Below are 259,592 nucleotides of genomic sequence, written 5' to 3' on the forward strand. Positions count from 1 at the left end.
CTACCCTAGCCACCTTTTCACTCGAGCGCACTTTCTTGGACTACCAAATATAGACAAGGCTTCATTTACTTCTGGGACCAAGGCTAAGGACAGGAGGTATTAGTGGTTAGTGGCTCTAAAGTAGTTTTCTTTAAACTCCAGTTCACTTCACTGCGGCTCCAAATACAGTTTTGCTGGTTTCACTGAGCTAGAAAAATTGTAATTTCCAGTTACATAGGTTTTTTTTTTTCTAAAATGTTTTCATTGCAATAGTTGTAAATAATACTTTTTTCTCTTTCTTCTTTTTCTCTCTTTCTGTTCTTGACTTCTTTTGTCTCAGCACAGTGATGCTTTTTTATGATAAGAAAATCGAAAGCCTCTTTTTTATGTTTTCTCCTCCTCGCTGATTTCTTAGTATACATACTTTTTTCTTTGTAACGAAATAGAAAATAACCACACTTTCTGGCTCTGTAAACGTGCCGGCAACAGTACCGATTTCTGGACAGCCAGTCGATTGTCGCTGTTTAAAATGACTGAAAAGAATGCCTAAATGACAGAGACATCGTCTTAACCTCACCCCACCCCCGTCTCCCGCAGCACATGTTCAATAACATGTACATCCCGGCAGCCCCACACCCACTTTTGTCTTCCATGCAACTGCAGGGCGCCGCGCCAGGAAACTTTATGGACAGAGTAATTACCAGTTAGACATACAGCAGTTACTAATCACACAGACAGTAATTACATATACAATAATTACTGTTTACACATACAGCAATTATTTACTACACATACAGCGATGACTAATTTAAAATACAACATTTACTAAATAAATAAGTCTGTATAGTACCATTATAAGGTGTGTACATGTCTAATAGATTATATGTATTTGGTTTGTAGCGAAATGTTTCCTTGACTGAAACCCGATAACACGTGGGGTTTTTTTTCGCCATTATGCTTGTAGTCGTTATGGAAGAGGTAAAGGTCGTCATCATGTAGTGGAGATGACGGCAATGATAATCACCACAATAACAACGCCTATCACCGGACAATTATATTGCTAACGACCTGACAATAATGGCATCTGGCGCTTGACAAAAGGACAACAATGATTATGATGCCTTTATGGTTCCTTTACTATCATCTCATCGTTATCACCTTCAGCATTGTTATCATCATGCTTGATCCTGAAGTCTGTCATTAAGGTACCAACACATAACAATCCTTGAATATTGTCATATATAACACCCATATTTTTACAACTAATATTATTGTTTTCTCGGCACACACAACGGTACGGACATTTTTCATTTAGTGTTTGAAACTGGAAATGAGGGCACAGAATGATTGAAAAAGTTAAGAAAGTGAAAGAAAACAACTAAAAGAATGTGATGATACTTTTCCTTCTCAGTGGTGTTTGTTCGTGCGTGTGTTTGCATGTGTTTCTGCATGTGTCGCAGTGCGTTTGCAGCTGTGTTCTGATTACTTAGGACAGAACCGCAGACGGCTAGCTTCAGCTGCTGGTGTTACACTATAGTTATTTACCATTTTATTTCTTTTCCTCTTTATGAGTCTACCTATATCCCAGCATATCAAATGGCTTGACAGTCAAAACTAACCGTCTTCACAACATCGCTTTTTAGCGATTATTTGGATACAAAATGACCGGAGATGACGAAGATAAATGTGTGATTGGACGACAATAAAGGGATGAAAGTGCGACATACGTTTTTATAAAGGGGTGAAAGTCAAAAATATGTTTATTCAAACAACTCCAGGAAAATCCGTACTACTATATCCCAGAAAAAAAACCCAAACTGCTGACATCTAGCGGCCTGCGGAAGTGAGATGGTAAGTTCACAGCACCATTTTTGTCACCGTTTTTCTGCAAAAAAAGATCAAGAGGGGACTCAAGTCGATCATTTGGGTGGTGGCGCTGGTGTGGTGGTGGTGGTGGTGGTGGTGGTGGTGGTGTGGTGGTGGTGCTGGTGCAGGTGCTGGTGGTGGTGCTGGTGGTGATGGCGCTACAGCGTTGCCATCATCCACTGCTAAGTGGAAGTTACCTGCGGGTCTGCGGTAAACACTCCAGACAGTCAGCAGCTTGACACGTGCAATGGCTTCCTAACCAAATGTCAGCAACCAAGAGTCCTTTCAGTTCCAGTGAGATGCCTAGTGTTCTATTGGCTATCAACAGCTTTAATATGTTCGATTAAAGTACTCTATACTTTCTCGATTGCATTTTTTTCTCTCTCTATTTCGGTTGTTGGCAGGTAGACGACACGTGTTCACATCAGCTTCTCTCTTCTTTTGATATTTAAGGTTTACAATTACAAATAACCCATGACTTTCAAAAAATGTGATCAGATTAAATAATGTAAGTTCTCCAAACTGAATTTACAATGAACTCTCGTCTCACCCTCACGTGCTCTATATTCTCTGACATGCTTATCCAAGGAAAAAAAATTTTCAAAAAGGGAAATTTCTACATTTAAAAATCTATCCGTTATAGTGAGAAATGATTAGTTTCTGCTTCTGTATAAATGCAGAAAATCACAACATTAACACATGGATACAAAATTGCTAGTGACAGCGGACTGCAACATTGTTAATATAAGTAGCTTTTTTTTTTTTCCTTCTGTGCTACGCTGTAGCGACATTGCAACTCACTTCAGACAAGATGGACTTAAAAATGCGCACACGATGATGAAGTTAAAAGGGTAGCGCTGTTATTCATGTGAAATATATGCTCCTGCTCTCTCTTTCTTTCTCTCTCTCTCTCACACAGTGTCCCTCCCCTCAGTTGGAGGCAGAAGGTCGTCAATTATACCCGAGTGCAGAAATCAATGTACCAAGAGTTAAGTCGAGAAAAAGAAGTCACGGCCCGCCGGCCCACCCCGTGTCGCCCCAGTGACCACGCCCTAGCCCGTTGATCCGCGCTGCCACCGCCTTGGTCGTTGTGTAAAAACGCGCTGATGTCGTGCATCGTTACTGCTGCTGACTTCTGGGAGACGTTGTCGACGACACCGCGGCGAAGCAACTCGAGTCCGCGGCTGGGCGCGGTGGATAGGGGTTAGGATGTGTTCAGGGAAGACAGAAAAAAGGAGGCCCTGTGTGTTGGTACGAGACAAATATCGATAATGATGTCAGTGATAGCGGCTGCCAGCGCCAAGTCATTATGAGAACAGGGTGTGGGGTGGGATCTTGACACCTGTAAATACTTCTTTTGTGTGGTGGTCAGTGTCGTCGCTCACTGGTCACCTGTCACACTACTTTCTGAGCTGGTCGCTTGGAAACACGTCTATCTTTGAAAACGCGCGCGCTCACGCACACAGCCAGCCTGACAGATGGACTGACAGACAAATGGATAGAAAAATGAACTAGGGACACAGACAAACGGAAGGAAAGAGAATGGCAGAAGGCCAGAGAGCCGTTTTGTCACAAAACCACAAAGGTCACACTGAGTGTTAGGAGAAGCACTTTTTACCGTCCAAGCTTTCACGGGAAGACTAACACACACACACCACTTACCCTGTCAAACAAGCAACTGAAGACAGAAAGAAAGGAGAGATAGGTGTGGGTGAAAAGAAAAGGAAATGAGAGAGAAAGAGAAGACGACAGAGAGCTCAGAGATTTTTTTAGCAGTAATGGCCAGATGTCAATAAAGAATTCAAGTTCTCTATTCCCACACAACAAACTTTTTTCTGCAGATCAGTATAAAATATGCTTATACACATAATTTCAATAAGCAAGCTTGCATCCAGTAGACCACACACAGCACTACTGTGTTATGAGTACATTGTTCCCCCTCCAATACCTACTTTTCCCCATACCCACTAGTTATCCACTACAACAGTACACCACACCCGCCATCCTCTCGGTCCTTAATGTCTTTTTGTTGTTGCTAGAGTCTGTCATGAGGTTTCGCTGACTGACTAAATTTCCGAAGAATCCAGAAATGAGTAGTGAATGAAATTATTATTTCTATAGTAACCATTTAAGCTGCAAATCCTCCCGACCTTCGCCAGAGAAAAAAAAACTGACACTGAAACATTTGACACTTGCACAGTGGCATCCTTTCACGCAACAGTATAAACCACATCCTGACTGTTTATTTATTGTTGTTATTCTCGCAGACTCTGCTGACAGCCACTCTAGTCTTTCGCTAAACCGGAAGCTGTTGTGTCGATAACCTCGTTCTAGGAGTTAAAAAAAATAGTCCAGTTATCTGGAAAAAGTCGTCTGCAAGCAGTCCAGGGATATAAGTTCGTGATGATACGGCATATTGAAGGCCGTCGTCCGCAGCCTTTTATCTTTGTTGATACTCGTCACCTCTGAGTGGACAGAGGAAGTCTGTCCGTCACGGCTGAGCACACTGACCTGCTGCACTACCCAACGATCTAACGAAGGAGACTTGCTCAGTGTGTTACGTAAAGATATACAGAAAAACTCAAAATTAAACACTCAGTAGCAAGTTCAACTATAGTTACAGATAATAATGATTGTAGATACTGAAACATTTACTTACAAGTGCGTGTAAAACACAGCCCTGGTCTGGTCATATTTTGTTGTCACGTGTCAGGATCGAAACCTTTTATCGGAAGTTTTCACTTTTTCAAGCAACATGAAGATATTTTGTCGCGAGCCTGGCAAACAAGTCGCAGCGGGCGCCATGATAATATAAAAAAATCCTCGTAAAGTAGGCATTAAGATGGTAACACTTGTGCTTGTAACTAGTTTGTTTTGGTTTGTTTTTTTTCCACAAGCATCTGGAAATGGCCGTTTAACGTTTCTTTTGAACTCGCCGAGTGAGGTTTCGAAGTTTTTATGAAAAGGAGGTGTTTTTGCAGAATGCTGTTCTTTGTCTAGTTCATAATATTAAAAGCTAGAACTGTCCAAAGAAGCGGAAGCGGGTCTAACATCAAGCCACTTCACACCAAGCGCACTGTTGCCCCGGGAGCTGTGTGGCTCTCAACAAGGGATGTGTCCATAGTTCACAAGTTGACATCAAGTATATATCAAGTATCTTATATCAAGTAAGAATCGGGCCAAATATTCAACGTGTGCATGTATTCTATCTCTTCTATTTCTACCATTTCTTTTCGTTGTTAAACTGTTGGGGTGTATGTGCGTTATATTTCCCATCGATTGTAAGAAATTTTCACAAATGATGTTTGTTAGAAAGTACGGCGAACGGTAGACTCTTAGAAACATATACAGTTATCTAGTATAACAGGCTGGCCTTATGACCTTACGGTCAACCTCTTTCGTCAATATCTCTTCCATTTTTTTTCTTTTTTTCGTAGACACAGTCTGTGCTATAATATTAGTTTCTCTTGTTGTCCTGTATTCAGCACATTAAGCTCACCACCAATAAACTCTTTATGCCCTTTATACAAGCAACATGTTACAAACAGAAATATTTCTTTATACCTTGTTCGCCTGATGTAGCCCCCTCTCCCACGTGTGCAAGTGGTCGATGGCAAGAAGAATAAACAACTTCTTGTCTTTTCTTGTAGCTTTACTTCCCTTCCTCCTCTCAGTGGAATCTGATACAAAAGATCATTGAATCTTTGTATATCAACCACCCAAATACACTGTAGCGGGTATCATTTACCAATGTATGCAGCCAACAGAACAAAACTTTGTGCAGAGAGATAAAGACTGGTGCCTCGCACAACACAAAAATCAGGAAAAATAGTCGAAACAAGTCAAGGAGGACAAAGACGCTCTTAATTCTGTTGAAAACATTTGATAAAAAGGCAAACGACTGCTATATTGTCATCGATTTTGACTTGTTTACATCGTCAAGCTGATGACAGGACGGGCAGCGCACATTGACTACGCAGCTTCCTGTTGTATCCCTGACGTCACGAGTGACCCCTCTCTTACTGAATAAGCAAAGTTAGAAGGTCGCTGTTTCCAAGAGTTGTATTTTACAAAAGAGGGTAGTTACCCAATCAGTTTTTATGGGTATCGTCTCTCATATTTTCATCTAAAATGCACAAGAAGCCACGCAGGTGGGAAGGGGGGGGGTGTTTAAAGAACACAGACCAACAGCTAACAGACAGAGAAGGGGGATGATGGCAGCACCATCCTTACAAAAGCTGGTAACGAGATGTGAGGTTCTCACTCCGCACTCTCCTATGACCGTATGATCACGAGAACTACCTTTAGCTTTCTCACCTCCATCCGGTCAATGGGTTGTCAAAATAGAACAACACGAGGAGTAACACTGGTCTTTATACTGGACAGCGGAAAGTCGTTGCTCCGACACACTGACACAGAAACAGGCGCTAACGTCACAGACATCGAGAGGAAAGGGAAGCTGTGACACAGTGACACATTTCCATGTTCGTTATATCTGCTTCTCGCTTGGCCTGGGTAGCTCTGGGGACATCGCAACATCTGTAGGACCAAAGACACGTGCTTTTACATCTCGGCTCTTTGTTGTTTGATCAACAGGTAGCTTGAGGGACGGTGGGCTTCAAAGCCTTTGTAAAACAACTGGTAGGCTATGGCGCCCCAGGTGTGTGGAGAGAGACCTGTCCTCTCACCAGAACCTAAAGAGTAGTACAAAGATGTGCTTGCTCTGTAATACACTATAATATATGAAACTGTCTTCAACAAAGAATACAGCGTTCAGTCATTTTGTCAGCACGACGGAGTTTCCAAGTCAACTGGTCCGGCACGGAACCCCAGCAAAGATGAAATGATCTTTCGAGATCCACGCCATTAAATGAATCAGGAATTATTATTTTTTATGCACAAATAATAGAAGACCTGCATGTCAATGGTCAATATCTTTATTTCGTTTAATGGCGTCTTGTTAACGTAGACCGTCAGACCGTGTAGGTACGCTTACACACAGAACCTACATGACCGTACAGATTCATAACCTATGTAAGCCTGTGCGTTGTGATACGTGTACAATGTATGTAGACAGAAATATGTGTTCATACAGAGCCGACGTTTCTGAGAAAACTGACTGATACGGGTGGATGAGATGGAGGGCCTCGCATCGCGAAAATACTGTACAGCGCGTATGGTGAGTCGAACTCTTCCTGTCGAAACTCTACTTTCGTGCCTGCCATTTTCTCCCTCGTTCCAACCGCCATGAATAATTCACGCTCCACGACCCGTTCCGGATGAAAAGTCCTGTGCCCGTCACTTTTGCAGTTCACGACAGCTGCGCTACCGCGGCCTACTTTAGTCGCGACGGGTGCAGTGGTGCAAGCGGAATATTAATGCTGATAATAAGTGTTTGCTTATAGAAAGCCTTATCCCACGAACAAAGGTGGGCTCACGGAGCTTAGATACATAAACACGAGCACACTGTTATTGGTAGGCATCAAATGTGTCACACATTTATTCACCTTCATTCAACGCATGACTACTCTCTCCCTCTAAATCACACACACACCACAAAAACTACCAATGGTCCCCGCAAAATACTACCAATGGTCAGCTCTATAAATATATGTCACATTCAGAGAGAGGTATGCCGGAGCCGAAATACGAACCCACGACATCCGATTAGTACTGCGCCACCAACCGGCCCGGGATGAGAAGATGGCGTGAACGACTGGGACCAAAGAGCAACGGTCAAGCCTCATTCCTCGTAATGGTAGAAAAAGTTGGAATGTTGCTGATCAATGTAAATGAAGCTACGAGGATATGAAGCTAGAGTCAAGGGATAGGGGAACGAGGGAGGGAAAGCATTTAAGTTAATCTCATCTTACACAATCACAACCATTGCAGAATACAATACCTGTGATGACAGATCAAGTGATGCGATTCCCAGCTTAGGCGACAGTTGAGGACTAAAACTATGAATCAGCAACTACTGACTTAATCTTACTGTACAGGCTTCAGTAGCTGTTATACCTACAGTGGTCCCCTCGTCAATAGTGGATGATCTCCTCGGCATTTGTATCCCTCGTGTGAAATGTCTCATCAAGTTGTAACTAGAAATATGTCATTTGTCGCTTGCCGTGACCTCCTGTTACCCTGACCCCCATCCCATTTCTGTACAAGCGGATTTATTCTCTATTAACATCGACATGTTTTGTCTACAGATGCGACATCGTCTCATGCTTTTAGCTATCGTGTCTTCCCTATGTCTGTAATCACATTTCAACATCCGCCAAGCGGACTCTCAACCTTAGTAGTCCAGCCCGCAACTGTCTCGTGACCTTAAGGGTCCGGTGGTCCAGTCTACAGCTGTGTCCGTGTCTAAGGACTCCCGAGCTCTAAAACTTTGCCTATTAGGCTGTCCATCGTAAAGTAACTATCGTAAAAGAACGTATAACGTGGTTACAATAATTAAGGGATTGACTTATTGTTTGATTCTTTCAACCGCTAGCAAGAGTTGACAGTGAGGAGGACACACGGAATACACCACGAAGGATCAGACTCGAAAGGACTTCTGCAGGACCAGACTCAACCCTGTACTCAGCATCACTTTGTTCTGCTTTTCTGCACGCTTAACTTCCTAGTAAGTCCGAATGCAAGTAAAGTTATAGTCTTCTTAATTATGAGTGTTTGATCAGTGTCCTCTACAGGATTTCCAAAAAAAAGCATGCTCTCTTTCTCGTGCACACACACTCTCACGCACGCACACACGCACGCACACACGCAAGCACACACTCACGCAGACATGTCCGAGTGTCCCAGTTCACTATATTCCTATCGACCCTGTGAAAGGTTATCGGCAAATCAGTGATTAGGATGAACATGCATCCCGACAGACCACAGCCGTCAGATGAGGCGTGATAAGTGGCAAACGGTTTGTCACACATCTAGTGAATGTCGCAGCAGCAGTCAGCAAGCTGCACAAAAAAGGAGCAGTTGTATCGGTCATGTTTCTGCCTCAAGGGAATCAAGATTTCTATGTTGCCATGGGATACTGATTAGTACTGACTTGGATCAGTGCGACTGTACTGCAATACCAAACCATCTCCTTGTGCGCCTCTCACAGGAGTGAGGCCATCGCCTGGAAAAATGATATTGGGAACCAGCTTGCGTAACAATAAAGATGTATAATCACATCTGTGTGGCAATAAGTAAAGCATGTACCGAGTCAATAGCTTTGAGGCAATAAGAATGAACTAACACAACAGCTTTCCAAAAACCCTTCTCATCTCCATCGACAATATCCTTTTGTTTATTTTCGTTCTCTGTGGCCGGTTTAGTCTAGGATACCTCTACTCAAACCTAAAGTTTACTTAACACCTACCACCTGGAAGACACTTTTTTTTCACGATTTTTTTTACTTGTTCTATACATGCGCGCACATACCATCATCACTAACACCCTCCTCCTCTCTCTCTCTCACACACACACACACACGCATCATCATCATCGTCGTCGTAGTCATCATCGTCATCATCATCCTATTCACCCCACGCCTACCCATCGTCACACTTCTGTTATCCTCCTCATTCTTTTTCTTTCATCTTTCCCCTTCCTTCTTCTACTTCCTCAACTTTGCCTGTTTTTCACTTTTCCGTACGTGAAGATTCCGTCTTAGCACCAACTTGCAAGTAAATATCGAGTTTAAAAAAACCGACATATTCAATGTCATGTACGGTACACTCTAGAGGAATTTGACCACCGAATTAAGGCTTCGAGCAAAACATTTCTGCTTCCAACTGCACAAAGTAGTTGAACTTTCAACATCACAAACAAGCGAGGCAAAAAAGACTAAGAACGATAACTTACACACGCTACCAAGGACCTTAGCAGCCGCTCTTCGTTGGTCTCGTCAAGTGATGAGAGATGCAAACGGCAACGAAACGAAGCCGGACAAACTTGTCGCTTTATCTTCCGGCAGGAGAGTGTGTTTAATCTGTTAAGGAGAGTGTACTTAATCTGTTAAGACGAGCAATTGGTAACTGATCAATGCCTGAGACATTAGCTACTTCAACCTACGTCCGACAAGACGAGAGTGGGAGAGGGAGGAGCGGGGGCCTCGCGTTAAAAGGATTGCTATCGTCTGCTTCAGGACCCAGCTCTGTGACGTAAGGGCAGGCGTCGCGTTACACCTCACCCAGGGAACAGAAATATCAGTGACGTCAGAGATACCGTCTATTGATACTTCATCAGTATTTGTGAGTCTACCCACGGCGGCAACTACAACAGCGTTGTCGGCAATCTCACTCTTTTTTCTTCCCAAGTATCTCGAAGTCGATAACTACTGTCTTCAAGATAGTGGTCCCCAAACTGGATTTGTAGAAATTGTGAACTTCTGATGTTGACGTCTTTGCCGGGCTTTGATGAAAGAGCTAACGGTGTCGCTTACAACCATCGTTCTGTGTTGACTATTTTCATATTCGGAAGTGAATCCACGAACCTTTTCTTCCTCTTGACATTTTATCCTTACCTTGCCCACACAACATCTCCCTACAATGCCAGAAAGTATTAAGAAGAGAGGGCGGGCCGAAGGTGGCCAAGCTTTTTTGCTTTTTTAAAGCGATGATGAGCTGATATGATTTTATAATTGTATACATATTATTGTCAATGCTGTTAAAAAGGACAATTTCTTACAATATCAGCCATGCAGGCGTCCAACATTCCATCTGTCCATCCTGCGATACAACAACGGTTTCCCAGTTCCAAGCCCAGCTGACTACCACGTGATCGGGTCTCAACTAATAATAATAAATACAAAGTTTGTAAAGCGCACACTCACACTCCTAAGGAGCATGCTCTTAGCTCTTAAGAACAAGAAGCAACAAGGACAGCATACGAGGGACAGGAAAATAAACAAATAACATACGAACTATAAAAGAATAAACAACTGTACTAACGAAGAATAAAATCAAATACAGAAAAACACAAAGAGGAACCAAATAACAAGAACTGAGAGTAACATGATATTGCAAAAGGAAAGGTGTGAGAGAGGACTAGCATTGTGGGAAAGGTTGTTAGGAGCAATGTTTACTACTGATAGAGAACTGGTACAATGTATACACACCTCGTTTAGGCAGTAAACCCTAACCCTGCTTAAACAATACACATACTAACTTAAGGCCTAACACAATGAAAATGACTCGTAATTAAACAATAATAAATACAGATGTCTTTCTGAAGATATATAAAGATTATGAAGATTTATCAAAGTTGTAATGTGTGCAAGACTGTTTCCCTGTCCAAGCTACATTAATGGATGTTCTGCTTGACTCGGGTACTGACGGAGCGAGAGTATAACTTGTAAAAGCATACAGGATGGAGACCGTTTTCATCCGTTGTAGCTTCCATATAGCGATGTATGTGTTTCTCTCTTTCTGTCTTAAACAGTGACATAGTTTTTTTTAATTATCCTATCTCCATAAATTAACAAATTATGAAAGATTGAATTAAGGAAAGTGCATATTTCTCTTACGATAAGGAATTGTAGAAAGTCTCAGTAAACATAACAGTGCTATGACGTAGGCGGTGGTGGTGAATCGTTATTGCAAACAAAGCAAAACAGAGCAATAGCTAAAAAACAAAAACAATAACATAAGGTATCTTTAAACAGGAGCATGACCTTCTCCTGCAGACCTAGCTTGACACAGCTGCTTGTTTAGAGACACCTGCAGACCTAGCTTGACACAGCTGCATGTTTAGAGACCTAGCTTGACACAGCTGTATGTTTAGAGACACCTAAAGACCTAGCTTGACACAGCTGCATGTTTAGAGACACCTATAGACCTGACCTGACACTACTGAGGTCTGTCGACCTATTCAGGCAGGGATGGCGGGTGCCGCCCAAAGCAGCTCAGAACTCTCGACTTTGCGGTGTGTGCTCCTTCGATCTCTTTCCCGCCTGTCTGCCTTGTCTCCTGATTGTTTGAAACAATTATCGACAATATCTTTCCTACTCGTCGTTTTTCTTCCTCCTTCCTCCAGCTGCGTGTCTGTCTTCTCGTTATTAAACTGCTCGGCGCTTTTGTCTTCTGGTGGATAACAGAGAGTTGCCATCGACCACGCTCACCGCGGTAAGGGTGGGAGAAGACTACACGGGGTGGGTGAGGCTTGGCTCGGTGTGGTGGGTAGGTAAGAGGACAGGATGGTGACAGGGTGGTGGGTTGCGAGAGGGTACTAGAATGAGGTCTGTGATAAGCACTGTTCCAGGCTGCTAGGACTGCCACCTGCCATCCTCTGATATCAGGCAGACAGGGTACTGAGGGCTTTGACGAATCAGACCGGACTGTCGGGTAATGTACCGTGTGGCTTGAAGGAAGCAGGCAAGTGATTATTCAACAACAAACGGACATCACGACAAAAAGCAGCAAAGACACTGTTTTGTGTTTTGGACGAGACACTCGCTTCCTCGCCAACAGAAAAAAATAGATTACAAAAATCCGTACAGAACAAAGGGATGCACACATGCGTGCCTGGGTTCATGCGATTTATATGTGCATAGCTTATTTAGACGTACATACAGACTAGTTTAGGTGCATATACATACAGACATACAGACACTCTGGATAGACACGAGTTGTGTGTATATATAACATCACACAGAGAGTCTAGGTACACACGTATATATAGACATACCTAGGGACAGGCGTGTCTGGATATACAAGATGTATGTATTATGTATATATTGTATGATATATATATATAGAGAACTATAGATGTGGAGAGTAGGCGTGGAGGAAACACCTTACGTTTGTCGTTTGGATATTTGTCAAATTTCTTTCTTCTCTCACTCTCTCTCTCTCTGATTCTGTAGACGTTCTTTAGAATAGAAACGCTATGCATTTTAATTACTGCTATGTATTTTTAAAGCTATGCAAATTATTATTAATTACTCTTGAATTGTGTTGGGTGCATGCATGTATGACTGCTTTGTAAATATTTTTGATTTAGTCTTTTTTTTTTTTTTAACTGTCTTGACGAAATGGTGTATCGTGTTAAAGGCTTTTAAAATCAACCATTGAAATGGATCGATTGCCTTATTAATAAACTTTGTTCGTTCATGCTCTCTCTTTCTTTCTATTTATGTCTTCGCGCACTCTGTCTTTGAGTACGGTGAGAGGGTGGAGGGGGAGAGTGTGAGAATAAAGGTGTGGGTGGGTGGCAATAGAATCAGCCACTTCATTTCCTACTTTTGTAAAGGCCTGCAGTAAAAGTTTTCTTTTATTCTAGTTTCGAATGTAAATGTTGCTGAATATACCTTTACTTCTGTTAATAACCGTCTATTTGCCTGATTGTTTTTTTCCTGACTGTTTACAAACATTAGATGTGTAAAAAGAGCTCAGTCGAAAAAGTTTTCTTTCCAAATTAACGGGCTTTCGTAAACGTGTTTCTTCCAGTCTCTTACTCAACTGAACTTTTTCAATGTTAGTTGTATACATTAAACCCTAGTCCATGGTCTCTAAATTATTCTCGATCATCGATGAAATAAGCACGGACGATTATGCTGGAGTTAAAAGTCATCTAATGTGGGCCGATCGACAGTGATTTAGGGCATCTGAGGGCGAAAAATGTAGGTCGTGTAGATGAGAAGGCGCACTTACAATTTATTTTTAGCTGTATTTAGATGTCTTGATTAGAACAGAGGATCATTTTTATATGTATTAACACCCCTAAGATTTCCTTTCTTCGAGAAGGTTTTGGTTATTCTAAACAGGATCTCGCATTAGGCAGAAAGGATTTCAGAACAACAGTCGTGCTCGTGTTTGATGACCATGGCGGATTGTTGTTGTTCTCGTTTATATATTACAAGCAGCATCAGCAGACTGTTTGTAATATTTTGTTTTATTCAGAATTGTTAATTGTTTAGAACATATACTCGTCATGCGAAATCTACAAGTCAAATATTTAACAAATTTTTCAAGACTTTTGAAGTTGTTGCTGCGGCAGTTACATCCCTCGACTAATGGTGACCTGCGCTGTCGTCACACACACGGCGGGCGGCTGTATGCTCCCTCAACGGTTCGTTTAGTTTTATGTAATGGAGTTATGAAGGTGTAGGAGGGCGGTGGACACATGACACATGACACACACACGACAGTAGTGTTCACAGCCTGTGTGGACGTGTAGCAACTGCGAAGGATTGTGGGAGCTGCACCAGTCTACTACTTCCCCATCGACATCGGAGTGAAGGATGCCCTCCAGTAACAGCCTTGAACTCGCCTGTCTGGTCCTTGCCGCACAGCATCACGCGGTCCAGCAGCAGTGACGTCACACACAACAGACTTAGAGCAGTTATTGTCAACACAGGCTGAAACACAATACCACAGATTGTAAGCTGAAGTTCGTGATGATAAAAAAAAGGTGATGAAAGTAGAGCACTAATGCAAAAAAAAAACAAATAAAAAATAAAACCCTTCCCCCAATGGTAGGAGGTGACCTTTAGGGATGATTGGTTCAGGGATAAAATTAATATTTGCTTCGAGCCCCGAAGTGACAGACTGGTTTCCTTCCAGTTTTGTGAATTTCGCGTTTGACCAGACGTGCAAAGGACTTATAGAGGAATAAACGCTCACAAGCTTAAACTTGTGCCATCGACTTCATAATAAAACATCTTTTACTTTCTTTCCAACTTCCTGCGACCTACAACGACGAGGACACTGGCCGCGATGTGCTGAGTTGTCAGGCAGCAGGTTAACCGTGTGGAGCTGTAGAGAGCTGTAGAGAGCTGTAGAGAGCTGTAGAGAGCGCCGGAACTGCAGGGCGAGAGCTCATGGCCCGCATCTCTGCTCCGCCCTGTCTACAGCTGGCAAGAGGAAAAACAAGACAACCGGATGCACTGATGGGTGGCGATAGAGAAATACCGGAGATACATCTGGCTGACCGCTTGATGTCGACGATACCGTATCTTTGCATCGCAGCTCTTTCCTCTCTCTCTCTGTCCCACGCAGTGATGCACTGTCTGTTGATTAACCACAGCTAATTAATTTACAACCCGACATAGACCTCCAAGCCATCGTCAGTCCTTACTGTAGCTAAAGGACTTTCAGCTCTGAAAGGTATTACCACCACCACCACCAAGTACACCATCACCACCACCACCACCACCTGTCCCAGTTCCACCAACAGAAGTGTTATGGTGAACATCACACCAGCACACTAGGCACTAACTAACCGCCACCACCATGTCATCATCATCATCATCCTTATTTTCCTCTGCTTTCCTGCCAACATCACTCCTATCGCTCCACTCCACAATTCAACGCTTAAAGACTGACGAGAGAAAACAACACAACACGATCCAGTGTTCTCGTACTGTTTTTATTAATAAAGGATTCATTTACTGGAGAGTTAGGGAAACCACTACGCATCTTCCTCGTTTTCGTATTTTTGATAGAATTAGACATTTAAAACATTACACATGTGGTACTTCCAGGCCACATCTTGTTATTTATTTGTGTCTCAGATATTAATTCCAAACAATAGATATTACTACCATCCGTTTGGTCTAACCAGTCACAGTCGCGTAGTCAGAGGCCGGCGGCTTTTTCTAAGAACTACAAGGCCTGGTCGTTCTCTTTGAGTAGATAAGATGTCTCTTCCGCTGGCCGGCCAAGTAGCTGGCTCTCTGCCTGATCTTGCCACACTGAAGCTGCCTGCAGCATCTTTGATCCTCGACGGTAGTGCCACGTCGACAATCGCTGACTAAGCAGTTCTTGCCGGTCGTCTGCTGTGCATTGGAGTGAGAAGCACAAGGTTGGTGGTTTAAGTCCCGCTGGGGACTGAGGTTGAACCCTATTACCCCTCCCCCAGCCACAAACACACATCCCTTGCGCTCCCAGCAGCTGTCCAGTAGTAACGGGTAGTTGATCATCAGGGGAGGTAAAGGTGGCACATAGAAATCCTTAGACTCACTCCACTAGACACGATGAACCACTTACTCCTTGCTGCCACTAGGCTGAGACCCTTTACTTTACCTATTGCTTGTTCTCTCCTTCTGTCTTGTTCTATTTCTTTACTAGAATTCGTTCGTCACACCTAGACCTTCACAGGACATACCCGCACGACAGTAACCCCGCCAGCCACTGGTCTCTACACCGGTAATTCTACCTCACCTGTCATCCTGACTACAAGGTTTCTAAAGAACACACACACAGAGTAGGCAGGTAGCATGGGTGGGTAGAAGGGGTGTGTACCTCGGATTCTCTCCCAGCATAAAATGCAGAGCAAGGTGCGGGCGGTCATGCAAGCCCCCGAGTCACCCTGGTTTAGTAGGTCAGTTAGTGTCATGGTGACACACTTCGACAGTCTAGTCGACCTATCTCGACACCGCAGTCCCAAGTAGATAATCGTTGACAGCACTCAGAAGAAACAAGTACACAGCAGGCAGGTGAAATGACCGACCGGCCCACAGAGGGCGCGCCTGCCCACTCACACTTGTCCCAGAGGCGAATCATAGCTTTGATTGTTTTGTACTTTGGTAGGCATGTGATCAAGTTATTGATTGTCAAGGCAAAAATCTTGCCCCCGGCAATTTGATCAAGCAAGAGGCGAAGGTTCAACATGGCTGAAGGAAGGCAAGGAGGACGGGAGCAGGTTGAGGCGAGGTGGGTGATGTGAAGGTGGGAGGGGTAGCAAGATAGTTGTTGTTTTTCAGAGGCATTGAACCATGGCTATCTCTCCAAACTTGTGATACCTGGGCACTGGAACAAGGACGAAGGTACGTTGAAAGAAGTCTGGTTGGGTGAGGGAAGTTGACAGAGAGGGACAAGGGTGAGATACACGGTTTGTTCCACAAACAAATCATGGAGAGGCTCACACGGGTGCTTGTGAAGAAGTGAAAGCGGGTGGGGATGGGCTGGGGTCCGAGGGGAGGCCGTGTTATGAAAATGGCTTTAATGGTGTGGGGGACAGGAGAGGCGAGGTGAGGGCACTGCTGTGCATGGAGAGGGTGGTGGTGGCGACTGCTGTTACATGACCAGGGGCGACAGGGGTGGGGGGACCAGCTGCCGCTGTGTGACCAGACGGGAGAGGGCGGGGGGACGGTAGTTGTTTTGTGGCCAGGAGAGAAGGCGAGCAGCTGTTGTTTTGTGATTTGGGCAGACGTGGAGTGACTGTTGTTGTGTGACCAGAGGGAGGAGGGAGCGGTTGTGTGTCCAGGTTGTTGGCCTCGTGGTGGTCACGTGAAGTGCAGTGCAGCGCACGAATACCTCCGTCAGATGCAAGCAGAAACGTGGTACACAACAGGTCTGAAATCAGGACACGAAGATGGATTTTTCTACAGCAGAAAAAGGTTGTCAAAAAAAACCCCAGCTATCCTACCCGACAAATACCCACACACCTAAAGCTAGCCAACGAGCGAACAAACCAACAAGCACAAACAGAACAGTTAATCCACTTTCCCACCCACATTTCTCGATCGTTTATTTATAGGTGTGTCCGTTGTTAGTCACCGCGCCTGCCTCAGGTTACTTTCCAGCAACAAAAAAAAAAAAAACCCTCACCTTGTCTCTCCCCCCACTCTCTATCCAGTAAGAAGAGCATTTCGCCTTTCCTCCCTCCTCTATCCAGTTCTCACGGCAAAACGTTGGTCATCAAGCTAGTGATGACACAAGGTAAGAGCTCACCTTTACCCTTTACTACGAACACCAGGAGTCGCTCTGCGCCGTGTTTGCCTTAAAGGAAGTCTACGGCCACTGGCACGAGGCTTGGAACAAATGAACTGCAGGTCGCAACGAATCAAGGGGCAGAAGAAAGGAAATCAAAGACAAGAACGGCAGGCACGTGTGTGGAACCCGTAAATGGAACATCACCATCACCGTTAAATGACGCAGTGAGAGGGTCTGTTGTTAAGATCGTTTGTATGTCCGCTACCTTCTCATTTCTACTCTTTGAACTTCGTAATGGGAAATGAAGATTAAGTTTTGTATATGTATTATTCTACCCACAACCACCTTTCACATAAGATGCATGGCCTTAGGGATTTGTTGTTCTACTCTTGACCGACGTCGCTCATCTCTCTCTTTACACACGATGCGAGAAGGTCAGGAGCCATCAATGGTCAGACGAGGTTAGAGGTCAACTATTTTCCTGCATCATCAGTCAGCGGTAGATGTCACCTGCATGGGATCGTCTGAACGTTACAACTCGACCTCCCCATTTCTGCGCACGGTTGATTGCTTTTCAGAGAGCCAACTTACTAGTGTCAAGCAACAGTTTTAATTGTTAACCTATGAAAGAGAGGTCAAGCAAAATCGCCGGTTCTCCATGCCTGTCTCCCTCCAACAGTCAAACGCTCACAAACTGGAGTACTTGCTTTCGTATTAAACTGTTATCCGTACTCTCGTGTGGCTGTATCAAGGTTGTATGGTCAACCTTCACCGAATGAACACTAGCGAGGGCTGAATGTCAACACTTGATGACGCTGATACTGATGGCGTCATTAGTTCTCTAAACCTTAAGGGGTTAAGTAGCCGTCTGCCACAGAGCCAGTCTCATTACGGCGATGCTAATCTACCGCATGAAAGACAGGGCGGAGTTCAAAATTCAAGGTTTGTGGGATTAAGCACGACCTGCATACAATTAACTCATGGAGCACCGAGAGAGGACTGCACGGTAATGAAGAAAACACTTGGAAGCACTGAGATATTCAGTATAAGCGGTTGCCGTTGCCGCACTAGTCAGTGGTCAGGCAAAAAGTGTATAAGAACGTCTGGTCATAGTTCCACACACACACACAGAATCCCCCTCAGGTAATTAGAACATGTTGAAATGATAAAGAAGCTCTGAATAAATAAACGATTTAATATTTATGATATTCCAGTTGTACACCAGAGTAAATGAAACCACTCGGTAATCGGTATTCGAATATCTGAAAGTATGAATCATGTCATATTTTAAGTACAGTTTTTTTTAAGTTAATCCTTGTTACTCCTCGAGTACCATAGGGCCACAACAACACCTCGCCAGCGGACCCGGTATAGGGCAGCCCCTCAGTTGCCACGTGGTTCTCTCTACTGTTCTTTTCCAAGTCTGCTTTGGTCTCCCAACTCTCCTGTTCCCCTGAGGGTTCCGGTCAATTTTTAAATATACATAATGACAAACATTTTTAAACATTTTGAAAACTAGTTGAAACTTGCAAAATCTGACAAACACGTGGAATTATTTTAAGCAATGATAACCTAAGACACCATATTTCTGTCATTAAGTGCACAAGAAGGCACTGTGTGCTGCGTAATGTGAAATTTTGTTTTACGAGAACTGAATTTGGATTCATTACAGATCGCTCCTTTATTTACTTAAACATTTCTTGTCTCTAAAATTAAGACATTTCAAGACATATGTGACAATCAGACATTCAAACACCAAGTTTGGATTATAAACGACCTGACAGCTGTCTGGTGAGGTGCCTACACCACATCAGTGTAACAGTTGTCCAGTGCTATATCTACACCATATCAGAGTGAATGCTGTCTTGTGGTACACCACGTTAGTGTAACAGCTGTCCGATGGTATGCATACGCATCAGTGTAACACAGCTGTCCAGTGGTATACATACACCTGTAATGTAACAGCTGTCCAGTGGTATACCTACACGTCAGTGTAACACAATGTCCAGTGGTATACCTATTCATCAGTGTAACACGTGCTGCTGTCCGGTGGTATATCTACCTACACATCAGAGTAAAACGTACAGCTATCCGGTGGTATACCTACACATCAGTGTAACAGCTGTCCAGTGGTATGTCTACACCACATCACGAGACGGCTGCGTTCCACTGACCTGTCATGTCACTCCGTGCACACATGTGTGAGAGTGTGCTTGGGTCTGAATACTCATGAGTCTGTGTTAAGAACGCCTTACTTAGATGTTACTTTCTTCACACCCTCACACACAAGAGAGAGAGAAGATAAATGGAAGGAGGAAACAGTGTCCAAACACCCTTTTCATAACTTTCTCTCCATCAGCACACACAACACAGTCCAGATAGACAGGTGTCTAAAATAACAAGCGACTGTGCACCTGAAAGCTGTCTCGCCTCTAACCTCGTCCGTCCTTCAAATGTCATGCACCCTACGTCATCATGGCTGCTCTGGTGTGGCCTAGCCACTCACACTCAGCACTCAGCCACACAACTACTTCTACACTCGTCCCCAAACCCTCTACTTCTGTTACAAGCAAAGATCGTTCCACCTTCATTCTTTTACTCTCAGACATACGAGAGAGCTAGACACGTGTTTACACATTTACAGGTGATTCAGGTAAGACACAGTCTCAATACCTTCAGACACATACTGACATAGGTCAGCTAGCAAGTACCCGCTAAAGAATTTAACTCTAAATATGACCTTCAAAGAATTTGAAGTCTAATTCTAGCTGTTGTTGTTTATTATCGTAAAATCTATTTACCTTTGCTACATTTGCCCACACTAACAAAGTGCTGTCAACTGATATGTTTGAGGCGAGTGGACGGTTCACTATAAGATACGTGTTTGTTGTAGCAAGTTATTTTGGGGACAGTGGCATTCTGTCACCCTCTCACCCTCCTACCCACTCACCAGCTTCTTTCTGTCACCTCTCCCTCCCCGCTGCTACTGCAGACTGTTCAGGTGTTCAGGTAGATCAGGTGTTGACGCCATCAGTGTGTATCTGCACGTGGGCCGTGGGGTGGTTGATGGGAGGGTGGCCAGCCATAGCTCACAGTCCCTCCCGGCGGTTTGTCACAAGCTCGCGGCCTGTCCGCACTCCACTGGTCGCTGGATGTCGCCACAAGCTGTCACGAAGTCACTTCACCACAAAGGGCTTTGCACTGGGACACATCACACAGCACACAGCCACCTCTGCTGCCATACAGACATCCAGGTCATTACATCTGCCATCAACACAACATCTATCATTATAATCATCATCAGTGTATTTTATGTTCGTTTATTTCTTTCTTTGTTTCCATCTCTTTCTCTTCATTTGTGTGTGTGTGAGAGAGAGAAATAAATGACAAAAGTGGCAGCTGTCACCAATATTTTCGGACAACGCACCTGCCCTACTGATTATGCAGTCGCTGTAAACATTCCAGCTCCATAATTTTACCTGCAAAATTAGGTAACATGTAGGTAACCACTGTAGATGTCTTTATAAAATCACATGACCAGGCAAGGTCCTTGACCAATCGACACCAGCAACATGTGCAATGGACTTTGCGACTGAGAGAATCATTGAGGTTTGTGGTTGTCGTCATCATCAGTTGCCTATGTTCTCCCTGAGCATTGTTACAGTACAGTGTCGCCCACAGGTTACTCCCCTTGGAGTGCACTGAGGGAGAGAGAGACGATGACCCACTCAAGCTACTACAGCGATGCAAATGCCATGTCGTACGACGATGAAGCTTGTCTTTGTTGTAATCTTCGAATATTGTGGATACAAACTCGGTGTTTGATAGACTTCTGCATGCTGCCCAAGGGAGTGAGGTGAAGGGAACACAAAAATTTATGGCAATCGCGGCTGATTGAACGATGAGTAGTGTATAGTGTATAGTGCATACTGTATAGTGTATACTGTACAGTGTATACTGTATAGTGCATACTGTATGGTGCATACTGTATAGTGTATACTGTATAGTGCATACTGTATGGTGTATACTGTATATTGCATACTGTATAGTGTATACTGTACAGTGTATACTGTATAGTGTATACTGCTTGCAATATACGTCAAAAGCTGCATGGCTGTTAAACCTCGACACCACTTCCATCACTAATGCTCTCTTCATCTTGACCATCTTAGCGAGATTAATTATGTCCACTTTACTACACATTTCCTTTTTCGTCTCTGTGGACCAAATAATCTTTTATCTTTCTGTCCAGACCATGCACTTTCTTGCTACATTTTCTAGCGGATTATATTTCAAATGTCTGCTTGTAAACGACGTCGATTGAACTCGTGGTAGCATGTGTGTATTGTGATATCCTGTGTCCTGCTCCGTGAACATTTGTTTGTTAGTTTGTTGTGGTCTGTATATGTCTATTTTAATCTATATTTTTGTATTTGTGTATTTTACGTGGTCCTTGTGCCTACAGAGTTCGTTATGCCTACTGTAAAGTGCTCTTAAAAATCTACTTATTGTTGTTTATTATTACGAACCAGACATTGAGGGATTCCCTACTCATGCCTCTCTCCCCCAACCCCACTGCGTTTTCACCTGGGGCAATGTAAATTTATGATGCGAGGAATGTCCTTCCCCAAGTTCACTTTGCCTCCCCTCAATACCAAGTGGTGTGTAGATACAGTGTGGACAGTGCACAGGCCGGACACCTCAGCCCACCTCACACATCTTACACTTGGTCCTTTTGGTCCAGCTAACCTGTTTTATGACTCCGGCCCGTGGATGGTGTTGTCACCAAGTCAAAAGACAACATTGAGGTAAGTCCTGACATTGTTAACAAGGATCTTAAAGAAACCTGGCCATGCAAGCGCACCATTAAAAAAAAAACAAACCTGAACTAAGGTTCACAACAAACCAAAGATCGTTCATTCAGCCCCAGCTTGGGAGAATAACGAGTTTCCGTTGGGATTGACGCCGTTAAGCAGTTAACTATTGTATAATGACATCACGGTCCTCATTTTCCTTACCTTGATGTCTATGGATAAGTACAGCAGAACAAAATAAAGGTAGATTAAATTGGATTTGTTGATCGTTTAGTTTTCTATAACTGGATTACAGAAAGGGCATCTAAGGAGGTCACGACCTGTTTGAAATAAGTCATACGAAGCCTTCTTACTAGAGCACGTGGACATGTGTGTTGGGCGTTCAAACATCTACATAGTGACCGCGACGAGTGAGTAGCTCAGTCCTCTTCCTGGTCACTCACCTTTACGAAAGTCAACAAGTGTCCCCTCCAGGGAAGCTACATCACCATCACTTCAATCGACCTCAGTCACCAACTTGGCCGCCCACCCCACCCACTGCTGTCAGTCTGGGTGGTCCTGGCTTCCCCTGTAACAAACACAGTTTATCCACATCCGTCAGTGTCTGTGTCAAACTGTATACAGGATACAACTGTATACAGGATACTTGGTGGTGCGCATGTTCATTGAGGTAAACAGTCGGTGGGGGAGGGGAGGTCGGCTTGCACTTGCAGATTATGATGATGACATCACTTCCTCCCACTCTTACAGCCACTTTACTCTGTAGCCTACTTCTTTTCTGATTTATTTCTTTTTCTAGCCACCTCTGCATACAAATATGTGCCATTGCCGTGTACACTCTGTTTTAGTTTTTTTTCTTAGTTTTGTCTACTTTTATTCTGTTTGTTTCTACCACTTTACATTTAAAAGAATTTTTTTAGACGGTCTCAATGAGTGTACTTTTTTTGTTTTAGTGACACACTACAGCCTCCTATGATTTCGGGTGAATGAAAATTTCCTCAACATTTATTTTGCGAACTCCCACACCACCTTTCATCCTAATTCCATCCTCGGTAGTACAAAGAGACGGTTGAATGAACAAACAAAAGAACACATGAGTAGTGGCCCGCAGTAAAAGACGGTGTTCTTGTTAAGAATATAATATTTTTAGAAAGTATTTTATCAATAATAAACTTGAGCATTTCACGACTGAATGTTTTAATATTAATGTTATTTGTTGTTATTGCTACTATGCCATTTTTAGTAATACTTTTTTTCTGTTTCGACCTGCAGCTACAGTTGTAGGGAAGTCATGATGCAAGCCATCGTAGTTTGCACCACAGCTTGACGGACAAAGTAATTAAGACCACTGGAGGTCAAAGGTCTTAGGCATTTTCAAAGCTGGCGGCAGCGAAGGACGAGGCATAGTAGTTAACCGCGCGCCTTTGATGTACAACTAGCCCGCGGAGAAGCGGAGAGCCGAGTGGTTAGAGCACTCTAACCATCCAAGCGTTATACAAGAGGTCAAGGAGCACGTTACCACTCACCAAGCAGGCGGGTACTTCTTTCAGACAACAGGCTACACCCTGTTGCTTATGATGTGCTGTGCAACATCTCTCTGGGAAACATGCGAGATGCTCCACAACCGCCAACATACCCACGTGTCCATCAGTGGGAGGCTTCTGTGCAACCTGTGCTTTGCAGACGAGGTCGCCACTGACACAGAGAGTTGTAGAACATCACAGACTGACAGACACAGAAGATGGAGTCCAGCACTGACAAAAGTACTTAGGTGCTATGCTTACCAAAGGGGACCATTGCACGACTGACATTGCTTGGATGGCTGATTAGGCCTATGGTTCTGTAGTTCTTTGTCTATTTTTTCCTATTTTAGGGAAGGGGTATGACAAGCGATTGTGTCCATTCACTGGACCACTCTTTGCTTTCCTGTTTGACACCGAACGATTAGGACCTTAACTGTTTTCCTCTGTACTCTACTTGAGCAGTTCATGTGGGACGTTGTCAACTCCTCTCAGGCTACGTACAGCTATCTCGACCTCTTCCCATACGACTGGAGGTCTGTAGGGTCGGTGGTTGTAATCTGTCTGCTTTGCAGGATGTTGTGTGGCGGGGTTCTGTCTTCAGCTGGATGTTGCACAAGTCGTTGCAATATTCAGTCCATCGGTAGACAGTCTTGCTGTATGTGAGATGATTTCTGTCATCGATGACTGAAATTTTGTACTGACCTGTCTTGGCGAGGGTCTTTATAGTAGCTGGGAGACTTTTTAGTCTATATCGTTCCAGCTCAGCTGTTACCCGATATTGTATAATCACGTCCTCGACATCGACGTCACAGTCTAATCTCAATAATGACAGCTATCATCGGCTGTGGCGTCACGTGACGCTAGGACATGAGTTACGAACGTGAGTTATAATCGTTTTGACATTAGGTGGTCGCGGTGTCTACAGCCTCCTCCTGTGTGTTTCACCGACTATTAATATATGAGCAGGTCTACCAGGTGATTCAATACATGTGCATGTACGTAACACGTGGCTGAATATCTGGGTCTCACGCCTCACCTCCCTGTGCTTTCTACTGCTGCTCTTACCGCTTGCTGTTTCTTTAGGTTTCTTACAAAAGTCAGTGACCGGTTTCCTTTAAAGAGGAGTGGGCGGTGTGTGAGGGGGGGGGGAGTGGGGGTAAGAGCCGAGATCACGCGCATGACTGAGCAGGGGTAGGAGGTTAGTGGTAAGTGCGGGTGAGAGAGAGGGAAAGGAGCAGTATTTGGTGCAGTGACGATCGATGACTTGTGAGGTGTGAGTGTGTGTGTGAGGGATGGAGGTTTTATGCTCGACACATCGTACAAATGAAATGTAGCGACCGCATCAACACCTGCAACTGACAGCAGTAAATAAAGACGATACATCAACGCTGGATCGCACTATGAACATTAAACAATAAACTATAAACTAAACAGTAAACAAGCAAGCGATAAAGGTCTTTTCTAAAGTTTCAGTCAGTTAACTATCTAGTGGGAAGGATTGATTCCTCCTCTATTACTTGCTGGCACACACACACACACATACACATTGATAAAAAGCGCGAGCACTTTCACAAACAGCTCTGATACCAGTTAACTTGTCCAGCCTGCTACTAACGGTGTTTGTGTTTATCTGGTCTTGGCCATGAAAGTCTCGACCATTCAGCTAGTCACTACCCCTAGCGCGTGTTTACCAATATCTATAAATGCTTCTCACTGTTGGCTTATGGGGCGCCTCGTGACTTTTCAAGTTGTTTTTCAGTCAGGTCAACGCAACATAGGACAACTTGTCGGGCATTAACCTGTTCATCATCACTCATCTGTGTCCACTCCCCACACACCCGACTAGCTGATGAACAGAACATCAAGCGAAGATTTTATCAACAAAATTACCTGTTCTGCCCCATGCTGTCCTTTGCCTGTGGATGTCGTCCTTTATAATGGACACACCTGTGCACACGCACGCACACACTGCACACACACACACACACAGCGTCCATGCTTGTACACAAGAGCTACTCAAATCGATAGTCTGTACCCTTTGATAAACACAATGAACAGCATGAAGGAAGCGATGCATGCACACCGTGCTGACATGGCGTCTGTCTTCTCTCCAGCGCAGCGTCCTCCACAACGTAACAGGACGCTGATCTAGGTCAGAGGTCAATCAATATGTAGCGTGCGTGGCTTTTCAAATATACCTGACCCTTCCTCCCTCTCTCCTCACAGCTCAACCTTTGGCGCTAGCTTTAGATGCATTAAGAGGATTCTTCTGGTAATCTTTAAAACATTTCCGTTGAAAAACAGTTAAATTGCTAGTTTTAAACTTGCAGTGTGCACAGTCTTTAGCCATGGCCTCCGACAGTCAGCATGGTCCCGGGGCAGAGGACCTCTCCGGGCCCCTCGTAATTGTAATAGAGAATTATTTTCTCAGTATATAATAACATGCTTACAATGCTATTGTCAATATCTACATTTCATTCAGTAACATAATATAGACTGCAAACATTAGGACTAGTGCGCTAGGATCTTCATTACTACTTGAACATGTTGTTTACACATTGTTTACTTGTGAGTGGTTAGTAAATAAGGAAAAAAACGTGAAAGAATTAAGCTTCATAGAAAAAATTCCCTAAGTGAAGAAGGCGCGCGCGCGCGCACACACACACATGATGTTACACACAAACACATTTTGAACTGAACTGCCGCCTTCAGACTCTTTAGAACAGAAATTTTGAATACATCCAACTTTTTAAGAAGAAAATCGGTCAACATCACTTAGTCAATTTTACAAGATAAAACAGCTGTTTTTAAAGACGAATTAGTTAGTAACGGTTATTAATTGAATATTTAATTAGATCAGGAGAGGGTCTTGTGACAATGACATTAATAGAAATGTTTAGAGTATTTTAGCCGAGTTGTAATAGTGTAGTACCTAGCAATACAGAGCATGAGCCTTCGACGGAGCACGTGACAAGATGTCTCCGTCAAGCCGGTCCATGTTTATAATAAAATAAACATCCTGTCGGCGATGTTGTGCTGCGACTACAACAAAAATTGTTGTCTTTTCGAGCTTGTTTGTTTGCTTGTTTTGAGCGAGGGAGGAGAGAAAAAACTTGCAGGTGGTGCCTCCCGACTGCGCTTGACATACCACGTCCCAAGTGAATGCAATCGTCAAATAATCGTCCGACCCCACAGGTTGTGTTCTGACTATTCTATGAGAGGGAGGACAGCCATATACTGTCTACTTTAGGAACCCTGTAATAAAGCAAGGTAAGCAACCTCCCCCTTACCCCCTAATCGATGACAGCACATGTCTCTCACGGTCTCAGTTTGTCATCACAGGAGTCAACAGTGTGCAGCATACTGTCGCCTGACCGCCGTCCAGCCGGCGCCGCGGGGTGGTTTTCTCTCTAAACAACATTAATATTTCCTTCCCCTCTCCCACTACCACCACCTCTTGCCGAGACTTTCTCGTGGGCAAAGCACACACACAATATCACAGGCATTAAGTGTCTCCATCCGCCTCAAAGTTCGCTATTCTTTCTCTCAGTAGCTGTTGCTGCTGCCCAGCCCCGCGCGCGTGTGATGATCCGTCGGCCTGCCTATTGCCCTTCAGCAGATGCGTGCGTCGTGCAGCATCCTGTCGCGCGCTGCTGTCGTCTGGTCAATCACAGTCGTGTAATCAAACGACCGGGTTGATAACCTACTTTCCACGAGCGCTACAATAAGCTGTGCTTGTTGAACGAACACGTTTTTGCGTGCACCGCTACAAATGGAGTGTTTGCTCATCGATGTTAGTAGTCCCCTGAGAGGGGTAGGCCCCGCTAGGTGAAAGAGAGGGCCAAAAGTAGCTCGACCTCAAAGAACATTTCACATAATTTTTTACGCATAATTTATTAATGATTAATCTTCTACCAGTTAGATTTATCTTTTGCTTACAACGAGTCAAAACATTGGGTCACTAGCTCTACAGGCTGAGATACGGAATGGTTGTTGATGATCTGATTTTCGCGATGGTTATGATGAATACTATGCACAAGATAAGGTCTGGATCCTGTCTGCGCATGCAAAAACCAGAAAATGGGATAAACGGATATCCTTGGTAAACCTTGGTAACATTCAATTACTATCGTACTTTGAATGTAATGTAGAGCATACTACAAACAATCACGTTAAGAATAGAACAATTCTAAGGATTTATCTTACATTTCGTGGTCATCTAGGTACTTGAAGTATGGTGGACAAGATGGGGATCTACCGGGGCTGTACGAGTGGCCGCAGCAACGAAGGTTTACAAATGTACATCTATGGTTTAGCGGTAAGTGCTTCCACCTAGAGGTGATTGCTCACTATAAGGGTAGAGGAAGGTGGGGGGGGGCGGAGGTGAAAAGCAGAGTACCTGCAGAAACCCATTGACGGCCAGTCCTGCGAACATGTGTCATACAGTGTGTCCCGAGATGTCTGACCACGCTAATACAGAACAATAACTAGACTGAGTCGTACACGTGATCAAAATACCGAGGAGAGCAGGTGCGATGTAGCTCAGTGGTATCATTGGTAACGGGTGGCGTTGTCGGTGAGCTCTCTCGACAACACAAATGAGGGCAAGGGACACAAATCTGTCGCTAGTATTCGATATTTTATTTTGCTTCACTTTATTGCTTTTCTATAGAACAGATGTCAGAAAGAAATGAAAACATCTTTACTTCAGTCTGGTATTGATTCCACATTCTTTTACGCCTCAGAGAAGCACCCGAAACTAAAATTTTGTAGAGAGAACACAAATATCGGGACGACATCGCTGACACACTTGTACACGAACAGAGAAGTTGCAGGTAGAGCGCCCGCGGCCTTCACAGTTTCGCACACAGAACGCTTAGGAGGAAGGCAAGCATCAGCAGAATATCTGCAGGACATCAAAATGTCAACAGAATGCCGGCCCAGAGGACGGACGCCAGAAGAGAGCGGCGACTTTGCCCACGAACAAGAATAATAATGTGTTCACTTGTACAGCGCCTTATCCTGGCCTGTGGTCAGCTCAAGGATCTTCCAAATGACAGAAGGTGCAGAAGATGGTGTGACGACAAAAGGTCGGTGCTCAGCGGACCATGTCCTCCACACCACAGCACCAACATCAAGCCGCAGTCCAAATATCAAAACATCATACAAGCCGCAATACACTCAGACGATGCAGACAATCATCTTCCTGGGTAACAATGAGGAGCAAGCGGGTGTGAAAGGTCAGCTATCGTTTCGTGCGGTCTGCTCATCTAATCCAGCTCTTGTCTGCCTGTAGTCGACCGGATGGCCGACATTTTGACCAGTGTCGACGTTTGCTAGTGTCCTAGCCGGAAGTGCAGAATCGTGCCTTCCGCTCGTCGAGACGAACACGGCGAGGCTTTGTGCTGCGGTCTGTGCTGCTGGCCTTGAACTGCCTAACGCCTGTGGGATCTTCGTCCATCTTGTTCAGTGTCCTGAAACAAGAGTAAGAACATGTGAGACAGATTTACCCAGTGCAGCGTGAAGTATGATTGAACGATGACGATAGGCAACTCCGTGTGTGTCTGTGTGTGTGTGTGTTTTAAATGATGAACAAAATGGAGGCGGCACGAAAGACGGAAACTATCGCTGTCTGTCTTTGCGCCATGCCTCAAGAAGAGATGAGATCACCACCGAAGCGACGCACGGCATCGTCTGCGCTGTTGCTGTTCGTCGTTTTTGTATCTGGGTGCTGCAGCAGACTCACGCCTGGCGGAGGCTTCACGCTCGCATTGCAGTCCATAACGGATGGTCTCGGCTTTAAAATATATATATATCGATAGTATATTTACTCTGCGGGTTCTTAATTAAACAATTTATATAAAATATTCGATAACTGAAAATTGAAATGATTGACAAGATGATAACATAAAACTTAATTTTTTTTTTATTTTATTCTGTTTTTCAACCTGTACTTTTATATGCTGCCAAAATATGGGATATTATACAGAGAAATAACCTTGTTAAAAAAAAAAAAGTTGGTTTTGTAAAGGTTGGGTCCTCTGTCGCGCAATGGATACTTAATCTGATCAGCATTCGACCGCGCTTAATTACAACAGTCAACCACTTCGTTACAGCACACACCTGCATTCACACAACCAATTAAGTGGATGTGTGTTGGGTTTTTTTCTATTTGTCATGGTCTTTATAGATGCAGACTCACGAAAAACACAACACGAAAATGTTCACAAACAGCTTCGTTTTTTTACGGTTTGCCGTGCGATCTACACTGTAAACTGTTATCAGATGGTTTGGCTAGTGGCCATTTTACAGCATTCTAATATTTTGCGACAGGTTCTTTTTTTTTCCTTTTTTAAGCATGGCACACGCTGGCAACTTGAAATATGATGAAGCCACTCACTTCAGTGAATTGTTTAACGGTGACCATGAACTATAGGATCCACCATTTGATTGATTTATTTTGCAAAGAATACTTTAGAAAAAAACACAATCCTTTGTTTGGAACCGTTCAGTTAAACTGGGTTGCTTCGGAGATTTCAGAAAGGGGACGAATTCTCTAATGCTAAAAAGATTGTTCTTTTTAACATTATTTTGAAGCAGATGGTCAAGATGTCTGTGGGAGGTGGATTATTCCTACAAACTACCTCCGAGTATAAATCGTGTATAGTTCCAGAGCCTTATTTTGAGTTCAGTATCTACGTCGCTAAATTTAACATTTCATGAATAAAACTTGACTGAACTAGGGAGAGATTATTATTACCAGTACACAAAGTGTAAATTTGAAAGTAACAGGAAAATAGTCAGTAATTATCTCAGTCATCTTTGATGCCTTTGTCACTTGATCAATCTTTGATAAAATAAAATGAAAAAAGGTTAAGAAAGGACAATTTGCTTGGATGCTACTAGGACTGCATAAGAGAAACCTCCAGTCCAGGCTCTGTATAAAGTAAGACTAATAGTCATCAGGTTCCTGTTCTCTACCATAAACACAAACTGAATCGTTCTTAGTCAGTCTTTATATTGTAAAGTGGGACTCTGGTTCGAAAAATAACTTTTATAATAAAAACAGGCAAGCAAGAGCACACATAATTTCCACCCCAAAGTTTTTATGTTTGCACAGACATATTAGACTAAGGCAAACAGCACGCACGGTGCACACGTGCAAGTTAAGGTAAAGGTCTTACCATGACTTTTTCAGGTTGTTAGGGAATGAGTATCATGAGATAACTAGGAATAGAGCTATATGCCTTGGTACCGGTCTTCTGCTCCCCACAAGAGTTGAGCAGACGCGCGGTTGAACGGACGGACGTGCACAGTACAGGCTGCGGGTTGAAGGCGGCCATCGTCCTATTGTCCACGTGGTGTCGCGGGCAGGTGGGGAGCTCATAAAACACTGGCCGAATAGGTCAGTAACCTCAGGGACCCTGGTGGGATGAGGGATTGTACTCTAATTACACGAATTACCATAGGGGGATGTAACACCGGCTACAATTTCGAGGGTATAGGACTCCCTCATCACACTCTAACCGTGTAGGTCGGTGGCAGATGACAACTTTACGACTGTGCCATTCTTTAGAAAGGAAGCCGAGGCGGTCAAAGAAGCAGGTAGGTTTACCTTAGGTAAGGAAGAGGTTGGGCGGCGGAAATTGTCTCATGTTAGTGGCGACACGTGATTGGTTGTGGAATGCAGAGAGGTGCGACGGGCTGTCGAGTCAGTGACACCTGTCCATCACGCAGTAGCCAGGTAGTCATTGGTCGTAGCTAGGTAACGGAATGGCAAAGCGCGAGTGTGTTGATGTTTAGCCAATCATCGAAGCATTGAGCGTACAGATGATAATCCCACCCTACTTCAGTTCGGACACCAGGAGACTAACTGTCGGCTCCAGAGGACCTTGGCACTGACAATTCAACCATGCGCCAACCAACAAAATGACAATGTACAGCCAACGATTAGAAGGTTGTTTTTTTTTAAAAAAAAAGAAGAAGAAATTGAGCAGATGTCAAACTAACTTTTATTATTTCACAAGTCGTGTATCTTAACAGCTCTGTTAACAATTTTTACAATTCAACTTTGTTTATGACAGTATCTTTTGTAAAGAACTTAAGGAGTCGTGGATGTCATATTGTGCAAGAAATATGGAATCGTAAATTGCCGAATTCAAAATTTTCCAGCTTTGAAGGTATTTAGCAAACTCTTCCTAATCCCTGTCATCTTGGTTGGCTTCTACATTTCTCCATATCATTAATATTGTTATATTTATTATGGTTTATAAGGCTGGGATGTTGCACTCTATAAATATACTTCATTATTATTAAATTGTCAAATAAAAAATGACTTATATTATCAATTCCAATGGGCAGTTATTTGCAAAGTGTGCTCAGCTATGGGGACAAAAAACCGCAACAAGTGCTGTATACGAACTAGGCAAGAGATGCATTGTAACAAAACAAAAATCCAACCGACTTTCCACTTGTCTGATTAAATATAAGATCGTACAATTATTCTTATAATTTACCGTGGTTCACGACAATGAGGTGTTAAAGACCATCTTTACATGAGGGCGGTGCCCGTTTCCTCTCCCACTCTGCCTTACCTTCCTCAGCCTTTGTAAGGTACCCATTCCCGCAAGCTGGGTCGAATTGGGGAAGAAAGCTACGCTACACGGGTATCGAACCGGACGCATTTCAGTTCGGACGCCAGCGCTCTAACCAATCAGCAATCTGATCCTCTAAGCATGTTAGACATACACAAACACCATTTACAACTTGAACAGCAACTTGTTCAAATGCACATTCAGTCCAATAAAGAAAACGCGAATTATATTCATATGTACTTGTATATTCATACATACCTATGGGATGTGAACTCTGAACCCTATGTAAACTGTCCATTGACCAGCTTGATTTAGTCATAAAAATAGCAAATACAGAACTTAAACGTTGCCTTAAACGAAAATAATGTAACTTATGCTCTTAAATCCATTGTTGGCAGACACAGTATGTAACAAAGATGTAGTTATACATACAAGACAAGTTTTCCACTCTTTCCTTCATGCAGCGTTTCCACAGCAAAAGATTTTTGCAACGAGGCTTCGACAGATGCACTTGATTTCTTAATTTCTGTTTCGGAAGAGGGGTCACTGATAGCTCAGTGCGCATCCTGACTGGAGGTCACACTTTGATGTCACTTGTACTTTGGCTGACTCGTCACACGTAAGTGAAAGTTCTGCCAGGCATGGTCTGATGATCAGGAAACCACAACACAGCTGCCATCACTGATTTGAGTCAAAAGAGGAGTGAGCAACTTTCAGCGGGAAGTGACGATTTCTATGGTCATGCGCACTGGGGAGCTGTGACAGGGTGTGTGTGGAATGGGAATAAAGAACGGGGGTTAAAGAGCGGGGGGATCATTTTTGATGCCATGTAGTTCACGCGCTTGATGTTGATCACCCCGGTCAGGTCTCGGTTACCGTAGCCATGAGGGCCAGGGAAGGGTGAGAGGGACTTTTAACACATTACTTACACGTTATAATGACCATGGCCATGGTCCACCCTGTTCTTGCTCTCTCCAGCAGCTGGCCATGCGTGTTACAGACCATGTGTGTGATTACACTGATGTTACTGGTACGACTATGACGGCTATTACTATGGACACCACCAGTATTTTCACCACGGCAAATCCAGCTTGTGCATTGCGGAAACCTTTGCATTATCATCTTGTACATACTGTTTAACACGCGCGCTATCTTGATATCGTCGATATTGAGTAAGAATTTATTTGATATGCCAAGTAACTAATTTCCAAACATGGTAAAGAATAGGTATTTATCATATATACCACGTTATTAATTTCCAGTCCTACCTGAGCTTGTCGAATGGTCTGTAACTCAGGCAAGTAATCGCTGTAGTACTTGTTCGTCATAAATGATTGTTAACTTAATTATATTTTTCTTTCTCAAACAACTACTAACATAGGGCGTGTCACACTGTAACAAGAAATGTTCCCACAGCTGAGCACATAATAACTAGGTCGCTGTGCTGTCGCTGATGGTCTCGCATGAAAAGCTGTTTGCGCATACAGAGAGAGGGATGTGTGTGCATGTGTGCATGTGTGTTTGTGTGAGTGAGAGGGGAAGATTGTAAGTGTATGTATGTATTTGTGTCTGTGTATGTGTGTGTGTGTAAATGAGAAATAGGGGGAAGGAGATTGTATGTGGGAAGGTAGGGGAGAGCTGGGTGGGAGTCAGTTTGTTCCATAAGTTTATCTGACACACTACACATTACACGAACACACAATCTTTTACCCACAGATGCACACACTTACCCACTCACTCTCACATACTCATTTACACACACATGCTAACGGGAGCAAGTACTTTCACACAGTTTTTTTTTTAATAGTGTTAACCCAGGGAGCACCACCGGCTAACGATTGCGGTAACACGCTCCACTGAAGCAAAGTAAAGCAGCTCAGACTAGAAGTCGCACGCACCTGGTCTGGTTCCACTTACCCACTCTCCACTCTGCAAAAGTTGAAAGTCCCCTTATCCCCAGTCTCTATCCAACTTCCCCTTCTTCACAGGCAGTTCAGGACCTGGAACCCTCCTCTCCCACCAGCACAAAAAAAAAACTCGGGCGGTCAATGAAACGGACATTGGTGTTGACAGCGTTGCCAATGGTTACCAGACGGTCCGTCCGGCGACGAAACCTTGAAGTCTTTGTCAATCTCCAAGACGCAGCGGACACGCGCGGGGTGACAGGTGAGTCAAGTCCGTGGATTTGTCTTCCCCTTGATCGATTTGACACGCTCGGAACTGCTAACGACCGCTTTGTAGATGAAACACGGCGACTGCGGACAAGACAGTGTCTGAGACTGATCAATGGACCCACAGGACACCGGGAGGGAGCACAGCATGGGGAGGTGGAGGGAGCGGTGACTGTGAGAGACAACGCAATGCAACACAACGCAACACGATACAGCATGATACATAGCACAATACGATGCAACATGACAACGATACGTAATAACACGATATAGCACGATACAATATGTTAAATTTTTCTATACTCTGTTCTTTATTGGTTTATAAAGATACAGAGGAGTTCGATAATTGCGTATTAGTTTCTACGAAAATACAGTTGCCTGACTGACACTACCTCAGTGACAAACAAACATAACCGTAAACATCATGACGTCACCTCATGTAGGTATATGCTGAAGAAGGTGCGCTAACCGTTTTTCAAGGGCAGATCAGGCTGCAATTCTTTGTAAAATGAATGAGCTGAGGTCAGTGCAGGATTGGTTTTACTGAAATCTGAGGGGCAAAGGAGCTAACTCACCGGCGGATTACAATTCGTGTGAACTTGATGATGTTAACTAGCGCAAGACACGGTGCAGCCAAGTGCAGCCTGTGTTGTGGAGTGGTGTGAGCCTGTCTGTGGTGTGTGACATGTAGTGGGTAGCCTGTGGTTTGTAGTGGTGTGAACCTGTCTGTGGTGTGTGACATGTGGTTTGTAGTACAGGAGGTGTGGCTCGTCACCAAACAGCCTAGACAAAGGTAAAGGTAGTCCCCCTCCTCGGCTTTACACTTTTCTCGGCGCCATCTTTTTGTTTTTGTTATCGTTATTGATATTGTGATTATTATTAGAACGATGCACATCTCTCCCTCGCCACTGTCCTCAAGTACACACAGTACTCACCCCACAGGTGAGGCACCTCGGCAAGTGCGCTTCGTCCCGCGGTATACCCCGGTTATTATATTCCTCAAAACAGCGCCAAGCGTTCTTTCCATAGACGCGGAGGTAATGTTACAAGGTGTGTTGTGTGGGTGTTAACAGGGTTTTTTTTCTCGACCTGCAAAGGTGAGTGAAGGAAATCAGTTTCAATGATGTATGACCCAAATTTTAATATCATTTCTTTCGTTTGTCCATTTGATTGTTTGATCTCAAAATAGTTTATAGGTTTTACAGATGTCACCAGTCAGTTGACAATTCTATCCAGCAAGACTTGTCTTCGACAAGCAGCCTTTCATTCTCATATTTAGTTATTCTCTCTTTTGCCCACTCGTTCTCTTGCTGAATAACTCACTCTGTCAGTGTTCATTTCCTCACTCAGTAGAGATGGGACACGCACAGTGACCAGCCACGAGAGGCCACCGGGGCCAGCAGAGTTCCCAGGAATTCGATGGTTGAGACATAAAAAGGTAAGATTATCAACAAGGGGGAGTTGTAATGGGGGGCGGTGCAGGTCGGGGTAGTGGTTATGTTGATCAGTATGTTCTACTACAGTAGTCTCGTGTCCCCCAGCCAACGACAACGAAGCAGGGGATGCCACTCTTTTATCCCTATGCGGTTTTGTATCGGTTTCTTGTCTGTTTTTTTCTATTTAATCCTTCGTGGAGTGCAAGGAGCGAGTTGCAACAAGTACACGCACGTCGAGGTGAGCTTAGCTGCGCTATTGAGGAAGTTCATCCGATCTGCATTAATATCTGCACTGTCAACCGCCTTGTCAACACTCACAATTGTGCATGGCCTGGCACATCATGAAAGGAAAGACCTATTGCAGTCTACTTGTTAGTCACAAACAGACAACAATTATATAGGATTGCTCACAAGTAAATGATAAAAATAAAAATACGATCAACTACTCGGTGGAGTGTATTATTCCGCCGCCCCCCGCACACACAACTTCATGTGTCAACAAACGTTGTCAAGAGGGTGTTTGTGGGAGGAGAAGGTAACTGCGATAGTGGAAGGGAGACAAGTCAAACGCATCTCCTACTGGAGATAGCTGTCGATGATACTTCTCTCCTGCTGCGTTCCTGTCAGGTTGCTAGGTGACCAGCTAGGGTCAAATAGTGCCCGGATGTGTGTGGCCATGCCAATAGGCATGCCATGCGAAATCCGCCTTTGCAGAGACCGCATCAGGTTAGACAACAGTACACCATGCAGTTGAAAAGCTAGAGTACTACATCTGGTGTTGGAGGCTTACTTCTTTGTTCTTCCTTCTTTTACTCTTTCTTTCCATTACACTTACGCTTTTTTTTATCGTTTGTCACACTGCGAAGCTCCAACATTAAAAAACTGTTTAAATATTAAAACAATGAATGAAATAGATTGTAGCGTGTGTCAAGATCTCACCACGGGTTTAGAACCAGTCTTGCAAGACATTCTAGGCATTCTGAAGAGATGTTTGGATTGAGTGAGAGAAGCATTGCAATAGACTGAATGCTACTGTAGAAAGAAGTGAAGACATCTACCATCAGTGTATCGTCTAGTACTGTGGTCACTTGCATCTGACGAGAAAAACTGGCTGCAAGCTTGAAGAGCTGCCTCACATGGAACTGATCACCTCAACTGTAATCTCGACATTTTCTCTTCTTGTTATTGCTTTATTTTGGTCTGTCTGTGTTTGTTTGCGCTTGTGTGTCGTCTTTATTTATTTTCCTCCCCTACACCCCACACCCACTTTCCTTGTGAAGAAAGCGATCAGGAAGGGCGACAAACTGACAGCATCTCTCGCCTATAGTCCTGATAAGTCAAGGATGGTGGCGAGCAAATACTAAACTCTAGTCTACATTCCTGGTAAATCTGAGTTGTGATTTTCTTGGTACTGTTAATTATTTGGATAATCGCTCGTGTGTTGAGTCTACTCATCACGATTCACATCGCTTTGTTGGGTTTTTTTTTTTTTATTGCCATGTTGAGCAAGCATCCCGGAAATTGTTGACACCGAAACAAAACCTCGTTTAAGATCTGAACTTTTTTTTGTATGAGTTGGTTTTTTTTTTGTGCAGGGGTGGGGAGGGGTTGGGGGTGGGTGTGATTGGAAAGACAATCAACTAGGCTCCCGCATCCGCTTCCGGTACGCTCAGCACTGGTCATCGCTCCGCTGTTGGTCGAGGGGGTAATGGAACTTTATCGACCAATCACGTCATCCAGCCTGACTGTCATCAAAGCTCGCGACTGAGTGCCGCAAACTGACGCGTGCCGCAAACGGCTCGTTGTCCTGCGCAAAGTGGCGAAGCTAGTGCCAGTGGCGAGTGATGGTCACCATGGATGTCTGACGCACGGCATGCTCGCTTCTGGCTCCAGTTACCATGGAACCTTGATCTGGCGGCCACACTCGTAACTCCTGTTCGTTCTTCTCCCACCCCACTTCGTATGTGTATTTTCCTGTGATGTCACATAGCACGTCACATTGGTTGTGGGGAGGAGGGAGGTGGAGTCAAGACAACCTAATTGTGTGAAAAAGATATATTTCATTTGTCTTGTAGTAGATCGTATATGTTGTAGATGCTAATGCATCCAGCCGCCCATCCATCCATCCAAATTACCTCGTTTCCGTTCCCCACTGTGTGACTTGTCCACATAAAGGTAGAAGATGCAGAAGTCCATCAACACATCAGTCCAAGCTGCACGGATGCGTTCCATAACCGTTTTGGATTTGTCTTTCTTTTTGACATTAAGTGCCAATAAATATCAAAACTCCAACATCATCATTTATCACTATTCCTGTCTTAACTGATACTAGCTGACGACCAGGTATTGGTCATTGGGGGAACCTGGATTGCCGCAACTGCTGATAAAGCTTAACCCATCTTGAGCGGCGGTGACCAGGTCTTGCACAAGATGACCACCACATGTTCGCCTGTCAGTTCTTTTGTCCAGTTCGGCATCTGAGGGGGTCGTTTAAAAAGTTCTAAGCCTCCCCCAGAAAAAAAGAAAGCCATAGGTGAATTTTTCTTCGTTGTCACACTACCAGCTGTTATGAAACTAGAAAAACTAATACAGGTTTCTGCTTTAATTTGTGTACACGTGAGGCCCATACAAAGGTGAAGGGTAGCGCGACAAAATGGACAAAACAGGGAAGTCATAAAGTATCTGCAAAAGAAAGGAATGACACCCAAGGAAATCCACGAGGACATGGTGCAGACACGTGATGAGGACTCCCCTTCCTCGGCAACTGTGAATAAGTGGGATGCTGATAGCTAAGTCCATAAGCATTAGTTCTGGTTCAGTCCACACTGTTTTAAAAAATCTTTTAAACTGAGATCTTGGGATGAGAAAGCTGTCTGCAAGATGAGTCCCAAGAATGCTCATGCCAGAGCAGAAGCTGCAAAATGTTGACATTTCCAGGACACTTCTAACTCGCTTCCAGGGTCATCCTGAGAATTTCCACCGCAGATGAAGCTGAGTTCAAAGATTCAAAGCAAGTTGTGGAAACACTGTGGTTGTCCACCCCCGAGGAGGTTCAATCAGAGAGCGTCTGTTTGCAAAGTGATTGCTTTTGTTTTGGGGATTCTGAAGGCGAAATCATGATAGACTATCTGGAAAAGAGAAAAACTATTAATGGACAGTACTTTGTATCAGAATCAATTCAACTGAAGGAAGCAATCAAGTCTAGGCATGCTGATGGCAGGTGTGTTCTTGCTCCAGGATAACATGCCCGTTCACTCTGTCCAGGTTGCAGTAACTGAAGCAGCCAACTGTGGCTTTGAATTGCGACCCCATCCCCCTTACTCACCAGACTTAGCTCCATTGACTTTTACCTAAACTCAGATCCCACCTACGTGGTTGCCATTTTGGAAACAATGAGAAGGTCGTATGTGCTGTGGAGGAGATTTTTTGGAGAACCAGGATGCCACTTTCTTCTGTCATGGGATTGCAATGCTTGAGGATGGCTGGACAAAGTACACAGATGTCAAAGGGGAATATAGAAAAAACTGTGAAAAACTGTCTTGTTTCTGCGACTTCTGGGTGATGATTAGAACTTTTTGAACGACCCTCGTACCACCTTCCAGGGTATCTCGAAGAATGGTGTTAGAAACGATGTCATGCTAGGCCACATGGCTAAACCAAACAACAAACTTACTCCACTTCACTGTTGCCAGAAAAGCTTCCTGGCGGCCGACATGTGTGGGTGACCGTGCCCCATAAAAAGCTCGTTTATCTCACCTTCTAGTCGGAGGAGTTTTCTTATGCACTGGTCTCGAAGAACTTAAACAGGCCCTAACCAGGTGTTTGGGAAAAGTAGTGAAAACGACCTCTCATGCAGCGGGCTTACATCTCCCCCAGTATTGTTCTAGCAACTAAGGTTGCACCATGTACTCTGGTAGACACGTAACTGTGGCACAGTGGCGTTGCATCCGAAGCTGGGTGCAGGTGTTGCCGATCTGTTGCAATACCTCTCAGCCACACTAACACTACTACTATTCCACTTTGCTGTGTTCTTGTGGTTATGCTCTAAAAAAAAAAAGGCTCAAAGTACCAAAGTCTGTCTCTCTCTCACACACACACGAGAGAGAGAGAATGAGAGAGAAAACGAACGAAATTTTTATTGCTTGGCGTCAACAACGCGAGAGAGAGAGAGAATGGATAAAAAGAAGAAAAGATAGAGTTTAGTTGTATTAGTTTTTGACTTCAACGCACGTGCTCACCGTCCTTCAGTGTTTTCTAATATGATATCCGGTGAGAAGACAGCCCTTCAAATACCCTGAATGGTAACCCGACTGATTTTCCAGGGTGACGTCGCAGGTTTGATTATTTTGAGGGGTGGGTGGGTAATGGATGTTGCTTGACATACACGGTTTACGTTTTTGGAAATTTATGTTTAGTTTTGGAAAGCTTGTTTGTGTGAATGTGTTCTTAAAAGTCTTAGCTTGACATCTATGATTCAGACAGCTTTGGGATTAGGGTTAATAATGTCAGGGTTAGAACTTTTGACAGTTTCACAATGACTGAGCAGATAGAACATTCAAGATCGAGGTCTTGTTAGGCGGGTAGCCGCGTTGGGCTGTGCCGCAGGTCAGTCGTGGAAGTCAGTACACATAAAAAGTCGCCAGCCGGAGAGTTTCAGAAACAACTACTCTGCTCAGCAAACACGAGCAGGCAGGGCGCCATCGCCTTCCCAGTTATCTCCCCGTGCGCAGCCCGGAAGCTGAGCTTAGAATACCAACTCCGCACTGTCTGCCCCTGTGTTAGCCCTCCAGGCTCCTTGGCTGTGCTGGAGACCGCCGCCAAAACTCACCATCCTCTTCCACTTCCTGTCGCCATCTTGTGGCAAACGTTACTGACGAGCACAGATCATCAACAACCTTGTCTCCCAGACTTTCCACCGTGCTTTACATACCTGAACTGGTAATACTATTTATTTCTGTCTTTACAGTTATTTTGGGTGTTTGTGTTTCTTTTCGTATTTATTTTAATTGTATTTTTATAATTTTCGTCTCTTTTCGTATTTAAAAATTTTCAATACCATGTAGTAGCAGAGCCATTACGGGTATTTTCTACCTCTTTAAAAAAAAAAACCTTAATGTTACTCACGTCGTCATGGTCAGACGAATGATGGCGCAAGTTTTTTAGTTTTTTAAATGTTTTTTAGATCACTAGGCCATCTTTCTAATGAAACACCCGAGCAATAGGAAACAAATTTACGACTATGTAAACGATCACTAAAGTACTTAATGGTAAGAGTTTTTTATATATACGTCTTACGTCATTGATTTATGGTCTAAGTGGCCATTAGTTCTTTCTGGGGATTATCATATGGCTTACGTTCCACGATAAATAGACTCTTTTCTTTTTCATTACAATCTTCGTCGAGAGCAGGATAAAAGAAAAGGGCTATAAAATTATCAGTAGAGCTAAGCGAGACAATATACCCGAACATTACTTTGGGCTCATATTGCGGCAGTCTTACCCGCATCCTCTCCACGACCGCCTGCATTATTTCATGTCTGCTTTTATGACCGTGCTTGGGCAGAAACGGGCAGCTTTCAAAGAAACCAATTTGTCTGGTGCTCGAAATCAGGCACACTTGAAGCAACGGTCAGCGGGGAGAATGAAATGGGGTCTTGGGCAAGAAACTGACCAAAATACCTGCCTGCTCCCCCCCCCCCTCTCTATCTCTTTCTCTCCTGTGTCTCTGCCAGGGCCTTAGATATTTTGGTTGTAGTTGTTTTACAGGTAAACAGATTACTTTCGTCGTAAAGAATTGCCGTGCACCACTTTATCGTTTCACAACATGACCGAACCGTTCTCTTGACCCTTTTCTTAAAACAAGTTTTCTTATTTAACTGAGAGAGCTCTTCCTTTCTTCCTCACTTTCTTTTTTCTGTCTTTCATTCTTTCTTTCTCTTTCTTGATTTCTGTTATTTATCTCCTCGTGTTTAGCTGTCTTTTTGCTCTTTTTGTTATTTGAAGACCAGGTCTTACTGTCTGTCACTAGCTACCTGCAGTCAGTTTACACCAGGTCTTACTGTCTGTCACTAGCTACCTGCAGTCAGTTTACACCAGGTCTTACTGTCTGTCACTAGCTACCTGCAGTCAGTTTACACCAGGTCTTACTGTCTGTCACTAGCTACCTGCAGTCAGTTTACACCAGGTCTTACTGTCTGTCACCAGCTACCTGCAGTCAGTTTACACCAGGTCTTACTGTCTGTCACTAGCTACCTGCAGTCAGTTTACACCAGGTCTTACTGTCTGTCACCAGCTACCTGCAGTCAGTTTACACCAGGTCTTACTGTCTGTCACTAGCTACCTGCAGAGGAAGCGATATTGAGTGAGACGCCCCCTTGTCTCTGGGCGCCATACGACAGTGGTTGACACGCTGCGTTGAGGGCCAGAGAGACAATTCTGATATCTTGACCGGACCACCCGGACACCGCTATCTACCCCTACTCCACCCTCCTCCTTCGACGCACAGGCCACTCGTCTGTCGCCGGACTGTACAGTGACGTCACACCAGCAACAACCCGATAAGTGACGTGACCAACGGTGTGCGAAGTGCAAGTACCTGCTTGCATGAGGGTCAGTGGGTCACAGTCAACGGACAGGGAAGAAAAGAGGGTGCTATTGAAAAGGAAGAAGAAAGGAGAGGGAAAGAACTGATACGCAAGGATATGTTAAAATGTTTTTCTGTTGTATGCTCAGAGTAGAGTAACAGGTAATAGTCTAGAAAATAAAGACCAAAATAAAATTGATCCTTCCGTTGAACGGTCACAAGTGAGGCTAGAGGTGAATACCCTTAAGATTAACTCAGTAGCAATTAATATCCAGCCATTATATTACACTAAAATAATGGCTTATTCTTTACGGCTATTTATGATAAGCGAACTTAGCAACAATTCAAAAATGTATGCTAGCAATAAAGCAAGAAGAAATAACAGAAGAATCAAGATGTATATATCAATCTAACAGCGATGCCAACCGTCCAGCACTGCTACTGTCGCTGCTGCTATAATATGACAAAACTGGCGAGATGTAGGATGTGGTTTACACATTAACAAGACGTGGCGCAACCGCACTGCACTATGTGACACTCAGCAATACTCGCAGTGGCTACACTACTCCAAGAAAACCGTCTAATAACGTTTTTAACTGTTTCGGGAGGACTTTTATCTTGATCTCTCCAGGGTCCCTCCAGTCACGACGAAAATCGGTCACTGTTAGAAAGCCCTCGATACTTGAAGTCCAGCAATCCTACTTTGCTAACCGGAGATAAAGCAATCAAGGCCAGCAAGACTGTCCCTAGATAACGCCTTTAGGGACACGCGCGCTCGGACCTTTGACGCAACGTGAAGTCGAGAAGTCGAGAAGCAGTGGCCACAACGCCCTCGTCGTTCATGACAACGCGAACCTTGTCCTCGCGAGGACGCGGCACACACGATAAAGCCCTGTTCATAGGAGAGTGCACCTGCCGCGAGATGGTCACATGACCGGCGGGCCGCTAGCCACGAAGCAGCTTCACTCCCAGTCTTTGGCAAAAAGCGACTTTTTCTTTTTAATAACCATGTTATTGTTGTTGCTGTTGTCATCAACCTGACAACCTTGTGAACTCATATCCGTTTGTGATGCATTACCGCCACCGTCACAGCTTGCCGCCAGGGTCTGCCTATCTGTGTCCCCTCCCTCTGGCCTGCCCCTCTACCTTTGTTTAAAGGGGACATCTTGCTATCCTGTCAAGACACCATTTGCCGTTCTCCAACCTGATTATTCTCCCCTCAAACAAAGTGTGCCCCCTCCCACCCCTTTCATGGCAAGCGAAATCTACCCGAGATCGTGTCCGCTGGGTACGTAAATGTCACCAGCATACGCTTCTGGCGGTCGTTGGGTGGCTCAATACTCCACGCTGTCCCTGTCACCTGCGTTAGACAGACATAGGGGAGATGAGAGACCGTGACAGACAATGAGAGGAGAAAGAGAAACAGAGTATTCAAACCAAGAGACAGAGAGAGAGAGAAAAAAAACATAAACTAGAGCAGCCATGTTGCCGAAGCCACGTGTCGCCGACCACACCTTGTAGTCTGTGGACTCGGACTTCGATCGCTAAACAAGCAACGGGTTTGGCTTTCTTGCCTTCAACGTTGCACACCCGCTTATCTGTACATGTTAGAGTGAGTGAGAGGGTGGGATGGTGGGTGAGTGGAGTGAAATAAAAGTACTGTCTTTTATGTGCGTGTTTTTTGTACGTACGTGTACGTGCTTGTGTGCCTGTTCGTCTGTGTGAGTGTCGCAGATGGGCGCTAACCCACAGAGTTGTTATTTTCCTATTGTTCGCGGTCTTCTCCAATATCTCGTGTTTATTTTAAAAGTCTAGTGGGGTCCATTTTTTGACAGCGACTTGGCAAAGTTATGTGCAAGATGCCATTTACCAAAATTTGGCTGAACACCTTCTCTTCGTCGTTTTCGAGATGCACCTGTACGATCATCACCAATGCTCTGAAGAGGTCATGTTCGATGTTTTTCTAGAGATAACTTAGTATGGTCCCAGTTTTCGTGCTGGCTGTAGTTTTGACATAGATATATCTTCTCACAATCCTGGTATCTGAGTTTTTCTGTGCATAAAGATGCTTGCAGGCCTACATCTCCACGGTAAGAGGGTACTAATACAATTTTGGGGAAAAGTACCTCAAATTGAGCTTTACCGAGTTATTAGACTCAAATTGCACCCTACTAGCACTTTAAATGTATTATTTCCCAAAGTCTTATTCCTAATTTTCCACACAAATCTGGTCTTGCTGCTCCGTATGCCACACATAGTCTCATGGTTCCAGTAATGTTCGTGCTGTTGTTTACTCAAACTCTAATGGCGCAAATATTTTCTTCTTTGTTGCTCTCGTTGTCGGAGATTATAATCATCAGCGTTGGGCCTGTAGGTGTTATCATTATCATTGTCATCATCATCATCTTTGACACTAGCACTAGTCCTGGGAAGGAGACTAAATTTTCTACAATTGCTCCAGAAAGTTTTGATGGTGAACTGTCACAGCAAGTTTCGTGCGCAGTAAGCGCAGGTCTGATGGACTAACATTGTGCTTCTCTCTGAAACTAGTTTGTGACAGTGAACATGATGCTCTAACAAAAGCTGTCATTATGTAACCATATTTCTATCTGCAAAAGTTAAGCCACTCCGCCAAAGATTGACAGTTAAGCTTCCAAGAAAAAACATCGTACATCATCTCCTTTCTAAAAACAGACATGGTATACCAAGGAGGACAGAAAAGCATGGACAGAGTACAGAGGAGAATCGCTGTCAGTACTTGGAGGAGACCCTTTCCAAAAATTGTGTCTGCTTCTGCATCATGATTGCAGCAACGACGGTTACAGCAGCACGCTGAAGACCTGGCGCAAATTTTCTAGACAATAGCGACCGTGGTTCTCATCATTTACGGATACAAGACTCATGCGGAAGAAAGAATCCTGGCATTCGCGACCACGTGACTAAGGAAAGTGTTCAAATTTCCTATATTTAAAGCAGGACTGACGAATAGCAAACCACTGTCGCCACGTGGGCCCCTAAGGACACCTACTCGCGCAAAAGCGAAGTTGCGCAAAATGTTCTGGTTTGGCCACGTGACCCCGCACGACGCGACCCTTCTTCAGGGTACGTTGGAGGGCAAATCGAAGCCGAAGAGAAGAGAGCAAATTGACTAGTCAACACTAAAGGCCACGTCATGCTAGACTTTCTTACTGCGCCTATGTAGTCCCCGCTACTGGCGGACCCGCAAAGACGATAGTAAACGATGAATGAGTGAAATAAGGATAAGTGAAGAACATGGTGAAGCCCCAGCTCACTTTTCTGTCCATTTACGTCCCTTCACTCGCCCACCCTTTCATTCACATTCCCTTCCCAAGTAGGTTTGTGTACAACATCGTCATCGCGGCTTTTTGTGCAACCGCTGATGCCACTCGCTTAATAATGGAGATTGAGATGATGTCACACAGCTTGACACACAGAGTTAAATTCACGTTGTGCGATTTATGTTCACACATTATTTTCCTAATAATTTCCTCATAATTTAACTTTTTTTTCTATAATATTGGGCGTGATACCAACGGCTACCGGTCGATTCAACAACCGTTTACCGATTCGACTACAACCCTGAGTCCACTCGTCCAGAACAGAAGTCAATTCAACCACCGAGTGCAGAAGCTACTATTATAAGTATAAGGACAGATTCGTTGCTCGTTGTGTATATATATATAGATATAAATAAGGAAACGACATTTTATATGCAAATTAGTCACGTGATAGGTCAACCACCATTGTTATTAAATGAAAAGTAGACGCTCTTAGATGTGGCGCATGGATACCTATGTATCAGCGAGGGAAAAACTCCTTGCTTGGTTTAATTTACGCAGAGAAATAACACAGCTGTATGGTTGATGGTCACTATCTTTCAATGCTACTGTAAAACGTTAAAAATGTGATGTTAGAATTTATATATATACTATTATTTATACTGATTTGGATCCACTCTTCCTCTCGCTCTCACGCGCGCGCACACACACAAAAGCAGGATCGACATGTCAACCAACAACGAGAAAGGAGTAAATCAAATTTCTTGACCAAATTAATACGTAGAAGATGATTTAGTCGAATCAGCGGTGGACTGTGGCCGAATCGACTGGTCCTCATCTCAACCGTTCATCACTGTGAAACCTGAGAGAAATTAGAGGGCTGTTCGTTCATGCGCGCGTGTGTGTGTGTTGGTGTGTGTGTATGTTGATGTGTGTTTGGGGGGGGGGGTATAACAATTGTTAGAAAGTCGAACTTGTTTTTCCTTTAACTGGTCTAAGTTTTCCGATGGCTGTTATAACAGTTTCACGACAGCTACCCAGCACTGTGCCATGATGATGTCAGGGTAGTGTCATGACAGAGTATCCTGACGACGAAAATATTTTGACAGCGTGCACCACTTCCATGCTCCATGCATCTGACCTTTTTCCTGTCATTAGTCAATTTTTTTGCCAGGGCACTCCCCTCTTTCTCCTCCACCCCACACTCCCTTCGCCTTGTCCCACCCCATCCTCCGACAAACATCAGCTACCGTTCTGTGGCAAGTGGCTACGTTCTGTGGACCATATATTCACCTCCCTGTATGTGTATCCCCATTGTCGCCAAGCGCAAGACTTGCCCACCCCTATTGATCAGCTTGGGTGGAGGGAAGACAGGAATTTACACACACCCTAGGCGCAGATGTGAGGACCGAGCGGCGAGATGCTCGTGCCACGGAGCTCTGCTGGCAACTGAAAGGCGTGGCGAGTCTGCTACAGCAACTGCTGGAGGGGAGGGAGGGAAGCAGTACAGGGTGGAGGCAGAGGTGGAGAAAAGTGAAGTGTTTCCACACTAGAACAACGGTTTTTAACAAGCTTTCGTGCCCAGCCATTCTTTGTTGGCCAACAGTTATAGATTATTATCTTGTTGAGGAAGCGCTCAAAAAGAGACAAAGACATTGGCACAGGCATTAGCGTAAAGGGGGCGGGGGTTAGGACTCGGGGGGTGGGGAGGAGAACACGGAAGAACACACACAATGTCTACCTTTAAAATTGGAGAAATGACTGAATTTTTTTTACGACTGCGATCTGCTGAGATTATTGACAGCGCAAACATTGACAGAGAATGGAGCGTAGTGTGTGCGAATTAGTTTGGTTTGCCTAGCTCGTCCAGCGTTAGAAAATAACTCATTCAGCTACTTATAGCTCGACAAATGTCAGAACACTGCCTCGGAGACGGTTGCCGACTTTTGTAGCGATACCAAAACTTGGATGTTACTCAGGTGTGCGCTGACGATCTGGGCTGACACCTGTGTCGAAGCTGTAACCCACTCACAGGACAGTCTGCTAACCTGTGTCCTGCAAACCGACACTTGTAAGACTGCCATGGACGTTATAGTTCCTAGAGAACCTTAGTTGAACCTCTACTTGAGGTAGAGTATCAACTCATCATCATTCCTGATTGGGTGCAGGGACTTGTTTAAATTTATCTTTCAAACTGTCGGCGTGAATTAAAAAAGAAGACAGCGCGAACCACGACTGCTTAATAGGAAAATCGCATTGACGAGGGTAACATTTTTTTTGCCGCAGACAACGAAGAAGAAGAAGAAAAAAAAGAACTGAGACACACAATCAAGAAAAACAATGTTTGACTAAAAAAGAATCATCTCATCTATGGCCCATGGGTCGAGTAGCTGCTCTAAAACCACTAATTCTAACTAAACTCATCTGTTTGTGGACACTACTTGCACATTTTCCAGTCCAGAACATTAATGACCTAATCTACTTTGCCACAAATTTATTGGAGACAAGAAACCTAAAGTTACTGATGCAACTAAAACTCTAATCTGCGCAGTTGTGCTATCAAGGATGGACTATTATAATTCTCTTTTCGCTAGAATTCACAAGTATTTCCTCGACAGACCTCAAACGATCGAGAATACCGCTGCTCTCCTCACCTGTAGACCCTCTAGATACCAACATGTTTCTATCTCTCTCTCTCGTCACTGCCTGCCAGTCGTGGATCGTATAGTCTACAAACTTTCACTTTGACTTACTCTGTTGTTTCTGGCACCGGTCCTCTGTACCTCTCCAAACTCATTCCTATACCTCCGCCCGCACGACTTCTTCGTTCATCTCCTGACACCAGGTGTAAAAATTTGTTTTTTAAAAGTTTTTACTGTATACCAAGGTTCTACAATGAATCTGGATCCCTCCGTCACATGATAAGCTACCAAGTCTGACACTAGTACAGACAGAATTACATACATTTGTTTAGTTAGAGCAATTAGATATATACCAAGTAAAAGGTCCTTACAATTAACACTAACTTTAGAAACATCAAAACCCCTTCAGGTAATATACGGTAAGGTCGTCCCCTAACCCCCTTGCCCTTTCTTGAGGTTGTGGGGTATGGAGTGCTTAGGACCTTCTCGGAAGGGAGGTGTTCATCTCTTCTACCTCTGTCTTACCTTCCTCAATCCTTTATAAGGTCCAATGGGGGAAGTCTGCTGCGCCACACGGGTATCGAACCTGTCGGTTTGGATGTCAGTTCTCTACCATTCTACCACTCGGCTACTGGCTATACTCTTTGTCACCAGGATCAAAAGACAATGAAATGACTTGGAACACTGAAAGGCTATTACGAAACCTTGACTTAAGGCCTAAATGATGTAGTCAATAAAAAAAATTAACTGTCTGTGCAATTATCTTGAAAACCATTTTGAGCAAAATATAAGAGGTGTCAATCAAAAATGGCTTCAGAGCAGAACTGTACGAAGAAATTTGGGCAGTAATAGGTTTGCTAATGATGTAATAATTGGAAATAATCTATGCAGAAGATAAAGAAGATAAAGTTGTGACCTTTTAAAATAATTTCGAAAAGATTTTCTTTGAGAAGCAAAATGTGTTATATACAAGTGTATATTTATGTCCACCCACCTGTGCGTTATAGGTGTTGGATAAGATTAATTTTTCTCTGTGTGTATAAGGGTGGTGGGACATAGGGTATGTGGGGAGGGTGTAGAAAGCAAGTACCTGGGGCTTGTAAGTCTTGGGAGAGGGAGTGCAGTGTTGAGAGTAGCGGCCAAAGTCCAGGCAATGCAAAGGTAAGCTGAGAAAGTTTGTTGTTCACCCAGTGGCCAGTGCCAGCGCCATTGCAGGGAGAAGATGTTGATGGAGATTAAGACATTTCATTGATGACGAGAAAAAAATTGGATTTTCAGAATTTCATATTTACATATATGCATATCTACAATCGCCTACATTTGTTATGCTGCTTTTGACTCCAACAATAACAGAGGAAATAAGACAAACGCTTGAGAGGCTTGTCCTTTGGTTGACTGTGTCGCTGATAAGGTTGTTGCTGCTGATGAACTGATGTGTAGCTGAGAAATTGTCGTTAATGTAACAATCTTTCAGTTAGCTCTATCAATTCTTTCAGTTCATTAGCTTCCTCATTTCAATATTTTGCTTGGTTCATTAACACAGAAACGATAAACATGTTTTGACAGTTTTTAAATTCCTAAGGTCGTCATCAGCCATCCGATGGAGCTGACGATAAACAGTCTAGACAAATGTTGTTGTCACAAGAGTGAGAAACTGCTAACCTCGGAAACCACGCTCTACTACTAACTGTTTCCGTCTTCCAAAATTTCGCTGCCATTTTCAATAAACAAAATCTGACCCAGGAAGTGGATCACACATTTAACCCCTCTAGGTATAATGACACTGTGACAATGTGTCATGTCTGATCCTTGACACAATCAACGGGTCACAAATCAGACCCTGAATGTAACAGATGAGGCCTCTGAATAATTTTGATAAGAGAAGTCGTCATTTTAACTGAAATCATCATCCAACTCACAACTTTCTTTTCTTTTTCGCTCACTCTGCGACAAAAAGGTTAAACACACGGTACAGCATACAAGCACTGAGTACAAGTGCTGTGACTAATGCCACGTCAGCCTTCCTTTTCTTCCTTCTTTCTTTCCTAGTGTCATGGCTTTTCTCCAACCAAACGATACCGTTTTCAGAGTTTAATTACATAGTATGCCATATTTTCTTTTAGGATTCTGGGGGAGGATTGTAGTACAGCAGCAAACATTTTGAGGAAGTGCGGAATGGCGGAATAGTTTTCATAATTTAATAAAAGAGACGCGGAAAGATTGTCTTTCTGGATTGTGCACAAGTGCTCGGCATAAAACTTACTCCCTCCTCTCTCATACACACACAGAGAGAGAAATATCGACAGAGGCGGGGTAAAGACAGACAAGTACAGATCCTTCGCCCATACTACAAGAACTGCCAAGCTGTTTCAACTCGCAGGTCGTAAGAACTTGTCAAAATCTGCTCACGAATTGATCTTTTCTTTCTCCGCTTTCTCTCTATTCTCTTCCTGCTATGCGCTTCTTACCGAGGTAGCCTGGCAGCTATGAGTTAACCCCAGCCATGTACTCAGTCGCAAAGAACGTGATGTCATCAACTCTTACTCATGTGGCTTGGTGCCTTTGGCCAGGGAATAACGGCAGAACAGTGCAGTACAACTCGTCAGTGACCCCCACCCGTATCCCCCAATTGCAGTCCCCCCACCTTCTGTCTTCCTCTCCAAACCTCCGTTACCTAGTTGCAGTGCAGCCGAACGCCGGTCTCCCCTTCCCCACCCGACACCACCTTCACGTGTGACAGCGACCCAGTCTCTCATCAGGACTTGCCCATGTCCCAGGCGCTGTGGCATCCCTCTGGCCTCATTGACTCGCTTGTACTCAGCACTCAGGCCAATGGGAAATACCACCGGCTGGCACACAAATCAAAAGAAGGAAATTTTCAGAGACAATTGGGGCAAAGAGAAAAATTGATGTATTGTGTGAAGGGTGGGCAACGCCCAGCGGGAAACACCCAGCTCTGAAATAAGGACCTTGGACAATTACGACTTGCTGGTATTGGGCAGGGACTCTTCTTCAAATATACAATTTTTGTGTGTTTTTATCCGCTCCAGGGATTTTTTCTCTCTCTTTCTCTCTTCCTTTCTTCCTCTGACTGGCAAAATTTACTTGCGGTCAGAAGTATATGTGTACTGTAGACATCTAAGACAATGCCACCTGGGAAATGAGGTTACAAGTCTTCTAGTAGCACCAGATCATTCCAGATTATTGGGCTTCTCTCTTTCTATATCTCTCTCTTTCTCTGTGCCTCCCTTCCTCTTTTTTTATTAATGAGCTAGCAATCGAAGTCTCTTAAAGGTAAACATGATATACAAATGGTAGTAAAAGTAGATGCAACAGACTTTTTGTTTGTTGCTTTCTGTAGATGACAAGGTATTGTTCTCCAGTGCAGTAAGAGGTTTATAAATCCAATTAAATAACTTGCACAAAAAGTTGACAGGCAGCAGTTAACAGTAAATCTAGATAAAAACTGTTATGGTCTTCGAATGGGTGGTGACTTATTAGCAAAAGAACTATAGTTGTATGTAAGCGATAGTCAGTAACTGTGACATTACACAAATATTTAGAAATGATGTCTACAAGATTAAGTCTCACATTATTGACGGAAGTATTCAAGAAAGAAAAAAAGTGTAACAGCAATAGTAAAACATTGCATACGTTCGGTTCAGATAACCAAAAATTATATTGGAAACTGTGTGTACCTGTGATATTTTTTTTATTTTGTCACAGATGTAGAATCCTAAAGGTTGGTTATAGTTTGATTAGAATGTGTTTGCTTACAATGTGTAACAAAGTAGAATCATTGTATATTATCATATACGACTGTAATATACAATGATTCTACTTAGTTCACTTTGTTCACTTTATCTTCTGGTTACAAAGGACTGTTAAGACAACCTCAGCAGAGTCGCACTCTCAAGAGACTGTACTTCGTGCGATCTGAATTCATCTGTATGTATATATCTTTCACACGACCTCATTACAGCTACAATGTATTTCTCTTCCATATTTTCATGCTCAGTGTCGCCCCATAGTTACTGCCTTTTCCGTTTCCGCTTGTCAGTGTAGCCGGCAATATCAGTTCTCCTGGCTTCCACAGTCAGTGTCCACTAACTGTGAATATTCCTCCCGGCCGGATAGGACCACACAGGTAGCTCAAAGTTGTTTGACCGGACTCTTGTCCGGATTTTAAATATTGAGTCGACAAGAATTAGGTCTCTCATATTTAATGACTTTAGTTATTTATTTTAGTCATTCAGTTATTTAAAGAGAGGAGGAGGAGGAGGAACAAGAAGCCGGCGGCAATGTCGGTGGAGCACAGTCAATTTGTTATCTCTCTTCCTTGGCTTTAGGATCAAATACGGGCAGCGGATGAAGTTTTTCGAGCTCTACACACTATGGAAGTTATGGGACTTTGTCTGCTTCTGTTTACAGAAAGGATCAGACCACTACTGATCTGTCTGGGCCTTTGCACTGCTGACCACTCACACTCTTTACAAATTCTATTTGTCTCGTCAAGAGCGCTGTCAACAAACTTAAATAATCACTGCTTGTAGAAAGGAGTCGAGTTGTGCATCCTTGCCTGTCCGTAGTTACTGTGACCTTAATAAGAAAAATCATGGGGTGGTCTCGTGTTACACCGGCATCCACCCATGCGACTACCCGCCTACACACACAGTCTACCTGTAGCGTCGCACCTGGGTGAGCGAAGTAGATTTGATATGGTTCCAGTATCTTACTAGATGAAAATAAACATAAGAAATAAAGAAGCTTCGAGCTAACATACATCAACCAAACATATCTTGTGACCATTCCATAGACGAGAAGAACATTCTCACCAAACTTTGTGAGCATCGAACAAACGGCGTGGATTTCCCCAGGTATCAACCCGAGCAACCCACGAACACAGGTACATCACCACCGTGAATAATGTTTGTGTGTGTGTGTTTGTGTGTGGAGCGAGAGAGAGGCTTGTGTATTGTTTTGTTGAACATGAGGTCACAAAGAGGGTGATAAGTGTTGATGCTGGGGATGAGCGGCGATAATGATCATTTGAGTGCAGCTGTCACGGACGATGGTGAAGACTGACGACCGAAGGCAAAGATGTCTAACGGAATGAGGTTTTAGCCATATAAGGCTAACCACGAGGCCGCTCGTTGACTGGTCTGTTAACGGAAGGAATGGTGAGGACTCCAGGCGTGACCTCCATGACGTGTATAAAAACAGAGGCAAACACGTGGCTTGCTCGCTTTTACCTTTGTAAAGAGACAGAAATGTAGCGAGGACAGTCACGCACGAGGGCCGAGAGGTGAGCTGGAGGGAGGATGTCAGCTTCTTCAACATATTTAGATTGTAGAAGCAGGATTTGAGCTTGAGGTTATGGAGCGGACGTTTATGTTTAATTGTTGTAGTAAAATTAATAAATTAATTAATATGAATTATTTTCTTGTGTTATGTATCCGCGGCTTTCTCATTGTCTTTATTTACCCGCTATCTATCTTATGTAACAAAGGCACGTGGCTCCCAGCATATCAGGTAAGAGGAGCAACCGTTTATGCCGGGTAGCGAGGTGTCCACTTACACTTTTTATCTTTTCTGTATTTCTTTCCTTCTGTTTTGTAGCAGAGACGCGTTTTCCAGGTACGACAGGTCGAGCTGTACCAGACATTTTGGTGGATGTGTTGGGGACCAGCCTCGGTACCACGGGGTGTCCTCCATCAAAGACGCACGAATGAACGAAGAACTTTGTCATAATGCTTGCCGGCGATCCTTTTGGTTATATTGATAGCCGTTCACAGTACAGTGATCAGTAAACACACACTGAATACATTATATTCTATATAACATTACACTGAGGGCTTTACATTCACTTTTGTTTGCCATGTTGATACTTAGTCATACGCGCGCGAAGTGTATATGTGAAAACCCGCAATTGTATTGCACAAAATTAGTTCGATTGTGCGTCTGTGTATACAACCAGTCGGGTATTCCACGACGGAAGTCATGACAACAGCTTTGAGGATAGTTTGTGCCTTCATTAGACTTGTGAAGAAAGAAACGTTTGGGTGGCGGTCTGTAACTGTTGATGGCGGTCTGAGTCGGGTCTCTCGTGACCTCGCATGAGTTCAGTAAACATCACACTCAAAGTGCTCATGCCATTCACGGTGACTATAGGGGTGAAATATTTCATCTCCCTCTCCCACCCCCCGTCTATATAACTCTGTGTATGTGCTTTAAAACATAAAATTGTTAATATAACATTTTTCTTTTCCGTTATATTCTGTCCTTGTGTCTTTCTTTCTTTCGTTCCTTTTCCCCCCTTCTCCCAATAACCTGTTCCTTCCCCATCCCTGCATTAACTGACACATCACTATATTACAAAGTAGTTTTCGTCTGTTAGTTTCCTGTTTCTACCGAAGACCTTTGATTGATGTCGTCACGATGCAGAATCGTTGACTCCTCAACAACGCTCGCCCGTAGATTCCGTGGGGAGATGGTGAACTCTGTACTTGGTACTGAACACAACAGCTTCTCTACAGAAACAGTTGTGCCGCTAAGGACAGACTATAGGAGAGATCGAAAATAGAAATTGTCAAATTTCCCAGCTACAGGTAAGAACAGGGTTGTTGGGGTAGAAAAAAAAGTAGTACATATTGCTTTCGTTAATTTAGTGGCGCTTCTTATTTTTACTTTAGTTGTTACAGTATTAGTTGTAACAATGTTAGTCGTAGAATGAGTGGAATCGAGAATCATTGTACGGCGCAGCTGTCAACGGTGCCACGCCAAAAGGGCGTGGTCGTTTCCCGAGCTGCGCCTGCCCTGACCTCACCTGCCAGCAATCTTCCTCTCCTCCCGTCTTCCCTCCAGGGTTACGACAGAGAATGGCAGTGCAACATTCCCCTGTTAATCGTGTGGTGCTATTGTTTGATCTGTAGAACTGTGGAGCATTTTGTGTTGACATTTTGTGTTGATTTATGAAGACACTTTCCTGCAGATACCAGCGGACAAGTGCCGCCAGAAACGTTTCTACAGCTGATGACGACAACGCTACCAGTGAGACAGCGGGGCTACCCGAGACATCGAAAACACGGACTCCGCTCCCTCGATAGCTCAGCGGTAGAGAGTTGACTGAAAATATATTTGTGTTTGACAGTTGACCTTACGAATACCCTAACTCGCAGTTGCAGCAGGTGCGTGAATCCTGATAAAAGCGCGTGGTGGTGGTGGTGGTGGTGGGTGAGGAGGGGGAAAGCTGGGAGGCAATCGCTTAAATGTGCGAGAGAAACCATCAGAACTAAGAAAAAAGGTCCTGTCTTTGTCACTGGCTGCAGGCTGCTGCTTTTGTTAACGACTGTGTGATGTTTTCGTTGATTGAGTCGACCTTCCTCATTTGATTTGTTTTAAACAACGTTGGTGCAATTATAAAACCGTTCTTCGTGGTTTTGTTTTGTGTTGCTTTCTTGGTCTAGTACATTGTGCAGGTCAAGCAAGAAAACCGCTTGAAGAGAATATTCCGTGCGAATGTGATTGGGCAGGGTACCTGACACTTTCCTGGCCAGTGGCCGAAGTTTAGTTGTTGTGTTGTGTCGTGTTTGTTGTGTTGTTGTTACACTTGTGGCTTATCGGCTTACATGTATTAGTATGACCTCTGATGTATGCCGCCTGCTCGACACAGTGTTTCTTACATAATCAAACATAAGCTGTCCCACCTGCGCAATGGCCAGTACTTTCACAGCCTATTGTTGTGAACACTTCCGTTCTTAGAAGGTACAGTCCAATAACAAACTGTTAGAACATCTTTTCCAGTATTTAGAGAAGGCATCCCCATGGTTACAATCGACTGAAAACTCGTTAAATGGGAAGAAGGAAAGATGGGGTTGATAATATCAAATATAAATACAGAGGATTTGCATTTCACTTTATTTTCATTATAGTTTTAACTCATTTTCCTCACCAATTGACAATGCTTGCAGTAACTACACAAATAAACTGGTAATAAATACCGTAGTATTTTTTCATAAATTTTGTTTTGTGTATATTCCTCTCTCTTTCTCTCTGAATGTATCTCAATCTGTCATTTTCTTTCTCTCTTCATTGTTGTTCCCTTTTTTATTTCTTTGTTGACCTCATTTTTATTCGATCGCTCATTCATTTATTCCTTTTACTTTTTCTGTTGGCTTTTTTAATTTCCTTCATTACATCTTTCTTTTGTTTCTTCCGATTGATTATTGTTTGTGTTGATCTTCCATTCTCTTTCAATATTTTTGTACTTTTATTTCTTAATTGTTTTGATCTGTTTGTTGTTACTGGATGATTCCCAGAATCACATCTATCCCTGAACTAGCAAAGTTACACAAATTTTTGATTTTCTGCTAGCTTTTCATAATTGCAGAGTGTTTGCTGTTGCAAACTGGAAGCTTGAGCAGATGTAAGCGTCACTAGTCGACCAGTTCACTCCTTGTTATTATAACATGTAGTTCACTTCAGGCTGTTATAACAGCTACTTCACTCCATGTTATGATAACAACTACTTCACTCCATGTTATGATAACAGCTACTTCACTCCACTTTATTATAAAAACACCTCTCCACTTGCTTCTCTCTGGTTGCCGAGCGATCACGCATGTAGAGAATCTGTGTGTTAATACAAATACGTGTGTCTGTTGGTCAAAGGGAGGAAAATCTTCCCTGAAGCTAGCGAGAGGGAGTGAAAATTGATTTCAGCCATGGCGAAATAATGTTCTCACCACGCCTGGTGTTGTTCACCTATCAACACACTCATTACCTGCTATCCGTCCTTGTCCGTCATTAAACTCGCGCTCTTCAGACCTTGATTACCTGTCTACATGACATGATTGACAGTCCCAGAGTGAACTGTGGGCAGTAACAGTGGAAGTATTACTCGGCAAGCTAGTAAGTTGTGTTTCTGTTAGTCTCTAGGTAACTAGACTAGGTTGAGAGGGGGGGGGGGAGTGATTTTAAATCCATCCAAACAAAGGGTCAGGGAACCTATTTCATTTAAACGCCGTCAAGGGGTCAAGGGTTAATATAAGCTGGTGGTGAGAGGAATGGAAGCTGCAGGCCAAAGGTCGGGTACCTCCCGTCTGATCTCGTGCCTGTCTTCTCTTATTTCAAAAGAACACCAAGTGCCAAGTACCAAGTGTCGTGACTTATGCGGACACTAATTACTCTTTCTTTGTAACGATAAACCGAAAAAAGACCGTTGCAAATGTAGGAGAGCAAAACTAAGCATCTTAGCCAGTATTCTGCAAGCAGGAGCAATCTGTCAGCCCTACTTGCTGTTTTAACGCTCACACATGACCAGGTGATACAAACTTTGATGAAGTGCAGACATATGAACGCATTTCATTCGATGCTGATGTTTGAAGTTCATTTAAACTGGTTTGTTTTATTGTGTGTCCCCTCATCTGAAGCTGTATCAAGACCTTTCATATCATGAGGGTAACCTTGGGATCCGGTTTGCAATTGGGGCGATCTTCACGATCGAACATGAAAAAGGAGAGGATTTGAGGTATATTCTCAGAGGGAAACTCTTGCAGAAAATAAAGGAACAAAAAGTGGACTACACATCACACGGGAAAATAATAGAGGTACACCTGTACTTCCAACCCTCCACCTCATTCAAACACACCTGACAGCCACGTACACCGATGTCTTCACAATGAAGGGTGAGCTTTGTCACAAATATTAAACCTTGTGTTAGGACGGATAAAGACCTAAAGGAAATGCCTTTTATGCCTTTTTAAATCGAGAAAATGTAAAACGTTTTACCTAGTTTAGAAAAGTATGTGTGAATGTTACATAAAATCAAAGACTTTGAGACAAACATCTTGAACATTGGAAATGTGGAACTTTCATCAACATGGTGCGTTTGTTTGCTAATACATTGCTAATTGCCTATACAATGAAACTTTGTGGCACTTTGCCCATTAGGAAAGACCTATAAGGAGAGAGCGGTCATCTGGCCCTGTGTATTGTGCCAGGGGTCGTTTACCCAGCCTCTTTCTGGAGCTGGCAAATCCATTTCTCTTGTACTTCCCCCCCCCTCTCTCTCTCTCTGGTCTTTTCGCATTTCCCCCCTGCTGTCATAGCTTTAGAGATAGCTCTCCTCCTACCTTCCACCTCTTTTTTCCTTCAAAAGTTTTCACGTTTTGTGTTAAGACTCACCGACCGACCTTCTTGTTTGCTCCTACATTTAGTGGAGCCAAAGTCCGATTTCCGCTCTTCTACAAGCTGTCTCTGCCTGTGTTACTCTGGACAAGACCATCACTGTTTGCTGTCTGTCACCCGCTGTTCGACTCCCACGACTGACCCAACTTCTTTTGTCGTTAGTTTGGAAGACAACAGAGCGCCATACCCTGTGGGCGGGGCATCGTGGACTGCCAGGGGAGAGGTGTTGACATTTGCTGTTAAGTGTTAATGCAAGATGATCTACCTGTTAAATGACTGCTCACATACGTTTGTTGGCCTGACAGCTGCCCTCTTTCCCCCTTGCTCTATTACTGGAGAATTTATTATAATCTCTGTGCCAGTAATTACTTTCCAATAATTGTGTCATATTACCTATCTTAAAATCTGGCAAAATTTACCATAGGGCAGGTGGAATTAGTCAGCGGCAAATTGGCAGATTAGTCGACTTTTTAGGCGCTCTGCTCCAACCCTTTCATTCAGGTTCCAGCTTTAACCTGGATATTAATAGTGTTGTATGCCCCCCGCTGTGGATCGCAACACTTTACGTCAATATTACTTTGTATTACTTTCATATTGTCTTAGGATTTATTACCTGAAGGATATCAACACCTTATCTGTAAATTTTGTGTGACCAGTGGTGCTAATGATTATTTTGAGGCCACTGTGAGAATCAACCTGAGTTCCTAAGATGGTGTGCACAAGTGGAAACACAGCTTTCAGAAATCTTCAAAAGTTACTTTGAGAATCAAGCGAACATACACTGCTTTCAACTAAAGTCATCTACAAGGTAATATTCATATGATTTATCATTCATATTTTATAGACAACTCATAGACATTGACACTAACACTTTTGCTGGTATATTCTGCCCTTCAAATTTACAGTCTTTTAATACATCACATTAGATATCAGGTCATTACCACTGAACAAACTGTGTATTTTTAATCCTGGTCAGCTTAGAGAGTCTGAACTTTGATAGGATGCTGTAATATAATTAATTGTACTGTGAGTTAGAATCAAATACCAGCTGGGACAGCCATAATATAAATATTTCCTAATAATATATGGTCACTCGTTGATAAAGGCAACCAGGCTGTCAACATTTTACTCTTACAAAACTCAGTAAGAAGAGAAGGAAGAAGAAGATTGTTCAAACACACGAGAAGGTGAGGCGGTAAAAGTTCATTTAACTGTGGTGGATGGAAACATAAAAAATCTAATGAGACTGAGGAAACGGAAATGGGTGCTGGCACGTTTTAATTTAGTCAGACATCTGCTCCTCTTCCTGTTCGCTTCCTCGTCTTCTTTCTCTCAACCACGCGTATGCACATATCTGCACAGCAACAGCAGCAGCAGAAGATGCAGCTACGCCGTATAACGCTTACTTTCATCAATGTCTGCTTATGAAGATGGAGGGTTTTAAAAGTGATAATGAATCCATACCTCGGGGGTACGAGGCAGGCCGCGAACTAGTTATCTTTACTTCATCAAGACTTACCTTTGAAAACTTTTACCCTCATTCCCGCGACAGACAATCACTACTCTACTGTCTCTCCTACACTGTCTCTACCCTGATATTTCTCATGTTTTCTTTTTGGAGATCCATGCCAACGCACGTACGAGGGAAACACGCTGATTCAGATCCGTTCCAGTAGAAAGGTCCTGCAAAGTCTTGCTGCTTGAGGCGCAAATTGACTGGTAGGGAACAAAGAATTCGCGAATTTCCCGAATGTGTGTACACCGTCAAAGTTTTTACTTTCTGTTCGTCTTATCAAACGTTGAGTCACGCGCAGGTTCTTGCAGTCAAAAAAACTCGGTTTTGCAAGTGCACGGTGGAAGTGTATATCACAGGAACCAGAGTTAGTGCTCTGTCTTTATCCCCTTCCTCACTTATCATACACAAGCATTTCTCGTTTTCCTCCATCCCCGATGCTTTGAAACATGATCTCTCTCTTACTTCCACCCGTCCCCACTCCGCACATACACGCGCGCGCGAGAGGGAAAGAGCATGTCGGGAAATTTATGTTAACATGTGCGTCATAGAGGAGTGCGAGGTGGAGAGAAGTAGGAAGTACATGTACTCCGTTGGGTTAGACGCATCCGACATGACTGACACATGAGGCTCCCATCGTCTAATGATGGAATTGGCCGGCGCCAACAGTTTGCGGCCTGCATGTTACCCTCCGCATCGTGGGAGTGGTCACTGATGGCAAGCGTCACGTGGTCATTTTCTGGGCCTGATGAGTTGGTAGCAACAATCTCACAGTCCGTCTACTGCTGCTTTGCGCCGTGTGCCGAGGATTTACAAGTTACAAAATATTTTGCTGCTTCCACATCTACAGCACAACCATCCTTCTATTAGAAAGTAACTGCAAATTTTAGTTACAGGGTATCTCAGACAACAACGAAAGAAAATTAAGTGGATGGCATACAGAGTCCCGATCTGGGGGTAAATTTCCTTATAATATTTTTCGTTTGTTTGTTGGGACGGATGTATACAATGTGTATTAGGTCAGGTCAGTCCCATGCCCGGTCCGGGCGTATTTTTTCCATCCTGTCTTGAGCAGATGCGAGCAGGTCTGGCATTCGCGTTCGGTCCATTCTTTAATGTTGGTGACCCAGCTTTTCTCGGACGACCACTCCCTTCGAGGGTTCCTTGTAGGATCGTCTGGACTGTTGTGGCGGGTGACGTGTCTTGCGCCGCTTCACTGTTGATGTGGGCCCACGAGGAGGTTACGGTGCTCCGTACGTATGACGAGATGCGGAGCAGCTTTTCAAGCACTTGTTCTCAAAGGCCTGGAGCTTCTTTTCCGTTGCGGCAAGCAGCGTCCAAGTCTCGCAGCCGTAGAGTAGGATTGACACTACGAGTTGTACAGCCTGTGCTTTACTGAAGCTGATTGAGTTGCTTCGCCAGATCCTATCCAGTCTGGACATTGCGGATGTTGCCATACCAATCCTGATACGGATCTCTGCTGTACAGCAACCATCTCTAGTCAGGTGGCACCCAAATACTTGAAGCTGTTGACCTCCTCCAGTTTCTGGCCGTTCATGACTGCTGCTTGCCATAGGCCTCGCCTGAGAGTCTGTCCGTCAAATCCTGAAGTTCGTTGTTACTGCCTGCCATGAGGGGACTTGCACTGCACACGGACCGATCGTCATCGCGAAGAACTCGCCTAGTAAGTCCCGCTGGAGGCGTTCTTGTAGAGTGCTCATCAGTCCCTCCTCTATGTTGAATGATCTCATGACCTGCCAGAGTCCATCGTGCCAGACACGATCAAAAGCTTTTTTGAAATCGATGAAGTTATGGTATAGTTGACGTTGAGCTCCAGGTGTTTTTCTATCAAACACGGCAGTTAAAGATCTGTTCTACCGTGCTTCTTCCAGCCCTGAAGCCAGCCTGTTTCTGCCAGCAGTTTCTGCAATAGGTTTTAAGCGGTTGAGGATGATTCTGAGCATTACTTGCTTGGGTGACTTATCAGACTGATGGTTCTGTAGTTCTGGCACTGCCTCAGGTTCCCTTTCTTAGGGAGTGGGATGATGATAGACTGTGTATTATATAATTGTTATTTAATGTATGTGTTGTAATGCCTTCTTTATAATGCGTCTGGTTTAATGAGTGGGTTAGTGAGCGTGGATTTTGCTTGGGATACAGCACTCATGCAGTATTCTCATAACGCTGCTGCTGCTGCTGCTGCTGCTGCTGCTGCTGCTGCTGCTGCTGCTGCTGATGATGATGATGATGATGATGATGCAATTTTTAAATCTTCACTTTCCTACTTCGGAATGTAGTTCTACAGCCTCAGCTGTACTATGATTGATCGATCTGAATATATGTCTTTTTTTCACCACCGAAGGTTTACTCAGAGTGCTCGAACACCCACACATGGTCGAAAGTGCACGAGCAAACACCGTCAGAGACAACCTGCAGAATTAATCATCTTGGCTTGGTTCCTTGCGAGTTTAGTCGTCGTATACGGGTAGATGTGGTTTTGGCAAGGTGCGAATGAAAACATCGAGCATGTTATCCTCGGCCTCTATTGTCTTCAGCACAATGAAAGCTGCACAACTCCCACAGGGGGAGGGACTTGTCAGCGACTTCTTTCCGATTAGGGGTGCTGTCGGAATCACAAGAAGGCAGACAGGGCTCATCAGTGACCACAGACAGCGTACTTGCTGAATTCTGAACGTGTGACTGAGAGGTGAGCAACTGTCATGTCCAACTGCTAACCGCAATGGCGATCTCTGTTCCCCTGCTCCCAGCTTTGTCGCTTGTAATGAACGAGCTGGTGTCAAACTTGCCGACATGTCACTGCCATGTAGGTAGTGGGTAGGTTCTGTTGTAAAACACAATGGTCTGGTGAATGGACTTGAAAACCTCAGGACAGATTCACGCCAAACAAATGAATAATTCTGTGCATCGCCTTGACATCAGCAGCCAAACGATGGCCGTGTCACTGAGAACTTGACCTCTGACTCTTGGTAACCAGCAACTTTTCTTTGAACATCGCTTTCCCATCGTTGTCAGATAATGTCACCTAAATCTCAATAAACTCTCTAGACACAAACACACAGTCTGGAATCGATGGACGATGTGAACTATTTGCTGTGGTTGGTAAGAAAGAAGACAGAAATCCATCCTATATCATAACAGATTGTCTGATGAACATTAGACACAAAACTTCACGCAGACCAACGGACAAATATGAAAAGTGAGGGAGAGGAGTCACCCTCGAACTAGTTAGTCGAAAGGACATCACTCTCGAGTTAACTAAGAGGTAATGCCTGAAGGTATCACTAACTGTGCTCTTCCTCGCCAGAAATTCTAACTTGATTCTGCTTTAATTTCCATCTTTTTTCTCTGTAGGGCGCAGGCGTCAACTGGTGTAACAATCAACGTACCTGCGACAGAATGGCACTTCATTGCTAGCAACTGTGATGGTTTGAGTGGGTTTTTGTGTGCGAGTGTGAAAGTGCATGGTCACGAGACTCTGAGGTTCTGCAAGTCTTGGTAATATGTATCTTGAAGTCTACTTTATCTGGTTTTTATTTTTACTGTATTATGTCTACAGTGGTTTTGTTATGTTGTCTAGTACCTTGGCTTTGATCATATACTCCCACCCTTGCTGGAGCTCTTGCAGCAATAAAGAATCAGTCTAGAAATCAATTACACCCTCTCACTTTTGCATTCCTTTGTATCTCTTCCCTTCTTTCTCAATTTCCCTTCTCTCTCTCCTCTTAATATTTCAGCAAATCAAAGAAACTTGCTTGTTTTTCTGTCTTGTTTGTTTTTCTGTCTTAGGTCTATTTACCTACCCATCTTTTTAAACACTTGCCAATCCTACCTTATCTTTTGCTGTCTATTCCTTCTTGCCTACTGTCTTGCTACCAAAAGTATCAATATCAGTCGCCATGATTTCCATCGCGTCTGGCAGTAAATTTCTCAGAACAATCTGCCTAAGCTCATGCCATTTACAAGTTTAGGAAATTTCTGAAGTAAATTGAAAGTGAAGACGACTTAAGAAAAACATTGTGTCAACTGGACAACGGGTCAAAAAAGAAAAGGTCTCAGCGCCTACAGGCTTTAACCCTTTCACCACGTGATTCTCGTGTTACTGAATTAACGGCTTCTTTGTCTTGATGGAGCAAAACGAAAGTGTTAAATCCTTTTCTTTATTAAAAAAAAAACAAAAAAAACCCACACCAACCAGACGAATAAATCATTTTTCAAGAGTGTGTCAAGCTTCTCAAGAAGTGACCTTATCTAGTGGGTAATACAATTCCACCTCTATAGAGGTGATCAGTTGTGTGTCGAGGATTGCGATCTGGTCCTTATGGTGTTTATATCTTTGCTTATTTCCAACAACAATGAACAACAATGATGGAGGATGGGGGAGGTCTAAACTTCATAGCTTCTGATATATAAATCTTATATTCTTCAACGATTCCATTGGCATTTGAAAGTAATGAAATACTGCCTTGCCGCTTCAAATATTTATGTAAAGATGTAAAAAGAAATGCTCATGTTAGTCACAACTTTATTTATAGTGAAGTAGTAGTTGTAGTATTGCGCATTCCCCAACACGGAAGAGTTCAATGTGCTTTGAAATATACATAAGGAAGAAGGGGATGAATATCACAGTCAGAAAGAACACACGCACGCACACACACACACACACACACACACACACACGCACACACACACAGTTATATGCACAGATAACATACACACATTCACATGTATAGCTAACACAAACACTCACATGCACATGTCATCCGGCACGACCCTCTGTGTCGCACAATCGTTTGGCGGCAGACAGAGAGAACGATTAGCTGGCTAACATGAAAGAATGACTGACCATACCCTGTATGACTTGCCCAGGACAGGTCAAAATGGCGAGTCTTGACAGCCGCTGCCTCTGTCCAGTTCCCGACATGTATTGGCGAACCAGCACAGGTAGACATCAGTTGCTAACAGCCAAGGGTACATGAATAAGTTAATGAATGAACCACTGATATTACTATTTATCAGTTCAAATTTGGTCCTACCGTACTATAGCCTAAAATTTCTCTTCGACCTATGTCGGGCTTTTTTTAGCTCGAAACTGCCACACTAATATGTTTACTATCAGCTTCTTTAAGTAGAGACGCATTGTATGATACCGGCTTTAAACACTTAACGGTTTAATCGCACAGTTGTATACCGGGCTGGATCCGCTTACCGACACCTCCATCTCTCCAATCCCCACCCACTCCCTTCACCCCCGTCACACTTGTGTGTAAAAGCACCCCACCTGAAATAAAGTCTTTCGTCCAGCAGGGGTGAAGTGTTGCCAGACAAAAGGCCTTCCTCCTCAAGGTCCACGCTAGTGCAAGCTCCCTCTCCTGACAGGAATTCTCTTACGAGGCTTAGTCCTCTCATCCGAGTCTGTGGTCGGCAAATGCAGTGTTAATACAGCCAGCATCGCCACTGTTGGCAGCATCGACGCAGCTCTTCAGAAATGCAGTCAAGGAATGCAGCGACAGGAACAAGCTACTGTGCGTGCTTTGTCTTTAGTGGCTCCCGTAAAGGGCTTCTAAAACCGTTTCCACAGAAAGGCGCAGCTGGCTTCCTCCCCCCCCCCCTTTGCCGTGTATACAATAAGAACTGCAATGTTGAGACTGAAAAAGTGAACGCATTGTACAGATCACTCCATGATGGCCTCGATGGCCTTCCCTCGCCGCAGAAACACGAGACACTTGCTGCAAAGATTGAGTCAATCGGGTACGCTAACAATCCCTGCCCCGGGGTAGTCTCACATTGTCACTACTAGGACTGAGTCAACTGTCCACAACAAAGCAGTAACTTTCAACACAAGTTTTACATCCCTTTGTCCAGAACCGACAACAGTTAACGAGGATGGGAGAGGGAGGTATTCAACACTTTGTCAGGGCTTGCCATGACACTCACGAGAGTCGTGCTGAGGTAGTTGCTGATCGAGAATCCCTTCCGGTGATAACAACTCCATACACGCAGCTGAGACTTGACCTCGGCCAACCTCTTCACAGCTTTCTTGTGCAACCCCTTCTCCTTCAACGGCGAGATGGCGAAGCCTCGTCTCTGAGTCTGGCACCATGCTTAAGTGCATTCTCTCCACATGGTATTAGTCACGATGTAAGTGTATGCCCCTAAACATAGTACTTTTCGCGCGTGTCCAAGGAATGACCAACTAAGTTCTTGCTAACTAACCTAAGACCACCTCTGCAGCTAGTACAGACAGATGAACACTCAGACATTCCAACTGCCCATCGCCTTCCTAACCCCATTCCCCTCCAACAGCTCCTATGGGCGCGCGGAGGGAAGAAGAGGAATTAATGAAGTCGGATGCCCAGGTCTACCAGCATGTGCTAACTCTGAAGTAATAACCTGGGACTATTGTTCCCTGCACCCTGCAAAGAGACCACATTTCTTCAGAAATGTCAAAATCCTCTAACGGTTTGTAATAAAGGTTTGTATAAATCACTTGGCCACTAACGAAATTATCACCTAAGTAAAAAATAAATTCATATTAGTTTGTATTCAAAGAAACTATTCTACAAAAACTGTTGGAATCTATGAAACCGACAGCTTGGTAAGAAGGTTAACCTGTGACTGATAGGGCTTTGAAGTGCCTGACGGACCCTGGGTTCCGGTTTTATTTGCCGTCTATAAATACCGCTACATTAACTCTGGTAGTGTCCAGAGAGAGAGAAAAGATTAAGTTACTTTGCATTCGCTTTCCATGCTTGAAATGAACGCAGAGACGGGTGGACAGAGATTGATGTAATGTCGGGTGATGAGACATTGATATGTCAAGTCTAGCCCCTGGGCACAACTACGACTGGCCCCAACGACTGGTCAGTCGGCAAAATTGCTTAATCATTTGTTTCATCGATTTAAAAATGCGTAGCTAGATGTGAGAACGGAAGAGAGCCAGCCAACCGTTCAGCCAGAAAGTACTGACCAGCAAAAAAACATGATGGCATCACTGATACACCAGCGAGAGATTAGAAGCAGTGACCTCACCAACAGTTACATGGAATGGATATTGAGATGTCCTAAAGGCTACATTCAGAGAGAAAGCTGAGAACACATGTTAATTAGGAGCATGCATGATGTCACCGTTTAGACCTCTTTCCGAATAAACTTTGCTGCGCTGGTATCGTAAGAAGTAAGAAGGAAGTCATATTACATTATTCATCGTCATGTTCTTATTGTGAAAGGAGAAACAACCAACAATAACTTCCGATTGGCTAGAAAAAGTCAAAGACGAATTAACGAACGAGGCGGACTCGAGAACTTTAACTGAAGCTAGCCTAATCATAATCAGCTAATTTAGTCGACTCTCTAATCGAAGCTATCGATATTCAATAAATGTAGCGTACATTAACGTTTTAAGCAGACTTCGTTGTATTTTTTTTTAACACAGAGCATCATGAGTGCGAACTTAATCTTCAGTAAAGAATATTCGAGAAGCCGACCACGAACTGTTGAAAGACATTGAGAAAGAACCAGAAGATGTGGTTTCTCGTCACGATTTCCGGTGTATGGGATAACTGTGGGTCTGCAAAATGCTGGATTTCCGGTTTACAAGAAGCTAGGTGTAAACGTTCTCCACCAGAATCAAGGGGTAGCTACTTTAGGCACTCAGATGATGTGAGGCTTCAAGTGCCCGTTGATGACGGTGTGTGTGTGTGCACGTGCGCACGCTTGGGGTGAGAGTACACTTTCTAAAGCACTGGAAAAAGGCATTGGGAAAAAATCTGTGTTAATATAAAAGTCTCTGTGTTCCATTGTGTGTGAGTGAGAGAGAGCGTGCATGCGTGACAGAACATCATCGTCATTACACATCGACTACCGACCTGCCGCGAACGTGAGAGGATTGGGGAGATGACATGGACGAAAAGGCGAAGACAGAGAGCACCAGCACCCCTCTCTAACCCCCAAATCCACCCCTGCAGCAGTGCATGCCGGATAGAGTAGTCAGTGCACGAGGTCGACTCGGCAAGTGACGCCAGTGACCAGGAAGGGGTGACGTAAGGTGAGGGCAGACGAGGACAGAGAGAAACCACTCACACCTTGGCCCCCAACCCTCTCACCCTTTGACACCCCTCGTCAGAAACCAAACCACCACCATTTACCTCTACTTAGTCGCACTGCAGTATTTGAGAATAACATACTACATCCAGGTAGTACTGTCTTCCTGACCTTATCAAACTCTCTTCTCGGTTTCTCACGCTGATGAGTTCACCAGACAAGAGCGTTTGATTTTGTGACGGAGTCGACCGTTGGCGGCTGTCTACACGTGGCCAGCCTATGACTTGCAGAGCGAGCGGTGCGACACGCGGTGACGGCAGCAGCTAAATGCAAAGACTTGGGAAAGTGTAGAGGGAGAGGGTAGAAATAAAGCATTTTCACGTGTGAAATGAAACGGTTGCGAATAGCTCCACTGGACTGGTCTCACAAAGGCTTTTTGTTTTTTGTTTTTACTGTTTACTGCAGTCACCCTCCGAAAGGCGATTTTGTAAGCTTGCCAGCACCAGTGCCCCCGTCAAATCTCATTGCCCCCAACCCCCTTCTGTTGACAAGTAAAAGACTGCTTAAAATCAATTTTCGACGATGCTACCAGAATTGTCTTCAACAGAAACATGTCTAATATGGAATTATACTTGCTATTTTTTTTTTATTGTCCTTTTTTTTTGTTAAAGTTTTTTTCCAAGCTGTTACCTGTCTTCATTACAAGCCAAAACGTAGGTTGACCTACACCAGACCTCATGCGTGTAGTGCATTATTATTTATTTAGAAGATAGTGAAGCCATTTGAACGCCAGTTACTGTGTAGAAGTTTCATGAACTGACGTGTCTCTCTTAATCTACATATTTTCGAGGAAAGAAACGCGTACATTTGCATTTGACCTAAATCCATGGTTTCAAATAGGAGGAATCAAGAAGATAAATAGTTGTGTGGGTGACAGCTAAAGAAGTTTCAAAATAAGACTGAAGCCCTCGGCGTAGCTGTGTTCGAAGGGCGCTTGGTTGCCCTGAAGGCTTATTTACCTCATATGCTTACATGGAGCAAAAGCATGATGTATGTACCTCAAAAATATTTGCTGTCCCCTTCACCGGACGTCGGTGCCTGGCTGTATAAATAGAATCATCAGGACTAATTTTTTTGTGTACGGTGGAAGGTCCTAGGATAGAGACTATATTTATCTGCTGTATTGAGCTACAGAATATATTTATGCTGGAAAGACTGGAAAGAGCTTTACCAAAACTTGATAAAGTTAGGGTTAGGGTTAGACATTTGACAGAGTTTTGGCACGAGCGATGGTGGCATATGATCCAGAAATTCAACATCGAAGAAGACGTTGTTTACGTCATCGCAGCCTGTAGCTAAAGAATTCATTCTATAATTAAAAATGAATTGTATGGCAATAGAATGGGTTTTATTATTATAAATTAACTTCTATAGGTAGAAAGAGAAAACTATATAAATTACCCACATTGGTGCCCCATAAACGTGAAGGGCTTTAGTCGCTCCATTCAAGACCTGCTCAGCACCGTCCAAGACCATCCCAAATGGTGGACTTTGTCAACTGCTGCGTTTGGTCAGGTCCCCCCAACGATCATCACCCTGTAAAGGACAGCTTACCTGGTGATCAGCTGGTACCAGTGAAGGGGACGACGACGACGATCTGAATAACTACAGCCACATCCTTGACCAGGTTCTGTCATCTCGTGACAAGAATGTGTCCCTAATACAAGTCTTATAGACGCGGAGGTCCGCAGAAAACCATGGTCGTGACGTCAAACGCCCGCCATTTGAGTGCAGGGATCGTGACATAACGAACTGGCTTTTCCATTTCTGTTCCCAACCAATAGCTGAACATTAGTGGAGGAATTATGTGGCTCAGTACGCGCTTGTAACCAATGCAGTAATGATGGAGTGGTTTGATTCAGACACCCTGCTCTTTCTCTGCCTGTCGCACCTGTCTACAGCGCCAGACGTTAACTGTTGTCCACCCATAGTTGCTGGCTCGGCGTGAGATATGTTCCCTTCATCCCTCTAACTTGAGTCCTTCCCATGGTTTCCTGGGTAATGAAGTAGCGAATTGGTGTTTCAAAAGGTCGTGATCTAATATTCTTTTCAAGAGAAAGCAATGGAAGAAAGAATTATTTTTCGTTACTGATGTGCACTGTTTTGAGCAGTTATCATCTGTTCTCTTTGCTTGCATCGTCTCTGATTTGCGGTTTACACGACTCGCCCACAGCAGCATATCTAAACACATGGGGAACATGAGGAGAAGGCTGTAGTCAAGGAGGACAATGACACAGCCCATTCGTCCCTTACGAGGTGCGTGAGGAACTTTCTTGCTTTGACTGACATAGAGGCCAACGGAAGTAGACACCCTATCATACAGCTCTTCCTTGCGGGTGGTGTACACCGCGAGCTGTCTAGTCGGCCTACATGTTGCTTTAGTAAGAGTTACACACAGTACATAACAACCTGTGTGTAGTCATACACTGTGGGTCGTCTCGATCTGCTGCACTGCTCCCTTTGCATTATTCACCCATTACCTGCCCACCCACCCTTAACCCTTTTGAGTAGGTGATATTGGGAGATGGTGCTGTCCGGGTGGGGCGGTGGCCGCGGGATAATTGAGAGAAGCGTACTAGGGGTGAGGAGAGTAGCTAGGGGGGAGAGTGGTTCTTTTTCTTATCCACTGACCTGCCTGCGTTCTTCTAGCAATCAGGACGTGGTGCACGGCGGCTGTTAGACATCTGACACTCGAGACGGGCAGGTGAACAAAGGAATTTCTACCCGGGTGGGAGCAACTTGAGACGACTGCTGGTAGTTACCCTGGATGACCTGGACAAAGAGAGCATGCATAAGCGGCGGGCAGGTATAGAAAAGGCGCGTTCTCGTCCTGAAAGGCATCCAACGACCTCGTGTATCTCACCCGACCGTGTGTTTATGTCAACTGTGTGTGTCGTGTGTTTTATGTGTCACGTGTGTGTATGTGTCTGTGCGCGCGTACGTGTGCTCGTGTGTATGACTTCTGTGTAAAGGTTTTCACAAGGGTTTTTTCAGGAATGGTATGCTTTAATATTGTTGCTACTCTAAAGCTGTTCAAGCTATCTTCAGCTAAAAGATTTCTTCCTTAGATTAATGAATGACTGATCATTCCCCCATGCGCCAATCAGACAATCTAAAAGGCAGCTAAAAATCGGTTTGCATGGGTATCGAACCTAACTTCATCGGTGATGTATCGATAATATATCGTTTAACCGGATCAAACGGAATTCACTTTTCAAAAGAGTCTGCCTCTGTCAAAGGGAATTAACTGCGACAATGCCTGGTGACGTTCACAACCATTCAGACATTTCTTATTAGAGGCAGCAGCAACTTTGAGACCATCAGTGCAATAATCACTACACGTGTGAAAACATATGTCCATCACAAAGAACGAAAGTGAAAAAATTATGGGAAGAAACGGTGCTGAGAGGTTGTCTTGATATAGGTAGATAGTTTGAGCCTTAATATATCTCACATTAGCTTTCTTCTGGAGTCTACTTTGTGACAGAGCCAATATCCAACACACTGCACCGATGTATTAACAAAGGTCATCTAACACATTATTGATATGTTAGAAAGTAAGGTGTCTTGCTTTGACTCCTAAAAATCTTTTGTGTGAGTCTTCTCAGTGGTATCATTATTGGTACAAAGACACCATATTTTATGTAAAAGTATCAGCAGCTGAATTTGAGCATTACAGAGCTTGAAAAACACATTAGGTAAAGTATCACCAATGTACTATAAAATTTACAATTTTCAAAGAAGAATTGCCAAAGTACCTGCAAGACAAACCACCATTCTAAAAAAAATCAAGACATTAGATGCATCTAGATTAACTGGTACTGAGTAATGAGTACTGGTAAAGCCTATTCAGCTGGTTTTTCAGTCCAGAAATATTCTGATAATAGGGTAACATTTTCAGCAACAGGTGAAACAGCTCAATATGGTAAGAATGTGAAGTGAATAGTACAGAGCTAGAAATGTTTGAGACCATAGGGGCATTGAATGCAATCAGGAACATCTGCACTAACTTGCCCTACAGCCCTCACACTATTAAATATACTTTAAAGAGATTAAAAATTTTCTGGCACATTTCATGGTTTGTTTCTTGAAACCTTATCAAAGGCTAGATGAAAGTTTATGAAAGTAACACACAACTTTTTATGGTGAAGTAGCTACTCCTAAATTAATACTATGAGGATCAGAGTTGCTCTATAGCCTCTCCTTGCATGTTCTTTGCCACTTTTCTTCATGTTTTTTTTTTTTTTTCATTTTCCGCCATCTTATCTGTAATTCTCTTATTCAAGATAGCATCAATAATTTTGCTACAGAAATCTAGTAGACAAATGCCTCAGTAGTTTTCTTGGTTGGATATTTTTTTGGTGTAAATAGTATATTATAGATTCAGTACACTGGTCTGGAAAGGGACCCTTCTCAAAATGGTACTTAAAATATGCGGTGAGAAAAGTCAGAACATAATCTAAAGCTTATATCTAGAATTCTCCAACCATTGCTTAGTAAAGATATGGCATACAACTAATGGTTTCATCTGGATAGAGTTCAAAGATTTCCCAAAAATGTTTACAATCTGTTACAATCTTTAGAGAGTTTTTGTGGTCTTCTTAATTCTTACAAAGTGACTTTTTTTTTTCATTTTCTGCAGGTACTTATTTCTCTCCTCATCAGAGTGTGATGTGCAGAATTTCTTGAGTGTTTTATGCAGTAGTTTCCTAATTTCTCTACATTCTGCATTAAACCAAACTTGTTTCCTTTCTATCACTTTATGTCAGGCTTCTTAACACATTTATCAGTTAACAATAGTCAGTCATTCGTTCCTTGACGGTTATCTATCGTTTTGGGGAACGAATGGATGGACTCTAGGGTCTTGGAGTCAGTTGTGAAATCGTTTGTAGCAATTGCATGCATTGTGTATGCGTACTCGCAAGCGTCTGCGCGAGTGGCAAAGAAGTCGAGAGAGTAATTAGCTTGAGGCAGTGCCACAATTATGACACCTTCGTCCACTTCGGGTGCATTCTGCATGCCTGTTCCCCGACCATGGCCTCAGGCACTGTTTAACAGAATATTTATTTTTACTGGTAGAATAACGGTTTTATCAAGTCACGCAAGCATATTTGTATTATCATCTTACCAATAGTCCTACAATATTATATTTGAGAAATAACTTGTATTGCTTCATTGTGTTTGGCTACCTTCTCTTTTTCTTCTGAATTGAAAGTAGAAGTCTTTGACAAATCAGATTCACAAATATATGTAAAAGGAGTGTTGGAATTTCAATAGTTATTTTTCTTTACATTCCTTTTAATATATTTTATAAAATAAATATATAAGATATAAAATAATTTTTGTTGCAAGACCATGTCACTTCCGTCCTGCTAGTGCTATAATGCAGGTCATTTCTCCTTTCCTTTCTCCTTCGGTACCCCTGCTCATTATTACTAGTAACAATAAAAGAATTATTAGCGTTTGCTTTTATTATCCTTACCTATGGTATTCTCATTAATAATATTGTTTTATCATTATTACCTGTTTTTGCAGTAATTATTGTGTTTAGTTAACCAAGCAGTGGCCACAAGAGTGAACGCGGTCACTGGTCGTACCCCTCTCGAAGAAAGCTCTTTACTCTTGAACTCTTGGTAAGCTCTTTCCCACGACAGAGGGTGTGAGCCAATAATGCCGTCTGTCCCCCAGTGCTGCTTAACATCTACCTGGAGAAAATCAGTCCGCCAACAACGTGCAGACCAACTAGTGGCACGACATAGGATCACACGCCCTCGTTTGGTCCGGCGCCACCGTCGAGCGAACCACAGACACCTCCTCACCCTCTACGCTATCGTGGACAGCGCGAAGTGATGCCGCCAAGAACTTGAACTCTTCGAATCCTCCGTGTTGTTACTAGGAAAGTGGGTGGGTGGAGGAAGATGGGTGAAGTCCTCTTTCGGTGCTCGTATCGACCATGGAACAAAGCCGAGATTAAGACACCGAGTGCCTACGTGGTGAAAACGTTGGCTTTTCTGATTAAAACTGTCCTTGCTTGGTCTTTGGCGAGATGGGCAGACGTGTAGACGTCTGAGATTATGGCGGATCGCTACAGGAAGAAAATGAAAAACTGAATACGTGGAGGAGCTGTACGGAAGGCAGAGACAGATAATGATAGTGGAAAGGCGGTGGGGGTGTTTGCAGAGCAAAAGAAATGGGTTACCTTCTGTCGCTTTCTGTCTCTTCCGTTTTCTATTATCTGAATAGATCAATTATCTCATCTAGGTAAATTACCTTTCACTAAAAGTTCTTTTAGACCAGCTTGTAAACATTTCTGCGTGTTTTAACTGCAGGAAAAACAAAAAGGGATGTGAGGTGAGTTGTGTTTTTACAGATTCCTTAATATCTAATAGGTGAAGTATCCGCTGGCCAGCTACAATAACGCGGACACAAGTATGGACACAGGCCGCACGCAGAGCCTCCGCCTTCCCAGGATAAAATAAAACTTAAAGTAAATACATCATAGTTTTCTTTTAACTTCGGTTTTTTTGTTTCATTTTTGTTTTTGTTTTTTTTTCCTGAACTTCTTCCCATTGTAGATCAGTGTCTTTGCACCTGGCCAATAGAGGCTGGGGTACCATTCAACCTCTTTTTCCAGCGTGGTGACTACAGTATCCCACTAAAATCACAGTGATTGATGTCCAGTAGTTTACTCTCAATCGATTTCATTCTATGCACGTCGTGAGCACAGATGAGAAGCACTTTATGCAGATGTTGGAGAAATCGTAAAACAGTTGTTACTCTTCGTCCACTAACCATCTCCACCGCGTGTCCTTAGTATTATACATCTTTTCAATTTCTGGAGATTTTTGGCTTTACGAAATGGCTTTTTTTCACCACTGAAATCTTTTATTTTTCTAATCTACGGAGCATGTGTTTATTTGGTACACTTTACACTCAGATTATGGAACTCTGTGTGTGTGTGTGTGAGTGTGAATGGCATGGTCTTAACTCTTAACACTTTTGCCCTTTGCTTTTAACCACAGACTTTCGAATTCTCGTCAAAGTTTAAGTTCGTAAGTCTCAAATACTATGTGGAAGTCTGCGGCTGTGACTGACTCATTCATAGTTCATTTCTGATGACATGGAAGGCTCATGGACAGTGACCCACATCCAACATATGTTCGAATGTTTCTCCTTTCCATTAGGTTTTGTTATGGATGGTGAAAGTGGATGAAGCGTGACGTTAGCAAAGGAAATAATAATAAATTGAATTTATGCAGCAGCGCTTTACCCTGCCATGAAAGGTTAGCTCAAAACAGTTTACACAGAAAAAAATAAACACGTAGACCCAAAAAATAAATAGTCTTAGAACAAAGAGTTCATTGTGTTCTCATGTTGAGAAAAAAAGTGAATGCCATCAGCATAGATGCAGTGACTACAGCTCAGTACTATTACCAAAATATCAATTTCTAGCCTTCTTTTGACTTTCAGCTGTGATTTAAAATTGCGGTAGCATCAGTGGTAATAGTAGAGGTTGCAGCAGCAGCATCATGTAACTGTCATGTTTGGTCCGCTTTTATTAGTCCGCTTTTCAATAAAATACTGTTTTAAAAGTTTATCTTTCTCTAGTCTGTTTCCTTTTTTATCCCATTTTCTCCCTCTATTCTCTTTCTTTCTCCTCCCTCTCTCCTGCCACTCCTTTCATTCCTTTCATGCACTCACGCACTCGTCGCAAGGCGCACTTATCTCCTCGTCCACGCTCGCGCCTTTCGCCTCTCCGAGCAAATGACTCGTCTAAGGCCAAAGAAATCCAGTCAAGCCTCCTGGGATATTAGTACTGCGGGTCTTTTTCACAATCGCATTACTTGAGCCGGTTACAGCGACGATTTCTTGTAATAGTAGTACCTAGGGGCGCGCTGAAGGTCGCGACTTATCGAATTCGTCCGGCCAAGCGGCCGGTCCGAGACAAAAATTCGACTGGCCAGCCGTGCAGGCAGCTCGTCCCCAAGTACCCGGCTGTCTATAGTTGCTTTATCTCGCGTCCGAGGGATTCGATCCAAGAACTTGATCTTTTCTCTCACATGGGAACTTGTAGAATTTTATGCCCTTATGCTTGTCACACCCTATGAGTGTCCAGCAAAGAGAAGGGGGTGAGCGTGTCGTCGTAGAGCAAAGCTGTGGAGACAGAATGTTCGTGCAGGCAAGAACATTCTTATGAGAATGAGTACGAATTCTTTAGTCTGCTACCTACAAAACTGGTTAGGCGTGCGTTGCCTGAAGGGAACGCTTCATTAAATACCTAACTTTGTTATGTCGTCAAACAGTAACAGTAGTGCTATCAACAATCGAGGATCAAACACTATCAGCCAAGCGGAACGAAATAAAATTTGGTTTTAAACCTAAGCCTGATTGTGGTGTCGTGCGTTTAAATAAAAATCTATGGTACCCAAATAGAAAGATTAAGAATTCTCTTGTTAATAGACCAAAAGAGTAAGTATTTTTACACCAAACACCTGAGAATATATTTATTATATGAAAAGGCCTGTGTATTGACCGACATTCTGATTTCTGACTCACTGAAGTGCACAGTCAGCTCGCATACCTAGTCATTACACTTTGTGATGTCATGGAAAATAAAGTCTTGATCTCGTTTTACAACGGTATAATAAATATGGAAAATGCATATGCTGCTCAACACTTTCTGCCGCATGAGAAAATGAAACGGTCAATAAAAACACAAACGAATAAGTGATGCTACCGATGCAGAGAGAACATTGGCATGACCACTAACCTTCTCCTCTACCTTCTCTCCTCACACATAAAATTCCATCCACCAGCTTTGTAACACAAGCGGAATAAATGCGAAGACATGAATGAAGTGTGACTGGATGAATTGCGCCGGTGACACACAGACACTGAGTGCTTGAGTGAGAATCGCAGGCTGCTCTCAGTAGTGCAGAGAGCTCGAGTTCTAGTTGTCAGTCTGAAACTAGTGTCAAAGATATCTCTAATTATCATTCGTGTGGAATATACTGCTTCTATTAGTGTACCTGTTGCTTCGTCTCAGCAGTCACTATCTCATAAAATAGCACCACATCTACATCTACGTGCATCAGAAGTTTAGTTCCAACCGCAGGCGACAATGACTCGATGAAGACCATAAAGAATGTCTGTAAAAATATATTTCATTTCATCATGCGGGATTCGTGTAAAATGAGTAAAACACGCTTCAATTTCTAACTCCACAACCTTTTTTTCTTTCCTAATTCCAGTTCAGGTCAGTGGTGCTTCATTTTCTCTATGACCAACGGCTAAAGGAGACACCACCCTTTGCCTAGCTGATGGTTGCATCGAAAACTGGCCCTGGCATAAAAACACAAAATATTCGATGAGGAAATTTGGTTCCAAGGACCCTCCGGGAACTCCTTGTCTCTTATAGAAAAGACCAGGCAGGCGAAAAAAGAAGGGGGAAATGGCAGAGAGAGTGCGATGGTGAAATGGGAGGGACGAGGCGAAAGAACTAGGAAAACTGGTGTTGTGCGTAGATCTCTCCTCCTTGTACTTCCCCTCCCCATCTTATTTTTTCCTCCTCCACCCTCCAAAACGAAAGCCTCACATCCTTTCCAGTCTTCTTGTTTCCAAGCCCCTTGATGGACCAGAACTTATATAATTACAACTTCGATCAAATCCTAGTGCGAGAGAGGAGATAATCCCTTTAGAATGGGCAGCTTGAGCTGTACGATGACGCAGGGTTGTCTTTTCTTGCGCCTGGGGGACTTCTCTGCTTTCGGCCTTTTACTCCCTTTTTTTTTTTTTATCCCTTTCCTTTTACATACTTTAGATTTACCTCTTACATTGTCCATATTTTTCTACATGATCCAATGTGTTCACAGCTGAAAGAACTTCTGGTAACTTGAAAAAAAGATTTTTTGGGCGAGTTGTGATTTAGAGAACACCACTATAACTGATGACGTGGTCTTTGCTGTCTTCACTCTGCTAATCTGCTGTTCTCGGTTAGAGATTATGTGGACATTTACTATGTCTTGGTCGAAGACAAAACAAAGAATATTATGTCTGTTTTTGGCAGTGTTTCCCTTGAAATATTAAGGCAGTGGAGCAACGAGTGTGTTGGTGTAAAAAATAACCATGTTGGCCTAAGCTACCTCCCATTATAGAAATCAAACTATAGCAGCCGGTCAACTTCGTGGCTCAATTTCTTAATTGCATGTTAGTCGGGTCAAAGACATATCTATAATGCCATGCCATACCCTAGCCACACGTTGGACCCTACCAGGATCGATCGCTTGAAACTGACGACCCATTGTGACCTCTTGTAATCTTCTGTGGCTGAATCGAACTCACCACCCATCTTGTGGTTTAGCTAATTAGACAAAAATCCAATCTTCACTTACCAGTTCGCACACCTCTGTCCAGGTTTGGCAAGGTAGAGTACTGTACTCCCTGCAGTACATTCACATCCCATTGCTGGTTGCCTGGGTGAGGAGGGAAGTATTTTGTAAACATTGCACGTGCATAAAAAACTACATCTTTCTTAAGAGGCCCTACTCTAAGCTCTACTGCAGATGCTTCAGCATTTCAGGATAAAAGCCATGTCTCACATCGTTTTACTATATACCTGTACACAAAAAAACCTGTGTGTTAAAAATTCAGACTTACTGTTACCAAAGTGTATTATATCATAGCTATGGCCTATTTTGTCTTTGGTGTGAGAGAAACATTTGTTCATTAATTAATTTATTTTCGACTATTTATACGCTGTCTAGCCAGTTCAAACTGATACCGTTAATTATTTATAAACATATCATTTCCAATATGCGTACCACATTAGAGAACATGCTGGAGACAAAATCTAACCTGCAGGAGAGAACTGCCACCTAGAGACGAGGGCTTTACCGTCGAGCCACCGAGCTTCCAGTAGGACATCAGGGTCACTCTATTGTTACAGATCAAGCTGAACTCGTCTATTTTTATACTATCAGTTATCTGCACCCGTATACGACTTTAGCAGTATTTTACCTTGTGCAGACACAACAATATACCCACTCCCCATCAACCCACATCCGCACACAAACAGGGTACACAAGCAAACATTCACACTGAGCACTAAACACGAATAAAAAAGTTTCAAAATCAAAAATCAAAATCAAAACAGACTTTATTGTCTGCCCAGGAGGACAGAAATTTGTCTTTGCTCACATACCCATACAGACATTTAACACACATTTAACACACAGTTAGGAGTAAAAGTGAGGAGTAAAATAGTGTTGATTGCACCAGTCCATCAAGGCAGTGTATGTTTATCCTAACAACAAACCTTGGGTGACCAAGGGCCTAAAAGCACTGCTTAACAAAAAGAAACATTTGTTCATCACGGGCAGAAGCCCAATGTTTTATACATACGTGCCGAAATGTGCTAAACAGACACCAACAACCAGAATTCTGTTTAGCTCTTCAGCAGAGATTTCACTTGTTCTTACTGCATGGCCTCTTAACCAGCTAGTACTTTAAAGTAAATACGACATCAATGAAATGTGTGAGCTGAGAATCGTGGTCTTCGCTTACCCTAAACTTGAGGGAATAAACGGGTTAGGACCCGAGACATGGTTATGAAAACAAGATGTGAGCTGTTATGGAAGTTATAAACGAGTATTGAAGTAAGATGTGAATGGTTATGAAAACAAGATATGATATTATTCAGCTTAACCTTGTTGGGCTAGTTTCACAATATGTATCGAAAACTAAAAACGGCTCTAAAGAAAAATTTAGAAATATTTTCAAAAATGGCTCCTATACCAGTTAGATGCCCTGCACAACCGAACACGAAAAAACGAAAACGAAAGTCTGACCCTAAGAGTTCTATCTTATCAAAAACAATTTTAGCTTTAAAAGTTATAAAATTGTGCAATTTCTATAAAACTGATCAGTTAAATAAAAAAAGGCCTAAACGTGTTTAAAATTAGAAACATGTACAACTGGCCCCTGGTCAAGTGTGCTTTGAATACAGCATGCATCTCGTGCTATGTTCCTCACTTTGCTCGTGAATTTGAGGGATTTTCTTAGAAAAATATCCGTGACATTTCGATATCACGAAGTCATCGCGCTTTCTAACGTGCACTAAATGGTCTCGTGTAGTTTTATATCTTACAACTAGTCTTACAACTAGTTTTATATCTTGCAACTAGTTTGATATCTTGCAACTATCTGCCTCAAGATTTCAAGCGTGGCCTTTGTGATGTAAACCGAATACTGTACTCTTCTTTTTGTCAGCTTCTGTCACGTGCTGCCAATATGAGAAAGAATCTCATTTCTTCTCGAGAAAAAAATGTACGTCCGTGTTTTCCAATGGACGATATTTCCAGGAATGCTCAAATGTGCAGATCTGAGTGGCAGGTGTAAAAGGAATAGCGACAAGGGGAAAGTGCCAGCAGACCTCAGCCTGCAGACCTATAGTGTCCAGGTAACAATTTTTATTCTTCATGTTGAGCGTGGAAGGAAGCTATAGAATCCAATGGTAACACTCGCCAGCCCTAGTCACCGTTCCTTTTTGGAAGTGAAAATGACACCGGAAAGTATTGGGGTGGGTGGATGAGGCATGGGTGAGCTAGTGGACGGTCTTACTGAGTTACGCGGGAGTGGAAATTTGTGGTAGGAGGAGAAAAGGGTGAAGGTTAGACTAAGAGAAAATGAGAGAGAAGAAGAAAAACACATTAACCTCACTGCAAGGTCCTGTGTCACCGGGATGGGAGGAGGGGGTGTAATGGCCTGTCCAGAATCCGCTGGACACCGTCGTTTCGTCTGGCCCTAGGATGGACGACATCAAAAGCGATGCAATCATACATTTCATTTCCTCCCAACAGCCGGGCCTCGCCAACTGCAAGCGGCTCAAGACCTTGTAATAAAACGTGACAAGGACAGTCTGTGTGTGTGGACGAACACCCGGGAGACCAGGGAAGAGGAGGGGGGCAAAGATCGGGGCAAACCTGTTTGAAGGGGAAAAGAAAGAAGTGGGGGCTGGGGGAGCATTACCCCGGCCGGCTGCTGGTCATGGTGAGTGAATGACCGAATTGGGCGATCGATCATCCTGTTATCATGTCACACCATCAAGCTCGGGTCTGAGACAGGCCAATGCCTCATGACTATGATTGTCCACAATGGCCTGCCATAGTCTTCTTTTTTTAAAAAAAAAAAAAAAAAAAAAAAAAGGAGGGTGGAGGGGAGACAGTGATCTTCCTGAAGTTGAAGACGGTTCAAGGACAGCAGCAGGGGTCATTACAGACTGAATATTTTTTCTTTCTTTGTGTTTTCGGTCTGTACCCTCCAAGCTGTCTGAGGCTGCTTGGGTTCAACCAGTTTAGGGGTCAATGTTTTCTGCCGATGCCACGCTTACGAAAAGCAGTAATCCTCGATTGTCTCGCTTTTCATAACCGTGGTAAAAAGCTTTATTATAGTTTATTTTTCCAATCACAGAACTGACATAAAATGACTATCCTATTCATTAATGTATTACTTTTCTTATGTCTTGTAAATAATAACATACTCCTATGAATTTTACGATCATCTTCAGAACACAATGTTGTTTACCTGTAGTTGCATGAATGATTTAACCGTGTGCTGCACTGTATTTGCATCATAAACAAAAGTGTTATAAAAATGGGTTAACCAACAGCTTCCATATTCTGCGAGATACATTAGACCTTCATTTGACCCACGGTAAATGCTAGATAAATGTAGTTTCTGGTTGAACGAGAGTTTGTATTAAAACTACACCTAAATAATGTTATATCGCATATTATACTATACCATATCATACTCTAAACACCAATGACGAGAATATGTGCACCACCAGCATGATATTTTCCCGTATTGTGTACATATTATCTTTGAAGTGTTTCTTGTTATGCTATTTGTTTCCCTTGATAAACAAAGAACAGGCAATTGTTAGACCTCCATCACTCACTCCGTTTGGTGGCGCTCGCTTCGCTGTCAGCGCAGTGGATGACCGGATGACCCATCCTGAAGTATTGAGTACGTTTGACTTGACATTAGGGGTAGAAACTTTACTGAATAGACATCACATTGGGATCATCAAGTATAATAAATATACTATTCAGCTAGAACTTGATTTTTATATTAATTGTTATTGAAGGTGTTACCTCGTCGATTTTTTTTTTTGCCAGTTACTTGAGAGTGCCGATTGCTTAAATTCTGGTTAAAGTCTCCTTTACTAAGGAGGCAAATTGGGCAATTCGATTAGAGTTTTAAGGTAGTTTGATACAATTGACGCATTTTGATTATCTTCTGGGGAAATTTTATAATCCTCGATTGATGTGTGATGAATTTACAAAAATGCTTGAATTTGTAGTCACATAACTGCTGCAACAAGTAACTTGAACCTTGAGCTCAATGGAAAAACTCATTCGAAGGACCAAGTAATCTTTCAATGGCAGTTTACTCTTACCGTCTATTTAAGGCCACGCACCCTTCGCAGAAAGAAACGATAAGTGTTTATCTAACGGGGAATACTTAAACCTATTTGCTGGATGTTTCGCACATTCTATTCAAAATTCGTCCCTTTGTTTTCTAGAAAGAATAGAAAAGAGCTGACAAACTCAGTAAACTACTCCTGTTCATGTAGGCTAAATGAATTGCCCTTACCGAACATTGAAAAAAAAATAAAAGCCTTAAAGGGACTTAAAGTCAACCACGGCTTACTATGGAGACTGGGGGGATGGTGCAGGTACATTGATCCTGGTCAGTCCCACCAATGCCTAGCGGTCAAGCAGTCCAGATTCAATTACCAGGCGAGGGAAGACCAATAATGATGCTGCGCAGGCTGGGCAGCAGCCAGGCAGAATTTTTTGACCATCCCCTTCGTTGTGCCCTTGTCTCACAGGCCAAGGCGATCGGACGCGGCTCCGTCTGGCCACGCGTCCTTATTGATCGCCAGCCGCTGACCAGCAAGTGACGGTCAAGGGGCTCAGACACGGACAGTGGTTGGCTAGATCCCCGGATGGGACTACCCGTCCTTGAGCTTCGCCGCCAATAGTAGGCGGTGGGCCGAGAAGGTGAGGTTTCCAAGTGGACAAAGAGCTGCGATCGTCTATAATGATCCGAGAGAGCTCTGGTGGGGTAGCGGCTTTCAACAATTGTCATGCATTTTCGGGTGTGTCTGTCCGTGTATACATAGAGCCTTGAGCCTAGTAGTGGTGGGGAAAGGTGCTGTAGAAATAAACTTTATTTAAGAAATACACATCTTTCGGAAGAAAGATAAATACAGTCTAATGATAACTGTACTTGCAATCAGATTTACAATGTTCCGTTTGGAGTCTAGACATATGTTGTACAACAACTTATTACGGAAATTCTGTAACAGGGTAGGGGTGCTCTTCTGTTCATCCATTGATATATAAAGTTGTTTGTCCATTCTAGCAAGTCTGCCTAATACAAATAGAATTTTAGTCAGATTCACGTTCTCAGTTCATAGAAACACAGTTAGATGAAGAAAGTGTGCAACTACAGCTAGAATGTTATCAACGGGAGACATCAGACAGAGACATATGTGACTCGTGTTATTCGGGGTTTATGGGATTAAAAAAACAAATCTCTCTCTCTCGCTCGCTCCTCTCTCTCTCTTACGGACTCCGGCATGTGAGGAACAAGGTGGGGTAGGAGATGCTAATGCTTTTATTTTGCTACCCAAAGACTGAAAGATAACTTCGTACGAAAATGGAAAGACAGTCGAGCGATAGGTACTTAGCTTACAGACAGATCAAAAAGGAGTTCGAACCGGAGAAACACCTCTCAGTAATAACTATAAAAAAAAAGTTCAGAAATGCTCTAATACGATTTAGACTAGGAATTAGTGAAATAAATATAATAACAATCCCCTTTAACAAAAACTGCCCTTTTTGTCAAGACAAAACGGAAGATGAAGAGCATTTTTTGCCACAGTTTAAAACCTATGTTGACATCAGGCCAAAGTATCTTACACCTAACACACAGCGGGTCCCAGCAGGCGACTTTCGCTGAGTTCGTCTCTTGAGGAAACAAACGCCATATATATAAGAAATGTCGCGATGTACATGTATATTCTCTATGCATTAAGGAGGCCCAGTGAACTGATAGCCAACATTGGAAATAATTCATAAGTAATGTGACCAAATGGGGCCGATGACCTAACGCTAGTGTAGGTGTATGGAGGTGTGAATATGGGGGTGCGTGCGTATGTGTGTGTGTGATTGAGCGTTGAATATAAAAGAAAAGAGAGAGGGACTACTTAGACCTGATGGTCAACTTGTACACAGTGTGCATGTGTGTGTGTGTGAGGCTGTACGTGTAAACGCACATGTGCGTGTATGTACGAACTTATGCCCATCTCAGGTCTTGTGCCTGTTTATGTTTTTCATTGATGATGATTGTAACAATATTTCCCCCAACTTTGAACGGATCGTTGACCCATCAAATAAACAGTTCAGCTCTCTCTCTCTCTCTCATTTTCAGTTTCGCTTGTCCATACTATTTCAGTTTCCTTATTGCTAAATGTCTTTTTTTCTATTTTTAATCTTCCCCTTTAAAATGTTTCATCTGGTGCGAGCCTAAGGTTGATTTTTTTTTCAAACAGTTAACCCGGAAAATCTCTGTCCTGACCATTGGTCTGCGCCGGCCGCAATGACGATTTCACCGGCGACTATCTGTCGATTAAACAAACTTTTAGACAGTCTGAGAACCAGACATCATCTCCTGTGAGGACTTTTGGCCCTCGTGCTTTAGGTTGTTCGGGCACCAAGCCAGTTCGGCTACCAACGAAAGAAGTTCCTCGGTCTCTGCAGCTAGCCAATGTATCGTTGATTCCTGGGGAATGATGGCCAGAGTATAGAGGTCAGGCTCGGAGACACTAAGCCGTCACTTAAGATGCTATAAAGCAAATGGACGGTCTGTTGTCTATCTACAAGAAAGGGAGAATGGAAACGACATCTGAGGACAACTGATCGCATTGGAGAACCCGCAGACGGACAACGATTGTATGCTAATGGATTTGCTCATGGGTTTAATGCTGAATGTCCAACTCTGCTGATGAACTCGCAAGGGGGCTGATAATGAAAGACTGGAAGACTTGTCGTCACTAACATCCCACGACAAAAAATTATTTTCCCTTCTTATGTCTTGAGCCAAGGATTAACAATAAGGCCTGCCTGCTATGAAGTATTGATTTCCTCTGTTAAATGGTCAAGCGCAGAAGCGCCAAGCCCGTGGCAAGATGAGAGGTGCAGACCTGGTGAGCTACGGCAGGACCGACCACTCCAACCAGAGAATGTCATTAATGCTGTATGCACTTGGCCCTAACTCGATGGCGCTGTGCCAGGCCTGATGCATGGATCGATGGTGGACACCGCAATCGTGCTCGAAAGCTTCTTCGGTCATTGTCCAGCAGGTTTTTTTTTTTTTTTGCAATTCGCCAAAGACGCAAGAAAATGAATGCTTCCCATCCCCCTTTCTAGCTGAGCCTGGAGATTGGTGCCTGGTACCATAATCGATTTCGACTTTGTTGCGTGTGACCAGTGTCAAATGGTCAAGCATACAACTGCTTTCTGCTAGTACCCTGTGCCTTCCCCTACCCCTCTTCCTCTCATTTTCTTCTCTTGGGTTGTCGGAAAAGTCATGACGCATTTTTGCGATAGATGGCGCTAGTTCATTTTGGAAGTACTAGAGTCATTCGCATATATTTTAATGTGTCATCTGACAGCTGACAGTTTTAGCTTCATTCTAAAACTAATTGAGCGATTTGGTTTAGTTTGGGAGATTATACAAGTTGAAGATGACACGACAAAAGAAAGTATAAAAATATTGGACATTCATAATTCATCATTTAACCGTTTACGACCACCTGAATAAGCAGAGACATGTAACTGGGCTCGATAATTGTGTTCCTCGTGAACTCAAAGACATTCATTTGATGGTGCGTATAAACAACTGCGCTGTGCTCATTAAATTAGGGGAAAACAATTTTTTTTTTACATGACTGATAACTTATGATGAGAACGGTCTTGGTCACGAAGTAAGAATTTGCAAGTAAGAAAGCAAAGGAAGGTTATCCTCTCATTGTGGTGAGATTTTAAGGGTACCATGTTTTTTTCGAGCTCCTACCATATCAAACAGTAAATTCGAATGTGTACTATCGGCAATAGGGCAGTTTGAACGATTCAATCATCCAGAAACGCCCAGCAGTCATTAATCGTAAAGGAGTCGAGTTCCGTCACGACAACGTAAGAGTTGTCAAAAGTTATTGGAGCTTGAAGGGGATGGGTTGCCACACCCACAATACTCGTCTGATCTTGCGCCGTTTAATTTCCACTTGTTTCGCTCTCTTCAAAACTTCTTGTGTGGTATAACGTTCATTTCATATAATCAACACCTTTTTCAGTTTTACGCCGGCAAAGAGAAGTCCTTCTATGAACAAGGAATTCTAAAGCTCACTGAAAGATGGCAAAGCGTTATCGAGCAAAATGGGCAATATATCACTGATTGATCGTTGTTGTTATATAAAGAAAGGCCTTCAGAAAAACATACAAAAATACGTATGACATTTCTGACAACCCAGTACATCGTCTTTTGCATCTCTAAGAGAAGTTCTCGCGCTCGGGCGGCGTTACCACATCAATAGAAAGTAATAGGCGAAGTAAATCTTGCTACATCTCAGCCTGAACTGCAAAAAGATCGGCTTTTCATCTAGCTAGATATACAGAAGCTGAGACACTGAATGACTGCGTAATAATTTGCCCATCGTTGTCCATTTTGTTTATTTCTAGACGATCACTTAATGAAGTTGTTATTTGTTTATTTATTTATTAGTAGCAACTACTATTAGAGTAGCAATTGTTACTTGACGGAAATTCTTAAGGACACTCGTAAGGGTTTTCTACGAGGCGCAGAAGTTTGAATGTCAATCTTTATAATACAAATTACCCATAAACAGTCTAAATAATATTAAAAAGTAAGCGCAATGTCATGTATTGGCACGAAAAATAAATTAAAATACACAAATATAGAAATATGGACTCAGGAAGAATGCATACATAGAGCAAAACAAATCAACAAGCAAAAAACAATGAGGCAACAACATCGGCCACTTAGCTGTACACACAATTGTCTCTTGCGACGGGGAGACCCCTCGCTATGGTCGTTGACGAACACGGGGAAGCTAAGTCCGTCGTCGATCATTGATACCTTCACAGTTGAAGTGAGGCGCAAACCACGTACCGCAAGGATTGACTGACTACCCACGAGATAGTCCCCTGCCAAGCACGTGTTAGTTCAGTCCCCTCTAGACCGTAACTGTTGTCTAGAACAAAACAGTGCCTAATGAAGTGACCCAACAGTTAGTTTACCAACCTCGAGAATCCGGTGCCGATAACAGCCAGCCACTGGTGAGGGGAAAATGGTCTGCGTTCTCTTGCAGAACGGGTTTGCGCACCTCAGAGTATGTCTTGCTGGAATAGTTACGATTCCAAGACCATACTTTCAGCACAGGAATTTTAATCTCTCTTTGTATATATGTATACGATGTGCATCCTTTCAAGCAGAGCGTCTTTTTCGGTTGGCATGGTAAATCCGCGTTCCCAGAATTCTCTTCACACGCAATTGGCCAAGCGTACTGTCACAGTCACTCTCTCTCCCAACAAATGTCACATTTATGCACACACTGTGTCCGCGCGCGTTCCTTCGTTCCACAAAACACAAAGACCTGTCTGTGGACTTCTCGTTTGTTCTATTGACGGGGTTTGCGTTTATCTCTTTCTGAGAATCAACATATTTTTACAAGAACACTGCTACACTGTACAGGCAACTGAAATTATCCACAGGTTAAACTATAAATATACTAGGGACCAATATTATTCTCATAAACACAGTCATAAAATACTTCAATACTAAAGTCACCTTGCCAGCACACATGAGTTCCAAAAGCATCTATTACAGCCACCTGGCCATCCAATAAAGAGAGTTTCTCAGACATTTAAATTACGTCCCAGACTGAGCTCCCGAATGATTGTCTCCAATAAGCAGGTAGTAGACAAAGAAAATTTCAACATACTTTCAGTACCGTCCGCTCCACGACAATAAACACACACACACACAAGAATTATCTCCCTTGAAAGAAACAGCCGCTACACCCAACATGGTGGTCCAATGGTGATGCGTGTCGCCGTGGAAAGGCTGGGCCTCTGTAATTCCCGTTTGCAGACGATATTCAGGGACTCCGGGTAATCCACCACTACCAGAGATACCGAGGGACACGTCCCGCTATGGGGACGATGTCGTCATGTCGTTACTCCGCGGCGGCGACTGTTGCTGCACAGGCGTTGCCAGGTGAGAAGACGACTCCAAGTGTTCCCGCCAGTTAGTGTGGCCAATACAACAACGGCGGATGGTTGAAGATCGTCGTTATTCTTCAGCAGATGCAGGTTACGTCCACTATAGGGGTGCAAACACTCGGGTTTCCTCGAAAATGATGGTCCGTAGACAGGGTAATCCCCACAATGTAATTCCTGCAATTCTCATGACATAATGAACACTCGATTTAAAGGAACATAAACTCTTTCTTACACAAAAATCAATCATTTTCAGTCTCACATTTCTTATTATACTTTACACTCCTCTTTCACCTACTGTTACCATAGTACATTAGTGGTAATAAAAAGAATAACATGTTCAATACTGTAGCTCGGCAAGTCTCAACTGAAATAAAAGTACAAAGGACTTCGCTTGAAGTTTGCTGGCAGTCTTCACCTGCAGGTGTGTTCGTACATAGTTCGCCAATACGCAAGGAGCGAATAGGAAGCGCTGATGGTTTTGTTGTTCAGCCCATGTTTGCTGCTGATGCCACTGTTGCTGCTGACACCTATTTAGCATCTGCTAAATGCTGTCTCCTCAGCCACTCATCTGGACATCCAATAAGCCTGCCCCACTCTCTGTTTCCAACTCCCATCTTATCTTGCTGGCCCTCACCCGCCCTCCACCCCTCAGACGAGTGACCCGCAATGCATCACGTTTGTCCACGATGATCGTCTGCCATGTGACTTGTGAGCAGCACCAGGACCAAAGTTTTGGCCACCGTCTACGCCTCATGATTAGTGACGACGGTTCAATGAGCCATCTAAGCCTATTGATTGGTTGCTTTTGGCGGGGCGGGGTTCTCGTTTAGTGGACAAATGCTGGACAGTCGGGCACCTCTGGCCGTCTCCACGAAATTGAAGAATGGAGGTGATAGAATATTAAGGGAGAGTCGCCTTTTGGTAAGGCGTAGGAATAACGAAGTCCGAAAATCCTCAAATAAGCTGAATCAGTAGCCTGCAACTACAGTTTATCGTGCTTATGAAGCAAAAACTCGCGTATATATGGAACTGTGAAAAGAATTAATTAATTTATTAAAACAGTTTATGACTACTATACTAGATGTCATGAATTTCTTGTCTAGACAATTCATTTCAGTACAAATGAAAACTAAATTGCTCTAGCCATAGTCTTGTTGAGAGTATTTATTTCTATGTATACCTAAATTGTTGTATCGGTCATAGACTTTAGAAAACTCATTTTTTGCCGACCCTAGATTGTATATCATATTCATGTCTCTTGCCATATCTGTCAAAGACCTAGATTGTCATTGTCAAGTCACATTCTTCATCTTCATTCTTACCATTGTTTTCGCTACCTCGTTGATTGTCGTTATTGTTGTCGTCGTCATCGCCATTATAATATCATTTATTGTAGTTGGTTGGAATAAACTTCGTACTCAATGGATTACTTAATGCAAACTGGTATAGCCTCACAGACACCGCGAACGAGGGAGCAGAAAATCATAATCTTGTTGCAGTCGGTTGGTGCATTAGGTCCTATGCAATTTTCTGATTAGTTTTAATGGCCTTCTCTCGCTAACATTGTGAAGGATGCGGAATGTCACTGTCTCCTTCTGTTTCTTCTGTTTTTGTGCAAACTTCGACACGCATTCACGCACTCATAAATACACGTACACACGCGCTCACACATGCTTATCCACTCGTGTCCCGTCCATCATACCTGCGGCAGTGCCCGGCGCTGCTGCTGAATATGGGAAGCAGCGGGCAACTGCTGCTTAGCATATTGATTTACACTTTCCCCTCGGCGGACAGCCGCATATTATCCCCGTAAATCTCCTGGCTGCACTGGACGCAGGCCTGCCTGGACATTGATTGGATGTCTAAGAAAGACAAGGCCGCGGGAGCACCATGCTTACCACCCCACCATCCCACCCATCCCACCCCAAGTGTCCTCTGATCGCTCCACGTCGATTCTACCCCGTTGCAACGAAGGCTCATCCAACTAGGCGACAGAATATAAACCGACCGATACGCTCTGCTGATCCCTGCTTTCGGACCCTATCCCCTCCCACGTAAAGTGTTTCTGTTCAAAACTTCTTGCTGATTTAAGTTTGGTCAGTACTAATGCAGGTAATTATAATTAGAGGCAATACACACGACATTGTCCTCTGCCACCTCGTGTAGGTCCCATTCGCTGTGGTCATTTGTTGCAGACTTATTTCCCCGGCTGTGCAAGTCCTAATATCTCCAGCAAGCAGGTGTTGAGAACTTCTGCACCTGCATGCATTCGACACACTGTGGCCGTCGTGACTGCACTCTAATCTTTGAAGGGTCCGTGTAATCAGTCCGACTGCTCCAGCTAATGCCACAGCATCTTTGTATGATAGTAGTTTGGGGGAAAAGGAAATGTCCTCCAGCATGAAAGAAAAGATTAACTTGAATTTGAAGTAGCAAGAGATGTGGGGCTGAAAAGGAATTTCTGGACGTGTGCGACTTTAACAGCTTTAGGAAGAATTTGCTTCGGTAAAGGGCAGGAACATTTATCAATAAAATAGTAGCAGAAGGATAATCGAGAAGAAAGTTAATGAAATCAATAATGAACGTTTTGAAGTACATAAACGGCTTTAAAACATGATCAGCGAAAACATTTTTTTTTTAGTATGGGGGAGCAGAAGACATTTCAAAGGAGTGTGGGCTACCATAATAATAACATAAAATAAAAACTTTGTAAAGCGTATACTCACACTGCCTAAGGAGTATGCTCTTAACGTTTAAGAACAAGAACGAAACACGGACAGCATACGAGGGACAGGAAAACAACATATGAACTATAAAAGAATAAACAACAGTGCTAACGTAGAATAAAATCAAATACAGAAAAATACAAAGAGGAACCAAATAACCAGAACAAGAGTTGATAGTAGCGTGATAATACAACTGGATGTCATGTGGTAATTGTCGAAGTAACAATCGCCCCAATCAGGGGCTTGTTGACAAGCCTGGGGGCCCTTAGTCAAGAAAGTGGGGGGTATGTGCTAGGGTAGAGGTGTTGTCTGCGGTAGGAGTATAGTATAAGTATAGTATAAGTGGGAGAAATCCCTAAATGCTTACAGTAAACCATGGGCGACCAGCCAACAGGCAAAGGCGTCAATGACACCTAATAAGAGAGTGATACCTCTGGGGCTCCCACACTTGTCCCCCAGGTTGACGGGGAGTGGGGGTTCGTCACCTGTCCACCACGCCACTGCAGGCGGGACGGAGCGTCAGTAGAGTCATAGAAATGGGAGCGCAGTCGATGTTGGCTACTTGATTCGTTGTTGAGTGAGTGACCAATGGTATCCCTCAGTGTGTGTCGTTGCGAATGTGCAAAGTAAAATAGGGAGCAGAGAGCCAGCAACACATTTTTCGGCATGACGCCAGACTGGACAAAGCAACTGGTCAGTAGTCGAAGCGACTTCGGCATCTCTAACGCCAACTTCACTTGGACCTCGAGACCGAGTCTTAAGCCAAGAGGGCAAGACTCGGGAGGAAGGACACTTGGGTTAGAGAACCTTGAGCAATGGGGTGAGTCAGTGACGAGGAGTAACTGTCAGGACTACCTGTTGCCGTGGAAAGCAAAAGGCTATCTGACCAGGACTGTACTAACTGTGAGAGGATTTGTACTATCTGAGGTATACGTTCAACGCCAAGGCCAGAAGTCGTCGTTCTAAAGGAGAAGAATGTCTGCTGGGTTCACGTGCACTCCAAAGAACAGGAAAACTTGCATGTTGATGTCGTTCGGCCGCTGTACGTGGCATTGCCACCGTCGGAGACAACACGTATGTATCCCTGGACTGGGACAGGCTCGACTCTGTGTCGCCGGAAGAGCAGTCGTCGCTGTGGTTGGCAGATCTGGCGGGTAGGACGACGGACAGGCGGGGTGACACTTCGAGGCAAAGTCATCAGAGTGCCGTGACTGTCGACTGAAGTATCGGTTTCCAGGTTTCCACCAATCCACCATCGTGAACCCACATATACAAGAACAACTTTAACATTAGAGCTAAGTTGATGCGAGTGTGAGAGTGAATGGTTGATTTAAAGAAAGGTAACAACACTGGAATAGTGGAAGTACGCTTAGCACGAATAGCACTGCGACTTCCCCTAGACGAGTCTTTTTATTGTATGTATTTTCATGTTTTTATGGTTAATAAATCTGTTATTTCTATACGTTACATCACACGTCGTTTTGTGTTCGGGGAACAGCAGGGGTAGGAGCTCGTGAGCCGCGTGGTAAACTGTGTGATCGGTGTGAGACTATTGTATGTAGGTTCCCTGTAACATATGTTGACGTGGGTAGTGAGAATTGAGGTTAACTCTCGCCCACGTGCACGGTTCCCCGGGGCCAGTATTCATGTTTCGGCTAAAAATCAGTAATACTGCAACAAATGGTGTTAAAAGGACTGGCATTATGGGAAAGGTTGTTAAGAGTAATGTTTACAGAAGAGTTGCGTTTTCAGTGCACCCTTTAAAGCAGGGGTCTCAAACACGCGGCCCGCGGGCCGAATGCGGCCCGCGAAACATTTTTGTGCGGCCCTCGGCCACGTCCGCGGTGTATATGTATGTTGTGCTTGGTGATTAACTCCCGCAGTGAAAATTACCCCCGTTATTAGTGACAGAGACAACGTCAACTTATTTTAATAAACTAAACTGCCTGTGCATGTAATAAACTAAACTAAATGTAATTAATAATTATAAAAACTTTATTTTAGCATTTAACTGCAGTGACAGTAGTGTTCGTAAAATTTAATGAAAAAACATTTTCTTTTCGTGGTGCGGCCCGCTGACTGGCTGTTGCTTTCCACTGCGGCCCACATGCTAATATGAGTTTGAGACCCCTGCTTTAAAGGAATCAATAGTGGGTAGGTGGCGGATATGGAAAGGGAGAGAGTTCCATTGTTTTTCTGCACAATAACTAAAAATCCTGTGGCCATATGTTGTTGTTTTGGTTACAGGAAGAGTAAGGACACGATCATCAGACGACGAGCGGAGTTGTCTAGCTGGGACATAAGCACATAAAAGACGTGTGACATCATTATACAGCTGAGTTACTGATCTTTGGGTATCCCCAACATACCTGGAAGGCAATTTTGTAAAGATGAAGAAGAAAACTAATTCAAATTTCAATACGACAAAAGGAAACTCTTGATATCTTCAAGTTCATATAACTGTGGGTCAGACTTCCACAGTCTCCTTAAAAAGCAAGACTATGTATTTGGTAAGAGAGTTGATAGTTTCCTGTACAAATGACTGGGACTCCACATAAGAGGCTTATATATAATGTCTAAAATAGCTGAGTGTTTGCAAGAGCGCTTCTAAACGACAAACGATGCTATGCTTTCAAGAGGAAACAGTCGTGAATGCTCTTATGGGGGGGGGGGAAATGACGAGGGGCTCTTAAGAGGGAATTTTCTGATTATAATGCTTGGGCAGCTACTGACTCATGAACGCCTCATATTGGCGGATTACAAAATTACAGTGTGGCCGGCTGTCTTATTGTCTGATTACAGGTTTGTTTTTAAGTACTGATGATGAAGGTTTCGGTTGTAAAACAGTGACGACGCCACAGTGCGCGTGGGATGGAGACAGAGACTAGCGATGAAATACAAAGGACACGCTGAGAAAATTGTTCACTGTAAATACGAAAGCATTTACCCTCAATCACAGTCACGGAACATTCACGAATAGTTGCGAACAGAAACCCTGCAGGACATGACATAAATCGTCACACACACACACACATTCACCGAATTATTTGAAGTTGCCTATTTCTGGGCAGAATGTGGCCCTGAAACTTTCAGAAAGCATGAAAAAGCCATGTTCTAGTTTCAAATCCAGTTAACAAAGTGTTGGAGTATCTTTTGAGAACTTCTTGAGGATAATCTCAGGAAGTTAAAAGTTGGCTCGCTCTCTCTCTCTTCTCTCTTCTCTCTCTTCTCTCTCTTCTCTCTCTTCTCTCTCTCTTCTCTCTCTTCTCTCTCTCTCTCCACACGATCAGGGAGATCAAATAATTTGCAAATAATTGGTATTGTTAATAACAAATGAATGTATATTGTAACTATATATAGATTATGTAAGGGCACTGTATTTATGTATTTTGTACTTGATTTCTCCACCCACTCTCCCAGCATCGGTTATGGGCACGAGCCTACTAAATAAAGAAATTGTTATTGTCTTTCCCTTTCACCTCGTCTTTCTTCATCCCTCTTTTTGTCCGCCACGCTTTTTCTTTCTTTCTCGAGGTGTGTGTAGAATGTGGCATAAAGATAAAAAGAAAAGGAAGACCCCTGTTTATAAGACTCGGTCTGGTTTGTTTTTCGTGCTTTACGCAGACAAAAACTTTCCTCACTTTGCTTGCTAAAAAGCACACAGTGAACAGTGAACTATTTGAAATACACCCTAAAGGAAGCTTTCCACGCTTCAAAACTGGAGAAGAAACTGGCCAGGGCAGACTCAAGACAGACTCAAAGTGTAAGCGCGTGCGTGCTCCTCAGTTTTAAACGACCCCTGTAGCCAAGGAGCAATTGTCCTAGACTCCACAGGTCCCTGCGGGGGACCACTGACTGATGCTGCCGTATTGACGAACTGTCCAGGACGCTGGATGGCAAACCCACTGAGACAGCGAGAATCCCTGCGACCGGCGCTTCCGTTGAGACCTGGACGACTGGCGCGGACACGGAGACAGCTCCCTAATCCTGGACCCTCGACGACCAGCCGGTGTTTGCGCCGCACGAAAAGATAGAGGAGTGGAGGATGGGTAGGGGTGGACCTGCGAGTGGCCGTTAAGGGTAAAATGTGATTAGAAGAGTGGTGGGGGAGCGGGGTTGCTGGGGAACTACTGCTGCGTAATGCAATAAATAGGGGAGGTAATCGATATGTGGGTCAGCTGTCCAGCAAACATGGCGCTGGTCGAGCTGTACGGACGGAAGGGACCGCTGGGCAAGGGGTGTGCCATTTGGAAGAGGTACACGCAGCGAAGGCTTTGAACGCTTTGTCTCCGCGGCAGAGGAGAAAACAATTCTGTCAAAACAATTCCGAAGGATAATTGAATCATTTGCCTAACTTCGGTAAGTCATCGACTGAATGGCCCGGATACAGTACTGTGTTCGATACCATTAATGAGAAGGAATGAAAGTGTTCCTTCACCGAACTGACTGGAGGGGACCAGATCTCTAGTTTTGTCTTGTCCGTGGACCTACGTCGAGTTATAGTTTCTCCTACTCATCGGTGATGTTTGTTGTCCTGTTCGCTTCTGTTGTGGATTTGTCTTCGGTGCTTGTGCTACGTCATTTCTTACAACAGACATCTTGCACTAACGGCTTCTGTCTCCTGTTGTTCCCATCTTTCTTAGGAATTTTGACTCTACCAGATTTTGTTCCTCTTTTACTGACATTGTTAGTTGTTCTAGCATTGTGGACCATGCCGTTTTCCAATTATTATTTACAAACCATGTACGTTGCTGCATTTTGTGTACATTACATTCTGGATCTATGCGCTTCACACTGTCGTCTGGTGATGAGATGTGTTTGTGTGTGTTTGTGTGTCTGTGTGTGTCATCCTGCATCTTGCTCCCAGCTTGTCGCCTTCGCTTCTTCAGTGCCAGGACTGTGCTCTCAGCTGTTGCCTTCAAACTTCAAATTCCATCTGAACCCTTGACCATATATCTTACGTATAGAGCTAGCGGTCACATATATCTTCAGGTGTATTGCATGCTCTGGAATACTTGCATAGCAAAGGTATCATACATAGGAGTGTGAAGGCTAACCATGTTTTAATATCAGCTAGTTAACAGGTATGTCTCACTGGCCTCCACTACTCTCTCTTCATAGCCAGCGCCTGTAAACAGTCTTTGACTATCCCAACACGCTGATGGTTGCCTCCAGTATTTCAGTCTGGATATTCTTGAACAGAATCTGCCTATTTCTCAGAGATTGTAAAACTAACCTGGTGATCTTACTGCTAGAATTCGGCTATTTTTCAGTGACTGTTTGTGACCAGCATCCATTATTATTATGTTTGTGTGTTCTTTACTAAAGAGCTTTCAGCCCACGTTGTAATGGTGGGGGAAAGCGCTATAGAAATAAACTTATCGTTGTTGTTGTTGTTGTTGTTGTTGTACGACGAAATAAAAAGGTGATTCAACAGTCTGAACGTGTTTGAGCTTCTAAACTACTAAACAATTATTTGACCTAACAACTTATTGACTAGACAGTATGGTAACACTGGACAGTTTTATGACTAGACAACTTCTTGTTGATGTTCATATATGATGTCCGAGGACGGTAGCCTTTTCTTGGAAGCTGATGGGATGCTCTTTCTTTCCTACGATCTCCGCTCGTGCACTTGTCCAGACATCTGTGCGTGCATGAAGGGTGTAGTGACAAGTATACATGTGAGCGAGATACATTATGTGTATAGCGAAACTGTTTGTCGCATACCATGTCAAGCAAATTTTGTTTGGGTGTTTGGATTGCTAAATTAGAGCATCGAGAAGAGGTCTGGTTGATCAAAAAATATTTTCTATCATGACTGGTACAACCCCCACCAAACATCTACACCCCCAAAACATCTATAATGCCAGGACTTTTCGTCAGCGATAAATATATAAATTTGTTGAAATTTTTCAACTTTTGAAAAAAAAGGGTGTACTAGCTCCGGAACCTGACTTTGAAATTGCATGACCTCCTTCTTAACGTATACGAAAAACTTCAAAAAAGTACGAGTCCTTGGTCGTATAATGCAGATTCAATTAGGGCGTCCAGCCAAATGGGGTTTTGATGACCGGTGGTTTAAGATTAAAGGTAGTGAAACGATGGCAGTTAATTTGAAAGTAGCTAGACTAATTTACTTTTGTCATAACTCTCTTTTTCCAGCTGCTCTGTTCACCAAAATCATAAAACGAGCAAGACAAAGCAAATTAGATTAAGGGTATGGCCTACTTGTTTTTTCTTTTTTTTTAAGACTAACGTGCGAGACCAAAAGACAGTGCAAGGCTCGTAAGCACAGGTCTTTAAATTGGTCACGTACTCGCATGTTCCTTTCTCCAGTCGATAGCTTGTTGTAGTTCTTTTCACACATAGGGAAATCCAGCTCCTCCACTCACTAAACCACATATACACATGCCTACTGTGTAGATGTCTGTATATATCACACAATAGATTCGCCACAGTATGTCAAAGCCTCGCGACGCCCACAATCACACTTTCAGCTCCACTGTCACATCAGGGAGTCCATAGACACACAGAAGTCAGGAAAAAAGAAAGTTGATGCACATTGGACCAACTGATTTTCCTCAGATTACGTCATTGTCTTTTCTTCTTTCCTCCCTCCCTTCTTTTCTTTCCAATATGTTGCAAAATGTTCAAATTCAGAGTGTGGTTGAAGTTTGCACTGCCTTCAAACCAAGACTGTGAGTGTGAAGATTACCATTGTGTAGAAATCTGGTTCCTTACACTATGCCTTTGATCAAAGTAATGTATTTTTTAATGGCCTGTAAGCTTGGTTGTAAAACTGATCTGTATGCATCAGAACATGGGAGAACTCTTTGGGGTCATGCTGGTGTCCTACGGCAACATCCACTCAGCATTGAGCAGTTTTCTTAGTGTTGTGCGCAAACCAGAAAAGGAGGTCGAGCGTATTATGCGTGGAGCTCGTAACATTCTGTCACTGTGAGCGTTGTCTACGAGCCACACGATTTTAACTTCATTGACATGTATGAAGAGCGATATAAATATAAGAGAAGCTCTGAGTCGCCTTCACGGTTCCCTGCTCTTTCCGAAGTAGTAATTTTAGGTGGTGAGTAGTAAAGCAAAACGATGTAATCTTCTCAGGGCCGTGCTTAGGAACAGGCTGACGAGGCATCTGCCAAGGGCCCCTCGCTTTTAATAGTCGTCACGGGCCCCGCACATATCCTATGTCTCGGGCCCCTAGGGGCTAAGAACGGGCCTGAATCTGCTGAATACATTATAGATACGGTCTGCCTGTGGCTGCGCTGGCTAAGAGGACATTTGTCGGCCACAGGCGGAAGGGACCGTTTGAACCAAAAAATGCAATTAACTTACCTGTGAACAGCATATTACTGGTCAGCACAACAATAACTCTGTTTCAATAATTATATGGGCTTTTAATAAATAACAACAACGATTTGTGTTTTGGCACGTTATATTCAGGAGTGAAGAACGTCCGGCTCGCCAAGGCAACCGTAGATTTAAGTAAACCAATAAGTTTTGTCCATAACAACCTAAATATCTATCAAATAATAATAATATAAATTTTGAGGGACAACAAGGAAGCGGCCTAAAGCCATTTCCTTCCACCCTGTGTCCCAGATTATCGCACAGTCCTCCGCACATGACAAGTGAAAGAGGACTTACATAAGCTTGCAATTGCAAATTTTGTGTAGCCAAAATATTCTGATCGAAAACGTAGTGCCAAGACAAAAAAAAACTAAAAATAGAGGAAAAAATCTCTTGTAGCGGCTCTTTCACATCCAGGAGAGTCCTATTGGGCACGTCATGCTGCGCCTGAGGTCAGAGGTCAAAGTCTGTGTCTGAGCCTCTGCGGACTGGCCCAGCCCGACTCCATAAGGGCTCGCACTACGGACCACAGTCGACCACTACGACCCTAATTTACTAGCCCGACACTGGGCGTGTTAGGAAATATACGAGAGGCCTGGGCCGAGAGCAGAGCCAAGGAAAATGAAAGACCCGCGAAAAGAACGGAGAGAACTGAGAGGAGGCGAAAGGGAGAGCTAGGGTGGCGGAGAAAGGCGGAGTGAGTTGGGGGTTGACACATAAGGAGGGCCTAGAAAAGGGGGAAGGTTTGCCATCCGAAGACCATTAGGCCGTTGCCAGTGATGACTCCGGAGAAGGTGCCAGGATGGTGGCAGTGATGGCTTCCTTGATGGTCGGCGGTCGAGGCAATATGGACAGGGTGACAGCGTCATGGGACAGGCTTGTGCGCAGTGGTGCAAGTCATGCTTTGCTGAGTTACACAACACGTTAATTTAAAGCACTTTTATGGCTTAAATACATTTAGTCAAAAGCGTTTTATAAAATGGTTTTAAGAGCGTTGCAGAACACACTTCTAGTTAAACACGGTTAACACATAGCACACGCTGTCCCTCAATGAAAACACCCCACTGAATCGTATTATTTGTGGTGGTGACAACTAATTCTTCAGCTAATTTCACTTAATTCCAGACGACTTGCTAAAACAAGTATAGCTGGTCAGGTTCATAGATTCAAGAGTGACAAGAAGCTAAGGACAGACAAAAGTTATGTCAGACAGTCAGTAACAAAGCATTGTGCTTGTTCCTAATCTCAACTGTCTGATTCGCCACCAGCAAGTCAGCCTTACGACATCACCTCCCCACCATCGGCAGAAAACAAGGGAAATGTCGCTCTCAAAATCAGTGAGTCATCGTCATCACAAGTGGTCATCCTGCAGTTTGACAGCGTAGCCTGTGTCTATCAGCTATATACAAGAATAGACAATTGCAAACATATTATTATATACACTGTACTAGGCAAATAATTTATGATTACAATTACAAGGGGATCGGAGAGTCGTCTGGCCGGGGCCCGTGATTGCTCTCGACGGCCTCGGCTCAGTTTTAAATGGTTAGGCTTTGTATAAAAGACCCTGAAATTAAGCTCAAATTTACAGGTAAGAAGAAAAATAGCGCTGTCATTGCTTGGATACAAAATGTGGCGGCTTTTTTTTTTTTTTTTTTTAAAACAAGCGCTTGTGCACTTGTCATCATGCCTCAAGCCGTTCATTCGAAAGTCGAAGCTCATTTCTTTAGTCTTTGAGACATTGATGAAAAGGAAGTGTTCGTCACACCAGCGAACAAAGTCAGGCAGAGCGCCACTATGAATATATTACCTTAATAATAATAATAATAATAAGAAGAAGAAGAAGAAGAAGAAGAAGAAGAAGAAGAAGAAGAAGAAGCGGGAATTTATAAAGACAAATATCCCGGCCAAAGGCAGACTCATTGTGCTGAACAAGATCACAAAATATTAACAAAAATATAGAAAAAGTTAACGAAAGAGTAACAACGATATAAAACAAAATCACAAAATAGTAACAGAGATGTGGAACAAGTTGACAAAAAAGTAACAAAGATGTAGAACAAGATCACAAAATAGCAAAGATGTAAAAGGAAGAACAATGGGAGGATTTACTGCGTTCCGACAATAAAGGACGATCACTGTGTAGATCGGTAACGACTCCAGAGAACGAGGTTAGTGAAATCAGGAGAATGCTGGGAAGGTATTAATCTTTATAATATGAAGAAATGTTAACATATGAAACTGCAAAAGGGTGATCATCACTTCAGTTTATTCAGTGCAGCTCAAGGTCGGTGCCAAAGCGAGTGAAGCAGGCGGAGCAGAATCCAGCCAATAAACAGTTAGCACTTCATATAACATTATATACAGTACTGTTGCAAACCAGATGAGGAAGAAAAGGCACCAGAAGCACATGTAAACATGAAGGTCTAACACTTTTATCCAATTCGAAGCATGACCACAAAACATTTTTTTTTAAATCAAGAGGCGCCGATCCCCTCAACCTGTTAGGCGAAGGGACAGAACTCTCTGAAAAATATTACTCGTATGTTTGTAGGGTTTATGTGTGTACTGATTGTGAGCAAAAGAAAAATTTCTGTCCTGGACTGCCATGGATTGACAATAAAGTTTGATTTGATTTAAATTCTAACTCTTGGCATCACTAAGAGCCGCAGCATAAAAGCGACAGCTTTTAGCAGATGCTAATGAGACGTTGCTACGTCGAGGGAAATGACAGTGCTTTCTTTCTACAGCTCAGGCGAGCATTCCGATATTGAAAAATCTTTCTTGATTTTTTAATTAGTATCTCATTATGAAATTCACTCATTTGAATGTAATTTTGCTTTCGGATCAATCTTGCCTGGCAAAGGTTTGCAAAGTCGCACTGGGGATAGTGAAACACTGTCGGTATTTATTCTTGATTTACTCTCGGCGCTAAGTACCCGAGAATCTGATGTATATGTGACACAGACACAGGAACAGGGAGACTGACTGCGTGACTTAGTGACTAGCTAATTGATTTTTGCTCCGCAAGGAACATAAATGTAGGCATCTCAGCAGTCTGTAAAGACTAGACAAACAGGTGGTTACTCTTGCCAACTGAAGGCCGTTCCGTGCTGTCTCAGAGACTCGCCGATCCTCCCTGTTTCTTCATTTGTAACGCTCGCCCCATCACGCCATGTGCACGGCGTGGACAGACCTGGAAGGTCGACGGCGTATAATGAGAACCGCCCGGATCCCCTGCAAATCACAGAATAGGTATTTCCCTCTGGGCCTCTCCAGCTTAATGAGGTGGATTCAAAAGAACAAAATCTTAGCTTCTCCAGTCGGGAGAGCGATGGGAGGACAGTCTTGGAGGATCAGGATTCGAGAGAAACACACGCAGGGCCGCCAAATGAATGGATGAGAGTGAAACGTGTTTGCTGGGAGTTGGATGGGCCAGGAGTGGAGCTGACTGATGAGTACAGTGTGGAGGAAACGAAAAGAGGACATGCTAGCAGACCAGAAATATCACCTAGCAGAGTACGTGTGAGATAAAAACTAAGATTACTGTATTTGCATAGATAAAAAAAGATTATCGAAGTTAGTAGGACTCACTATTGTCATTGTAAGGAACATGTCATAAAAAAAAAAACTGTTTGGTTCTTTAGTAATTTAGCCTTGCGTCGATAGGGTCGTTTTTCTTGTGAGAGTGGTCCCCGTTGCCCTTCCCTCGTCGCTGCCTCCCCCGACACATGTACCCATTCAACAGCTAGGTCGATTGGAGGAAGCTCGCTGTCTCATATAGGTATCAAACAGGCCCTCTTCCGGGCTCACATGCCAGCGCTCTAAACTCTCCGCTGCCTCTATGGAGGTGTAAGGGAAGGGACAAGAAGGAGATAAGGATATTCGTAGGTTAATAAGCACACTGACCGCAGGATGGCGAGAAGACGAGCTGTGTAAATCGCAGTTAAACGACACACATGCTGAACACTTCACACGGGCAAGTGCATACAGACCGACCTACTTCAAAACCAAGTCGGCTCAGCGGTGTGTTTGTGCCAACGCTGACTAACGCCGCCACCTCTCACCAGACGATTTTCATCGGTTTGGCACTCAAACATTTGGCTTCTTGTTATTATAATATTATTTAAGTGTATGATTTTCTCCCACTCTTATACGGTGTTTACATTTACACTTTACCATTGCCATAATATGTTTACGCATCTATCTATTCCTCTTCGTGCATCAGGTTGCACATAAGGCCTCAACCAGAGTCCGCCACCGATGTCGATCGGCTGAAACCCGCTCCAGGTGACCCCATGTCCAGCCCTTTCCTTTCATCTCCCTTTCCACTGTTCCTCTCCAAGTTTCCTTTGGGCGGCCTCGTTTTCTTCGGCCGTCTGGAGTCCATCGCAGGGCGACTCTGGAGAGGTCTGCTGTCTGCTGGCGGAGCACATGTCCAATCCGCCTTTGTTGAACCTGCGTGGTGATGGACTCGGTTTCAGTTCTTCGTTGGTGATGGTATTTGGCCAAAAGATGTTAAGTATGCGCCTGAGGCATCTGTTTTGGAAGACGTCAAGTCTGTTACAGATGGTTTTGGTCATCTTCCATGATTCTTATCCGTAGAGGAGGGTGCTGATCACATTTGAATTGAAGATTCTCAGCTTGATCTGATGACTGATGTTTTTTGCCTTCCATGTGCTCCTGAGTGAGGCGAAGGCCTGGCTGGCTTTCGCCAGTCGAGCTCGAATCTCCACCTCCGCGTCCCCGGTGTTTGCCATTTTGGACCCAAGATAGGTGAAACTGTCAACTTCCTCAATCTCTTCTCCTTTTAGTTTGATGCTGTCTTGGACTCTGGTGTTCACTCTCATCCTTTTCAGCAGGGTTGTCCATCCCATCCCATGGCAATTTATGCCTGTCCCATCCCATCCCATGGGACGTTTCCCATGGTAATAACATTCCTATGGACAACACTGCGCATTGCACACATGTTAACAAAGTCATGGCATAATGAAACTGGAATAAAAAAAATATTTTTCCTGTGCTTAAAAAGTCTGACAATGCAAATTTCAGCGTAAATTTATTTTACAATATCAAGTATCGACTACCATGGGAAATACAAATGTGTGCTGTCCCATCCCATCCCATGCCATGGGACGTTTCCCATGGGATTCCCATTCCTATGGACAACACTGCTTTTCAGACTTTTTTTTTGCGCTGATCTTTAAGCCAAGGTTTCCAGCTGTTTCTTAGAAGGTATTTGTTTTTTCCTGCATGTCTTGGTGGCGGTGTGACAACAGGGCAATGTCATCAGCAAAGTCCAAGTCTTCCAGCGCTGTTGTTGCTGTCATATTCATGGTCCATCTTATCCCCCTCCTCTCACTGTCGGTGGAAGTCTTCATGCTCCAGTCCATGGCCAGGATGTAGAGGAACGGCGACAGAATGCAGCCCTGCATGTTGGCTATGGAGACGGAAGTGTTGTGGTGCCTACCTACAATTGGCAGGCTTTCCTGGCTCCAGCCTTCAGGGAGCTAAAGGGGATCAAACCCATTGGACACTTCAGTTTAGTACTGCACAGCCAAGGTTAGTTTTGCACCGGACATTAGCAGGGCTAGCTTGGAGGAGTCAATTCAGGGCAATATACAGGTGTCTGAGCATCTGATACAGTTGTCGCAGTCCACAGAACAGCAAAGTGTGTGTTGCAACAATTTATGGAGGAGAAATCGAGCATTCAGGGTGGGCTTCGTGTAAGGTCTTTAAATCTTAAATCCCCGGTCCCCAGTTCGTCGATTTTGCTGTGGTCTGAATAGTCGATTTGCCACTTAAAGACCAACCTGAACGGGTTGCGGTTTGTTTTGTTTGTTTTGTTGTTTTTTTTTGGGGGGGGGGTTCAGATATCGGTAAAGGTTAGAGGTTAGGTTTATATTGCCTATATCTACTGATATCTGCAAAAAACGCAAACCATTCAGGTTGGTCTTTTAGACCGGCGATTCATATTTGAGATCTCATATTAACACAAGTCAATGGTGGTGTTTGTAGGTTTCGTGTGTAGGTGGGGGTAAAATAGTATGCTCTCAGGACTATGTCACCTAAATAACATGTCAAAATTCTAGTCTGGTACCCCGATGAGTGAGTAAATTCACGCTTTGATAAGTAGCCTTCACACTTCTTTGTTCATTTCACCGCCAAAGCAATGCGTTCGTGCATGCGCTTGTGGTGTGTATGTATGCGCGAGTGGCAGTGTGTGTATGCGAGCACATACTTTTGGGAGGGTAGAAGAAAAAGACTCTAGATGGCGATAGGAAAGAATGCATGGCGATAACATGATAGAACGACAAGTAAAGAGACGATTTGACGTTTAAAAGTGAAAGCCGCTTGTTTATTTGGAGGTAGATGTTTAGCCGATGTGTGCGCATTATCATAGCATTTTAGTGACAAATAAATCTCATCTATAAATTATTTTCTGCGTCTCAGTAAAGAAATAGAAATGTAAGTTCATGTTGCCTGAAGTCACTTATCTGGGCCATTACATCATCGCAGAAGGAATTCAGCCCACTTTAGACAAAATAAAAGCAGCACAGTAAGTCCCCACTTACAAGAAAATGTTTCGGAGCTTACGTCTTTCCTTGGTTTAGTCAACTATGGAAAGTTTTGCCACAGTTTTCTATTGATTTCGCCCCTCTGAACAATCTACTTCAAAAAGGGGTTGTATGCAATTGGGGAGAGCAGCAGGAAGGACCAAGCTTTCGGAAAAGTAAAGGATATGCTACGATCTGCCAATTTACTTGTTCATCTTTCGTGCGGAAGATTCGGCAAATGCAGAAGAGAAAAGGTGAGCGAAGTATACGAACTAAGGGAGGCAACATCCTTACTGACTATTCAGGAATTATCTCCCATAATATTCATTAAAAACGATCTGATTCTTTGTAATAACATTTTTAATTTTTAAAATAATAAATTTAAAAACCTCTCTAGACATGTGAACAGAATGTAGTGACATCATGAAAGTTCGCCTTGTATCTACATAATGTTCTCAAGCACAGCGTAAAACACAATCTACCAACCAGCCATCCCTCCCTCCCTTAAGCATATCAATTTTCCATTACCAATGGCCCTCCCATCACTCTTATTTGTTACTATTTAATGAGGAACAACTTCAGTGACAAAATAATTTTTATTTATTCAAGGTCTTTACTTTTCACAAAAAGATCAGTAAATAGAACCCACAACAGCAAATAAAGAAAATAGCTTGAGCCTATGAAATAACTGCAGTTCAAATGACAGTATGCTCTCTTCATAAATCTTTTTCCCTGGAGAAATTTTGTTATCAATGCTTCCTATAGTCACAGTAATAAATGAATGCTTATGCCTTATATAGAAAAGATCTCAGCTAAAACAGCCTAAAATTAATAACAATGACAACAGAGTGCCCATTCATGATCGAATAGGAGTACAAATGTAACCAAAAAGCACTGCCTCAACTTCATGCACACTTGAGACAAAATAAATAATAAATAAGTGGAAAGTAAATAACTATTAAAATCTTCTCATAGTTTTTAGCACCTGTTACCATAAGGCACCATAATTACCATACAGCAGCAGATTGAAAGACTCTTTAACAGTAAACAAGCTTACATCGTTTTCTATTTCATCATTTACTGCACTTCATATCACATAGTATAATAGGCTTTAATGCTAGAGGAGAATTTTTTTTCACATAGTATCATAGGCTTTAATGCTAGAGGAGAATTTTTTTTAAAGCTTCCACGTCTAATTTTCAAGTACACGAAATCCACTGACAGCAACGAGACCTATCTTTTTCTTCAGCTCATCATCGAGTTTTTCCCATTGTTCATAAAGTCTGTGTTTTTCTGTCAGCCATCTTTGAATTTGCTTGGGTAAACAGGACCATTCTTTGTTGGTCTCTCTGTGGTGTCTGACCAGCACTTCCATGCACAAGCTGAAACCCATGATGTAAGCTCTAAAGAGACTTCAAAGCAACTTTTACTCAATTTTACAGTTGGTAACAATGCAACTGCAATAATTCTTGAGAGCATTTCACTTCAATCATTTCCAAAACCAACTCAGCTTAGAGGTACAGTACATTTGATTATGTAAGATATTTCTTAAAAACATGGGTTTTGTGGCTGGATTTGAAGGCTTTGAATGTAGACATGGTTGAAGAGTAATTGGGAGAGAATTTCAAACAGTGGGACTTAATAATAAATGCAAAATTTGTGAAGTGCATACTCACAATCCTAAGGAGTATGCTCTTAGCACTTATAAGAACAAGAACGAAACATGGACAGCATACGAGGGACAGGAACAAAATCACAAAATCAAGATGCAGAACAAAATCACAAAATAGTAACAAAGATGTAAAAGGAAGAACAATGCAAAGACTTGCTGTGTTCCACAGTAAAGGACGATAATTGTAGATTTAAGGGTAACGACTCCAGAGAATTATGTTAGTGACATCAGGAGAATACTGGGACGATATTGAGTAATCTTGAGAATATGAAGAAAAGTTATCATATGAAACTGCAAAAGGGTGATCATTACTTCAGTTTACTCAATGCAGCTCACAGTCGCTGCCGAAGGGATTGAACTTGAGAAGAAGATGAAGCATCTATCAAATCTATCCTGTCAGATGCATGTTATTGAGAAGAGGCCAATGAGTGGTAAGACATCAGTAACTCTGATATGCTGGGGTAAGGCCATTAATCTTGTATTCAATGCAAGCTTGGCCTAGCATGGAGAAGAGGTGTAGAATGGTCTGCCTTTTGCCTATAGAAGGCAATACGAGCAGCATTATTCTGAGCCCTTTAAATTGGCCAGAAGACAGACCAAAAAAAGTTGCAGAAACTTAGCTAGGACAACACAAAAGCAAGCATGAGCTGACAGAAACGGTCAGATGTGATTGATTCTGTGAAGACCAAGGAAAATGAACTTAAGATGTGAGATTCAAGAGGGAGGTGGAAATGGTGGTATAGGCCAAGCAATCAACTAAGACAAGGCAGCCAGCTCTGTAGCCAGATGTCACATGCTGAGAGAGAACAGCATGCCAAGACGAGGGCTGAAGCCACGATACCTAACCCTCATTGTACTGGTGACAGGGGCTAACTGTTACATCAATGAACCGCCCATGAGATAAGAGATTCAAGAGATAATAATGCATTTATGATAACACTGAGATTTTAGATGGTGTGGAAGAAAGAAATGTTAACCTCAGAGAGAATAATATCTGGGAAAATAAGGTGGGTTTCTCCCCTATATAAGAAAATAGATAATAATCAGCAATTATGTAAGTATGCTTGCATTAAAAAAAGTGCCATACCACAAGGTTAAGTTCACTCACACTCTTTCTCACACACACTCATGCATTAGGAGCCCTGTGAAAGTGATCACCAGAAACAAAGAAACTCTACCTCATAAGTCCTTTGGGTTCCATCTGAAACTTGATCACTTGATCAGAGAATTTCTGAAAATGAAATAAATTAAGTGAGCATTAAAAATTACTCCCCAAAACATACCCCCTGACCCACAGTAAAAGAAGGTGAATTCTTCATGCCAAACACTCATTGCCAGGGTGTCACAATCTGAACTGTCACCCAAGACAGCCATTCGACCCACTCAGTGTGTATGTGCCGGCTGTCAAGAGATACACATGTGCAGACAAGGTCAAATCACTACTTGATACAGTATATGGCAAGATGAGTACCTTGAGACAATCATGTGTTAACATATGACAGTATCTGTCTAGAATGTAACAATGTAATCTGCCTCAAGACAAGAATTTGCCCCTGTCTTGAATTTACTGATGTGATCCGCTGAGATTAATTCACTTACATGCTAGAACAGTACATGTATAAAGCACCATAATCTGCTATGAGACAACCATTCATATATGTCTTGAATTTAACAGTGTGCTCTAATATATGTTAGAAGAAATGTTTTGATGAAATTGATCTGTCACAGGGTGGGAATGGCATGCTGACCCCTTTGCGTGAACACTGTGAAGAAAATGGCTATCTCAGGCCAAGGTTCTGATCATGATACCTTTCAAGGTCATGCTGAGACAAAAAGGCAGATACACCAGACCTGTGGATTTCCAAATGTAACTGATTTATCAATAGCACCTTGATTTGAATTCAGGCTCCACCTGAGCAAGAGCATGAATTTCTTGCGAGAAGGATTACCATGCCATAAATGTTTCAAGTACAAATAACTTTTGCTGTATGTGTCCATCCCTATTTCCCACAACCACCACCCTTCCTACTTTGTGTGTGGCATGTGCATGCAAAGTGTATTTACATTCTCTAACATAAACTTAAGTGTAATAGAAAAATATTGTTTTGTGGTGGTAACATGATTGTGGCGTGGCTGCTGGACCAGTTTTTAACAAAATATATTTTTCACCAAGCCCTCTCAGATTTCCATCATGAGTCAAGTTCATGCATCAGTGAATCATTGGTGGGGAGTGGGATTGGTGTTTTACATTGAGCCAGCAATTAAGGCTATATCAGGGCAAGGCAGCCAGCCCTGTAAAGAGATGCCACATGCAGAAAGAACAGCCTGCCTGAGACGAGAGCTGAATCCATGACACCCAACCTTCACTGTATTGGTGACAGGCGCTAACAGTTGTGCCACCACACTGCCTCTGTAAGTCATAGAGCAAGATGGTTAAAATTATGCAGCACTTTTAGCTATCCATACTACGAACAATTAAGCACTTACAGTTTTAGAAATTTTAAATAATAATTGTTGGAACTTTAATCCTACAAACAAGAAAGTACATTATATAAAATTTTTACTACTTTGGCAAAAAATGCATTTTCAGTGCAGTGTCCCTACAAATGTTACTTAAAAAGAAAGGATCTAAACTATAACTGCTCACAGCCTGTAACATCAAATTACAGCAGAAACGGTCATCTTATGCTTACTCCTGATTGCAGATGATCTGCGATACACATCTTATATTTATTAACTGCACTGCTGAATGGCCAGGAAGTGTGCCTGCATCCTGCATGAGAGCAACCTGTTTGAGGCATTCAAAAATAATGCCAGAATGGCATAATTCTGGGTGAAATTCTCAGGAAAGCTCGTAAGGTCACAACAGCATGTGTTGCACAACCATGCCAGACATCTGAAACTTGATGTGCCCTCTGATTCCGAGAGTTACTCAGGCTCTGGTTCATTAGAAAATTACAGATTCAAAAGCAAAGAAACATCGTGACTCGGGGCTGACGTAACCTGAGGACCGCCTGTAAGGTATTCTGATGAAGTTTTGTCTGTATCTTAAAAAGTGTGTAGTTTTATGTTTATTTTAAAATGATTATTAATAAAATTATACTGCACACTGATATAAATACAAAAGTGAACAGCAAATGGAAAAGTACTGATTAAAAAAAAAAGATATTATCAAAACAGTCTTATTAATCCCCATTACCAAGTCATCGTATGGGGCATATGGTGATCCCCAAACAATTGTCTAATCTCACTGCTCGTTCAAGGCAGCACCTTTTAGAGATTAAGAATGACAGCTATCAATTTTACTTCCTCTCATTATCAGAGAAAAACTCAGTACAAATATATAAAAATGACAATAAACTAATGACACACTGACAAATATGTGCTAAGACAATTAAGTGGATGGATGAAGGTGTAAGGAGTGAATCGGGCAGTTCATGTTATAAGATCATTGGGGTCAACGAGAAGAATTTTGTCATTACCTGAACATGTCCTTGCAAAAGAACTTCTTGTAAGAATTCAGGAAAACTTTATGCTATGCCAAAATGCAGAAGCAACAGATATCTAAAATCATTTTTACTTTCAATATTTAAGCAGCTAAATAGTAAATGAAAGGTCAGGGTGTGTGTGTCAAGAGTATGGCTTTAGATGGTAGAATTACTTTGATCAAACTATGCATTCTTTTATGACATACTGCTTGTCTTGTAACTAAGTACTTTTTTAAATTAGCACAATTGCAATTACAATGTTGCTGCAAATGCCACCACACCCCTGACTTGCTTTCAATCAATGCATTGTTTTGTCTCAAATAATAGCAACAATGCATATCTGTGTTATTTCTTATGTACTCAATTTAACTCAAACCTCGACTGAACACAGGCTATATTTGTAAATACTTACCTTTTATGGCTCTTCATTTATCCTTGCATTCCCGGGCAGTTCTGTGTCACATCACAGGCATTAACCTTTTGCATCTCTATTTTTTTTCTCTTTTTTTATTTCTTTTTTTTTTTTTGTCACTGTGACTACCAAATATACGTAGTGGTTGAGGGAAATCTCCTCAAACAATGTTGTAACTTCAGACTTGCTGAAGTTAGCCTTGCACACGCATTTATTCTGGAACATTTTAACTTTAGCATATTCAATATCATCACAAGATACTACTAGCTTTCACAGTCGACCAATCGTAAATCCATCTGCTCTCTGATTAATCCTCTCACAAACCTTATTTCCTTGTCTCCCATGCCTTTACGCCAAGGCCAGAAATCACTGTCCTCTCACTCACTAGTGACTACAACAGGGTCAAATACCTAATGCCATCAGCATTCTCTGCATGTGGCACCTGCCATACCAAACCTGCTGTTTTCCTGATATACATTTTTAGTTGCTGCTCAGCATAAAACACCAATTCCCTCCCTCCCCAACAACCCTTGGCCAACTCTGCTGGTCGTAATGATCATGTCAACCTCGGTTAACTCAATGGAGTTTATTCATTGTTAAGCCATTCACTGTCTTTTGTGGGAATTTTATTTACTCAGCTGTATACTTGTTAGAATGCAAGTCATTTTATTTGTAGTGAATGAATTAAGTTGTAAACATACATGCAGCGGCATTTCATAAGAAAACCACCAGGACTATTTCTGTGGATTTGTGTATCGTCAGAAAAAATATTACACACAATAGCACACACCAATTCATACTCAATGTTGAGGATGTTGTTGGAACATCCCCCAAAGACAAGAACACTCCCTGACTGTGTAGTGCTGGCTGTGTGCCAGAGAAGTGGGTAGCCATTAGTCGGACTCACGAGAGTCCACTGTAAAGTGACTAATGAGAGCAGCCAGACATCATCTGAAAAGCAAAAAGCATTTTCCAGACACTTTTTAGTGTTTACAAAGTTATGCACATAATTTTGATTGTGCAAATAAATCCATTTAATGTGTTTATTCATCACTTAGCGGATTAAAGATTTCAGATAACATTCAGTAGTTTTTGCAAAACAAATTTTCGGAGGCCAGTTGATTTGTCTCTTCGACCATCAGTTGATTCAATCATGGGATGAATCAATTCAACAACAGCCTATAGCTGCTTTGATCAAATCATCATCTATGCCAGTGGTTCTCAAAGTGTGGTCCACGGACCACTAGTGGTCCGCCGGTATAAGTCAGGTGGTCCGCGGCTGATGGTCAGCAAAGTGATGTTTAAAGTGATGCATTCCTCGCATTAACATTTTAATTACAAAGAACGAGGTATATAGTTTTATGTCAACTTATTGCTATACTACTGTCACAAAAGGACATTTAGTTTTGAATTGTAACGAAACAAATGCGGCAATTTAAATTTGAAATTCATAGTACAGACTGATTTTTAGGCCTTGGTGGTCCGCCATATCTTTTACTTAAGTAAAGTGGTCCGCGGTCCGAAATACTTTGAGAACCACTGATCTATGCGATAACTTGGCCATATAATAAGTGAATTTTGATGTACTCTCTTGTCCTCGGTTGATGTGTGTAGATCTTGCTTTGTGTGTTTTGTGTGTGTGAGAGAGAAAGAGAGATATAGTAGATTTAAGTCAATATAAATCAAAGTTTTTTAAGTATTCTAATAGCTTCACAATTTTTTAATGCTTTATACTTTTTTAAAAATGGATTTTCCTTTTGAGTACCAGTATGTTGTTCCATGGTAAAGTCTGAAAGTGACTTATGGGTTGTGGTGGAACAGACTATTTCTCTAACAGTAGGTCAATATGGCCAGCAGGGATATATCTATTTTAATGGGGCCACTCTAGCAAGTGTCCCCATCTGTCTTCTGGTGGCAGGATCCATTCCGGCAGCTTCATCAAATGTAAATGTGCTTGCTTTGGGTGCTCTCTGGCTACTAGATTTCCACATATCACTTAAATTTACATGACACTAAGTTAGGTCCAAATATACAGACAAAAACATGTTCTTTTAAAGATGAGTTCACACAACACCCTAGAAGAAGAGGCGCACAGACCAAGTTGCTTCTATTGAATTGGTGAGTAATGAATGTGTCATAGAACAGTAACGTCTCTACTTGGTGGTTGAAACAACTGAGGTCATGGTCAAATTGATTCATGCAAGGTCGAATCAACTGGTGGCTAACTTTTCTGTAGTTCTAATATTGTTTGACAATTGATCCTCTCAGCTTCTCTTTTTTATCTACTTCTGGCTGTATTTTCTTTCTTAAAACTGTATTACAGAAAATCGCCTGAAATCCACAATGTTTATGTTATTTAAAAGCAACTGCAAATAATGCAAAAGCAGAATTCAAATGCAGAAAAAATATTACCCAAAATTAAGTTTCACAAAATAAAATAGAAGATTCAACTTTCTTACCTAATGCTCTCTCATCCTGTGAAAAACCTCCATATAGTAGAAGACTGTTGTTACAGACAAAGGCCATCGTGTGCCAAGAGCGTCCAATTGGCTGAGAGCCTCCTGTTGTAAGCCTATAAGGGATATAAAACGTTTTACATTGTGAGCCTTTTCATACCTTAAATATTGGCATGCCTCTCTCACCTGTTCTGGTCTTGCCTATGTACCTTTTCATAATCAGCTCTATTAATGCTTTGAAAATTACTTTTGTGAGCTTTAAATGTCTTCCATACCACAAGGTGTAAAAAAATGTGAGGCTTTGTTCTTTGCTTTTTTTTCCCCCTTAAGTGCCACTCTCTAAAGCACTTTTTTATTCGTAAATTGAGGTCCTATTTAATTTACAAATAAACAGTTTGTGCTCTATTATGAAACTCTTTGCAGAAGTCACATGTTAAAACAATTAATTACATTTCAAATTAGACTGCTTATAATTGTGGCTGCCCATTTACCCTATATTACAATTTTATGCAAAACTCAAAAAAATAAAGTGCATTTTGTTAATGCTTGCCTTTCTCTCAGCACTTGGGACGCAAAGGTAAACATTTATTCTCTAACTTGATGGTGAGGGAGTGGGGGAGTAACTAGTAACTAGTCAATGATTTAATATGGTCCAATAGCATCATCTTCCCTTTAACCATAAATTTTCAGCAACAAGCCTTAACCCAACTGTGACTGTTGTCTCATTCTAGCCAGTGCAATACCATCTGTATCAAGTAAAACATGCTGCTGGAAAAATGAATGCATAACTAATCTCTCATGAGAAAACTCATTCATTCCACGTGCTATTCACTTGATAAACTCTACTAGCCATGATCTTGTACTAGCCTGAGGTGGCCTGGAGTCACCCACTGTATCTGCTGTTGTTAGGAATGTATGCTTGCGGGAGAGAGAATGTGTGTGAGAGAGACACTATTTCAACATGTACATTTATATTATCTCTTTTACATCATGTATATGTATATATTATTGCTAGTGCGAGCACTATCTTGAATTGCCCCTGGGGGTCAATAAAGTTGTATTGTATTGTAAAAAAGAGAAAACAAGACACCCACTGGCCACTCCATGTCAACGTATCAAGGTCAAGCCTATGGAGATCATTCATGCGCTGGTTCAGGTGTCGCCCCCCAAAGATATAGACTGTGTTGTGCACCAATACAGCTGAGTGTGCTGCTCGAGGCACAGGTACAGGGCCCTGTCAATAATCAATGATGATGTGCTATTCTTGTAGTTCTGTAAAACATTCAAGACTGTAAAGGTAGTCCACCAGCTAAAACTATACATCAACAAAGAATATCTTAACCTACAAATGCAGGCAACATGCAAGGAGAAATGTGGCTCAGAACACATGAAAGACAGGTCCAGCAAATATCATTTCGATAAGCCTATTCCTTTCAAGCTATCCATGTGGCTTTATAACACAGCATATATGGCAAGGTATCTCATATCTTTATATGCATACATCTGGCTTAAGTCGTCAAGAACACCCACTGTTAAGAAAAAACATATTTTTAGTCACCATACTTGCACAAAATAAAAATGTATGGAAAACATTATGATTTTAACTTATTTACCTTACATAAAGGATTCATCCACCGCCTCGCCTGGACGTCCAAGACAAGCAGCTGATTATTCCAACAACGATTAAAAACCTATATTTGCAAAGAGCAAACCAAATCTGAATTTTTAAAAAAGTATCATGCAAAAATGCTTCTGAGCATTAGTTTAGCACTGCTTTTTTTGAAATCATGTGAATTGTACAAGTTGTATACAAATCCATGTCATGCTTAAGAAGAAGATGTTCTTTCATCTCTCTATGCACAACTATGTTCCTTGGATCTTGACTGAAAAACTGTCCACTGTAAATTCAGAGATTATAGTGGCTTTTTTTTAAGAAAACAAAAACTCATTATATATTACAGCTGTGTAATTTTGCTTATCTCTCATGCATGAGTTGTACCTCAAAGAGCAGGGGAGGGGAACCTATTTATGTTGAGGCAATTTTCATATTCATAACGTCATTCACAGGTTAAAAAAAATTATAAACTTAAAAATTAGTCTGTGATATTTGGTCAAGCCATAGTCTCTTCACAGTGCCTCAACACTTTTGCAACACGTACACTCCCAACCTGCTTGTCACTGACAGTCCCCTGAATCACTGCAATAAAAAAGCATATGGACCATGGGCACCTGTCTAATTATACCTGTCTGTCCCGTCAAGGAATGAACAGAGAAACTTTAACCTGCAAATATCCAACCTCAATGAAGTCAGGTATTCTGGGCAAGCAAAAGGTTAAAAAATAGAGCATTGGTTAGAATAGATTTCCCATCTTTCTTCAAGATGACTCTCTGCAAAGCAGAAACTCCCCTGCAAGTTTTGACATGATGTCGATCTCTGACATCCCAAACAGGTCAGGGCAATGGATGACCCCCTTGGAAGAGTTGAGGCATCTGTGTGCAGTCACCTTAATCCAGACAATCAACAAACTGCTTACCATCCCATGAATGCAGCCCCTGAGGCTTTCTGGTTGGCACACTGGATGAGCAATTGTCCAGTGTGCAAGTACCTGATGCCAGCAGAACCTGTTGATGGTATATGTTGGAACCCCATGGCAATCGCAAATGGGGAGAGGAACGAAAGCAGCTGGTCTGTCTCTGTGCCCTCAACAAGAAAATGGGGCCAGGCCCCCTCAACATTCATTCTCATACTCTCTCGCACCTCTTCTTTGCTGTCTGAAGACTCATCCTCACTTTTGCCAAAGTGTGACTTTCTTTAGCCATAACGAAAGCAATTTGTTTTGTTTTTTCTCCTCCCCACCCACAACGGAGTCCAATAAGGGGGGGATGTGACTGAGCAGTACCACTTACGGCAGCAGGGTTGCACCAGGGATACAAAAAGAATGTACTCAGGCCTTCAGAAAAGAAAACCAGATTGACCCCAGCCACAGCCTTCTACCAAAGCTAGAGTAATGCATGACCAGCCAATTGATTGGTGTGGGGTGTACTAACCACCCATCTAGGGAAAAGGATAGACAAAAGAGATGTGTTGGTATAAGCCACAACCCATCAGGGACCTCAACCCCCAGGATCCCATCCCCTTCTGCAAATGCAGGGGGCCTAAAGAAGGCCACAAAGAAAAGAGCAATAAATAAGAAGTTGTGATGGAAAAAGAACACAGGAGAAACATTAGTTTAGACAAACAATAGGAAAGATAAAACTGTAGGATGACAGAGAGAGTGTGTGTTAGAAAAAGAATATAGGTGAATGGGCCAGTGAGAGAGAAAAAGGAATAGCATAAGAGAAAGGGGTGGGCCAGCTTAGTCACCCAGCCAAAGAGAGACTGGGCCCAAGGGGGCAGGCGTGTTCAATTCAGGCCTACAAGTGTCCAACATCATCCTTTCATGGATTTCCAAAGGATGAGCATAGAAAAAAAGCTTTGGTTGGTAAAGATTTGTTTGAGTTTATGAGTTTTTTTGTGTATGTGCAAGCGTGTTTGTGTGTGTAGCGTGCCATTATTATTAATGTATTTTTACTGCACAGCCACAGCCACAGATTGAGGAAGTTGACAGTTTCTCCTATCTTGGGTCCAAAATGTCAAACACCGGGGATGCGGAGGTGGAGATTCGAGCCCGACTGGCGAAAGCCAGCCACGCCTTCGCCTCACTCAGGAGAACATGGAAGGCAAAAAACATCAGCCAGAAGATCAAGCTGAGAATCTTCAAGTCAAATGTGATCAGCACCCTCCTTTACGGATCAGAATCATGGAAGATGACCAAAACCATCAGCAACAAGCTTGACATCTTCCAAAACAGATGCCTCAGGCGCATACTTAACATCTTTTGGCCAAACACCATCACCAACGAAGAACTCCACCGAAGAACTGAAACCGAGTTCATCACCACGCAGGTTCAACGAAGGCGTTGGCGATGGATTGGACATGTGCTCCGCCAGCAGACAGCAGACCTCTCCAGAGTCGCCCTACGATGGACTCCAGACGGCCGAAGAAAACGAGGCCGCCCAAAGGAAACTTGGAGAAGAACAGTGTAAAGGGAGATGAAGGGAAAGGGCTGGACATGGGGTCACCTAGAGCGGGTTTCAGCCGATCGACATCGGTGGCGGACTCTGGTTGAGGCCTTATGTGCAACCTGATGCACGAAGAGGAATAGATAGATAGACCTATATTATGAAAAGGCAGACTGTGACAACTCAGAGGACAGCAGTGCCCGGCAGGGCAAAATTTATCAAAAGGTTAACATATTATGGCGAAACTACAGGTTGATCAAAGAGTGGGCTCTTTTTTAAGTAAATAATTTTGTATGGCCTGCAAATGATGGTATAAAAATGGCCCTTGGAGGAAAAAAGGTTCCCATCCCTGGTTTAGCATATAAAGTAACTTTCTTATTACTGTCATTCTTATTGTCACTAAAGTCTACATTTCCAGAGGCAGTTCTCAATTTTGTGCTTGCTGCACAATGACAAACAATTACAAAGTATATCTCAAAGCTATAACAAATATTCATTATCTTGAAATGTCTTAATAACTTTATAAACTACATGCTTAACTAGCTAATATATAAAATATTTACATTTCCCTCTGATTCTGACACTTACAGTACTTTCATTTATATCTTCCACAAAAGTACCATGGTCAGAAAAAAGATTTTCGTCTCTGGCAGCATTTCTTCCAAATCCTCCGAAGCAATATATTCTGTGGAATATCATAAAACATATGCATATGAAAACATATGTACACACACACACCTCTTCATACCTTTAACGTGCTATTAACAATGGAAACGAAAGATGTTTAACCACTAACATCCACTTAGTTATAAAGACCAAGAGTGAAAAAGCACCTTTACATCTCTTTCCCCAATGGCCCTATTTTATTTTTAAAAAGATTAGCAGTTTTCTTAACATTGATAATAGTAATTAATATTGATAATAATAGAGTGCATTAGGAAATGTACATCACAGTGATCCCATCAAACATTTCAAGAGCTATGTGTTGCTTTGAAATCCTAAAGTCTTTCAAAGAGATGAGGTTTAGGCTGCTGCCTAAAACCATCAAAAGAGGCAGCCTGGTGGCGGGGCTAGGGGAAAGAGTCTCATGCATATAGTAAAGTAATAAAGCTTATGACAATACAGTATATAACTAGATTGATCCCCAGGGAAAATTCAAGAATTTGTATTGAGCCCATTGTGGCCAACAGTATCCACAATGTTAATTGTCATCACCAGATAAGCTGGAGTGACAGTTGAGCTGGGGTGCTAATGCCAGTCATCAGGGGAGATGACTAGATACAGCAGCTAACAAGCTATGCCATTTAAGAGCAGTTTTGTGTGGCATGAAGCAGCTCCTGCATGGAACCACCAGTCCACTCCTTCACATTTGCCTTCCAGTGCTTTCTATGTCTACCTTAGTTGCATCCTCTTTTCATGGTGCCCTTGAGAACAGTGTTGTGACAGGTGTCATAGCTAAAACAGTCTAACTTGCTCTTTCACTTTTGTAAAAAATGTTTCCTGGTGTCCCACAAGGGTCACAATTGTGCTCCATAAAAAAAATTGCTGGTCTTGTTTTTCTTGTAGACTTGGAACAATTTTACCAGGCACTTGGTTTTGAATGCTTGTGTGTACATATTAGTAAGCAGAGTCCAACTCTCACAACTATACAGCAGGATGGGGGCTATGAGTGACTTCTGCAGTCTGAACTAGGTAGTAAATCTTATGCTGCCACTTCCCCAAATCCTGTCCAGCCTGGCCATTGTTGCTGTCGCTGTTGTGGATGCCAATATCTAACAAGTAGCTGCCATCTCTGGAAAGCATATCTTCCAGGTATTTTAAAGCTGTTTACCTCCATCAGCTGTACACCATTCATGCAGAGCTCTGCTTTGTCATTTCCAGTGGTATTGACAATGACTTTGCTCTTGTCACTGCTGATCTTTATTTGGTATGCAATTGCACTGCCCAGAAGCCTGTTTGTGGAGTCCTGCAACTTGCTGTTGCTACCTGTTATTATGTCAATGTCATCTGCATAGGGGTCTACCACTGATGGAAATGGAGGTGTAGTGGTCATCTCTTGCATGGTGTTCTCCAGGAAGACACTGAACAGGTGACAAGGGGAATCCCAGGTAAATCCACTGTTGTCTGAAAGAAGTCTCCCACCTGGTTGTTCAGCAGCACTGCGCCCCTTCAGTTTTTGTGTAGCACTTTGATGGATTGAACTAGGCCTTCTTCAATGTTGAATTTCTGCATCACATATCACAAATCTTCATGTCAAACTCTGCCAAATCCCTATTTAAAGTCAACGAAGCTATGGTAAAGATCTCTTCTGCGCTGTGTTTCTTTCCCACGACGCAACTGTTGAAGAGCTGTTTAACTGTGCTCCAGCCTGCTATAAAGCCACTGAGCCATTTACAGAGACAGACAGTCTGAAAACATGCCTCACAGTTTACAACAATGGATCCATACTAATTTCATTGGAGAGAATTTGAGGCTGTTTTCTGTCACCCCTTTTGCACACTGTTAATGCACAGCTGAAGACTGCAATTAAGGCATGGTAGGGATGCAGAAAGCAAAAATCTTTTACACATAAAAAGACTTCCCAACCAGGACTGAAAGACTTTATTAATTGATCTATTCTAATGATGAAGTAGTAGAGAGTATGCTGCCCTAAGGGATGTCTATTCCTGTTCTTAGGGATTGGACAGAAAAGACCCAACACAGACTTGATGAATATTTAACAAAAAAAAAAAAACAAACAAAATTACTTATATTAATTATATATAATATTAAAAATTCCTTACTGCTCTTTGTAGACCCAGGCTGTAAACTTATCCCTAGGACTCATCCCAGGCCCATCCATGTCAACTTGTTCCCATGTGAAGGTATGAAGGTGCAAACGGTAGACATCACTGACATTTCCAAAGTCTGTATGTCCACCAATAATGTACCAGTATGGCTTGAGAAGAATTCCACAGGCACCCGACGTACCTGGTGGACATGTTCCTTCACATCTTCTGCATTTCCTTAGAAAAGATTTAACTTAAGTCAAAACATCTTTGTATATATATATATGGGTGCACCTTACATACAATACATATGTGTGTGACAAGCTAGTACATTTTTCATACAAATATTACATATATAAGTCCTAAAAAAAAAAGCAATAATTCCGCATGCTGAAACTAGAAGTAGGAATGTCCAGAGACACAAAGCAACAGTTGCTTCTTCTCCAGCTATCCAAGAATCCTATACTCTTTTGAGGTGGGGGGAGGGGAATTGGTGTTTTACGCCGAGCCAGCAACTAAGGCTATATCACGGCAAGGCAGCCAGCCCTGTAAACAGATGCTACATGCAAAGAAAGAACAGTGTGCCCGAGATGAGAGCTTTGCCCAGGACAATCAACCTTCACTGTATTGGTATCGTTTGCACCATCAGACCACCTATATACAGCGGCGGCGTTAGGGGGTGGCAAATGGGGCGGCCGCCCCAGGCCCCGCTCTCGAAGGGGCCCCGCGCTTCAGCCCCGAGGTCATGTTTATGACATATTACTAGCTGTGTTAAACAAGTTGTGACCAAAAAATTGACGTTCAGAAAACACTTCTAAGTTTTAATTAAGCAAATTATTGAATCCATGTCTTAACTTTAAACCCGACAATAACAACAAGCAGTTTATTAAGTTGTCGTCACCATATTATTTCGCTTTAAGAAAAAACCGCTACTGTCACAAACGGTGGGAAAGGTTACAAACAATTAAAACACTAAATTCGTGCGTTATTTCGCGAACTTGATCCAGCCTCTCTAACTGTATATAAATCAGTGCTTCCGGCATCATATCAATAGGGATATTGATACACGTACTCCATTACCCGGCCCAGCGCAGATGGTCGGCCCCAGGCCCCGCATGTTCTTAATGGTTCCTAACGCCGCCTCTGCCTATATACTTGTGAAGTTACTTAGTACTCATGTTTTCATAGTGAACTTACGCAAAACCATTAGTTCCACTGTTATATCATCCATGTTGGATAATCTCAAATTACATACCATATACAGATTTTGTTGAAGATAAGTGTTTTCACTTCATTTGTGAACCTATTATGGTTTTTCAAAGAGGAATACAAACTACCCTAAAAGTAGCAGAAACTGTGATCTGTTCTATAATTGGATCAGTGATGTGAATAAGAGCAATATGCAGTCATGATTGCAGTTTCTGTTTTTTCATTATTTGTAAAGGGCATGAGTTTGCCTGTTGGGTTGGGATATGATGGATTCCTTCATATACAGTAAAACCTCTCTAGCAAGAGAGTAACCTGTCAGCTTTTTTTATTCCACAAACCATGACTTCAAACACAAGTTTCGGTTTTGAGCATCAGAAAATGAGGAACTAAAGGATAGCAAGGAAGAAACACAATTTCGAGTTAAATTTCCTTCTTGATCAACAGGATAAGAAAAAAAATATGTATATATGTAGCGAGAGATACCAGTTTTCCCCTTCGTGTACTCAAGATGTACACAAGGGTGCGTGTGTGATAACCATTATTTATTTATGTGAAAGTAAATCTTGTTTCTTGTGTCTGTGCCCTTGGTAATTACCTTTGACAAAACTCTAGTTTATCCATTTGTTAATAAACTTGACAACAATACAGAAGACCATAATACACAAAGTCTCCTTTGTCTCTATATGCAGACTGCAAACATTTATTCTCAGCTTACATTCAGTCCTTATGGCAACGCCACTGGGAAACTATGGGCCAAAACATGTTATATGCCACCCTTCCCTGCCTTTCCGACCACCTACCTTCTTGCCACCTTTCGAGGCAGGAGGAGGCGGTCCTTATAAGATTAAGGACAGGACACACCTATGACACACAAGGACACCTCTTGCGAGGTGAACCACGACCTGTTTGTCCCTGGTGTAGAGGAAATGTTAATGTTTTACACTTTCTGATTATCTGTCCGAAGCTTCAGACTACCCGTTATCAGTTTTTTACAGAGAATTCTCTATTTCCCTTATTTAGATCCATCCCATCAGCAGCAATCTTTTTCTTTATTAAAGAAGATAGGAATTTACCATCAAACATAAACAATTTTTATGTTCTGATAGTTTTTCTTCTGTTTTTAGTGTGCTGGTAACCTTTTTGGGGTTTCACCAACCCTTTTTATGCTTTATTCACCTCTTTACATCTTTTACTTACTATGTTGGTTTTTTACAAAATATCATATTTATATGACTTGGGAAGACTAATCCCTAAACCTTTAAAGTTAGAGCTACCTTTTGCCGTGATATAGCCCTAGTTGCTGGCATGGCATAAAACACAAACAAACAAAGTCTCTATATGTAACCAAGTGGTAAGTTATGGTGTGACAGCAACAAACTTCCAACACACTCAAACAGTTGCTGGTGGTATGTTAGGTAAAGATGGTGGACGTGGTTGATTCAGGATCTCTTCAAAGTGTTCCATCCAGCGGTCTCTCTATCCTGTATTGTTTATGGTCTTGCGAACTGTGATTCATTGGCTTGTTTGGGTTAATGTTCTTGCCTGACAGAGTTTGTGTTATTTCATATAGTCGCTTCATATTGCTTCCTCTGTCAGTTTATGGGTGAGGCGCCCCTTGTCCTCTCTGACAGACCTCTTCACTTGGCAGCTGGCTTCCCAATATTCAGCTCTGAGATCTTTCTCCTCTTGCTGGTCTTTCCACTAGCTGAACTTCTGTTTTAGTCCTTTTCTTGATTCAATCTTTGCCCAGGTCTCTGGGGTCATCCATTCCTTGTGATTCCTTTCCCTCTTCCCTAGAACATCTGTACAAGTTTTCTTCCAAATGTGAGTGTTGACCAGTGTTCTTCCATTGATTCTTCTGTCACTCCTGAAAGGGCCTCATACTTATTCTTGACTTCACAGTTACAAATTTCCCTTGTTTCTTTGTTCTTGAGGTATTGAGTATTGTGGAGTGGTCTGCCTGCTGGATCAATGAAGGACTTTAGCTTAATTTTGAAGACTGCCACTAGGAGCTGGTGGTCTGAAACAGCATCTGCACCTCTCTTCACTCAGACATCTAGAAGACTCCTTCTCCACTTGCAAGCAACTTGGTCAATCTGGTTTTCTGTCTGACCATCCAAGTTGTATTGTGTATATTCTTGTGTGGGAACACAGTGCCACCTATGACATAGTCATTGAAAGTGCAGAAGTCAGTGAAGAGCTCGCCGTTTTCGTTGCAGGTGCCGACGCCATGTCTTCCCATGATGTGTTCCCTATTAGTGTTATCATCTCCTACTTCTGCATTTATGTCTTCCATAATGATCTATAGATCTCTTCTCGGTGTGTGGCCAAGCAGAGACTGCAGGGAACTGTACAAGTCTTCTTTTTCCTCTTCCTCTGCTGCATTTGTTGGGGCATAGCATTGGATGATGGTGCTCTTCCTTCCTTTAGCATTGAATCTTGCTGACATGAGCCGTGGTGAGACTGGTTCCCAGGCCATCAGTGCCTTTCTTTGTTGCCTCTATTGACATCAGCAGTGCTACTCCCTGGGTATGATTCTGGTCCAGGTATTTGTGGCCAGAGCAAATAATGGTTTTTCAAGATGTTAGTCTAGCCACTTCCATTCCATCTGTTTTTACATAACCCGAGAACCTTGATGTTGTATTTTCTCACTTTGCTTGGCACAAGCTGACTTGCCACTTTCTTAGAGGGTTCTGATGTTCCAAGTCCTTTTCCTGGTTCTTGCCTTCGTCATCAAAAGAAGAGTCGGCGAGCTGGCTTCCCTAAGGCTTTCACCAGTATGCGTCATAAGCTCTTCTAGAGAGGAATCTTCCCAACAAGACCCCTGTTGTAGTACTGTTGTGGTTTTTGTAACAGCTGTGATTTTACATGAGTGGGTTGTTAGCCCAAAGCAAAACCCCCAACCTGGAGGGCCAGGGAGCAACATTTTAGTCTGGCCTCTCCCCTGACAGACCTGTTTGGCTTGGTTAGACCTGCCAGGAGCACATTTCACATAGCTCTGTGGATCGACAAGGCACACAAGCCACTACACCACTACAAAGTAAGTTGCACCAATCGGTGGTGGTTATTCACCCTGTTTCTGTGTCTACATTCAAAGCCTTCAAATCCAGCTTCAAAATCCAATATAAACAAAACATCTTGCATAATCAAACATATTGTTCCACTCTCTCCTCAGTTCCTCATCCATGCACACAATCCATTCCCCACAATTTGAAAGAATGGATGTTAGGGTTAGATTTTATAGCAAAATGCATCATATTTTAAATAATATATAGGTGGATTTGCACCACTTCCCTGGCTTTTGAGCTCATTGGATATGATGGTTTTCCAAGAAGCATCCTGCAAACTATAAGCAAGAAAAACAGTAACGACTTGTGTCTGTTTGGTCCGTCCTACAAACTACAACCAGTTGTGATATGGATAGGAAGATTTGCAGCCTCGCTTACAGTTTTTCAAGCGGATTAAGCAAGCTGGGACCGACTACTGTCTTCATATATTTCATCATCCCATTCATCATTCTATAGACATAATATTTACATGTTATGTTGCATGCATCTGTGTATATTTTCTTATTATCCTGTTTAGCGTTCTTGTGTTTATATCTGTACAATTGCTTGTGGACATGTTTCAATCTAAGGCGGCCCGGTGGCGCAACGGTTAGCGCTGTTAGCGCTGTTAGCGCCTGTCACCAATACAGTGAAGGTTGGCTGCCCTGAGTTCATTTCTCATCTCGGGCATGCTGTTCTTTCTCTGCATGTGGCATCTGTTTACAGGGCTGGCTGCCCTCCGCCAAGGACGGTCCCAAGCCCGGCTGAAAAAGGAGGAGGGTTGGGCGTGGGGCCAGCACCCCCACCCCGTGAAACAAATCCTTGCTACTAAAACATCGACAACAGTTAAGACTGTAGTCGATGGCCTATGCCCCAGGAGGGGCGAAGGGCCTTAATAATAATAATGTTTCAATCTGTCTGTTGTGTGAATTTGTGTCTTTGTGTTTTTGCATTTCTTCTGTAAAGTGCATTGAGCTGTAAAGCAGGGATATGCACTATATACATTTCCATTATTATTATTTCAAGGACATCGCTTACATTTTCCACCATGATGGTATGATGGCATATACAAAAAAAAAAAAAAAGAACAGCCAATACAAAAATTACCATCAAAAAGTGGCTAAATTGGTGCTTACCAAACATCCTTAGTAGAGTCAAAAATCCACAATTCATGTGTATCAAGGTATCTATCAGGATGGTACGCAGTTGTAGGCTGTTCATTGATGTGTCCACATGCACACAGGCACAAATACATATAACATCATCATTGCATCATCTGTTTTGCTTTTTGGGGTGCCAGGTTTTTAGGAAAGGTTTCTACATGACACATATGCACAATTCATGTATCAATTAAGCTGAAAGATAAAACTGATGTGATTGCACAAAAAAATTTAAAGACAAGCTGGAATTGTCAGCTATAATTTCTGCCTGAATAGCTGATTAGTGTAAGTAAATGCTGGTGCAAGTCTCCTGACACCAGGAAATAAATATTGTTTATTTATATTGTTAATAAGAACATTCCTTCGGGGTAGGCATTATATACACTTTTATACATGAATGTATGCACACACATAAACACAGGGTAGAAGAAACAGCAACTCACTAACCAAGACTAAACCTATGATGGTCATCACTGTGAACAGGCATCAGATACAAAGAGAGATAGGTCGAGCTGTGATCTTAACCTGACACCTTATTTTCTCCTGATGACAGGCACTTTAGCCACTGCATCATCTACATCCCCAAATTAGAAAAGACACACTGCTTCAGCTTATGGTATTTAGAGGTTCCAGTTCCTCCTCAGGCACGCATTTCCCAAGGTTATTTTTTTGGTTTTAGCCATAATGAAAAGGTTATTGATTCATTTGTTGATTCCCATCCACAAAGGAGTCCAACAAGGGGATGGGACCGAGTGGTACCACAGAGTATTTCCAGAAGGGTCACACCAGGGACACAGGATGAGTATACTTTGGCCTTCAGAAAGGAAAACCAGATTGGTCCTGATTGTAGCTTTCTAGCAAAGCTAGAGCACTGCATGACTGGCCAATTGGTTTGTGTGGGCCACACTAACCTCCTGTCTAGGAAAAGTCCAGGCCAAAGAGGTGTGTTGCTCGATAGTCCACCACCCATCAAGGACCTCGACTTCCAGGATCCCATCATCCTCTGATATTGGTCGACTTGCATGGCAAACACAGGGGGCGCTAAAGAAGGCCATAAAGAAGAAAGGTCAATGAAAAAGAAGGTGTGATGGAAAAAAGAAAAAGGAAGACAGGAGAAACACCAGTATAGACAGAAGATAGGATAGATAAAATTGTAAGATGACAGGAAGAGGGTTTGTTAGAAAAAGAGTTATAGGTGAAAGGACCGGTTAAAGAGAAAGGGGTGAGTCAGTTCAGTCACCCAGCCAGAGTGAGTACACAAAAGCGGACAGGCACAAGCACACAGAAACAAACATTCTTGCCTTACCTGAGATAAGTGAACTCTTATCCCAAGATCTAGATTTCTCCAGGGGAGATTTTCCATTTCAAACATGTTCCTACCAAGTACCAACAGCACATGGCCAGTAAGAAGTACAAGATGTGCACTGCATTAACTGAGAGTCTAATGACTGCCCCACAGCTTGAATATTTGTCTTAAGTCCTTATGTTACACAAAAAATATGCAGAGTACCACAAAGCACTAGTGACAAGAAAGTCTGCTTCCTGTCCTTCAAATGATGAGTCGGCAAAGCGACAAAGAAAAGAGGATCACTTTTTCCCCTCTTCCTTCTAACAGCAGTAGCTGACAGGTATTTCTCAACAAAAGTCTATGTGGCACAAAGCAAAGCATTGAGAAAAAGGTTGGACCAAAACACAAAACACCACAGTGTAAACAGGCAACTGACACAGCATATGGATCAACAGCAGGCTAGCAAAGCACATGGCTGATCACCACTGCAACCATCAAAAAGAAAATGCTGTATTTTGGTTGGTTTGGCAGGAAAAAGTGAGGTGATTTTGCAATATGGGGATAAGGAGGGGAAGAAATTGGAGAACCTATTAAAAAACCCTCACTGGCCACCCCTATGAACAGGTGTCACAAAGCGTCCCAAGAGATCTTAGCCCTGGAAATCTCATAATGTTGATAAGTGAGTGTTTAAACCATTATATTACCAGGCGCCCCAACTACTGTCGCCTTTATAGCTGCCTGAATGCTGTTGCTCAGTGTAACCAATACGTCAAGGTGGCTACGTAGGGTTGGGCTACGTTGTACAGGAAAAACACAAGATGGATTTCTGACGTTGTTCTTTATTCAATCCTCGGTTGATGGCCTGCCTCCTCTCTCTCTCTCTCAAATCTCAACAGCTTCCAAGCCACTGTCCACCACGCTACTTATTCCCCTACCCTCGGAATATTCTCGAATCTCGATCCCCCCATCCCCTGCCCCCCTCGCCCTGTCAGGTCATTGTTCCCACACCAGACACATGTTAGCTCACTGTCAAGGAGTCAACTCTCTGTGACTTAAGAGCAAAGGTAACTACTTATTTCCTACCTTATCTCCAGAGTATTTTGAAAGACAGCCTTCAAGGTAGCATGGCAGGTCACATGGGCCAAACCAGACTAGCTTGTGCCACTAGACATTTCCAAATTAAGATTTCTGGTGTCCTATCAGCATGGTAATTGCACTTTATGCAAAAAGTAATTTGTTGTATGTTCTCTGTATGAGATTCAGGGGTGCCTGTCCAGCCTAACCATAGCACCTCTTGTTGCTATTCTGATGTGGATAATAATAATGAGAATTTATATAGCGCAATATCTCAGCTAAAGGCCAACTTGTTGCACTGAACAAGATCACAAAATAGTCACAAAGATGTAAAATGAAGAACAATGCAAAGACTTGCTGCATTCCAGCAGTAAAGAGCAAGTAAAGAGCAATAAAGAGTGATGTTCTCCAAAAAGATGTTGAACAGCACAGGTGAGAAAAGAGGGACCCTTGACCTATGCCTACTGTGAAAGTAAGCTCTTATCCAACATGATTGCACTGGTATATAGTGCTCTGGTGATGGTGTCAGCTAGTTTGCGCAGTGTGTGTCCTATCCAGCCCTGTTCAGCTTGGTTAGACCTGCCAGGAGCACAAGGCTCCCGCCAGAATAGCTCTGTGGATCAACAAGATGTGCAAGCCACCACACCACTACAAGGTAAGTTGCACCAACTGGTGGTGGCAAAACAGAGAAAACAGGAGTCGATCTGTTCATGTTCCATGTTTGTGGTAAAATGGCTTTGTGGTAACTTTAGCAAGTTCTGTTAGAGTTTATCCACTATTTTAATATCATACAGGCATATATATCTGCATACCTGGTAGCCACCCCAGACCAGAAGATCCTCTTCAATACACACAGCAACATGACCACTGCGATGCTGACATCGAGAAAGCATACCTCCAGCTCGTTCTGGCTGAAAGGCTGACCCCAAGAAGAGAACATTTGGATTTTGATTAGGCATCATGCATGCATAATAATACTGCTTACTTGAACACAAATGTTGCAAATCCATTCCATATAAATATATTCATATGTGTATGTGTTTGAAAGACAGAACGATAATTCTTTAAGAGTGTGGTAGGATAGCTAAACTTTTTAACATCTGGCCCTTGCTCTAACAAGAATATATGCTACTATAATAAAAAAAAAGTATATCATAACAAGATAATGGGAATGTTAAAAAATGGTAGTTATTAACTCATTTACAGAATGCTGCTGGAATGAGGAAAATATTTACAAAAAATCTTTATGATATTAATTTTTTTATGCAGGTTCATTTCAGTTATACACCAATGGTGGCTAAGAGGCCTCAGCAAATAATCAAAATTACTTAAATTATTAGAACAAAGAGGGTTTTTTTTAACCGTGAAAACAAATGACAGTCCAGTTTACCTGTTAGCATTTTATAAACGAAAATGCTTTTGTTACCATTTTAAATTAAGGACGCAAATGACCCAGTTTGTAATGAGCATGCACTGTGTCATCTACAAACATTTGACATGGTTGGGACATTAAGGGGAAGATAATTAGACAGCAAAGAGATAAAAATCCTAAGACAGATCCATACAGAGCACCATATTTTTTTCTTGAGAAGGATTAGACATCTGATAAAAAAAATGTATTCTCAATTTCATCAGTTTTGCAATGTAAACACCCCAGAGTAGGGATTATATAGGCATGAATAAATGATTGATTTGTTTCAGGACCACTGCCATACTGAAGGGGAGAGAACAAAGACAAGATAAGCCATGTTCACCCCCAGCAAGAGAACCCAAGTACACAGGGACAAGTTACAGGTAGAAATGGAAAACATCTTTAGCCAAGATGTAATAATAGTACAGGAAGATTTTAATGCTAGAGTAGGCAATAAGAAGGAAGAGAAATAATCATAGGAAAGAAAGGTGTATGGGATAAAACAGACAATGACAGCAGGTTGCATGATTTTTTGTGAAGAAAATGACCTTGTTATAGAAGCAACAATTTTTCAACATAACAAGATACATAAAGGAAAAAGAAAGTCCCCTGATGGCAGGACAGTCGGACACTGACCACACTATTATTAAAGGCAAATGGACACATACTTCAAAATGTCAGTCAAAAGGGGAGCAGACACAGGTAGTGACTTGCTCATTCAGTTCATTCAGCAACTCAACAGAAATTTACAGAATAAAGCACAGACTGCAGCAGCATTACACGTTCATAGAGGCAGTGTTTGACAGCATACACAGTGAGTTATGGAAAATTCATACATCCTAACTGTAAAATAGTTACAAATTTTGGATTGTTATCTACAGAATTCTTGAAGCTGTTCAAATTTGGTACTATTTCAGCATGCGTAGTCATGTACTTCCTCAAATGTGATATAAAGGTGCAAAATCTCTGTAAACTATTTTATCAGTATCGCAACTAGGTGACTACAGGAAGGTAAATGTAACCCGCATTATCAGCGATCCACTAGTCTCACTGATCTGCTGATGATTAAAATGCAAGAGTCCGCGCCTTTCTTCTTATTCCAAATTCCCAATACTCTAAACGACTTAAAGTTATTACATGCATCGTTTCTTCGTGTAGGCAGCAACATAAACATTAACTGCGTTTCCTACCTGCTTTTTGTGAGCCAAAGTTCGTTGGGTTTTTCGAAACTATCTTAATCAGCTTTGAATGCCCTAACTCGCGATCGCAATTACTAGGAAATGGGCAACTAGCCTTACTACAAAGCTTTAAAAAAAAATCAGTATCTTTGCCACTGATCTAAAACCAGTGAGTGATATATGTACTAAACAATAGGAAATATCAGAACATGTAGATTTTTATTTTTAAAAATTACAATATCTTTTACTGCGTAGGAGCTGTACAATTTGCACATTAACGTTTTCTTTTCATCCAAGGTTATTAAAAATTCATACGACTGGTCCCTTTGTCTTTAGAAGAACCATACAATTAAGTGCTTTTAAGTGCCTACTAATTTCAGCATGAGTGGAAGTGGCGGTAACTCTTAGCGAAAAAAGGAGTTGCGGTTTTGATGTCAGGGCTGCTACATCGTAAATAATTCAAAATGAACATTTGCAACTGGAGACTATATCGTTCTTGCTGTCTACTTCGGAGTAACGTAATAGCGAGATGTGGTCGAGTATTTTCATCCCCCTCAAAGCCAAAAGAGGTGAAGTTAAATTTAGAAAGTAATGATAATTTATAAGTACGTTACGGGTTTAGCATGCACGACGCCATGTTAAGGTGCTTGAACATCGGGTACGTTCATATTGAAAAAAATGGGGTTGAAATAAGCAAATAAAACAGAGAAAAGTGGAATTTGGAGGTGTGATCTGTTTAATGAACCGGTTGATATACATATTTAAGTAGTTGCTTTCACCGCAGGAGATGTTTAATTCTGATCTGATGCTGACAGTAAGTTTAAATTAATGCATTCCTTATGAATAAACATACTGTCATAAGGCTCATTTCAGTTAAACTCACTCAAATGTCATGGATGAGAATGATATCAGTGTAGCGAAATAGATATGATGCATGTGAGATTAATGACCGTACTCGGGCCTGACAAGTGTTGGGGGGATGCTGTAGGCCCGAGGCTGTAAATGAGGCCCAGCATTTGTCAGTAGATTTTTTACCCTTCCTTTTAAAGAAAGGTCATATATACATCCTGGGGAAACTAGGAGGGGAAAAATTATTTTAAAAATGTGGAAAGACCCTGAAAAGTCACTATCAAGTCCACATGGTCTGCACTCGCTGACAGCATGCAAAATACCGAAGTCCTTGCAGAAATGGAACATACCTCTATGGACTCAAGTCTTTTCCCCAGCAAACCTCATTAACTTGAAATGTAACATGTCTCTTAGACTCTTTGACCTTTTTTTTTTGGGGGGGGGGGGTATAAGTGAAACATTCTGGGCATGTCTTTTGTAAAAACAATGTAAAAGTATAATATTCATAAAGGTTGTTTAGAAAAGGGAGTGCATGTATTTCAGACAATACATTAGTATGATATCAGTTTAATAAAGATTTTGAATTATTGATCCTATTCTTTCCAGTGTTCTCATTAAGCTTATTCCCTTGTTAGCAGCATTAGTTATTTGGTCAACATAAGGTGACCAGTTATTTTTTCCAAGAATATTACTTAAGAATTGAATCTGGGAGCTGTAAATTTATGGCTACCTGATTTTAGGTTGGTTTGTTTGTTGTTTTTTTAAAAGACTCCTGGGTTTTGTTAAAGCTAAAGCCTTTATGTTTCCATATACCAAATTGCTATTTTGTTAAGGTCTTTGTTGATTTCTAGATTTTAAAAAACCAACTGATTTTACAAATCTTCTTAATAATGAAGTATCATCTGTAGAGTGTTTAATCTTTACTTTTGACTCCTTTGGGAAGACCAGTAATCATTAAATTGTAAGGGACTTAGAACACGTTCTTGTGAAGCTTCATTGTTACTTCTTTGGACATTGCTCCCCAACCTTCACAAATATTTTCCTTCCTCTCAAGGATTTATTGTTAACTATCTTGCTAGGAAAGCTTTTAAATCAGGCTGTCATGCCAGAGCATGTTTTAGGCCTTCTCCATGCTAAAGAACCCTCCACAAAAGTTTTTACCTTTGTTGTTGTTGTAAGGTTGTTATATAATCTGTTGTACAGTAAAATTAGTTTACTTCGTACACCTTACATTTAATTTTCAGCTCTATCTCCAAAGCTGTTACAGTTGTAGAAGTATTTCTGTCTGGTGGAATTGGTTTAAAAGATTTCTGTCTGGTGGAATTGGTTTACTTCATACACCTGGTCTTCTGATTTTAGTTCATAAGTGTTTCATTGTCCTTAGAGGCTAATAAAAATATCCTGTCACTTTACTTTGAATCTCTTTACTGACCTTATGTTTTTACACCGACTTTCTGCAAATATCTTGTATATAGAGTCTAAAGATTTTTCAGATCACTCCAAGACCATTTTTTTGTTACATTTTACTACAATGCTCAATTTTTCTTTTGTTTTAATAATAATTTTATGTGTTGTACAACTGTGTTGTCAATTGTGTTTGCACACATGGGTAAAAGTGAAAGGGTGAAAGGAGGTGTGAAGAAAAATTGTCCTCTTTGCCCTCGGGCTAGATAGCCCATCTCTTCTCCCCACTAGTTTTGGCACACCATGCAGTGCAATTTTATTTATCTCGGAAGGCAATTAGGAAGCAGCTCACTCAGTTATAACTTACAATAATTTAAGAAAAGCACACATAGCAAAAACATCAACATCTTCTCAGAGTTGGTATCACAATGAAGTTTCCTGTCAAATATTGTAACCAGGTATCTAAATGTTTGAACAATATTGACCTAAATGAGAGAAATGGATTGTGGTGGACTGTTGTCCTAAGTTCTCAAAACATTAAAATGCAAGGGAAAAAAGATCCTTAGGTCCTTTTGTGAACATACCTAGCATGTGCTACAGGTGGTTAAGAAGCATAAGGATTTATCATAAATATGATTACAACAACCTCTTATTGAACTTGCATATCACAGCCAGAGGCCGTCATTCAAATAATATGATAGAAAGTACTTTTTCTCCAGCAAACAACATGATCAAAGACTTGGTTAGTAAGAGGTGGGGGAAGAGTAGGAACAATCATATTGGTATCATGCATCCACTAATTGGCTGGTCCTTTAATCTTGCTGCACAGCAGTCCCCTACTGTTACATTAAGATTGCTATAGACAAGAGCTTTAAGTTTGCCATGACCTTTTTATTGTGAAATGGCTTAATGCAAAAAATATGTCAACAGCACTGATCTGTCGAGTGTTCCGCAGCCAAAATCTATTGCTTTATCATAACTTGATGCAGTCTACCTGCTTCGTAATTTCAACATGCTTCTGAAATGTTATAAGTCCAGCATAAAACTCTCCTCTGCTGTCTTCGATGAGATGACTACACTTTCTACTTCATTTCCATAGGAAGACCCTACAAATAAATACGTAAGACAAATTCACCTATATGAGCAGTATATAAAAAAAAAAAAAAAAAGGTCTGTTATCAGGCTAAAATATAACCAATATAAGCCCATTATATTACACAGTTTGACTACTTGACAATGGGTGATAGAACTGTGAAACTAAAGCAAAAACTGTCTAATCATGACAGTCAAAGGTAATAATTTTGTCCCTACAATTTTTTTGCCTGCATCTGCATTTTGCAGGTGTTTGATGATCAGAGATCATTTGATCAATTTGTGCAAATTAAAGATAGCCAAAGGATGCACATCTCTTCTTCTTCTTCTTCTTTCCTATATGCCCCCAGTGGAGCATAGGGCCGCAACCACACCTCGCCATCGGACCCGGTCCTGGGTATCCCTTTTCAGTTGGGACCATGTCATGCCAGCAGTCTCTGCCTCCCTGTGGACTGATCTCCTCCACGTCTGTCTGGGTCTCCCAACCTTGCGCCTCCCCTGTGGGTTCCAGCCCAGAGCTTGTTGCGTTAAATTGTCGGCTGGCTTTCGTAGAGTGTGGCCAATCCAGCCCCACTTCCGCTTCTTGATGTCTTGGCTGGCAGGGTTTTGGTTGCCTCTCTCCCACAGGTCTGCATTGGAGATCTTCTCAGGCCATCGGATGTTAAGGATGCGGCGCAGACATTTGTTGATGAATGTCTGTATCTTGTTGGTGATGGCATTTGTCACCCGCCATGTCTCAGATCCATACAGGAGGATGGACTTTACATTGGTATTATAGATGCGGATCTTGGTTGGTAGAGACAAAGCCTTGGAGTTCCAGATAGGTCTGAGGGGGTGGAATGCAAGCCTGGCTTTGTTTATTCGGCTTCTGACATCTTCATCTGAACCTCCGTCTTTGCTGCTGACTATGCTGCCAAGGTAGGTGAAACGGTCAGACTCTGTAATACATTCTCCATGTAGTTGGAGTGGAGCTTATTGATTTGTGTTGACCTGCATTACCTCCGTCTTTTTGATGTTGATGGTTAGGCCAGTCATTGCTGCTTCTTCTGCAAGCCGAGTGAGCTTTGTCTGTGCGTTTTGTTGCTTGTGGGACAACAGGCTGATGTCATCCGCAAAGTCAAGATCCTCAAGCTGCCTGGCGAAGGTCCACTGAACACCTGTGTTGCTGTTAGAGGTTGTTCTTCTCATGATCCAGTCTATGACGATCAGGAATATTGTCGGTGAGAGCAGACAACCTTGCCTCACGCCAAGTCCTCACTGCGAAGGGGTCAGTCAGCTTTCCCTTGTGTATCACCCAGCATACACCAGATATACCAGATATACCATATACCAGATGTTATTTATTTAAAGTTAAAGTGTACACAAATGTCTTTCTTTTAGCTGTGTGATGTGATTTTGTTTCCAGGACAAATTCAAGATAGAGGATAAGCCATCTTGTTCAAGTAAAAATGACTGGATCGGGCCTCCAGATCCTATCTCTAATATCAGACCTGTGAAATTTGGAGAACATCCTGAAGAAACAGACACAGAGCGCAGTTTTCGACAACAGTGGGTAACGACCATACAGTGGAATCAAGAATTCTGGTATAAACATAATACCAAGTTCTTCAAGGTGTTTATGACTTAAAAATTCTTAAAATGTGAATTTTGGATTTTTTTTTTTTTTAGCATATTTTGTTGTAATTTGTTCAGATCCATCCATTGTGTACCACCGCTACGTACAGAAAGTATTGTTTTTTTAAGTTAATACAGAAACAAAATGGAAATATATGGTAAAAATATTTAGTATTTTAAAATATTAAAAATGCTTTAGTTTGAAGTAGATGTTTTCCATCATGCTGTTACATTGATAAGTTACTCTAGTAAATATACCCAAACATTAATAAAAATTCAGTCCTTTATATTTCCTTTTCTATCTTTCATTTTTCTGTTCACTTTTCAATGCTTAAAAACTGTACTCTTTCCTTTAGTTTGCTGTCAACAGTTTTTAAGCATTGAAAAGTGCTGATTCTTTGCATTTGCAATGAACTTTATAGATCAACAGCCAAACATAACTGTAGTCCTAGCACATTCAGCAAATCATTTTTTTAAACATGGTCAGCTCCTTTTCATCTTTTCTCGTGTGCATATAGGTACATTTGATAGTACACTGATGTGTTTATTTTTATCCTGCAGGAGAAAGATGACTTTGTGAAAAATATAGAACAAAACAAAGGAGAAAGTAGCATTTCTTTGGAAGATCTTTCCAAGTTCTACAAAACATTTTTGGATGAAAATAGGAAAACCCACTTGAATTATAACCGGTATGCACTACATACACTTAAATTCCTGCTTTGTAAAATGTTATCAAAAGCTACATTAACACTAGTATTCTTGTTCGCTCAGATCTTGAAAATTGTTGTTACAAAGTACTATAGAAGTTGGGGGTGGGAGGGAACCCCTCAAAAAATGGGGGAGAGGAAAGGCTAGGCCTCATACATAAGCTAATTATTTTACTCTAATAACTGATTTAAAGGTTATTATCTCTTTAGCTTTTCAAAGACAAATTTTACATTTTTTGCAGGGAATGGTACAAAAGAAATATCTCCCTCTTATGGCCTGCTATGAAAGTTGCATTCATCCGAGGTTTACGACGATTAAAGACAACTGCACCTCAATCATGAGAAAGAAAAGAATGTGAGGAATGAGTGTGTAAGGAATGGAGAGAATTGAGTGGATGGTGCTGAAGGGAGTAATTTTGTGTGCTTGTAATGTTTACATATTGAGACCTTTGCTGATAAATGTATGCTTGTGTCATATCACCAAGAAAAATGTTTTCCCCTGTTTGTTCATATCTGCAAAACAAAATAAAAAACAAAAAAATGAGTGACAACTAACCAAAAAGACTGCAGAACCATTTCAATAAATCTTTGAGACAAAAGCATAAGAATTTGTCTTGTTTGAGAAATATATTAAAAATTGAAGTATACCATCTCAGCTTTTAGTCTAGTGAAAAGCACATCATCACAAGATTCCAGTAAAAATAATTGAAGTTCACCATCACACATCAAATTGCCACATAAAAACAAAGCAACCTATATATACATAATACATTTGCCATTTTTGTTCAAAATTGTTAGAGCATTAGGTATAAAGGACTTGATCATCTTTTTGGCAATAGGATTTTCTCTCCAGTCTCTGACCCAGAGGTTGCATTTGAAAATGCTGAGTGGATGAGATACCACTAATAATACAGCTTTCTTCCACACAGCCCTCATTTACAGATCAGCTGCTATTGGGAAAAAAATCTAGTGGCAAGCATTTTAGATATGAAATAAACTTACAGCTATACATATCTAATGCATTAAAATAAAGTTGCCCATTTTTTTTATTATCTTTTGTCTCTAAAAGAGTAAGTTGGATCTTTTCTAGGAATACAGGTTGGCCAACATCATTAGAAGAAAGTCCAAATCTGCTATAAGTCTGAATATAAAATACAAAAAAAGGAAAAAAACATCCAAAATTATAACATTCTGACAATGCCTAATACTTGAATAAAAGAAATTTATAACAGTAATTTTTTTAATCACTGTCATGATTATTGCGATAATTTCTTGATTCTTTCTAAAATCTTTCCATTTATCTAGGAGGAAAGGGTTCATGAATAACTAATACTTCTTACTCCTAATCACTTCGGTCAAACTTCTTTTGCCAGGCTTGGAGAAAACAAATGTAAAAGATGCCTGCTGCAGGGTCAGGCATTGATAACAGTGGGCGAAGGGAAAAAGACATATTAATAAACATCCATTAATTAAGCTGTTAAACAAATTAATATGGTTTTGGTAAAGGAACTAATCGTTGGAGAAACAGAAGTGTGCGGAGTGATGGTTTGCGTATCGTTTTTACAGTTTTGACAAACGACCATTCTACGCCCTCCCCGCTAAACACATGAAAGAGTGGAGGATTTTCCTGGCATTATAAATTCAAAAGTTTTTGATTATCTTATTCACTTATTATCTCCTGTCCTCAATAAAATTAATAATTCCGATATACAGTGTAGGGTCATTAAACCGCGGTGATTGGGTCCAAACTGCTCAACCGCGGCTTAAATATTTTTGATAGGGCATAAATTACAATAAATAAGGAAAAATTTAATATTTTTAACACAATCCTTTCTCTCAACTTTGTAGCATTAAATTGTAAGGTGCGAATCGGTTACAACCCAGCAAACACGCAAGATTCGGCCAATTTGGGGCCAATGTTACAAGCTTGGCCCCAAATTGGCCGAATCTTGCGTGTTTGCTGGGAATGGCTGCCTCCATAACACTGATATTCAGCGTGGATAAAACAGATTAATACTTTAATTTCAATGTAATTAGTTATTTTATTGTTTATTGATAATAAAAGACTAATCTTCTATAAATACCTCTGAAGTTATAAGCTAGCATTTATAAATATTTAATCAGAGATAGTGCAAAGCATGTCAATCATGAACATTCGAAATGCCAAAATGACAGCTGTCAACAACTGTCTCAAGTGTTTGAGAGGCCATGTCCAAGTCTGTACGGTCAATAGTGTAAAAAAATTGGGATCCAAGCATTTTGTGCGATATAAACGATTTCGCAGATTTCTGGACCACTGTGTTAAGCCAGTCCTCCTTTGGCGTTTAGCAGAACCTCTTTCCTTCCGCGCATTTGTCACTGTAGAAGTGAATCAATATACAGATCGATGGTGATAAGGGATGCAACGAGTGATGAGGGGAGCGTGGAAGTGCAGTATATATGTAGTTTTTTGTTTGTTTGTTTTTTTTTATTATTTTTTTTTTTTTTTTTTTTGTAAAGTGCCAGGAGCTTCCCGAAAGGGCCGAGATACAGCGCTATGTAAGTGAATTTTATTATTAAAATTAGTATAGTACTGCTGAATGACCAAATAGAAGTTAATTACTTTCCCACAACAGCGCAGGCATACGTCTATGGTTCCCCTTATCACCTCTGATGTTCAACAGCATCTACCACAGTTAGTGGCCTTCTTCGGCCGTTGCTGTCTCCACAAATTCTGTCCATCTGACCTCCGACAATCCCACAATGTCACTGGTACCGCTCTAACTCATGGCATGTGACGCTTCTTTTAACAATAATAAATGTGAAGAATGTAATGATAGCAATCAGCTCAACAACAATCTAAAGCTTTCAAAACTCAAACGCTACCCATTAGATGCGAGAGCGTCGTATGTCGACAACTAATTCTACCCGTATTCAGCTATACGTGAAGCACAAAGACTCCGCACAGGGCTATATTAACTTTTTCTTTGCGAGGCCAGCGCAACGAAGCGGTGTGCTGAGTGTGTGTATGCCACTGCTATGGCAGGTTTAGACTAAAATACAGGCTGGCTGACGCAGGGAGGTGCGTGGAGGGGGAATTGGTGTTCTACGCCGAGCCAACAGCTAAGGCAAAGCCAATCGCGTCAAGGCACGCGTGCAGGTGTGTTTACACGCCCAGGTGTGATCAGCATTATTGGTTCAAAGTGCCTGTCGTTGAAGAATATTCTGCTTTCGTAATTTTCGTCGTCGACCTTCATTAAGTGGGAGAGATAGAGTGAAGGTGGGGAACTGAGGTGCTCGTGATCTTGTTCTGAAAGTGGGGCCTTGGAGGCGAAATCTGTTACAAGTTTATCGCGTGAACAACAAGATTTGCCTACCGAGTCTGCTGTTATAAATGTTGAAAGTAACTCAGGAAACATAGGCAGTCAAAGGTGCAATAACAGAAACGTCGGCAGGCAACATAAGCCTATTGCGGAATTTCTTCCTGACGTACGTCATGGCTGACTTAGAAACGTGTGGGCAACGGCATTGTTGAAAGGTTAGCTTTGTCTGTCCTGTGAAAAAAGATTTTCACCGAAACACCAGGGCACTCAACGTACCGCTTTCTTCAGAGTGAAACTCGTCTTTTCGCCTTTAGCCCTTATCACAACTTTTTTTTTATTATTTATTTCAACTGGCATAACGGCTGGGCTTGGTGACTGAAAGGCTGCTACAAGGACAACACTTTCCTTACCTCTTTGCCAGTGAGATACTTGTGTTTTGGATCTTGCACCTGTACTCGCCGTGATCGAAGGGGTAGGAAAGATATAGTGTAAGCAGTGGTGGTCTTCACCTTCGTTAGTCGGCAATAAATAAACATGTTCATCATCGTTAAATACGGCCAAAACGAGACATTGCTATGCAACCCTAGCTGCGCTGTTATCAATCTCCTAACGAGCATAAAGCGGAGGACAGGGTTCGGCAACACTAACCTAATCCTCGATCTGTCCGACGAAACAGGTTAGTCACTGCGTCTGCACTCATTTGTTTACCTGTCCTTAATTTAGCTACAGCTTACCTGACATTGTGTGAAGACTCATAATAGTAGGAATGTTCATAAAGTGTTTCATTGGATCCTAAAAATCAGTTAGAGGTACCGTACTTATTATTTGGTTTAATGTATACAGTTTTAAAGGCCGTCAATATCCGTTTCCAGATAAGATGGCATGTTGTTTATATTGGGAATGAATACTTCATTGTTCTGAACCTAACAAGTTGATTAGTATTCTGTTTATTAGGAGAAGCGTGCATCGCGACCCATTGTTTTGCTCTCATAAAAGTGTCTGGTGGGCAAGGGCCTTCAAGTTGGTGGTATCGATGCCAACATATTCGGGAGCAATTTTGAGCTTATCGTTTAGGGTGCAGTTGTAGATCACTATGTCGCTATTGCCTTCTTAGATTGAACAGTTTGCCGTCCATTTGATATCGCAAACTCCTTTTCGCAGTCACGTAAGGCATTCATCATTGCAGAGAGGAAAATGCTGAATAAATTTGCGGGTAAGCACATAGCCCTATTTGACACCGTTAGATTTTTCTCATGTAAAGAAAAATTCCACCCGGACGAATCTAGTGAGCTTCTGTGGTCACCTAAACTTCTCCATTATCTCCCTGAGGCCATCCCTACTTACTGTCAAACGCCTTGGTCGGCTCAACGAAGGTATAGAGATCGCGTTGCTCTTGGCACCTTTCCTGGAGTTAGTAGGCCGAGACGATCATGCACGCATTGGCCTTTAGTTAGAATGTTCATCTCAGGATGCTGAAATGCAAGATGTCTGCGGAGGAGGAGTGTTGAAGATTTCGCCTACTCGGGAAAGATGACCTTTCATGTGGGTATCGCAGGACTGACGCTTACTCTTTCTTTAGTAGATGTGGACTATACTGACATCCTCACGTTGCCATGGACTGGAAGAGTTCGGTCGTCCGTAACAACGTGTGATGCAGGGCTGTGCTCGGACAAGGCAGTGTTTGTGTGACACCAAGGCCTGACTTTGATGAAGGTAGGTGTCCCATAACAACTGAGTGGACACTCCGAAGCTTGGTAATGGATGATTCATCCATAATATGTTATTGCGACTGAGTAAGTGAAATATTTGTGATGACCAGGTCATGCACTGCACACGTCTTTAAAAAACAAAAGGCTATTGCTGTTATATTTGAGAATGCCGTGCCTGCCTATGACACCGTCCAGCAGCTGATGAATTGAAGAGTGGGAGTATTAAAAGCTTTTGACATTTCGGGACAGCTGCAACAGTGATGTCTAGCTGCCTAACTGGTATGACAGTTCTCGTGCTCCACAATTGTTTCTTTTTATACTTGGTTTAACTGCAGTTTGTGCCTGTGTTCATAATTGACTGAACTTTAGTTTCTGCTGTGTTCTTGTGACCAACCGCAAGAATCATGCATTGCCAGTGTCAGTCATTACTTTTCTAGCTTCAGCGTTCCGTAGATACGTAAACCTTATTAACATTATGACCAGGCTCGTTCTTAGCCCCCGCGGGGCCCGAGGCAAAGGGCATGTGCGGGGCCCTTACGCCACGATCACACGGTTTTAGTTGGGATCTCAAGTCACTTTTTTCCTCAGGGATATCTCGTCTTTTATCATTGACAGCACGCTGCATACACATTACAACATAAGCCTACGATTAATTTATTTGTAACGTTCGTCAATAGGTTACAATCAAAAGCGCGGGGCCCCTTGAAGAGCGGGGCCCTAGGCAGATGCCTCGTCCGACTGCCCCTAAGCACGGCCCTGATTATGACTGACATGATAATTATTCTGGTTTCACTGAATCTTTCTCAAACTCCGTCGTTCTTCTTCCCAGGTCTATTGTTTGATCTTCAACTACAGATTACGCGACCATGTAGATACTAGCTTATCTACGGTGATTAGCTCTGTGGACAAGAACTATTTCCAGTTATATATGCTTTTAACCCAGATTAAAAAGGACTTTGTGGGCCTGAACTACGAACTTCAGATTTGTACCTGTTGCACGTCCTAATCTGTGAAGCCTGACAAACAGTTAAACTCCGTGACATTATTGTATCGGTGGATTTCGTTGCTTCTCTTGCATTATGTTGCGTTCGTCCCTGCCTGTGTCTTTTTAATTATTCAACTTTGTTTTAATATCAAATCTTTCGTCTAGGGGAAAGTGGCACAGTACGTTTGACTGATGTATTTCGCTCCTGAGTACCCTTGCTTGCTTTCTCCATTTATAGTACCACTATGTTCCTTTCACTCGAAACTTTATACCTCCCGTGTGGAACAGGTAAACCACCTGAGGTAATCTATGTTTGTGAGTTTGTGGAGATGTAATTCATGAAATTACTTTTAAAATCTGAATTTTGTATTATCATTAATGTTTTGAAAAGTGAAATGAACAAAAATTCATTCCTCTCTAGTACATATTTTTCTTTCAGGTCTCATCAAGGAACTGGATATCCATAAAACTGAATACGCCACTAACTACCTGGCCTCACATGCCACCTATATATTAGTGCAAAAGGACGTTACGCCGGAAGTAGACTCTTCTGACAGTAGATCAACAACTCCAACAGTTCAGCAGTACACTTACAAACCACTTCTGGAGCGCAGTACAGACCTGTTCCCGAACTTCCGCCTACACGTAGCAGAGGTGGAAAAGATAAGGCCCAAGCGAACCGGAAGCAAGTCCCCAAGCCCAGCCGGCCGTCTGCTGTCAAAGCCAAAGAAGATTTTAAACAAACCTGCAATGAAGAAAACGAAATGATCCACCTTCTTAACCACTTACCCTTTGCACCCGTGAGGACATAGACCATTTTTTTTTCCTGTCTGCAGACTAAATTTCTTTACTGTTTATAACACCAGATGACAACCACTACGATGCACTATCTATAGATTGTCGGAAAAATCTTGAACCATCTTTTGAAGCAACGTCAACTGCATCGATGAGTACCCTTGCTTGCTTTCTCATATCATTAAAAATGGATTACTTCCTACATCTGAACACTAACTTTCCCCACCCCTACTTTTTGTTTTAAATCCCCTTCTCTCCCCATGCGCCAAATGTGTCAGCTACACGAATGTGTGGTATGTTATATACCAACATGAGAAGCAGGCTACCATATTTTGAAACTTAACACACACACACACACAAAAAGAAGCGAAACAAAACAAAAACAAACGCGCGCTCGCACACACACACACAACGAGAGCGTTAACAGAACACAATAGCTTTTAGTATCATTTGTAAAAGTAGTTGAAAATGTTACTGCAATTATCTGAACAAATTGTAATCAATACCGTAGATAAAAGAACAGGGTGCTGAAGATTTTTGACTGAACGTATTAACCTATAATTTGTTTTTTAGAGTATGCCTGAGATGTATACTCGTATGTTTTAATAGCACTTATTTCCCCTTTACTTTCTTTGTATTACTAAAACTAAATATAGTCAGATGAATTAAAATTTTTCACAGTAAAGGGTCTTTGCGTTTTCATGTTTTACGTTCATTTTCACAGTGTTATTGTGCCTGCCAAAATTGAAGAAGACTCTGTTCACCTCCCTAGCAGCATTGAAAAAAAGGTCCCATCTGGGTCCCATAAAGATTGTCCCATTTTATGATCTCGAAAATCCGGTTCTAACTGGATCTCATAATACAAGCAACTACTTTTAGCCAATGGCATACGTGCACAGCGACCGTGGCCGCCATTTTTAAATTTTTGTTTCTGTTCGCCATTTTGTTCTCCAGCAGCTGAGCGGAAATTTAAGTGTTCTCCAGGATCAATTGCAAGCAGCATTCGACTGTTCGACAATACAGTATGTTTATCTAACTTATACATACTCTAAAGTAAATATACTAGTTATTCATTCATTCCAATAATGTCCAAATTCAATGCAGAATACCACGCTCAGAGAAGAAGAATTAGAGCACAAGTTAAGAACTACACAAAAGCAATAAATGCAGAAGTTTTCCAGAAAGAAGTAAAGGCAGGCTCAGCAGTTCTGAACCCTAGCAATTTGATAATTCTTTAGTCGTAATTAATGATGCAGAGAATTCGGAGCTGTCAGAATTTCCTCCAATAACTTGTGATTATCTGGCGATATTTCATCAGCTGTTATAGCATCCACTCGCGATCGGTTTCAGCTTCGCAATACCTAGATCAGGATCAAAACGAAACAGATGTAATGGAATGGAATTCTTTTCTTGATTATTTAGATCAGGAAGATCAAAGTGAAACAGACAGCGACACTGAATTATTACAGAATACCAAGCGCATATCAGAAAACGATTTGTATCAGGATTTAGCACTGGGCAAGCCAATGTAACATTACATTTAGTGCTTTGTCTCGTTTACTGAGTATTCTACGTAATTACCATCCATCTCTCCCCAAGCATCCCAGAACACTGTTGAAAACCCCCCAAAAGTTAAACATTAGATCTGTAGAAAATAGTTCTGGATATTATTTTCACTTTGGATGTAAAGAATCTCTGTCTAAATCTAGTCTGGTTGGATTATCATAAAAGTATGTTCTTAAGAAAGATTAAGGTAAGACTGTTCCACTTCAACACATTTTGATCTGTCATTATCAATTTGAATTGTTCTTCTATCTTGTTCAGTTACTTTTTAATAATTTCTTGAAAAGGGGGTAAATTCATGGGTACAGGGGGGCCTTTAGGAGGGAAAGAAATGTACTGGGCTGTGTTGTGTTTAACACCTGCGTTTGAACTACCAGTGCAAATATGCTGTACACATACATATTTTATTTATGCTTGCTTTACACATTTAACAGTGATGTTTACAAAGAGATAGGCTTTGCATATTTAGGATAAAATGACTACAAACTGCATGTTGTTTCAGCAGATGGCCTTATTCCATGTTGAGTTTTTGGAAGAAGCAGAAGGTTTAAAGGGGCCAGTAGCTATAATTCCAGACAGCTGGCTGGCTTTTAAAGATTCCAGTGGTCGCAGGATGTGCAACTGGCCACCAAAATCTGCAAGCTTCATTATTAAACACCAGATTCCTCATGGCCCATGCATCCAGTTCGTCTGCACAAGTCATTAAGTAAGTGCAATTTTTTAATTCATAATTAATTTATACCAGAAAGAAAATTTATGAAGTGTGTGAGCATTAATTGTCAAAATGACTGCTTTACCATTATGTACTGCAGGACAAAGGAAGGAGATAAAAAGATGATATCTGGACTGTTGGAACACTGTAACAGGTACTGTAACTTTGGTTATTATGCTGCACTATAAAAGTGTAGTATTGTTAAAGGGAAATTTATGATATACTTTTGGTCTGGATTGGTGAAATTTAATTTGGCTACTTTTTAATATTTCCATGAAGGTAACTGCCAAGCAGCTAGCCAAATCTGCGAGACACTGAAAGAAATGTCGGAGGTGGAGAATGATGACACAAATACTCCCAATCAAACAAAAAGGCCACAGATAACTCCGATTAGATTTTGGTTTGTTTTCATTTTCTCTTCTTAATTTTAGGGATATTTTTGGACATTGTAAGGACACAAGGCTGTGTCACTTTCCTGGTAAAATAGCATATTTAAAGTGATAAACAAATTTTGTCCAATAATAATAAAATGTTCTTTTAAAAAAATAAAGTTTTTAAACAACATATCAACAGCTTATAGTTTTAAATTTACTGAGCTAAATAAGTTTATGCAAATATATTCATTTGACACAGGGATGCACAGCTAACAGACAGCGAAGGAGAGAAGAATGCCGAGGAATCACTATGTGATGACCATTCAATGCAGCAGTGTCCACCACCATTGCCATACTCTCTGCCGCCAGTAGTTGTCAGCCCTAGGGTGTCCCCAAGTAGCAGCTATCAACAAAGTACTATTTCACCTTTGCCTTCACATCTCCAACACTCATTCTCAGGTTTTCATCCTGCCAGCATAGGGACCCACAATCCCTTGGAAGGTAATTTGAAGTCATTTTGTTTATAATCATTTTAAAAGTTTGTTTTTTCTTACCCTTGGCCAAGTCTTATTAACAGTGTTTTTGTGAAATATAGCAAGAAGTGGAAAATCCCAGCCTTCTTTTGCCATAGTGAAAAAAAAAATTGAAATAAATATGGATCAGATATCAAATAGATATATGACAAATAGGAAAAGCAACCAAGAGTAGTTATATTTTCCAAGCATTGTGAATTATAGTGAAGCCAGCAAAGATCACATCTTATATGTTTTCTGTTATTGTGTTCGTTGGTTCCAGCTCAACTAGAGAAACTTGGGACAGCAGCAACTGTCTCTTCTGGAAGAGATGAGAGATGATATAAAAGATGTGAAAAGGAGGCTTCAAGGATGGAGAAACAACACCAGGAAAAGGAGGTGACAGGAGGAAAACTGCCAGAGGGGTTCCATTTTCTCATACAATCTTCAGAGGATGTTGACCGTCTGGAGTGGGATTGGAAGACTGACCCAGGAAAACGGACACACTCAGTATGTGCTGTATTCTGATTTGTTAGTAGGAGTCAATTTGCTATTCCCTTTAAAGGTTTTTATCGCATTTTATTTTATAGAACAAATGACATGTCTGCAGTACTAAAAAGTAACAAAGGCATTGTTATGTTGGCATGGATTACAGCTGATAATAAATTTTCTGTAACAACTTCAGCTTGGTTACAGAGAAACATGGGAAACTTCCTTAATGGTTTTCATCCATATTTTGGTTTTATAATACTAGTTCTCATAGCATGTATCATGATACTGCCCACAGCAACTTTTATTTTAAAAAGTGATGTATGCTTATTATTGTCTGTTTCCAGGAATGCCATTTGACGATGGGTGGAATATTCACTTTAAAGCACGTGGTGAGGAGCATACTATCTGTGCTATTGTCAACTGACTCAGCCCGGTGTTACAACTTCAATGGTCTGAAAGAGAAGAAGGGACTCAAGAACCACCCCTTTATTTTACAAACAGTTCAGGGTAAGGATTTAAATATTTGACTGTGTTTTCATGAGATTAAAAAAAAACATTAGGGAGACAACTCTAGCCTGGCGAACTTTTCCTACCTCATTTCATTGTGATCCAATTACATTGGAAATATATGGACACATGTTTATGCAGTGTCTAGTCCTTTAATCAGCTGGTTAACACTGTGTAGAAAGGAATGAACACAACAATTGATAGACATCTTTACATTTCGCATGCATTGGGATTTTTTAAAAAATCAGTTTGCCTGCCTAAAGAAATTCTAATGCAGTTCCACTTGTAGTTCCTTTCTGATTATAATGCTTAAAATTGTTATGGAACTTTACATATCTATATGATTTGCTTGTACCTTCCTTTTTTTTCTCATTATATTCTGGATTTTAGGGTCGGTGACCTGCAATTAAGTGATTACTTTTTATGCGGACCTCATATTCTTATATTTGTTCTATTTTTAGATGCTGCAAGAAAAAGTTATCCTGAAGATGCTGACCTGCAGGTGTATACATCAATTTGGTTAGCTGGTGCTCGGGATCAAGAGAATAGCAGAAGGGAAGGGGCTGAGCACAGCCTGTACAAGTCAGTAAATTGTTATGGGGTGGACGACGAGTAAAGCTGTACAACTTTACCTGCAGAAAAAAAAAGACTGTTAGGTTTCACGAGATTTTTTTTTTTATCAGCTATTTATAAAAGTACAAGTTTTAAATTTGCATATTTTTTTTAAATGGTTGTAGTTAATACCAGAATCTGCAATACAGCCTGGAACTGTTTATATTTAATCTCGTGGATTTTATTTATTATAAGAAATGTCTGTTGAAGCTTAAATCACTCCCTTTTGAAAGCAATTCAGTTCATGCTCATCATTTGATATATTGTAATAGATCTCTGAACCTTTTCTTTAGGAAAAATCAGAGTAATGTAAAACTGCAATTTAATTTTAATGCTTTTGTCAGTGGATACTTGTTTTTGCTTCTTCTACAACTCATAAATAACGAGTGTTGCATTAACATGTCCTGAGGAAACATTTTTTATGCATTTAAATGGGACAATGCTTCACAACTGTTGTATATTTAAAATTATTTTTTTTAATGACCTTTTTAATTTAATTTTTAATTTGCTTTTTATCCTTATTTTCACAGACATTTTAACTTCAATAAACGTCAGTAAAAGACAAATGATGTTTGTTTTTTTTTTTTTGTGTAACATTTTGCATTCCTTGTGCACTTTTTTGCTGCTTAATTAATGTAATCATGGCAAAACACTCCTTATTAATCCATTTGTTTGGCATTTATAAGGTTATTTTGATGTATTTGATATAATTGGTATTTTTAGGTATTTTGGCATATTCTGATTTAAACAATGTAAATCAGAATATGCCAAAATACCTAAAAATACCAATATCAAGAAATCAACTAGGATTTATCTGGGATCTACCTGTTTTTTACATGGAAAAACACATATGGATCCCTTGCTTTGCCCATTTTTCCCTTTCGGCCTGGGACCCACATGGATTTGTCAGATGAATACCAGGTTAATCTGACATGGGTCCCATATGGGTTCCTTTTTCAATGCTACCAGGGCTGTTTGGTCTCCTCCAGCCAGTAAAGCGAAGGGACATCACTCTCCGTTTACATCATAAAGATAAAACTGTATCTTGCCTTTTATTTAGAATGAAAAAAAATACTGAATACAAATAACTCTCAGATGATGTGTCATGAACCAGCCTGGTTCAAGGCCAGAACAACAGGGGTGAAGCAGGGTAGGTAATTATAGGTGGGCAGTGGGCAGTTAAAGCGTACAGTAAATGGGAGCCTTTCTGTCCATTTTTACGCCTTGACAGGTCGAATTGACTGATGGAGGCGATCGAGGTCCAGGGTTGTGGGATAAGAGTAGGGATATAGCGCAGTAGGCAGTATTGTTTTTCTAGATTTTTCATAGATTGCTAGCGTCAGGGCCTGGTAGATTTGGTGCAGAGGGGTCACGTGTTAGATCAGTGTATAGTTTAGGGTAGATGTTTAGTTGGGGCCTTTCCCCAATACACCAGCAGGGACTCCCGTCTCTGAGCGCCTTATCAGCTGTAGGCAACAAATCTGAGGGAGGCCCTGTTCTACGTGAACGCGTGGCGATACTTGCTGGGACTTGCAGTCTGGGGCCTAGGAGAGTGAGGAAGGGTCTCTGTCCTCGCAGACGACATGAAGGGAATACACCGTCGGACTGTCAACAGCAACTCTGCCACCCGTTGCTTGGGGCAACCGGGGGGTAGTAACTACTGTGCCTGTATATCCCTGGGGTCTTGGTCGTCTGGAGCTGGTGCCGGACCACTGTCACCTGAGATCGCCACCGCAGCTCTTGTCTGTTGCCTGAGGCAACCGGAGGAGCAGTAGTGCCAGTGGACTAGGGATAGTGCGTCGGAAAGCTCACTTCCAACGTCGTCGCCATCGTTGCCTGGGGCAACGGTATGCGACCTGTGATCGCCAGTAGTGTGCCAAGGCAATTCTCTGTATACTATTGCTTGTCGAGGGGCAGCCTGTCGCGAGGACACTGCCGTGTTCCCAGATGTGTCCAAGACTGGCGAGGTGTACGCGTCCGTCGGACGCGCCTATGTCCTCACCCTCGCTGCCTTAACTTCCACAACCCTTTAGCTGGCTCCAACGGGGGAACATTGCTGCGCTAATGGGATGTTGAACAAGTGTGCTCTCAGTTCGAACGCCAGTGCTTTAAACCAGTGGTTCTTAAAAGTATTTCGGACCGCGGACCACTTTACTCAAGAAAAAAATATGGCGGACCACCAAGGCCTAAAAATTCAATTCAATTCAATACAACTTTATTCATCCACAAGGGCAATTAATCACTCTGTACTATGAATTTCAAATTTAAATTGCCGCATTTGTTTCATTACAATTCAAAACTAAATGTACTTCTGTGACAGTAGTATAGTAATAAGTTGACATAAAACTACTTATACCTCGTTCTTTGTAATTAAAATGTTAATGCGAGGAATGCATCACTTTAAACCTCACTTTGCTGTCAGCCGTGGACCACCTGACTTATGCCCGCGGACCATACTTTGAGAACCACTGCTTTAAACACGACTCTCCGCTTCCCCACGTCGAACATAGCAAGCGATGTGATGTAAGTTGTTATAGCTAAAAATAGCTACGACACAATCGCGTTGAGCTCTAGTAGCTAAAAATATGATCTGATGCAATAACATCGATTGGCATAGAAAATAGTACTGAGCACAGCAGAGGAAGCAATTGTTTATGAGAATTTAAAGCTGTGTGTAGTGTATGAACCTAACGGCAGTCGTAGGTATTGGTGCGCCATATGTCGGGGAATAAAGGAAGAAGTCCGATCGACCTATGCACGTGTTGTATTTTGTAAGGTTTTTACTTAATCAAGATCAAAAACATTGCACCGTGTAGTGAATGGATGTTTGTAATTTCAAATTTTGAATTAAAGCTAACCGATAAAATGGCCAAGAGAAAAAATGATTTTGACAGCAGTCTTTCAAAGCCACTGGGAGGCTGAATACATGTTTATTAGAGGTAAACCAGTGTGTGTACTTTTGTGGAGATACAGTGGCTGTGTTTAATCTGCTTTGCCAGATATGTTTTCCTGTAAAATTCTTTTTATATGAGATCTATGGTGATGGTAAGCAAGTCTTTGTGTGTGTGAGTGGATGTATTCCTAGATGCTATGGTTTGATGCGTATGTATTACTTATGTATACAACTTTTTGTGCATGTGTTTATAATAGTTTCAATTGTTGTTTATAACAGGATTACATTTTTAGGATATGTAATTAAAGTGCTGGAGCTATGCTGAAACAATAAAGAATCAATTTTATAAAAAAAATCAATCCCTTATACACCAATCTAGCTCACAATAAATGGCATAGCAAAAGATAACACTAAAAAAATTGCTAGCCTTTCCAACCAGTTTCTGCTTCTACACAATGCTGGTTCCAGCATCCAAACAATATTGATGGTTAAATGTTGCTTAAACCTAGGCAGTTTTGACAAATAATTTTCCAAGTTTATGTCTGAGCAACATTAGTCCATCAATACAAATCCATATACTTAATTCATTAAAAGAGAATAATTCTATAAATCTGAATGAATTTGAGCTTACTTTCATGTTTAATGGGTATTACTTTTTTATAAGTATGGGAAATAACACTCACATGACATCTGTATATGTTAGACACTATACAATCACAAAAGTAAGGCTACGTCTGATCAAAGTCAGAAACTCATTTACGTCACACAACCTTTAAAGTCCTATTTAATAATAAAGTTAACAAGGTTGTAAACTTGTACATATTAAAAGAGTGTTAAAGGTCCTGCATAACAGATTTCCATAAGATGCTGCCCCACCAGATGAGATATAATGAGGCATCAAATGTTAAGGACAGATATCTAGGAAGCTGGATGTGTTAGAGAGGCATATCAAGGCACCTCTTCCTAAGGCACTTCCTAACTGCTTTTTAAGTGTGAATATCTTTTTTTAAAATCCTCTTTGAAATAATGTGCATTGACATTTTAAGTTAGGCAACTTTTCATGATACTGACCATTTAAAGGCACCAAAATAATTTAAAAAAAAAAAAACACCGTTGGTTCAATTGTCTCTTAAATTGAGGATTTAGAAAAAACCTCAATTTACAAAATATTTCTTCTCTTCCAAGGTTAGGGTTAAAAAAAAACCCACTTATGCCAGAAGCAATTGGTATTAAAGTATAACCGAGCAAGATAAGTTCTGTGTTTGTTTTAAATGCAGACAAAATGTGGTGATACTTCCAACATCCTAATATGATCATATGCAGTATTTTGCTTCTGGAAGGAATTATTGTAGAATGATTAATTTCTAAATGTAGCACCAAAATAAGCTCAAAAATACTTTACAACCAGTTAATGTTAAAGTTATTTGCCAACAGCTACTGAGTTTTTCAACAATCCTTTTGTGCAGGAAGGAAGCAATCACTGCAAGTTTTTTTCTTTTTACCTATTTCATTTCCATCACCTGAGTAATCAGCCATTTTTGCAAAGTACATTAAACCACAGGTATTTATACCTAGCATTCTACCATTGTTTTGTGAAAGTAAGTCATAACTGGAAATCTCTATATCATTATAATAACAGCGCATAATTAATAAAATAGCAATCACTTCATTTTTATCTATCAGTGAATATTTAAAGTTTTTCTATACATTTACAAAAGATCGAATAATGCTTCAAGTGAATAATACCAGTGATATTTTCCATCATGAGACTTAAAAAAATGGTCAGCAATTCTTGTAGGAGGAGAGCACAAAGGAGTTGATTATGAATTAGTTATTAGACAATCATCTGATGTATGCTACAATGCTTCTTCAGTTTTTTTTTTTTTTTTTTGTGGTTTAAGTGAAGTAACACTGCTGATCCAAATGCATAAGAGAATAAGTGGTATTCAATTATAATCAGTCTTAGATAAACAGTTTTAAAAGTATTATATGTCCATCATCAGCACGAATGCAGCACTTTTCCTGAAGTAAAAAATATTTCTTTATTTCTTTCTCCTCTTTTTTCAAAAGTATACATCATGTTTATACTTGATAAAATTAATAAAATTAAAATAGATTATGTTCGATAGGACACTTTCTAGCTATCCTCCTGTGTGTATCCTTGAAAAAATTCTACAGCTGCCATTTAACCCTTGAACAGATCTTCAACTTCTGCATCATGACTACCTCCTGTTGCCTTTCTGCTCAACATTTTCATGAAGATCATATGAGAAACTTTTCATACTCACTACACCACACTTTTTACTAGTCGGAGGCCTACAAGCAGCCTACACTTGGCGCACAACATGGACCTAATGGTAGGCAGCAACAGTGAACTGCAAGACCTTACAGAGTGTCAATGGTAATAGAATGGAGACCAGCAGTGACAAAAGCAAAGGTCTACATGAGCTGAGTAGTTTGAAGCACTTCAAGTACTTGGGGGCCACTCTTTCCACATATGGCATCAAACTGCATTGGATTGTAATAGCAACAGCAGTAATGGCCAGGCTGATGTACAGATTGTACAAGTCCCTCGTAGTTCTCATTCTGCTGTGTGGATACCAAACATAGACTCTGACAGAAAAAAAAGAATCCAGACATAGGAGACCAAGAACCTGAAGATATTGGTCTGGATCTGCCACACTGAATTTAAAACCAACAAATATGAACAGAGCAATAATTTTTGGAAAGGCAAAGAGAAGCAGACAAAGCTGGTCTGGTTTAAACACATGACCTCACACTCCTTCAAGGTACCTTGGATGGTGGATCATGATAAGATCAGAGAAAGAACATAAAAAATTGAAGGAACTGCTCTTCAAAACAAAGTGGTGAGCTTTGTCAGCTTCTGTATCTATTCAGGTTACCTCTCCAACAAACAGCACCAGCCAACCAGCATACATGGTTGCCAGCTATTACTAGTTGAGCAGAAGAGTGGTTAGTAAAGTTGTTAGAGCACTGGCATCTGAACCGAGAGGTGCACCAGTTCGATGCCTGTGTAGTGCAGCCCACTTCCCTTATTTGACTCCTAAGAAGGGGAAGGTAAGGCAGCAAGAGGGGGAAAGATGGGCACTGCCCTCATGTAATGCTACCCTAGAGAAAAGTGGGGTCTCTAACACCTCACTCCCTAAAGGCCTGAAAATGGTCATGGTAAGGCCTTTTATGAGTTACAGGATGAATGATGATTATGAATGATATTTAATAAAAATGCAAAGGAAAATAGATTTGTGAATATTTTAAAGATTTCTAAGTAGGAATAAGAACTACAAGTTTGTTTACACTCTCTGTCATGTACTCTCTTGCATATGCATGCACACACACACAAATACACATAAAAACATTTAGCAGCATCTGTTACATTTTTAAATCTCAGTCTCTATGGGATCTGGCCTTCCAGCAACTCTATTCAGGTTCAAATGAGGACCATTCAGATTCAGCAGGACACTGTGGGAATTAGGATCAGGCTCAGGGGACCTTGCCAGCCTTTCTCTGCTACTCAGCAAATGCTCTCTGCTGCCAGTCAAGTTATTTCGGTTGCCACCTACTCGTTCTTGACTGCCAACAAGCTGCTCATGACTGCCATGATTTCGACGCTGATAGGGCTGGTTGCGAGGCATATATTGCTTGTCCTGCTTGGGTGAGACCTGTATAGGTGGGTATGCTCTAGGTAGAGATCTCTCAGACAGGAAACTGACATTGTGATCATTCTCATCATATGAAGGAAGACCATCAAGTGGCAAGGCTAGGCTGTAGCGAGGTGGATTCGAAGGGCTCACTTCCATGAATAGAGGTTCCTGTAGGCCATAGCTGCTTGGTGATTGTGCTGAGAATGTTGAAACCATAGGATCTGGAAACCTGGTGGCCAGTTTATCTGACAGGGGTTCTGGCTGGTTTTCGTAGTCTGGTATAATGGAAGAGTTCAATGGAGTTGCTTGCAGAGAAGCCTGACTATTGCTGAGTTGAGTCCTGGTGCGTGGTAATGGCCAGCCACCTCTTGACTGATGTGAGACTTCAGAAGGTGCTGGCGATTGTCTCATCTGCGCCACTATAGGATGCATGATAGGCTGAGGCAAAGCTGTCTTGGATGTAGGTTGCAGAGAGGGTGCTGGTGATGAAAGGTGAGACTGTGGAGTTGGTGGTGGTGTTGGCAGGTTCTGTCTTCTTGGAAGGAAAATGGATTTCACAGGAAACTCCTCTGGACTTTCAGACTGGATGAAGCTGGATAATGATTTACTCTTCTGTGAAAAAATACCAGCTGCATCATCTTTGTATATGTCATCCCTAGAGTGTGCTCGCTTGATACCAGGATTTTTTATCTTTGCCAGAGATATAGGTTGCTGATTTTCATATAAGTGACCATTAGCTTTGGTTGCAGATTCTTCCATTTCCTTCTCCTCCTGCTCTTCATCATCAGAATCAAATATGTCCTCATCACTGTCCCTTAAACTCCTTTTGTCTGTTTCAGACTCGCTTTCTTCTTTCTCATGGCTTTTGCCAACATTATATTTACTGTTGTCATCTTCCAAATAGTTTCTGTCACTTAGCTGGTTTCCCCCTCTTTCATCTCTCTCTCTTTGTCTTTCCCTGTCATAGTCTCTTTCTGTGACTCGTCTGTCAGCAAGTCCTCGAGCCACAGCTCCTCTCAAGTTCTGGGATGAAAACTGCAAGCTTGACATGCTCCCATTCATTCTGTCAATTCTTTGCGATGTCTTTGTGTCAGAAGAAGAAGCTTGAGAGTGCCTATCGATGTCATGCAGACGAGCAACTGAGACACCCTCAGAAAGCATGGTAAGGTTCGATTTAGTACCTCGTATTGATCGCATAGATGAACGCATTGATGCAGTGCGCTCAAAGCGTTCCTTTTCTCGCCTCTTGGACTTGATACACCAAAGAACTCCAAGGATACAAAAAATTAGAACTAGAGCTCCACCAATGCCTGCACCAATGCCTATTGCCATGGCCCGTACAGATGATTCAAGCCCTAAAGGAGGCTCAATGTAGGGATCTGCAATACAAACAGTTTTCTTCAATATCCTTCATTCTGATAAAACAGGCACAAAAAGCTATTGTTTTCAAACCTATTAAACTAGTGATTTCCTGAATGACACATTATTTATTCATTTCTGTTTAGTTACGATTTTGTTGTTGTTGTACAAATGAAAACAACTGGCATGTCAGATCATGATGTCAAATAAGCAGTGTGACAGTGAGCACTGAATAAAATCTTGATAAAAGAAACTAGGCACTCTTTTATGTCATGTCCAGTATACATGCTATCTATAAATGCACACAAGAGGTAAACAAACAGCATGTATGCAATTAAATGAAGTTTGCCAAAAGATCTGATGGCCGCCACCAAGGCAACTTTTAAAATATTTGGTCCAAATAAATTAAAAACCCTAAATTTGATTTACAAACTGACTGTTTTCAAAAATGAAAATAATATGTGTTGGTTGGGTTATCTAAGCAAAGAAAACAATGATTCAGCAGGAAAAAACTTTGTTGTTTTTGTTTGTTTCGTACTGTTTTATGCCACACCAGAAATTTTATGCCATATAGCAAAATAAAAAAAGTCATTTATTTACTTAAACTATGGAAAAAAGGCTGCTTTATGATACATTAATACAATCATAACTGCGTACCAGAGGTAAAAAAACTAAAAGAAAATCAGTTTGTCCGAAAGTTTGGTTTGCTGTTTTATGCCATGCCAGTAACAAAGGCTATATCATGGTGAGATAGTCATATTCTAACTGAAATGGTGAAAAAGAAGACTTTTGGGTGACAGTAATAAAACCACTAAATGAACAATATGAACACAAAAAGGGAAAATGAATGGCATAAAAGGGAAAGCAGTCTGTTGTGGCCCCCAGAAAGACCATTATCAGAAAAGAGGCTGTGAATCTTTAAAAATGAAAAATAGCTTCTGCTTCAAAAATTGGTGAATATGCTGTGAGGCTAGCAAGATGGCATGAAATTCTGCAGAGAAGATTCAGCAGCCGATTGCTCTTGCAATTGAAAATGCTGAAGAGGCCTGTTACAGCAGCAGAATGGAACTACTGTTGCAGCTAGAAGTCCACCATGGAACAGTTTGTTTGGGTTTTACACCATGCAAGTGACTAAGGCTATATCATGATGAGAGATCGTTGGTTTTGTTTTGTTTGTTTGTGTTTAACTCTGTGTCAGCAACTGAGGCCATATCATGGCAACAAAAAGTAATCTTAAATTTAAAAGTCTAGGGACAAAACCCCCAAAGTGACATAACCATAACATTCTTTAAAAGACCAACGCAAGAAGTAACCATATATAAAGAGTGGGCAAAGTGAAAAAAGGAGTGAAGCCCAAAAAGGCCACCAAAAAAAAAAGACACTTATTATGACATAAAATTCCTTAAATCTGATGGTAGTGTCCTATCCTTAAAAACGTAAAGACTGCTGCCAAAGGGATGAACCTAAACAAAGAAAACAAAGAATTTTCTGCAAAAAACTGACTGCGGATACGCTGGAGCGTAGGACAAATAATCATAAGATGTACCACATTAAAACTTCCTTTACACCATGGACAAACTGGTGGTGGTTCACCTCATAAGAGGTGTCCTTGCGTGGCATAAGTGTATCCTAACTTTAATCTAGCAAGGACCACCTCCTCCAGCCTCACAGGATGGCATGAAGGTAGGCAGTCGAAAAGACAGGGAAGGGCGGGATGTAATTTATTTTGGCCCAGAGTGTCCCTATGGCAAGTAGGGAATGAACCAGGGCCGTGCTTAGGGGCAGGCGGACGAGGCATCTGCCTAGGGCCCCGCGCTTCAAGGGGCCCCGCGCTTTTGATTGATATGGTAACTAGGCATATGGAAGTGTAGTCAGCCGTATCACATTCTCGCTGGACGCGCTTGGAGACAGAAGGCTGCTGGACACCGAGGATTTATCGCGCATGAACGTTCGTGCATTGAGCTATTGCTGGATTTATTTGAGGGCCCCGCACATGCCCTTTGCCTCGGGCCCCGCGGGGGCTAAGAACGGGCCTGGAATGAACGTAGGCCAAAAGATAGCTTTACAGTCTGATTATACCAGCAAGAATAATTTGCCAGGAGACTGATATGCAGCCTTGGCAGCCTGATCTGCTTGAACATTGCCTGAGAACAGCATGGCCAGGAGCCCAAATAAAAACATGTTCTTGTTACGATGAATTAGTGCTGCATGAATTGTATGAAACTGAACCACAAGAGAGTGGTCAAAATCATTGGAAAGAAGAGCTTGGAGGGCATTAAGATAGTCTGAAGGAATCAAAAAGTTGTGCTCCAAAGAGCCGTGAACATGCTGCAAAGCTAGCAAGATGGCATGAAATTCTGCAGAGAAGATTCAGCAGCCGATTGCTCTTGCAATTGAAAATGCTGAAGAGGCCTGTTACAGCAGCAGAATGGAACTACTGTTGCAGCTAGAAGTCCACCATGGAACAGTTTGTTTGGGTTTTACACCATGCAAGTGACTAAGGCTATATCATGATGAGAGATCGTTGGTTTTGTTTTGTTTGTTTGTGTTTAACTCTGTGTCAGCAACTGAGGCCATATCATGGCAACAAAAAGTAATCTTAAATTTAAAAGTCTAGGGACAAAACCCCCAAAGTGACATAACCATAACATTCTTTAAAAGACCAACGCAAGAAGTAAACCATATATAAAAGAGTGGGCAAAGTGAAAAAAGGAGTGAAGCCCAAAAAGGCCACCAAAAAACCAAAAGACACTTATTATGACATAAAATTCCTTAAATCTGATGGTAGTGTCCTATCCTTAAAAACGTAAAGACTGCTGCCAAAGGGATGAACCTAAACAAAGAAAACAAAGAATTTTCTGCAAAAAACTGACTGCGGATACGCTGGAGCGTAGGACAAATAATCATAAGATGTACCACATTAAAACTTCCTTTACACCATGGACAAACTGGTGGTGGTTCACCTCATAAGAGGTGTCCTTGCGTGGCATAAGTGTATCCTAACTTTAATCTAGCAAGGACCACCTTCTCCAGCCTCACAGGATGGCATGAAGGTAGGCAGTCGAAAAGACAGGGAAGGGAGGGATGTAATTTATTTTGGCCCAGAGTGTCCCTATGGCAAATAGGGAATGAACGTAGGCCAAAAGATAGCTTTACAGTCTGATTATACCAGCAAGAATAATTTGCCAGGAGACTGATATGCAGCCTTGGCAGCCTGATCTGCTTGAACATTGCCTGAGAACAGCATGGCCAGGAGCCCAAATAAAAACATGTTCTTGTTACGATGAATTAGTGCTGCATGAATTGTATGAAACTGAACCACAAGAGAGTGGTCAAAATCATTGGAAAGAAGAGCTTGGAGGGCATTAAGATAGTCTGAAGGAATCAAAAAGTTGTGCTCCAAAGAGCCGTGAACATGCTGCAAAGCTAGCAAGATGGCGTGAAGTTCCGCCTTGAAAATAGAACAGCCATTCGCCAATCAGACTGAAGGAGTTTGATGCGGTTGGCCGGACGGAACTGCTGCTGCAGTGACAAGGCCATCAATGGGACTTTGGAGCCATCTGTAAAGACAGAACACAATCCAGGATAGTCAGAAAGGAGTTCCTGAAAGCATTGGAGAAAAAGGAGGTCGTTAGTGTCCCCTTTTTTAAAGGATGTAAGATCAAGATGAATCTCTGGAACAGGAAGGGTGCAAGAAGGAGCTGGTAGAGGGAGAGGCTCTATCATTGCAACAAAAGTAATTTTAACTTTAAAAGTTTAGGGACAAAATTTCCCAAGTAATATAACCATAACATTCTCAACACTTCTTCGCCATCTTTGTCGCCCGGGGTAACTGTGAGCAACAAGAGGATCTCCACCAGTAGTGATGTGTCAAAGCGATTCTGTGGCTGTCTACTATTGGTTGTCGAGGGGCAGCCAGTTAAGAGGACACAGCCGTAACCCAAGTGGTGTGCAAGCTAAGCAGGTGTTTATGTCCAGGGGATGTGTGGGTGAATTCTTTCCTCAAATTCGGAACTCAGAGCCACAAGAACACCCAGAGGGAAGTCATTTTGTATATGTGTACTCTAACTTTTCGTGACCTGATATTATTCAGCTTAATTTTTCTTGTGTTGTTAATAATAATTTGTTTTGTTGTACAATCGTGTTGTCAGTTGTTGGTGTGCACACAAGAAGGGAGGCAGTAATTGCAAGTGGCGTGCAAGGTGTGAATGTGGGTGCGAGGGGTCAGTGAAGCGAGCCAGCAAAAGTGTCCCCTTTTCCCTCAAGCAAGGGAGCCTATCGCTTCTCCCCGTTAATTCCATCACGTGGGTTGTGTTGGTTGAGTTAACAGCAGGGAGTACCACTCTGGACTGTAGGAAAGGGGGAGAGGACCACAAACAGGAGACTAAGGAAGAAGAAGCAGTGGGAAAGGGAGACCAGTGAAAGACTGGTATAGACTGAAATACTAAAGATAAAACAGCAAAATAGGACGTGGACAATTAGAAAAGAATATAGATGATAGATAAAAAGGGTCTAACAGAGACAAAAGGTAGAAAAAGGGGTGGGTCAGCTCAGTCACCCACCCAGAGATTCAGTGTTTGTTTGCTGAAGGTCACACTGAGCACAAATGGTGAATTTTTTTCTTTCACATGACTGCTGCTGTGACAGATTTTATTATTTAAAAATAGTCAATGTAAATTTTGCAGAAACATCTTCTGTTGACAATCTACTTGTGTCATATCGAGAAAGATGCTGAAGATACCAAGAACTAAAGAAAGAAAACAAAAAGGATATGATTTTTTGGGGGGCCTTAACTGTAATTCTGTAGATTTTCCATGGTAACAGCTAACTCTTAAGATAAACAGGTCTTACACAGAAATGCACATAGAATGTGAGAGATAATAGAAACTATCCACTGCACACTATTCCTACAAAAATTTATATAAATCCTTACCTAGCTCACAAATGAATGGGTACAGCTGATTCCAACAGTCTTCTTCATACACAATGTATGTGTTCTCAAAAGCACTACATCGACTTGAGCCAACTTCTGACATGATCCAAACACGGTCAGCTGGATTGTTGGCATTACGTGTCAGCCGTAGCAGATAGTTGTAGAATCCTTCACGACCCTTGCCTTCTGCTAAGAATGCTCCCATGGACTGCAGACACAAAGCATGCCAATGTAAAACACAAAACACCTCCCCCAAGCAAAGACATTATCTTTTTAAAACAACATGAGTGTTGTGGTAATGTCATCAAGGCTTTTTTCGTCAACATTTAGTTTTTCATTCATTGTTTCAGTACAAAAACATTTCATCTAAATGACTCTGCACATTATTCTTACCCGACAAAAACTGTTGGCTTGATAGTAAGGAAGAGCACCTCCCATAAAGCGGTAACATCGCCCACTGTCCAGTCTCCATCCTGGCAAGCATTTACCTGAGAAATGACACAAACAGTTTTCCAAACAAACCTTTTGTTTAGTTAAGTTTAAGTGTATGATATATGTATGAGGTCATTTGGTCAGTTGGACAGAGGTGCACAGTATTTTGTAATGTAATTTTGTACTTTGTTAAATGTATGTATGAGTATGTATGCCTGCCCGTGTGAGCAAAAGAAAAATTTCTGTCTTGGGTCTCCTCGACAGACAATAAAGTCTAATTTGATTTGATTTGATGAGTTTATATGTATGCACGTACACGTGCATTTTTGTGCGAGTAGACAAAGGGTTTTCCTCACCAGTGAGTCTTCTAAAAAAGTGCATTAAAAACACATCTTTTCTATGAGCTCTACTTCTAAATACAGTCATTACTAGCCTATTCTCTCTTTAACATTTCTTGATTAGTCAATCATGCTGATATACATTTAATACTTTTCATCATTACTGTTACTTCTGTTGTGTCTTCTCTGTCTTTTGCACTTAATCCTCATTGTTGACCTTTGTTCTGTGTGCAACAGATTAACATAGTTCTTGTATCAAGCACTGAGTGAACTCTTATAAATGTGATTCTGCACTATATAAATCGCACATTATTAGGAAGAGCTCTGCTGTCAGTGGCTTATGTGAGGTTACTGATTCTTAATGCTGTGTCAGTGATAAAGGCTTTATGGCAGGAAAAGGTTTTGCTAGCAATCCAATTTAATTAAATAATTAGCAATAAATTTACCTGCCAGTATGCCAATAAATTAGAATAAAAATAAGCAAACAATCTACAACAGCAAAAGAGGTAAAATGAATTAAGTATGAAAAAATAGGGGATAATAGGTAGCCAAAGCAAAAAACACCCAAAAAGGCCTCAAAAGAGGCCAGCTTTAAAATGAGACTTAAATACAAAAATTTATATAAAAACTATACAACATAAGGTATGGAAAACTATGCAATATAATATATGCAATGTATACAAAAAATAAGCAGAAGAACAGTCCTGAACAAAGAAAGATAAAGTTTAAAAAAAATAGCTGAGGCACCTGCAAAACATGTACCACTGTAAAATGTCGCTGGCAGTTAAGGACAACTGGTTCATCCTTTAAAAGATGCGAATGCAAATATATTACACACTTTTTATCAAGCTAAAGTGTTTTCACCTTCCAACACTGAACGATTGTCCATCAAAGCTTGCCAGTACTCAATGCCCACCAAGCTGTTCATGTCAGACTCATCCCATATTTTGCCAGTGATGTAGGAAGGCTGATCAGATCCCCACCAGTTTCTGCGGGCATCAATCTTTGCAAAAGTGTCACTGCAAATAAATGTTTCACATAAAATCTTTCTTTTTTTTTTTAGGAGAAAAGAATTTATTTTACTATGAATGAAAAGGTTTCAACCTAAATCAATAAGTTACCATGTCTGAAAAATCCTCCTCATCATCATTAGTGGACTTAATATATAGCACAGTACCCTAGCCAAAATCAGGTCACAAGAAATACATAAATTAAGGAAAAGGAACCAGTAGACTGTTAGATTACCAGCCTAGTAAAACTCTGCTTTTCTTAAAATCAAACAGGTCTCACCAATCCGAAATTGCTAAAATGAGACTTAACGGAGAATGCTTAACTAAGTATAAAGACTATCTTACATGAACGAGGAGATAGACTGAGCACCTCACACATGCTGTTAGAGTTCAATGAAAACATAAGACAAAAGAAAACTTAGGTCTTAGAGAAACATAGACTGGAATTACACATTAGTAGCTGCCTCAGCCCATCCAAAGAGCTATGACATACTATTCCAGTGGTTCTCAAAGTATTTCAGACTGTGGAGCACTTTATTAAAGTAAAAATACGGCAGACCACCAAGGCCTAAAATCACTCTGTACCGTGAATTTCAAATTTAAATTGTCGTATTTTTCTCACTACAGTTCAAAACTAAAGGTACTTTTGAGACAGTAGTATTTTAATAAGTTTACATAAAATTACACACTTAGCAAAGTACACACAAAAATTAAAAATAAGGAAATGCACTGCGTTACTATGAGTAACAGATGACAATGCTCATGCTGTGATTATAAAGACTTAGTTGGTAACCGAGCATTTTATGCGAACAAGCAGTTGGGCATCGATAAAATTAAAACTCATGTGAAATCAATACTGGACTTATTAGTGTATCTGGCGATTTAAACATCACTTTGCTGACATATGATGACCATCAACTGCAGACCACCTGACATATGCATGTGGCCCACAAGTGGTCCATGGACCACACTTTGAGAACCACTGTACTGTCAGTAGTAGTGGTGACAAGTTTTCCAAATTCTAGATTCATGTCAATAGATAAGAGAACAAAATATCCCTAAGAAACAAAAACAACATCCATATTGCCATAAATGAAACAATGAGACAAAGTAACCTAACCAGAAATTTAAAATATTTAAAAAATACATTTAACAGCAAATATGGGCTTCATTCATCCAAATCTAGAACTATACACAAATGAATGGTAGGTAAATTTGATGTAAAATTAAGTAAAATCTAAACCCAAGTGACTATACAGAAATTGTAAAGATTGTGGCAAATAATTTAAATGCCAGATTTAGACAAACGTAAACAATAAAAATGAAAAATGACTATAACAAACTAAAAAATCTATTTAAGTACTGAATAGCATAGATAAATATAACAATCAATTCTAAATAGAAGTCTAGATTATAGGAACAGGGCAACACAAGAGATCTTGACAGGCCTCCTGGACACTAAGAGCAAGGAACAATAGCTGGAAGAGGGCACCAACATCAGCAGCCAACACCTGCTGCCTAAGCTGCAATCCTCCTCCCACTTTACCCTAAACCTCCTCCTCTTTCCTTCTATCCCACTGTCCCATAATGTGAAATAGCCTTTATGTAAAAGCACACACATGCTACTTGTTGGCCCTGTCAATGGCATAAACTACTGTCTTAAATGCAACCATCCCTTGTCTCCATCCCAGTAGACTTCAGTAGAAGTATGATGACACTTTATACTTCTGTATCATGTCATCATACACTTCTGCAGAAGAATAACAAGTCATGATGATGCAGCCTTCTTTCACCTTTTCTTATGACGTGATGACACATTTTTGCAGGGTAGTAACCAGTGTAGTATTTGACCATATGGCCAGCTTTTATGAGTGAAAGTGATCTCCCTTCATCTAACTGGCTGGAAGGGATAGCTCTCTGTCATTTTGTTTTGTCCATGGATCTATGTTGAGTTTTAGCGTATTTTATTGATCTGTGGTGTTTATTGCGTAGTTCTCCTCTGTTCTGGATTGTTCTTTACTGCTTGTGCTGAGTCGTTTCTTCCAATCAACACTTTCATCCACTAACGGCTTCTGTGTCGCTTTACCATCTTGTTTTGGTTTTTGACTTTAAAGGATTATAAGCCTTCTTCATTGATACTTAAACTTTTCCGACATTGTAACCCATGTTACTTTTCATTTTTGATCAATGGACCATGCAGGTTGCTACAAGTGAAGTTTAGATTTTTGATCTTACATCTTAGATCTTTTATCTCTGCGCCTCAGCGAAGTTCTCTGGTGATAAGATGAGTTTCATGTCGTTCTGTGCCATCAGTGCCAAGATCGAGCTGTTTCAAATGCATCATCCTAAAACGTTTTACTGGGTGGTCAATTCACAGGAAAGGCTGGTGAGAAAGAAGATCTGCCACTGCTTGCCATATGTGAGAGATAGCCAAATGTCTCTGATGACGAGTATGATGAAAACTGTGACTTTATTTCACCTGTCTTAACTGTCAGGGACCTTACACCTTTCACCAGCTAAATGCCCCTTTGTATTGTGGCTATTACCATGGCAACAAAAACAACTCTTTTGTTCTTTAGACAACAACAGTCCCTAAGGATAACCCATGAGACCCTTTATCAATAATCTGACCCCAGAGACTGTTCCTGCTGGAATTGCCGCTAGTTTAGTGCAAGCAGTGCAGCAACCTGTAAACTCCTGTCATTTTACAGCCTTTTCTTAAATGGATTGTAAAGCTCCTTGAGTCTGGCAGATGCTAGAGAAACATGCTATCCAAATGTACTCATTATTATTCTTATATGGTGACACAGCATCGTTTGATACTTCTTTTTACAACATTTGATAAAGTTGAAAATTGCCAGTAAGAAACTAAAAGGCCGCAAGTTAGAAAATAGTCCAGCACAAAGTTGAGGATACCAGCAAAATGTGTAAATCAAACAATAAAGTGAAACCAAAACAGATCAAGGCAAAGAAATATAAATGCAGAGAGCAGCATCCTCAAGCCAATAATGTAAGGGACCACTCATCCTTCATATGGGGAAATAGCTCTCAATACCTGCCTGCAGATGCAAAAGAAAACAAAGAAAGAAACTGTCACGGTCACACTCTCACGGCACATGTCTTATTCATACACCACTGTGTCTGCACACGTTCTTTCATTCCACAAAACATGAAGACCTTTCTATGGGCTTCTCGTTTGTTCTACTGATGGGGTTTGGGCCTAAAGGCAACGGCAATCATCCACAGATCAAACCTTAACTATCCTAGAAACCTATATTATTCTCATAAACAAAAAAGCTCATACAATGTTTAAAGAGTTCTCCTCAGACTAAGTTCCCGGAGGAGTGTTTCCAATGGGCAGGTAGTAGATAAAGAAAAGATTCACTTACTTCAAGTACCGTCCGCTCCACGACCACACACACACACCAAAAAAACCCCCAAGAATTATCTCCCTTGAAAAACAACTATTGTATGCAACACAGTGGTCCAATGGTAATCTGTGTCATTGGGGAAGGGCAGACAACATTCCAGTGCTCCCATTAATCCATTACTACCAGAGTCGCCAAGGAACATGTCCTGCCATGGGAACAATGTCATCATGTTGTTACTCCGTGGCGCTGGTTGTTGCTGCCACTTTGGAAGACGGCTCCAAGTCTACTGTGTTCCTGACAATTAGTGTGGCCAATACATAGAGGGCCGATTGTCAAAGATCCCTGATTTTCTTCTGCAGATGTGGACTCATCCACTATAGGGGTGCAAACACTCGAGGTTCCTTGGAAATTTTGGTTAAGGTGCTCTCCACTCAGCTCTAACTTTCCCCCTTACATAATTCCTGCAATTCTCATGACTAAATGAGTACCCTATTTAATGGCACATAAACTCTTTTCTTACACAAAAATCCATTATTTTCAGTCTCACATTTCTTATTAAATTTTACACTCCTCTATCACCTACTGTTACCATAGTACATTAGTGCTAACTCAAAATAATAACATTTTCAATACCTTGGCTCAACAAGGAATTACATTCATTCCCATCACACAGCAAGCCTTCTCTGCATCTCACTCTTAGATGTCTTATTTGGGAATGCCAACACTCACTTCACCCAAAAATAGCCATGACTCAGGTAAACACCTCATTCACTCACTCTGTTACATAACTCCCATTCCTCCCCATTCAACCAAGGATGAAAACATGCTCACCCTAACACTAAAACATCCAACACTAAAAAACACTCCCTTACTCTAGTTTGGGATATGTTTCCATTTCAAAGTCGTTCTCATCATTAACCAAAAAGTTGTTCTCAAAGAAAGGCATTCCCTTTCCAATCTTGATGGTACTTTGAATCAAAGCTGTGGAGTTGTTGCGTAAAAAGCCTGATCGGGTATATTCTTGGCGAGCCTGACGGTTGTCGCTGTTGTAGGTAGTGAGGATATAGTGACCAAAGTTGCTGTCTAGGTAGTTGAATGTGAAGTTGACAACAACCTCTCGGATGTGCACAATATCCCTATAGTCACCTGATGTATAATTGAAGATGTAATTCTGAAATACCAACAGAGTGAAAATGAAACTCAAAAATACTTCATCACATGATATGGGTAGAAAATATTAAAAAACAATATAAACACAATTTTTTAAAGGCCAGCTCAAATCAAACATTAATTTAAGATTGCAGTTGCTGACAGATTAATAAAACAAATGACTGTCATTAGCTGTTCATACACTTTTATTGATTTTTTTAAAAACTACATGCATAGAATGATTCAGATGGAATGTGATATCACTAATGTATCTGAAGAAGTCTTATCCAATGCAAGATGTTCAAAGAATGATTAACAGGCAAAAATAAAAAGAATATTGCTAATAGAATTTTGCACCTTTACTAAAATTTACTGTAATCTCTCTGGGGGAACCCCCAGTTTTTTTTAATTGGCATTATATGCCAACCACAAAACTATAGCTACAGCCAGGCCTGATTAGAGGGGGACGGGGACTGTGAAGGGTGCCCAGCCTTGGTCAGTGGATATTTTCCTTCTTTTGCTTTTCTTTTAAGGAAAAGTTGATGGAACATTTTTCACTCTGGGGATTTTTTTAATGGTATAATACAAGTTTGATCCTTTACCATCATTCTTCCTCATTTACTAACCACTCATATGTAAACAACTCTATGCTCAAGTAGTGATGTAGATTCTAGTGCCCTTGTCCTAATGTTACGTTACTGAATTAAATGTAGATATTGACAAATTGTAAATATATTATTATATAATTTATGATTACAATTACAAGGGGCCTGGAGAGATCGTCTACTCCTGGGCCCATGCTGGCTCTCAGTGGCCCTGATGGTCCATTGAGATTGCTAAATTATGTGCCACTAGGAGGCCTGAATGTTATGTAACTGAATAAAATGTAGATATACTGACAATCAAATTGTAAGCAACTATTATTATATACTGGGAAAATGATTTACAATTACAAGAAGCCTGTGCTGACTCTTGGCGACCCTGACTATAGCAGGACAAAAGTAGCCATGTAAATACATGCCACATGCAGAGAAAGAACAGCATGCCCGAGACAAAGTCTGAACCCAAGCCACCTGATCTTCACTGTATTGGTGACAAACATTTCAGCTATTGTGCCATCACAATGATTTACATACTAACTTTGCATACTAATCTAATGGTCTCTGGGAGCTGATACATGGACAACTTGAATATTGCTACTAATGTTTAAGTGACATCGACTGTGACAAAGATGTAAAGGTGAACTTGCTCTCCAGGAAAAAGCAATCAATCAATACATATGTACTGTGGTAGACAAAGACGCTCTCTAAAAATGCACTATCTATATTTTTTAATTTGACTCCTCAAAAAAGTCACAATAAAACACAGTCACAATAATTTTATTTTTATAGACATATCACTTGTGCAAATGATTGTTGATAAGGCACAATCAACTGATGTGTATTGGTAAAGAGACCATAATCGACAGAGAGCTGGTTACTTTAACCAAAAACTGCCTGAGTTGAAATGACCCCACCATAACCCAACATATGATAACATTGTCCCAAACCAAGAGTTGAATCCATCACTCAGTCGTCCTTTGACCTGTTATTGCGGGAAGCACATGGATAGACGTGGCAGCTGACAGGCCCGCCACTCTTGTCTATTTTGGGCAATAGTGAGCAGGTCCTGTACAGGACGACCAGTCCAGTCTTTGACATTTGTAAGCCAGTTCTTCCTTGGGCCACCGAGGAATCAGAAACCCTTCAAGGTGCCTTGAAGGATAGTCTTCGAGAAGGTGTCATGCTGGGTCACATGGCTAAAGGAGACCAGCTGTTGAAAGTAGAGGTTCCTGGTATCCTACGAGTGTGGCAATCTTGTTTCATACAAAGTGGTTGGGTCTATGTTCTTTGTACGAGATCCAGAGCATCCTCCTCAGGCATTTGTTCTTGAATGCCTGGATTCTCCTTTTTCGTCTTGGTGAGTCGAGTCCATGTGTCACATCCATAGAGTAGGATAGGCACTACCAGGGATTTGTACAGTTTGTATGTGAACCTTATCTTATAGCTATTCCAGATTCAACTAGCCTAGCCATCGCTGCTGTTGCTGTTGTGATCCTGATGCAGATATGTGGCATGGAGCTGCTGTCTTTGGGGAGGGTGGCTCCAAAGTACTTGAAGCTGCATACCTTTTTTGAGCTGTACCTCTTTCATATAAATCTTCTTTGCCGCTGCCTTTGATGACAACTTTACTCTTTTCATTGCTGGTCTCCATTCCATATGCATTTGAACTGTCAGTCTATTGGTGAGCTCTTGCAGTTCTTTGCTAGTGCCTGCTAACAAATCTATGCTGTCTGCAAAGCATAGGTTGCAGATCAGTCTTCCACCAATGGAAATGGAAATATGATGGTCGTGGAAAGCTTTGAGCATGATCTTCTCCAAGAAGATATTTAGAGTGTCGAGGTAGGCTTCTCATCCTTCTTAAGGTAACCTGCTCAGCAGCAGCCCCAGGGATACCATACCATCTGTTTCTTTAGCACTGATACTCCAGAGAGGTCTGTGCTTTGTCAACAAACTGCTTACCACCCCATTTGTGCAAAGTCTCAGAGGCCTTCAGCACTCTGCACTGGACCAAAAACTGTTCAGTGCAGGCTCTTTATTCACTAAAGCCCAAACATTTTGAAATAATTCAAAAACCCTATCTACAGTAAATGGTAAGAGTGATGTGAGTTGCCAGTCTGGTTCAGCACCTAGAAATCGGGGCCAGGCCTCCCCAGAAGTCTTGCTTAGATAGTCACATACTTTGTCTTTGATGTCTGGATATGCTTACCTAGTTAGACATTTTTTGCCATATTTAAAAAAATAAGAGTTACAGAGTCAAGCAAGAGTCCCCAGGTAACAAAAAGTATTTTCAGAAGGACTATATAAGGAGAATTTTAATCTGGCATAAAGACAGATAAATTTGATTGATCAAGGCTGCATCTTTCTAGAAAAGCTATGGCATTGCTTGAGCAGCTGATTAATTGCTTAAAACAAGAATGAGATATGAACAACATGCGTGGGATGGAAAAATAAACAGTACTGATAAAAAATACAAGATAAATACATGCAAAGATAAACCAAGAAAAACTGAGAACATTGTGATTGAGTAGGAAAGTAGCAATAAGTGGGAAAGTGGGGTGTGTGAAAGAGGACTAGTATTGCGTAGACTGTGTTAGGAGTAATGCTAAAGGAAGAGGTGCATTTTCTGTGCAGATTTGGATGATTCAATAGTGCGATCTATGTGGAGTTCCAAAAGCAGTATATTTACACACCAAGATTCGTATCTTCAATGCAAACTATATGGATCTGAGACATGGCGTGTCATAAACACCATCACTGACAAGATTCAGACATTTGTCAACAGATATATGCACTACATCCTCAACATCAGATGGCCAGAGAAGATCTCCAATACAGATCTGTGGGAGAGAGCCAACCAAAAAACCTGCCAGCCAAGACATCAAGAAGCAGAAATGGGGCTGGATTGGTTACACCCTGTGAAAGCTGGCCAATAATTTAACAAGACAAGCTCTGGGATGAAACCCACAGGGCGGCACATGGCTGGGAGATCCAGACAGATATGGAAGAGATTGGTACACAGTGAGGCAAAACAAGCTGCTATGACATGGACCCAATTGGGAAGGGATGCCCAGAACTGGATCTGATGGTGTGGTGTAGCTATGGCCCTATGCTCCTCTGGGGTCAGAAAGGAATAATAAGAATAGCGGGTAGGTGGCGGACATGGAAAGAGAGAGAGTTCCATTGTTTTGCTGCAAAGTCCTGTGACCATATGTTGTTGTTGTTTTGGTGACAGGATAGGGTCATCAGAAAAAAAGAGTGTAGTGCTGGGATGTAGGGGAAGAGAAGTTCAAAGAAATAGTCAGGGCAGGAGCCAGCAAAGAAATTAAAACATAGCATAGACAGTTTGCATTGAATGCAAGAACAGATGGGTAACCAGTGCAGAAAATGAAGGAGAGGAATAACACGGTTCTTTTTCCTAGCTCTAAGCACCAGACATGCATTGAATTTCTGTACTTTCTAGAGTTTATGGATTAGTTATGATATAACTTTAGTTGATGGCTCCGCATAAAACACCTATTCCCCATCCTTCCCTGCCATCTCAGTGACATCAGTTTCTTCTGAGCAGGAGACATTTGGTGTCTACAGTTATCTGCAGGCTTCCTTTCCACCTTCGTTGATCTGTGGTTTTGGCTTGGTCCGCTGAATGCATATGTAATTGTGCAATGTGGTCACCTGATGACATCACCGCATGATGGAGTATAGACTAAACCACATCACACTGACCTCTTGAACTGTGAACATTCAACACCAGGCTGTTTCCTTTCCCTCCATATGACTAAATATCGTAATTTTGTCATTAACTTTTCAAGATATCTATTTTCCTTTATCTCTTGAAGAAAACCTATATTTTACTCTCTTGAAATTTCCAGCCATACCAAGTAAACCCTTTGATCACAAGGACTAATAATCATCCTGGTCCACTATGATGAACACTTCCCTTTTATACATCACTTCTAGTATCCCATATCTTCTACATGAGACGTCGGTGATTATAGGACTTACGATTGCTGCGCTTAGTGGTGACCTGATCTGCAAATAATTTCCCGAAAGGGATTAATAAATATGTTTTGTATTTGTATTGTAATACACTTAGTATTAGCAGAAAAGATAATGTACAGGGGAAATCTGCTTGTCTCACCATACACAAGTCTATTTGACACTTCCACTGAAACACTTATGAACCTTTAATAAGCCTAATGATGGACCTTCTCTGCTGTACCTTCTCTGTTTAGTCCTCATATTTCAGACGCCTACAGTAACATAGGAATGATCTGTGAATCAAAACATTTGAAAAATATGTTTGCAGAATTATATTTCAGCCTATTCATTGTGTTTAGTGTTTCACTGGTCCCTCAACTGGCTCATTACATCACTCACAGTATATTAAATGTGGTAGAGAATCCTAACCACAGGTATGTGTATGCATGAACTGTTTGCAGTTTATCCCTCATGTAACAGCTGTTCTCTAGTTGCTAAGTAGCCTCCTGTAAAACAACCATTTAGTTGTATCTAGGTTGACTTTCAAACAAATTTGCTGGGCTGCTGATACAGAGATTTTGCAAACCAATGACAGTTGTTGCAGACAGTATCATCTCCAAATACCTATCTAATGTGGTGTTTAATCATGATCCTTAGTTAATTTGTCCACAACCCGAGTCAGTTTAGCCATAGCCTGCAGCTGATTCAACCACTGGCCCCACTCATCAAATGAAAAAGGAACTGTTTGAAGTAATTTGCAGCATAGATACCAGTGTATTAGTGAGAAAATTGCTTAGTTTAATTTACTCAGAAGCAGAGCAAGCAGCTTGGCACAGCCAGATGGCTCATGGCCTCAAAGCCATGGTTTGTAAAACTACACACAATCTTACTGTTTGTCAGGTTAGCTGCACATGGAACTTGTAGAGACTTGCCAAGTCCATACCCCAATTTATTTTAATCCTAAATGAATGTGATGTGTGTGACAAAAGCTGATCATTGTAAGCTGTCCCTTAGGGCTCCTGAAAAATGTTTATGAATAGCCTTCTACAGAAATAGCAACAGTAGTGCTGCATGAATAACCTCATTTTTTTGTGAATGAATATGAATGACATAAAAAGATCTTTGATGCAAGGGCGAGCGAATTGTTAAGCTGAGCAAAGGAGAAGATGATGGAATGGAAGATATTTTGTTTTAACCTGGATGCTGCCGGTTTTGTTAATCGTAATATTCAGAGAAGTGAAGATCAAATGCTAAGACATTGTGCTTAAGTTGGTTTATAGAGGACTCGAGGAATGCCTTCGAGTCTGGTTGTGTTATTTGAAGTCAAAAAAACCAATGCCAAGACATTGTGCCTAAATTTGTTTATAGAGGACCCGAGGAACGCTTTGTAGTCTGTAGCTGTGTTATTTCAACATGTCAATGGTCAGCTGCTGCATTATTACCTGTGTTAATACCTTGAGGATATTCTGAATCCCAGTTTCAAAGAGGATTATGGGTGCTAAGACTTAATGGATTTACTTGTGCATGGACAATGGACATTGTTGAGGAAGGGTGAAGTGTCCCAAATTCTGACTGCAGGACCATTTATACTGGAAAAACTATACCAAAGAATTTCACTGTTAAATTATCTCTGTGCATCAACAATTATAAAGGATTTCATCCATGACTAGAATGTTTGAACAGCTAGCTTGTTGTATGCCTGTGTAGCAAATGTTGTGACACTGGGATAGTGCCAGCCGCCAGCAGAAAGGTGTGAATGTTGCCTAGAGCAAAGTGGTTCCCATAGAGATAGATATGTGACAGGCAGCCAACATCAGACCTATCCCCAATGAGATACATCTCACAGGTGGCCAGATTGACCTACCACAAAGGAAACAGTCTGAAGCTCTGCCTCTACCGCCTGTAAAGCACTCTCAACTACGGAATAACATACAAGAAGTCACGAGAAAAAAAGCCATGTTTTAAAATAAAAGCATAAAGCATTAAAAATGTGAAGATGTTAAACTTTTATTTATACTGACTTTAATCCACTTTCTCTCTCTGTCTCTCTCTCTCTCACACACTCACATGCACACAAAGCACTAGGCATGCTACATGTCTTCATAAGTATGTGCATCAAATAAGGATGAAAAATGAGAGTACAACAGATATCACATTTCATGGCCAAATTATCACAAAGATGACGATTTGGTCAACTATAGGTAGGGTCAAATCTACTATGGGTTGTGGTTGAATTGACTATGGGCTGCAATCAAACTGACTCGTGCCATGGTAAAATTGACCAAAAGTTGAATTGGATTATGTTCAAATTGACCATCCTCATCCCCCTTCTTAGATTTTAGGATGCCTTTCTGTACAAAAAACTAACATTCTCCTTTTTTCATCTTCGGCAAACTATCTTTTGAAGCATATGGTTTGGAATTCCCTGCTAGTAGACTTAAAGCAGGTACATGAAACTCACTAAAAAAAAACCCCACCTTAAAGCTCATCTTTTCTGGAAATACTTCCCAGATTGATGAATGCATGTGTGTAATGTTAGTAGAACCTGATGCGATATGAAATTATTATAATATCCTGGTACATATAGTTCAGCTTTAATGTGACTCTTTGCTGAGTCTGCATCCACATTCATTCGTGTACCTGGAAAATGTAGAGGTTCTGATAGTAGTGGCCGGTGATGTTAAGAGCTTCGCCATGGGTTCCGAAGGCAAACACGTTGTTAGTGATGTTGCCTCGCAAGGCTGTAGCAATACTCTTTGTGTTGACAGACATGTACAAGCCACCTTTGTTGTGTGAAACAAAATTGCTGTCAAAACGAAACAGGCGAGTACCCTAGGAAAAGAAAGGAAAATATTGAAGTCTATGACTACCCCAAAATGCTGATGGTTACATTCAGTGTTTCAGTCCAGAAATTCTTGAATAGAATTTAGCTATTTCTCAGTGATTGTAAAACTAACCTTAATATCTTACTGCTAGAATTTGGCTATTTTTCCGTGATTGCTTTTGAAACCTGCATCCATTATTATTATGTTTGTGTGTTTTTCTTTTTTAGTAACAGTGCTTTAAACCCACCTTTAACAAATTATGTAAGTAACAAATCAGTTTAACAAAGTGTCAGCATCAAATCCCTTATGTCAGGGATGCCCAACCTACAGCCCGCGGGCCATATTCGGCACGCGACGCGGTGCCATTCGGCCCGTGAAACTTCTGCCCACAGTGCAGGAAATCGGCATGTTGGTAATAAAAAAAGACCTAAAAAACCGAAAAAAAAGGGGAAGAATTTATCCCTACGTAGGGGCATCTCTCAATCTTTTTTTCGATGGACGAACATTTCGATTCAGTGCTCCGACGTGGTGTCTCTACGATGAGGCCGGACATTCAGAAGTTGGTTTCGGGTAAACAACTTCAAATATCCCACTAATTACTAAATAATTAATGGTAAGTACAACTTGTTTCTAATAAAAATGGTATCTGCTCTATTTCTTTTTTCATTTTTGGTATTTTTGCGGTGAAGCGGCCCGTGACATGCATGTGTATGGCCCGCAGGCCGAAAAAGGTTGGGCATCACTGCCTTATGTAATACTAAAGCCCACCTGAAGTGAGATGTCAATTGTTGGTGGTGATGTCAGGTTGAGAATTGAAACTCCATTGTCTTCCAGCCAGCACTTATCAATGTAAAGAGATGGATTCACTTCACCAATGTTGTTGTACTGTAATGCTCCATCCTGGTTCTTTAAAGCAATCAGGTATGATAGACTGTGGAAATAGTTACTGTCTGCAAAGTAGAACCAAGGTTTTTAACCAACAGGGGTTTTTATTTTTCTAACAATGAAAGACAATTACTGTGTTAATTTTCACCACAGGTATTATCTCCAACAAGATTTAACTTTTGTTACCATTCAAGAGAGAAAAGAAAAATAAAACTCCTTTTTTTGCATAATGTGGCTTAAAGCCAAAAAAGTTACTGATGTTCTCCTAACTTACCGGGGTATGTCAATCCAGAGAAAGGCAGATGGACCACCTCTGCAATGAAGCCGTAAGAGCCATGACCAACAGATGCATGTATATGCACAGTAAGTGTGTCTCCTGTGCTCTGGTAAAGCTTCATCACATCTTCAGTGGTGTTTGCAAGTATACTACCAACCAGATTTTGCTGGCTGACCAAATGGCCATCAAAAATTTCCACAACATTGCGTGAGAAATCCTCATAGAACATGTTCAGTTGGAGGAAACGGAGTCCAATACGATTCCGAGGACTAGTGCTGCTAATGCTTTTCACGCAGTCACGAGCATCAGGTCCATATTTGTAATACAAGATCATTCTGGTACTCAGTACAATACCTTTTTCCATGCGGCAAATCTCTACCAGCCCATAGACAAAATATGGTATGGTACTTGGGCCCAGCAGCAGGAAGGATGACTCACTATCAGTTGACTCCCCATTCAGAATCAAAAAATTGAAAGCAAAGCCAAGATTCTCAGACACATTGAGCCTTGTCATGTTAACTGTGCCTCTAGGAGCTATGATGTCAAAACCATTTTCTACACACCTGGTTATGTTTAAATAACGAAATGTTGGTGACACATATGTGGTCTGGATGGCACCCACCTTTTCACCATGAAGCATACCTGCTCCTTCAATGTCCACATACTCCATAATCGACTCCTGCCGACCCAAGTCACTTTCCAGGGATTGTTCTTCATATGTCTCACGAGCAAACCTTATGTTGCCCCAGTATTCTTGATCTTTCAGATTCCTCTCTCCACAAGTGATAAAAGTGTAGTTGGCAGCTTGAATGCACTGATGCATGTTGTAGTTGTAGCGTGTAATGCACTGACTCAGAGACATTTCATCACCTCTGCAATAGTAAGACTCAAACCAAAACTCCTTTAAGAAATATTGGGGCTTTCCATAGATGTAGAAGTCATACAAGTATGTGAAACGGACACGAACATTAACTGTCTCCTTCCCCAACTGGCGACACACAACCTCAGCTGTTTTTTCACTGACCTGACTGTCACACATCATGTTCCACGAGCGAGTGGATGTGTTATACAGTTCAAGAAAACCAGCGTTTTTGAAAAGTGTGCCATCTCCTCGTAGCCTGATTGTTGCACTAGAGGCACGCTTCTTTCTGCCACTTGTAGATGTAGTAGTTCCAGACTGCACAGGTCTCATCTTAATACGATTGTACTCTACTCCTCGTGCAACCAGGCGACCAAGGACTAAAATTCCAACATTTGGCCGAAACTGAAGTTCTGTACCTGCTGATATAGTAAACGTGGCCTGAGGCATTATAGTTAAGTCTCGCTCAACAATGTATGGTGTGGTTTTGTAAGCTAAAACTTGATCTTCCAGCACCCGACCACCCAATCGACTTGTGTCAAGAGGTGGCTTGACTGGCTCCCCACCTGAAAGGTCAGAGTTAAACTGTGGCTCTGTAAGATATGGAAAGAAGTCAGCAATGGCATAGTTGTTCCAGTCATCAAAATCAAAAATGCGCTCTAGAATACCAGCATAGTCTGTTCTGCCCCAATAGTTCTTTGTTACGTTAACAGGATTTCCCAAAGAGAGGGCAGTAATACCCGCAATTAGCTCATACCCCATTTTGGGGTTGTTGAAGATGTTCTGACTGGCTGTCATGTTCTGCACACCTCTGAATGCAACAGCAAATGTTTTTGGGCTATTTCCATATCCTGGTGGATCCAAGCCTTCATAACGATTGTTCACAATTTCATTAAACGACATGATCCCTCTGACAGGCTCAGAATATTCTGAGTGACTGAGAATGTTAATGTCCATCATATGTCGGCCTATGTTGTTTGTGATCTTATTGTTAATCAGCGTCTGATTTTTCTCCATTCCAGAGATTGTTATAAGGCCTAATTTGCACATGTTGTTGTCAAACAGATTGTTGTGAATTGTAACATCAGCATAATAACCAGCAACTGCGAAGACAAAATTTTTATTGTCACGGAACACAGAATCTCTGATTGATACAGAATGCTTAAGCCTCTCTGATTCATCATTTACTCTGGGCACTTCAATTTCTACGCCACCATTTTGTGTTCGCAGCATGTAAGTGTTGGCTATGGTCCACTGCCACACATTGTTGGCAAAGTCCACATGATTATGTTCTGCCAAAATCCCATATTGATTATCAGCAAATTTGGCCAAAGAAATATTGTAACGTATTGTGGCAACCCTCTCAGGCACTGTCATGTCTTCATAAGTTGGAATGTAGTCATCAGTGAATTTTGTGACACTAGGCATGTGTATGGCCTCTTTTAAACTGTTGAGGATACCAACTTGTTCAAACTGAATGGTCTCCAACTTAAAGCGATGAAAGATCTCAAGACGTCTGTTGCTGGGACTGTTGTAATGCTTTGTCTGCATGCCTTTAAAATTGTATGAAAAGGTTGTGTTGTATACATAAGTCATCAAGACAGGCAACCCTGTTCCATCAGATGCTGAAAAAAAAATGTATGCCTGCAATTTAGTAAATTTAAATGGATGCATAAAACTTAAAAAAAAGAAGTGAAAATTAGGCTATTAAGCTACTGTTAAATACAAATGTAAGCATATTTCAAAAGGTTCAAGGAATTTTTTTGTTTAATGCCGTGCCAGCAACTAGGGCTATATCACGGCAACAAAAAATAATCTTAACTGTAAAAGTTTAAAGACAAAAACTCCTGAGTGTTATAACCATAACATTATTTTAAAAAGTCAACACAAGAAGTAAACAATATGTAAAAGACTTGTTAAAGTGTAAAAAAGGACTGGTGAAATTCAAAAAGGCCACCAACAAACCAAGAAACCAAAAGAAAACAGTTATCAGGACATAACATTTCTTAAATTTGATGGTAAAGGCCTATCCTCCTTAAAAATGTAAAGACTGCTAATGAGATGGACCTAAACAAAGAAAACAAAGAATTTTCTGTAAAAACTGCCAACAGATGTACCACGCTAAAACTTATTACATTTTCAGGAGTGGGTAGGCGGAAGGCAAGACGCTGGGCCTTCTTCCGAGCGCGCTGGGCCACCATACACTCTTCAATAAACCATGGGACACGTGGCCAGCAATTACAATGCCTTCACGCAGGAATTGTCTCCAAAGCGATTTCATTTAAAATTGAGGTGAAAAGCTTAGCAGGATGCAACCTGGGACCATTGCCAAGATCTTCTACCTCGAAATTAAAACTCGAACTTTGGAGGAGGCGGGTGGAGCAGAGGGTCTGATAGGCAGGCCAATCTGCCTTAGTCAGATTCCACCCACCATTATAAAGATTATTGTCCTGCTCCAGGTTAGTTAAAAATTGTATCATTATAGGACAGTGATCGTTGCCGCACAGGTCGTCATGTACAGCCCAGTTAAAATCTAATAACAGTGCTGGGCTGACCACCGATAAATCGACTGCTGACACTGTGTTACTGTATGGATGACAAAAGGTGTTAACGTTTAGTTAGTTTATTCCTTGTTGCTCCTCTGAGGAGCGTAGGGCCACAATAACACCTCTCCAACGGACCCGGTTTTGGGCAGCCCCCTTCAGTTAGACCCATGTGGTTCCGATGTCCTTTGCCTAGCTCTCTACTGTTTTTTCCAAGTTAGTTTATTCCTTGTTGCTCCTCTGAAGAGCGTAGGGCCGCAACAACACCTCTCCAACGGACCCAGTTTTGGGCAGCCCCCTTCAGTTAGACCCATGTGGTTGTGATGTCCTTTGCCTCGCTTTCTACTGTTCTTTTCCAAGTAAAGGTGTTAAAACTGTCGTTCAAATGGCGGAGATTACTTTCCATAAAAAATGATCCCAACAACTCTCTTCTGGTGTCAGCTGAGGCCCTGCCCCACAAGGGGTGGTGCCCATTAAAATCCCCCAAAACAAGGACGGGAGCAGGAGGTTGGGTCAAAAGACCGTCAAGGTCCTGTCGGGATATTCAAGCAGAAGGAGGAAGAGACTGCAAGTCCTGACGTAAAACTCGAAAGCCTTTGAATGAAAAAGAGGTGAAAGGTAGGAGAAGTGTCTCCTGCAGTGCTATAATATCAGGAGAGAAACAAGATGCTAGGTATCAGAGTTCTTCAAAGTTGGTTCGGATCCTTCAACAGTTCCATTGAAGGATTGGAGACATAGTTTATGCTTGAGAAAAAGACGCTTCGGACAGTCTCTAAAAAAAAGCGACATGAGATCTGTCACAGTTTGCACATTTGGCGCTTTCAGAACAATCAGCTGCAGCATGGCCTGTACCACTGCAGTGAAAGCAGAGGGCTTGGAACTTGCAGAAGCTGTCCCCATGACCACAATGCTGACAGTTGAAGCAGCGCAATGGTAAAGGTATGTACAGAGAGACTTTAACCCGTAAATACCCAACCTCAAAAGAAGCTGGGTATTTTGGGCAAACAGAAAGTTAAGAAAAGTGTATTTGTAGAGATAGATTCCTCGTCCTTCTTCAGGATGACTCTCTGCACCGCTGTGACCCCCTGAGATGCCAGTTCTGATTTGAAATCAAGTTCTGACATCCCGGCAAGGTCAGGGCAATGAATAGACTCCCTTGAAGAGCTGAGGGATCGTGTGGCATAGGCGTGTCCTAACTTTAATCAAGCAAGGACCACCTCCTCCAACCTCAATCTGAGTTGAGCATTGAAAGAGAGAGAGAAGATATAGCAAACGGGACTAAAAAGCAGTAGCTTTTGATTGAAGTTTAATTTGGGGGGATCTAAACAATGAAATAATCAAAAGATGACAGATTATATCCATGATGAGCGAACCGATGTATGATATTTCCATGACTACATTTAAAGTGCATGTCAAAAAGGTTTTTTAAAAACTATAAACAGCAAGATCAAATATACCTGACACAACAGCAAATGCCAAGCGACCTGAACGCAAACCACGAACCCTTAGCATGATAGTCAGCACTCTGGTGTTTGAACGAATTGGGAAGTCAACCAAATCTTCTGGTATCTTCCACATTTTTGTAGCAGGACCAATGTTGTTTCGTGCCGAGTCATACACCATAACTGCTTCTATTTCCGTAACAGGGAAAAAGTCAAGAACCTGAAATACACCAAATGAGTGTTAAGAAGTGTGTTTGTCTCTTTATAAATCTACGATAGTCTCAAATAAATACATATATAAACACATACATGCATATGTACAAGGCATTCTTTCATGTAATTTTTCTCCCATTCCTGTCACAGAAAAAAATTATCTTCTGCTAGCACTTATAAAAGTGATGGCCTACAAAAAAAAATATATTTTTGAAATGCTAGGCATTAATACATTCATTTTATTGCTGTATTAGCATAAAGTTTATGTTTGTTCAGAAAGAAGAAATGCTGACCTGCAGGACAATACGGTAGGAGTTGCTGTTCGTGGTGATTTCAGTATAGTAATCATGATTTTCAATACCAGTTCCAGGAGAGGAGACTAAAAATGTCATTTGTCCATCTCCAATGGAGAGCAATGGAGTTTCTGTCAGAATGCTGCGTCGGGTCTGGTGAATCATGCTTCGGACTGACAAAGCATCATATTCACTGAAAAATGGGTCATAGAGGAATCCTGCTTTACCACTGTGTGTTATGTTTGAATGAAACAGTTGAAGCCTTGGACAGCGTGTAACTATTCCATTGCCCAGATTGTCATGAACCTGGTAAAAAAGATTTATCAGCTATTAAAACACAATGTTTATCATCACTATCTGAACACCATGCATCAATGAAGAAGAAAAGTGACAAGAAAACTAATAATTATTAATACACTGCACCTGGGGATGGTTGGTTGTTTTATGCTGTGCCAGCAACTAGGGCTATATCATGGAAACATAAAGTAATCTTACTTTAAAAAGATTATAAACTGCACCTGGGGTATTTACTGTATAATTCTTATTGCAATATAGGCAGCATCCGAAAGTCCCATGATGACTTGGCTCATAGCCAGAGCCAGTGTGTTACCATTTGCTCCCTCTAGGCTTCTCTCTCCTGACTGTCACAGCTGTAAACTTCTCCTTCCACTTTATACCCATTGGGAAAGCTGTTGTGCCATGAGTGCTGCTGGAGTCTGCTTAGTGGGAAGTTTGGTACAGCCTCACTCCTCCTCACCATACCCCTATTCCCCTCTGGACCAAAACAAACTTGTATGGTAATAAGTGCTGCTGTCAATATGCCTTGAGCTGATGTCTAAAGCCGGCCTACTTTACCATATTCAAAGAGGAGGAAATGTCATCCTTGGCATTTTACCACATCTTCTATGGAAATATACTTGTCCATTACGAGCAACTTCTGTAAATCGATTTTTCCTTGAAAATTACATATATTAAAAAAAAAACCTACAGCCAGTCTATCTCTGCAATCTAAACGGCATATATGCACAGGTGACAATCACCCTCTCCAACTCCGTACGGAACCTTGGACTCTATGTCGACAATCTTCTATGTCTGATCATGTCAGTTCTGTAGTCAAGGCATGTTATTTCCATATCCGCACACTTGGACGACTCCGACCCAGTCTCAATAAGAAGACTGCAAATGCAGTTGCTGTGTCCCTCATCGGTTCTAAATTAGACTATGCAAACAGCTGCCTCTGGGGGATTTCAAAGAGCGAGTTGTGGAGGCTTCAGCGAGTGCAAAATACGGCTGCTAGGATAGTTGCACGAAAGAAAAAAACTGACCACATTACTCCTGTACTACGTGACCTACATTGGCTTCCTGTGGAGAAAAGAATTGAGCACAAATTGTTAACCTTGACATATGGCTGTCTTCACGACCTTGCGCCTGCATATCTACAAGATCTCATTCGCCGTTACCAACCTCAGCAGAACCTTCGTTCAGCAGCCCAATTCAAACTTGAACGACCGACCGTTCAGTCAGGGAATACTAACAAGAAGACTGTGGGTTTTAGATCCTTCTCCAATGTAGCCCCGCTTTTGTGGAACTTGCTTCCCCTCTCGACCAAGGAGTCTGATAGTATTGCATCTTTCAAGAAAAATCTTAAGACTCACTTGTTTAAACTTATTTGAAGTTATCATTTGACCTGCAGTTTGGTGGCTGCTGGGATCACCGCGCATTGAGCGCATCTTTGTGATGCGGATACTAGCGCGTTATAAAACTACATCATCATCATCATCATCATCATCAACATAGCACTGAATGTTAGTCCATCTCTGTCAGGCTTGCTTGATGGGTGTTGTGGCAAGCAGGTCCAGCATAATGTCCACATTCATTATGGTCTTAAACAGAGACACTGCAGTCTGTTTATATTTGTCTCCACTACTGCTGAGTCTGCAGATAGAAATACCATCTGCTGCTGGTTCAACATGCACTTCTTAGAATGTTGCCATGCTGGTGAATTGAAGCCCCTACACTGATCTTGCCCTAGGCTCTGATCATAGTCTTAACCCATAGTCATAACCGTACCCTTTGCCTGCTCTTCATCTCCAGTTCTCCAGTATCCTTGGGAATGAGAGCTTCTGCAGTGAAAACCTATTACTCCTCTTTCAGATTAGTCACATTGAGTAAATCACTGACACTAATTGCATCAGCTTCCTGCTGAAAATTGCAGGTGCTGTTCAAAAAATTGTACAGAGCGCAGACATCTAACAGCAGAAAAAGTGTGTAGATATGTTTCTAATCCCTTTTGTTATTGCGGCCGGGCCAACTCTGCGCCCTCCACCACTGAAAACGGGGCCAGGCCCCTTCGATATTCTCTCTCACGCAATCTTTCACTTCATCTTCACTGTCAGAAGATTCTTCTGATGCGTTTTCCCAGGTTTGGTTTTTTTGGTTTTTTTTGCCATAATAGAAAGGAATTTGGTTCGTTCCTTATGCTACCCACCCACCACAGAATCAACAAGGGTATGCGACCGAGCGGTACCACTTAAGCCATTTCCAGCAGGGTCACACCAGGGATACATAAGGAATATACTCTGGCCTTCTTAGGATGAAGATGAACCCCAGCTGCAGCCATCTAGCAAAGCTAGTACAATACACAACCAGCCTCTTGATTGGTGTGGGCCACACCAACCTCCCGTCTAGGAGAAGTCCGAGTCAAAGAGGTGTGTTGGTATGATAGGTCTCAACCTATCAGGGACCTCAACCTCCAGGATCCCATCCTTCCACGACACCAGTCACCCTGCATGGCAAACTCAGGGAGCCTAAAGGAGGCCACAGAGAGAGGGAAAAAATGGCATCGAAAGAAAGGTATGATAGGAAAACAGAAGACAGCAGAAAGACCAGTGTAGACAGAAGATAGGAAGGATAAAACTGTAGTATGACAGGGAGATCTTTCATTAGAAGAAGAATATAGATAAAGGGCCACGAAAGGGAGAAAAAAGAAAAGCATTAAAAAAAAGGGGTGGGCTAGCTTAGTCACCCAGCCAGAGAGAGGCTGGGTATTGTTCACCCCAGGCATGAGAAGGAATGAAAGGAAAGGGTTGAAAGGAAAAAGCAATAAACCGAAGACAAACAGGAAGAAGACAAATAGTTTTGCCTGATGTGAATCAGATAAAACCCTTCCCCCAAGACCAGATGATAACCCTCAGACTAGACACGTATAAGGATACAAGGAGAAAAAGTGATATGTTGGAAGAACAGTCTTGTTCTATCTCAGGGTGACCTTTCATCCTCCAAGGGCCATTTTGATATTTATAACATCACTCGAACTGGGCTGTGCATGACGACCTGTGCGGCACTGTCCTATAATGTTACAATTTTTAACTAACCTGGAGCGGGACAATAATCTTTATAATGGTGGGTGGAATCTGACTAAGGCAGATTGGCCTGCCTATCAGACCCTCTGCTCCACCCGCCTCCTCCAAAGTTCGAGTTTTAATTTCGAGGTAGAAGATCTTGGCAATGGTCCTGGTAAGCTTTTCACCTCAGTTTTAAATGAAATCGCTTCGGAGACATGTACAAAATTGTCTACTTAAAATTAGCTTATTTGTTCAAGCTGTCTTTCTGCCACAGTGTGCTAAAACTTTTGAACCATGTACAGTCTCAACCTGCCTGGGACTGGTGTCCTCTGAGACACCAAAATCTGACTTTTGGTAATAATGTGTGCACAAGCTATGCTCTGCCACTATGAAACGCAATGCAAAATAATTGTTTGGAGTCTGTAAAATATATATATTATCAGGACCTTGTCATACCATTTTTCTTGTCTCGGGCATGCTGTTCTTTCTCTGCACGTGGCATCTGTTTACAGGGCTGGTTGCCTTGCCGTAATATAGCCTTAGTTGCTGGCATGGCGTAAAAACACTAATTCCCCCCATTGTCATACCATTCTGTTCCACCATTCCTGCTTTTTTAATGTTCTTGTTGAATTTGTGCCCATCCTGGTTTGTAATGTTCCCACCCCAGCACACTAGCCCAAAATTCATGATGTTTCGTATAACAGAAGTGTAAAATATTTGCAGAAGTTCTATGCACACGTTAAAATATTCCAGTTCCCTCAGACAGTAGAGATAGTTATGCATTTTATTAACAATATTATCTAAGTGAACTTTCCAAGTAAATTTATCATCAATAATTATATCTAAATATTTAAAACTGTCCACTTTTCTTACTACTTCTTTGATGAGAATTTCAAAATCAGAAAACAACCCTGTCTTTTATCAAAATCACAAATCACTTTTTTTATTTTCTTTACATTCAACTTTAAATAATTACATTACACCATGCAACTAAGTTATCAATCTCTTGTCTATAGTAGGAGCTATCATCATTGAAAATCAGTCCTCTAAGTCCAGTGTCATCTGCAGATTTAACTATGGGGAAGTCTTCATTTTTGTGTCCACATTCAGCCATATAAAAGGGGAAAAAAAAGAACAGAGAAGAGAAGAAAATGCTGTTCCTTGTGGAGCGCTGATGTGTAAAGAGTACCAGAAATAACATCACTATCAGGGTTTTGCATTTGTGTATTATGGAATAAAACGAAAAAAATCACTAGCAATACAAATAAATTAAGATCTATTAGGCAATATAAAATCTGCAAAAAAAAAGTTCTGGTATCAATATTCATTAGCATTTGTATCTCCTTTTCACCAGTAAAAACCTGAAAACCCCACTGATGTTATTTATAGAAAACAAAATACAATTTTCCACAAAACGAAGCCCTAGTTTTCAACACTTTTAGTCCCAAACCTGTAGCTTCCCCCAGTATATACATATATCCATAAAGGGAAATGCTGTATACAAATTAAATCATTTTTGACAAACATAATTAAAAATAGCAATAGTGAAGCTTTAACACTGTCATCTTTATGTATCTCTTTTTTCTAATACTAGTCTTACTGAAATATTTCTTCTGTTGCAATCATTCTCACCTGCATGTATTCCAGGCGAACCTCATCAAAAGGGTATATATAATTAATGAGCACCCCATCTGACAAAGAATTAGAGATGGTGACAGCGGTGATTTTGTAGAAGTTATAGTCAATGCGCAGGGCAGGGGTAAAGCTCATGGTAGCTGCATCAAAAAGACCAGCTCTCTCAAACAATACTTCTCGAAGCTGGGTTTCACAACTCTGTCCACGTTTGGATGTTGCAGGAAGAGTAACCCCTAATTGTTATCACAAGACAAAGAAAAGACAATGAGAAAAAATTCTGTAACTCAGCATTTATCATCATTTCATGGAGTGTATTCCTGCAATTTGCAATTTTAAAAAACGACAGCTGTAATCAAATTTTATATTTTTTTAATACTTTATTTAATCCCTAATGATTTAGCTTGTAAAAGTAGTGCTTATTCATCGTCATTATTCGTCATCATTATTCATCAACTGGCACCTGCTGGACCCAGAGCAAACTGGCCCACTGTGTTTGTATCCTGGTTATCTATCTTGAAGGATGTTCTAGTCTCTCATCAGTATGAAGTTGTCAGATCACTGCAGTATTTAGTACAATGATGGAGTACAGCCTTGTTGTTCGAGAGCAGGCCACTCTTGATGTCTTGTTTTTTTCTGACCCTCATTGGTGAGCATCTTGAGTAAGTGATAGGTCTTGCTGTTGTCTTATGAAGCCATTCCTTCCTCAATTACTTTACATTCTATTCTTGTACCTCATCTTGATGTTGTTCCGTGACCTTTTACGTACCTCACTGTCCACTGGCTGTCATCTTTCATTTATCATTAATGGTCTGCCCAAAGAGGGCTTTTTTTTTACCTTAACTAGAGTCCTGGGCTGATGTGCTTAAGTGAACTTAAATTTCTTACTTAAGTTGGGCGACTTAACCGCAAACTTGACTCAGATGAGTCCGTGGCTGGCGAGAATCAACGTCGGTGTGCATGAGCGGACTCAGATACTTGCTTAGTTTAGAAATGGGTCAAGACAGTGACCTCTTGTCCTTTTCGGAATTGCCGGGGATTCTCTCGCGTCACTGGCTATTTATATACAAACAGCCAATCAACAATCGCTTTGTTTGCGCGTCACGCTTTTATGTTTGCTCCTGTTCAGTCTTTTCAACCACGATACTATCTTTTGAGATTGAGGTATTTGCCTGAAAAAATGGAAACAATTACCAAAAAGAAAGACCGTACGGCTAACTGGAGGGATTGTGAGATTCGGCTTCTCATCAGCTTCATGGTGGAAGAGCACAAAGAAGGGCTATTTGCGACACTTTCAAATATGTGGACCGCGAAGAAAAAAAGTCAGCTGTGGAAAGACATAGCAGTTGCCATCAGTGCTCGTGGAGAGCAAAAACGGGAATGGGCCCAAATTTTGTTTAAAATGGTCAAATTTAAAAGCCAGGGTGGTCGATGTCCTCCTGTATTAAATCGCACAGGTGCATGATATCGACTCGCCGAAAGTGAAATCGAGCGTAGAGTTCAACGTCGTCATACAGGTCAAAATGTTTGTGTTTTATGCCGTGCCAGCAACTAGGGCTATATCACGGATCATACAGGTCAAAAGGATTGTGTCTGTCACGAAACACACGTTCCCTCCTCAAATGTCTTCTTATCATCATTCTAAAGCACAGTCGTCTCGCTGCCATCTTCTGTCACTCTTCACACGAAGAAATCAGAAATGTGCTAACTTAAGTCGCCTGACTCGGCTAAGTAAGGGTTTATACCTGGGGGAGGGCAGTCTTAAAGTTAAAGAAATTTTGTACTTAGCGGACTTGAGTTGTCTTGTGCACACCGAGTTACTGTACTTAAAGTTAAGTCGGCCAACTTAAGCTTAAGTTCATGTTTAAGTTTGCTTGTGCACACCAGCCCAGGGACCTAAGCACCTGCTGGAATCTGGTGAGGTGGTGATTTAGGTACCAGTGAGCCACATGCATCCTGCCTGAACGCTGAACTTGTAGGGAGACCCAAGCATTAGTTGGGCGATTAATGTGAGCATTTCCTTCCACTCATTCTGCTATAGGTGACTTTTGCCCAGTGGATTATGTGTTGGCTTTCCCTTTTTACATTTACAGGAAGTCATTAAAATGCTTGTTTTGGAACAAGTATTACTACATCATCTGCCCCAGCATGGATTAACTCCCTTACATGTGGACTGGTGATTGGGACCATAAATTTAGCCTTGAATTTCTTGCCACTCTTTGGATTATAAAAAATAAGTTGCATTTCACATTTGAGCTTAATCATAGAATCACAGGAATCAAAGGGGACTTGATCCTTTTTGACCAGTCAGTTGAATTTTACTGGAACTTAGAGAAGTAAGGAAATCTAGCCTCCTGTCATTCGGTAACTTTACTCATGAAATGCTAATGAAACTATCGTTTGGCTTATGATGTAAAACTGTTAGCCTCACCAGGAGTGTGCTTCCCACTTAAGGTTATGGAGGCCAATCAACCCAATAAGTGCTAACTTATCTGGATGAATGCTAAGTAAACTGTGAATCAGAATTTAAAATCTTCAATCCTTATCCATCCTTCACTGTAACTGTCTAAGATACACACCTTGATCACATGGCTGCATCTAAATTTGCACAAAAGCCTTCTTTCTCAGATTTATAGACAACACTATAGCTATCTTCAAAAAACATAACTTACCTGCCCAAGTTGGCTCCTGACATCTGAGGTACACATCCTTTTCATGGTCACAGCCAACCTCCGTCCCTTTGATGGCACGACACTGAGTTAAGTCTTCATCTGTTTCATCACAAAACACCCATGACATAAGCACGCGAGTGTCAACAGGTGCCACCATTCGCAGGGTTGCTGTGCCATGATCTGGGTTGTATATAAGTCCCAGCTGCTGACACACTACAGCAGCGTTTCCTTCAGTCCATCCCTTAAAAAAAAAAAAGAAAAAAAAAAAAGAAAAAAAGCTAAAACGACAGGGTCAATATTGCTGCCCAGTCCAGAAAAAAAAAAAAAAAAAAAAAAAGAATAGTGAGAGCTAAGCTACGGCAAAACAAGAACACAACAATATTATGTGGTCAGACCCACAAAAAATAGTTAATGTGTTCATTAAGAACCCAAAAAGATCAGCTGCAAACATCCTGAGAGATCATAACAATAAGGCTTACATTGTATTCCACAAGTGGAAGGCTGAGTACGTCATACTACTTCTGCTTGATCTGTATTGGACGTTAGTTTGCACTTGTACTGAATTCAAGATCGCCATACTTTGCTATTGTATTGTTCATGTTCTTGCCCCAATCTGTCCAAGCTTGAGATGCCCTACCAGCCTGACAAGTTAGATCGCTCTACCCACATCTTAGGAAGTGGTGTTGGGGGACAATTAGGTCAATGAGAAGAGTCTCCCGTCGTGCTAAAGGAGAAAAAAAAGATGCTAGGCATCTGAGTTCTTTAAAGTTGGCTTGGATCTCTCGACAGTTCAATTCAAAGGTTGTAGACATAGTTTATCTGTGAGATAAAGACGCAGACCACCTCACAAAAGCAGAGGGAGGAGAAGAAGAAGGCAGGGGGCGGCGGTATGGAAAAGGCGACACTAAACGTTGATCATCCACATCCATGCCCTGCTCACCAAGAGAAGCAAAGCGGTTAGAAACAGGCATTGATAATACTGCTGTGGTAGTCCCAGATGTTTAATGCTGAGTAGTGGATTTTTCTGGCAATTTTGGTTTTGTTTTAGTGTTCTGATCTGTCTGTGGTGTGGTGTGGTATTCTTGTTTCTTGGTGATTTTGTGTTGTGTGCTTGCTGGCATGCAGTGGGTCTGACAGGTGAAGAGGGATGCTTGGACTGTGATGCCTGTGTGGCTTGAGACTTTTATGATGGTTTTGTGACATGGTTGCCACCATGGCTTATAGGAGGAGGCATCCCCTGACAGACTGGGACAGAGCCCTTAGGAGAGACCCACGTCATGTCCGTCTGGATGGATACAGAGGTTGACAGTCATCTTGCAACGGCTGCTGAGTAGGAAATGGAGCTTACAGTAGAAGATGCTCCTGGGGAGCTGCCCACTATGTGACGGAAAGCATTAGCGTAAGGAATGCCAGATTCCGCATGTACACGCTGAATGGCTGCCTCTTCCTTCCACTTTGGGAAGTCTAGAAGAGACATGAGATCAGTCACAGTTTGCACATTTGGTGCTTTCAGAAAAATCAGCTGAAGCATGGCCTGTACTACCGCGGGCTTGGGACTTGCAGAAGCTAGCCCCATGACCATAATGCTGACTGTTGAAGCAGCGCAACAGTGAAGGTATAAACAGAGAGACCTTGACCTGCAAATACCCAACCTCAATGAAGTTAGGTGTTTTGGGCAAAGAAAAGTGTATTTGTAGAGATAGATTTCCTGCCCTTCTTCAGGATGACTCTCTGCACCACTGTGAGCCCTGGGATGCCAGTTCTGATTGAAGTCAAGTTCCAACATCCGGAAAATCCGGAAAAGATCAGGGCAAAGAATGACCTCCCCCCCTTGAAGAGTTGAGCGATAAATGAGGAGTTACCTTTATGGGTCGGTCGATAAACTGTTTTCCATCCCATCGGCACAGGACCTCAGACGCTTTCAGATTTGCGCACTGGATGAGAAATTGTCCAGAGCACAGATGTTTAACACCAGAAAAGTTCGTAGATATATTTTTAAAACCTTTTACTATTGCGAAAGGGGAGAGGGACAAGAGTGGCTGGGCTGGCTCTGTGCCCTCCACTACAAGAAAACAGTACTAGGCCCCTTCTACGTTCGCTCTCTCCTCATCCTCACTATCTGAAGATTCATCCTCTCTTGTGCTTTTTTCCACCATGATATAAAGGAATTTGGTTCGTTCCTTACGCTCCCCACCCACAACAAGGGGATGAGACTGAGTGGTACCACTTAGGGCATTTCTAGCAGGGTTGCTCCAGGGATACATAAGGAATATACTCTGGCCTTCCAAGTATGAAGACCAGATTGACCCCAGTCACAGCCTTCAAGGGCAATACATGACCAGCCGCCTGATTGGTGTGGACTTCCAGTCTAGGAGAAGTCCAGGCCAAAGAGGTGTGTTGGTATGATGGGCTGCAGCCCATCAGGGACCTTAACCTCCAGGATTCCATCCTCCCAGGGCTGCCCTGCATGGCAAACTCAGGGGGCCTAAAGAACGCCACAGAGAAAAAAAATGACATCAAAAGAAAGGTATGATAGGAAAACAGAAGACAGGAGAAAGACCAGTGTAGACAGAAGATAGGAAGGATAAAACTGTAGTATGACAGGGTGATGTTTGATAAGAAGAAGAATATAGATCAGACCTGGGCAAAGGCCGGCCCGCGGGCCCGCCTCCTGTCTCTGACCGGCCCGTCCGCCCGCTGCCCCCACCCTCCCCCCCGCCAGTACATATACTATATATACAGTATTGTGTAAAACTGAGTTAACTATATTAGTCCGGCCCTCTAAAACCATCCCAATTTCTCATGCGGCCCCTTGGGAAAATTAATTGCCCACCCCTGATATAGATGAAAGGGCCAGGTAAGGGAGAAAAAGAAAAAGCATAGGAAAAAGGCAGCTAAGTCACCCAGCCAGAAAGGCTGGGTGTTCACCCCCTGCAAGAGAAGCTGAGCCCATGGGGGTGTCAGGCCAGATGAAAGCATTTAGTGAAGACTGACCACATATAGTAGTTGGCACCAAATATGCTCCTACCCAGATTGAACCCACTTGTTCCTACCAGTTCGGCCTTTGAAGCACTTGAGAACATACATATACTGCAACAACAGTTGTGGAGATTAGCTTTAGCTTGTACTTAGTCTCATCACAGATGTGATGGGCCTAATTAATTGCACAATTTTTTTTCTTGACTGATTTATTGAACCATAGGTTGTTGTTGCCTTGAGTCCTTGTGTATACATGCCTCTTTGCAAACGGCAATATAGTCTTAACAGATGCTGTGTCTTCGTTAACATTGTAGCAATTCACTGGTCTACAGCAGACAGCCTTAAAGTGCTCCCTTAGGCTCATAACCACCTCCTAGTAATTTTCAAAACAGGTTGGACAAATTTAAGTTGCTATCACTATGTACCACAACTATGTACCACAACAGAATGATCAGAGTTGCTCCAGGGGTAACCTAGAGAAGCCTACTTGAAAGTTGTGTAGCAGTGGTCAAGAGATTTCTTATTGTAAGTAGCAGTCAGCAGTAGCAAGGTTATGTGGAGAACAGTGTGACTGAAGTTGGAATGATTGTGATGGCACATCAAGAAATAAAGACTCTACTGCCACAACATGATTAGGAAGCTTACCAATAATAACTGCTGCATTTGAGTTAGGTGGAACATAAATGGCAACGATAACAACAGAAGAAAATTTGTGTGGCAAGTATTGGATGGCAGTTGATGGTCAGGTGTTCCTGCTGAGGAAAGCATGACTGAGAGGCCACAGTAGTATCCCTGACCATGACGTAAATGCAACCATCCCTACCTTCCACAAGTGTGGCTGTCTGGTCTACATAACAGTGTGAACCCAAGGGGCATAACTCCTGAGTTGAGATCATGCCTGACCCAGATTTCACAAAAGCAGAAGCATCCCTAGATCCATGATTTAAAAAGAAAGCAGGTGAAACAATTTGTCAGTCTTACTGACAGTTTGATGACTAAAGGTTGACTAGGACAATCCCAGGAATGGAAAGGCAGTGGGCACACTACCAAAAGCAAACTAGACCAGACAAAAATATGTGGTTAACATCATACAACAAAGATTGAGAACTGAGGGGAGTCCATATGTCCCTTTAAAGGAATCTTTTTCAAAATCAATTCAAGAATGTAATTCAACATTTCATCACATCTGCAGCGTATGCTATATATAGACCTAGAACAAATTTTTTGTCAATCGTTAATGCATAAAATCACCAACTTTAAGTCTTGAAAAAAAAAGGTCTGCATCATACCTCATTGCAAACTGTTCCCCATTCCTCATCAATAAGAACCTCTAACCGTCCCTCATACAAATCTGTCCCATTCATAAGTCGAACTGTGGCTGAACGATTTTCTAGAGGCAGCCAATCTGGATCAGTCCACATACTAAACTGGATCTTGCCTGCAGAATTCGAACCATCAGCTTTCAAGCACCTGTACATAAACAGTGGCAATACAATTTTTATTTTATTAAAATATTTTCAAATATATGTAATCCTGTTTTTCAAAATTTCAACTCCATCCCTTGTTAACATTCCCATCTTTTCGTTCAATTAAGATTAATCTTTTCTATCATGCTATTTCATTATGATGAATTCATATGCAAATAAGCATCCAAGGGGATAACAGATAATAATGGATTTCGTCCATCCCTATCTTTAAATTTTCAGCTTGTTAAAATTAATTTCCATACTGTATGCTTATTCATACTTGTAAGATTGTTTTGAAATAGAATGTCCTGGGAAAAAAAATGCAGTAACACATTTTGTCAGCAACACACATGATAAACTAAGACAAGGCTACAGAAAGCTGACAAAATGCTGCCGAAACATACCCATGCACAACCATGCCAACTGCAGGTGCAAACTTCAGAACAGCATTTGGCTGTAGAGTGAAGACCTGACCAGGAAATACAAAGATGTCACGGTCAACATAATATGTTTGGCTGTTTGTGCCTATAAATCCTCCAGACTCCAGGAGTCCTCCAATAATGTTTGTGCGTTGAAAGCGCCAAACATACCTTTCAGGAAAAAAAAAAAGAAAGAAAAACTTAAATGAAAAGCAACCCAATCAACCATTTAGAATGGCGGTGGTGGCACAAAGTACAATGTGTTTAATAATAATATGTTTATATAGCGCTTTTCCTCACCATTAGAGGTGGGCTCAAAGTGCTTTACTAAAAAGAAAGAAACCAAACAAGCATAATAAGAATTGAGCTTGGTCTCAAAAACAGTTGTAGGATCACTGTATATTTGTAACCTCTACCTATAGCTGACAGACACAGGCAACACTGTTAAACTGCATGATGACCACTTGTGATGATGATGACTTACTGATGTTAAGAGTGACCTTCACCTTGTTTTCTGCCTATGGTGGGGAGGTGATGTCGTAAGATTGACTTGCTGGTCAAGAACCAGACAGTTGAAATTTAACAATGCTTTGTTAATGATTTGTCTGCCATGACTTTTGTCTCTCTTTAGCCTTATAAAGTAATGAGTCACTCTTGACTCTATGAACTTTACAAGCTACAAGCTATTTAAGACAGATTTTGTTTTCTGATGGTGGTGGGAAGGTGAAGTAAAGCTGACTTGCTGGTGGAGAATCAAAGAATTGAGCATGGAAGTGTACTTATGGACTGATGTCTGTATGCCGAGACTCACTCTTGGCCTCTTGCGAAGTGATCCGCGAATGTGAATAAACCGGAAGCTATGTCGTTTAATGCCTTGTTTTAGTAGTTAATCTGAAATGTGAATAAACCGGAAGCTTACTGGTATGGAGCCTCGTTCTAGCAGTTAAGTGAAAAAAATCGTCTGCCAGCTGTCCATGGGATATAAATGCGTGAGCTGAGATTTGGAACAAGCACAAATACTGATCTGTCTGATAAAACTTTTGTCTCTCTTCAGCCGCTTGTCACTCTATGAATCTATGAACTTTACCACCTACTAGTTTTAAGAAAGACATAAGTACAGCAGCAAGCTCGAAGGCCTCAAAAACAAGCTGGCCTTTTTCAGCATCAGCATCAGTCTGATTAGTCTAAGCGGCAATATTTACAACTATTAACCTAACAATAAAGACAACCATCACTGACAAAGAACAGTTTTTAAAGACATTTTAGTGATAGGCTTCGCAAGAAATATAGTTTTTCTTTTCTTGTACTAAACTCAAATGAAAGATGTTAACTATATGGAATGAAGCAAGTGCCAGTCACGAAAGTAGGTTATGAGACAGAAATTTTAAAAAAATTATTTACACAAATATATACTAATTATAAAGTGCAAAAGAATGAAACATTTTATTAGAATATAAATTAGACTTTAAATATTACTATTATACTGTCATTTTTGCTACTGAAGTACAAATCAATGTCAAATTGAGTAACCAACAACCATCTGAAACATGGTGTTTGACCAATGGACTTATTTTCTCCTTTTACCTATAACAAAATACCTGATTAGTTGACTATTCTCGCTCCATAAGGGAAGTAATTTATAGTAAAATAATCCAAAAAGAAGTCAACAAATTTTTTCTCTTATGTATTAATTTATTTACACACAGCATGTGTTTTGAACTACCCAGTTCTCATTACACTTTTTAAAGATGATCACTGCTGTGGAAGCAAATTGTCTAGAGAGAGTTAAAGGAACTATTGGTGTTTAACAAGTTGTTTAATGCACCTACTACAATGAAAAAGTGAAAAACATAATAAAAGAGTAGGGCAAGTCTCGATGTCTGATGTGCCAGTCCAAATGTTCACCTAGGTATTCGCAGATCAGTGTTGAACTTCGTAACCTGAGGTGCAATCACTAGAAAGCTGAGCATGTTTGGCAGATTTATAAAGATTTATAAAGATTTATAACGGCATGAAGTAAAGCACTGCAAAATGCATTAATAAGGCCAAAACATCCTATCTTCAGGCCCCAATAATTAAATGCACCACCTTCAAGAGGCTTTTTGAGCAGTCAATTGACTAGAATTAGCAAGGCAATGCCGTTGTCCATTGCCTACCCTGCTTCACAATCTTGGATTCAATGTTGATGCCTGACATGATCTTCTGGGACAACCTCTGACCAAAATTCAACCAGTCTCTGAGGCTGATATTTCGAGTTTCCAACTTGTCTTTTCTAAGATCATAAAGTAGTTTAGACACCAGCTCATACTATAAGCTCAGTCAGCTCATAGACCTTTACTGAAACTACTCTAAATAAATGACCGCTGACATATTATCTGCCCTTGACAATGGTGATGTTTCTGCCTAAATAGATGTTTCTCTCCTGGACCTTTCTGCTGTATTTGACACTATCAACCACTCTGTGCTTCTTCATAGGCTTCACGCCCTATACAGAATTTCTGGACCTGCACTAGAACTCCTATCTCACTGAAAGGATGCAGAGTGTGTTTGTTGATGGTGAAACATCTTGCCCTGCTCCACTTTTCTGTGAGGTTCCACAAGGCTCAGTACTCAGCCTAGTTCTGTTTATTCTGTATACAAAGCCACTTTCGTCTTGCATCCAGTCTCACCAGGTTTCTTATCAATCCACTGAGTCTCACACTCACACCATGGAAGCCTATATAAGCGATGCCAAGGGTAAATAAACTTGAACTCGAGGATGATAAAATGAAAGCCCTCCTATGCTTAAGACGAAGAAATCAATCTTCACTTGTTTGTCCACAAAATCACATCAAGGTGGGCAAAACCAACATCACCTCTTCATCATCCATCAGGAATCTGGGATTCATTGTCCATCCTATGTTTTAAATTATTTGTTGGCTCCTGCTCTATTTCTCTTAACTTCTATTCCCTTACCTCCCAACTAGACAACTCTGCTCTTTGTCTGATGACCATCTCATTATTACTGTCATCAGAACAAAAACATACAGTCTCAGGACCTTTGTTACTGTGCAGCAAAACAATGAAACTCTCATTTCCCATAAGCGCCACCTACCCACTACTGAATCCTTTAAATAAACACTGAAAAATTGCCTTTTCCTTAAGAATTACTCCGAACATCATTTTCCACAATGCTAGTCCTTTTTTTCACTTCTTCCCCCCCTCCTTTCTGCTTATTGCTACTTCACTGCTCATCTTTCTTTCGCAAAATCGTGATACTCTAAACCCTTGTTACTTGGATCCTCTTTGCGTTTTCTGTATTTGTTTCTATTTATTATTGGTACTGTTGTTTATCCTTCCATAGTTCATATGTTGTTTGTTTTTTGCAAAAATGTGCTGAGAATTTTTCAGAAAAACAAGTGGACTTAGCTGATTTATTGTTACTGATATGACATATGCAAGAGTATTGCTCAATCAGTCAGTCTATAAGTCTGTGATAATGAAAATGAGGTCTCAACCTCTTTCAAAATCAAGGTAAAAGCTACAATGTTTTTACTTGGACTTATTAACACAAGGAATAATATAAGGAATAAATATATTATAATAAATTAAGCTCATTACAAATTAACTCTGCCCATAGGTTTGTATTTAAATAGATAAAACATAGCTCATGGTGGATTAGGGATCTAAAAGTGGAAAAGCTGAAAAACTGGTAGTTTTCAAAAGCAAATCTGCACATCCTTTTCCCTTTTATACGCTTTTTTTTTTTGAGGGGAGAGGGGTTAAATGAAATGTTTATCATTTGCATGTCTGTATAACCTTACAAAATAATCTACAAGCATCCCACAAATGAAAATATTTCTGAGAAAAATCAACCTTGGTTGATTCACAAGGCGCTAAAGAGTCATGCAAAATGATTATCACATTCCTGTGTAAATCCTTACTCCACACACGTTGATAATCTCTGTTTACAGCAGATACTGTTCCAAATTTAAACAGAAAATGAGCACCATTACTCCTCAACAAATACTTCAGTACCATAACCAAAAACAGAAATACTCTAAGGTTTCTTACCTTGGGGCGACACTGACAGAATTCTGATACACTTGATCTGTTAACAGTGCAGGATAGTAGCTGATCTGTGCAAGATTGTATCGGTCATCTTGATCAAAAATGCTGAGATGAATCTTCTCATACTCAGACTGCTTGGTCACTTCAATGTTCCAGTAATTCTCGGCTGCATTGATAACAACAGATGGATCAGTCAGATGGGTAGAAATTTCTCGAACTGAGTTGGGATTATTCAGAATATTTCGGTTCAAGTACACATTCCCTGAAGAAATCACAGCAACAGCACTGGCTTTGTTTCGAGGCTTGATATATGTAGAAGACTCTTGGATATAGTTATCATAAAGATGATTAAACTTGAAGAATAATTTATGCAAAGGTGTTGAATCTGTTAGACGAATGTTAACAACATAGAAGCCTTTGTTCTGCCTAAATTTGTTCTCAAAGATGTAATATTCTACAGGAAATTGCCTGTACCACTTGCTGATCAGAAGATCAAAGCCATTATCAATTCTGATAACACCTGATGTGTGATTGATGAAGGAACAGTTGGTGATGATTCCAACCGTGTTTAAAATAGGCTTCATTAATACTGCATGCCGGGCATTGCTCATAAAGTCTGTGAAAGCAATACTAAAATTTGTTTGGAAGGCTGTTGACATATTACATGACAAGTATTCAATGCATTCATCTTGACAGAACTGAAACAAGCTTTCATTTACCAAGACAGATCCTCCAGAACAGTAGTTTCCTACTCTGAGACCTATAAGCTCATTAAATTGAAAGTCTCCTCTAACCACCTCCATTTTCTGCATGTTCTCAGTGCGAGTGTGGTTGACTTTGAGATATTCTGTAATAATGCCATAACCATGATTCCTAATGAGCCGTGTGTTGTTGAACAGCTGGTAGCCCCCTGAGTATGTGATGTTAATTCCGCTGTCAGTATTGTTCTCAATCAGAGTGTTGTTGATAATAACTTGGCCTGCCCCTTGATATACACGAATCCCTGCACCAAACTGATTACTAGAAACAACACTGGTATTGAAAAAGGCTTTGCTCCGGATGTCCTGCAGGTTAACTCCATAACCAGCATTATTCGAAACCCTGGAGTAGATTAAACGGAACTCTTCCTCTGGCCCATATTCACCTGCAATAATTAAAGGAAAATGCTAAGTGTACCACCATTAAAAAACATCAATCATTATGGCGGATTTTCAGATTGAAAATGTTTAATATTTTTGTAAAACACAAAGGACAGGTAACAGTGCAGGTTCTTTCGGAAACACACCCTTTCTCCCTCTTGTTCATAACCTAGCACACACCCACTTCCAAACCAACCACATACACACATAAAAGTATTAATACAACCAAATAAATAAACAAATAAGCGTATAACAAAAAATAAATCACCTGAAGTTGAAGTCACTCGAAGAAGAAAACGAATACAAGGCTCAAAGATCTTGCATTTTTGACCAGCAGGAAGCTTGGGAATGGTGTACTCAAACTGCACATACATGACTGTTGACTGAGTGTAGACTGACTGCGGGAAAGACCCATTGAAGACATTAAAGGTTCCAAGAACTTTCCCAAACACCCCTCCATCTTTCACAATTAATGTACCAGATGCATCTGGATCACGTTCCATGATCAAGAAGTGGAGATTAATGACTTTCCCTGGATTGGTATAAAATGTCTGAAATTTAAAAAAATTTGGGGAAAAAATTATACTGTGTAGTCTCTAATATCTAGAAATAAAACAGACCAGGATAGCCAGGAAGAATGTCCTAAAGACACTAGAGAATCACTCAAGATCACTAGTGTCATCTTAATGAACATTTTAGAATCACATAGAATATTTTGACATCCCTTTTAGCTTTCCTCAAAAGAAAGATAGCATTAGAACACACTTTCGAAAAATGCACACATCACACATTAATACACACTACCAAAATTCACGAGGAAGAGAAAAATGAAAAAAACAAGACCACATGACAATTTAGCTATTTCAATTAAAACAAGTGTATACTGAACAGTAGAGAAAGTGATATTCATACACCCTAACAGGAATTGTTGGCAATCTCTGCTATCCTTTGTTTGAATTTGCGGTGTGTTCAGTGTGTTTAGTTGTTGTTTTTGCTTGCATTACTCTTCAAGATGTCTTGTTGTTTTGATATAATGTTTATGAATTGTCTCCACTGGTTATGCAAGCTGTTTGCTACTAAACACTGAGATTTTTGTCTTCACTGTGTCTACTATTGTGAGAGGGCTGTCTTACTGAGTAGTTGCCCACGGTGTTATTCATAATAGTCCCCTTAAGCTTGCAGCAGCAGAGTGCAATTAAACCAACATGGAGGCCACAACCACAACAGCAAATGATGGACACGATGCCCTTATGTTAACTGGTTATTTCAACACTATTTTTGTATGTACCCTTCTGCATTATCATTTATCACTGCTGGTCTGCACAGCGAGTGCAATCTATCTTGGTCATGATGCTGCGCATTATAAATACCCATTATTATTATTATTCACATTTTATGCTAAGTTTAATGAGGCCCAGGTGTGTTTATCTTTTAATTTTCTCACTGTCATATCGCTTTTGTTGGTAGCATGGTGTTAAGCCACAACAATCAATCAAATTTATGAAAATTAACTTGTGTATGTTAGCAGTTGTTTTATTTTACTTATTTTATACTATTACTGTAGTTACAGAACCCTGCCTGGAAACCCCCTGGTTAACCTGCCGGTCCAAAGCCCGGATGAAGGAGAAGGAGAAGGATTGGGCGTGGGGCTAGCGACTCCACCCTGTAAAACAACCGCTGCTACAGAAACTGCAAATACAACATGTGTAGTTGCCGCTCTATGCTTCACTGGGAGGTGATTAGGAACAAGAAGAAACTATAGTTACTGTAAATATGTGCAGGTTCAGAGGTAATAACTGTACATGCTAACAAGTGTAAGTTCATATCTAAAAAAATAAGCCTGGACTAAACCAGTGTCAGTATCCTACAGCCCTTGGGTTATAGGAAACCTGTATGTACTAAAGACATTAGGTTATTGCTTATGTTACTTGTGGTATTGAGTTATTGGTGTATTAAGTTTAGCAACCATCTAAGTAGAAAGCAAATTAAAAAAAAAACCACCACCACCCAAAACAACATTAAATGGGAACAGAGAGCAAAAAAAAAAAAAACTTTCTTTGTTTGATTGTGTTTAACGCCATGCCAGCAACTAAAGCTTTATCACGGCAAAAAAAGTCAATCTTACCTTAAAAAGTTTCGGGGAAAAAAACCTCCCAAGTAATATAACCATAACATTCTTTAAAAAGCAACGCAAGAAATAAACAATATGTAAAAGTGTGGGTCAAATGTAAAAAGGAGTCATGAAGACCAAAAAGGCCTCCAAACAAAACAAAAATCAAAAGAAAACAATTATCAGGACATAAAGTTTCTTAAATTTGATGGCAAGGTCCTATCCTCTTTAAAAATGTAAAGACTGCTATAAATGGGACGGACCTGAACAAAGAAATCAAAGAGCTTTCTGTTAAAAAAAAACAAAAACAATTACCGACGGATAGTTGTAGACGCCTTTCAAGGAATGGTAGGGATCGACCTCGAATGCAGAGAGAAAAGTCATCTACATATAAGGAGGCCTCCTAACCTGGATAGACAGATTTCAAGATTGAATCTATTTTGACATTGAAAAAGAGTTGGAGAAAGAATGCTGCCCCGAGGAACGCCCATTTCCTGTTCCTGAGGATCAGACAGGATAGACCCCACTCTCACTTGAAAAAGGAGACTCAAAAGAAAATTCTTGATGAACAGTGGCATATGACCCTGGAAGCCAAGGGCATGATGGTCCAACAAAATACCTTGCTTCCAGGTAGTGTATTAAGCCTTCTCCAAATCAAAAAACACCCCTAAAACATGTTCTTTGCCGACAAACGCATCCCTGACAAAAGATTCAAAACGGACCAAATGGTCCAGTGTGCTGCCACATTTTCTGAAGCCACATTGCAGGTTGGAGAGGAGACCTCGAGATTTGAGATGCCAGGTGAGCCGAGTATTCACCATGCGTTCAAGAGTTTTGCACAGACAACTAGTAAAAGCAATAGGACGGTAAGAGTTGGGATCAGAGGGATCCTTTCCAGGTTTTTGGATGGCTACCACGACTGCCTCTCTTCATGAGGGAGAAAACAGCGGGGCGCCCAAATAAAGTTGAAGATGTCTAGAAGGAGAAGAAAGGAGACCTGTGAAAGATGTCAGCAGCTGATAAGAAGTATTGTCTAGGCCAGCTGCAGAGTCCTTGCACTTCTGAATGGCCTGCTGCAGAAAAGGGTAGATTGTACTTTTTAAAGTTATCTGAAGAAAAGTCACAGCCAGAAGATTCCTTAACAGCTTTCAAGCGCTGGAAATCTGGAGAGTAGTGCGAAGAGAAGGAGTTGTGAGCAATGGTGGATGCCAAGGAATATCAATTCCTTTTATCTTCCTCATGGCTGCTCACACTGCTTGGGAAGTGCGGAAGGACAGTGGGGACACAAACCTCTGCCACGCAAGTTTTCTTGCCTGTTTAAAAATATAATGAGCATGAGCTCTACTACATTTAAAACTTATCACATTTTCAGGAGTGGGTAGGCGGAAGGCAAGGCGCTGGGCCTTCTTCCGAGCGCATTGGGCTATTATGATGTCTTCGTGCAGGAATCGTCTCTGAGGCGTAACGTGAAATCTGTCACAGTTTGCACATTTGGCGCTTTCAGAACAATCAGCTGCCACATGGCCTGTATCACTGCAGTCAAAGCAGCGGGCTTGGGACCTGCAGAAGCTAGCCCCATGATCATAATGCTGACAGCTGAAGCAGCGCAAAGGTGAGGATAGGAAAAGGGAGACTATGACCTGCAAATACCCAACCTCAATGAAGTCGGGTATTTGGGGCAAACAGAAAGTTAAGAAAAGTGTATTTGTAAAGATAGATTTCCTGCCGTTCTTCGGGAAGACTCTCTGCACCGCTGTGACCGTCTGGGATGCCAGTTCTAATTTGATGTCAAGTTTTGACAACCCTGCAAGGTCAAGGCAATGAATGACTCCACTTGAAGGTATCAATGAGGAGTTACCTTTATGGGTCGGTCGACAAACTGTGTTCTGTCTCATCAGAGCTGGGCCTCAGAAGCTTTCTGATTTGCGCACTGGACGAGAAATTGTCCAAAGCACAGATGTTTGACAGTAGAAAGGTCTGTAGAGATATTTTAAAACCTTTTTGCTATTGCGAAAGGGGAGAGGGACGAGAGCGGCTGGGCCGCCTCTGCACACTTTACCACAAGAAAACGGGGCCATGCCCCTCAACAATCTTTCTTATATAAGATCTCACCTCATCCTCACTATTCAAAGATTCATCCTCTCTTATGCATTTTTCATCCTCTCTTATGTGTTTTCCCAGGGATTTTTTATTTATTTATTTATTTTTTTTTTTAGTGCCTTGATAGAAAGGATTCAGTTTGTTTCTTATGCTCCCACCAACCACGGAGTCCAAGAAGGGGATGCAAGCGAGCAGTACCACTTAGAGCAATTCCCAGTTTGAAGACCAGATTGATCCCCAGCCGCAGCCTTCTAGCAAAGCTAGTACAATACACGACCAGCCTCTTGATTGGTGTGGGCCACACAAACCTCCCGTCTAGAAGTTTGGGCCAAAGAGGTGTGTTGGCATGTCATGATGGGCTGCATCTCATCAGGGACTCAACCTCCAGGACCCCATCTTTCCCCAACACGAGTCACACTGCACGGCAAAGGCCGGGGGCCTAAAGAAGGCCACAGAGAAAAAATGACATCAAAAGAAAGGCATGATGAGAAACAAGAAGACAGGATAAAGACCAGTGTAGACAGAATACAGGAAGGATAAAACTGTAGTATGACGGGAAGATGTTTGATTAGAAGAAGAAAATAGATGAAAGGGCCAGGTAAGGGAGAAAAAGGAAAAGCATAAGAAAAAATGGGGTGGGCCAGCTTAGACACCCACCCAGTTTTTACCCCCAGCATGTGAAGATCGGTGTTGCGTAACACGGTCGGACATCGCGGGACTGGTCTCTCACAGACACGCTCACAATCACAAACTTTCGCACGCCCGACGTGAGCAATGAAGCCAGTCACTCCTCAGTGGACACAAAACACGCACAGGAAGGGACAATACAAAACTTATTTGGCGGTCACAAAGTGCGACCCACCACTTCAAAAGGCAAGGGAAAGAAAACAACTATTACATCAAAGTACAAAGTAAAGCAAACGGAGGAGAGTCCCTCCACTGATAAGAAAACATTATTGAACATACACAAACATTTAGACATGCCCCCCAAACAAACTGATGGCGTCCACGTGGTCCGGCGCGACACCGAGTCTTCGCTACAACAACAACGCTTATCCGCCTCCCAGGCAGCAATGGGTCGTTTTCACTCACGTGATACACACGTTAGCAACGAGGCACTGTCCGCCATCTTGTATCCCTAACGCTTCGCGTTTGTTCGGCGACTCTATATCGGCTTGTGGCCATGTGTCACGACACTTAGTGTCTCTCGTTCTCACTCTCTCGAGCACACCAGCGGATTCAGACAATTGCAAGTTCTTTCTCGAAAAAGTCAAAATGATTTTGCCTCTACGAGTCTACCTACGTTTATTAATTAAAAAAATAATTAAAAAAAACTAACTATGAAAACACAGTCAGTATCACAATGGCTCTTCCTTTCATCAGCTATTTTTTTTTATCTCATCACATTAGCAAACACAATGGTTTGATATTAGAAATAAATTTGTCTTCAAGACTTTTATATTACCTCTGAAGTTTTCTTTCAGAAAAAAATTTAACATAGTTCTTATATACTCACACGTTCACATTTTGTAGCTGAAGTCTTTTCTCCATTTGGTCCAATGATATCTTGGTGTTGAAAAATAGGATAACTTTGTCCAACCACATTGTTAGTATTGCAGAAACCCATGTTCCATGTGAAGTTTTTCTGGAAGTCATGGATGGTGAGATTGCTGATGTAAAACTTAATGCCATCACCCCAGTTATCAGTGACTTCTGTCATATTCACAAGTGTCTCTCCAACTGCTGTTTGAATGAAGATTCCATAACCTAGGTGTAGAAAAATATAATATTTTATTTTTAAAACAGAGCAATCGTATGGAGTTTTTAGTTCTCTGCTGCAGGGCAGACTATTCATTAACAGTAAGTCAATGCCAAAATAATGCAAGTACTGATATGGTAGAGTAGAAGAAACACTGGCATCTGAATAACTCAAGTCCTGAATGGTAAATTCTTTACAGTTTACCTATTCCTAGACAATCTAGTTTAAAAAACCCATCCACTGGGTATTTTAGTAAGAAACTGAAAGAAAAATGTTAATAATACTGAAGGAATGAAAGATGTCCTGCAGACGTATAAAAGAAAAGCATCAGCAATTTTCCACCAAATAGATAACTATATTTAAAGAGCAATACCACTGGTATCTTCAGTTCTTCTTGACTCAGGTAATGCACAAGTTCTCAAAAGATCACAGACTTTCAATTGACTACTAGAATACCCCAGCAGTTTCCCGTCTTGCTCAGCTGTACGCAGTAGTGGTCGAATTATTGAAAGAATTTATTGTGCAATACTGCAACAATTCAGGTCTTGCAGCTTATTTTATAATAATAATAAATGGAAGAGTTGTATAGCACATACTCACACTCGTGAGGAGCATGCTTGTAGGGCTTAAGAACAAAATTGAGACATGGACAACATGCAATGGACAGAAGATCAAACAAACAACATATGAACAACAGAAGGATAAACAACAGTACTGACGATGAATAAAAGACAAATACAGAAAAAGCAATGAGGAACCAAGTAATAAGCAGTAGAGTATCATGATTTTGCAAAGGAAGACAAGCAGGGAAGTAGCAATAAGTGGAAAAATGGGGAAGGGTGTGACAAAGGACTAGCATTGTGTGGACTGTTGTTAGGAGTAATGCTTAAGAGGTGCATTTTCAGCACACATTTAAAGGATTCAATCGTAAGTAGGTGGCAGATATGGAAAGTGAGAGCTCCACAGTTTTTTCTGCACATCAACTTAAAATTGTTTGACCATATGTTTTTGTTCTGGTGACAGGAATAGTTAGGAGCCAGTCAGCAGAGCTGTCTAGTTGGGATGTAAGGGTAGAGAAGTTCAGAGAAATAGTAAGGGCAGGAGCCAGCAAAGAAATTAAACCAGCACAGACGACAGTGAATGCGAGAGTGGATGGATAGCCATTGCAGAAAATGAAGTAAAGGAGTTCAGAAGTCCCACTTCCTAGCTCTAAGCACCAGACATGCAGTGGAGTTCTTTCTGGAGTTTATGAAAAAGGTATGCAGGGGAGCCTGCAAGCAAGAACTACTATATAGCAACAACAATTTGATTTCTCTGTTTGTATGAAATCAACAGACTTCATAGGTCCTGATTTAAAAAATGAGGTAATGGAAGGAAAAACATGTTTTAAGCCTGCCTTCGGAAGGTCCCTCCCCAACCCCAACTACCACCATCATCATCTAGAAACACAAAGATTTACCTCTGTTTTTATGAACTGTGCAGTTGGCAATGTGAATTGGTCCCACAATTTCAGTAAGGTTGAAAGCATCATAGGCTCCATACATAATGGTGACATTATTCATGAGAGGAACTAGAGGACTAGCGCTGATGGCTGCCTTAGGGTAGTATATTCCAGGTTCTGATGTCCTGCAATGTAAACATTGCCAATTAACAAAGAGTATTTGAAGCATAACTGCTCATACCTACCTTTTTTTTAACTTCTATTTAAACAAAGATGGTAGTTGGAACCTTTGTGTTCTATAAAAAATATTTCTTTTATTTTCCCAGTATTAAACTTCATCAGACACTGTAAAAATAACTGAAAATGGGGGCCTTGGGTAAAGATTAAGTACTGCATATGTTTGCGAAACAAAATAGTTAAAAATCTAACCTGCCATGGAAACTGTCCAGACCAGGATACAATATGTCCAGGTACTCCAGCCATGACCAAACTTCTTGCCTGTAAATGTTGCCATCCATGGATCTCATGTAGAATGAAGAGTTTAAAAATTCAACACCTCGCCAATGATCTAGTGCCAAGCCAGGGCGAAGGCCTTCACATTCAAATCCAACCACTTGTTGCCCATCTGAAATTGTTTATGTCAAGTGTTAAACTACAGTTTGAAATGACCAAAGCAACCAGAATGTGTCTACTGACTTACACTGAAGTCCATGCTTTTTAATAACTCCTAAAATGCTATTTCTTTTTTTTTTAAAAAGTGGTGCTTTTTCGAATGTCAACTACACCTTCTTAAACTTCTTCTTTCTTTCTTGGAGTATTATAATTTCTATAAATTATCTTTTCTGATGGACTATGCAACTATGAAGAAGAGTTTACTTGTGTGCTTGCAGAAAATGTGTTGTGGATTACTCTGTATGTCCCCAGGTGTCACCTGCACTCTACAGTGCCTTTCAGACGAGGAAAATAAATCAAATCAAAACACAGACAACAATTAAAATTTTAAAAATAATATAATTTGAAATCCAAAAAGAAACACAAAACAAGTCCAAATTCCCCAACCCACAGTTCGAACACACGTTTCTTCCAATGTCTCAAAAATATTCAATCTTCTTGCCGACAGTACAGTTCCTCACAAAGTCTCCACTTGAAATAGCACAATGTTTTCACTTCTAACGTACACAAATATATCCATGTGAAAAGTAACACCAAGTTTTCACTTCTTGAAGTTATTTTCAACTCAGCGCTGGTCGGAAACCCCAGGCGGATATGAAGAATAGGAACAAACAGAAGAGAAAACACAAAACACAAAAGAAATCCAAAAGAAAACCTCAACAGGTTCAATGTTAACAAAACACAAACAAATCTAGTAACTTCAAGTCGGTTCAGGACTTGTACAATACAAATCTGGTCAGGATTTGTACACAGGTCTACAACACCAAGTCCATCAAGACTGGTTATAAAACAATAGCCGTCTGCTCCCAACGCACTGACAGAGGAGACTGTCCCTTCTACCCGCTCCCGTCAAGGAAAAAAAACCCCAATCACATCACTATTTCCTTTGTTCTATCAACAAAACAACCTATCAACACAACTTAACACCAAGACCGGCCGGCCATCCCGGTATGTGGCACGCCTCAGACTGTTGGCACTGACAGCCGCAGTAATAGGTGTTTCAACCTCCCCCTTCCAATTAATTTTCCCTATCCCTTTCCTAGCTTAAAAAAAAAAGAAAAGAAAAGAAAAAAATAACAGCAGGTTTGTGACACCAGGCATTGTTTGACATAGTTATAGAAAGAGATGTGATTGCTGATAAATGTGAACCTCCCTCATAGCTGACAATGACATTGCTTTATTCAACCTTGCAGAAATTGAACAACAAAATTTGCCATTACAGTGTAGTGTCAATCTCCAATCCATGCAATCCCCTTCCAAATGTAAATATAGCACACTAAACACCAATTCCTAGCCTGGAATTCTCGCCTTCTTAGGTACTAGTGCAGCACACAAAGTTTCCATGCCTTCGAAATCTTACAGGCAGGCAGTAATTCTGAAAATTGGAAATGATGAATATTGCATAGTTGGCCAGCACAAGTTTTTAACACATTATCGGATCCTCCATCTATAAAGGTCTTAAAGGTCCAGGGACACGGTTTACAAACTACCTTAAATACTGAAATACCGTTGTCTTTGAAAGTACAGTGGAACCTCGGTTAACGAACTTAACGAACTGGAAAGCTGTTCGTTATCCGAAATGTTCGTTATCCGAAACTATTTTTTCCATAAGAAATAAAGGAAATAGATTAAATTGGTTCCCAGCCCCTGTTGACTCGCTAATGTTTGAAAGTTACCGGCTATATAGGTATTTGTTTTAATGAGAACAGTTATAATGCAATATAAATGGAATTAAATAAACATAAAAACATTAACGAAAGCATTTAAACATCAGAAAACTTGCGTTTTGACGGCGTGGTTGGAAGCAGGTGTGGGGAGGATGGGGTGGAATTACTGATTTCACCTCCATGAGCACACGTGACATTATAAAATTGGGGGAGACTTCCCTTTTCTGTAGCTTTGAGGTTAAAGGAAAAAAACTTGTCCAGTGTCTGTTCCTTCTGCCTTTTTTGTAAAACTCTTCGGTAATACGACATCACATATCCGACAGACGCATGCCACCTTCATACTTCGAAATCATTTCCTTTTTCAATTCATTTGTTGGCCGCTTCCTTGTCATTACCTCACTACTATTAATTGCTCTTAATCTTCTTTGGAGCCATGATTGATGACATGCTGGTCGGTCACGTGTGGTTCACGTGGCTGTTCGTTATCCGAAATTTTGTTCGCTATCCGAGACAAACTTTTAACGAAATTTTTGTTCGTTATCCGAAATATTCGCTATCCGAGGCGTTCGCTAACCGAGGTTCCACTGTATATATGTAAAGATTTGCTGTTGAGATCCCTAATTCGTTTAAGTCATTCAAGTACAGGTAGAATTGTATGCTTATAGCATTAGTAGATCAGAGACGCATCTTGGGGAAGCCAAGTGACTGTGACGCAAACCAAACAATTGCATCGCGCCATGACGCGACGGAGGAATTCCAGACTCCCTTTTGTAAATAAAGATTGAACCCGTCTCAAGTTCCACATGGCGGTGCCTAACTTCGGCGAACATAGTCAATCCGGGTGGGGATCTATGACTAACTACACGGTAAAGAGATATTGTTGTGATCGGTCGGCATGTAACCCACAAAGCGATAGTGTCGCTAAGTGATCATCCTAGTTACCCAGTTGCTTAGTATGTCACTGGCCTAAATTGGAGTAGGGAGGAAATAAATCTGCATAACGCTACCCCAGCGTTACGCGGAAATCTCTGTATGAGGAGAGACCTCCGAAACATTAGCAGCACGTGTATGACGGACGCTTAAGCCTCTCCTACTGAAGGGTAGTGCTGAATAAACATCTCTTCTACCGAAGTGTATAGCTGAACCAACGTCGCGAAGGTAAGTACAGGATCTACAGCTACTCTGTAAAGCTGACCTAAAAAGTTGTGAACCACAGCTGTGTTGTCTTGGACTTCAAATATTTGGATTTGCAGTGTTCACGTTTCGCTCGTTTGGACACGCTTGAAGGTAATTCGTCTTGGACATAACCCGCTTGGGATTCATTTGGATATATAACAGGTCAAAAATCAGCTCTGTGCATCGCTGTTTTAATAGCTCGCTGCCTTGGATATCATTCTGTGATGTCTGTTCAGCAGACTTCTGTACCGACAGTGTGTGTGTGGGGACACCGAACCATCCGACTGTTCGTATCGGACTAACGGACCGGGGTAGGGGGATCAAGTGTCGGGGGAATCATTAACTTTCTACGGACGGCAGACAGTATTATTATTATTTTTTCCTCATTTTATCGCTATTCTAAAAAAAAAATGTGTTAAACGTTGGCAGGACCTTTTTGTGTGAAAAAGGTTAGAAGAGTGCCACGAGCGTAGTTACATGCAGATGTATACTCAAGCTCGCAAACATTCATAACTACACTCTTCTCATAAAACGTTACAAAGTAAACGCTCTTTTTTTAATCATTTTTATGAAAAAATTTCAAACTTTCAACTAAATATGCTTGTATAATCGTAATATGCAAGCCGTTTCTCGCGGAAGCGCTTGCTGCTTGGCGTCTCGGAGAAACTCGCGCGCATGCTCGGTGATTGATGACGCACACAAGGAAAACATCTTGTGTTTGATCACAATATTATGATGATGATGTCGATTTGTAATGCGCAGGTATCCATTCCGAAGAATGCTCATTGCGCAGAAAAAAGAACAAATGAAGAACAAATAAAGTGAACAAATATATAAAACACCAGGAAAAGTAAAAAAAAATATATAGACAGAAGTGTTTCTTGATAGTTTAAGACTGGTTTGAAAGAAACAGATAGGTTTTCAGTTTTTTGCGGAACGTGGTTGGTGAGGTGATGGTGGAGAGTGACGAGGGCAGAGCATTCGACAGCTTAGGTGCCGCATTTTTGAAGGCCCTGGCTCCAGTGCGCTTCTTCTTGGTGTCTTCCACTGCAGGGAGACAGAAGCGTGACTGGGAGCCTGAGCGCAGGGTACGCGACGGCTGATAAGTAGGAACTATCTCTTGCAAATAGTCAGGAGCAGTTTTAGACATGCAGGACTGAGCAATGGAAAGTACTTTGTGATCAATGCGCTTGTTCATTGGGAGCCAGTGAAGGCTCTGTAGAATAGGGGTGATGTGCTCAGTGGACGACTTTGCACGGGTGACAATCCTGGCAGCTGTGTTTTGAACTCTTTGGAGTCGATCCAACTGAGTAGCAGGTATACCCCACAATGCACTGTAACAATAGTCCAATCGTGATGTGATGGTAGCCACAGCAAGTGAGTTTGCAGCAGCTTGAGTCATGGGCCGTAGTCTACCTAAAGTCCTCAAAAAGTAGTAGGACTTAGCCACAACAGAACTGACATGGTTGGACATGGAGAGCTCTGCATCAATAAACAGCCCTAGGTCCCGTACACAGTCAGCAAAGGCTATGGAGGCATCACCGACTTGCAAACACTAATGCCATAGCTACGCATCTTTGTCATAAAAGCCTTCTGCGGTCATAAAACACCAAAATACCATGCGAATGTGCTGCTAGTGATTTCGGTAGCTTGCTATCTGAGGCATTCCTTGCAGTTTTTCACCTGTTCCCGAGAAATCAGGAGCTTCGCCTACAGAAAAGTACATGGGACGGGAAAGCTGTGGATGCTTGCGAGCACGATGTGGTTTGCTCGAAACATTTCACAGACGAGTGCTTCACGATGTAGTATCGGTTATGCAAGGAGAATAGGACTCCTGCTCTCCACGGCTAAAATCGCAAGCTGTCGCAACCCTGCTAGTCACCGAAAAGAAAAAGACAGCAGCATCTGATCGTTGATCTACTGTTGCTGTCAAGAACCAAGAGCGACAGGTATGTCAAACGTTGATAATATTATCAATAGTATTTGTGCTCACTGTGTTTGTATTACGCATTTTAAAACACTATTTTTTTTCTTTTTCGCTATTGAAAGGAAATGGCAGTGGAAAACTGAGAGGGAAATATGTTTTAATGGAAACAATTCTGCAAAACATTTTTGCATGTATTTTTCATTAGTATATTTGCAGCAATATAAGATAAGATAAGATAAGATAAGATAATACTTTATTAATCCCTAGAGGGCAATTCAGTTGCAGCTCGATTATATATACTAAACCCACAGGTAGTCGTGTTGCAGTCAATCATACCAGCTCGATTAAAGTCATACATGATCGCATGCACATCACATTCATAATCCATTCAAAAGTCTGACGGCTGAAGCAACAAAAGACAGCCGCAGTCGGTTTGTCCTGCATGCAGGCATACTATATCGGCGACCTGATGGGAGCTAGACAAGTTCACCCGACAGAGCATGCCTGTCATCACGAAGGATGGCAGACACTTTCAGAAGAGTCCTCCTGTTATACAGATCCTGAAGAGAACTCTGGGTGGATCCAACGACTTTGGAGCAGGTGGATACCACACGATGTAGGCTGCTCTTGTCCTTCACCGATAAACTATTATAGAAACAGATGAACGAGAAGGACAGCACGCTCTCAATATGTGATCTGTAGAAAAGCTGAAGAAATTGGGGGGAGACAGAGAAAGACCTCAGCTTCCGTAGGAGGAAGAGGCGTTGTTGAGCCTTCTTCACGACAGATTGAGTGTTGACATCCCAGCAAAGTCGCCTATCGAAGATGGTGCCCAGGTATTTAAAAGCAGAAACAATTTCCATCTCCTTGTCATGGATGACACAGACGGGACACGGTGGAGAATTCCGACGGAAATCAAAGACAATCTCCTTCGTCTTACTCACATTAAGTTCTAGAAAGTTGTCATCGCACCAAACAATGAATTCTTCCAAAGCATCACCGTGAGTGTGCACCGGCCCGCTAAGGAGAGACAGCAGTGCAGTGTCATCAGAGAATTTGACAAGATAGTGACCCTCATGACTACTGCGACAACTGTTGGTATACAGGATAAACAGAAGCGGGGATAGAACACATCCCTGAGGTGAGCCGGTGCATGTGGTGGTTAAGTCGGAAAAAGTGCCATTGACAAGAACTCGTTGCTGCCTGTCGACCAAAAAGTGAATTATCCATGACACTAGCTGATGATCAAGGGAAAACTCGTCGAGGAGTCTTCGAGCTAGGATATGTGGCTGGATAGTGTTAAAGGCCGAAGAGAAATCAGCGAATAATAGTCGAGCATGGGCTTGAGGATATTGGTGCACTCATTATAATAAATATTGATGCTTATAAAATACTTTGCTTTAAAGTGCCTATAGCAGATCTTGGGAGAGACATGTCAGTATTAAAAAAAAAAATATCTGACAATTTGAAGGATGGTGTGGATAAAAGCATAGCTCATCATTTATTTAATATTTGGCGTGTGGCAAAAGGTATGATTCCACCCCACCCACCCACCTTAAATATTATAATAGTAACATGTGGGGTGTACTTCATTTAAATTGCAATTTATTCAGAATTGTAAATTTGTTTTCATTCAAATAGATGATGCTGATTAGACACATAAGTAAATGTCTTTTATTAAAATTAAATGATTTGTTCATCAGGTATAAAGAAAAAAATTGAAGCAGCAGGAAATTCCAAAAGGAATGCCTTTTATTGAAATACAATAAATTTTCATCAGGTATACAGAAAAAAATTTAAAAAGCAGGAAAGTCCAAACGAAATGCATGTCTGGCAGTTCGGTCCATGAGTATATCCAGACGTCTCTACTAATGCTCTACATCAGGGATGCACAACCTACGGCCCGCGGGCCTTATCCGGCCCGCGAAACTTCTGCCCACAGTGCAGGAAATCGGCATGTTAGTAATAAAAGAAGACCTTAAAAAAACGAAAAAAAAAAGGGAAGAAGAAGTATTTATCCCCACGTACGGGCGTCTCTCAATCTTTTTTTCGATGGACGAACATTTCGATTCAGTGCTCCGACTTGGTGTCTCTACGATGAGGCCGGACATTCAGAAGTTGGTTTCGGGAAAACAACTTCAAATATCCCACTAATTACTACATAATTAATGGTAAGTACAACTTGTTTCTAATAAAAAATGGTATCTGCTCTATTTTTTTTTTTCCTTTTTGTATTTTTGCGGTGAAGTGGCCCGCGACACGGCTGTCCGAAATGGATATGGCCCGCAGGCCGAAAAAGGTTGGACATCACTGCTCTACATCAACACTGATGGGGCCAAAAGACCTCAGATTGTTGCAGACAAATGTCTTTCAATGCTGAACCATGTAGCTGACCGTGTGCGGACGTTTTGCCGACGGACGTTTCTCCGCCGGACGTTTCGGAGCCGGACGTTTTGTCGACTGGACGTTTCGCCGCTGGACGTTTCGGAGTCGGACGTTTTGCCGACTGCCTTTTCGCCGCCGGACGTTTCGCCGCATTATGTCAGAGAGAGAGAGAGAGAGAGCTTACTTACTTCTCAAAGAATGAAAGTAACTACTAGATTACACAATAATTCTTTATTTCAAACAAATTTTACACACAGACTTCACAGACAGTTCACTTTGATTGTCACAGATTATGTGCAACAGCTTTGAGAAAAAACATTGATACAATGGCGAGAGAAATGTGTGAGCTAACGGTTCACATGAGGAGGGATAGTGAGAGAGAGTTCACTGATACATTGATACAATGGCGAGAGAAATGTGTGAGCTAAGGGGCGTCCCACACTTGACTTCGGCTAAAGGTCCCGCGTGAAATGCCGAAATGAAGTGCCCCGCGCCGAAACGTCCGGCGGCGAAAAGCCAGTCGGCAAAACGTCCGACTCCGAAACGTCCATCGGCGAAACGTCCAGTCGACAAAACGTCCGGCTCCGAAACGTCCGGCGGCGAAACGTCCGTCGGCGAAAAGTCCGTGTACCGTAGCTGACACTCATGAACGGCATGGTGGAACTCCACGCCAGCATGATCAACTTGATCCTAGAGTTTGGATTAAAAATGGTATGCATTATTTACAAAAACTGGAATTGTACAAAATCTTTGTCTAGACTCTAGAGCAGGGGTGGGCAATTAATTTTCCCAAGGGGCCGGATGAGAAACTGGAATGGTTCTAGAGGGCCGGATGAGAAACTGGGATGGTTCTAGAGGGCCGGACTAATATAGTTAACTCAGTTTTACCCAATACTGTATATATAGTATATTTACTGGTGGGCGGCCAGCGGGCGGGCCGGTCAGAGACAGGAGGCGGGCCGGCGTTTGCCCAGGTCTGCTCTAGAACATGTTTTCTAAGCTATAATTTTCTAACCATTCATGGTATTAAAAACGTAAGGAATATTATGGTGCAAGACTCAATTCAGCTGATTCTTTTATTAAATTATTTTACAGGTACTTCTCAGCACAGAATTCTGGAAGGAATTATCAAGAACACGTGTCTTCTACGAGACCTTGGGATACTTTCTCCTGATGCACAAACAGCATATTTTGCTGTTGTGTGTCACTTCACACCAAAGCTTAATGGTTTAGCATACCCAGTCATGCAAGCAAAGTATTGGATTTTTTTATCATTGGTTTATAATTTATCAGCAGCCTATCACACCACTCACAAATTCACCTACATTTCTGCCAGTAAAAATTAATGAATATTTTAAATTATTGCATATTTTATTATTTACAGTCTTTTTGTGGCTATGCCTTTCAATGAAAATGCAAGCCACCAACATGCAACCAATAGTGATAGTGAACTTCAGTGGAAAAAAGCAAGACTACATGGAACAAAAGGTGTCCCAGTTATCAAGCCAATTAAAGAAGATCAACTAAGATGTAAGAATTATTTTGTACTAGCATAAGTCTTCAAGGAAATAAGGCAAATAATTTAAATTTTTAATCACACATGCATATAGCAGCTTCCCTTACAAAATAAGGTACACTTTTAGATTTATCTTCATCAATCATATTTTTTGGTTTCAACTTAACACTGCTAAAGTTCAAATGTTGGCCAAAGTTTATCGTTTAATAGGATGTTAGCATCACTGACAGGTATGTAAATTTATAAAGAGGGAGAGCATATGCCAGACTAAGAAAGGATTTATTTCCTTAAGAATACCGAAAAGAGTTTGCATTATTCTGATCTTTTATTTAAACCCATTTTTTAGTTTAGAAACTTTAGATTATCAGTTTAACAAGCAAGACACCTTTACATGTTTAAACCTGGGTGCATCATAATTATTCCAAACACTTTGCTTCGCTGGATTTTTTTTTTCCCTCGACAATGCTACATCATTGAACTAAAGGCAGAAGTAGCATTTCTACGACAACAGTGTCCAAAATATGCCAAGGCAAAATTACACCAGGCAGAGTATGTGGCATCAGTCCCACCTCCATAAAGCCAGATTGCTGAATTTGCAGACAAAGCTACAATTATTGTATCCCACCGCCCAAGACGTACTGAAGGGAAACCCTTTCTTCATAGATCTATGGATAGTGAATTGTTTCTAATCCCTGCATGCTCATCTCTGTGTCTGTTTGATTGACATTTAATTTTGAAACTTTTTTCTAAACTGTGTTTACTTTTCCACTTTGTGGCGTTACTGATGTTAATTTGTTGAATTAAAAATGCATTTGTTATATAAGTGTTCCTGTATTAAATATATGTATAAATATGTATCTTGTTTGCCTTTGATTTGATTTTCCCACTATCTGCAAACTTTTTTTCTCTTTGGTTTTGCTTAGTTAATCATCTATAGCACACTAAGCATAAATTTTCTCCACTACTGGTCACCTCCACAGACACAATAAAATTTAACTCTTCACAGCAGGTGAATTTGCTAGATAAAAAAGAAGAGCATGTGTACTTTTTAAAAGTGAGGGTCATAATACTATTTTCTAGGGCCTAACAATCACACATACATAACATGGGCTATTGCATATGGTATAATGAAAACAAAATTTAAAATAACTGTTTTGAGCCTAAGGAACAGACATTTGAACAGTTTCCAAGAGCATGAGTTTTGAGGAGGAAAGTTTTGTAGATTTAAAGACCAAATTATTTTTTAATGTGCCTTTTTGTTTACCTTTCCGTTTCTGTTGCTGATGGTGCATCATCGGTCGTCTCTGTTTCTTCTTACTATAGACAATCGTATTCATCGCAAGATTCTGACCACGTTATTCCTAGATCGTAGTTTGACGCTAAGGGCTCATCTTCATATGGCTAAGCCATATTGTTGTATGAAAGAGATGAAAGCACGCAAGTAAGCAGTAAAGCCATCCTAAGGATGATGTCACAAGAAGTACATCCAGTCAGGAAGTGGCACATGACTCTAGTTTTCAAATGGCAGCCTCTCCACGCATAGAAAAGTACAGATTTAACTTGATTTAAGCACATAAAACACACATTTAGTTATAATCTTGTAATAACTGGTCTGCGTAAGGCAAATAAATGGTTCAAAGTTTATCATGATGTTGACTGTTGTGTGTAGTTTGCTGTTAATATTGAGTACAAGGCGATTTTTCATACGAAACGAGCTGTCACTAGGTTTTTAAGCTTTTTTTTTAACTCACCCAACCCTCTCACCAGAGATTATCATTGAATTTGTGTTGGTGTCAGTGCTATGGATAAGTTCATTTTCAAGCTTAAACTTGCTTAGTTCAGTATCGCACTGCCATCAAATATGTTTAAAACAGTGGTTCTTAACTGGGGTTCGATCGAACCCTAGGGGTTCGGTGAGTCAGCCTCAGGAACTCGGCGGAGCCTCCGCCACGGAGGTCAAGACACACCCGCAATTCGTGATGACACTAAAGAAGGGTTCAGTGAATGTACATATGAAACTTGTGGCTTCGGTACCTCAAACAAGGTTAAGAACCACTGGTTTAAAATAAATGTATGCCTATTAGAAAAACTCAATAAACTTGCCACAAATATGAGTTCCAATTCTGATTTTTGACGCTCCAGGGCAGTCAAAAAGGCTGTTCTCATTGCCATGGCAGTCTGGTTTCTCCCACAGAATGTAATTGGTAAGATTGCGGGAAAAAGAGTGGTAGGTGAAATTTCCTTTCAAAAACCCCAAATGTCTGCAGGTGACATTTACATCCTCTATAGTGAAACTGAAATAGACAAACAAATGAAACCAATTAATAAGAGCATAATATATTCTGATTATCTGTTAACCATAGAGAAATCTATAATTTACCCAAATCATCTGCAAGTCACATGATGTCTTTGTTAAATAATGTTTTTATCACTCTACCTATTTCAAAGCTCTTCTACCTTCTGCAAGGAAACATTCTGTACAGGGAAACAAGGCACTAAGATTATGCTTCTTCCTAGATTTATTTGAGAGTTGAGATCAGGTATTTGTCATTTATCTGCCGTATAGTAGTTAATTACTAATTTGGGGTCCAAGAATTTATCTTCTATAAGGCCAAATGAGATCCATATGCCTGCACTGCTAACTGTAAAACCCAACACAAGGAACTGTTGTACAAAAGTCTTTGGACAACATCCATAGATGAGTCAGTTCTGTAGTAGTTTAGTTTATTCCTTCTTGTTCCTCTGAGGACCATAGGGCCGCAACAACACCTCGCCAGCGAACCCAGTTTGTTCCAGGTCCCTATCCTGGTTCTTGCCTTGGTCGGCAAGCTGGCTTCCCCAAGGCTTTCACCAGCATGTGTCATAAGCTCTTCTAGAGAGCAATCTTCCCAACCAGGTCTTTGTTGTGATATTGTTGCAGTTTCTGTAATAGCTTTTGTTTTTACATGAGGGGGTTGTTAGCCCAAAGCAAAACCCCCAATCTGGAGGGCCAGGGTGCAACCTTTTAGTATGGCCTCTCCCATGAAAGACCTGTTCGGCTTGGTTAGACCTGCCAGGAGCACAAGGCTCCCGCCGACATAGCTCTGTGGATCGACAAGGCATGCAAGCCACCACACCACTACAAGGTAAGTTGCACCAATTGGTGGTGGCAGTTCTGTAATACATAAACTATTTCTGTACAGTGCAGGTTTTGACAGTTGATAAAGTCTATAACTTTACTGTTGTGGGTTCCTAATAAAATTAGCAAGTCACTACATGTCATGTTTTATCTTCTTGGTTTCTTAAACTTATTGAAACACTGAGAAATTGTCTCACTTTACTATTACTACCAGCCCTCATACCTTATCTATCATGCATCATGTAACCAATTCACCACATCCTTTCTTAATCAAAGCAATTGGTTCTGCCCACGTGGAACATGGTTCATGATGCAATAAACTATTTATCTCAAGTGGAAGATATCAACATTTTCCCTAACAAACACAGGATGCCAAAAAAAAAAATTATATTTGATGGTAAAACCATTTTGCTCACAGGATTTACTTTTCTTTGATCACAGATATATAAGGTGGATACATTCCCATAGTGAATTTGCAACTTCCTGCACAGTACTCACATTGAATATTTTAGAACCTGTGATGTAGCATTCTGGACTATATTATGTGATTTGTTCCAACTAAAAGTGTTGTCTTTTGCTGGAGTAGATTAAACATCAAATGCTATGCCTTGCATAAATGACATTATCTCACTTCAGATATCTCTTTTCAGTATGATTACAAATTAAAGAGTATTCATGAAGAAAAATGCAAATTCTCCATAATCTTTAAATATTACATCAGTAATACATTACATTTTTATAGTTATATTTATTTTAGCAGAATAGAAACTAATATTTTTAGATGTTGACCTATGCCCACAGTAAAGAATCGGAAGAGGGCATGAAGGTAGATGATCAGAAAGACAGGGAAGAGTGGCGTGTAGCTAGTTTTGTACCAATGTCCCAGTGGCATTGCCACAGGAACTGAACGTAGCCTGTGACTTGCAAACAGATAATATTAGTGATTTCAACTGACCAAGAGATTGGAAAGCGGCCTTGTCGACTTGGTCCCCTTTGACTTTGCCAATAATATCAGAATGGCCAAAGGCCCAAATGAAAACAATGTCCTTATTGCGATGAATAAAAGCTGCATGAATTTTGATAAGTTAAACCATAAGAATTTTGAGGTAGGACTCTCGAGTAGAGCCACTGATGATGGATCCATAATCTAGCTTGGACCAGAGCACGATACAGACGAAGCAGGACCGTGCGGTCCGTGTCCCCCCAGCTGCTATGGTCAACTACTCTAAGAATATCCAAGGCTTTCTGACAAGAAAGGCGTAGAGATTTCATATGTGACAGAAAAGACAGTTTACGGCCAAAGATGACCCCAAGGAATTTTACTTCCTGGACCACTTTCAGTACCGTGCCATTGACAGAAATAAATGGGTTTGAAATCATACCTATCAGTTTGCAAAAGTGAATGCATACTGACTTTGTATGAGAAAATTTTAAGCCGTTTTCTGTCACCCATCTTTCTACAGCATTAACGCACAGTTGTAGCCGGCGTTCGAGGCATGGTAGGAATCGACCTCGAATGCAGAGAGAAAAGTCATCTATGAGGCCTCCAAACCTGGACAGACAGATTTCAAGATTGAGTCTATTCTGATGTTGAAAAGAGTTGGAGAAAGAATGCTGCCCCGAGGAACGCCCATTTCCTGTTCCTGAGGATCAGACAGGATAGACCCCACTCTCACTTGAAAAAAGGAGACGCAAAAGAAAATTCTTGATGAAGAATGGCATACGACCCCGGAAGCCAAGGGCATGATGGTCCAACAAAATACCTTGCTTCCAGGTAGTGTATTAAGCCTTCTCCAAATAAAAAAACACCCCTAAAATATGTTCTTTGCCGACAAACGCATCCCTGACAAAGATTCAAAACGGACCAAACGGTCTAGGGAGCTGTGGCATTTTCTGAAGCCACAATGCAGGTTGGAGGGGACATTTGGCGCTTAAAGAACAATCAGCTGCAGCATGGCTTGTACCGCTGCAGCGAGCTTAGGACTTGCAGAAGCTAGCCCCATGACCATAACTGACAGTTGAAGCAGTGCAACGGTGAAGGTACATACAGAGAGACTTTAACCCGTAAATACCCAACCTCAAAGAAGTTGGGTAATTTGGGCAAACAGAAAGTTAAGAAAAGTGTATTTGTAGAGACAGATTCCTCGTCCTTCTTCAGGATGACTCTCTGCACCGCTCTGACCCCCTGGGATGTCAAATTCTGACATACCGGCAAGGTCAGGGCATCATGGAGTCCAACAAGGGGATGCAACCGAGCGGTACCACTTAAGGTATTTCCGGCAGGGTTGCACCAGGGATTCACTAGGAATATACCCTGGCCTTCCGAGCATGAAGACCAGATTGACTCCAGCCGCAACCTTCTAGCAAAGCTAGGGCAATGCAGGACAAGCCTGTTGATTGGTGTGGGTCACACCAGCCTCCTGCCTAGGACAAGTCTGGTCCAAAGTTTTAGGGGCAATCTGCTCTTGTACTTGCTTTTGGTAGTTTGTACAGATGGCTCTCCATTTTCCTTGGTAAAAGAGATCAAGACGACCATCCTGTGTAGTGTTGCCACTTGAGAGGCGAGCATCATACTTCCAATCACCACTTGGTTTGCCAGTGTCTTCCCCTTGGTCCTTGGTCATGATAATGCGACCTCCTTGCTCATCACTGCCCTGTTAAGATCAAGAACAAAATCTTTTTATCATTGTGGATATATGCGCCAGGAAGTTTCTTTCACTGAAACAACAAACAGCTTATTGGACTTCTTCCTCCAATCCTTCCAGTTGCTGAAATGTTAACAGAGTTGCCAGAATTGCACTCTGGGACAAATAAAGTCCTATCTTATCTTATCTTAGAGTTTAGCATTTTAACAATAGGTCACGAAAGTATATTTATTGAGTTTTCTTAAGTTAGCTTTTTTGAAAAGCATGAAGGTTTCCCAAAATCTTGAATTTCATTGGAAGGCTGCATTTAGTTGTCACAATTTTAAACGTAAGGCAATGCCATAATAGCAATCTTACTTTTTTTTTGTGACACCTGGGGGATGTGGAGGAATATCCTAGTGGGCAGAGCAGCAATGTCCATGCACACAAAGGGAATGCACATTTTCCAGGTCAATACCCAAGTGACACCATTGACTGTACCTGACTGTGTAGTAGGTTGACAAAGGTAAGGCTATGTGGGACAGAAGATGAGCACCACCCTCATAGAAGCTGGCCCTACCCTTAATAAAGTTGGGCTCTAGCACCTCAATCCTCTAATAGGTTATGGGACTAACTTAACCTAAATATTTTTTGTGACATTACCAAAAGTGTTATTGGCCTCTTTTCCTGATATAGTTAACATAAAAACGAGGTAAACAATCAGAGTTTCAGAATTAATATCTTGAAGACAATTTTACACTCAGGCTACCCTCTAATAAAGTACCTTAAAATTTAAGAAATTTTGAAATAGTATAGGTTTCGATAATGCTTGTTCATGTAGTCAGACAATATCAACTGGTCAACTCAACACACATCATTTTAAGCTTCCATGGCTTTACATCAAGAAGGTGGTACTAAAATCATCTGTATGCGATTTCTATAAGTGTAAAGCAGCCCAGTCTGCCTGAGGTATTTCTGGGTGTTTTGAAAGCTTGCTTACGCTTGAGTCATAAAATCTGAGTCATAATTATGATGGGTCATAATCAGAAAGCTCTTAATAAAAAGATTTTACTATATTAGTATAACAACTTTTTACAATTTTTAGGGGATCAAGTGTTGATTTGTAAATGCACTTTATATAGGAACATAATCCAAAGAGCAATTTGTACTTACACCGACATTTTCAACAAGAGTGCAGCAAAAAACATAGTACCTTGTGCTTTTGCTTTTTGACTTAAAAGGATAAAATTGTACATTAGTTTTGGATGAATCTAAGTTGAAAATTACACAATAAGTAGTAAAAACTACAATACAGTTGGATATTTTTTTCATTCTTTCTTGTATCATGCAAAACCTTGTGTTCTCTTATGCTCAGTATCCATGGGTGGGGGACTAACATTTTACCTGGGACTGATTTATGGTAAAACCCAGAGAATCAACACATTTTTTTGTCATGTCTATAGTTCTCAAAATCTGAATGACAAAAATAAACCAAAACTTCAATTTATTAATATGCTGAGAATCATCAATTTTGCCATACCCACTATACCTTTATTTTACTTTTAGAATTTTTGTTCTGTACTTATAACCTTGGATTTGCTTGTTGTAAAACTACCATCAAGCAGTTAACTTTAATGATACAAAATAACTGTATAGTTAATTTTTGTCACTTAGCTTGTTCTACAGAGTTCACACCTGCAGATATGAACATAGCTCCATAGCTACAGCTCAGTTAAGTTGATCCGTCCAAGTTCAATAATCTTATTCAGCTATCAGCCATTCTGGTGTAAACTTTGCATAATCTTGTTACTTCATCTAAATGATAGTAACTTTCTCTAGCAAACATTATTAGTCTTTACATAATCTTGACTGCATGACACTTTTTTAAATTAAACAAATGTATGTCAGTGTGAAAAAAGTTTACTTCGAAGTGATGTGAACTGCAATGTTTTCTTTAATGCACTATAATACACTCAACAATATTGCAAAACATGCAAAGAAAACAGTTTTGAAAATGATACTGGTCAATAGTTCTCAACAACTTTTCTCCATTGATACCATGGCTGTAGATCAATTAGAAGAGAAGTTATTAATGTTTATGTTTGTGGCATGTGATAAGAAATAAGAAAACTTGCAAAAATTAAACATTTTTTCAACTTTTAAGTTTACATGGCATTTTCTTTGAATGTTGAATGCTGCTGGAAAAAAATGTGATTAAATTCTTATATGCTGTCATGAGGAATATTTAACCCAAATAAACATTTCAGCTATTTGCCACAGTCATTGAAAAATTAAGCGAATCATCGTTCTTGAAATGGTTCCAAAATTCAAAAATTTTCAAAAACATAATTTCATTTCTAATTAACCTAGAAACTTGATTTTTCATATCTTTCAAATAAGAAAATAAATATTTTGAATGCTGATGTATTTCAAACAGTATTATAATTTAGTGGTAAGCCAATATTTACTTTTTGGATTGTAGTTAGCTTAGTTAAGGTGTATTTGCAAAAAAACTGACATACCCTGGCTATCAGTGTGCCGTTCACGATGATGCCATAGCCTGGTCCAAACCTGAGTTCTGTACCTGGCTCTATATACAGGCAAGCACTTGCTGGAATTTCTATATTCCCATAGATACGGTGAGGACTGTCATTTTTCATCAGGGCCCTCTTTCCTTGGACCACACCACCAGAAGGATACTTGGTCACATATGGGTCTTTGCAGTGATCAGGAACATGGTTTAGGTAGTACACAATACCATTTGCCACTGTAGGTTTGTTTCCCACCTGCGGTGGTGGAGTGATAATACCTACAATCGCGGGAACTTGGGCCTCATCGACGGGCAATCTGACAGCCAGTAGAACAGCCAAGATTGTGAGAGGCACTGCTGGCATTTTTAATTTCGACTTGATACTAAAAACTGAACCTGGTCGCTCGTGTTTTGGCATAAAGTATGGAGATACTATTGTCTGGGACAGGAAGTTGACTTCCGAGTGACTTTTTTCAAAGTTGGCAACACCAGGCTAAATTCATGAAATCCATGGTCTTTTTTTTCTACGATTCTTTTCTACCTCACTACCTGAGGTCTGAAATCATTTTCATGATTCCGTCTTAGAATTTCAAATCAACCACAGCTGTTTTGTCCAACACGCCTTATATTTCTCCTATTTCCGCGTTAGTACTTGTTTGAAACATGGAGTAGTACCGACACGACAGCCTCGTTTACAGTCTCGGGAACGATTCAAGTGTGTCACAGGTGGGTCTCCACTTTGTCGCCTTGAAGGCTATTTTTAGCTGTCAAGGTGTGCTACAAAAAAACAAAGGACAGCGTGGAGAGAATCATTGCCTTAGTGACCAATGAACTAAAAATGTATCGCCTTTTTAATATTCGAGGTTTTAATACGTTTATTGTTTACTGCTGTAAATCAGGTGCAGTGACTGGTGCGTAAAGTATACACACAATTCGCACTTTCCTCTACTCATTGCGGCGGCAGTATAGGATTAATGATAGTGAGCAGGAGAGCTGGGCTTGAAAAATAAGTATCAATGAAAGTATAACAGTACATCATCAAAGTAATTCCAAAAAAAGTTTTTAAAATAATTTAAAGATTGTAAAAAAAAGTTATTTTTTGAGATACGTTCCGGATTGCCGCTGTGATGTAATTTAAGTTAAACATTTCCACTCTGACGACAGGTCCTTTTTTTAAAAAATACAAACTTAATTCTTGCTCTCAAAACGAAGTGTAATTAGAGCCTACCGCAAACTTTTATAATCTCTGGAAGAAGTCTGTGTAGTCTACTAATCTCAGGATTGGATGAGAGCTATATGGGCGGTAACTCTTGGCCAAAACGGAGCTGTGGTTCTTACTGGTCCATGCTACTTTCGGATAAGAAGACATTTTGCACATAAATATCTGCGATATCATTACAACAGTGAAAAATGGCATGCCATTTTATGATTTTTGAGAATTTTTCGTCGTAATTAAACACTGTTTCTTCTGTAGTGATCCCTCATGGCCATGCACAATGGCGGTTCTACCTTTGGGCGTTAAGGATCCTTGCGCCCCCGCTCCCCTAATGGCTGTCTGTTGTTGTTTTATTATTATTTATTAAAACAATGAATGTTAGGTAACAATACAATTTTCATAAAATGACATTTGCAGGACACTTTTCCTCTGCTTGTAGGATGACCTCCACTCGACGAGTTTCTCAGTACATGTTACGTGGCTTACATGTATTACAGGAAAGCGCCATCATCTGATCGAGGGCTACGGCCGCTTATAAAGGCTGGTTTCTTTAGTAGGAATTAAAATTGCTTCAACCTTGAGGTGATTTCGCATTATGGGAGAAGATGGAGGGGGAGGAAACCCGAGAAAACCCCAGACACCAAGCCCTGACTCTGAAGGGGTCGTCAGCTAATCATGCAGTTCATGGAGAGGTGGAGGACGAGGGCGGTCGATGGGGATCAAAGGGCAAATCATGTGCCAGTCTCACCTTTCTCTCCTCTTTACTACGTCGGAAGTTCCACATTTATGTAGAGGAAAAACTGCAGCTGAGTTCAGGGACAACAGCAGTCAACACTGACTTTATTTTGCAACGGGAAAATATATACATTGCTATACTGGATTCTGTTCTATCTTTACAGATGGCTCCAAAGTCCCAAGTGGTGGCCCAGTCGCTGCGGCAGCAGTTCAGTCCTAACAACCGCAACCAACTGCTAGTCCGACTGGCGGATGGATGTGTAACCGAGTGGTGGCGGTCGTATAGTGACGACAACAAACGTCCAGCACTCAAACAGGTGTGCGACCCTTTATTGCAAAGGCTAGTACACTGGCCACGGCACATCGCCAGCTGTTTCTTCTCTCTTCTACCACATGTCTGTGATCTCTCTCTGCTCCGCCGACGTCTGTGTTCTCTCCCTTTGTTGTTGTTGATCTTGAAAGGGAGAGTGCTTCCACCTCAAGGCGATTTCGCACTATGGGGGAGGAGCGCCAGGGATTTGCAGGGGAAAGGCTTTGGAAAGGGTAGGTGACGGTGGTAAGGAGGAGAAGGGAGTGAGAGAAGGGTTGCCGTTCGTTGTTTTTGCCGCAGGTGTTGTCTACTGGTGCTGGTGCCCTTTTGCCATCGGAGTTGCTGTGCTCGTGCTGTTCTTTCCATCCCTGCCCTTATATACCTCTCGGGAGGGTAAACTTTTGCGATCCTCCGTTTTGGTCTGGGCAATCAGCCGTTTTATCCTAGCCAATCACTGCCGAGTACCCTCTCTCGCTATGCCTCAGCAGATCCCGCCAAAACTAACAACGCTGGACTACCGGCCCCCTATACAGATGTTCTATTTTCACTGCGGAACTACACACTATTTTCCTACCCTTGCATGTTCACCGCTCTTTGGAGCACAACTTTTTATTTCAGACTCTCCTTCTGCCCTCCAAGCTCTCGTTTCCAATGATTTTGACCATCCGCTTGTGGTCCGGTTTCATAAAATTCATGCAGAACTCATTCATCGAAACAAGGACATTGTTTTTATTTGGGCTAGTATCTCAGGCAATGTTCGAGCAGACCAGGCTGCCAAGGCTGCATGTCAGTCCCCTGGCAAATTACAGTCACTGGTATCATCAAACTGTAAACCTTTCTTCTCGGCCTACGTTTAGTCTTTATGGCAACTCCACTGGGACACACTGGGCCAACATAAATTATCTGCCACTCTTCCCTGTCTTTCCGACCGCCTACCTTCCTTCGTGCCATCCTGTGAGGCGGGAGGAGGTGGTCCTTGCTAGATTAAAGTTAGGACACACCTATTCCACACAGGGACACCTCTTACGAGGTGAACCACCACCCGTTTGTCCATGGTGTAGGGGAAATTTTAATGTGTTACATATTTTGATTGTTGGTCCTGAGCTCCAGACTATCTGTTGGCAGTTTTTTACAGAAAATTCTTTTTTTTTTTTTTTGTTCAGGTCCGTCCCATTAGCAGCAATCTTTACAATTTTAAGGAGGATAGGACTTTACCATCAAATTTAAGAAATTTTGTACTGATAATTGTTTTCTTTTTATTTTTGGTTTGTTGTTGGCCTTTTTTTGCTTCACCACTCCTTTTTATGCTTTACCCACTTTTTTACATTTTGTTTACTTCTTGTGTTGACTTTTTAAAGAATGTTATGGTTATATAACTTGGGAGGTTTTGTCCCTAAACTTTTGAAGTTAAGATTACTTTTTGTTGCCGTTATATAGCCCTAGTTGCTGGCCTTAAACACACACTCTCAAGGGGTCTTATGAAAGCACTGCCAGCAAAGTCCCAAATAGTGAAATGATCGACTGAAAATAGGTTGTGCAGAAAAATTTCAAAATTTATTTCATGTATTTAATGTCTGATAGAAGATAGGTTTTCTTTGCTATAGTTTCGCTTATGGCTAGGATATGCTGAGACTAAGGCATGTTGTTATCAATAGTCACACCTAGAAGTTTATGGCTGAGAACTTTTGTTATTGGTTGTGTTCTCAGATGGATTTAATTTTGTCTCTTCTGCCTGGTTATTAGAAGCATAAATTCTGTTTTTAGAGGGCTGAGTGCCATATGGTTTAGTTTAGTCCAGTATTCTTAGTAGGACACTAAAATTATGTCTCTTTTACTTTCTCTTTTATGGGCCGCAGTGGCTTGGAAAATCTGATGAACATTGACTCTTACAAACTTTAATAGTTTGAAGTCGTTCATTATCCACTTCATCTGCAACCTTGACATCTTCATCTGGTATTTGTGTGATAGATGCTGGCTTAGATACCAGCTGAAGGCCAGTTGTTAGGCATGCAAGATTGTTTTGGTCCACAGGTAATGGAAAATGCCACGCCTAATCTCCTGCCAGGGGTGGACTCCTCAACAACATACACATCACTTTCTTCTGATGCATCTCATCACTACCTATAACAAAATACCCCACCCCACCCACCAATTCAGTATAAAAGAGGACAGAGAAGTCTTGTGGGAAGGAAATCAAGAGAGACAAAACATGACGACAGTCTCAAGTAAGATGCAGCCAGAGGAAAGTGCCCCAAGGAGAAATCATTGCCACGTCAACCAGCAGTCTGGTTCAGGACTTAGTCTTGTGACTGAAGGTTTGCTATTTTGGCTGTGTGGTTGCAGCTGAAAAAAAAGTATCAACAACCTACGGCTAAGCATTTAGTGTTATCTCCACCAAGTGTATGCCACTCTGTGGCATGTGGCAGGTCACCCAGATAAAATAGGTTTCTGAAAGATCACAATCCTTAGATTCAAACAAGTACAGATTAAAACTTCAAGACCATGCAGAATTTAATATTATTCTTTACAAAGCAAAATAAATACATGTACATTGCTCCGACTTCTGGGCATCGTTTACATGTTTATTGTGACAGCATGGATATATTCATCATAACATGATGTAGCATATTTTTCATGCACAGATTTTGCAAGACTTGCTAAAATTACAGGTGGAATTAAACATTTTGAAATTATATAATAAATAAATGGATGTTTAAAGCGCTGAAATTTACAAAATATTTTTATTTTGTCTTTATCAGAATCTATGTACTATTTGGATCATCCCAGTGGGTCTTAAACAATTCAATTTCTTTTCTTCAAGTAACAATCTGGTATAAATAAAAGGATAAAAACCTTTATATAATGGGGGGAAAAAACAGTTAACAAATGGCTAAACATTTCATCCACCTCCAAGGCACACTTGTCAGAGATTCAAGTCTAGCACTGCTACATCCTGAGGAAGATGATCGCTCAATAGAATTCCTTTGTCTCTGTGAATATCTAGTTCATCAACAAACCCAAACCAATAGATCACTAGGCCTGGCCCAAACCTTTAAGACAAAAAACATGAAATGTTTTAAAATAGATTTTTGACATTTTTCAGACAATTATGTTGTTACTATTACAGAATAAAGATCAGTGATAACAAAAGATCTTGAAAAAGAATCAGTTGACAATGTTAAAGTAATGACAACACTCTACACCAGACCTGGGCAAGGGGCGGCCCGCCTGCCAGTATATATACTATATATACAGTATTGGGTAAAATGGAGTTAACTATATTAGTCCGGCCCCCTAAAACCATCCCAATTTCTCATGCGGCCCCTTGGGAAAATTAATTGCCCACCCCTGCTCTACACAGATACATAACTATTTTCTCTCTTTCCTCTTTTACATCTCCTGATTAGTCTGTCTTGCCAATATCCTTTTGTTAATTACTTTTCATCACTATTGTCTGTTACCTGTATCTTCAGTCTTTTATACTTCATCCTTATTTTTACCAGTCTTTCATGTATTAAAGACTAAAGTGTGACTAAACTCAGATCATAAAAGTGGAATATACTTAAATCTCACATTGGGAATATCATAAGATAATAAAATGCAAAATCATATTTACTAAATAGTGCTTTATAAATATTAATAAAGCATAAAAATACTGAAATTAGATAACTGTAATTGGCAGCAACCAAAAAGATACAGAGCTGACCTCCCCTAACCTGACGATGAAAGCTTGTTATAACATCATAGTCACGAATATTTTTCTAAACCCTCTCTTTGACAACTGAATAAAGATGTGCAAAATTTGAGCAGTTTTTGGTTGTGTGATCAATTCAAGTAACAAGACTGGCAAATAAACATTCAAATTTCTCAGAAAACTGTTAAATATTTGATAAGTATGAACTAACCTTAGCAGAGCAAGAACTATAATAAACATTCAAAATTCTGACCCCATAAAGTGTCTCTGTTTCACAACAGAATATTTTGATGTGTGGCATGTTGCAAAAGGTGGTTTGTCACAAGTGTTTTAAAATGCCAGTTGATTTTTAGCATATGTTAAAGTAAGCTATAATTAACTACTGTTTGTTTTTTCATTAATATTTTGTGGCTTTTAAAAACTTGTTTATTATTATACTTTTGTATTGTTACAAACTGTTAAATAATATAATTAAGTACTGTTGAGCAAAATACTGGGAGATAAACAGAGAAGTGAAGAAGAGTGCAAAGGTGACAAGAGACAGTTCACACACAGGATGGCAGAATGTACATGGGGAATGTATTATAGACTCTGACCATTTCACCTACCTTGGCAGCATAGTCAACAAAGATGGAGGTACAGATGAAGATGTAAGAAGCCGAATAAACAAAGCCAGGCTTGCATTCCACACCCAAAGACCTATTTGGAACTCCAAGGCTTTATCTTTACACACCAAGATCCACATCTTTAATACAAATGTAAAGTCAGTCGATCTGTATGGATCTGAGACATGCCATGTGACAAATGCCATCACCAACAAGATACAGACATTCGTCAACAGATGTCTGCGCTGCATCCTCAACATCGGATGGCCTGAGAAGATCTCCAATACAGACCTGTGGGAGAGAACGAACCAAAAAACCTGCCAGCCAAGACATCAAGAAGCTGAAGTGGGGCTGGACTGGTCACATTACGAAAGCCAACCGACAATTTAACAAGACAAGCTCTGGGCTGGAACCCACAGGGGAGGCGCAAGGTTGGGAGACCAAGTCAGAAGTGGAGGAGATCAGTTCACAGAGAGGCAGAGACAGCTGGCATGACATGGTCCCAACTGGAAAGGGACGCCCAGAACCGGGTCGGATGGCAGGGTGTGGTTGCGGCTCTATGCTCCACTGGGGACAAATAGGAACAGGAAGAAGAAACTCGCTAAACTTTTCGTAATGACGACTGGTGTGAGATAGGGTTGAATATTATCACTGACAACCTTCCTGATAGTCATAGACTGGATTATGTGCAAGACAACAACACCAGTATCCAGTGGACCTTCACCAAACAGCTAGAGGATCTGGACTTTGCAGATGACATCGGTCTCCTATCTCATCGGCAACAACATGCACAAACCAAACTGAGTAAGCTAACAGAGTAAGCAGAGATGACTGGATTAAAGGTCAACAGAAAGAAGACTGAAGTGATGAAAATCAACAACAAGCAGGAACTCCCAATCCAGCTTCAAGGAGAGAACATTCTAGAAACAGACTGCTTCACGTATCTGGTGAGCATTGTCAACAAGGGCGGTGGAGTGGATGATGACATCAAAAGCTGCATAAACAAGGCCAGGCATGCTTTCAACAGCCTACGCTCCATCTGGAACTCCCAAGCATTATTCTTCAGCAGTAAGACCAGCATCTTCAACACCAATGTGAAGACAGTCCTACTGTATAGTTCTGAAACCTGGAGAGTGACAAATACCATCAACAACAAGCTCCAGACCTTTACCAACTGATGCCTACGCCATATTCTAGGAATAAGATGGCCTGAAAAGATCTCCAACAGCAGTGTGTGGAAAAGAACCAACTAGAATGCCACAAGCCAAGACATCAAAAAGTGTAGATGGGGCTGGATAGGACACACCCTGCGCAAACCAGCTGACACCAAGCAGACACTTGACTGGAACCCTGAGGGGAAGAGGAGAGTTGGGAGACCAAAGCAGACTTGGAAAAGGACAGTAGAAAGTGAGGCAAAGGACGTCGGAACCACATGGGCCCAACTTAAGGGGGCTGCCCAAAACCTGATCCTCTGGCGAGGTGTTGTTGCGGCCCTATACTCCTCAGAGGAGCAACAAGGAATAAACTAACTAAACTTTAACACCTTTTGTCATCCATACAGTAGCACAGTGTCAGCAGTCGATTTATCAGTGGTCAGATCAGCACTATTATTAGATTTTAACTGGGCTGTACATGACGACCTGTGCTGCAGCGATCACTGTCCTATAATGTTACAATTTTTAACTAACCTGGAGCAGGACAATGATCTTTAAAATGGTGGGTGGAATCTGACTAAGGTAGATTGGCCTGCCTATCAGACCCTCTGCTCCACCCGCCTCCTCCAAAGTTCGAGTTATAATTTCGAGGTAGAAGATCTTGGCAATGGTCCCAGGTTGCATCCTGCTAAGCTTTTCACCTCAATTTTAAATGAAATCGCTTTGGAGACAATTCCTGCGTGAAGGCATCGTAATAGCCGTCCCCGTGTCCCATGGTTTATTAAAGAGTGTAGGGTGGCCCAGAGCGCTCGGAGGAGTAACAAAGACTAAACTTTCATTGTTTTAACTGTAATTAATGGTTTCCTTCCTACTAGATTTCTTAACATACCAGATCCACTAACTGCAGGATATGATCATGCTACCAAAGGTGAAGCCTTGGCAACAACATGTACTTCCAAATTTTGTGTTCCTGGCCTATAAGCCTTAAAACATGTATTTATGAGATTACAGACACTAAAATATAACTTTCAAAGTATCTGCCACATTGGTAAACTGATCCAATTTCAAATCCAATAATTCCAATCCACTACTTACCAGCTCCGCAATAGGTTGACAATCAACTGTGTCTTGTTCTGCAACATTGTTCTGAGAAGCATTGTCTTTGCTTCCTCTAGACAGTGCAGCAGGTTCATACCAGCAAGATTTATACACTTTGCATCTGACTCACAACTGCTGGCCATTTTGCTGATACCTTGTTTTCTGCTGTTTGTGGTGTATTTTTTTGGTAGTTACCAGAATATTGAACTTTCAATCAATATTGTACATAACAGGTTTAAAGTTATGACATTCAACTTTCCACATGTGATTCTCCATAAATATACTGACACTAACTGGGTTTAGTCACACTTTAACCTAGGTTTTTTTTATCACTTTTGATTGCAGACTCTAATATAATTCAGTCCTAAATTACACCTTTATTATTTTATATTTGTGAGAATTTGTGTGTGCATGCACACATACCGGCATGCATACAAAGCAGTAAGAACTCTTTGTAACCAATGACATGTCCCTCACAACAACAAAAAATGACTTAGCTTAAACAAACAAAAACTGACAAAGCACACCATCAGGATCTACATTATTACCTGTTCCAATAACTCCAGAACTGATCCTGCAGGTAAGCCTCATGACAGTCTTCATCCCCAAAGGATGCCTTGCTTTCAATCCAGTTGATAACATGCCCATCCACTGCTGTTTGTTAAAAAAAAAGGTATTTCAAAATCATTTGATGAAGAAAATGTAACATGTAGGAAAAATAAAATGTTAACATTTTAATAGGAAGTTTGAGACAATAGTTGGTAGGATGATTGAGCTTGATGCCAAGCCAGCAACTAAGGCTATATTAAGGTGAGAGAGAATTACACTACATCAAAATAGAAAATAAAAAAACAAGACTCCTCCCACAACCAATGGTACAATGAAAATCACCACTAAACCAACAAAAAGGAAAAGGATAACAAAAGGGTAACTTCCCTGTGATGTCACTCAAAACAACATCCTAAGAAACCAGGCCCACTTGGACAAAAATATATTGAGCCTGTGCTTGGTTATGTTTAAGATTTAGTATGTTTTCTGTAATGGGATAGCAAAAGGCAAGGCCCTGATCCTTCTTACATGCATGTTGAGCCATTCAGTACTCCGCTGTAAACCATGAGACATGAATGGTAATGACATGTCTCTCAACAGCCAATTGTTACCAAGGCAACTTCAGTTATAAAAAATTTTTAAGATATCCACAGGATGGTTCTGAAAGAGGCAATCATCACTAACATCTTTTAACTTTTAATTGAAACTAGAGAAAAAAGGCGGGTGGGGCAGAGGGCCTGAAAAGCAAACCAATATGCTTTCGACAGGTTCACCGGCTTTCTGGAAAAGAGATTATCCTCCTCCGGGGTAGTTAAAAAATGTACAATAATGTGAAAGTGAGTGCTGCACATAGGTCATCATGCACAATCCAGTTAAAATCCAATAACAATGTGGGGATGATGACTGATAAATCTACAGCAGGCACAGTTCTGCTGTACGGTCCACAGAAGGTATTTATCATCTTCCATAAAACCAGATCGCAACAACTCTATTTTACCAGCATCACTTGCAGACCTGCCCTAAAATGGGTGATGCTCACTGAAGTCCCACACACAAAGGATGGTGGTTTAGACCAAACTAACTTACCTATAGGCACTTCAAGCTTGATGTCAGGTGTTTTATCATAGCCCTTCCAACGCATCTGATCCTCCCCTATTGAAAAAAGGCAGAAAAAAAAAGAGAAACTGATAGGTTGCCAAGACTGCAAACTAGATCTAGCACAATTTTTGTATCACCTATATGCAGCCTATATATGATTCCACAACCTTTTTCATTCAAACCATGCACGTCATTATGATTCATCAATTATTCATATTACTAGATGGCTAGTCCTCATTGTGCCATGTCTGCAGCTCTCAATTCTTTCTTCAATCGTCTACTTTTTCTTTGATATTTGACGACTCCCATGCTGTGTACTTGACATGTTAAGACCTGGAGTGTTGTAATTGTGTTCCATGATGATGGTCGTATGCATGGTCTTTGCTAGGCCCACTTTTGCATTATGATATTTGTGTTCATTAGCACTGGCCAACAAGATGGTGGACGAATACTCAATTAAGGATGGCCTCTGGCTTCACTACTCCTGCAAGCTCTTGCTTCTGCTTTGCTCCTCTCCCTCTGTTATCCAAAGTCTTCCTGCTCTACATATCAATGTTCTACTGCCCTCTCCATCTCTCAGTCTCAGATCTGAGAAGAGAGGGCACAGAGATGGTGTGAAGCAGACACCATTTACTGAAACCTGGCTAAATGAAAGTGACTATGATTTAGATACTACTGGCTTCTGCAGCCCATTTAGATCAGATAAATGTGCCACAGTTACCAATAAGGTGCTTGGTGGATTGTTTGTTTCTTTGTTTTTAACACTGTGCCAGCAACTAAGGCTTTATCATGGCAACAAAAGTAAACTTAACTTTAAAAGTTTAGGGAAAAAACTTTCCAAGTAATACAACCACAACATTCTTTAACATTTTTAGTGTCCCTTTTTTAAAAGCTGTAAGATCAAGACGAATCTTGGAACAGGAAGGGTCGAAGGAGGAGCTGGTAGTAGAGAAAGAGGCTCTACCTGTTCAATATCTATTTTGACAGCTTGTAGATGAGGTGCTACACGGAGTGATAGTGGCTTTTGTTCCTTGGTATGAATGGCATACAGGACAGCACGCTGAGGTCCAAAAACAGCACGGTATGCAGGGTTTCCAGAATAAAGGGGGGGGGGGAATGATGTTTTATGCCGTGCCAGCAACTGAGGCTATATTACGGCAAGGCAGCCAGCCCTGTAAACAGATGCCACGTACAGAGAAAGAACAGCGTGCCCGAGATGAGAAATGAACTCTGGGCAGCCAGCCTTCACTGTATTGGTGACAGGCGCTAACCGTTGCGCCACCGGACCGCTTCCAGAATGAGCTTTTAAACGACAGACATAGAATAGCATGAGTTTCAGACGACAAAGAGAAAGTGGGGGCTCACCAGCTTCTGTGTACAAACTTTGTACAGGAGTGGTGTGGAAGGCACTCAAACAGATGCGGGGCCCTTGATAAGGAATAGGATCAAGAATTTTGAGGTAGAAATCAAGCAGAGCCATAGATGATGGTTGTCTAGCTTGGAGCGGACCAGGGCATGATACAGATGAAGCATGACCGTGCAGTCTGCACCCCAGCTGACATGGCCAACAACCCTAAGAATGTTCAAGGCTTTCTGACAAGAAAGGCGCAGAGATTTGATACGAGACAGAAAAGACAGTTTATGGTCAAAGATGACCCCAAGGAATTTTACTTCCTGGACCACTTTCAGTACCATGCCATTGACAGAAATAGATGGGTTTGGAATCATACCTCTCAGTTTGCAAAAGTGGATGCATACTGACTTCATAGGAGAAAATTTGAAGCCATTTTCTGTCACCCATCTTTCTACAGCATTTACACACAGCTATAGCCGGCGTTCGAGGCATGGTAGGACTTGACCTCGAATGCAGAGAGCAAAGTCATCTATTAGGCCTCCAAACCTGGACAGACAGATTTCAAGATTGAGGTGGGGGGGAAGGGGGATTGGTGTTTTACGCTGTGCCAGCAACTGAGGTTATATTACGGCAAGGCAGCCAGCCCTGTAAACAGATGCCACGTGCAAAGAAAGAACAGCGTGCCCGAGATGAGAAATGAACTCTGGGCAGCCAGCCTTCACTGTATTGGTGACAGGCGCTAACCGTTGCGCCACCGGACCGCTTTTCAAGATTAAGCCTACATTGATGTTAAAGTGTTGGAGAAAGAATGCTGCACTGAGGGACATCTATTTCCTGTTCCTGAGGATCAGACAGGATAGATCTCACTCTCACTTGAAAAACGAGATGCAAAAGAAAATTCTTGTTGAAGAGTGGCATACGACCCTGGAAGCCAAGGGCGTGAAGGTCCAACAGAATACCTTGCTTCCAGGTAGTGTCGTACGCCTTCTCCAAATCAAAAAACACCCCTAAAACATGTTCTTAGCCGACAAAAGCATCCCTGACAAAAGTTTCAAAATGGACCTAATGGTCCAGGGAGCTGTGGCATTTTCTGAAGCCACTCTGCAGGCTGGAGCTGAGATCTCAAGCTTCGAGATGTCAGATGAGCCGAGCATTCATCATGCATTTAAGAGTTTTGCACAGACAACTAATAATAGCGATATGATGGTAAGAGCTGGGATCTTTGGGGAGGGATCTTTGCCAGGTTTTGAGGTGGGCACCACAACTGCCTCTCTCCATGTGGGAGGGAAACAGCCAGACACCCAAATAAAGGTAAAGATGTCTCAAAGGAGAGAGACCTGTGGAAGATGAGTCAGTAGTTGATAAAAAACGTTGTCTGGGTCCGGTGCACAGTCCTTTCACTTCAGAAGGGTCTGCTGAAGTTCAGAGACAGAAAAGGGTAGATTGTACTTTTTGCAGTTATCAGAAGAAAAGTAACAGCCAGAAGATTCCTGAACAGCTTTTAAGCTGAAGAGTAGTGCGAAGAGGAGTTGTGAGCAATGGTGGATGCCAAAGAATTAGCAACATCTCGTGCCTCTGTGAGAACAGATTCTCCAACCTGTAGATGGCCTATCGAGCCAGCCTGAAAACTTCCCTTTATCTTCGTGGCCGCCCACACCGCTTGGGAAGTGGTGCGGGAGGACAGTGAGGACACAAACCTCTGCCACGCAAGTTTTCTTGCCTGTTTAAAAATTTAACAAGCATGAGCTCTACTAAATTTAAGACTTTTCACATTTTCAGGAGTGGGTATGCGGAAGGCAAGGTGCAGGGCCTTCTTCTGAGCGTGCTGGGCCACCTTACACTCCTCTGTAAACCAAGGCACACGTGGACGGCTATTACGATGCCTTCACGCAGGAATTGCCTCTGAGGCGATTTCATTTAAAATTGAGGTGAACAACTTAGCAGGATGCAACATGGGATCATTGCCAATCTTTCACTTTGAAATTAAAACTAGAACTTCGGAGGAGGCGGGTGGAGCAGAGGGTCTGATAGGCAGGCCAATCTACCTTAGTCAGATTCCACCTGCTGTTATAAAGATTATTGTCCTGCTTCAGACTAGTTACAAATTGTAAAATGATAGGAAAGTGATCGCTGCCGCACTGGTCGTCATATACAGTCCAGTTAAAATCTAATAACAGTGCTAGGCTGACCACTGATAAATCGACTGCTGACACTGTGTTACTGTGAGAACGGCAAAAGGTGTTAGAACCATCATTCAAAAGGTAGAGATCCATAAAAAATGATCTCAACAACTCTCCTCTGGTGTCAGATGAGGCCCCACCCCACAAGGGCTGGTGCCCGTTAAAGTCCTCCAAAAGAAGGATGGGAGCAGGAAGTTGGGTCAAAAGACTCCTCGGGTCCTGTCGGGATATCTGAGCAGAAGGAGGAAAATAGACACAGCAAACAGTGATAGTATTGTCCAGGGTAACCCGGGCAGCATTAGCTTGAAGATGAGTAGAAAGTGGTATCTGGTTAAACAAAAGGTGGGAGTGAACGAGAAGAGCAGTCCCACCTGAAGGGACATCAGTCTGTGAGTTCTGACGTAAAACTCGATAGCCTTTGAAGGAAAAAAGAGGTGGAAAGTAGGAGAAGAGTCTCCTGCAGTGCTATAGTATCAAGAGAGAAACAAGATGCTAGGCATCGAAGTTCTTCAAAGTTGGCTCAGATCCCTTGACAGTTCCACTGAAGGATTGTAGACATAGTTTATGTGAGGAAAAGACGCAGAGCGCCTCACAGGAAGAAGAAGAAGGCAGGGGACGACAGGATGGAGACGGCGACATTAAACGTCGCTCATCCACATCCATCCCCTGCTTGCCAAGAGAAGCAAAGCGATTTGAGATAGGGATTGATGGTGTTGCTGTGGTAGTCCCAGATGTTATTGGTTGAGTTTTTCTGGTGATTTTTGTTTTGTTTTTATGTTCTTTTCTGTCTGCGGTGTGGTATTCTTGTTCCTTGGTGATTTTGTGTTGCGTGCTTGCTGGCGTGCAGTGTTTCTGATTGGTGAAGGGGGATGCTTGGACTGTGATGCCTGTGTGGCTTGAGATGCTTCTGAGGTTTCAGATTTTTGTGATGGCTGGTTGCCACCACAGCTTGTAAGAGGAGGAGGAGGCATAGCTTGACGTACTGGGACAGGGCCTTCTGAAGAGACCCATGTCATGTCTGTCTGGATAGACACAGAGGTGGATGGTCATTTTGTGACAGCTGCCGAGTAGGAAATGAAGCTTGAAGAAGAAGGTGCTCCTGAGGAGCCACCCACTACAAGACGGCGAGCATCGGCGTATGAGATGCCACATTCTGTGCGTATGCGCTGAATGGCTGCCTCTTCCTTCCACTTCGGACAGTCTTTAGAAGAAGAGACATGAGACCCGTCACAATTGGTACACTGAGTGCTTAAGGAACAATCAGCTGCCGTATGGCCTGTACCACTGCAGCGAAAGAAAGGGATTTGTGCAGGGAGCGGCGAAACCCTTCCTAAATGGCTTGTAAGTGCAAGTGTGTATTGTCAGCGAGGGTGAGTTGTGTGTATCGATATGTGTGTGAGCTATGTGTTTCTATTCTTAACCCCAATAACTTTGCTATCCTCTTTTTCTCTCTTACTTCTAGCACTGAAATCTCCAGTTCCACTTATGTACACGCTATAAAATTTAATATCTTTCTCTTTATTTCAACACAATTGTAGAAAATTTGGGACATTGAAAATAACCAGTGAAGTTATATATAAGAATCATTGCAAAATCCCTGATATTATCTCTTATCTAATGTTTCACTTAAGATAACCTCCCCATCTGGTATTAAACTAAGACAAAACTTGCTCAACCATAGGCCTAACCACTATTCTACTGTAATAGATGTTAAATTGTCCAAATATTATTGCATTGCATTATTGTATATTTCAAGGTGTTTTGCTATTTATTGTACAGCTATACAACTTATGTACTATAATGGATACTAAGAAATTTGTTGATATTTGTTCTTTTAACTGTAATGGCCTTGGGAACCATATGAAACGCAAAGATGTGTTTGATTATGTAAGGAAACAGAAGTTTGATATATACCTTTTGCAAGAGACACACTGGACAACTAATTCTGAAAACTTTATAAGATCATGCTGGGGATATGACTGTTTCTTAGCAGGTGATAATATAAATAGTAAGGGTGTAGCCATTCTTTTGGCTAACTCATGTGAATATAAAGTCCATAATATTATCAGAGATCCTGAGGGTAGCTACATACTATTGGATATGGAACTTTTAGGGAAACACATAACTTTGGCCAATATATATGGCCCCAGCGATAGAGATAAGCCACTTTATTTCTCCAAAGTCTTCCAGCTCATTGAAAACAGGAAAATTTAGAGGTCATTGTTAGGGGGGACTGGAATGTGATTTTAAACCCGAGCCTAGATGCCAGAATTTACAAATGTTACTTTAATCGCCCACAAAGCCGTAATAAGCTAAAAGAAGCAATGATAAATTTAGCACTGATAGATATATGGCGTGAAATCTACCAAGATAAAAAATGCTACACCTGGAGGAGATTTAATTCAACCCAGCAAAGCCGTCTAGATTACTTTTTAATTTCAGAATCACTGATGCCTGAAATAAGGGATGTAAAAATTCTACCAGGCTATCAATCTGATCACTCTGTAGTTAAATTAGGACTCAAGTCAAATATTTCAAAAAGTAGACCCAAACAATATTGGAAGTTTAACAACTCCTTATTGAGGGATAATACCTACATTGATACTGTCAGAAAGCTGATCACTGATATTAAACAACAATATGCAGTGCCAGTATATAATATGAATAACATAAGTAATATTACTGATGAACACATTGAATTTGTAATTGATGACCAACTTTTCTTTGAAACACTGCTGATGGAAATTAGAGGAAAAACTATTGCGTATTCCTCCTTTAGGGTTAAAGAGGAAAGAAAGGAAGAAAATCAATTACTTAAAGAAATTAAAGAATTAGAATTAAGCAGGAATTTAAACCAAGCTGCTGTGCAGGTGTTAGAAGAACAAAACATAGATTAAAACAGATACGTGAAAAAAAGCTAAATGGCATGATGGTTCACTCAAGAGTACAGTGGATACATTATGGAGAGAAACCAAGTAAATACTTCTGTAATTTAGAAAGTAGAAACTTCGTAGCAAAGAACATGTGTTCTTTGGAGAGAGAAAATGGAGATATCATCTATGAGGACAATGAAATGGTAAATGAGAAAAAGGCTTTTTATGAAAGGTTATACTGCCAGCATAATATAACGGAAGTGGAATTAGATACACTGGTTGAAAATGCAGTAAAATTGAATAAGGAAGAAACTAATTCACTGGAAGGACCTATCACCTATGGGGAAGCACATACAGCACTACAGTTAATGAAGAATAATAAAAGCCCTGGTTGTGATGGATTTACATGTGAATTTTTTAAGTTCTTCTAACCGAAACAATGCATAAAAAACTGGAGACCAATCTCTTTACTTAATGTTACTTATAAAATTGCATCCTCATGTATCGTTAATAGAATAAAAAAGGTATTGCCTAAAATAATTCATACTGATCAAAAAGGTTTCATAAAAGGTAGAAACATTGGGGACAATATACGTCTGATAGATGACCTTCTGGTGTACACCTTAGCCATGTCAAAATTAACTTACCTATTCCATAACCTACCTGACCCTGAGGGCATATTTTTGAAAGAAATTGAACAGTTATTTTTTAATTTTCTATGGACTGGAAAGCAGGCTAAAATCAGTAAGAAACCTTACATAAAAGGTGGTCTGGAAATAGTTAATATTTATTACTTCCTATCTGCAATGAAAATCAGTTGGCTAAAGAGACTTTTCTACAACAAGGCAGTATTAAAAGGAATCTATACTATACTTGTATCCTGAACTTGATAAACTACATTCTCTAGGTAGTGAATTTGTGAATGCATTAATTCAGTGATGCCCAACCTTTTTTGGCCTGCGGGCCATATACATTTCCAACGTGCGCGTCACGGGCCACTTCACCGCAAAAATACAAAAAAAGAAAAAAAAAAAAAAATAGAGCAGATACCATTTTTATTAGAAACAAGTTTTACTTACCATTAATTATTTAGTAATTAGTGGGATATTTGAAGTTGTTTACCCGAAACCAACTTCTGAATGTCTGGCTGCATCGTAGAGACACCAAGTCGGAGCACTGAATCAAAATGTTCGTCCATCGAAAAAAAAAAAAGATTGAGAGACGCCCATAAGTAGGGATAAATACTTCTTCTTCCCTTTTTTCATTTTTCTTTTTTTAGGTCTTTTTTTTTATTACTGACATGCCGATTTCCTGCACTGTGGGCAGAAGTTTCGCGGGCCGGATATGGCCCGCGGGCCGTAGGTTGGGCATCCCTGCATTAATTAATAGAATGCACAACCCTTTTTGGCATGATGTTTTGAAACATTTTAAAAGATTACATGTAAAATGTACACCCACAACTATTGATGAATTTAATGCAGAATGTCTCTTCTACAACATAAACATTGTTATAGACAACCACACAATTTACTTTAGTGATTGGCTACGAGAAGATATCTACAAAGTTAGTCATTTACTTAAAGAAAATGGTGACTATCTCACATACCAGGAGTTTCAGCTAAAATTCCCCAACTTGACTACTAACTTTCTACAGTTCGCAGGAGTTCTAAATGCAATTAAACAGTTTGAAAATAAATTACAGATCAAAAACATTAAAGGAACTGAGGAAAGAAAAGAAAAGGTATGGGAGATAATTTGTAAAGGAAATAAATCGGTACAATTAATGCTTGGAAATTCTGACTCCTTGCCTAGTGGAATTGTGAAATGGGACTCTACCTTTGAAAACATACCATGGAATAAGACAACATCTGATAGCCAACTAAAATGGTTCCAGTTAAGAATTCTCCATAGAATTTTGCCAACTGACAGGTTTCTCTTTGGTAGAATGAGAGGTTCACAGTGCTACTGGTCAAATCTGAAAAGTGTCTGCAATTCTACATGATGATGGGCACGTTCTATCAAAAGAATTACATCAACTTCCATCGACTACGGATTCTACGCAAGCAGGACCGACAGACTGAGGCTGTTCTTTTTGTTTCAGCAATGCAACTTTTATGTTGAACACTACTGTGTGTAAATGAAACATAGATTATATGTAAGCCTGGATCCTGATTGTATGACAGTCTATTTGATGGATATGAATGTGCTGTGGTATTGTTGTTTTGTTGTGCTTCCACACAAAGCTGCCTATGGGGTAAATAAAGTTTTATCTTGTCTTACTTTACTATATATCAATTTTTCTTTTTAGTAGACAGAAATGAATCTAAATCAAATATGCTGTGTCATTGTTAGCTGGCTTTTTAATACTTTAGAACACCACAGAATGCAGAATGAGAAAGAATTTCACCATTTTATGCATTTGTGTTAGACCACCTAGACTAGAGGACCAAATACGTTCACATATATGCGCAGAGATCAAGGAAACAGGACTTGACTTGCCTAGGAAGTCCACTCCATTTTTGTGGCACCATTCTTTCAATTTTTTCTCATATTCAACGCCAATAGACCTGGATCATATGACAGAAGAAGAACTGTTTTTATCACAAGCTTAAGTCTAGATTAGAAACATATAAGTAATGAAATACAATTTACCTAGACAGGGAAATATCTTTTCATTGGCAAAAGGTTGAACAAGAGGTCCCTGGAATCACAATGTTAACAAAGTGTTCTAGTGTTCTGTCGACATTTATGCCTCTGTCATGGCGATATGCCAGGGAGCATCATAAGAGTTGTAACTGTCATTGCCCTAATGTGAGCAAGAAAGCTCTGGTTTTACGCTTGTTATTTGCTACTTTCACTTGCTCAGTAACACTGAGAGACTGTTCTGCCTAGCCTTTTGCGAACGCTGCTGGATCTCCAACTGTTGAAAGGACATCAGCTGTATCACATTAATCACACCTTGACGGTGTAAGAGTGCTGTTTCATATTCAATGTTTGCTCTCTCTCTCTTTCACACAGACAGCAGAGAACACCTTTTTATTCTCTTACGCTAATTCTAACTTAACTTGTGTCACAGATGCAACAATTCTCTAAAGGTTGGGTCTTGCCTGATCAACTACCCTCACCCCATGAAAGTGGCTGGAGTAAGGAAGTGTCAGCAACGTGGTCCTTGACAGCTTCTTAGGTAAACATCCATTTGTATATCATGAATGTAATAGTCTGAATATGCTGTAAATATACACCACTCACCCCAAATTCCTCTAAGACAAATTCAAAATATATTTACCTCTTGATGCTGTCCACAATGGGGCCATAATGCTCATCAGCCACAACACACTGAAAACCCATGATTAAAAAATTAGAACCTACTTCTTTTAATAATGAAAAAAGGATAAAAAAATCTATCAGTTTTTTTTTTATACATTTTATACTTCTTACACACAGGCAATAAAATTCTACCAAACTTTGTTCTACTGACAATTTGGCATAATTTACTATGTTCCTTTAATGCTAAATGAAAATGCTGATGAATGCAGAAGTGCTTACCCTTCCATGTGGAGTAAGTATTCCACAAAAACTTTTTTTTTAATTTTTTGTCCGAAATCCATACTGAAATGGTGGTTGGTTATGTTTTAAGTTATGCCAGCAACTACAGCTATATCATGGCAACATAAAGTAATCTTATTTTTAAAAGTTTAGGGGCAAATCCCTCAAGTGATTTAACCACACAATCTTTATCAATAAAAGCCCGCACAAGAAGCAAGAATAACATAAAAAAGTAAGTAAAGTTTAAAAACTAAAGGCCACCAGCAAATCAAAAACCAAAAACTACCAGAACATAAAAAAAACTTAAATCTTATGATAGAGTCCTATTGTTATCAAATATGTAAAAATCACTGCCAATGGGACTGACTTAAACAAGGAAAACAAAGAGTCTGTTGTAAAAAGCTGTTGGCAGATAATTAAAACATAAACCACACTAAAATTTCATTGACACCAAGGATAAATTACTAGTAAATAACTTGTAAAAGGTGCAGTTGGGTGGCAAAGGTGTGTCCTAAACATATTCTTGTCAGAAATACCTCCTCCCATCACAAAGGATGGCATGAAGGTAGGCAGTAGGAAAGACAGGGAAGGGTGGCATGTAATTTATTTTGGCCCAGTGTCCCAGTGGTATCGCCACAGAGAATGAACATAGGCCGAGAAGATAGATTTACAGTCTGTTGACACCAGCAAGTGTAATTTGGCAGGAGACTGACATGCAGCCTTGGCGGCCTGGTCTGCTCAAACATTGCCTGGGATACCAGCATGGTCAGGAGCCCAGATGAAAACAATGTCCTTATTGCAATGAATAAGTGCTGCATGAATTTTATGAAGTTGGACGAAGAAAGGGTAGCGACAGAATTCTTGTAATTTCGTATAGTCTCTTTGTGTTATTTTGCTCAGTTGCTTGTTCTGCCTCTTCTGCCATCCTGTGTGCGAACTGTCTCTTGCACTCTTCTTTACTTCTCTATTTATCTCCCAGTATTTTGCTCTGAGCTCTTCCTTTTACTGCTGGTCTTGACATTGGTTGGTCTTCTGCTTCAGCTCTTTCCTTTCCTGCATCTTTTGCCAGGTCTTTAAAGTCAGCCATTCCTTGTGCTTTTTTCCTTTTTTCCCCAGAACATTTGTGGAAGCAGTCTTCCACGTCTCTTATAATCCTGTCCAATGGTTGGCCACTGTTTCTACCAGGAGTCCCTCCAGTGCCGCAAATCTGTTTTTAACTTCACAGTTGAACTCTTCTTGTTTTCTGAACTGGTAAGGAACACCCAGAACCGGGTCCGATGACGGGGTGTGGCTGCAGCCCTATGCTCCACTTGGGGCAAATAGGAACAAGAAGAAGTAACTGCATATGTGTTTGGTATAGCCCATGTTGGTATCTTACGCTTGGCTACATGACTTTTATTAAAGACAGTGCTTAAATTATTTTATCTATTTTGCACAACTTTGGTACCACGTAAGTTTGCTTTGAAACAGTGTATGTGCCTTCTATCAGAATGTGCACCACTGTTTTGTGTGAAATGTCAGACATAGGGGTCACTGTAAGCATATAATGGCTATGCCCATTGGGTATTCGGTCATTTAGGAACACTACCATCCGTAGCTCGTATGTTCACTCCTCCGTGCAGGGCCCTTCAAAATCCCAAATTTCTTCCAGGGTGAGACACTTTTCCTAACATTTGCTAGTATGTTAAATAAGTTACTAAACAAAATGTTGATACTGTCAATGGAATTATAACTTGTAAGCATACTGTTACATGCTGGAAAAGTAATAAATGATTACAATTAATGATTAATGCAAGAGGCCTGGAAAGATTGTCTGCCCCATGCTGGCCTTTCGCAGCCCTGCTTTTACCTCTTGGATCTCCACTGCTAAGTCAGGGTCTGGAATTTCATGTGGGTTGCGTAGTAAAGAAGATATATTACGGCTTGAATGTTGCATTCCATCACCTGTCGGATGTAATTATTTCAGTATTAATGTGTGGTGCACACATTACAAAAAAGCCCTTATGCTACTTATATAATACCATAACATATGACACATACTCCTTTGCACTACTACACCTTTAATCACTGTTATAATATCATCAAGATATACAGATTTGTCTGCAATTACAAAGAATGGGTTGTCATGAAAACACTGAAAAGAATACTTACTTTTTTAAAACTCTTTTAAATGATCACACTAATACATGTCATATTTGATGTCAGCAAGAAAGAATGATTGAAGATAATTTGTTTGTAACTGAGGGTATATCCCAGCAAGATAGAGATAGTCACACTTCATTGAAAAAGCAAGACTTCCAAGCAAGACTGCAATAACAACATCACTAAAAATATAAACTAACAAAAGATAAAAAGAACAATATAAAAGGGTAAGTGATGTATTAAAAAGTATGCTGTGACCTCCTATTTAAAAAACCACCATTAAGCCTGAGATTGTGAATAAAACTAAAAACTCTGATGGTCGGTGACTGGTGGATCAGTAAACTCTGCCCATTGTAAATATAATAGTATTTTGTTGATGGGCATTCAGGCCTAGTCCTAATCCAGCTGTAAATAACAATAATTTCCATAATACGTCTCATCAACTTCCAGGACCAGTCTTTACAACATTCCACTTACAATAACCTTTATACCTAAGAATATTCAGATCCTGTCCAGAGGCCACATACAATCATGACTTAGTTTAATAAAGAGTTGTAAATTACTTACGTGTATGTTAAGTGAACCTTTGCAATGTTTGAATTTATGTTTGTATTTAATATATTTATCATGGCTGATGTTTACTTGATGCTTCTGCAAGTTGCTTTGTGCTTGTTGTCATTTCCATGTAGAGGTGGAAGTAAAACCTATTTTACTTTAGCTTTATTTTACATTTCATTATTCTTGTGCTATATTTAAGGGCTAACAATAATATACATGTCAGGATGATCTTAAGCCAATTATCTGTATTTTGTGAAAGTCTACACACAAAACCATGAGTGTCTCATTATCTTAATATACCATACGGAAATTAAGACCTGTGGGGGGAAAAAAAACTCAAAATCAGACAGTTAACACAGACTGGCTCTGTCAGTTATACAAGCAGTCTTTGGTCACTGCTCATTGACACAACAGTGGTCAGGATGGAGTAATCACATAATGCCATATCCCCAAAATGTTTTTAAATAATACTTAAGTTTACAAAATAAAAGGAATCAACTTGGTGTGATTTTGGGTGCTTGTATCTTTGAATATGTTGACATGGATAGGCACACCACATCATTCATGTGTATTTCACAATTAAAATTATGAAGTAAATTCATAGATACAGTGTTAAAACAGAAACTAATTTTACCACTAGCAGAAAGAGAACCAGAATGAAGTAGATGCTGTTCAAGAATGATCCTGGCCAGCATACATGGAGAGAGATCCATCTGCAACATCTCATATTTGTCAGCAACAAGACCTAAAAACTCTACCATAAAAAAAAATCATAAAAGCAGAAATCATAGCTACAGTACAATGTGCATACACTTAAATCCTTTACTCAGTTGTAAACTACAGCAGGATCTTAAGCAAAATACTAAAAAATGGGTAAAGTGGACTTACTTTCCAATATCTGTGTAAGAAACAAGGAAAAAGGGAACTCCTGTACAAAAAAACTTTTAAAAGACCCCTCTTCCATGAAAAATTGATCCTCAATATTATCACTTTCGCCACAACCATTCAAACATCTTACACACACACACTCGCGTGGATTAGTTAGGATACCCAGCACTTCCTGGGTGATCTCCTCTCATCTGACTGCCTGTCAGCATTTAGTGAGGATGCAATAGGGTGTAGTGATGTCAGCAATTTTGACGCACATTTAAGGTTTTGTGCTGGATGCTGGACCAAAGGTGATGAAGGAATGGTCTTGGGAGGCGATTCTTTCTCATACAGAAGGGCTCCAGTTCTTTCAGCCCATACAATTGAAACCTTGTCTAGCCGAGGTTAATCCAGAGGGATTCAGTAGCGCACCGCATCCAGTGCTGATCGACACTACCCTGCTCTACTATCTAATCTCAGCTAGGGAGATTTACGTGTTGTGACTCAGGTATGTCTTCTTCCTTCAGTATCCCAAGCCTGAGTAAATTTTCTACCTCGTTACTGCCAAAAATTTACTGCTGAACAGGGTCCACCAAACACTTTGTGTTACAGTTAACACTTTCCCATCTAATGTTCTCAACCATTCAAGATACACTTGCAGTCCATAAGTCGCAAAGGGGTTAAAATATCTGAAAAACACGTAGGCAAAGACTGGTCCATGACATTTAATTATTATTCAGGGTGCACAGCCGTGCTGTCAAATTATACACCCTTCAACAACATTGTGCAGGAATCATGCAAGGCCGTATTCCATAATATTACAAACCATGTCATACAATCTTTGTCTGCACATGCCCATGTCCACATTAGCACACAGAGAGCCTACATTTTTCAACTAGCTTGGAATTAATCATCTTCAATCATTAAAAAAAATATTTTTAAATTGTCTTTGGCAAACCAAAATCAGAAATATGCCTCAATCTTCAAATGCATATAAATAATGTATGCACTTTGACAAAAGTAACTAAACCTACCTTATTAGCCATGCTGATAATGATGTGCTTGTCTTTTTTTGCTTTTGCACAAAACCTGCAGCACAAGAAATGAGGCAATAAAATCTACCATTATAAAGATTTAACATCAGGGCATTTTCTTACTTTTTGAGAAACTTTCTGTACTCCTACATTCTGAATTTTTTTTCCTCTTTGAAGAATTTTTTTTTAAATGCACACATACATCTCAATGAAAACAAGGGAGCACCTGACTAAAGATTATTTTCTTTTCTTGAGCAGTGTGATTGTCATCAAGTTTATAACATTATGGTTAAGCTCTGGGTCTAGCTACATCTTGTTCTCGTTAAAGCAAATGGATGTATTGTATTTGTGATCATCTTACCATCTTCATTCTTGTATCTGATACATCTTGATCTCCAGTCTACCAAACTGTTATTAATTTGACACTTTAATTGCTCTTATTTTTCAACTTATGATTTTCTTTCTCGATTTACTGATTTTCTTTACCACTATCTTTAGTCTGCAATATTAAATTTTTCAACAATGACGGAACAATCCTGTAATTATTTGGTCATGGCAGGGGTCAACTGACTCTGGTATGAAGTAGATATGGGTGGGATGATGTGGTTTGGGGTCAAAGGGACTGGCCCCCTACAGGCACACTAGAGTTATACTATATTTAGAATATTTAAAACTCTCAGTTGTAATTTTTGTCACTACCATCTTCACCCCTTAAAGTTTATCTTGGATGGTCTCAGTCCTGGCCTACTCTCAACCTGCCCACCACTTCCCTGTTCTTCTGCTGTGGTTTAAGCATGGACAATAAACTCTTAAAATGAGGTACCTTAAATTAACATGTCTTGGTACCTACTGGAAAATTTCCTGTCATGCTAAAAAAATCTGTGCTGCGAAGATAATGTAAAAACATGGAAAGCTTTCCTGCAGATGTTATACTTAGATAATAATATTATTTCCTTGTATCATTCCTGCTTTTAAAATAATGCAGACCTTATCTGCCATCACTTAAGCTGCTGTGTAGGAGGCTAGATACCACCTCCTCCTTCTTTGGAAGCTGGTCTTTTTCTGCTTCCCAGTGATTTCTTCAGCTCTTTTATAGATCACACATAGCATGCTGTCTTTCTCACTTATCTGGTTTTACAACAGTTTATCAGTGAATGACCAAAGCAGCTTACATCGTATTGTATCTATCTGCTCCAAAGTCACTGGGACAGCCCAAAGAGCTCTTTGGACTCTGTATAACAGGTATTTCTAAAAGTGTCTAAAATCCTTCGTGATGACAGGCATGTCGTGTCAGGAAAATATTCTGACTCCCATCTGGCCACTGATTCTGTGTACCCACATGCAGGGCTAACAGACTGAGGCTGTCCTTTATTGTTTCAGCCATGATGATGATGATGTAGTTTTGTAACGCGCTAGTATCCGCATCACAAAGATGCGCTCAATGCGCGGTGATCCCAGCAGCCACCAAACTGCAGGTCAAATGATAACTTCAAATAAGTTTAAACAAGTGAGTCTTAAGATTTTTCTTGAAAGATGCAATACTATCAGACTCCTTGGTCGAGAGGGGAAGCGAGTTCCACAAAAGCGGGGCTACATTGGAGAAGGATCTAAAACCCGCAGTCTTCTTGTTAGTATTCCCTGACTGAACACTCGGTCGTTCAAGTCTGAAGTGGACTGCTGAACGAAGGTTCCAATGAGGTTGGTAACGACGAACGAGTTCTTGTAGATAGATAGGCGCAAAGTCGTGAAGACAGCCATATGTTAAGGTTAACAATTTGTGCTCAATTCTCTTGCAACTTCTAAATGTTACTGTGTGGAAATGAATGCAGCTGTCTGAAAAATGAATGCATGAGTCTCTTTGGTTGATATGGATAGGATTTGGTATTGTTTTGTGCTTTCATATCCATCTTCCCTGAATTGCTCTCTGAGATAAATAAAGTGTTATTCTATTGTTTCCCTGTGTAAATGTGAGCTCAATGTGCTGCACACAAAAAGCTACACACAAACTGACAGTTTGTACAAGAATTTTAAGCATTAGAAAACAATTACAGCATGGATGAAAAACTGAGGAGTGAGTTGAACAGTACTCTAAATTAAACAAGCTATTTGTTAAGTAGGCTTGTTAGGGTTTTGCAGCCTGATTTGAAGTCTTTAAATATAGACCATTCAAAGAGAAACTGGTAGAAAATTCCAATCAGTGGGTCCTTAGAAGAAGAAACATCTACTGAATCTCTTGTTTGAGGAACGGAACAAAGATGAAGCCAACACAAGCACACCTAAGAGATCAACTCAGATGGTAAGTCATAGGTAGCTCAGACAAATATGTTGAGACAAGACTGTGAAGACAATAGTAGCTGAGTGGAGCAATCTTGTAATCACTGTGAGTTTGAAGGTAGTGCTCGCAAAGGATGGTTGGAGAGGTGTAGCAAATCTATAAAAAACAATACAAGTGACATTATTCTCACCACATATTAAATTTTGCAATGCATTATCTATTCTTGCTGGGTTAATTGTTTTGTTCATGATGCACCAATTTGTTTTCCTGGTTTTTAACCGCTTGTCCTTAAATCACTCAGAATTGTATTGTCCCAGTCCTGTCTTGAGAATTTTGTTCATGATGAAATTCATTGTCCAGACTGAGGATTGTACCCATAAACTCCACAAAAAAAGAAAAAAAGGTTTCCTAAAGCATATTTCTAATGTTTAAAGTATCTTTGGAGAAAATTAAGTTCAACACTGATACTTCACTCATAGGAAACAATATTTTCTTACTGTTCATAATATTGCTTTTGTACATGGAAGGGCTTATGTTTGTAGTGTGTCCTCTTCATTTTTTTCTGGAAAAAAAACATGCAGCATATTAGGATCGATATCATTTTCCAGACAAATTTTAAAATAAAAAAGTAAACAGGTTTATTAATGTTGAAATCATTTTGAAAATCAGCACACTAAAGATAAATCTAACTTCTTTCTCTAGTTTAACTGCCATGTTCCATACAACTCATTTAATCTTGACATTATGGTACAGAATAATTGTTATCATAACTATGAATTAAGACTGTTCAGCATTTTAAAGTCTTTTAACATACCTGATATTCCTGGGAGAAAATACTTCCTATTGTACCTAACGAAATCCTGCAGTAACAGATTCTAAAATTAAAAGACGTATTTATTAAGGAAATCAATAAATATTTTCAAATCGACATCATAATCGCTTCCAATATAATTTTTTTTTTACAAATTATTCGTATGTCAAACTTCTGACCGGTAAATACAAATTTTTACATAATCACGCGTCTGGAGAGTCATAAATATTACGACATAACAAAATTAATATATAAACTGGGACAGCATTCTACTGAAATATATGTATGATGAACGTTGATTCAACCATCAATGGACCAGACTATTAAGTTATCGATGACATTACTAAACAGGTTTTTTTAAAGATACGTTAAGCATTGGCTAAAGAATAAACTTTCGACACTTCTTGAACTAACCCAGGAAACATCTTCGTCAGTTGATGAAGCTGTCGCCTGCTGCGATATTTAGGCAAAATTTCAACAATTTCGTTGTAGACAGACAATTTCATATTCCTGAAAAGCACTACTGTTCCCTAATCGGGGGTTCCTGTTTGACGCAGTTACTACCCCTTTTCATCTTTCGTGCGTGGAGACGGAGTCTCTGGTGGCGATTTGTTTGCAACTTCTGGGCAGAACGGCGTTTGGACGTTGTCTGTAAAGATGAGTTGACAAATTAAAAAAAAAAAAAACACCAATAAACAAAAACAGAGCCTACTACTGCTGTTTGTCACAACAGTGATAATATTTCCATCCATCGATTTCCGGCAGATCTGACTGGTGTAACAGGATGAAACTTCCTAGCAGTACTAAACGTCTCGGTTCAAACTTCCGATGGATTAGTAAACATTTTCTTGGGTTTATTTATCAAAACCAGCTCAAAGCATATTGTGAGTTGCATAATTTTGCTTTTGCAATGTTATTTTATTTCGTATGTCCTGTAATGTTTCGTCCTTTAATTTCAAGTAAACTACCAATCGAAGATTCACTTGACCGATAGGCTTTATTTTTCTTCGCTTCATGACGAGACGTTTGGTTTCGCTGCTGTGCCTTCGAATAGTACGCTGATATTTTCAAAATATGCTTGTATAATTTTGCTTTTACAATGTTGTTTTATTTCTAGCAAGAGCCAAGTGGAAAATATTTGATGTGGTGCCCTTATTTACCCAGATTCAGCAATAAAGCCATATTTCAGATGGAATTCCAAATTCTTAGTTTACTTTCCCATTGTCAAGCAGCTCTAGCATGTAACATGAGTTATCATTAGGCATCAACATGCGTTTTACAATTTCATTCACTATCAGTAACATGCGCAGACTATACCGAGACGTTTAGTACTGCTGGGAAGTTTCATCCCGTTACAACTGGCAAATGTGTGGAATGAGCTGATAAGACCTGTTAAAAATTATTTCCCCGTAAAACATTGCCTTTGTTCTGCATACTTTGTGGGAGGTAGCGGCCACAAGAAACCATATGTCAAAGTATCTTCAAGATTTGTATAAGGTTCTTTCTTTTGGGCTCCATGTTATTCGATGCACTTGCTCTTCATCAGCATCAGCAACAAGTCTAGAGCCTCTAACTTTTTCTCATAATTTTATGATCGGCTTGATTATAAAAATGCACTCAATGGAATTTCGTGCTTGACGTCAATGTGTTCATTAACTACTGACCAGTTTAAAACTTGCCTTTTCTCTGTAAGATGCAGGAGAAAGTGGTTTTTGACACAGCTCTTGGTTTACTCAACAGTTTATCAGTGAATGACCAAAGCAATGTACATCGTGTTGTATCTACCTGCTCCAAAGTCACTGGGACAGCCCAAAGAGCTCTTTGGACTCTGTATAACAGGTAGACATTTCTGAAAGTGTCTAAAATCCTTCGTGATGACAGGCATGTCATGTCAGGAAAATATTCCGACTCCCATCTGGCCACTGATTCTGTGTACCCACATGCAGGGCTAATAGACTGAGGCTGTCCTTTGTTGTTTCAGCCATGCAACTTCTAAATGTTACTGTGTGGAAATGAATGCAGCTGTCTGCAAAATGAATGCATGAATCTCTTTGGTTGATATGGATATGATGTTTTGATATTGTTTTTGTTAATTCTTAACACTGGAATTAATTGTGATGTAAAACAGTATGCTGTCTTTGCCAACTGATGCCTATGTCATATTCTGGGAATAAGATGGCCTGAAAAGATCTCCTACAGCTGTGGAAAAGAACCAACCAGAATGCTACTAGCCAAGACATCAAAAAGCGCAAATGGGGCTGGATAGGACAAGCGTGCACTTGACTGGAACCCTCAGGGGAAGAGGAAAGTTGGGAGACTGAAGCAGACTTGGAAAAGAACAGTAGAGAGCGAGGCAAAGGACATCGGAACGAACAGAAAGGGGCTGCCCAAAACCAGGTCAGCTGGTGAGGTGCTGTTGCAGCCCTATGCTCTTCAAAGGACTAACAAGGAAAAAACTAAAACAGTATGTTGACAGGGGCTTATGCTATAACCAGAGACACTAAAGAACAAGGACTCCCATCTCGCGCGCAGGAACAGATCTCTTGCGATGCGCATGCGCTGGACTGAGTTATTGCTTCGCCTTTTCCAGTTTTGCTTTACATAGTGCACTGCAGCATGAATATCTACGTCCTTGGTCACAGAGCTACTGTCGTTATTATTTTGAGATGCCAGGCACTAGCTGTGTGATTCCAGGATGTCCTGCATGGAAAAGTTGACTCAAAGGTTATATTTTAGAATAATTCAACTTTCCAGTGGTTGTAAGTATTCCTGTGCCAGATCAAAAGATTTATAGTCGTAAAAATATTTAAACTATTAATCACACAGTATCCATGTATCCAGCACTGGTTGTCTTTAAACTGAGTGCTGGATATGGTTTGTATTACAGAGTGAGAGAATGCATGTGCCTGAAGAGAATAAGTAACCTACTATATGTTATCTGTTATATTATAACCAACACAAGATAAAACAAGAATTGAGAAGTAAATTAAATAATTGCATTTTTGTAGACACGATCATTAACATGAATAGGATTACTTAAATTCAAACCCTATTTAGCTATAAATCATTTAAAAATAAATCAGAACACTTAGCATTCCTTCAAAAAAGCTCAAATAACTCTTTCCTGGGGGTGAAATACATCAGCAAATTAGTGCTAACTTTATGACTTTTAAATTTGGTTCACTTGGCTTAACTTCACTGAAATGGGGTAGGGAAAGGGATGCAAAAACCAGTGGGCTAATTCTTTACACAAGATAATTAGCTTGTTATGACAACTGGTTGAAAGATCAGATGCAGGTCTGTCAGCCTTACATTATTCTATTTGCAATAATTTGCTATTTTTTTTATCTGCTTGTAGATCTTTACCTATTATTTTACTCATAGGTAAAGGCAATTGTCATCACCTTATCTCAGGAAGTCTACCCACGGAGTTTATGCCAAAAAAGACTATTGAAACACCTAAGCCATAAACTAGAAAGCCACCAGTGAGCATTAATTAATCATTACTATGATACAACATGGTCACTGTCGAGAGTAATGAATGATTAATAATGTGTTTTACATGAAACTGTTGGCATAACATGTACCAATTTAATGTTAATGCTTCTAGTTTCTACATTCTGCATTATACCTTTGATGCCTTTACATCCTTGCATGGTAAAATACTCATATAGTTCATGTAAACTGGTTAAAAACATCTGCAGTAGCTTAGCTAAAGCATCGATGATAAAAGGTTTATTATTACCTTTGTTTACATTTTAAGACCGTTGAATGCAGCAGTTTTACCCCTGACACATCTGTTATTAACTTGCCGTATAAAGTTCTGAATGTGCACTGCATGTTACATGTAGTGTTACTTCACCAATGATATCAATCAGTGGTTAAAAATGAGGTACTGTGTTCCTTTATTACAGACTCCTGTCTCTTGTTTTGCCTTGTTCCTGACCTTGGCTGAAATACAGGCGAACAATTACAAAATACAACTACTTAGACAGTTATCTTTATCAAATCAAATCAGACTTTATTGTCTGTCGAGGATACCCAAGACAGAAATTTTTCTTTTGCTCACAAGGGCAGGCATACATACACAGACATTTAATACACACAGTTAGGAGTAAAGATACATTGTCATGGTAGGTTGGATCTCCGTCAAATGGTCAATGATATTCCAATACTTATATTTCTTGTATATAAAACAAAAAAAATGCGTTGGCATTGTAGAATGCAACGGAAATGTCTGAACTGCATTTTCTTAATTGAGTGTGCATGAATATGAGTGCCCAAGTCAGCAAAAGCCATGGAATCAACATTTCACATCAATTTTTATTTTATATGTATATAGACATTAAGTAAAGCTCCTCTGCTTATATAATGCTTAAGATTACAAGACTTTTTGGATAATTAGGCTTGCCAAAACAGATTTTTTATACAAAAAGTATCACATGTATGATGATAGTCATTTTCTACATGAACCTAAACTCTTGACTGTTTTACTTGTATAACCATGACATTCACACATTAAGTATAATGTCTTTCTTAGAGCAGAAAATAGCCTCAATGTTAAGTTGGGAGGGTGGTTTTAACACTATAACATTATGGTCAATATTTATCTCTCACAAATGTTAATAAAGGAGATGATACAAAATTAATCAAAATACAAGAACATAAATATTATGTCAACTCGGTATATATTAATTTTGTGACGACAATCTAATTTCTCATGGGTTAAGGCAGGGATCGACAACAAAATTACCATCATCATACCTTTAATTTGCAAATATGTTTGCAAATGACTTTTTTTCACTAAAGCAAAGAAGACAGCATAAAAAGGCATTAGCACAAACAAAAAACATGGGGCAGTCAATAACATAAATCTGGAATAAGTTGTTGTGTTTCTAAAAACTATTAAAGCAGCAGCACATAAAAATATACATATAACAAAAGATTAGGTGATGGAAGGAGTGTATGTGCCAGATCACAGCACTGTATGTTGAGTGCATTTTGCTTGTGGGACAACAGGCTGATGTCATCCGCAAAATCGAGATTATCAAGTTGCTTGGTGAAGGTCTACTGAACGCCTGTGTTGCTGTTAAAGGTTCTTCTTCTAAAGGTTGATCCAGTCTATGATGATCAGGAAGATTGTCGGCGAGAGCATACAACCTTGCCTCACTCCAGTACTCACTGCGAAGAGGTCAGTCAACTTTCCGTTGTGGATCACCTGGCATGTCGAGTCCTCATACAGCTGCTGGATGATGGCAACAAACTTTAGTGGAAGTCTGTACTGCTGCATCAGTTTCCAGATGGTTTCTCTGTCAACGGAGTCAAAGGCCTTCTCAAAATTCACAAAAGTTATGTATAGTGACAACTGCCATTCGATTGACTGTTCAATAATACTTCATAGTGTAGCGATTTGGTCTGTGCATGATTTTCCCTGCCGAAAGCCTGTTTGTTCTTGCCTCTGTCTCTTGTCTAGGGCATTCTTTAGTCTCTCAAGGATGATTCTGGTCAGCACCTTGCTAGGAATGGACAATAGTATAATCCCTCGCCAATTGTTGCACTGTGTCAGGTCGCCTTTTTTGGGTAGCTTCTAGTCTGCTGGAACTTGCTTCTGTTCCCAAATTTTCTGCAGCAGGGGATGTAGCACCTCTGTGCTGTATGAATTTTATGAAGTTGGACCAAGAAAGGGTAGCGACAGAATTCTTGTAATTTCATATAGTCTCTTTGTGTTATTTTGCTCAGTTGCTTGTTCTGCCTCTTCTGCCATCCTGTGTGCGAACTGTCTCTTGTCTCTTGCACTCTTCTTTGCTTCTGTTTATCTCCCAGTATTTTGCTCTGAGCTCTTCTTTTTCCTGCTGGTCTTGACATTGGTTGGTCTTCTGCTCCACCTCTTTCCTTGCCTGTATCTTTTGCCAGGTCCTTAAAGTCAGCCATTCCTTGTGCTGTTTTCCTTTTTTCCTCAGAACGTATGTGCAGGCAGTCTTCCACATCTCTTGCAATCCTGTTCAGTGGTTGGCCACTGTTTCTTCCAGGAGTCCCTCCTGTGCCACTAACCTGTTTTTAACTTCGCAGGTGAACTGTTTTTGCTTTCTACGGTCTCTAAGAAAATGCACGTTGAATTTGTGGTGCGGTCTGTCTGATGACTCATGGAAAGATCTCAGATTTATCTTCATGGTTGCCACAAGCAGGTGGTGGTCTGTGGCTGCATCTGCACCGCGCTTTACTCTGGCATCCAGCAAACTCCTTCTAAGCTGGCGATTAATGGAGATGTGATCGATCTGGTTTTCTGTATGTCCATCTGGTAAAGTCCAGGTGGTTTTGTGAATGGTTTTGTGTGGAAAAACTGTGCCTCTGACTAGAAGGTCATTGAAGAAGCAGAAGTCTGTGAGCAGCTCACCATTTTCATTGCAGTTGCCCATATCATGCTTTCCCATTATGTGTCCTTTGTCTGTGTTGTCATTTCCAACTTTGGCATTCGTGTCGCCCATTATGATCTTTAGGTCTCGCTTTGGAGTACGATCAACCAGTGCTTGTAGGGAGTTGTAAAAGTCTTCTTTTTCCTTCTGCTGTCCATTCCCAGTAAAGTCCTATCAAGGATAATTCTAGAGAGACTTAAGAAGGCACTAGACAAGAGATTGAGACCAGAACAAGCAGGGTTTCGCCAGGATAGATCATGCACTACCCACATAGCCACCCTCCATATCATCACTGAGCAGTCTATTGAGTCCTCCCTCTATATAACATTGGGCTAACTCAGTTGAAAATAGCACAGACAGTATGGCCATAACTACATGCTTTAATGTGAACACCCCACACATCTCCAAATAGCAATTCTGGAAACAGATAAAAGTGAATAAACAACTTTTCTTTTTAAACTTGCTGTGGACAGTATCATGATACATATTGTCTTAATCAAATGAGAACTAGAATTATAACCAAAAAACCCTGGAACCCGTGTCATCTGCTTTTCCTGGTTTTGTTCCTCTATCCACGCAAACCTTTCAAGGTTATTCTTCATGTCTTCCAGAAAAGACAATTGTTACATCACAATTTTCTCTAGTTTAGCTGAAACTAAAGAACACAATTGCAGAAAGCATGTAAAAGGAGAACTGGAAGCATAGGCCATGAGGAATCTGCTTTATAGCTCTATTAATAAAGCTTGCATCTGGTTCAACAGATTTTGGTCGCCAGTTGCATATCCTGCGACCACTTTCATCTTTAAACGCCAGCTACCAGCTATCTAGAATAACAGTAACATCAATTATTGACCATTATACAGTTATTACCATTTGTTGTAAAAAAAAAAAAAGAGACCATTAAAGTTAATTTGTCTGAATTGATACTTCCAGTCACAATCAGCTGTCAATGGGCTATCTCAGTGAGGTATTTTTGGTTCACCACTGGGAATAGAATCCTTATTCTGCACTTTTTCAGATATTGTTAATTACCTGCTGCAGTGGAAAGTTTGATGCTTGAACAAGTTTTAAGCTGGCCTAAAAAGTTATAAAAATTGAGAGGCAGAGTAAGAGTCCAATTAAAGGACCAAATCTGTCAACATTATCAGCAATATGTGACAAAGCATGTACTTCATACACCAAAATTCCCTGATCATACAAAGCACAAACTTGTATTGCACGTCCATGATACAAACGCTTTGCTTCTTGAACAAATAAACATAACAGGTTATAAGCCTAATTAGCATAGCTCACACACAGCCCAGGACTAGCAAGAAAAAAAAACAGTAAAAAATAAGAGAAGAAAAATATGATTGTGTGCTCAGCGAGTGCAATTTATCTTGGTCGCGATGCTGCGCACTATTAATTCCCATTATCACTTATATATGCAAAGAACAGACG

At 41.2% G+C, this 259,592-nt stretch overlaps 5 protein-coding genes and 2 long non-coding RNA genes across 16 annotated transcripts; 3 read left to right on the forward strand and 4 right to left on the reverse strand.

The window, feature by feature from the left end:
* Positions 1-28,449: 28,449 nt before the first annotated feature.
* Positions 28,450-36,015, reverse strand: LOC112570793. The gene is made up of 3 exons (XR_003100705.1): positions 35,918-36,015; positions 35,530-35,683; positions 28,450-29,303 (listed from the first exon to the last, which is right to left on the reverse strand). It is a non-coding gene; the product is annotated as an uncharacterized LOC112570793 (long non-coding RNA).
* Positions 35,608-44,614, forward strand: LOC112570792. Its single transcript, XR_003100704.1, has 3 exons — positions 35,608-35,691; positions 35,948-36,032; positions 42,367-44,614. It is a non-coding gene; the product is annotated as an uncharacterized LOC112570792 (long non-coding RNA).
* Positions 44,615-105,738: 61,124 nt separating this feature from the next.
* LOC112569868 (kelch domain-containing protein 2-like) lies at positions 105,739-130,790 on the reverse strand. 2 transcript variants are annotated; one of them, XM_025247905.1, is made up of 12 exons: positions 130,634-130,790; positions 128,845-128,951; positions 126,582-126,711; positions 125,647-125,723; positions 120,270-120,491; positions 118,075-118,171; positions 115,038-115,115; positions 114,519-114,658; positions 113,428-113,540; positions 111,759-111,919; positions 108,247-108,299; positions 105,739-106,778 (listed from the first exon to the last, which is right to left on the reverse strand). In XM_025247905.1, exons 2-12 carry the CDS (start codon positions 128,892-128,894, stop codon positions 106,589-106,591), a joined length of 1,311 nt encoding a protein of 436 aa, XP_025103690.1. In that variant the 5' UTR covers positions 128,895-128,951; positions 130,634-130,790; the 3' UTR covers positions 105,739-106,588. The 2 variants fall into 2 exon arrangements, with proteins under 2 accessions (XP_025103690.1, XP_025103691.1); XM_025247906.1 differs by lacking the exon at positions 126,582-126,711.
* Positions 130,791-130,796: 6 nt separating this feature from the next.
* On the forward strand, positions 130,797-136,889 carry LOC112569869 (APOPT family protein Y39B6A.34, mitochondrial-like). Its single transcript, XM_025247907.1, has 4 exons — positions 130,797-131,190; positions 135,372-135,578; positions 136,142-136,269; positions 136,530-136,889. The coding sequence occupies exons 1-4, from the start codon at positions 131,086-131,088 to the stop codon at positions 136,627-136,629; spliced, it is 540 nt and encodes a 179-aa protein (XP_025103692.1). The 5' UTR covers positions 130,797-131,085; the 3' UTR covers positions 136,630-136,889.
* Positions 136,890-139,432: 2,543 nt separating this feature from the next.
* Positions 139,433-143,763, forward strand: LOC112569871 (uncharacterized protein CXorf65-like). The gene is made up of 2 exons (XM_025247908.1): positions 139,433-140,265; positions 142,723-143,763. Exons 1-2 carry the CDS (start codon positions 140,124-140,126, stop codon positions 143,049-143,051), a joined length of 471 nt encoding a protein of 156 aa, XP_025103693.1. The 5' UTR covers positions 139,433-140,123; the 3' UTR covers positions 143,052-143,763.
* A 7,596-nt stretch (positions 143,764-151,359) lies between these two features.
* LOC112570249 (protein bark beetle-like) lies at positions 151,360-224,914 on the reverse strand. 3 transcript variants are annotated; one of them, XM_025248617.1, is made up of 23 exons: positions 224,869-224,914; positions 223,633-224,417; positions 220,962-221,140; positions 217,472-217,662; positions 206,455-206,650; positions 206,044-206,210; positions 204,342-204,592; positions 198,884-199,166; positions 197,480-198,620; positions 193,412-193,597; positions 192,831-193,011; positions 188,563-188,803; positions 185,891-186,126; positions 180,915-181,220; positions 180,424-180,628; positions 175,562-178,048; positions 175,171-175,352; positions 174,218-174,409; positions 166,721-167,019; positions 162,332-162,486; positions 161,091-161,185; positions 160,698-160,905; positions 151,360-155,784 (listed from the first exon to the last, which is right to left on the reverse strand). In XM_025248617.1, exons 2-23 carry the CDS (start codon positions 224,056-224,058, stop codon positions 154,142-154,144), a joined length of 9,450 nt encoding a protein of 3,149 aa, XP_025104402.1. In that variant the 5' UTR covers positions 224,059-224,417; positions 224,869-224,914; the 3' UTR covers positions 151,360-154,141. The 3 variants fall into 3 exon arrangements, with proteins under 3 accessions (XP_025104402.1, XP_025104404.1, XP_025104403.1); XM_025248619.1 differs by lacking the exons at positions 220,962-221,140; positions 223,633-224,417; positions 224,869-224,914 and adding an exon at positions 216,633-216,769 and having other exon boundaries at positions 217,472-217,580; XM_025248618.1 differs by lacking the exons at positions 217,472-217,662; positions 220,962-221,140; positions 223,633-224,417; positions 224,869-224,914 and adding an exon at positions 216,633-217,349.
* Positions 224,915-228,394: 3,480 nt separating this feature from the next.
* LOC112570251 (uncharacterized protein C15orf41 homolog) lies at positions 228,395-254,023 on the reverse strand. Of its 7 annotated transcripts, none has more exons than XM_025248626.1 (11): positions 252,154-254,023; positions 251,743-251,803; positions 251,426-251,490; positions 248,654-248,708; positions 247,387-247,465; positions 245,902-245,996; positions 243,793-243,842; positions 243,006-243,073; positions 234,088-234,153; positions 233,001-233,103; positions 228,395-228,951 (listed from the first exon to the last, which is right to left on the reverse strand). In XM_025248626.1, exons 1-11 carry the CDS (start codon positions 252,243-252,245, stop codon positions 228,825-228,827), a joined length of 861 nt encoding a protein of 286 aa, XP_025104411.1. In that variant the 5' UTR covers positions 252,246-254,023; the 3' UTR covers positions 228,395-228,824. The 7 variants fall into 7 exon arrangements, with proteins under 7 accessions (XP_025104411.1, XP_025104410.1, XP_025104408.1 ...); XM_025248625.1 differs by having other exon boundaries at positions 233,001-233,106; XM_025248623.1 differs by lacking the exon at positions 228,395-228,951 and adding an exon at positions 231,612-232,617.
* Positions 254,024-259,592: the final 5,569 nt, after the last annotated feature.

Source organism: Pomacea canaliculata, linkage group LG8 (genome assembly GCF_003073045.1).
Source record: "Pomacea canaliculata isolate SZHN2017 linkage group LG8, ASM307304v1, whole genome shotgun sequence".
Classification (NCBI taxonomy): domain Eukaryota; kingdom Metazoa; phylum Mollusca; class Gastropoda; order Architaenioglossa; family Ampullariidae; genus Pomacea; species Pomacea canaliculata.

Excerpts from the sequence above, each read along its gene's own strand:
- LOC112569868 (XM_025247905.1), bottom strand. The coding sequence starts at position 128,894 with ATGTTGCTGTGTGTATTGAAGAGGATCTTCTGGTCTGGGGTGGCTACC. Across the intron at positions 114,659-115,037 it reads GGATGAATCCTTTATGTAAG|GGCCCTGTACCTGTGCCTCG; the intron begins GTAAATAAGTTA and ends GATTATTGACAG. Across the intron at positions 111,920-113,427 it reads ACAGGATGAGAGAGCATTAG|ATGATGTCTGGCTGCTCTCA; the intron begins GTAAGAAAGTTG and ends TTTGCTTTTCAG.
- LOC112569869 (XM_025247907.1), top strand. The coding sequence starts at position 131,086 with ATGAACATTTGCAACTGGAGACTATATCGTTCTTGCTGTCTACTTCGG. Across the intron at positions 131,191-135,371 it reads CCCCCTCAAAGCCAAAAGAG|GACAAATTCAAGATAGAGGA; the intron begins GTGAAGTTAAAT and ends TTTTGTTTCCAG. Across the intron at positions 135,579-136,141 it reads ATAATACCAAGTTCTTCAAG|GAGAAAGATGACTTTGTGAA; the intron begins GTGTTTATGACT and ends TTTATCCTGCAG.
- LOC112569871 (XM_025247908.1), top strand. The coding sequence starts at position 140,124 with ATGTTCATCATCGTTAAATACGGCCAAAACGAGACATTGCTATGCAAC. Across the intron at positions 140,266-142,722 it reads CGATCTGTCCGACGAAACAG|GTCTCATCAAGGAACTGGAT; the intron begins GTTAGTCACTGC and ends TTTTTCTTTCAG.
- LOC112570249 (XM_025248617.1), bottom strand. The coding sequence starts at position 224,058 with ATGCCAAAACACGAGCGACCAGGTTCAGTTTTTAGTATCAAGTCGAAA. Across the intron at positions 193,012-193,411 it reads GTTGGCATGGTTGTGCATGG|GTGCTTGAAAGCTGATGGTT; the intron begins GTATGTTTCGGC and ends GTTTATGTACAG. Across the intron at positions 181,221-185,890 it reads TTCGCCTGGAATACATGCAG|GTTCATGACAATCTGGGCAA; the intron begins GTGAGAATGATT and ends CTTTTTTACCAG.
- LOC112570251 (XM_025248622.1), bottom strand. The coding sequence starts at position 252,245 with ATGAAATTGTCTGTCTACAACGAAATTGTTGAAATTTTGCCTAAATAT. Across the intron at positions 248,709-251,425 it reads CAAAAGCAATATTATGAACA|GTTTTGTGCAAAAGCAAAAA; the intron begins GTAAGAAAATAT and ends CTTGTGCTGCAG. Across the intron at positions 234,154-243,005 it reads AAATGGAGTGGACTTCCTAG|GGGAGGATCAGATGCGTTGG; the intron begins GCAAGTCAAGTC and ends TTTTTTCAATAG.